This window comes from Stylophora pistillata, chromosome 4, assembly GCF_964205215.1.
Source record: "Stylophora pistillata chromosome 4, jaStyPist1.2, whole genome shotgun sequence".
NCBI classification, from domain to species: domain Eukaryota; kingdom Metazoa; phylum Cnidaria; class Anthozoa; order Scleractinia; family Pocilloporidae; genus Stylophora; species Stylophora pistillata.
In genome coordinates this window covers 35932807-36219076 of record NC_142522.1, presented here as the reverse complement: position 1 = coordinate 36219076, position 286270 = coordinate 35932807, and the positions used below count along the sequence as shown (strand labels likewise).

The 286270-nt window shown below is 38.7% G+C and overlaps 13 protein-coding genes, 19 long non-coding RNA genes, 1 other non-coding gene and 13 pseudogenes across 45 annotated transcripts in view; 21 read left to right on the top strand and 25 right to left on the bottom strand.

Annotated features, from left to right (window-relative positions):
• The first annotated feature begins 502 nt into the window (after positions 1-502).
• LOC111328328 (adrenocorticotropic hormone receptor-like) lies at positions 503-3356 on the top strand. The gene has a single exon (XM_088758743.1). The coding sequence runs from the start codon at positions 2182-2184 to the stop codon at positions 3214-3216; it is 1035 nt and encodes a 344-aa protein (XP_088614869.1). The 5' UTR covers positions 503-2181; the 3' UTR covers positions 3217-3356.
• Positions 3357-4761: 1405 nt separating this feature from the next.
• LOC111328329 (uncharacterized) lies at positions 4762-7883 on the bottom strand. Its single transcript, XR_002694612.2, has 2 exons — positions 6051-7883; positions 4762-5416 (listed from the first exon to the last, which is right to left on the bottom strand). It is a non-coding gene; the product is annotated as an uncharacterized LOC111328329 (long non-coding RNA).
• A 6477-nt stretch (positions 7884-14360) lies between these two features.
• Positions 14361-24056, top strand: LOC148733541 (histamine H2 receptor-like; annotated as a pseudogene).
• On the bottom strand, positions 19545-20673 carry LOC148733542 (uncharacterized). Its single transcript, XR_015999974.1, has 3 exons — positions 20445-20673; positions 20122-20208; positions 19545-19920 (listed from the first exon to the last, which is right to left on the bottom strand). It is a non-coding gene; the product is annotated as an uncharacterized LOC148733542 (long non-coding RNA).
• Positions 24057-34243: 10187 nt separating the features above from the next.
• On the bottom strand, positions 34244-35673 carry LOC148733540 (uncharacterized). The gene is made up of 3 exons (XR_015999972.1): positions 35559-35673; positions 34699-34785; positions 34244-34490 (listed from the first exon to the last, which is right to left on the bottom strand). It is a non-coding gene; the product is annotated as an uncharacterized LOC148733540 (long non-coding RNA).
• A 7732-nt stretch (positions 35674-43405) lies between these two features.
• On the top strand, positions 43406-44240 carry LOC148733539 (uncharacterized; annotated as a pseudogene).
• A 46-nt stretch (positions 44241-44286) lies between these two features.
• LOC148733538 (uncharacterized) lies at positions 44287-46055 on the top strand (annotated as a pseudogene).
• A 1252-nt stretch (positions 46056-47307) lies between these two features.
• On the bottom strand, positions 47308-48425 carry LOC111328309 (uncharacterized). Its single transcript, XR_015999975.1, has 3 exons — positions 48199-48425; positions 47760-47843; positions 47308-47554 (listed from the first exon to the last, which is right to left on the bottom strand). It is a non-coding gene; the product is annotated as an uncharacterized LOC111328309 (long non-coding RNA).
• Positions 48426-51301: 2876 nt separating this feature from the next.
• On the top strand, positions 51302-52405 carry LOC111328308 (uncharacterized). Its single transcript, XR_002694607.2, has 3 exons — positions 51302-51457; positions 51871-51957; positions 52165-52405. It is a non-coding gene; the product is annotated as an uncharacterized LOC111328308 (long non-coding RNA).
• A 19565-nt stretch (positions 52406-71970) lies between these two features.
• LOC111328322 (uncharacterized) lies at positions 71971-72855 on the bottom strand (annotated as a pseudogene).
• A 2300-nt stretch (positions 72856-75155) lies between these two features.
• LOC148733537 (uncharacterized) lies at positions 75156-77842 on the bottom strand. Its single transcript, XR_016000669.1, has 2 exons — positions 76964-77842; positions 75156-75355 (listed from the first exon to the last, which is right to left on the bottom strand). It is a non-coding gene; the product is annotated as an uncharacterized LOC148733537 (long non-coding RNA).
• A 12943-nt stretch (positions 77843-90785) lies between these two features.
• On the bottom strand, positions 90786-92147 carry LOC148733536 (uncharacterized). Its single transcript, XR_015999973.1, has 3 exons — positions 91902-92147; positions 91228-91314; positions 90786-91028 (listed from the first exon to the last, which is right to left on the bottom strand). It is a non-coding gene; the product is annotated as an uncharacterized LOC148733536 (long non-coding RNA).
• Positions 92148-96994: 4847 nt separating this feature from the next.
• On the bottom strand, positions 96995-98074 carry LOC148733535 (uncharacterized). The gene is made up of 3 exons (XR_015999971.1): positions 97914-98074; positions 97446-97532; positions 96995-97251 (listed from the first exon to the last, which is right to left on the bottom strand). It is a non-coding gene; the product is annotated as an uncharacterized LOC148733535 (long non-coding RNA).
• An 8556-nt stretch (positions 98075-106630) lies between these two features.
• On the bottom strand, positions 106631-110029 carry LOC148733534 (uncharacterized; annotated as a pseudogene).
• Positions 110030-110062: 33 nt separating this feature from the next.
• LOC148733533 (uncharacterized) lies at positions 110063-110582 on the bottom strand. Its single transcript, XM_088755808.1, has 2 exons — positions 110526-110582; positions 110063-110414 (listed from the first exon to the last, which is right to left on the bottom strand). Exons 1-2 carry the CDS (start codon positions 110561-110563, stop codon positions 110108-110110), a joined length of 345 nt encoding a protein of 114 aa, XP_088611934.1. The 5' UTR covers positions 110564-110582; the 3' UTR covers positions 110063-110107.
• Positions 110583-117236: 6654 nt separating this feature from the next.
• LOC148733532 (uncharacterized) lies at positions 117237-122001 on the bottom strand. Its single transcript, XR_016000557.1, has 5 exons — positions 121741-122001; positions 121461-121541; positions 118155-120985; positions 117690-117779; positions 117237-117489 (listed from the first exon to the last, which is right to left on the bottom strand). It is a non-coding gene; the product is annotated as an uncharacterized LOC148733532 (long non-coding RNA).
• Positions 122002-122282: 281 nt separating this feature from the next.
• On the top strand, positions 122283-127181 carry LOC148733531 (uncharacterized). 4 transcript variants are annotated; one of them, XM_088758478.1, is made up of 3 exons: positions 122283-123131; positions 124768-125143; positions 126704-127181. In XM_088758478.1, the coding sequence occupies exons 2-3, from the start codon at positions 124985-124987 to the stop codon at positions 126905-126907; spliced, it is 363 nt and encodes a 120-aa protein (XP_088614604.1). In that variant the 5' UTR covers positions 122283-123131; positions 124768-124984; the 3' UTR covers positions 126908-127181. The 4 variants fall into 4 exon arrangements, 3 of the variants coding, with proteins under 3 accessions (XP_088614604.1, XP_088614603.1, XP_088614605.1); XM_088758477.1 differs by having other exon boundaries at positions 123361-125143; XR_016000556.1 differs by having other exon boundaries at positions 122606-123131; positions 124837-125143.
• Positions 127182-129456: 2275 nt separating this feature from the next.
• On the top strand, positions 129457-131398 carry LOC111340933 (uncharacterized). Its single transcript, XM_088756844.1, has 2 exons — positions 129457-129721; positions 129995-131398. Exons 1-2 carry the CDS (start codon positions 129611-129613, stop codon positions 131030-131032), a joined length of 1149 nt encoding a protein of 382 aa, XP_088612970.1. The 5' UTR covers positions 129457-129610; the 3' UTR covers positions 131033-131398.
• LOC111328321 (uncharacterized) lies at positions 131052-135128 on the bottom strand. Its single transcript, XM_088756833.1, has 4 exons — positions 134769-135128; positions 132960-134628; positions 132202-132708; positions 131052-131778 (listed from the first exon to the last, which is right to left on the bottom strand). The coding sequence occupies exons 1-4, from the start codon at positions 134998-135000 to the stop codon at positions 131514-131516; spliced, it is 2673 nt and encodes an 890-aa protein (XP_088612959.1). The 5' UTR covers positions 135001-135128; the 3' UTR covers positions 131052-131513.
• Positions 135129-135548: 420 nt separating this feature from the next.
• On the top strand, positions 135549-140506 carry LOC111328320 (zinc metalloproteinase nas-15). The gene is made up of 6 exons (XM_088758003.1): positions 135549-135594; positions 135961-136044; positions 137047-137189; positions 138188-138314; positions 139519-139632; positions 140388-140506. Exons 1-6 carry the CDS (start codon positions 135549-135551, stop codon positions 140504-140506), a joined length of 633 nt encoding a protein of 210 aa, XP_088614129.1.
• Positions 140507-142110: 1604 nt separating this feature from the next.
• Positions 142111-143565, top strand: LOC148733530 (uncharacterized; annotated as a pseudogene).
• Positions 143566-144705: 1140 nt separating this feature from the next.
• LOC148733527 (uncharacterized) lies at positions 144706-154972 on the bottom strand. Of its 3 annotated transcripts, none has more exons than XR_015999954.1 (3): positions 154819-154972; positions 154350-154436; positions 144706-144961 (listed from the first exon to the last, which is right to left on the bottom strand). It is a non-coding gene; the product is annotated as an uncharacterized LOC148733527 (long non-coding RNA). The 3 variants fall into 3 exon arrangements; XR_015999955.1 differs by lacking the exon at positions 144706-144961 and adding an exon at positions 153892-154143 and having other exon boundaries at positions 154340-154436; XR_015999953.1 differs by lacking the exon at positions 144706-144961 and adding an exon at positions 153892-154143.
• On the top strand, positions 147397-148517 carry LOC148733529 (uncharacterized; annotated as a pseudogene).
• Positions 150126-152722, top strand: LOC148733528 (uncharacterized; annotated as a pseudogene).
• Positions 154973-162792: 7820 nt separating the features above from the next.
• On the top strand, positions 162793-167720 carry LOC148733526 (zinc metalloproteinase nas-15-like; annotated as a pseudogene). The gene is made up of 6 exons (XR_015999950.1): positions 162793-162881; positions 163707-163879; positions 164433-164559; positions 164891-164982; positions 165643-165726; positions 166819-167720. The product of XR_015999950.1 is annotated as a zinc metalloproteinase nas-15-like (transcript).
• Positions 167721-168328: 608 nt separating this feature from the next.
• LOC148733525 (uncharacterized) lies at positions 168329-175177 on the bottom strand. Its single transcript, XM_088758002.1, has 2 exons — positions 175048-175177; positions 168329-174828 (listed from the first exon to the last, which is right to left on the bottom strand). Exon 2 carries the CDS (start codon positions 174713-174715, stop codon positions 168329-168331), a length of 6387 nt encoding a protein of 2128 aa, XP_088614128.1. The 5' UTR covers positions 174716-174828; positions 175048-175177.
• Positions 175178-179668: 4491 nt separating this feature from the next.
• Positions 179669-180746, bottom strand: LOC148733524 (uncharacterized). Its single transcript, XR_015999963.1, has 3 exons — positions 180595-180746; positions 180126-180212; positions 179669-179919 (listed from the first exon to the last, which is right to left on the bottom strand). It is a non-coding gene; the product is annotated as an uncharacterized LOC148733524 (long non-coding RNA).
• Positions 180747-184082: 3336 nt separating this feature from the next.
• LOC111328337 (uncharacterized) lies at positions 184083-185221 on the bottom strand. Its single transcript, XM_022932739.2, has 3 exons — positions 185014-185221; positions 184533-184619; positions 184083-184331 (listed from the first exon to the last, which is right to left on the bottom strand). Exons 1-3 carry the CDS (start codon positions 185152-185154, stop codon positions 184251-184253), a joined length of 309 nt encoding a protein of 102 aa, XP_022788474.1. The 5' UTR covers positions 185155-185221; the 3' UTR covers positions 184083-184250.
• Positions 185222-192076: 6855 nt separating this feature from the next.
• LOC148733523 (nematocyst expressed protein 6-like) lies at positions 192077-193923 on the top strand. Its single transcript, XM_088756843.1, has 3 exons — positions 192077-192163; positions 193002-193175; positions 193728-193923. Exons 1-3 carry the CDS (start codon positions 192103-192105, stop codon positions 193856-193858), a joined length of 366 nt encoding a protein of 121 aa, XP_088612969.1. The 5' UTR covers positions 192077-192102; the 3' UTR covers positions 193859-193923.
• A 180-nt stretch (positions 193924-194103) lies between these two features.
• LOC148733522 (zinc metalloproteinase nas-15-like) lies at positions 194104-199100 on the top strand. Its single transcript, XM_088756842.1, has 7 exons — positions 194104-195327; positions 196328-196454; positions 196697-196810; positions 196969-197100; positions 197659-197772; positions 198254-198323; positions 198540-199100. Exons 1-6 carry the CDS (start codon positions 195100-195102, stop codon positions 198301-198303), a joined length of 765 nt encoding a protein of 254 aa, XP_088612968.1. The 5' UTR covers positions 194104-195099; the 3' UTR covers positions 198304-198323; positions 198540-199100.
• A 918-nt stretch (positions 199101-200018) lies between these two features.
• Positions 200019-202366, top strand: LOC111328319 (uncharacterized; annotated as a pseudogene).
• A 503-nt stretch (positions 202367-202869) lies between these two features.
• On the bottom strand, positions 202870-217846 carry LOC111328343 (uncharacterized). 3 transcript variants are annotated; one of them, XR_015999960.1, is made up of 4 exons: positions 217641-217846; positions 216092-217532; positions 215625-215711; positions 215167-215418 (listed from the first exon to the last, which is right to left on the bottom strand). It is a non-coding gene; the product is annotated as an uncharacterized LOC111328343 (long non-coding RNA). The 3 variants fall into 3 exon arrangements; XR_015999959.1 differs by lacking the exons at positions 215167-215418; positions 217641-217846 and adding an exon at positions 202870-203125 and having other exon boundaries at positions 216092-216243; XR_015999958.1 differs by lacking the exon at positions 217641-217846 and having other exon boundaries at positions 216092-216242.
• On the top strand, positions 205554-206670 carry LOC148733521 (uncharacterized; annotated as a pseudogene).
• LOC148733520 (uncharacterized) lies at positions 208676-209792 on the top strand (annotated as a pseudogene).
• Positions 211417-213938, top strand: LOC148733519 (uncharacterized; annotated as a pseudogene).
• A 2821-nt stretch (positions 217847-220667) lies between the features above and the next one.
• Positions 220668-221747, bottom strand: LOC148733518 (uncharacterized). Its single transcript, XR_015999964.1, has 3 exons — positions 221595-221747; positions 221126-221212; positions 220668-220919 (listed from the first exon to the last, which is right to left on the bottom strand). It is a non-coding gene; the product is annotated as an uncharacterized LOC148733518 (long non-coding RNA).
• A 6410-nt stretch (positions 221748-228157) lies between these two features.
• On the bottom strand, positions 228158-229239 carry LOC148733517 (uncharacterized). 2 transcript variants are annotated; one of them, XR_015999957.1, is made up of 3 exons: positions 229085-229239; positions 228606-228702; positions 228158-228409 (listed from the first exon to the last, which is right to left on the bottom strand). It is a non-coding gene; the product is annotated as an uncharacterized LOC148733517 (long non-coding RNA). The 2 variants fall into 2 exon arrangements; XR_015999956.1 differs by having other exon boundaries at positions 228616-228702; positions 229085-229238.
• Positions 229240-230318: 1079 nt separating this feature from the next.
• LOC148733516 (uncharacterized) lies at positions 230319-231115 on the bottom strand. The gene is made up of 3 exons (XR_015999966.1): positions 230870-231115; positions 230633-230750; positions 230319-230524 (listed from the first exon to the last, which is right to left on the bottom strand). It is a non-coding gene; the product is annotated as an uncharacterized LOC148733516 (long non-coding RNA).
• A 4579-nt stretch (positions 231116-235694) lies between these two features.
• On the bottom strand, positions 235695-236777 carry LOC148733515 (uncharacterized). 2 transcript variants are annotated; one of them, XR_015999952.1, is made up of 3 exons: positions 236622-236777; positions 236143-236239; positions 235695-235946 (listed from the first exon to the last, which is right to left on the bottom strand). It is a non-coding gene; the product is annotated as an uncharacterized LOC148733515 (long non-coding RNA). The 2 variants fall into 2 exon arrangements; XR_015999951.1 differs by having other exon boundaries at positions 236153-236239.
• A 1162-nt stretch (positions 236778-237939) lies between these two features.
• Positions 237940-239380, bottom strand: LOC148733514 (uncharacterized). The gene is made up of 2 exons (XR_015999969.1): positions 238172-239380; positions 237940-238063 (listed from the first exon to the last, which is right to left on the bottom strand). It is a non-coding gene; the product is annotated as an uncharacterized LOC148733514 (long non-coding RNA).
• A 1818-nt stretch (positions 239381-241198) lies between these two features.
• Positions 241199-242277, bottom strand: LOC148733513 (uncharacterized). Of its 2 annotated transcripts, none has more exons than XR_015999962.1 (3): positions 242126-242277; positions 241647-241743; positions 241199-241450 (listed from the first exon to the last, which is right to left on the bottom strand). It is a non-coding gene; the product is annotated as an uncharacterized LOC148733513 (long non-coding RNA). The 2 variants fall into 2 exon arrangements; XR_015999961.1 differs by having other exon boundaries at positions 241657-241743; positions 242126-242276.
• A 7868-nt stretch (positions 242278-250145) lies between these two features.
• On the top strand, positions 250146-260254 carry LOC111327865 (zinc metalloproteinase nas-15-like). Its single transcript, XM_088756834.1, has 16 exons — positions 250146-250313; positions 251132-251305; positions 251862-251988; positions 252265-252356; positions 253050-253133; positions 254125-254267; positions 255488-255614; positions 255857-255970; positions 256129-256260; positions 256791-256904; positions 257382-257450; positions 257667-257746; positions 257970-258064; positions 258640-258881; positions 259620-259712; positions 259818-260254. Exons 1-16 carry the CDS (start codon positions 250253-250255, stop codon positions 260045-260047), a joined length of 1977 nt encoding a protein of 658 aa, XP_088612960.1. The 5' UTR covers positions 250146-250252; the 3' UTR covers positions 260048-260254.
• On the bottom strand, positions 260038-261238 carry LOC148733512 (uncharacterized). Its single transcript, XR_015999968.1, has 2 exons — positions 260462-261238; positions 260038-260198 (listed from the first exon to the last, which is right to left on the bottom strand). It is a non-coding gene; the product is annotated as an uncharacterized LOC148733512 (long non-coding RNA).
• Positions 261239-261417: 179 nt separating this feature from the next.
• LOC111327849 (proto-oncogene vav) lies at positions 261418-281164 on the top strand. 2 transcript variants are annotated; one of them, XM_088756832.1, is made up of 34 exons: positions 261418-261687; positions 261883-261999; positions 263079-263137; positions 263427-263501; positions 264290-264389; positions 264695-264799; positions 265223-265291; positions 265378-265464; positions 265601-265660; positions 265974-266021; positions 267448-267540; positions 267715-267786; positions 268488-268561; positions 269558-269573; positions 270237-270319; positions 270712-270757; positions 271406-271489; positions 271587-271620; positions 272099-272174; positions 272528-272559; positions 273817-273886; positions 274002-274033; positions 274396-274599; positions 274783-274819; positions 275464-275560; positions 275930-275980; positions 276405-276451; positions 277503-277559; positions 277878-277994; positions 278153-278240; positions 278477-278576; positions 279004-279071; positions 279624-279689; positions 280013-281164. In XM_088756832.1, exons 1-34 carry the CDS (start codon positions 261451-261453, stop codon positions 280073-280075), a joined length of 2664 nt encoding a protein of 887 aa, XP_088612958.1. In that variant the 5' UTR covers positions 261418-261450; the 3' UTR covers positions 280076-281164. The 2 variants fall into 2 exon arrangements, with proteins under 2 accessions (XP_088612958.1, XP_022787877.1); XM_022932142.2 differs by having other exon boundaries at positions 261419-261687; positions 274396-274614.
• Positions 266724-266796, top strand: Trnaf-aaa (transfer RNA phenylalanine (anticodon AAA)). The gene has a single exon. It is a non-coding gene; the product is annotated as a tRNA-Phe (tRNA).
• A 469-nt stretch (positions 281165-281633) lies between the features above and the next one.
• Positions 281634-286270, bottom strand: part of LOC111327832 (PH domain-containing protein DDB_G0267786) — a 10961-nt gene continuing 6324 nt past the window's right edge. Inside the window, exons 9-15 of the mRNA XM_022932119.2 lie at positions 286082-286164; positions 285721-285825; positions 285102-285263; positions 284051-284176; positions 283730-283837; positions 283159-283270; positions 281634-282481 (exon numbers count right to left, since the gene is read on the bottom strand). Of these exons, the coding sequence (XP_022787854.1) occupies positions 282015-282481; positions 283159-283270; positions 283730-283837; positions 284051-284176; positions 285102-285263; positions 285721-285825; positions 286082-286164 (1163 nt within the window). The 3' untranslated portion in view covers positions 281634-282014. The remainder of the gene's footprint in view (positions 282482-283158; positions 283271-283729; positions 283838-284050; positions 284177-285101; positions 285264-285720; positions 285826-286081; positions 286165-286270) is intronic.

Here is a 286270-nt window from a genome sequence, read left to right as displayed (position 1 = left end):
CGCATCATCGCCCACTCGAGAAGCCTGTTTGTTTGTCCTAATCGCTCTAGAGGGTCAAAATTTCGTGACGTCACAAACGCGCAGCGCCAATTTTGATAATTACAGTTATATTTTACTTTCTTGTTTCTTAACCGTAAAATACGCTAGTTACAAGAGTTTCTCAGCCCTTTTCCTACCTCAAGGAAAAATAAAACATCATAATTTGACCGCTTCTTTTGATCGCGACGACTACGTTTGCACTTCGGTGAACAAAATACAAAGCTATAAAAAATCAGGATGTGAGAATTGGAACTGGATGTACAAGAACTGACATTTTGATGAGAGGAAGGTGTAAGGTCTGTTTACAAAGGCTAAAACAGATGTCAAATTGTCAAATAGACAATGATTTGTCCAGAGATACTCTTTTTCCGGTGAATCACTTGTGAAAATAGATGCAAAAATGTTAAAAATTGAATGAAATGACACTTAAGCTATTTAGACTTTAAGTAATGGCGCTTCTAGTGACGATCCACAGCCATTGCGGTTTTTTTCAGACGAGAGATAAATTTTAATAAGTAGTTTCTTAGAAATCGACTTTGAAATAAAAGCTAGCGCTAAGAAGTCACGACGCCAAACTACTTGTTTAGAACAATTCGTGTTACGATTATTTTATTATTTTATTCTTTTATTCTCTTCCATTGTATATTGTTTATACTTTTTCACATATTTTAGCGTTCGCCACATATAATCGTCTTCAACTTGCTTCAACATATTTATGCTGATTTGGAAAACTTACTCACTTGAAAATGACCTCAGAGAGGTCGAAACGTTGTGACTTCTTAGCGCTAGCTTTTATCTCAAAGAGAAATAAATTGACGGAACAAAAATAAAGCGGTGAAAATGCTTTTAATATTAAATGCGTAAAACTTTAAGAGAAAGTTCTACTGCATGAATAAAGATGGTTCTTAAAGTCTAATTTATCTGAGAATTGTTTTGACGATTATGGGTTGATCAAAAATATCGCCACAGTAAAGGAGGAGAAAACTGAATATTCACCTGATATTGAAATTAAAACTTATAGAAGAGATACTGCAGCTGCTTTATTCTGTTTTTTTTTTCTGTTTTTGTTTTGTTTTCTTGTACGATTTCCAGTTATTAAACAATATTGTTAGACACTCTGAAAAGACAGACTTCTTGAAAGTTGTTTTTTTTAGAGGGAGACATCAAAACTCAGGATGTTTGTACTGCAAATATATGGCGCCATGCTGAGGGTAATTAAATAAGCGATTGAACATTATGCCATTGTATCCTCGCTTGCTGTTTATCTCACAATCACCTAATAAAGCGAAAGAAGAAAAAATATTATACCGACTCCCAAAACTGCCTATGTTTACGCTAATAGTACATATACAACCTCGATCAATTATTATAATTTAGGTGATGTGAATATTTTGGTTTATTGCAAGCTTAATAATTGAATTGAACTGAATATGTAACCTGTCAAAACGCATTCGTTTAATTTTTCCTCCTAACAAACTACTTCAAAATTTAATTAACTTGAATGCGAAAAGCTTCATGTTGTTTAGTAAATGCTGTTTTTTCCATCTTCCCACGTATGCATATGTTAGTTAGATAAGTACTTTCTACTGAGTGTAAATGAAAACTGTTTTCCTGCAGGACTGACGGATGTAGATAAATTCTACTAATGGTTGATTTCCCGTTGTGCATCACTTTCCTAAATAAGCAGCTGGCGAGACAAAAATCTCAGACTTTATTCAACTGACTCGTGTTCCAACTGCTTTCAGGTGGAAGCTAGAAGCTGTGTTCAAGTAATCATCTGTTGGCGACTTCCCTCCCTCTATGCAGCACCATAACAATTCGTGTTTGAGTTACAAAGTCAGACAGGCTGACAAATCGTAACCAGGCACATGCAGGAAATCATTTAAATAAGTTGAATCGACAAAGAAACTGTTCCACTGAGAGAGCTTTAGGAACATTATTTGGTTAGTTCGATACGGAATATTGCTTAGAAGGGACAAGGAGTTCCAGTTTATTCCAAAACAGCAAAACGGAGTAGTGACTTCCTATAACACAACAGAAAACACCTTTCCAACTCGCTGTAAAGTCAAAATTTAAACAAGTGTAATATTTGCGCACACGAAACCGGGCTCAGCGCCTTCGGGAACAAATCAAAAAGTTGAGATGGGTTTGCCATCGGCATCAAGTATGTGTTCAAACATTGGTCCTCCAAGAGCGCTCTCATACTTCACAGCGTCCTTTTCAGTTTTCCTTACAATTTTAACCATTCCTGGAAACTTTCTCGTCTGTTTGGCCATCATAAAGGATCCTTTCAGAAACTTGAAAACACCATTTAACTATTTCCTGCTGAGTCTAGCGGCGACAGATCTGGTTGTGGGAACGATTATGGATCCAGTTTCAATTGCTTTTCACACCAGCGAAGCGCTTCAACTTGACATTGTAGACATCAAAATCTTACATATTCTATACTTCATCTTATGCACGGCGTCTATTTTAACACTCATGGCGCTTACTGTGGATAGATATGTGGCCGTATCGTCGCCAGTGAAGTACAAAACAATGGTTACCTCCAAGCGCGCTATTGTAACATCCATATCAATTTGGGTGGCAGCGCTGGGGTTTTCCTTTGTATACTTTGAACTGGGTTTCATATTCTACTCCTTTATTTTTGCAAACACTGCTGTTCTCAGCACGTTTGGGGTTCTAATCTTTGTTCATGTAGGAATACTTAAAAGACTGCGACAGAGATCGAGATATTGGCGAAAAAGGAGAGTAGGGAAGGGTACGGAATCTGATGAACAGGTCGAACAGGAGAGCCAAAAAAATCTTGTCATTACAAAGAAGGACAGCAAGGCAGCCAAAGCATTGATGATTGTGCTTCTTGCATTTTTTGCTTCGTTCACGCCAGCCTGTGTTATGATTTATTTGTTAAATTTTTGCTCCGGCTGTAGTTGTGTGTTGATCCATTGGTTGCGGGATTTGCAATTCTTAATTGTGTTATGTAATTCTGGTATTAACCCTTATCTATACGCATGGAGGCTTCCTCAGTTCAAAAGAGCTTTCTACAAATTTCTGCGTATCAAGACACGTGCTAAGATAAGTGACATTACTACAACATCAGTTCACGCCGCTGGCAAGCGAGAAACTAGCCAAATACCTAAAACTAGCGGAGAAGACGAAAAGATTTCACCCGTTTAATAAAACTTAACAATCATAACACACTCTCCAAGAAAGTGTCCTTTCTTACATGGATCCCGGCGTATATATTTGACAGTTTCTAAACTGATAATTTTACGAGTAAGGAGATTTAATTAGTCCAAAAGAGATAATCTTATGAGCTTTCAATGTATTTTTTTTTTCGATGTTATGAAAATAAATGTTTATAATTAAGTGGATTGCGTAAACTCTTCGTCTCAGATATCAATTACCATTACCACTTAGAAAGGACCATCGAACTGAGTGATATATTTGTTTCCGGGCCGGATTTCGAACGATAAATCAAACTTTAGATTTGTCTCTTCATTTTATCTGCAGAGATTAGATGAAGTAGGTAACAAGTGTACCCATGTGTAGTCCACCACACAAAGCGTTGTAATGAATTATGATGTGGAATGTACGAACCCCAAATCACCGTCAGATCAGTCCACAAACATTGCTAAACATATTAGTGACGATTATGTGAATAGCATAAGACCTCCGCACACAGTTCTTTGAGCGGCGAGACAAACTGAAATGATTTCTGCAATGTTGTCTTTTAGTTTCATCATTCTCAGTGGTTGCTTGTGAACAGCTTTAACTGCCAGTGCAACATTACCCGCTGCTCGAAATATAGAAATCTAGCTAGCTTCTATGACTTGAAAAAAATAAAACTTCAGAGATAAAATTTCATAATAATAATTGGATTGTAGGTGCAGGAAATATTAAAGACATGGTATTAAGTTGCATTATTTAAAGCACCAATGTGGTGTGTGTATGAAATTTATCACAATAGTTGGTGTAAGATTTCGGAAAACCTGCGGATATGTCAATTCTGTTTCCTAGTTTGTAGTATTTTGTTTTTTGTTCAGTTAAAACAGGCGACAAGAAATTATATGATGGGAGTCGATTCCGTTCACATGACTTCAATTTATAATAATAATTTACATTTCTAAAGCGCTAAAATTATAAAATATTCTAAAGCGCTTTACAACATTATTAACTACAAATATTAAAATGATAAACGACAAAAAATCAAAACAAACTGTAAGCCAGCTTGAATAGATGTGTCTTAAGCTTTGACTTAAAAATCGTTACACTTGGACTGTTTCGAATTTCAAGCGGCAGTTCGTTCCACAAAAAAGGTCCAGAACGGGCAAAGGCACGATCACCAAAGGTCTTAAAGTTAGTTCTTGGGACCTTAAGGAGACCCTGATCGCAGGAACGTAGCTGATGACCCTTGACACTGTGTGGCTGCAGATATTCTTTTATGTATAGTGGGCCTTGGTTATTTAAAGCTTTATAAATTAAAAGTAACAACTTAAAATGGACGCGATAAGCCACAGGAAGCCAGTGAAGATTATATAAGGCGGACGAGATGTGGTGAAACTTGGGAATCCTAAAAATTAGTCGAGCAGCGGCGTTGAGCACCTTCTGAAGACGCTCTGTCTGGTACTTGGGTACGCCAAATAAAAGGGAGTTGCAATAGTCTAAATGCGAAGTTTAACTTTTCCTTCGTTTGTTTCTTCAATGAGTTTCAGACGAACGCAGCCTTAAATCGGTTTTATTTTATTACCTTCTAATTTATGAACTATTGGAGTGATTAAAATTTCTTCGATAAGCACGTTGGCTGATTGTAAGTGTTCCATGCGCTTTCAATTCATCCGCGGATTGAGAGATGATTGTGATATAAAATTTTTTTCTTGCAGTATATATGCATACATCATATCCCAGGAAATATTTACAACAGGTTTTGTGTCCGTGCAGTTCACAAATTTTTCCAAGCATTAGGAATAAAAGATACGTTCGGGGTTACCCCAGTTCTCCCTCCGATGCACACGAGATGAGTTTTAAGTTTTATATTGCACGGTTTATCCAACTGGTCACTCAGTTCTTTTTGTGTCAGCGTGTAAGTGGGTATCAACTCAACGCTATACCGCTGATTAGAATACAGATTCACTCCCCCTTAGATCATTATATCAATATCTTATTATTAATTTATCCTAAAGGCATCAGTTATCATCTTAGATGACTTGTAATAGATTGAGGTGTCCCTTCAGGTTCTTTTCGTTTTATGGATAGAAGGGAAATTTAAAAAGCAAAGAGGCCTCCACCCTTCTGTGTAACTTGAGGAGTATCCGCGGTGTGTTAGGTCAGCGCGCTCATCATCAGTTGCCGCTGCTTTCTCTAAATCTCCAAAGCACTACAAATAAACCATAACTCCATTTTAGTAACCAAAAGAGACAGAAAAAGTCACACTTGCACTTTAACTATGCTTTGGAATAATGATGATCGATAGCTTTGTCGACCACGGTGATCATTCAATAATCAAGAGCGTGAAAATATACGAGCCAGAAAAACTAAGGTTGCCAAGCCCTCGTGTATTTGAAGCTGGCATCTATGACTAATTAAACATTTTGTCGTAACACAATGAAATCATTCTTAACTCGCAGCACACAATGATAGCCTTCTGCCTTATTTCAAAGCCCGCTGGTTAAATAGCTAACAATTAAGGAGTGAATATTCTTTATCAAATTCAGTTTTCTCTAAGCTTACTACGGGTTTTGTTCCAGCGCCTTCATCGAAAATGAATAATAAACTTGGTGCGCAATAATCTCCATTTTTCCACTGTGATTTTACTTAGCCTAGTCAACTCGTCACTTTTATTCAAATTGATCATATTTTAAAAAGGAAGAAGGATGACGAAAGGTTATGAAGGTTGTAGGGATGGACATCAAATAACGCAAGAAAAAAAACTGGACTGCAAACACAAGGTATGGGATACTCACTCAAAGAAGACTTAGTACCATTCTAAATTAACGAATTGACGATCTAACCTCAATTAGCCAGACTTGAATTTCCCTCCGGGATCTCGCTCTCCGTAACAGAATCTTCGTTCTTGATGGCGGAGCCTTCGCTTACAACGGCAGAATCATCTTTTGTTACGACCGAGTCTTCTGCATTTATGGTGGAACCTTCCTCTTTATTGCTTTTTCTCAACATGTTTAATGGATTACGGCCGATAAGTTCTACCGAAAGTCCAAAAATAAGACCAATGTATGCAACGAAGACCAGGAACTGAACGAACGGCGTCACGTCCATGTTAAGGATGGGTAAAATCATGTTTTGTGTCTTCGCAGGAGATTTATTAAGATTTGTTTTGACCACGAACTTTAAAATTTATGCAGAAACGGATTTTTCTGAAACTTGGCAGCCGTCATGATGCATATTTCATATTGAATACGAACCGGGGGGATGCATTCATTTCCACTATATAGAAAAGGGGGTTGGGTCTCCTACCCTGAGTTTCAAATACTTTTTCCCCTCTTATGAAGAACTATTGAACAATTCGCCACGTTTCGTTTAATTTAACTTTTCTTGTACAATGGAGTACTTTTTGTGTTTATATAGCAAATCACCGCAGCACTGTACTCAAACGTCTTGTGCCACGAAAAAGGGAAAAAAGTGTTTTCAGTGCATTATATTTCTTCTTTTAAAACTTTATTTATACCAATGAAATACGTCAATTGCAGTTTTCCTAATTATTTTCCCTACTGCAGCTATTGAAACCCATTCCTTATAAACCTTTCACCTGAAAATGTCAAACGTTTTTGAAGCACTTTAGCTAGGTATCTACAGGAATCCCCCCCCCCCTTTCCTCGACGAAAGGCAAAGAGAGTAATATTTGAGAGCCCCAATGAGATTTCTCGACAAACTGCTATTAGGCCACCTTATCTTTGAAGAGATTTTCGTTTACCTCTAACATTCCTTTAGTAGAATTTTCATGGCTTCGAGTAAGAGCTTCATTACTGTCAGTGCTCCCTAAAAGTTACCAGAGAAGTGATGATTTTTTTTATTTACAAGTATGTCTCCAACAGGTACCAGCAGCTCAATTTTGGAGTATTAAACTAATGAAATGCAAATTTTAAGTACCCTCTGTTAAATCACTAAAGCGGGCCACGCCTAAATCGTAACTGTTGGGTTCAGTTCTGGTTTCAGTGTAACCTCAATTCACCTTTATTCCATGTTTCATGTCCAAAATTAAAGGTGAATTTTAAATGTGAATTTGCAGAATCGTACAATTCCAATGACAAGTCGCTTCAATATTGATATTGAGTGGCATTAACATAATTTGTATCACTATTAATATTGTTATTATCATTTACAAACTGAGAGAGATGAAATACGAACAAGAAAAAGGCCAGCAATATTATTGCAAATGTTTTCTTCTTGTTGAGTAGGTTTAGTCATGCTTGGTCGCTCGTGAAAAATTAAGCTGCAATGGTAAAAATGAGAAAAGATGATGAAATAACGGTTGCCGCGGAAACGGCTCATTCTTGTTTGTCTTTCGATTTCAGTGCCTCCAAGAGCGCTTGATTTTTTTCTTTCTTTTTTGGCCGATGTCTTTTCTCTCGCGCAACGCAATATTTCAGAAAAACTAACGTGCTGGTTAATTTTCTTAGAACAGACTCCCTAAACAGTTGTCAGCGACTACCGACTCTATACAAACGACTCATTCACGACATTAACATTACAAACGAACCGAACAGAACGACCTATCTCTACCGATGGATGGAAACAGATCAATCACGACCGACTTACGCCACTTGAGTCTTACAGCCAATAACATCACGGCAAAATTGACCAATCATTTTACACGAACTGGACTAAGAACATTTCAGCTGACATCAACTATTCACTTGTAATTCTCCTTACTCTCCGCTGTACAATTCTTAGGATGTTAGTTTGGAGAAATTGGTATTGGGTCAACTGATAATTCGCTGATTGATAATTTCCTTTATTCTCATCCGTTGTTCGCTTAATGTTGTATTGATGTCGTGTGTCGCGTTCTCTCATAGGAGTTGAAGTGTTAAGGAGTATTCTCACCAACATGTCCACTTAAAATGTTAGGGTTCAACTTCAAAAGCGGCGAATAGCACATGTTTTCATATGGACCACAGCCTTTATTCAACTCAAACAGTTTAATTTCGCTAAAATACCATATTGATGATAGCGGTAAAAACATCTACGTCTCAATTTTATCATTTGAGGATAACATTTGTTGTAACTTTGAGTTTGCTTAGTAAGTATTCAATACGGGAAACTTATTTCATTTGGTCCATTTTACATCCCAGCTCGCGGACCTGTACGCTGGTGCCTCTCCGATACTGCCGCCCACGTTGTGCCTAAAGATCTAATAAACATTATTTTAAAATTTACCATCAAGTTTATTCGAAAAAACAAATATAAAAACAAGACCGTTAAACTCTGACAGATACGGGAAATGAATGAAAAGTCAAATGAATGAAAAGTACCGTGACTTGCCCCTCCAATTCAAATATCCAATAACTTAACTGACATCCACAAGGCAAACTGAATAGCCAAATTAAAAAACTGCACTAACCTCCTCCAAGCGTCTGCGGATGTTCGTCCTCAACACTTCTAAATTTTCAGCCCCTCCTTCATCCCTAAACTTTTACTGAGGCCGTCCCTAGAAGAGTTTAAAACGGCTTCCGTGCAGTAAGAAAAAATTCAGTACGTTAAGTAACAGAGTACTTCAAGTGAATACACCAAATAACGACACTTGCAAATAGTAGAAAGTAAACCACTTGGATCATTCAACAATAACATGAACGAATTTCAAAAAAACATCATCGAAAGACTCCATGGTGATTTATGCTCCCTGATATGTGATCCTTACTGGGAGTTTTCCTCAGTTTTAAAAGGAAAAAAATTTCCCAATCCCAATCGAACCACTTGGACAATTCAACCGACATCAAGAAAAACAATTTAGAAACCTTTTTGAAGAAGAAAAAAAAAAACAAGGAATATTTTAAATGGATTAAAAAGGAAAATATATTTCGACTTATTTGTGTAGTTCTGTTACCTTGCAGTCCCCCTTCTTGATACATTTGGAAATAACCATACCGCCATCGACCAACGTTGAAGAAAGGAAAAGTGCAAAAAAACACAAAGCGCTGTATTTTTCATCTTGCTTACACGAGCTTCGGTGCATGAAAAATCTACATCTCAACAGCAGTGGAAGCAAAGTTCTTGGGAGCAACCTTTGTAGATATCTAAGACGAGCTAACTTGCCTCCCTCTGGCCAAGAACTGACAACAAAGCTGGCAACGGGTTTTCGGCAGGACCACTTCCGAGCACGCAAACCTTTGAACCATACCACGATGTGAACCAGTTACTTGAGCCAAGTAAGAGAAATGACAAATTATTGAACCAGGTTGATGGTCTTAATAAGAATTGTACATTAAAGAAACACAGTGATACAAATAATTCCGCTACAAATTCCCATACAAAACTGAATAATAATAGCCAAGTTCATCCAAAAACTCTGACAGACTTACCTAATAGATTTTCAAGTAGCACACACGTGCAGCCAAATTTGGGTATTCCATTAATTAGAGGATTTAAAATTGCTTCTCTTAATTTGGCCAGCTTGTATAAAAATATTGACCAGCTTAGGGTCTATATGCTGTCCAAGACAGTTGATATATTAGCTATTAATGAGACTCGTATAGACAGCTCTATTCAAAATGGTGAGGTTAGTATCCCTGGATATATCCTTGAAATGAAAGATAGAAATAGAAATGGGGGTGGTGTGGCCCTCTATATTAGGGATTCAATCAATTATAAGCGTCTCATTGACCTCCCGGATGATAACATAGAATTTATCAGTATCCAAGCGTCGAAACCGAAAGCAAAATCATTTATTGTGTGCACTTGGTATAGGCCTCCAGGGTCCACCACTGAACTGATGAACAGATTTGAAGATGTATTGCAAAAATTGGACTCATATCATATGAAGGTTGACATTATCGGTGACCTAAACTGTAGTATTGGTGCGACATCACCAGATTGCAGCACTCAAAAAGTACTAGATCTCTGTGATAGTTACCAGTATAGGAAATTAATTTATTAGCCAACACGTATAACACAGCTTACATTGTATAACACAGCTTTATTATTGATGTGTTTTAACTAATCATTCGTGGAATTTTTCGTACTCCGGAGTCACCGATATCGGAATCAGTGATCACTGTCTGGTGTATGCAATAAGAAAGATTTGTATCCTCAAATCAAATCCAAAGACTGTAACGAGCAGATGCTTTAAAAATTTTATTCTACATAGTTTTCGAACTGATTTATCTATGGTCCCGTGGCATCTGATTGAACAGGAGCAAAATCCTGGCATTGCTTGGGATATATGGCAGCATATGTTCTTAGAAATTGCTGATAGCCATGCGCCACTAGAGAGGAAGAGAGTGAAAGGAATCTCTTCCCCCTGGATTACTCCAAAGCTAAAAAGGCTAATGTTTCAGAGAGACAAACTAAAAAAGTTGGCCTCAAGGTTCCCAACAGATCGCAATTGGACTTCTTACAAACACATGAAGAATAAGGTTAATTATGAAATTAAGAATGCTAAAATGAACTATTATAATGCCTTCTTCAAAGATAACTGCAGAAACATAAAGAATACTTGGAAGGGAGTCAATAGACTAATTGGAAATGAACCCTAAATTTAATAAGATAACTCAGCTGGACATTGGGGATACTGTAAATAATGACCCCATCAAAATCAGTAATATACTCAACACACATTTCTCCAAAATAGGACCTTCGTTAGCCTCTGAAATTAAAGATACATCCAGCAATTTTACTGACTATATTACCCCCGCAGAACACATTTATAATTTGGCGAAAGTATCATGCCAGGGGGTCTTTAATTTGATTCAGAAAATACCGAGTAATAAAGCCAGTGGTCTTGATAACATCTCAGCGCGTCTCCTGAAAGAAGCGTCTCCCATAGTTACTCGCAGTCTAACTTTTATAATAAACCAGTCAATTACCACTGGAATATTTCCAAATGCTTGAAAGCGAGCTAGAGCTTCGCCAATATTTAAAGAAGACCTCAGGACTGATCCTAACAACTACAGACCTATCTCAGTTCTGACTGTAGTAAGTAAATTAATTGAAAGAGTGGTTTTTAATCAATTATATGAATATTCAAATAATAATAATTTGTTAACTGAATCACAATCTGGCTTCAGACCTATGCATGCTTTCCGCTGAAACAGCTTTACCTGAGGCTACGAATGAATGGCTATGGAATACTGACAACAATCTCTTAAATGGTGTGATATTCCTGGACTTGAAAAAAAGCCTTTGATACCATGGATCATGCTATCCTTCTGGAAAAGCTTAAACTCTATGGGGTCAGTTCTCAACCTCTAAACTGATTCCAGTCCTATTTATCTGATCGAAAGCAACAAACGTTCATTGATGGAGTTCAATCTGATTTCTGTAATATAACACGTGGTATTCCACAGGGGTCTATTTTGGGCCCTCTCTTATCCACTATTTATATTAATGATCTCCCTTCATGTAATTTGTTTTCAAAATCAAGAATGTATGCAGATGATACTGCCCTTACCACATCTGCAGAAGACCCATGTGTCCTTGAACATAAAATGAATTATGATATGAATTTAATCCAGTCATGGCTGTCAGCAAACAAATTAACTTTAAATGTTAAGAAGACTATATACATGCTTATAGAGAGCCAATTTAAGTTATCCCAAATAAATAGTGACTTCACAGTCAGAGTCAATAATACACCCTTAGGAAGAGTAATTAAACATAAAACCCTTGGAGTTCAAATTGATGAATCTTTGAACTGGCGCACACACATTCATACCATTTGAAAGAAAATATCCACTGGCATTGCTATTTTAAGGCGTGTAAGTCATTTTGTACCACTTGATACTAGAGTGAATATGTACAATGCACTGGTAATGCCATATTTTAGTTGCTGTGGTGCCGTATGGGGTAATATCAATAAGGGACTAGCAAACAAACTTCAAAAGCTGCAGAATAGGGCTGCTAGAATTCTCACCTTTTCTAATTATGACGTTCGCTCAAGTGTTTTGTTGGATTAACTTGGCTGGGAAAGGCTGGAATATGTAAGACTTAAACAGTTGGCTGTGACAATGTATAAAATCCATATTAATCTTTCCCCATCGTATCTGAGGCGGACCTTTACCAACACCTCAAATGTACATTCACACAATCTTAGAAATTCTGAGTTAAATTATTATGTCCCCAGACTCAGAACTGAGTCTGCAAAAGGGAGCCTACACTGCAGAGGATCTGTTCTGTGGAACAGAATTCCCTCAGAGTTTAGAAAACTGCCTAGTTTAAATGTTTTTAAAACTTCATTTCATGGGAAAGATTTTCTGATACACCATTGTAACTGTTATTACCAACAATGTAAGTTTTGGTATTTTTAACATTATAGCTAATAGTTCCTTATTATTCACGATGTAAGTTTTGTATTTTTAATATTATAGTCAATAGTTCCTTAGAGTATTTTAGTTTACTTTAAACACGATTCCTAGCAAGACCATGTAAAATGATACGATTTCGTGTGTAAATAAAGATTGATGATGATGATGATGAGAAATCTAACTGCTTCCTCAGTCATCATGCATCATCACAACGCATCAGTCAAAATGTGCCACGATTTTTTGATAACGGGATTTATATGAAATTGTTCAGTATGCTTTATTGCCAGACGTCAGTTAACTTATCCAAAGATGTGCAGACTATTTTCTTCGCTGCTTAAACTGAGTAGACTGAGGTAATAACTTTTAAAGGCAAAAATAAGAAAATACTGTGACTTAGACCAACCAAGAGTTACGCAACGAATGTGTGAGGTCTTTAATTAAACAGCAGTTGAGGTCCGCCAAAGCTGGCCGGCTGGATCATGATAATCTCTTGTTTATCTGTATTTTACTGTAACACTTGAGGCATATAAATGCGTTTCAGAGGCGACGGTGCGTTTTGAGACGCGGGGGAAGGGGGGGGGAGTGGGAAGGGGAGCTTACCTTTAACCCACCCATGCCCATACCCCTTTGCTTGGAAAAAGCAAACCTCTTTGCAATCTTAATAGTGTCCGTAATCGAGTTTTGACTTACTTTTATTTTTTCCGGCACAGTTTAAAATCTTCCAGCTTTGCATTCAGTTGGGCTCCCCAAGACAAAAATGAAATCATGCTTAATCAGTCCTAGGCACGCTCTCTAGTTTAATGGAGAATCGGTGCGGGTGACAGGCATTTCGAACACAAGCCGGAGCTGTTCAAAAAAAGTTCTACTAAATATTATTTTCTTAAGCGCGATACTGATGAAGCGATTTCTGAAAAGATCACAAAATCAAATATTCTGCTAACTTTCAGCCGCGCCTGCAGTTGTTTTCGGTTTCAAAACGTGGGGGGCTGTACCCCCTATTTTGGTTTGTAGGGACTAGGACCCCCTCTACTTTCTGCTCCACCGCTAATGTCGTTTATACTAATAACATCGCTGACGACGTTTTATAAGTACAAATGAAAACGTACAAACTTAACTGCCCTTCTCGTAGAATTTTGTCGCTTCCCAAAAAACAACATCGTGAAGGGTTTTAGCTCCTGACTTGTACACTTCCGTATATTGCAAGTCATCATAGGCTATCGTCAAAGAACATTGTTGCTGACTTGATATGAGGGAACTTTAAAGACGTTGCGCTCAGAAAAGTGTTTTCTTTTCTTTCTCTCTCGATCAAAATTAACTTCATGAGAGGGTTACGGAACAGTTTTGGGTTTGTTTAGCCACCTCTTGTGACGGAATTGGCTGAAGATTAGCAGGAATGCTGTAGGATACCTCCTTCGAAACACAGCTTTCGAGCTTTTTTATTTCGCTTTATTTTGAAAGTTAAGGCTCCTTTTTAGAAAGGACGTCTTAAAGAATCAAATCTTGATCAAAGTTAAAAGTGATGTTTAGAAAAAAATAGCACCTATTTTTTAAAAGTCAAGTGCGGAAGCGAACCATGAATAGAACTCTTCCGGCTCAACTTTGAGAAAGTTAATCAATTTCTAAGTCACCAGTGAAACTTCTTCCCCTCACCAATATGTCCATACAAGCTCTCAAAGGTTATCAACGATGTGGGTTGTCTTATGAAAAGAATGTGTATTTTACAGATCGTTAATTCGAAATTATTTGCACTCATCAAATGGGTAACTTGTATTAAAACAGCAACAACATCTGTTCTATCTTTTTTGCCTTCTTCTTCCGTTTTGAAAGCCTCGAGTGATATTTTCACATAACAAAATACTCTTAGATAAGCGCTATGTCTGATATTTTTCTTTTCATCATTTTTTTTATTATTATTTCTTGTTATACGAAATGCATAACTTGTGTGAAGTTCGCATTAACATCTTTTCATAAATTCGGTTCTGTATCTCTCGTATTTGCAATTAAACTGAGCTTCTTGCAAATTAACAGTTCGTCTCGACAATAGGCTTACCTGTGAAAACTACAGCTGGCAGCAGTGTTTAGCTTTGCAAGGAGTTCCAGTTTATTCCAAAACAACAAAACGGAGTAGTGACTTCTAAGACAACAGAAAAAACCTTTGCAAACCGTTGTAAAGTCAGAGTTTAACAACTGTAATACTTGCGCACACTTTGCCGGATTTCAGCGCCTTCGGGAATAAATCAGGGAGTTCAGATGGCTTTGGCATCGGCGTCAAGTATGTGTTCAAACGTTGGTCCTCCTAGAGCTCTCTCATACTTCACAGCGTCCTTTACAGTTTTTCTCACAATTTTAACCATTCCTGGAAACTTTCTCGTCTGTTTGGCCATCATAAATGATCCTTTCAGAAACTTGAAAACACCATTTAACTATTTTCTGTTAAGTTTAGCGGCTACAGATTTGGTTGTGTGAACGACTATGGATCCCGTTTCATTTGCTTTTCACACCAGCGAAGCGCTTCAACTTGGCATCGTAGATATATCAAAATCTTACACATTCTATACTTGCACGGCGTCTATTTTAACACTCATGGCACTTACTGTGGATAGACAGTATATGTATGATAAACATATGTGGCCGTACCATCGCCAGTGAAATACAAAACAACGGTCACCTCTAAACGCGCTATTGTAACATCCATATCAATTTGGGATGTTTTTGTCTGTATACTTTGAGCTGGGATTCATATTCTACTCCTTTATTTTTGCAAACACTGCTGTTCTCAGCGATGTTGTGAAAATAAAATGTTTAAGGAGATTACGTAATCTCTTCTCAGAAATCAATTACGATTACCACCTGGAAAGAACCATCGAACAGAGTGATGTATTTGTTTCCGGGCCGAATTTCGAACGATAAATCAAACATTAGATTTGTTTCTTCACTTTATCTGAAGAGATTAAATAAAATAAGTAGCATGTGAACCCTATGCCGTCCACCTCACAAAGCGTTGTAATGAATTGTATGATGGGGACTGCGCGGACGACAAATCACAGATCAGTCCATAAACATACTAGTGACGATTATGTGAATAATTTAAAACCTCAACACACAGCTCTTTGAGCGGCGAGATAAACCGATTTGATTTCTGCAGTGTTGTCTTTTAATTTCGTCATTCTCAGTGGCTGTTTGTAAACAGCTTTAACTGCCAGTACAACATCACCCACTGCTCGAAATAAAGAAATCTAGCTAGCTTCTATGAATTGAAAAAATCAAAATAACAGAGATGAAATTTCATAGTAATAATTGGATTGTAGGTGCAGGAAATATTAAAGACATGGTATTAAGCGTATATGTGCACGACTTACTGCGAAGGATCGTGCAAATATACGTTTCATAACCGCAGTTCATATATATGTATTTCATATGTTTGTTGTTTGACATGGTATTAAGTTGCATTATTTAAAGCACCAATGTGACGTGTGTATGAAATTTATAATAATAGTAAGTGTAAGATTTCGGAAAACCTGCGGATATGTCAATTCTGTTTCCTCATTTATAATATTTTGTTCTTTGTTAGGTTAAAATAGACGACAAGAAATTATATGATGGGAGTCGATCCCGTTCAACTTCAATTTTAACTTTTCCCTCGTTTCTTTCCGTTCAATGAGTTTCAGACGAACGCAGCCTTAAATAAATCGGTTTTAATTTATTACCTTCTAATTTATGAACTATTGGAGTTATTAAATTTCTTCGATAAGCACATCAGCTGATTGTAAGTGTTCCATGCGGTTTCAATCTATTCACAGATTGAAAAATGATTGTAATATAAATCTATTTTTCCTGCAGTATATATGGGTATGTCCTATCCCCCAAAATCTTTAGAAAGGGTCTTGTGTGCGTGCAGTTCACAAATTTGTCCAAGCATTTGAAATAAAAGATACCTTCGAGGTTGCCCAGTTCTCAATCCGATATACACGAGGTGACTTTAAATTAAAGTTTAATATAGCACGGTTCGTCTACCTGGTCATTCAGTTCTTTTTTCTTCAGCGAGTCATTCAGTATCAACTCGAATCTATACTGCTGATTACAATACAGATTCAATTCCCCTTAGATCATTATCAATATGTTATTATTAAACCCTAAACCCTAACCTTAACCCTAACCCTAACCCTAACCCTAATCCTAACCCCAACCCGAGTCCCGAGTCCCGAGTCCCGAGTCCCGAGTCCCGAGTCCCGAGTCCCAAGTCCCGAGTCCCGAGTCCCGAGTCCCGAGTCCCGAGTCTCGAGTCCTGAGTCCCGAGTCCCGAGTCCCGAACCCTGACGCTAACCCTTCAAACCTAACCCTAGACCCTAAACCTAACCCTAAACCATAAACTTTTAAGCATCAGTTGTTGTTGTGTGTCGTTGTGTGTCTTTATTGTTCAAAAGATAAAATTACATATCTTATGTTACATCTAATACAGGAAGTACACTTTCACAAAGCTACATTATACTTAAAAACAATTCTATTAAAAAATGTATTCTTAAAACGGTTTGTGCGAATAGCGGGCATGACAGGGGATTTATTTCTCAAATTATACCTCGTGATCTTGGTCTCAGGGAAGTAGGCTCTAAGAGGATGGCTCAGGATAGTTGAAACCTTGCGACAAATTTTGTGATCTTGCGTTTTAAGTAAGTCACCTATCACTAATTTCTTAGATATGTATTTACGTTTAAAACAACGATCTAAAAACTGCTGGGCTATAGTTAGCTCTGACTCAGAGGCCCCATGCACAGATAGAGCATAAGTGATATTAGGTAGGACAATGGAATTAAATAAAACATCTACTTCTGCTTGGCTACATCCTTCCTTGCGGAGGCATCTGATAACGTATAACCCTTTATTAGCTTCACCTAACTTTTCTTTTAGGTGAGTACTGAATTTGCAGTTCGGCTGAAAGTTATCATCTTAGATAACTTTTCATAGATTGAGGTGTCCCTTCAGGTTTCGTTCGGTTTATGGATGGAAGTGAAATTTAAAGGGCAAAGAGGCTTCCGCCCTTCTGTACAACTTGGGGAGTATCTGGTGTGTTAGGTTAGCCGGCTCATCATCAGTTGCCGCTGCTTTCTCTAAATCTCTAAAACACTACAAATAAACCATAACTCCATTTCAGTAATCAAAAGAGAATGAAAAAGTCACACTTAAACTCTTGCTACGCCTAGGAATAATGATAATCAACATGGTCGACCGCGGTCATTATATTCAATAATCAAGAGCGTGAAAATATACGAGCCAGAAAATCTAAGGTGGCCCAGCCATCGTGCAATTAAAGCTGGCATCTAAGACTAATTAAACATTTTGTCGTTACAAATCATTCTTAACTCGCAGCACACAATAATGGCATGCACCCTTATTTCAAAGGCCGCTGGTTAAATAGCTAATAACCGGGTAAATATTCTTTATCAAATTCAGTTTCCTCTAAGTTTACTACGGTTTTGTTCCAGCGCCTTCATCAAAAATAAATAATAAACTTTGGGCGCCATAATCTCCATTTTTCCACTATGAACTTACTTAGCCCATAGTTAGTTTTATGGCTTGAACAAAACTCTTGAACAAAGGCTCATCTTTCAAGCCGGCAGTCTAATTCCCACAGGTATCAACGAACGCTTCTCATTCCACTAATTTATTCGTGTTTTTCTCGTCGCCATGTTCCCACCAATAACGTAGCTCCCTTTTCTGCCTTTAAAAGCACACACAACCCACAATTCCTCTATTTCCGTCGAAGGGCTAACGCTCGAAACGTCAGCTTTTGTAATCGTTACGGTGGCCAATTTACCATTTCAACTTTGTTGATATATCCAAATTATAATCTTAATTAGCCAGACGTGAATTTCTCTCCGGAATCTCGCTCTGATGGCAGAGCATTCACTTGCAATGGCAGAATCATCTTTTGTTACGACCGAATCTTATGCCTTTATGGTGGAACCTTCCTCTTTTTCGCTTTTTCACAACATGTTTAATGGATTACGGCCGATAAGTTCTACAGAAAGTTAAAAATAAGACCAATGTATGCAACGAAGACCAGCAACTCCGTACGAACGGCGTCACGTCCAACAGTGGGACTTTCAAACTCGTTCTCAGGGCGCTTTTCCGCCCGTTCCCTCTTTGAAAGGAAAAGCACCCTGGGAATGAGGTAGCGGGCTTGAGCAGACTTGTGTATGTTTTCCATTTTATTCCACTGGCCGGGAGGTTATGAAGCATTGAGGGATAGGATAAAAACCATAGGAGGAGTTACTTAACTAAGCAGACCTCTCTTCTGTTGAAATAAAAAAAAAATGGCCAAAGCGCACAAATTACAGGGCACCAACAAGAGGGCACCAGGTTAATATACACCAAAAGCGGTTAATTGCCTGGACGCGTTGCCATTCGGAACGCGATTCGTGCGATACCGTCCGTTCGATCAAGTCGATTTGTGTGAAATTCGTATAAAGTTCCTCGCAGCAGGTGATAACTTTCCTTTATGCACGGTTAGATTTTGACAGTTCGGATACATGCCTGCCATCAGACCTCGTAAGTTTTGACAAAGATGGGCGACAGCTATCGAAACTGTCAACATGATTTGAGCATGCAAAAAAACTACCAGCAGCAGGAAAAGAAATTATATAAAAAATTTTGAGCTAACTCCAGCCTAATAACACTCTGAAAATTCTAGCCATATGACTTAAACTGATAGGGATGTGTTGCTCTTCTAGGATTCAAAAAATAAGGACCAATTGTAAATTGTGCGTAAAAATGTACTGCGCATTACAGGGGGTAATGACTCAATTTTTAATTAAACATAAATATAAATGCTTCGAGACCAACCCGTTCACTCTGAAGATCTGATTAGTAATTCTCCTTACTATCTGCTGTACAATTCTTAGGATGTTAGTTTGGAGAAATTGGTATTGGGTCAACTGGTATTCCACTAATTGATCAGTTTCCTTTACTCTCATCCTTCGTTTGCTTGATATTGTATTGACGTCTTATGGCGTACAAGACAATACAATACAATACAATATAATATTCTTTATTCAACGAAGGTGACGTAACTAACCCAATGAGTTATCTAACTTACGGTCTTCACGTGGTCATTCATAGGATTTGAAGAGTTGAGATGTCTTTTTATCACCTGTTTCGGCTCAACTTCAAAAGCAGCGAATAGCACATTTTTATCATATGGATCAGTTTAATTTCGCTAAAATACAATATTTCATAAATATAAACATCTTCATCTCAGTTTCATCATTTAACAATAACATTTTGCTGTAACTTTGAGTTTTCCTAGTAAGTCTATGATATGGGAAACTTATTACATTTGGTCCATTTTACATCCTAGCTCGCGGGCCTGTAAGCAGATGCCTCTCCGGTACGACCGCTCACGTTGTGCCTAAAAATTTCATAAACATAATTTTAGAATTTACCATCAACTTTACTCGAAAAGATAAAGATGAAAACAAGACTACTAAGCTCTGACAGATATTTGAATGAATGAAAAGTACCCTGACTTTCTCCTTCAATTCAAATATTGGATAACTTAACTGACATCAACAAAGGAAACCGAACAGACAAACTAAAAACCTATACTAACCTCCTCCAAGCGTCTGCGGATGTTCGTCCTCAACATTTCTGAATTTTCAGCTCCTCCTTCATCCCTAAACTGTTTTCGAGTCCGTCTCTAGAGGTGTTTAAAACGGCTTTCAGTAAGAAAAATTCATAATTGTGATCCTTACCGGACATTCTCCTTTTGAAAGGAAAATAAGTTGCCATTTCTAATCGATCCACTTAAATAATTTAACTGAAATCATTAAAGCAAACTGAAAAAATTGAAAACCGTTTACAATATAAAACTAAGAAACGTTTTGAGTGGATTTAAAGGGTAAAAAAATAAGCTTATTCGTGTCCTTTTGTTACCTTGCAACCAGGCTGAAAACATTTGATATTTACCAAGACGCCCTCTACCAGCAACGAAGAAAGGAACAGTCCAAAAATACAAAGTGCTATAGTCTTCATTTTGCCAACTCAAGCTCCAGCGCATGAAAAATTCTGGTATATAAAGGTGCAGTAGACAACTAAGACGTGTGCAGCTGTAGTGAAGCGGTTTTTCTGAAAAGAATTAATTACTTCCCCAGTCATCGTACATCACCAAAACGAGTCGAACAAAATGTGCCACAGTTTTTTTGATAACAGGATTTTAATCAATTTATCCAGTTTGCCATTTTTGGTTGGACGTCAGTTTAAATTATCCAGAAAAGTGCAAAGTATTTTCATCGCTGCTTGAACTGAGTAGACTGAAATAAATATTTTGCAAAGGCAAAAATGAGAAAACAACCCGGCTCCGCCGCCTACGCCTTTTATATTAACAACACTGCTGACGAAATTTCTAAGTACAAATAAAAACGTACAAACTTGATTGCCCGTAAGATATAACGGTGAAGGGTTTTAGCTCCTGACTACACTTCTGTATATTTCAAGTTATCTTAAGCTATTGTAAAAGAATATTGTTGCCGACATTATATGGGGGTAATTTCAAGGCGCCGCGCTCAAAAAAGACTTTTCGTCTCTTTCGATCAAAATTAGTATCATGAGAGGGTTACGGAACAATTTTTGGTTCGTCTAGGTGCTTCTTGGGACGAAGTTGGCTGAAGATCATCAGGAATATTAATGCTGTAGGGGGGATAACTCCTTCGAAACACAGCTGTCGGGCTTTTTTTCATGTTGCTTTCTTTTCTAAGTTAAGGCTCCTGCTGTAGAAGGGAACGTCCAAAATAATCAAACTTTAATCAAATTTTAAAATGTTGTTTAGAAAAAAATACCGCCGCGTTTTTAAAGTCAAGTGACGAAACGAACCATGCAGTTTAATTCTGGCTTTTTTGTTATATCACAACAACGATGGAGTCAATCAACCCATGTTAATTCCCTCACTTCTTTCCCGTAAGCTCATTTACATTTTACTCTGAAATGCTAACAAAAATAATATCAATGGTATGGATAGATCGTTTATGTCATAATCTTCACCCATCACATGAATAATTTACCTAGCATTAAACCGTCTGGTAATTCTTTCTTCCCTTTTTTGATTTAGATTTTATCAGTCTTTTTACTCAGCAGAACCGAGTGCTTTGCTTTTTTTTTTTTTTTATTAGAACAAACTTCAGCGAAACGGCTTTCATTTCAATAGGCGAGGTTCGCGTTGGTATCTTTGAATGGAATTCTATCCTCCTCTTACACAAATGAAAACACCTTGACTTTAGAAATTATCAAAAAGATTTTCGTTGGGAATTAGACTTAATTGAATAAAAAGTGTTCAGCTATCTCAAACGATTCTATACCACGGCCGAATGTATTTGGTTGGAGCATGAGTTATTGTTCAATATTTACGAGGGACTTCTCAATGAAACTTATTCAAAGTAGCTGTCTACATTTACCGACAAAGGTAAATAAGATTATTTTGAATAAATATTATCATAATGGTGATTAATTCTTTTGTGCTATCTCTAGAAAAGTGAAAAAAGAATTAGAAAAAGCAAAAACTTGATTACCCTAAGAAGTGTTAAAATCTAGTGTGAGCACGAGGATAATAGCTAGTGTCTTAACTACAGAGAAATAGAAGAAAAACGTCAATCGAGATTCTGCTGCTTGCACCTGAATACGCTAATGTGGAAAACTGTCAGATATACACATTTTGTTTAATTAGAATTGACTCGTTTCTTCCGCGACGCAGAGTCTCTTTTTCATGAAGGTGTCAGCTATCAATTACAGATCAACAGGTTAAAGCTGCCATTATACAAACTCTACATTATGAGGCAAACGATTAAATATTCTTTATTTTAAATTACAGCCAGGGCCCTATAACCACAACGAATAAAATCAGCCTCTATATTATGCTTCATTTAGCGTCTTGCTTTATCATTCTTTACTGCAACTTCGAGCATGAGGTCTCACTGAAATTTAACGCATTATCACTATGCTGGTATACTGCACCAGTTGACATTTTATCCTGAAAAGGATTGAACGGAACCTGACTGGTTCGCATAATTGCTTTTAAACAATGGGAGTAATGGAAAAAATTGTTTACCTAAACAAAAATTGAGCAAACACTTCAAGAAACAAGCTTCTCCTGTGAGCTTGTGCGTGCTGGCCAGGCCGCTTAAAAATTTGGCGGCACGAACTCAAGTATAGTGAACAAATGTCTACGATGTGCTCATAAACTTTATTAAATTGAAACATTTTTACGACAAACAATTCTATAGCAGCCTAAATGTCTACATTTCAAATTACTCAATTCATGAAATTGAGCTTTAAATTTGAGTAAATTGTGCAGACTTCAGAATAGTAGACTCGTTTCGTTTGTTCCATTTCACACATTTGCCAGAGTCAGCGCCTTCGGGAACAAATCGAAGAGTTCAGATGGCTTTGGCATCGGCGTCATATGTTCAAACGTTGGTCCTCCAAGAGCTCTCTCATACTTCACAGCGTCCTTTTCAGTTTTCCTTACAATTTTAACCATTCCTGGAAACTTTCTCGTCTGTTTGGCAATTACAAAGGATCCTTTCAGAAACTTGAAAACACCATTTAATTATTTCCCGTTGAGTTTAGCAGCGACAGATCTGGTTGTGGGAACGAATATGGATCCCGTTTCATTTGCTGTTCACATCAGCGAAGCGCTTCAACTTGACTTCTAAAATAGCAAAATCCCACACATTCTATACTTCATCTTATGCATGGCGTCTATTTTAACACTCATGGCACTTACTGTGGATAGATATGTGGCCGTATCGTCGCCAGTGAAGTACAAGACAATGGTTACCTCCAAGCGCGCTATTATAACATCCACATCAATTTGGGTGGCAGCGCTGGGGTTTTCCGTTGTATACTTTGAACTGGGATAGGAGAGCCAGAAAAATCTTGTCAACACAAAGAAGGATAGCAAGGCAACCAAAGCATTAACGATTATGATTCTGACATTTTTTGCTTTGTTCACGCCAGCCTGTGTTACAATTTATTTGTTAAATTTTTGCTTAAGCTGTAGTTGGGTGCTGATCCATTGGTTGCGGGATCTGCAATTCTTAATCGTGTTGTGTAATTCTTGTATTAACCCTTATCTATACGTATGGAGGCTTTCTCAGTTCAAAAGAGCTTTCTAAAAATTTCTTCAAGACACGTGCTAAGATAAGTGACATTACTACAACATCAGTTCACGCCACTGACAAGCAAGTTGAACTAGCCAAATACCCAAAACTCTTACCGGGGAAGACGATAAGATTTCCCCCGTCTGATAAAACTTAGCAATCATAGACACTCTCTCATAGAGAGTGTCCTTTCTTACTTGTATCCCGGAGTATATTATTCACAGTTTCTACACTGATAGTGTTATGAGTAAGAAAAGGATAATATTATAAACTTTTTTGTTTTTCGATGTTTTGAAAGTAAAATCTTTACGAGGATTGCGTAAACTCTTCATCTCAGATATCAATTACCATTATCAACGATAAAGCAAACATTAAATTTGTTTCTTCATTTTAACATCGGATAAATAGGTAACCTGCGAACCCATATGAAGTTCTCACAAAAGGAGATGTAATGAATGGTGATACGGTGTGCGCGGACCACAATTCACAGATCAATATTCCAAATACATTAGAGACGATTACGTGAATGATTTAAGACTACAACACACAGTTTTTGAGTAACAACACAAACTGAAGTGATTTCTGCAATGTCGTCTTTTAGTTTCGACATCCTCATCGGTTCTCTGTAAACACCTTGAACTGCCAGTAGTACATCACCCACTACTCGAAACATAGAGACCTAGCTAGCGGCCATGAACAAAACAAAAGTAAAATAAAAGAGATGAAATTTTAAAATAATATTTGGATCGTAGGTGTAGGAAATACTAAAGATATAGTAACAAGTTGCATTATTTAAAGCACCAATGAGGCGTGTGTATGAAATTTATATCATAATGGGTGGCCTAAGATTTCGGAAAAACTTGCGGATAGGTCAATTCTGTCAGTTTCGTCGTTAACCAAATTGTGTTCTTTGCTCAGGCAAAACAGTCGACAAGAAATTATGATGGGAGTCGATTCCGTTTAATTTCAATTATACTAATACTAATATAGTGTTTCTGAGCGCTTGCGGCCTAAGGCTGAATTACGGGTGTAGTTTAAGGTTGAGAACAGAAGTCAGCATATCAGTCTTCGTCTTATCTTCGTTTATTTTTTCAATCAGTTTCACACGAACGCAGTCTTAAATTTGGTTTAATTCGTTACTTTCTATTTAACAAATGGTGAACACCACACCGTACACTATTGAGTTATGGATGCACGCGGGAGGTTGCTAAGCACGAAAGAAGCGTAAGAGTCACTCGAGGCGATAGCCGAGAGCGACTCTAGCTTCTTGAGTGCTTAGCAAACCTCCCAAGTGCGTCCATAACTCAATAGTGTACGCTGTGGTGTTTACCATTTGTTTTATAACATAACATTAACACACTGTAGCTAGAGTTCCTTTTTATTTAACAAATCTTACGTGACCAGAAAAAAACAAGCGCGCGCGGAAAAATAGTCTTTGCATTTGCTCAGGTCAGCAGCGTAAACCCATGGGCAAATGGGGGACGCTAAATTGACCAATCAGCGCGCGCTCTTAACTTTGGTTATGTTATAAAACTCGATACGCTGATTGTGACTTTTCCATGCAGTTTCAATTTCGTCTGAAAATTTTTCCTAACAGCATTTATGCGGACAGGTTTTGTGTGTGTGCAGTGCTCGAATTTGTCCAAGCATTAGGAAAACAAGATATGTTCGAGGTTGCCCCAGTTCTCACTGTGATGTACAAGAGGTGAGTTTTAAGTTTTACATTGCACGGTTCATCTAACTGGTCAGTCTGCTCTTTTTGAGTCAGCGTGTAAGTCGGTATCAACTCAACGCAAAGCCGCTGATTAGAAAACAGGTTCTTTCCCCTTTTGGTTAATTTTAAATATCATATTATTAATTTATCCTGAAGGCATCAATTATCATCTTATATGACTTTTAATAGATTGAGGTGTCCCTTCAGGTTCTGCTCGTTTTATGAACACGGCAAAAAAAGTAGCGTTCACCGAACGGAAAACAAAAGTTGAATTCACGGAAAACGTGGCAATTTACTAACGTTTACCCGTGTTTTGCCTGCGGAAAATCCGACGTTTTCTGTGCGTTTTCGCATGGGTGAATCCCAGTATTCGTTCCATTATTCGGTAATTTTCCTTCGCAGTAAATTCAGGTAGACAATTCATTTTCCGGCATTAACCAGTTGAACCTTGCTAATTATTATGAACATCAGTGTTCAGAGTTAAAAGTATTCACATATCCATTTCATGAGTATGAGTTAGGAGTCTAAGTTAAGATTGGAAGTTTGAGTTTGTGTTCACCTAGTTTCCTTGTGGTTAGCTTTCATTTGTTGATAAGAATTACACTATGGGTGATCAACTGGGAATATGCTACCCTGTGGTGTGGGCTTTTCTTTTCTTTTCCTTTTTCTTTTTTCCATCCTCAATCATGAAATTTGTGACTTTTCAGGTCCCTTCCATTCTTTCCAACTCGATGTTTTAACAAGAACTTAAAATTTTAACTAGAGATCAAAATTTCACTTCTAACTCAAACTGGAATTTTTTTAACTCAAACTATCAAATGATCCAACCAGCTCAAATGATTGAATTGCCTCAATAAACCAATCAGTCAATTAAAGCTAAATGGCCCAACCAGCTCAATTGCCTCAAATGACCCAAGGAGCTCAAATGACTGAATTGCCTCAAATGACCAAACCAGCTCAAATGACTGAATTGTCTCAAATAACCAAACCAGCTTAAATGACTGAGTTGCCTCAAATGACCAAACCAGTTCAAATGACTGAATTGCCTCAAATGACCAAACCACCTCAAATGACTGGGTTGCCTCAAATGACCAAACCAGCTCAAATGACTGAATTGCCTCAAATGACCAAACCAGCTCAAATGACTGAATTGCCTCAAATGACCAAACCAGCTCAAATGACTGAATTGCCTCAAATGACCAAACCGGTTCAAATGACTGAATTGTCTCAAATGATCCAGCCAGCTAAAATTACTGAATTGCCTCAAAGGACCAGATTGGTTCCAGTGATCTGTTTCAGAGGACTCAATCATTTCAAAGGACATTTACTTTCTGAAACAGCAGAACCTAACATGTGGCCATCGGCGAAAATGACCCAATAAGTGCAAGTGACCCAGGTGCCTGAAATGACCCAATCTACTTCATGACCCAATAAGCTTAATTTCTTTAAACGACCCAAATGACTGAATTTCCTCAAATCACCCAATCATGGTCAATAATCTGAGGAGCCCCGGTTCAAATCCGCCCCGTCTGCGGATTTGGACACCCAACAAAACCTAGTGAAAACATCGTTCCTTACATTCATGGGCGAAAGCGCTGAAGGTTAAGGTCTAGGGCTTAGGGCTAGGGTTTAGGATTAGGGTAAGGATTGGGGTTAGGGCTATATGATACAAACAACGCTTAAAGGGAAGTTTGGTAGGAAAGTTTAAATTTGCGAAGGGGTGTTTACATCTGTTGGCGGACTTGCACCGGAGGGTTTAAATCCGCGAGGGGACCAAATCCGCTATGCACAAGAAAACGAGCTCTACTTTAGCGTTTCCCTTTGAGTAAGAAAACAATAGACGAAGGTCATGTTTTCTTGACGTTAACCGTTAGTAATTCTGTGTGAAAACGCTTGGAAATTGCAGTGCTCTTGTCCTTACGAAAACTACAAAAGCTACAGGAAAACAAATGAATAAAGGCTGATAGTTTCTAAAGAAACTGTTTGGGGCTGCGTCGGTGGGGGTAACGAAATATTACAGGGAAACAATGCAAGCTGTTTACAAGTGTTTGATAGAGCATGAAAGCAAGAGACGAACAACAATGATCTTTATTGCTTAAACACGGTCATGAAAAATTCTGAGAGAACAGCATCGTTCGCTTGCTCGGGAAAATTAGAGAAAGACTTTTGGTTGAACAAGCTATACACTAGCGTTTTAATGGGGCAGGAAAAAAATCGACGAAGATCATGTTTTTATGCTATTAGTAATTCTCTAGGAATACGCTTGGAAAATGCAGTAATCGTACGCTCGGGAAAACTAGAGGAAACGTTCAGGAAGTCAAGCTAGCGCTAGCGTTTTAATGGAGCAGGAAAACAATCGGCGAACTTCTTGTTTTTATGGCATTTACTGTTCGCAATTCTGCAGGTAAACGCTCGAAAAACTCAGCATTCGCGCGCTTGGGAAAATTATAGAAAAACGTTTAGGAAAACGAGCTAGACACTAGCGTTTTCGTGGAGCAGGAAAACAATTGACAAACATCATGTTTTCATGGCATTCACCGTTGGTTATTTTGTGGGAAAACGCTTGGAAAATGCTGCGTTCGAGCGCACGGGAAAACCATAGTAAAATGTTCAAGAAAACAAGCTATACATTAGCGTTTTCGTAGAACAGGAAAACAATCGACAAACATCCAGTTTTCATGGCATTCACCGTTGGTTATTTTGTGGGAAAACGCTTGGTAAATGCTGCGTTCGCGCGCACGGGAAAACTGTAGAAAAATGTTCAGGAGAACAGGCTAATGATTGGAGTTTTCCTGGTGCTGGATAACTTGAGATGAACTTCATGTTTTTCCGGAGTTTTACTAAGGGTGGGCAGTAAATTTGCCGTAGTTTTCAGATATCGGAAAACGTTAGTTTAATGTTGAATTTCTCAGACATTCACCATTTCGTAAAATTAACAGTGAACGACGGTTTTTTTGCCGTGGAATAATAGGGAAAATTAAAAGGCAAAGAGGCTTTCACCCTTTTGTGCAACTTGAGGAGTATCCAGTGTGTGTTAGGTCAGCGGGCTCACCATCAATTGCCGCTGCTTTCTCTGAATCTTTAAAGCACATCAAATAAAACATAACTCAATTTCAGTGACCTAAAGAGAGAGAAAAAGTCACACTTAAGCTCCAAGAAAACTAAGGTTACCAAGTAATCGTACATTTGAAGCTAGCAGCTAAGACTACTTAAATCATTCTGAACTCGCAGCACACAATTATGGCATCCACCCTTATTTCAAAGCCCACTCACTGGTTAAATAGCCGATAAGGGGTAACTTTTCTTTATCAAATTCGGTTTTCTCTAAGCTTATTACGGCTTTGTTCTAGCGCCTTCATCAAAAATGAATAAACAACGAATTAACGATCTAACCCTAATTAGCCAGACTTGAATTTCCCTCCGGGATCTCGCTCTCCGTAACAGAATCTTCGTTATTGATTGCGGAGCCTTCGCTTACCATGGCAGAATCATCACTTGTTTCGACCGAGTCTTCTGCATACACGGCGAAAGCCCCCTCTTTATCGCTTTTCTCAGCATATTTAATGAATTACGTCCGATAAGTTCTACAGAAAGTCCAAAAATAAGACCAATGTATGCAACAAAGACCAGTAATTGTACGAACAGCGTCACGTCCATGTTAAAAAGGGGTAAAATCATGTCTTGTATCTTTGCAGGAGACTTTTTAGGATTTGTTTTTACCACAAGCTTTGAAATTTATGCAGAAACAAGTTTTTCTAAAACTTGGCAGCCGCCATGATGCATATTTCATATTGAACACGAACCGGAGGGGATGCACTCTTTTCAGTTATTTAGAAAAGAGGGTTGGGTTTCCTACCCTGAGTTTCCAATACTTTTTTACCTCTTTCGAAGAACTATTGAAAAATTCGCCTCATGTTTCATTTAACAGTACTTTTCCTGCACTAAGAACTAATTTTTGTGTACGTATAGTAAATCATCGCAGCACTGTACTCAAACATCTTGTTGCACAAAAACTAAAAGCGGGAAAAGTGTTTACAATACAATACATTTTTCCTTTTGTGACATTATTTATCTACGTCAGCTGCAGTTTTCCTATTTGTTTTCTAAACTGCAGCTATTGAAATTACTTTCCTTATAAACCTTTCGCCTGAAAATGTCAAACGTTTTTGAGGCGCTTTAGCTAGGTATCTATAGGCATCCCCACTTCCCTCGACGAAAGGCGAGAGAGTAATATTTGAGAGCCCCAATGAGATTTCTCAACAAAGTGCTATTAGGCCGTCTTATCTTTGAAGAGATTTTCGTTTACTTCTAACATTTGCTTTTTGCAATTTTCATGGCTTCGATCGAATAAGCGGTTCATTGCTGTCAGTGCCCCCCTAAAAGTTCCCAGAAAAGTGATTTTTTTTCTTTGCAAGTATATCTTCAAAAGGTACTAGCAGCTAAATTTTTGAATATTTATTTACTGAAATGGAAATTTTTAATACCCTCTTTAAATCATTAAAGGAGGTAGTTTGGAAAATAAAGAATGCTGGAATTCGGAACTGGAATACTCGGAATACCCGGAATGACAAAAAAATAATAAATTTTAAAAAGATAAAAGTAAATTAATAAATAAATAAGAATATTGATGATTAAGAATTAACGGTAAATTTACAACTTAATTAAATAATTTAACACGAAATTTTTCTCTGAGGGTCCCAGAAAAAAAACACTTACCGGCACTGTTCATGGAGATACCGTATTAGAATTTAAAAAAATTCTGCGTCAGGCCAGTAGCTCATACAGCCTAAGCGACGAAATATTTGTACTCTCCCTTCCCCCTGAATGGGATGCTAGTCGGTCACATGGTTACTCCCCGTCTTAAATTCGCCTCCGCCCATTTACACTCCTGTGGGATGTCTACGTCTAGGGCGCCATGACCATTAGGCCGCCACGCTTTTCCAACCGGAACCATTGCAGAAGATTAAACAAATGCAATATTTCCAATTAGTTTAATAATTTAATTGTAAAAAGCTCCGACCCATTACAATTGAATACTCTACCTTAAAAGATTATTAACCACACATTGGGAGCCATCAAATTAGCTACCATTAAGACCAGTAGTCTACAGTTCATATTGAGAGATCGTCCGTTACTCGACATCTTTTCGCGTTTATTATATATACCTTGAATATATACCTTTGAATATAAACCTTGTACTGATGGATTATTCTAAACAAGGTTTATATTCAAAGTTATATATTCAAGGTATTTACAATAAACGCGAAAAGGTGTTGAGCAACTGACAATCTCTTAATTTTAAATGTAGACGGCTGGTCTTAATTGTGGCTGCTTTAATAGTTCCCAATGTTGGTTAATAATTATTTAAGGTAGAGTATTATTTTTTAATAGTTTGGAGCTTTTTACAATTGAACTATCAAACTAATTGGAAATATTTCATTTGTTTAGTCTTCTGCAATGGTTCCGGCTGGAAAAGCGTGGCGGCCTAATGGTAATGGCGCCCTAGACATCCTACAGGTGTGTAAATGGGTGGAGGCGAATTTAAAGCGGGGAGAATATGTGGTGGATTAGCATCCCATCCAGGGGAAAAGGAGAGTACAAATACTTCGTCGCCTAGGCTGTATAGGCTCCTGGCCTGACGCAGACTGTTTTTTTTTTAATTCTAATACGTGCATCTCCATGAATGGTGCCGGTAAGTGTTCTTTTTTTGGAACCCTCAAAGAAAAATTTCGTATTAAATTATTTAATTAAGGTGGCTCGTAACGGTTTTCATCTTTTTGATGGTTTGTAACTATGATGGAATACAACAGAAAGACTGACCAAGGCCAGTTGAACAATTTTACGGGGTTGAATTACATAATCATTGGTTATCCAAAAATAAGTGTCATTTCGTCACTAGCAGTTTCCATGGCGTCGCTTTCATGGGCTTATTTAGACGCATTTTTTAGCTTGTGGAATAAATAATTCGAAAACTAACCCGGTGACCCCCTGATTTTTTTCAGTGATTGCTTTTGGCACTTGAAAAGTAAAAATGCGCAAAGATTTTTAAAAAATTCTACGGAGCAGAATTTCAGAAAATCTACAAAAAGGGCAACTTTCACACATCGCAAATTTCCTTCGGTAGAATTTTCTATTTTTTTTTCTGATGATTCCTTTCGACGTTATTATCATATTGGAACAATAAAAAGAAGGGGTCACCGGACTTGTTTTTATGCAATAGCTTTCGTGAGTTTAGCAATTTCCACGCGCGTTCTCGCGTATTTAAAAATCTGGATTCTATAAGATCAACATTTGCTCATGATCTGTTTTAGCTACCGCTGACAATTGCGTGTGCTCGCGCGAGCACCTACGATCTGATCGATGTTTACAGACGTTTACTGCTAAGAAAATCATTACACAGCCGTCAAAGACAGCCTCCCGAGCTCATCTTAAAAATCCTACACATGACTTCTAGCTATATCATATTATTTTCCTTGAAGTTTCAAAGTCTTCTTCCACTTCAGGTAGATTATCCTTCACTTGAGTTCTTCTTTTTTCGCCGTCGCAAGATTTCATATCGGTTGAATATTTCTTTTAAATGTGAAGTGAAGCAACCTTTACTTCTCCAAAAATCGTCTTCGTTATCTTAGTTTCTATCTCCTGCATTCACAGTGGCCGCTCAACAAATCAAATACAAGCTCTTAGGTAAACTTCTCACAAAAGTAGAAAAAATTCCACGCGCCGCCATAAGAGTGACCTGTTCCCCGCGCGAGGAAACTGGTACGAGCCATCTTAAGTTGTGAATTTACCATCAATTTTTAATCATCAATATTCTTATTTATTTATTAATTTACTTTTATTATTTTTAAATCTATTCCGGGAACTCCGGGTATTCCGGGTATTCCAAATATTCCGGTTCCGGTTCCGGTTCCGAATTCCGGCATTCAATATTTTCCAAACTACCATTAAAGCAGGCCACACTTAAATCGTAACTGCTGGGTAGTTTCTGGTTTCACTTTTACCTCAGATCTACCTTTGTTCCGTGGTTTATATTCAAAATTAAATACGAATTTCAAATGTGAATTTTGCAATATCGTATAATTCCAATGACAAATCGCTTCACTATTGATGGAGATGAAAGACGAACAAGATAAGGGCCTGCGATATTATTGCGAATGTTTTCTTCTTGTTCATTAGGTTCAGTCATGCTTAGTCACTTGATTAGAATTAATCTGCGACGGAAAAAATGAGAAAAAGTTCATTCTTGTTTGTCTTTCGATTTTAGTTCCCCCACTAGCGCTTAATTTTTCAATTCTGTTCTTTCTCTTTGTGTCGATGTCTTCTCTCGCGCAATACGATACCATAGAGAACCATTATGAAAGCTGACGTGTCTAAAGCTGGACGCTGGTTGACGAAAGCCAGTCTTTTCCGTCCGTCTGCTCTTTTGAAGGGACAGACACCCTGGGATCGAGGTCGCGGGGCTTTAGCAGACTGGTGTATGTTTTCCATTTTGATTCCACTGGCCGGGAGGTTATGAAGCATAGAAAGATAGGATAAAAACCATGGGAGGAGGTATTTAACAAAGTAGACCTATCTTCTAATAAAATAAAAAATTGGCCAAAACGCTCAAATTACAAGGCACCAGCAAGCGGGCACCAGATCAATGTACACCGATAGCAGCTAATTGCCGGGACACGTTACCATTTGGAACGCGATTATAGTGATATCTAAAGCTAACCGCCTCCCGGTTAGCTCAATTGGTTAGAGTACCGGATTGTGTTGCGCGGGCGGTTCGAGGTCTAAAATAACTGAGGAGAATTTGCTACCTTTCTATAACATCAAGAAATGGATATATATTCTAGTGTTCTCGGATAAGGACGAATAAACCGTAGGCCCCGTCTCCTGAAGGGTTAGGGGTAGGAGACGTTAATTTCCCACGCACGAGATTACTGTGTGGTGGATGTCCTCCCCTGGGATGGGATGGGCGAGAATGAAGGTGAGATCGTTGCATGGACTGAAGCGGCTGCCAGAGGCGCCTGATAATACTGACGTCCGATCTCTCAATCTTATCATGGGATTGTAACTAAACAAGTCTGTTGTTTAGGGTGCTTAAGACTTTCTCGATTTTCTCTCTCTCTCTCTCTCTCTCTCTCTCTCTCTCTCTCTCTCTCTCTCTCTCTCTCTCTCTCTCTCTCTCTCTCTCTCACTCTTTCGCTCCTGTCGATTCGTGTGAAATTCGTGTAAAATTCCCCGCAGCAGGTGATCACTTCCCCTTTATGAATGGTTAGGTGTTGACAGTTCTAATACATACCAGGCATCTGTTCTCGTAAGTCTTGGCAAAGATGGCCGACAGCATCGAATCTATCAACATTTGAGCATGTAAAAAAACTACCGGCAGCAGTGAAAGAAATTATATAAAAAAAGGTTTGAGCTTACTCCAACCTACTAACATTCTGCAAAACTCTAGCTATATAGCTCAAACTGATAGGGATGTGTTGCTCTTCTTGGATTCTTAAAAATAAGGACTAATTGTAAATTGTGAATAAAAATGTACTGTGCATTACAGGGGCAATAACTCAATGTTTAACTAAACATTGATATAAAGGCGTCGAGATGAACCCGTTCACTCTAAAGATCTGATTAGTAATTCTCCTTACTGTCTGCTGTGCAATTCTTGGGATGTTAGTTTGGAGAAATTGGTATTGGGTCAACTGATCATTCACTAATTGACCTTTTCTTTAATTCTCATCCGTTGTTTGCTTGATATTCCATTGATGTCACGTGTCGCGGTGTCTCATGGGAGTTGAAGGGTGAAGGAGTATTCTCACTACCATGTTCACGTTATTAAAATGTTAGGGCTCAACTTCAAAAGCAGCGAATAGCACAAGTTTATCATATGGACCACAGCTTTTATTTAATTTAAGCAGTTCAATTTCGCTAAAATACAATATTGATGATAGCGGTACAACCATCTACATCTCAGTTTTTTTTTTATTTAAGAATAACATTTGTTGTAACTTTGATTTTGCTTAGTAAGTATTCAATAAGGGAAACTTATTTCATTTGGTCCATTTTACATCCCAGCTCGCGGGCCTGTAAGCAGATGCCTCTCCGATACTGCCGCTCACGTTGTGCCTAAAGATTTCATAAACAGGATTTTAAAATTTACCATCAAGTTTATTCGTAAAAGCAAATATAGTAAACAAGACCGTTAAACTCTGACAGATACTTGGAGTCAAATGAATCAAAAGCACTGTGACTTGCCCCTTCAATTCAAATATTGAATGACTTAGCTGACATCAACAAGGCAAACCGAACAGATAAATTAAAAACCTGCACTAACCTCCTCCAAGCGTCTGCGGATATTCCTCCTTAACATTTCTAAATTTTCAGCCCCTCCTTCATCTCTAAAATTTTTCAGACGCCGTTCCTAGAAGAGTTTATAACGGCTTTTAGTAAGAAAAATTCAGTTCGAGGAGTAACTGAATACTCCGAGTGAGTACACCGATTAACGACACTTGCAAACAGTAAAAGCTGAACCTCTGGAATTATTTATGAATGAATTAAAAAAAAACACATACAATCGAAAGATTCGAGCTTATTCTGACATGACTGAATTTATAGGTACGGTGATTCTATGCTCTCTGATATGTGATCCTAACTGGGAATTTTCCTCAGTTTTAAAAGGAAAAAAAAGTCCCACTCCCAATCGAACCACTTGGATAATTCAACTGACATCAATAAGGAAAACTTTAGAACCATTTTGTGGAAAAAAAAAATTAAACATTTTAAATGGATCAAAAAGGGAAAGATATTAGTACTAATTCTTGTATTTCTAACAACAACAAACATATGAAACATATGACTGAACTGCGGTTATGAGACTTATATAAGAACGATCCTTCGCAGTAAAGCACTATTTGAGCAATAGTGGAAATCAGACCTGAAAAAAATTTCAGGCCTGTACGGGATTCGAACCACTGACCTCTGCGATACATCTACGGGTTTATATCGAATTAATTTGATGGCCTGCTCCCAGTTGGCTTGTTAGCTCAATTGGTAGAGCGCTGCACTAGTATCGCAGAGGTCAGTGGTTCGAATCCCGTACAGGCCTGAAATTTTTTCAGGTCTGATTTCCACTATTGCTCAAATAGTGCTTTACTGCGAAGGATCGTTCTTATATAAGTCTTGTATTTCTGTTACCTTGCCGCAGTTCCCCGCCTCCGTACATACTTTATTAGCCATATGGCCCTCGACCAACGAGGAAGAAAGGAAAAGTGCAAAAAAACAAAGCGCTATAGTTTTCATCTTGCTAACACGAGCTTCAGCGCATGAAAAACTCTGGTATATATAAGTGCAGTAGACAACCCAAGATGTGTGCAGCTGTAGTTAAGCGCTCTTTCAGCTCAGCTTGGAGAAAACTAACTGCTTCCTCTGTCATCACGCCTCAGAAAAACGCATTAGTCAAAATGTGCCACTTATTTTTTGATAACGAGATTTTAATCAAATTGTTCAGTATGCCTTATTGCCGGACGTCGGTTAACTTATCCAAACATTTGCAGGCTATTTTCTTCGCTGCGTAGACTGAAGTAAATATTTTTTAAAGGCAAAAATGAGAAAATAAACCTAGACCAATCAAGAGTTACGCATCGAATGGGTAAGGTCTTTAATAAAACAGCAGTTGGGATCCGCCCAAGCTGACCGGCTGGATCATGATAATCTCTTGTTTACCTGTATTTTACTATGAAACTTGAAGTGTAAATAAATATGTTTCAGAGGCAGCGGTGCGCTTTGAGACGCGGGATGGAGCGGGGGGGGGGGGGTGGGGGTTGAGAGTGGGAGGCTTACCCTTCACCCACCCATGCCCATACCCCTTCTCAAATTTTCCAAATTGACTTTCGCATTGCTCGTTGGAAAAAGCAAACCTCTTTGCAATCTTAATAGTGTCCGTAATCGAGTTTTGACTTACTTTTATTTTTTCCGGAACACTCTAAAATCTTCCAGCTTCACCTTCAATTGGGCCCCAAAGACAAAAATGAAATCATGCCTACTTTCCTAGACACGCTGTCAGTCTAGTGGAGAATTGATGGGGTTGATAGGTATTTCGAGCACAGGACTGAGCTGTTCAAAAAAAGTTCTACAAAATATTATTTCGCTAGGCGCGATGCTGATGAAATTATTTGTGAAAAGATCACAAGATCAGATATTCTGCCAATTTTAAGCCGCGCCAGCAAATTTTTTCGGTATCAAATCGTAAGGAGCTGGACCCCCAGATTTTTGTTTATGGGGACTTGGACCCGCTCCCCCCGCCTCCTGCTCCGCCGCTAATGTCGTTTATACTAACAACATCGCTGACGACATTTTATAAGTACAAATGAAAACGTATAAACTTAACTGCCCTTCTCGTAGGATTTTGTCGCTTCCCGAAAAACAACGCCATGAAGGGTTTTAGCTCCTGACTTGTACACTTCCGTATATGGCAAGTTATCACAGACTTGATACGAGGGTACTTTAGAGATGTCCTGCTCAGAAAATATTTTTCGTTTCTTTCTCTTTCGATCAAATTTAATTTCACGAGAGGGTTACGAAACTGATTTAGGTTTGTTTAGCCACCTCTTGTGACAGAATCGGCTGAAGATCAGCAGGAATGCTGTAGGATACCTCCTTCGAACACAGCTGTAGAGTTTTTTTCATTTCGGTTTATTTTCTAAGTTAAGGCTCCTTTTGTAGAAGGAACGTCTTAAGGAATCAAACCTTGATCAAACTTAAAAATGATGTTTAGAAAAAAATACCTCCGCTTTTTTAAAAGTCAAGTGCGGAAGCGAACCATGAAGTTTAGGACCAATTATTTAAAATTGTAGCTTTACTTGTTATATCACTGAATAGAAAGAGTTTATGAATAGAACTCTTCCCGCTCAACTTTGAAAAAGTTAATCAATTTCCAAGTCACCAGTGAAAGTCCTCCCCTCATCAATATGTCCATACAAGCTCTCAAAGGTTATTAATAATATGGTTGTCTTATAAAAGAAATGTGCATTTTACAGATCATTAGTATGTATTTATTTGCACTCATCAAGAGGGTAACTTGTATTAAAACAGCAACAACATCTGTTCTATCTTTTTTTCTTTGTTTGCTTTCCTCCTCCGGTTCTTCTTCCGGTTTGAAAGCCTCAAGTGACATTTTCGCCTAACAAATACTCTCAGATCAGCATAATGTGTGATATTTTATTTTATCATTTTTTCCCATTATTCTCTCTATTTAACCATCACAGTTTTACTTTGATTTAACCATCACAGTTTTGTTTGCTTTCGAATTGGTTCGCCAGTTTTCCTGGAGTCATTATTTGGGTCAGCGGTCAGCGGTCAGCTAAGATGGCGACAAAGTTTCTCAATCCACTGATTTTACTTGTTTTAGCTATTTTTTATGCACAGAAACCTCATCATTTCTCCGAAAATACTCGTGAATCATCCAACCTCAACTTGGTTGTTACTTTGGGAAGAAAAAACTCGTTGCACCTGGGATATGAAGCATTCTACCAGCGAATTAATTCCAAGATATCACTGAATTCGTCAACATCTTCGAACTCTGGGCTATTATTGCTCTCTATTTTACTCTTAAGCGGTGATATTCAGCCTAATCCTGGACCAAACTGGAGATATCCATGTGGGGCTTGTACTAAACCAGTAAAAGTCAACCAGAAAGGAGTGCAATGCGATGTATGTGACAATTGAGATGCAATGAATATATGAAGTTCATATATTTTGAACTGCGGTATTAGATACGTATGATGCACGATCCTCGCAGTAGATAGCGCTATTTATGCAATAGCGAAAATCAGACCTGAAAAAATAATCAGGCCTGTACGGGAATCGAGCCACTGACCTCTGCGATACTAGTGCAGCGCTCTACCAATTGAGCTAACAAGCCAACTGGGAGAATCCCTAGCATCATCCTCGACACCGCAGTCAAACCTATCAAAAAGTCATCGACGTCTTGTTGGAAACAAACTTCGAGTTTTATCAATTAATACTTGTAGTCTTCGAAGTACCTCAAAACGTCTTGAACTTCATATATTCATTGTATCTCATTTATCACTTTCACGGGTTTATTACGAATCAACTTAACGGCCTGCTCCCAGTAGGCTTGTTAGCTCAATTGGTAGAGCGCTGCACTAGTATCGCAGAGGTCAGTGGTTCGAGTCCCGTACAGGCCTGATTTTTTTCAGATTTTCGCTATTGCATAAATAGCGCTATCTACTACGAGGATCGTGCATCATACGTATGTGACAATTGGTATCATACTAAATGCTGTTCGATGGGCGATGAAACTTACAACACTGTAGCAAATACATCGTAGTTTGGCTCTGCGTTAACTGTGACCAGCCAAGTTATTCTGAGCCTGAATTATCGCTTGACTTGTCCTTATATAATTCTTTCTCCACTCTGGGCTCAGAGTCTCTATCTTCAAGCCAATCTGAATCCCTAGCATCATCCTCGACACCGCAGTGGTCAAACCTATCAAAAAGTCATCGACGTCTTATTGGAAACAAACTTCGAGTTTTATCAATTAGTGCTTGTAGTCTTCGAAGTACCTCAAAACGTCTTGAATTCCAGAATATTATTGATCAATATAAACCATCAATCATTAATGTCAATGAAACACATCTTGACGATTCTATCTACTCAAATGAAATTATTGATAAGGGGTATACGATCTTCAGAAAAGACAGGAACATGCATGGTGGAGGAGTACTATCAGCTTTTTCATCTGATCTAATAGTCTCCCAAGAGCATGAATTATCTGACAATTATCAAGGGGTCTCGTCCAAATTGGAAATTGCTGGTATGAAGCCCCTCTATATTGGCTCAATTCATCGACCATCGGATTCAGATATCAACTCATTGGAGGCATTAGATTATGCTTGACTGGTGATTTCAACTTGCCTGGTATTTCGTGGTCTGATGATAATTATCTCATACAATCCAGCTCATCATATGATCTTAAGGTAAGCAACAAGTTGTTGGACACTATCAACGATCACTCTTTGACTCAGCATGTTAAGAAGTCCACAAAGGGTGACAATATCCTTGATTTAGTCTTTTCCACTAATCCAGATATGATATCTAACGTCAAAATTGAATGTGGAATGAGTGACCATGACATTGTTGTCTTTCACGTAAAATTGAAGTCAGCGCTCATAAAAAAAAGCCAAGAAGAGTCTTCAAGTTTAAAAAAGGGAACATGTCAGCAGTCAGAAATGACTTGAAGAAACATCTTGACGAATATCTTGTGTCTAAAGCCACTTCTAAGACGATAACTGAAAATTACCAATTTTTTAAGGACATAGTTAACGACACTATCAAAAAGCATATTCCACAAAAGACTCTCGGTAGTAGATGGAATCTGCCCTGGATAACTAATACTATTAGACGACTTATCAGGAAGAAAAAGATGCTATACAATAAAGCTAAGAGATCTGGGAATACTTTTGATTGGAAAAATTTTAAAGATCTCAGGAAACTTATCAAGAAAAAACTTGCTGATGCACATGATGATAATGTTTCTGAGCTTCTGTCATTTACTGAGGAACCCTCAGGTAAACCAAAAGCTACAAAACGTTTCTGGTCCTAAACAAGATCAAAAAAATCACATGATATTGGAGTCGCACCCCTTAAAGATAATGGATCTGATGTGACTGACAGTCTTGGGAAGGCTAACCTACTAAGTAATCAATTTAAGTCTGTCTTTACACAGGAACAAATTGATAATATACCATCACTTGGCCCTAGCCCTTATTCAGACATTCCACCTTCTGTGTTTGATTTATCAGGCATAATCAAACTACAGGCCAATATCAATCCTAACAAAGCTAATGGTCCTGACCTTATCCCGTGCCGGGTTTTAAAAGAAGCGGTTGTTGAAATTGCACCTTTTCTCCAATTTCTCTACACCCAATCTGTAGCTACTGGTTAACTGCCCGCTGACTGGCTGAACGCAAATATCACTCCTGTTTTCAGAAAAGGTGATAAACATCAACCTGCCAACTACGAACCATGATATGCATGATACTTCTCCTTGTTTGTTATATTTGATCCTTTAAATGGGTTTTTTAATACTAAAACCACGTCTTAACAAACAGCGGTATAGAGGAGTCATTTTGTTTGGAGTTGTGTGCTGTTTGCTGACTTAGGTTGGCCGTCCAGTTACGAAGCACGATCTTGGTTCTTCAGTCGCCCTCGCCTTCAGAATTGTTTAAAATAGCGATAGTTATCCAGACAAAGCAGGAGATTAGTTCTGTAAGATAATTTTCCAGTGAGTCTGAAGACTGGTTGGATTTTTAAGTGTTATTAGCATGAAGTGATACAGGTAATTATTGTGTTGTGAAAATATTCATACACTCACTTTGCGCCGACGTGCGGTGCCTTTTCATTTTGGTAATTATTCGCTTGGATGAGAATTTTACCTTTATAGACTCATTTTTCGCCATTCGACCCTTCTGATTTTCTGTGCCTTTAAGAACGGGTGTCCGTAATCAAAATATGAAAACATTGGTTCATTTCATATACTTGCAGTTTTATCAACAAGTTATCTCATGAACAGGCATACCAAACGTACTAAAGACACGTAATAGAGATCTACTATCAACTTCTGTCAATAAAGGCTTAATTCAAGATAAATTATAAATGGACCGATCATGTTGGACGGTCTCAAATATTGCATATTTTTAGCGCCCTCAATCAATCGCCTATGTAACTATCTTTGTCGAGCCTTAGCGCAGCAAACAATTCACAATTTCTTCGATTTCCACTTCCTTTGTAAACGTCACTAAACAAGCGTTATTCTGTTGCAACAACAGCTACTTTAATTTTCCAAACAGCAAATTGTTTTACACGAAAGCATTTTCAATGAAACCCACTTTATTATTGTTATTATTGTTTTTATAACTCAGTCATTTGAAACTTTTACAGGCACATGTATGTTTACTTGAAGTATATTCCACTATCTCAATAATAATAATAATAATAATAACAATAATAATAAAGGTCTTTATTAAGAATTATTGTGCAAACAGACGTGCAACAATTAACATGAATAGAACGAATAAGGAAAATGAAAAGGTATTAATTACTATTGAAAAGACATCTATTAATAAAAACTGATTGAAAACGGCTTGTCTGAACCTTAGGCAAAATATAATTATGCGACCTAGTTCTCAACTGCAGTGTTCTCTTGGGAGGTAAGAGATCGCTCAACGCAGTGTTGGTGGAAGAGATCCTGCATGTGCATTGCATTAATTTATGCAAATAATCAACTACTCTTCTTCCATTCATTTTTTTTAAGATTAGCTTTGCTTTGCTTAACATACACATCACATGCTCTGCCACTGTAAGGATAATTATGATCCCCATCAGCAATATTACATGTCCCTACAGAACATTGTTATGAAACATTCCTATTTGACTTTTAGCCATTTTCTTTCCCTGAGGTGGCAAAATGTATGTATATTGCCGAAATTAGTTAAGAATTTCTTATTGACTACAACTAGTGTAGCCATACCAGTGCTCCCCTCCCCAGTAATAAGTTGGGAAAAGGACATTTGTATGGTGCTATCATTGTTTACGCTTGGGAATATCCCATCCCTGATTTTTATTTGACAGGATGAGCACAGCAGTATACAGGCTAATTACGAGCTTTTGGTTACTCCTCATGACTTAGTGTTAACTGGGAATTGACAGCTGACTTAATCTAATCAATTTTCTCCTGAACATTTTTAACAAACAACTTTGACTTCAGAAATACTTCTGATAATTTCCCTCTGACATTTGTAATTTGGAAGATTAATCATCATAATCATTATGTTCTTTCCACCTCCATAAACACCCAACTTAAGTTCTTTGTTTATAATTCAGGCAGCTTCTGAATATAAGAAATCAAGTTTAGAAGATAGTTGATTCATTCAAGGCTGTTGCAATATGAGAAAAGACAATACAGTGCTTTATTCACATAAATCGATTAAATTATATTATTATAATTATTTTCCCTTACAGTACTTTTGTTTTTTAAACATTTGTTTTTTTAAAAATTTGTTTTCTAGTAGTACCAAGATGGTAATGTTACTTTGTGAATCAGGGAGCTATATAAACCAGAAGTATTCTGTTAGCTTACTACAATTTATGTTGCAGATGGCAGTAAGTTAGTAAAGAAAGAAAAGAAAAAGCAAAAAGAAAGAAATAAAATGATTAGTGAGGGAAGAGCGGCATAAAAAAAGACATATTACAAATTATTCATAATTGTGATGGGAAACAAATACTTGTTAGGAAAGTAAAATTATTGCTCAGAAAAAAAAATACAGCTTAGAATAAAAAAAAATTACAAACTAAGGTGGAAAGTGAAAACTTAATTTATTACCATTACAATGGACATTTTGTACTTCAACATACCTCGGTTTATCCTTCCTCTAGTTGAGCCAATTTTTGTATTTTTGGGGGCTTCAGTCCTATACATGTTACAGTCATAGGTTTTTGGCCAACTATGATACATACAAAAACGAATGGGGATAGGGTGTCCGTGCTACACGGGCATGTTTTGTCTTCTTGGCGAATCTGACCGGAATGCCGTTGACATGCCGATTTATACGGTTCAAGCCACTGCTTTACAAACCTGATGGTGCAGCGTCCTCGGATCAAGGCTTCAGCCATTCAAAAACCGTCTCATTTTTAGTCTTAGTGCTTATGCTCTTCTATAAACAAAACTTAGTCGCCACAGAGCCGCCAGCGAAAAACAACAATTTCATATCGTGTGCAACTTCAGTTCGGCTTTGGCAAATTATATAATTGAGCTTGAGAACTATCCAAACGGTGAACGGAGTTTCAAAGCTAAGTTTACAGTATTCTTTCTAAGTTTAGCCTTTTTACGCTGTCGATTTAACTCACGGCGAAAACATGGTAAAAGTTAATGACATTTTATGGTTTCGTTGAGGTGTCCGCTGACCAATAAAATACTGTATCTTGCCTTAAAAAACGTATTTCCGCGGTGTCTCATTGAGTCGACTCTGGACGCTAGTCAACTCCAACTTAATCTTTCTACAATTGAACAATGGGCAAAAAATGGCTCATGCAATTTAACCCCAACAAATGTTTTGTTATGAGAGTTACCAGGAAATCTCATCCAATAATTTTCGATTACAAGCTAATGGGTCATACTTTGGAGTCTGCGTCACACTATCCATACCTTGGGGTGGAATTGTCAAGTTCACCAGACTGGAGTCATCATATTGATACGAAGACTATTAAGGCAAACAGAACTTTGGGTTTTTTAAAAAGGAATCTTGGAAAATGTCCTGAATCTATCAAAGAACTGTCACATAAATCCTTATTTCGACCGCATCTCGAATATGCAAGCACAGTCTGGGACCTCTGGAAGGACAAACGCGTAAATCAAATTGAAGCTGTTCAAAGGAGATCTGCACGTTTTGTGAAAAATTGTTGGGAGCGTAAACCAGGGACTGTATCAAATCTTCTAAATGATTTGGACTGGCCTCCATTACAGAAAAGAAGAAAGTCTGCACGTTTAACCATGTTCTACAAGATTCTCCATGGCGAAGTCCAGATGGAACTCCCATTTTATATCAAGAGCAAAACCGTCAATTAAGATCATATCATAAGGATAAATTCATAGAAATAAAACCGAACACTGAAACGTATAAGAATTCATTTTATTGTAGAACAATGAAAGACTGGAACTGCTTACCAAATAGTGTTTTAGGAATTGATAAATTAATTAATTTTAAAGATACAATTAGAGGAATTTAACCTTTAACATATGTATATATATATATATATATATATATATATATATATATATTATTTATCTTTACATTTTTTAATCTCATTTTGTTAATTATTATTGTTATTTTATGTCTTGCGTGATGGGCCCCCTTTGCAAGACTAACAAATGTAGATGTAATAAATGTAGATGTAGAAGTTCTCACTGGTATCTTTTCATGAAGTTAATTCTTTATCTATCGTGTTTGCAATTAAACTGAGCTTCTTGCAAGTTGACAGTTCGTATCCACAAAAAGCTTATCTATGGAAATAACACATGGCAGCAGTGTTCAGCTTTGCAAGGAGTTCCAGTTTATTCCAAAGAGCAAAACGGAGTAGTGACTTCCTATAAGACAACAGACAACACCTATACAGCCCTATGTTAAGTCAAAGCTTAACAAGTGTAATATTTGCGCACAGTTGACCAGGTTTCAGCGCCTTCGGGAGTAAATCGGAGAGTCAGGGAGATGGCTTTAGCATCGGCGTCAAGTATGTGTTCAAACGTTGATCCTACAAGAGCTCTCTCTCATATTTCACAGCGTCCTTTTCAGTTTTCCTTACAATTTTAACCATTCCTGGAAACTTTCTCGTCTGATTGGCCATCATAAATGATCCTTTCAGAAACTTGAAAACACCATTTAACTATTTCCTGATGCGTCTGGCGGCGACAGATTTGGTTGTGGGAACGATTATGGATCCCGTTTCAGTTGCTTTTGAAACCAGCGAAGCGCTTCAACTTGACTTCTTAAATAGCAAAATCGCGCGCATTCTATACTTCATCTTATGCACGGCGTCTATTTTAACACTCATGGCACTTACTGTGGATAGATATATGGCCATATCGTCGCCAGTGAAGTACAAAAACAATGGTTACCTCCAAGTGGGCTATTGCAACATCCATACCATTTAGGTGTTTAGGTGGCAGCGCTGGAGTTTTGAAAGTCTTGAATTGCATTATCCGATGATCTAGTTTTTAATAATACTTAATATACTACAACAGGGATCGAGATATTGGCGAAAGAGGAGAGCAGAGGAGGGGACGGAATCTGATGAACAGGAGAACCAGAAAAATCTTGTCAACACAAAGAAGGACAGCAAGGCAACCTAAGCATTAGTGATTGTGCTTCTTATATTTTTTGCTTCGTTTACGCCAGTCTGTGCTATGATTCATGTGTTAAATTTTTGCTCTGGTTGTAGCTGTGTGTTGATCCACTGGTTGCGGGATTTACAACTCTTAACTGTGTTGTGTAATTCTAGTATTAACCCTTATCTATACGCATGGAGGCTTCCTCAGTTCAAAAGAGCCTTCTACAAATTTCTTTATCTCAGGACACGTGCTAAGATAAGTGACATTACTACAACAACAGTTCACGCCACTGGCAAGCAAGAAACAAGCCAAATAGCTAAAACTCTTAGCGGAGAAGACGTAAATATTTCACCCGTTTAAAGAACTTAACAATCATAAACACGCTCTCAAAGAATGAGTGTCGTTTCGTAGTTGTATCCCAGCGTATATTTTTGGCAATCTTTAAACAGATAATTTTATTAGAAATAAGTTTTAATAAGTCCAAAAGAGATCAATTTGTTAACTTTCAATGCATTTTTTTTTTTTTTTTTGATGTTGTGAAAATAAAATGTTTAATGGGATTTCGTAAACTCTTCGTCTCAGAAATCAATTACCATTACCATTTAGAAAGGACCATCGAACTGAGTGATGTATTTTTTTCCGGGCCAGATTTTACACGATAAAGCAAGCCGTTAGATTTTTTTCTTCATTTTATCTGCAAAGATTAAATGAAGTAGGAAGCGTGTCAACCCATATGCAGTCTACCGCACAAAGACGAACAAGAAAAGGGCCAGCAATATTATTGCGAATGCTTAGTGACGCTTAGTCGCTCGATTAAAATTAATCTGCAAGGGAAAAATGAGAAAATAACGGTTGCAGCGGAAACGGCTCATTCTTGTTCGTCTTTCGAGTTAATGCCTCCGCGAGGACTTAATTTTTTAATTTTTTCTTTCTTTTTTTGCCGATGTCCCTTCACTCGATCAGCACGATACTAAAGAAAACCATCATGAAAGCTAATGCGTGTAAAGCTGGACACCGGTTGACGTGAGCCAGTCTGGAAAAGCCACTCGGTCCTGCACTCGCACAGCTTTTTCGACGCTTTGTCCAAATTCTAACGGCGGGCCTTTCGACCTCGTACCCAGGGCGCTTTTCCACCCGTCCTCTCAACGAGAGGAGGTTGCTGGGCTTTAGCAGACTGGTGCATGTTTTTCATTTTTATACCACTGGCTGAGAGGTTGGAAGCATAGAAAGATAGGATTAAAAACTTTAGGAGGAGGTATTTATCTAAGCAGACCTGTCCTCTGTTCAAATAAAAAAATGGCCAACACGCACAAATTGTAGGGCACCAGCAAGCGGGCACTAACTTAACATACACCAAAAGCGGCTGATTGCCGGGACGTGTTGCCATTTGGAACGAGACTCGTGCGATATCGTTCGTTCGATGGTATCGATTCGTGTGAAATTCGTGTAACAGGTGATGACTTCTCCTTTATGCATGGTTAGATGTTGACAGCTCTGATACATGCCAGCCATCAGTCCTCGCAAGCTGACAAAGATGGCCGACAGCTACTGAAACTGTCACATTTGAGCATGCAAGAAAACTACCGGCTGCTGGGAAAGAAATTATATAATAAATTTTGAGCTAACTCCAGCCTAATAACATTCTGAAGAACTCTAGCTATATAGCTAAAACTGATAGGGATGTGTTGGTCTTCTAGGATTCTTAAAAATAACCACCAATTGTAAATTTTGAATAAAATGTAGTGCGCATTACAGGGACAATAACTCAATTTTTTACTAAACATCAATATAAAGGCCTCGAGATGAACCCGTTCACTCTAAAGATCTCATTAGTAATTCTCCTTACTATCTTCGGTGCAGTTCTTAGGATGTTAGTTTGGAGAAATTGGTATTGGGTCAACTGATAATCCGCTGTTCGCTTGATATTAATTATATTGATGTCGCGTGTCGCGGTCACTCATGGGAGTTGAAAGAATTTTTTCACCACCATGTCCACCTGAAATGTTTGGGCTCAACTTCAAAAGTAGCGAATAGCACATGTTTATCATATGGACCACAGCCTTTATTCAAACAGTTTAATTTCATTAAAATACAATAGTGATGATAGCGTTATATAAAAAGACATCTACATCTCAATTTCATCATTTAAGAATAACATTTTGCAGTAACTTTGAGTTAGCTTAGTGAATCTTCCATTTGGGGAAACTTATTTCCGTTGGTCCATTTTACATCCCAGCTAGCGGGCCTGTAAACAGATGCCTATCCCGTACTGCCGCTCACGTTGTGCCTAAAGGTTTCGTAAACATGATTTTAAAATTTACCATCAACTTTATTCGAAAAAATAAACATAAAAACAAGACCGCCAAGCTCTGACAGATAGTTGAAAGAATGAAAATTAAAGTACCGTGACTTTCTCCTTCAATTAAACACTGAATAACTTAACTAATATCAACAGGGCAAACCGAACAGATAAATTAAAAACCTGCTCTAACCTCCTCCAAGCATCTGCGGATTTTCGTCCTTAACATTTCTAAATTATCAGCCACTCCTTCGTCTCTAAACTTGGGAGTAGGTTCCTTATAGAATTTAAAACGGCTTTTAGTAAGAAAAATTCAGTTCGAGAAATAAATGAATATTTCGAGTGAATAGACCGATTAACGACAATGTAAATGTAAAAACTGGACCACTTGGATCATTCAAGATTCCAGCTCATTTTGACATGACTAAATGGTTGAGGTATTTCTAAGCTCACTGGCATGTGATCCTTACCGGACATTCTCCGTTTGAAAGGAAAAAAATTGTCACTGATTTCTAATCAAGCCCCTTGAATGATTTAAATGAAATCAAGAATGCAAACTGAAAAAATTGAAAACCGCACATAAAAAAAAAAACTATATATGAAACATTTTGAGTGGATAAAAGGGTAAAAACATTTCTAAGCTTATTGGTGTCCTCTTGCTACCGTGCAGCCACACTCCGGACAGAGGTTAAATTTCATGCCGCCCTCGACTAGCAACGAACAAAGAAACAGTGCAAAAATACAAAGCGCTATAGTCTTCATCTTGCTTAAGCAAACTTCAGTGCATGAAAAATTCTGGTATACAAAGGTGCAATAGACAACCCAAGATGGCTGCAGCTGTAGTGAAGCGTGTTTTTTGCGCAGCGCGGAAAAAATTAATTTCTTCCTCAGTCAGTCATCGTGCATCACGAAAACGAGTCAGTCAAAATGTACAACTGACAGTATTTTGATAACAGGATTTTAAATCAATTTGTCCAGTTTGCCTTTTTGCCGGACGTCAGTTAAATTATCCAGAAAAGTGCAAAATATTTTTATCGCTGCTTGAACTGAGTAGACTGAAATAAATATTTTGCGAAGGCAAAAATGAGAAAACAACCCGGCTCCGCCGCCCATGCCTTTTATACTAACAACACCGCTGACGAAATTTTCTAAGTACAAATGAAAACTTACAAACTTGATTGCCCAAAAGATAAAACCGAGAAGGGTTTTAGATACCCACCTGCACACTTCCGTATATTTCAAGTTATCTTAAGCTATTGTCAAAGAATATTGTTGCTGACATTATACGGGGGTAATTTAAAGGCGTCGCGCTTAAAAAAGATTTTTCTTCTCTTTCGATCAAAATTAAGGGTTACGGAACAATTTTGGGTTCGTTTCGATGCTTCTCGTGACCGACTTGGTTGAAGATCAGCAGGAATGCTGTTGGATACCTTCTTCGAAACACAGCTGTCGGGCCTTTTTTTCATTTTGCTTTATCTTCTAAGCTTAGGCTCCTGCTGTAGAAGGGAACTTCCAAAATAATCAAACTTTATTTAAACTTAGAGATGATGTTTAGTGAAAAAAGCCGCCGTTATCTTTTAAGTCAAGCGCGGAAGCGAACCGTGCAGTTTCATTCTGGCATTTCTTGTTATATCACTAGGACATTAACTTTTAATACCACTTCAAAGGAGTGATTGTTTTCCATAACAGTTAAGTTTTATGGAAAATATAGATCCTCAGATAGATAAAATTAATCTTTCCTGCTAATGTGAAAGTGCGAGTTCCCGATGGAGTCAATCCACCCGTGTTGATTCCCTCACTTTTTTCCCTTACGCTCACTTACATTTTAACTCTGAAATGTTAACAAAAATAATATGGTGTGGATAGATCGTGTATGTCATAATTTTCACCCATCACATGAATAATTTACTGAGCATTAAATATCTTGTTATTCTTTCTTCCCTTTTTCATTTTGATTTTATCATTTTTTTTTTTACTCAGCAAAATCGACTGCTTTGCACGATAATAAGTACTACCAGTTGTTGTTTTTTTTTTTTGGGAACAAACTTCAACTCTGAACGGCTTTCATTTAAATAGGCGCAGTTCGAGTTGGCATCTTTCAATGGAGTTCTATCCTCCTCTTGTACAAATGAAAACACCTTGACTTTAGAAATTATCAAAAAGATTTTAGATGGGAATTACACTTAATGAAATAAACAGTGTTCAGCTATCTCAAACGATTCTATACCACGGCCGAATGTATTTGGTTGGAGCATGAGTTATCGTTCAATATTTTTACGAGGGACTTCTCAAAGAAGCTTATTCAAAGTAACTGTCTACATTCACCGACAAAGGAAAATAAAAAAATTTTGAATAAATATTATTATGATGGTGATTAATTCCTTTTGTGCTATCTCTAGAGAAGTGAAAAAAGAATTAAATAAAGCAAGAACTCGATTACCCTAAGAAGTGTTGAAATCTAATGTGAGCACGAGGATAAAAGGTTGTGTCTTAACTACCTAGAAATAGAAGAAAAACCGCCACTCGACATTCTGCTGCTAGCACCTGGATACGCTAATGTGGAAAACTGTCCGGATATACACATTTTGATTAATTACAATTGACTCGTTTCTTCCGCGACGCAGAGTCTCTTTTTCATGAAAGTGTCAGCTATCAATTACAGATCAACAGGTTAAAGCTTCCGTTATACGAACTCTACATTGCGAGGCAAACGATTAAATATTCTTTATTTTAATTTATAGCCAGGGCCCTCTAACCACGACGAATAAAATCAGTCTACATATAATGCTTTATTTAGCGTCTCACTTTATCATTTTTTACTGCAACTTGGAGCATGAGTTTTCACTGAAATTTAACGCAGTATCATTATGCCGATACACCACCTGGAGCCCACACAAGCGGCGTGTCTGGTCGAGATATTGGCGAAAGAGGAGAGCAGAGGAGGGGACGGAATCAGATGAACAGGAGAACCAGAAAAATCTTGTCAATACAAAGAAGGACAGCAAGGCAGCAAAAGCGATCATAGCACAGACTGGCGTAAACAAAGCAAAATATATAAGGAGCACAATCACTAATGCTTTAGGGGCCCAATTGAAGGTGAAACTGGAAGATTTTAGAGTGTTCCGGAAAAAATAAAAGTAAGTCAAAACTCAATTACGGACACTATTAAGATTGCAAAGAGGTTTGCTTTTTCCAGCGAGCAATGCAAAAGTCAATTTGGAAAATTTGAGAAGGGGTATGGGCATGGGTGGGTGAAAGGTAAGCCTCCCACTCTCCTCCCCCCCCCCCCTTCCCCCGTGTCTCAAAACGCACCACCGCCTCTGAAACATATTTTTTTTCACTTCAAGTTTCATAGTAAAATACAGGTAAACAAGAGATTATAATGATCCAGCCGGCCAGCTTGGGTGGACCCCAACTGTTGTTTCATTGAAGACCTTACTTGTTCGATGCGTAACTCTTGATTGGTCTAAGTTTATTTTCTCATATTTGCCTTTAAAAAGTATTTACTTCAGTCTACGCAGCGAAGAAAATAGTCTGTACATTTTTTGGATAAGTTAACTGACGTCCAGCAATAAGGCATACCGAACAATTCGATTTAAATCCCGTTATCAAAAAATTGTGGCACATTTTGACTAATGCGTTTTTCTGAGGCGTGAGACTGAGGAAATAATTAGTTTTTTCTGAGCTGAGCTGAAAAAGCGCTTTACTACAGCTGCACACATCTTGGGTTGTCTACTGCACCTATATATATACCAGAATTTTTCATGCACTGAAGCTCGTGTTAGCAAAATGAAAACTACAGCCCTTTGTTTTTTTGCACTTTTCCTTTCTTCATCGTTGGTCGAGGGCATAGTGCCTGGTAAAATATGTGTGGTGAAGGGGAGGTGCCAGGTAACAGAAATACAAGAATTAGTACTAATATCTTTCCCTTTTTGATCCATCTAAAATGTTTCATTTTTTCTCCACAAAAAGGTTTCTAAACAGTTTTCCTTATTCATGTCAGTTGAATTATCCAAGTGGTTTGATTGGGAGTGGGCCTTTTTTTTTTCTTTTCAAACTGAGGAAAATTCCCAGTTAGGATCACATATCAGAGAGCATAGAATCACCGTACCTCTAAATTCAGTCATGTCAGAATAAGCTCGAATCTTTCGATTGTATGTGTTTTTTTTAATTCATTCATAAATGATTCAGGAGGTTCAGCTTTTACTGTTTGCAAAAGTGGTTAATCGGTGTACTCACTCGGAGTATTCAGTTACTTCTCCAGCTGAATTTTTCTTACTGAAAGCCGTTTTAAACTCTTCTAGGAACGGCGTCTGAAAAATTTTAGGGATGAAGGAGGGGCTGAAAATTTAGAAATGTTAAGGACGAACATCCGCAGACGCTTGGAGGAGGTTAGTGCAGGTTTTTAATTTATCTGTTCGGTTTGCCTTGTTGATGTCAGCTAAGTCTTTCAATATTTTAATTGAAGGGGCAAGTCACAGTGCTTTTGATTCATTTGACTCCAAGTATCTGTCAGAGTTTAACGGTCTTGTTTTTATGTTTGTTTTTTCGAATAAACTTGATGGTAAATTTTAAAATCCTGTTTATGAAATCTTTAGGCACTACGTGAGCGGCAGTATCGGAGAGGCATCTGCTTACAGGCCCGCGAGCTGGGGTGTAAAATGGACCAAATGAACTAAGTTTCTCTTATTGAATATTATTAAGCAAAGTCAGTTACAACAAATGTTACTCTTCAATGGTAAAATTGAGATTTAGATGTTTATACCTCTATCATCAATATTGTATTTTAGCGAAATTAAACTATTTGAATTGAATAAAAGCTGTGGTCCATATGATAAACATGTGCTATTCGCTGCTTTTGAAGTTGAGCCCTAACATTTTAATGACGTGAACATGGTAATGAGAATACTCCTTAACACTTCAACTCCAATGAGACACCGCGACACGCGACATCAATAGAATATCAAGCAAACAACAGATGAGAATAAAGGAAAATGTCAATTAGTGAATTATCAGTTGACCCAATACCAATTTCTCCAAACCAACATCCTAAGAATTGTGCAGCAAAAAGTAAGGAGAATTACTAATGAGATCTTTAGAGTGAACGGGTTCATCGCGAGGCCTTCATATTGATGTTTAGTTAAAAATTGAGTTATTGCCTCTGTAATGCGCAGTACATTTTTATTCACAGTTTACAATTGTTCCTCATTTTTAAGAATCCTAAAAGAGGAACACATCCCTATTAGTTTGAGCTATATAGCTAGAGTTTTGCAGAATGTTAGTAGGCTGGAGTTAGCTCAAACTTTATTATGTAATTTTTTTCACTGCAGCCGGTAGTTTTTTTTGCATGCTCAAATGCTGACAGTTTCGAGAGTTGTCGGCCATCTTTGTCAAAACTTACGAGGAAAGAGGTAGCTTAGAAACCATGGAATGCCAGAATTTGAAACCGGAACCGGTACCGGAACATTCGGAATACCCGGAATACCTGGAATTCCCGGAATGACTGAAAAATAATAAATTTTAAAAAGATAAAAGTAAATTAATAAATAGATAAGAATATCGATGACTTAAAATTAATGTTAAATTCATAACTTCATTAAATAATTTAATACGAAATTTTTCTCTGAGGGTCCCAAAAAAAACACTTACCGGCACTGTTCATGGAGATAAACGTATTAGAATTAAAAGAAGTCTGCGTCAGGCCAGTAGCCCATACAGCCTAAGCGAAATATTTGTACTCTCCCTTCCCCCTGGATGGGATGCTAGTTCATCACATGGTTACTCCCCGTTTTAAATTCGCCTCCATCCATTTACACACCTGTATGGTGTCTAGGGCGCCATGACCATTAGGCCGCCACTTTTTTTCAACCGGAACCATTGCAGAAGATTAAACAAATGCAATATTTCCAATTTGTTTAATAGTTTAATTGTAAAAAAGCTCCGAACTATTACAAATTAATACTCTACCTTAAATAATTATTAACCACACATTGGGAGCTATCAAAGCAGCTACCATTAAGACCAGCCGTCTACAGTTAGAATTGAGAGATCGTCAGTTACTCGACACCTTTTCGCGTTTAATATAAATACCTTGAATATATACCTTTGAATTTAAACCTTGTTTAGAAGAATCCATCAGTACAATACGGCCTGTATTCGAACTGTCAACATCTAATAATGCATAAAGGGGAAGTCATCACCTAATGCTGTTTAGGATAAGTTGAGAAAACGGACACCCCCCTCCCCCCATGTAAACGTATTTGTCAAGAGTTGCCATGGCAAAAAGAATAAATAAACGCACGAGGTTCGTTTTGGTCCACCATATTGCTTGTATGTTTGCTTTCAATGTAAATGATTTCGACCTCTCCTTCCGCGGCCGGTAACATTTGGGGGCCTGTCCGGGAGTAAACTAAACGTAAAAGTCGAAGTAACATCTTTACGTAATGGTCGGCGGATTGGAGTGAAAGAAGTCGCAGGACGAAAGTAAAGCGATCGAAGGAAACAAGCCCTATAGGAACATAAAGAATGGAAATTGAGGATGTCCAGATGCAGATACAGAGTTATCTCTGCCAGTTGGGAGTTAAGGACATGGAGGAGATCGCTAAAACTCTGGGATGCAGTGATGAGGACACGAAGGAAAAGAGCAGAAAGGGACTTGTAAGGTTGATTGAAGAACAGCTCGAGGACAGATTGAAAGGCACCAAGGCAGCTGAAATAGAACACCTGGAGGAATTTAAGTTACAAATAATGGAATATACGCGTGTTTGCCCTCCTTTGGAAGTAGTTGACAAGAAAGCGAAGCCTGGAATTTCTCAACCGCTGCTTGGAGAGGGTAAGCCTAAACTTGAAGATGTATAACCATTGTATTTTCAACCGAATGATTTCAAGAGAGAGTTGAAAATTATCGGTCAGATTGGGATGCCGGGGCAAAAGGACAAACTGAATTTTGTCAGCTTAGTGAGACAAATTGAGGGTGCTTTGCAAAAGGGCTAAAAGCCCTCAGAAGTATTGGACGCCGTAGACAGGTCTATTAACCCTGGGATGAGATTAAGAAGTTATTTAGAAGGTCTGGAAAGTTTGACTCTTCCTCGTTTAAGACGTATACTGAGATCCCACTATCAGGAAAAGAGTGCTTCTGGCTATGAACAGAACTATTTGTAGGAAAGCAATAAGAGATGGAGTCGAAAAGTTTGAGGAAAGGCGTTCAGAAGGCATAAGGCTGAAGAGGGAAAGGAAGAAAGAAAGCCAAGACTAGCCACGGACAGAATTACCACCAGGCCTGTGTTGTCCAGAGTGTGATAGACAGTTCAAGGCTCATATTGGCGTTTACAGCCATTACAGAACTCACCATCAGTCAATGATGTGAAATGGACACCTATCTTCTATACAGAAGGGGAGCCAACGACGACGACGACGACGACGACGACGACGGCTACAGAACTTTATCGTCAGCTTTGTACATTAGTTCAAGAGCCCCAGGAGGGTTCTCAGAGTTTCCTCATCAGGGCCCTAGATACCAGTCAGAAGATCCTGTTTGCTTCAAAGGAGGCAGACACACAATTAAAGTATGACCCAGCATTGGTCCAGGGTATGTTTCTCCACGCAGTGGACACTGGTCTTCAAAATGAAGCCATCCGGACCAGATTGAGGCCATCCCTCCAAAACCAAAATGTACAGGATGACGATCTTATTCAGCAAATGAGCGAAATTGTTTTGTAAGAAACTGAGAGAAAGTCAAAATTAGAATCTTCTACTCGCCATAAGAATCGAAAAGTTAATGAGGTGCATGCATCACAGACAGGGAGAGGGGCTGTCTAGTCTACAACATCTGATTAGAAGTTAAAACGTACCGAGACAGGCAATACTAAGGAGGATAATATTATGGCTGCACTACAGGCAGTCCATTCTGAAATTACCACCTTGAAAGAGTCTATTGAGAAGAATCAAGCTAAAGACGAGCGATTGACCAGTACCCCAGCAGGATCTCAGAACCATCAATGGTACCGTCGACCCCTAAGCTGTCCTAGTTGTCAAGCAAAAGGTATAGGCGAGTCGTGCGACCATTTTCACATCTGTGGTAGTGGCGATCATTGGGCTCGTGGTTGTCGGAGGAAGAATAATGGTGGCGATAAAACAGGTTCGGGAAACAGGCGTGGGCTACAACCATGGGACAGGAAGTAGCCCACTCTTATGAAAACTCTAAGTCCCAGATATGCGTTTGTTGTCAAAGAAGTGCGGCGAAGGATCAAGTTTTCAAGCAGTGTTCAGGGTGCAAAGCGGTTCGGTATTGTGGACAGAGATGTCAGAAACTTCACTGGAGCAGTCACAAGAGACTTTGTCGGGTGAATGAACATCTAGAAACAAAGAAACGCTTGCGAGTGGAACGTGGAGATGGGTATGTATTTGCCAGCCAGTTAACACCCGAGCAACATGTAGCAGTAGCTAACCTTGTGGGCAAAAAGTGCAAGGTTTCGTGTGTGTTGAATGGAGTACCAGTCGAGGTCCTTTGGGACACAGATGCACAGGTATCCATTGCGTCGAAAAGTGGGCTTGGAGAATATCTGCCCTCCTTAAAGCCAATGAATATTGCATTGTTGCTTTGAGAGGAAGCGGAACTGAATATGATTGGAGCTAATGGTGGACCGATACCGTTTGATGGATGAGTAGAAGTGCAATTTCAGTTAACTTCAGGTGCTCAGTCGTCTACCCCACTCGCAGTGCCACGACCTCGTAAAGAGGAAACCTCTCACTCGGTAAGGACGTCACAAGTGGAACTGGGCGTTTTGACTAAAGAGCAGCGAGAATTGGCCATCATCGTGCTGCAAGAGGAGGCGGAGTCATATGCCAAAGACGACGAAGATGTGGGGAGTATAATATGACTGCAGATGATTCTGACATTATCAGACCCTACGCCAGTTCAGAAGACTTATACTTCGGTACCTCGCCCATTGTACACTGAAGTCAAGCATTATGTAGAAAATTTGCTGAACCGAGGATGGATAACTAAGTCTCAGTCGTCCTATGCCTCACCAGTTGTCTGCGTTAGGAAGAAGGACGGGGGATTGCGCCTATGTATTGACTACAGGGAGCTCAACCGTAAAACAGTGCGAGACCGTCATGCAATCCCAAGGATTCAAGAGACAATTGACAACCTTGGAGTAAGCTCATGGCTCTCAGTTTTAGACCAAGGGAATGCGTATCATCAAGGCTTCATTGAGAAAGGAAGCAGACACCTTACAGCCTTCATCACACCTTGGGGCTTGTATGAATGGACTCGTATACCATTCGGACTTTCCAATGCACCAGCCCAATTTCAACGGTACATGGAGGATTGCTTAGAGGGGATTCGAGACGAGATATGCATACCCTACTTGGATGACATAATTGTGTATAGCAAGACATTCGTGGAACATATGGAGAATTTACGAACAGTGTTAAGACGTCTTCGCAAACATGGAATCAAGCTGAAACCCAGCAAATGTCACCTGTTCCAGCGGGAAGTCTGTTATCTTGGAAGGATAGTAAGCCAGAGTGGTCACAGGATAGACCCAGAGGGTACCAAAGCTGCCACAAGCTTGAAAGAATCCCGGCCGAGGACCGTGGGAGAAGTCTGCAAACTGACTGGATTGTTAAGCTATTACAGGAGTTACATTAACAATTTTTGCAGGATTTCAAAGCCCCTGTACGACCTCCTTAAGGGACCAAACGAGCAAGGACATCCAGCCAGGACACGAAGGGCGAGCGGATAAACGGCTAAGCAAAGAGGCCAACAGTCATCACGTGAACCAGTCAAGTGGACCAGCGAATGTCAGGACGCTTTGGAGCAGCTAATCACTGCAATCACCAATCCACTAGAGATGGCTTACCCAAATTACTCTGAACCATTTACCCTGCACACCGATGCATCAGAGCGAGGTCTAGGTGGTGCACTGTATCAGAGACAGGACGGAAAGTTACGAGTTACTGCTAACAGGTCCCGCACACTAACAACTGCAGAGAAGAACTACCATCTTCACTCCAGCAAACTATAATTTCTAGCCCTCAAATGAGCTATAACTGAACAGTTCAGAGATTATCTATATTATGCGCCACATTTTACTGTGTACACGGACAATAACCCGTTAACCTATGTACTCATCTCTGCAAGGCTTAATGCTACTGGTCACCGATGGGTAGCAGAGCTTTCTGATTTTAAGTTCACAGTAAAGTATCGTCCAGGAACTGCGAATAGAGATGCAGATGCCCTGTCACGGATGCCTTTCGAACAATATATTAGTGAATGTAAGGAGGAAGTTGAGCCAGAATGGATTAAAGCCACAGTGGAAACTATAACCGCTCAGCGCCAAGGAGAAGCAGTTTGGCTAGCGGCTTTATCCAGTAGACCAAGAGGAATTCAGCGCATGATGGATGATAAGGTTACCCTGCAAGTGCAACCTATTACACCCAAGGAACTCTTTACCAGACTCAGAGAGAAGACCCTACCATTGGGAAAGTGATTGAATTTAAACAAAGTGGCAAACGACCAACTCTACAAGACAAGCAGAGAGCACCACCCGACTTGCGGTCCCTCTTACGTGAATGGAAGAAGCTAGTGGTTGGAGAAGACGGAATCCTTCGCCGCAGAAGTGGCTCGAATGTACAACTTGTTCTTCCTCAGAAGTTTCATAGAGCAGTATTCCAGGAGTTACATGAAGAAATGGGACATTTGGGAGTAGAACGAGTACTCCACCTAACGAGAGAACGATTCTTTCGGCCGCGCATGAAAAGAGACATCGAACATTTTGTCACACGTGTTTGCAGTTGTCTAAATCAAAGAAGACCTCCTGTTGAACCAAGGGCACCGATGGAAAACATCCACAGTTCTGCACCATTTGAAATTGTGTCAGACGTTGTTCACCTAGAGAGGAGCAGCGGTGGATATGAGTACATCCTTGTAATTGTAGACCATTTCACCAGGTTCGCCCAAGCATACGCAACCAAGAACAAGTCAGCCCGCACAGCAGCGAGTAAGCTGTTAAGTGACTTTATACTGCATTTTGGATTTCCTGCTAGGATCTTACACGACCAAGGAGGCGAATTTGAGAATCAGTTGTTTCACCAGCTTGAGGAAAGCTGTGGCATGGTGCGATCTCGCACAATACCTTACCATCCACAAGGAAACTGGAAAACGGAACGACTTAACCAAATACTCTTTGCCATGTTGCGGACATTGCCCGAAACTAAGAACTCACACTGGAAAGACAGTCTGCACAAAGTGGTACATGCCTATATTTGTTCTCGACATGAGGCTACAGGACTCGCACCATTCTTCTTGCTGTTTGGTCGGTCACCCAGACTTCCAGTAGATGTAATCTTTGACATAGAGCCTAAGGTTATCCGAACTACTCAACCTATGTCTAGGAGTGGCAGTCAGCGATGAAGGACGCCTATTCGTTAGCTTCGAAGAGATATGAATCATCTGGTAAAAAGGGCAAGAAGCAGTACGACAATAAAGTTAATAATTCTGTTTTACAACCAGGCGATAGAGTGTTAGTGCGAAACTTGAGTAAAAGAGGTGGTCCTGGAAAGCTCGGGTCCTATTGGGAAGATACAGCACATCAAGTTGTGGAATGAAAAGGAGAAGCGAGTCCCATTTATGAAGTTAAGCCGGAGAATGGTGCGGGGCGTCGACGCGTTATTCACCGAAATCTTCTTCTACCTTGTAATGATTTTCCCTTTGAAGTACGACAATGCAAGACTTTCAGAAAAGCAAAACGAGTTTTGAAAAGAAGCAAATCACCCCAGACTCCACCTGACCCAAGTCCAGAAAACAGTTCCGATGTCGAGCCAGATGGGGTACTAGCATTCTCTCCAGTGCAGGACAAGGGATTGGCAGAAGTGCCATTCTCACAAGAGAAGACATCTCACGGTGGAGATGCAGCGGAATTCTCGGAGCCAGTGGAGGAGCCATCAGATGGGAATCTGTCAGACAGTAGAGAAACCCATGGACGACCTATTAGGCAGCACATGGCACACACCATGTTAACGTACGACACCTTGGGAACCCCCAGTTACTATCAGAGAACGACAAATCATACTTTGGGTGTGACGCCCTAAGCACCTACTTTCAAAGGAACTGTCGTTGGACCACCTAATTATAATTATACAGGGATGAACTGTGTCTGGCCATGGACATACCCTGCCTCTTATGGACCTGTTGGAGTGTACCCTTACTGGACCAATTGAACATTGATCCTGATGCTCAAGTGATGCTGTTTAGCTGTTGAGTTGGTTAAGAACTTTAAAAACCTTAAAAGAAACTTTTTTTTTCTCAAAAAAAAAAAAACAGACTTTTGAACTTTCATTAAGTGCGACCAGCGAACTACTTCTTGTTCCTCCATAAAGTGAGGAATTTATTCATCAAGTCCTTGAACTTTGGTAGTACTTTACACTAAGAGTCTTACGTTGTTTGTGTAGTTTCGGGAGGTTAGGGCCTGATCACCCCTTTCCTAAACGAAGTTCGGATGTGTAAAACAAACTAGTATTTTCAGTGTATTGTCACAGAGGCAACGGCCTCTGCAGTATTATATATGTCGAGGACGACATCTTTACAGTGGGGGAGTGTGTTAAGGATAAGTTGAGAAAACGGACACCACCCCTCGCCCCCATGTAAACGTATTTGTCACGAGTTGCCATGGTAAAAAGAACAAATAACCGCACGAGGTTCGTTTTGGTCCGCCATATTGCTTGTATGTTTGTTTTCAATGTAAATGATTTCGACCTCTCCTTCCGCGGCTGGTAATACTGCGGGGAGTTTTACACGAATTTTACACGAATCGATACGATCGAACGAACGATATCGCACGAATCGCGTTCGGAATGGCAACGCTTCCAGGCAATTAGCCGCTTTAGGTGTATATTAATCTGGTATCCGCTTCCTGGTGCCCTATAATTTGTGCGTTTTGGCCGATAAATTTATTTCAATAGAAGATAGGTCTGCTTAGTTAAATACCTCCTCCTATATATGGTTTTAATCCTATCTTTCCAGTCAGTGGAATGAAAATGGAAAACATGCACTAGTCTGCTAAAGCCTCTCAACCTCGTCCCCACGGCACTTTTCCCTTCAAAGAGGGGACGGGCGGAAAAGCGCCCTGGAACGAGGTTGAAAGTCCCGCCGTTAGAATGTACGTTTTTTGGAAAAACATGGCATCTTCATACAAAGCCTTATTAATTTGAAAAGACAGTTCTTCGAATACCTCCCTCACAAAATATCGCACAGATCTGAATCTTGGCGAGGCTATTTAACTATTCATCTTTTTCATCTTAGTGTGATACAGCAGTTTCTTTTGCATAATTCCTTTGAATGACGAAATAATTGACTGGTATTTGTAACTGCAGTAATCGTAACCTCACAACACCACGATGATGAAGACGTATTTATTGGGTACGAATGATGTTGACGTTACGCGGGTTGAAACTTAAAACAATAAATGAATACGAAATTACAACAATTGACTAATAAAAGTGACAGGAAAGAAATACACTGAACGAACTGAATAAACTTGAAATGACAATACTTACATTGTTACGATTTCTACGAAACTGCTGGACGAAACTGCTGGACGAATATAAACTGCCAAAAGGCGAAAATAAGATGAACTGGAGTAACTGCTCAAAGCGAACTACTGTTTGACTAACGAAAGACTAAACTCTGAACTTGAGAAAAACTAATTTATACATGCGAAAACGACTAGCTAACTTAAAGTGCAATTAGCGCCTATATTACGAAAGAAACTAATTAACGAAAATACGTGACACAGAAACAACATAAGCTAACTGACCAGCGAAAAAATACTAACGAGCGACGAGAAGCAGCGACAACACAAAAGGACACCCTAATGATTGATTGAATGAGAAAAACAAAAAAAGACATTCCGCACGCTAAGACCCTACAGTATTCTTCTGCAACGAGGTGTGCGTCCACTTTTTTCGGAAAAAATTCTTCCTACATTTTTGAGTGTGAGTTTTAGTCGTTCAGCTTGGAATATCTTAGTGAATGCCTTTTAGACCGCCTCCCGGTGAGCTCAATGGATAGAGCGCTGTACTGTTGTGCAGGAGGTCGAGGGTTCGAGCCCCGGCCGGACCAACACTCAAGGTCTTAAAATAATTGAGAAGAATTTGCTACCTTTCTATAACATCAAGAAATGGTTAGATATTCTAGTCTTCTCGGATAGGGACGAATAAATGGAGGTCCCGTCTCCTGCAGCGTTAGGGTAGGAGACGTTAATTTCCCACACACGAGGTTACTGTGTGATGAATGTTCTCCCCTGGGGTGGGATGGGTGGGAAGGTGTGATCGATAGACTGAAGCGGCTGCCAAAGGCGCCTGATATGGTGACGTCTGTTCCCAACCTTACACTGCACCCGTAATTTAGCCTCTGGGCTGCAAGTGGTCAGATATAAACTATATTACTACATTACTATATTATTATAGAGATTTAGTTCCTTTTTTTGATGATCCATTAAAACTGATCATCAAAATCGTGGATAATTTTTGAATATCGAGAGCTGTTATCCTTGTTTTTTGATATCTCAATGAACTTTGCGACCTTTTCCGTGTATCAATTCTCAATTTTCGGTGTTATTTCCAATATAACTTTATCAAGTTTGATTTAATTTAATTAAGTTGGAAATTGATCCGCCTTGATTAGCATCTGCTATCTGCGGGTCAAAGGAATTTTTTTTATCTTCATTACGACAAAATTTTTGCATAGATAATCGCATGGGGCCGAGTAAAATTAAGGATTAATATCACCTGTGTTTTCACAAGTTGCTGAAATTGCCCTCTTCGCGAAATTAAGGATTAATATCACTTGTGTTTTCACAACTTGCTGAATTTGCCCGAGTCGCGAAGCGACGAGGACAATTTCAGCAGCTTCTGAAAACACAAGTGATATTAATCCTTAATTTTACGAGGACCTATTGCGATTACTTGTTAATGAAATTTAGGGGAAAATTACTGAATTTCTGAATGCACTCTTCAGTAATCAGTCGTAGGAAGCCATTTTAACACGAAGGCGCGCTATAAAAGGAGAGGTGCCTTGGGTACCTCTGGATCAGTTGTCAATCAACCGCCGTGTGATGTAGAACTCTAAGAGACAAGTCAGCTTGAGCTATAGCTAATCCAAAGCAGTGAACAGCGGGCGCATTCCTCAAAATTGTTTTATGTTTTCATCACAATACAACAATTTTTGAGATTTGTACTTCCTTTCTCCAATAAAAACTGTCTTTATTTGCGGCGGTAAATTTAAAATCGAAGTAGGTGGTTCGCGCGTTACATCACTACCACCATGTTGGTGGAAGCAAACAGCTCATTAGCTCCCTTTGTTCGTTCATCTACCAGGCACCCAAGGGACCTCTCCTTTTATAGCGCGCCTTCGGGTTTAAAGTTGACAGAGAATCAATGGCCACAAACGCATGAATGAGCTGAATGAAATTTTATTTTTGCACAAAGATACCGGGACTTTGGATAGGCTTTGATTTTAGATATCTCTCCAGTGATGTCTGCATTACTTTCAGGCAGTCGGGCTCATATTCATCCCCGTTTTCTTTTCGTAACTCGGCATAAAACTGCGTCAGTGTTCGGTCGAGGACATCGCTCTCGTATTCTTCTAAATTTGCTTGGAAGTTTCTTTCATTCGCCCACTTTTTAAAAACGTTCTTTCAGCACTCCATGCTTTTCCTCGTGTTTTCGTTTTCACTCTTGTCTTTTAATTCTTCGATATATTCCTTGTCAACTATCTCGAAGCGAGACGCCATTGTTACAAAAAATCTTTAGCAACAACTTTTCGATAGCATAAGCTGTTGCTAGGCAACCTGAGTACTAATCATGAGCAAATAATTTTGCCCTCTTCTCGAGCAAAATTAAGAAAAAATACCTTCTTCATTCACCAAACAGCATTCAGTAATTTTGCGCTCTATTTTATTAAAATGTAAAGTGTGACGTGTGAAGATAATCATGATTTCTTTCCTATCTAAGTTACTGCTGTACATGAATCTCTTTTTAAACCAGCTTAAGAACCCTCGAATTTTGATACTAGGATTAAGTGTTGATAAAAAAGTCCCCATTCCACCACCAAATAAAACATCCACTCTTGTCTAAAGAAGACAGTTCGACCTTTGGAGTAAGAAAAAGTTGACCGTGGTACTTCAAAATTAAAAGTTTGGCTAAAATCGAGTTTTGATGTCAAAAGCTATGGTGTAGGAATCGAATGGTGGTCGAAAGTCGAAAGTTCCCAGTCAGAAGTCGAATGTATATGAGCAACTCGGAAAGTCGGAAGGCATTTGGCCATAGGATGGTTTGATATGAGGTTGGAATCCTCAAAAGTGTTGAACAAGTATTTTTCTTCTGCTCAGCTGGTAGAGCATTTGATGTAGAATTGAATAAGAGTGAGGTTCGAATCCTCACGAAAGTCAACTCGTTTTTTTTTTTGCACACATGTAAGAAAGCTTGATAGCGCAATTAAAAAAAGTGAGGTTTGAATCCTCACTAAAAGTTAATAGCCTACTGGTCTGCCTCCTGCTAGTGGGGATTTTCATGCTCTTTATGTTTATTTAAAATCTTTGTTTGATTTACTTGAGGGCCACAAGTTCATCAGTTGAATTACTGTCATGTGTTACCCTCGTTAAATAAAGTTATTATTATTATTATTATTATTATTATTAATCCATTTCTTTTTTACTCAGTTGGTAGAAAACTTCAGAGCGAAATTGGAAAAACTGAAATTTTAGTACATTGCCAGAAATTTGGGACAACATGGCGGAGGCGGTTCTCGTGTTACAAGCAAAATGACGCCGAAACAGTGTAAGAAAGTGTATGGGAAAAGATTGTTTTTCAAAATAGCTGTCTAAGAATGGGATATTCTTGTGCTGCGTACTGGGAAATGCAGTCTGCATCGGTTAAAGCGTCCATCGCTACGAAAAATAAATAATCAAATTCAAGCCTACCTTTTCCCAAGGTATACGAGTAAACTCATAATTCTGACTCCGTTCTGTGATCCCTTGTGCTGGGTGTCCTTTATTGGTGTACTGCACTGGGATCTTGGTGCTGTCCTGTAGTGTTTCGTTGTCGTTCTGCGTGGAGAGAGTGTGTTTAGTTTTTGGGAGTAAGTGTGTTTTTCTTTTGTTATTGTTGTGAGGTGGGGTTCGATTCCCCAGCGAGTTTAGCGTCTGGTGACCTTTGTTTGTGGCGGTCCCAACCCCAATGGCATTGCACGCTAGCCAGGGGTTGGATTGGACTTGTAGGTCGGCAGGCATTGCACCGCCCTCACGGGAGCCTGGCCGTCCGCCTCAAACATAAAAAAAAAAAAACAAACTCTTAAAATTTGCTTCGACTAGGTGTTACAACTCTTTTGTCGTGGGAACAACCTTGTGAAGATTCGCAACTGCGTAGTTCGATATGCATTCTGCAGAAGTTTGCTCAACTAAGTCGCTCGTAAACGGTCGAATATGTTGGCCCACAAATTTTCCTCTAGCCGGGAAACTCTTCGTATTTTCACAGAGCACAAAAGCCAAATACGCCATTTTTAAATATCCCAATGTTAGGAAGGAAGAACACAAAAGATACAAGTCCCAGTAACTGCACAATTTGGCCGCCATTTGCCTTGTTTTAACGTCTCCTTTGGCTTTCTGGGAAAGAAAGGTACCAGGCCTTTCTCTCTGGGGTTTTACGAAAATAGAAAGTTACGTGTTCACTTCACTTCCACCACCGCCATATGGAACTGTCTGTAATACGATATACCGCTGACATTTCGTAACGGGCTCGAAATGTCCCCGATTTCTCGTGATGGTACTGTTGCTCCAACAACTGCACCAAGAACTTACTCTGTATTTCGAAAGGAGTTACTCTCCAACCCAGTGACAAGTTTTTGTATTCCTTGGACTTTGAATGCCAAGGGTGCCGCAGAAAAGAGCAAATACAATCCCCACTTGATATAGACACAGTCCTCTGGTGGTTACAGCCGACAACCGACTTGTCTGGCCTCCGGGTTTGAGACCTATTTAACCGCTCAGTGCTCGTATCAAAGAGAGAAAGAAAAAAAAAAACCAAAAACATAAAAAAAAACTGACACGAGTTCATCATTGCCGAGGTACTAGAGGGTGAGACCGAAGTATGGGCAATCGGCGCTGCACCTCTCCTCGGGACGAGAAAATAAACAAGGACCGAGTGGAGCGCACGAAACTCTCCCCCCAGATGGGATCAATATATTTGGGATGACTGCTTGAGATTCGAATCGTCAACAGGGACTCAAATCTTTTCATTTTCCCAGACCCGTAAAGAGAAGATTCAATTTCTGTCCTAATTTATTCGTATTTTTGCTGTTTTGTCTTCTTTTCTTTCAATTAAAAACTGGATATGGCACCTTTTGTTTCTGTGACTCAACTTGCGCAGTTTTTCTTCTTGTTTCATTATCCTTGCACCGACTAGATATGCAACCTTTTGCTTTCGGTGATTCATCTTGAGCGCTGAAGGCAAAGTGATTCTGGCAATCTTTGAGCTGAAAAAGAAGAGCGCTTTGAATTGTATGTCTTCCTCCTGAAATCAAAACTTGAGACTCTATTGGATAAAATTACTTTCTTAACGAGCCTTCCTGGGAGGGTTCTTAAGACAAAAAAAAAATACCAAGGGATTTTAAATGAAGAGCGAAAGATAATTTCGCCAAAGTTGCAAAGCCCTTTTCTGTAGCATGTCAGGTGTCAGGTTAAAAGAAACTTCGTTAGATCAGTTTTTGCTGCAATTTTGTGTTAAAAATCGATGTTGGCTGTTATCTTTCCTGGCCTTATTGCTTTTTCTCAGGAAATCATTATTTTACTACTCTTTGTTGTTGAATTACAGGCCTTCACCAGTCTAAGTTCAAACATTTATTGACGCATAATCTACGTAAGAGGAAATCGTATTCAATTATTTACCAGAAGAGTTTTTAGCTAAGTTGAAGACATTTTTCGAACGAATAACTCTATAGAATCTCAAAGCACAATTGTATGCAGTTCTTTTGTATATGATTTTTAAATGCAGAGATAAAGTTTACGAAATTTTTTGTAAGTTTACTTTGCAAACAAAAAAATATAACATACTGTGGAATCCGTTGAGTCCTCTTTGGTAATATCTATCAAGCATTTTGAATCCAAAGCATTTTCTAGCTTCTCACAACTTCCTCCCGTCTGTTATCAAAATAAATTAGCACGACTATGGAAGAAATGGTCAGGAACGTTCACTTCTGTCTGCCCATTTGAGAAATTCTTTGGTTGTGTTCCATTCAGAATCCTAAACAAAAATGAAAAGAATGAAGGGATGTTGCACTCAACCAGTACCTAGAAGGCACGGGTTTGAATTCCGTCGAGGCCTGGAATTTTTTTTTCAAGCAGCTTCTTTTCCAAAATTGCCTAAATGGATGATTACCTGCGAGGATCATGGCTATATAGTCTTTGATAACTTGAAGAAACGCATGAAGGCATTCAGCTTACACTAAATATCGTCACAATAGCTTTCTTGAGTTACGTACACTCGTGTAAAGTAGTTGTGGTTGTGGCTTTCATGAAATGTTGAAGAATGTAGTAGCACACAAGTGGTGAGATGTCTGGTCATGCATACAATTACTATGCTCCTAGATAATAATTCTTTGTTGTCTTGTTCAAAATGAAATCCATGCCATGTCGCGGTTTTAGTAATTTTAGGATCCTTAAAAAGTTCTTTAAACAAATTAATGCGTAGTACGTGACAAAAATTGAATCGTTAAGTCAGCGAGGGAATCATCAATGTCTACTCATGTTTGCTGTTCTTTCGTCATAAAATTTTACCATAATGCCACTCAGTAATAGTCCATGATTATTCTTACCTTGTTGTAACCGGGGATTTTTCAGACGGCAGACTACAAAATCGATTCGTTCTCCTCTTGGGTCACCCATTTTAACCGACGAATCTCACCAGCCAAAGGTAATTTAATGCTGTGAGATGCTGAATCGGACAGATATTGAAATCAATCGAGGATCCGAGATGTTTGCGAGAGTTTTAACATCAAAGTTTGGATACAAATAGTCTTGGTCTGATATTGGTTGTTTAAAAGATGCGCAATATTTTTGCGCCGTTTTCCGCCAGCAATGATTCGGACAGCCACCAATGTTATCGTAAAATGAAAGATATCCAATAACTCCATTCTTCATCAGTTTAAGCAAACAAACGATCACCGTTGCAAATTCAAAACTACTCACTACGGGTGAGCTGCGCCTGACAGTGGATAAAAATTGTTGGAATTAATGCAGTCTATAATCAAAGGAGCGAAATATTCGAATGCACTGATGGACTTGTTAATTTGAATCCCACCTCATCAACACTATTTGTTCTTCTAATTTACATTTGAGGTGCAGAGGTTTTTCTGTTATAACCAGGAAACGCGTCCTCTCAACCCAAGTTTTATGTCGCAACAAGAGTTAAAACGAAAGATGCCATATGTAAGCACATGGGAAGGGAGTAAAGGAAAAGTGTTCTCTTTTTTTTATTGCTTCATTCTAATTCTTCATAAGAATTCACATTTCCGAAAAAATATTGCCCTCCCCTTGTTCAAAACAGAATTTAGCCGCTGAAGGGCGGGGCGGGGCTAGATTCACAGATGCTCTAAGTAAAGGAGTGTTTTAAAGCCCTGAAATTGAGGTAAAGAAAGCATGGACACAAAAATTGACCAAATGGTAAACAAAAGCACAAGAAAGTCTGCCTTTCCAATTAAAGACACCATTTGAGCCAAAGGATTGAGTGATATCCAAAATTCGTACATATCTTTTCACTTTCCTGATACAAGTTTATTTATTTCACTGTGCTTCTTGATTTTTTTGGCACATATATGCATTATCAACCAAGGGTGAAGTCAGGATGGCTGAATATTGGCCGAGTTATTTTTTCGCATATTTATGAACCGAGACGAAGTCGAGGTCCACAAAAATGCGAAAAAAGAACGAGGCTAATATCCAGCTATCTTGACCGAACAAGCTGGTTAATAAAAGATTTATTTTATTGCAAAAAGATTTCGCATGATTAAGAATTAAGAATAACTTGTTGTTTTGACTATCTTCTGCCACTTTTTGCATTTCCATAGTCGAAATTGTCCAAGAATTACGAATTTGATTCTAGTTCTAAGTTTTTCTTACGCGGGATCAATGCAGGTAGTCCTTAGCGGGCAAGATGGGCCCTCGGGTAGTCAATCAGAACACAGGATTCGCTTCATCTTGCCCACGGGCGCTGCAAGCAATGTACTAAATGAGAATATTCACACATGAGATGCCCACTTTAAATGTCAAGTCATGATTATCATTGTAATATCATAGGTGAAAAATTACTCCTTAATTTTTGGCGCGAAATCTCAGCATTAATTTTAACTTCACATGTGAAATTACAAAATTGCCATGGTAATATCTCTTGTATCTCGATCAGAGCCAAGATGGCGTCGTTATTTGAGACGGTGACCCTTGAAGAAGTTACGAAATTAATAGAAGCGGCAGAAAGTTAAACGAAGAATTCGCAAGGTATTTTTTGTGAAGAAACTTAGAAAATTACGAACTTTAACAATAATGTTTGCTTTAAACGAAAACTATATTTGTGAAGGTGTAGTCTGATCGTCCGGGTGAGTGTAGTCCTGAGAAGGACTGTTGTCGGTGGCAGTGACTGACGTTTCGACAACCTGTGCGGAAGTCATCATCAGAGTCAAGTGAATGATTGTTGTCAGTAGAATGTTCTTATTCCAGTTCGTGTGAAATGATCGGTTGGTTTTGCCGTGATGTTATTGGCTGTAAGACTCAAGTGACGTAAGTCGTTCGTGATTGGTCTGTTTCGGTCTGTCGGTAAAGCTAGGTTGTTCTTTTTCGGTCGTTTGTGATGTTTATGTCGTGAATGAGTCGTTTGTATGGGGCGGGTAGTTGTTGACATCTGTTTAGGGGAGTCTGTTCTAAGTTAGTAAACCAGCTTTCCAGAGTCAGTCGTTGAAAATAGTCAGTGCTGTAGGTTAGGCATTGCGCAGAGTCCCAGTCAATGTTGTGGTTGGTAAGTCGATGGTGTTCAGCAATGTGATTGCTGACATCACCTTTCCTCGTCGCCCGTCTGTGTTCAGTCAGTCTTGTTGTGAGGTTTCTGCCAGTCTCACCGATGTAGGAGGCTTGGCAGTCGGAACAATTGATCTTATAAATCGTTCCCTGTCTGTTCCTCGGTTCGTCTTTGTCTTTAACGTTGGTTAGTAACTGACGTAGTGTGGTGATGGGTCTGTGGGCGACGCGGATATTGAAGGGTAGTAAGATGCGCGAGATGTTTTCAGACATACCTTTTATGTACGGTATGGTTGCTGTAGTCGTAGGGGTTGCGGTGTCGTTTGTTTCGTTAGTGGTAGTGGGTCGGTGAGTGTTTCGTCGGATGAAGTCGTTGTTGTAGTTGTTCTTCGTAAAAACACGGTGAAGGTATTTGTTCTCGTCGGATAAGCTGTCTGTCGAGTCACATACTAGTTGTGCGCGTCGTGTTAGAGTTCTGATAGTTGTGGCTTTGTGTGATGTAGGGTTGTAGGATGACTCGTCTAGTAATCTGTCGGTGTGTGTCGGTTTCCTGTAAACTGTCGTTCGTAATGAGTTGTCGTTGTGGCTTACCAGGCAGTCTAGAAAAGGAAGTTTGCCATTTTCTTCGACTTCTCTGGTAAACCAACCGATCATTTCACACGAACTGGAATAAGAACATTCTACTGACAACAATCACTCACTTGACTCTGATGATGACTTCCGCACAGGTTGTCGAAACGTCAGTCACTGCCACCGACAACAGTCCTTCTCAGGACTACACTCACCCGGACGATCAGACTACACCTTCACATGTTACCCCCGGGTTCAAACCATTTACTGAAAACTATATTCTTCACGTTCTCGGTTTTCGATAGAATAAACCAGTAAAAACAATTACAGCTGTGAACGTAATTTGTCAACCACGATATTAAAAGGTAATCAAATGGTTTTCTCGTGAAATTAGGAAATCATTTCACCTGCGTTTTGTCAAAATTCTGATAATTTCCCTTGCCCAAAGGCTCGGGAAATTATCAGAATTTTGACAAAACGCGCGTGAAATTATTTCCTAATTTCACTCGTCGCCATTTGATTACACATACTTATTATCATTATTATTACTGTCAATATTATTATCAATTGTTATATCCACTATTGATATAAAATACAGCTACAATATATTTCATAAAATGTTGCAAAAACCTAACTAAAGATTACAATAATGTCCCGGCTAGAATACTTATTCATGACTGTCGAAAGCTCTGGCTTTCTAGCCCTGCTATAAACTGGAATGTAGTTGAATTTCTAGCCATCTGACTGGAATCATGTTGAGCTTGTGACCCAGCTCCGAGCTCGTGCCTAGGCTCTGACAACTATAGTCTATGAATTTGTCAGTGAAGTGAGAAAGACACTTTTGTATGAGAGCTGTGAAGCAATAACAGAAAAATTCAGTTAGCTTCACAGCTTAGAACTACATGTAAAAAAATCACAGAACTATGTAAAAAAATCACAGAACTATTGGGAAATTAGTTATTTTGTGTGTGCATTTTTTAAAAAAATTATTCTTCTTATCAGGCTTGCCAAATATGAGATTATCCACTTGGCATTAAGTACTTTGTAATTGTCGGTTATTTATCATCTCATATTTGGCACGTTCTGATGGAATAACTGTTAAACGACATGCACTCTGGAAGGACTAAGTTTATGATTGGTTGCTGCAGAATATCATATCACCAAATGATATAGGACCAGCTTTTTGTTCTGAACTGAAATTACCACCTTTTTCTGACTGTCTGGTACGCCGTGACGACAACTCACTACGGACGACAGTTTACAGGAAACCGACAAACCGACAGACCACTAGACGAGTTATCCCACAAACCTACATCACACAAAGCCACAACTATCAGAACTCTAACACGAAGCACGCAACTAGTTTGCAACACGACAGACAGCTTATCCGAAGAGAACAAATACTTTTACCGTGCTTTTTCAATGAACAACTACAACGACGACTTCATCCGACGAAACACTCACCAACCTACTACCACTACTGAAACAAACGACGCCGCAACTCCAACGACTACAGCAACCATACCGTATAAAAGGCATGTCTAAGAACGTCTCACGCATCTTACAACCCTTCAATATCCGCGTCGCCCACGAACCAATGACCACACTACGTCAGTTACTAACCAACGTTAAAGACGAGGATGAACCGAGTAACAGACAGGGAGCGATTTATAAGATCAATTGCCTCCGACTGCCAAGCCTCCTACATCGGAGAGAAAGTAAGAAAGGACACTCTTTCTGTGAGAGCGTGTCTTTGATTGCTAAGTTTTATCAAACGGGGGAAATCTTATCGTCTTCTCCGCTAAAAGTTTTAGGTATTTAGCTAGTTTTTTGCTTGCCAGTGGCGTGAACTGATGTTTTAGTAATGTCACTTATCTTAGCACGTGTCTTGAGACAAAGAAATTTGTAGAAGGCTCTTTTGAACTGAGGAAGCCTCCATGCGTATAGATAAGGGTTGATACCAGAATTACACAAAACGATTAAGCATTGCAAATCCCGCAACCAATGGATCAACACACAACTACAGCCTAAGCAAAAATTTAACAAATACATCATAACACAGGCTGGCGTGCACGAGGCAAAAAATGCAAGAAGCACAATCATTAATGCTTTGGTTGCCTTGCTGTCCTTTGTATTGACAGGATTTTTCTGGTTCTCCTGTTCATCAGATCCCGTCCCCTTCTCTGCTCTCCTCTTTTGCCAATATCTCGATCTCTGTCGTAGTCTTTTAAGTATTCCTACGGGAACAAAGATTAGAACCCCAAACGTGCTGAGAACAGTAGTGTTTGCAAAAACAAAGGAGTAGAATATGAATCCCAGTTCAATGTATACAAAGGAAAACCCCAGCGCTGCCACCCAAATTGATGTGGAGGTAACCATTGTTTTGTACTTCACTGGCGACGATACGGCCACATATCTATCCACAGTAAGTGCAACGAGTGTTAAAATAGACGCCGTACATGAGATGAAGTATAGAATGTGTGGGATTTTTCTATGTAAGAAGTCAAGTTGAATCGCCTCGCCGGTGTGAACAGCAACTGACCTGATTTTGCTGCTCAGGGAATTAACTTTCTTTTCGGAACGCGACACCACTGGACTTTTCCTTTTTTGTAGATACATTGACGACGGATTTTTGTTGACAGACAAAAACAACATTACAGATCTTATTAACCATTTATCCCCTACATATCCTTCCCAAACCCCAATCACTTTCACCATCAATTGTCATTCCATTCACTAGCTAGACCTCACAATTTCCCTCAATTATCACACCATACTATATCACAAAATTCACCATCAGATTTACTAAAAACCCCATCACAAATACATGTACCCCCATTTCTCATCAAATCACCCGCAACACATCATCACAGGCATCATCAAGACTGAAACTGTGCGATATAGCAGACTATCAAAAACCAAAAATGACTACGACTTTATACACAAACTCTTTTCTCTACGACTGACCGCTCTTGACTACCCCAACAAACTAATCACTAAAAACTCTTACCCCTGGCCACCTTACCACTATCACAAAAGACGACGACTCACCAAAACAAACCAAACCACTAAGAGATCTACAATCTACTACCGCAGCAAATACAACAAGCATGCACGAACAGACAAAATAGTACGTCACATCCTACACAAATACCACAACATGCATATCCCCAAACTCACCAAAGCATACAGCAACACCACAAAACTGCACACCATGCAACTCACCAATAAGCTATTACACTCAAAAATTAGCAAATAATAATAAATTTTAATGCCATTAAATTTTTTTTCTCTGTATTTCAATTTTTACAGTTTATGGATTCCAACATGATCATTACGTTCTTATACATTTATGTGCCTTGAGCTATTTTCAAACTAAATCGCAACAAAATTCTCATAAATGTAGATAAGACATCCCTGATGTTCTTTTCTTAACACTTTAATTCCATTTCGAGACTGTAATTGACCATTAAAGCCACTATGTATATAATTCTTAGGTAATTTATTAAAGAATCTACCTTATTCTTGCCTTATTATAATCTTTCAACATTTTTCATTGATAATCTCAAAGAATTTTGTAATTTATCTTAGCTCATTATTGCATTTTAACTCATAATTGTATTTTAGCCTTGCTCATTATACTTATTTTAATGCATAATTATTGTCAAAACTCGAATTTGTTATAATCGAGCTATATTTCTATACTTATAGCCTCCCCTTTTTGCGGGGCTTTCTCCACACTATCTCCATCAAATACTGTCTTTCTGCTAATAACATCTGTTTTATATTGTAAAAGTATGCACAACAATTTAATCCACTTAACTTTTGGTATACTCTATGCTTTAGTTATTGTTTCACATCTACTCTAGCTATTATCTACTTTAATAGATTGGATATATCTACTCTACCTATTCTCTACTTAAATAAATCAATATAATAATTGTTCCCTTTCCGATCTTTATTTTATTTAACTCACTGTTCGACACCATACTTTTCGGCGAGCCATTCACAACGAAGGTGGTCGATGCATCCCAACAGTTAATCACTTTCCGCAGCCAGGTTAGAACGAAAGATCTCAAGAATGGGTCCTCGCCCTCTTCCAACAACGTCCGATAACCTTACATCGACGTTTCCATTCCATTACTTCTGCTGACACACGTAGTGATCTCCTTTATCTCAAGAAATAATTCATTTTCAAAACATCTCGCGGGTCAAAATCCCTTTTACATCGAGGAATGATTAAACACTCTTCATCAATTTCCCAAGAGCAATGGCGCGCTGCCTATACTTCATAAGACTCGCGCAATACGATCACGCCATTCTGACGTGACCGTCCCAGATTAAGATCTTTCAACTCCGCTAATTCGCGACACGGAGCCGATGGCGAAAATCTTTTTTCGTTAGAAATATATATATATATTTTTTTCCCTTTGGATATTAAGGACAAGGCAGCTCCCTCTCATATTTCTTAAGGTATCTATCTTTATTTTCTTCATATAAACATTAACACACACCTCCCCTCTTAATTCTAATTCCCGTTTCATGACACTTCCGTTCAGTGTACGCACACTTAAAATTATTATTATTTTTTTGTTTTTTGTTTTGTGTTTTTTTTGTTTTTTTGTTTTTTGTTTTTATTCATTTATTTATTTTTCTTTTAAATTACATGAGTATTCTCTTCTGTATTAGCACCGCATTGTTTGTCTCTATACATAAGCATTGCATTCTCCTCCGTACTATCTCCGAAAAAATTTGTTTTAATTTGTTTACATAAGTTTTCTCTTTTATTATATCTGAAATTTTCTTTATTTAGTATACATATTTACTTCCTTCTATAATATCAAAAAAAATGTGTTTTTTTCTTCATAGTAGGTTCCAATGACTTTCTAATTTCTCACTATAATTGTAAAGTTTTTCTCGCTTTCTTCAACAAGGACTCGGCACGAGGATGTCGGGCATTGACCTGGTACCAGGTTAGAAACATCCTCGCTCGGTTGTGCTTTGCCCCTGACGACTCACAACCATTAGGAACCTTGGTGCCGATGCATCCTTGTCTCCTCACCCGGCCGGTTGATTTTCATTTCTCTCCATCTTTGAACAACTTTCATAGACACCTCACATCTTCTTTCACCACTCCTCGATCCAACTCCTTATACTATAATATATAAAGTCTTCTGTTAATATATGTATTTTGCGGTAAATGGCTTGAACCCGGGGGTAACATGTGAAGGTGTAGTCTGATCGTCCGGGTGAGTGTAGTCCTGAGAAGGACTGTTGTCGGTGGTAGTGACTGACGTTTCGACAACCTGTGCGGAAGTCATCATCAGAGTCAAGTGAATGATTGTTGTTCGTGGAAATGATCGGTTGGTTTTGCCGTGACATCACGGCAAAACCAACCGATCACTTCACACGAACTGGAATAAGAACATTCTACTGAAAACAATCATTCAGTTGACTCTGATGATGACTTCCGCACAGGTTGTCGAAACGTCAGTCACTACCACCGACAACAGTCCTTCTCAGGACTACACTCACCCGGACGATCAGACCACACCTTCATATATGTATTTTATTAGCTCTTTACACATCCTTCTTATTACACAAAGTTCCATATTATTTACCTTTATTCTTTTTATTCCCCCCCCCTGAAAACAAATATAAACCTGGACCCTTAGCCCACCCCACCACGAAACGTTTTAACATAACCCCTCACCATAAACTCACAGGAAAAGTGTTAACAATACCATGTTATCTTTATATGTCATCTATAATTTAAAATACCTAACACAGTTTTTCATTACATCATTTACAACCACTTATCAAGAGGGCAATAGGAATAAAGACTGCTCCTCTTCTACCTGTATCCTTCCCATTCCTGCAGCCACCTGTCCATAAAAATAATTGTAAAAGGAGAATACTTTCTTTTTATCAATAATCCTTTTTTCCTATCCTATCAATAACCCCTTTCCCCTTCCTACAGTCAAAAACAGAGACCCCATACCACAAACCCTAAGCAAACCCTTACCTATTAGTAACCTTTATCCCACCCAAACCCTAACCCTAACCCAACCCTTATCTAGCACTAACCCTAACTATAACCAAAACTCCTATTATAACATTAGCAATTTAACCCTAAACCCTAAATGCTTTCCCCCCCTCTTGCTAATAGTTACTCATATAATATTTCAACTTCATTTTATTTTATTTTATTTTGATTTTATTTTTTATTTTAATAATATATAACATATATTTTTTACAATTTTAAATTGAGTTTAGGAGTGTGCTGTTGTTACAGAGGTCACTCTCTCAATTTTAACACCTAACAAACGAGATATTTTCAGCACGAGAAGATAAAATTCGTATCCCCAAGCGGCCATATAATGTTCTGTTTATTATATAGATACTGATGAAATTTCCACATCAAAGAAAACTTTTTTTATTCATTTTCGAAACAGCAATTGGGTAATTATTTTGGTAACCATGGCCACACCAATATCCTCACACCTGAAAGATAAAAATAGTATCTTCACTGCGCGCGGTGAAGATATGATTTTTTATTAAAAGGAGAAATCCTGGTATTTCATCAGTATCCATATAATAAATTTAAATATTCACATATCTCGAAGGTTATCAAAAGTTGTGTGGTTGTCTTGTTGTAAAAGAAATATGTATTTTACAGATCGTTAGTATGTAGTTATTGGCACTCATCAAGTAGGTAACTTGTATTAAAACAACTGCAACAACATCTGTTCTATCTTTTTACCTTTGTTTGTTTCGAACTTTATTTTTGCTCTTCTTCTTCCAGTTTAAAAACCTCGAGTGATATTTTCACATATCAAATACTCTTAGATCAGCATTATGTCTGATAGTTTTCTTACTGTTACTGCTTTTTTTCTCATTATTCCCGTTATACGACACGCGTAACCTGTGTGCAGTTTGTATTTGCATCTTTTCATGAAATGAATTCTTCCTCTTTCATGTGTGTAATTAGACTGAGCCTCTTGCAAATTGACAGTTCGTATTCACAAAAAGCTTATCTATGGAAATGACACATGACAGCGGTGTTCAGCTTTGCCTTTTGCTTTGGTGGATTCTGGATTGTTGCTCGGTATTTGCTTAGGGCTTCTCAAAGTAACTCGTCTAGAGGACACTTGTTACAAGAGGAGAGTGGGACACTGGTGTCTACTAGAAATTGCAAAACCGTAGAAAATATCTCGCAAAGCCGCGAGACCGCAAAAAAAAGATTCGTCCAAAACCGTCAAAACTAATGTGAGGCGTTTGACTGAACCTGCAAGAACTTGTTTCTAGTCGCATAGCTTTTTCCACCGTCAAAATAAATTAGCAAATAAGTCATTTTGATTGACTTTGTTTCTCGCTGTTACCGAAACTGAAGTACAGAAAATTTCAAGACCTTTTAAATACCAAGCATAGCTTCAAGCTATAGGTTTCCTATTCAGTTCCTTTTCAGCGCGCGCTCGCACCCAGTCCATGTCACGTCTTCGTGTCTAGTTCTTCATGCATTACTCGCGACTACCCTCATTACTTTAACCTTCTTTCAAAAAGAATTCTCTCAAGTATTGACCGAGTGATCTCTCTGTTGTAATTCCAAGTGTTTCTCTTAGTTGCTTCGGTAAAACAAACACATCAGTGTTTATTGTTGCTATCCTTTGCGTTTCTAAGTCAAACTTATGTTTGACGTGCACAACCAGAGGGCTCCCATTAATATTTTGAAACTATTTACTAAAACATCTCATATTCATACCTACAATACTCGATCATCCAAATCGCAGCTCTTTAGTACAAAGTACTCTAGACTTAACCTACAAAAAAAGGCTTTCTCGCGTGTTGGTGTCAAAATTTGGAATAAGATACCGAAAGAATTCAAAACGTTATCAAAACATTCCTTTAATAAACAAATTAAAACGTCTTTATTTCAGATACTAGATAATGAAGATTCTTATCTTGATGTTGAAAAGATCTCCTCTAAACTTAAGGACTGCATAATTAAAACAAATTGATCCGATTGCTTTCAGTACTAATGTATTTGCTTCTATACTTTATTGAACAACTATTGATGTATTTGCCAGCTATGCTTCTTTTTATAATTTAACAATATCTAATTATTTAGTTTTTAATTTTCTTTATATATTGTAAATAATGTTTGTTGATGATTGACCCGCCTCGAATAGCAAATTTGCTATCTGCGGGTCAACATAATCTAAATTATTTTGTAAGAAAAAGAAAATAAAGTGTGAAAATAAAGTGTGGGTGGCCGGACCACAACAGCTTGATGCCTCTGGCAATAAGCAAGACTGTTGAACTAACTTGAAGATTTCATACGAAGTCGAGCTCATTTTAGTAATGAACTCACTAGTTAAGCAGAAATACCCCTTTAACATTTTATGCACTTATTTACACAGTTGGAGGAAAACTCAATTAGATAGTCACATTCAGCATTCAATCATTTGTCTAACTACATTTCAAAGTTCTGAAAACCCTCACTTTCAAAATTAGACTTTTACAATTGCAAAACCTTTAGCTCGATAAATTTCCATTTCATTTCAATATTAATAGCTAAGCGCCTACCCTTGTAGAGTCTTCGTGCATATCGAAAATGACCCGCTGACTGACAAAAAGCTGTCAATTATGGATCGAAGAAAGACGGATTTTCTCACACTGTTCTGGTATATAAACCAAACGAAACTGTATCCGAATGACATTAGATTTTGTTAGACATTTAAGAATAAACACTAGCGAGAAAAACACATAACGTTTCGATGACTCCATCAACACGCGCAATTATTTATTTAAATATTTTAAATATTTTAAACTTTTTACGTTTGCCACCTTCGTACGGTATAAATTAACTATTCATTTTTATTCTCTTCTCACTTGAGAATGATGACATGGAGTCATCGAAACGAAACTGTATCATGAGACAAATGATTGAAATTTTATTTGTCATTAGGGCAAGACCTCTATGAAACGATGCACAAACATATCTTTTATGCCTAAAAAGTATGTAATGAGACCATTAGTTTCTCTTGTTATCTTTCTTCCACAGATTTCGGGCTTATGTTTTCTTTTTTTCGCTTTTTTTCCTTTTAAGTCCCGCTGCAACAATTTGCATTCAAATTTCACGGATTTAAACTTAAGCCCTTATCTTGCAAGCACGGCAGTCTTTTCTTTTTCTCGCTGTGAAAACTAGTTTTACGCCATCTGATTGGTTCAAATCGACAATTGCTTTATCGTGATAAAAGAGTTAAAAATGGACAAAGCGGATTCTTCAAACTGTGAGGAAAAAACAAATCAGATGAAATTGAGAAAACACCACATCGATTTTGACAAGCTGCTCAGGGGAAGGTCACTTCGTCCGCAAGATATTTCTGAGATTACTTAGAAGAATTCTAGGGGAAACAAATTTTCCTTGACATCCGTGATCACCCGGTTCAATGTTCACTTCCCTCAAAGTTTGGCAAATATATTCGCGCCCTTCGTTTGTCTGGCAAACTCCGCAAGCAACCCGAAAATCGCTCCTTTCACTCCTTAGAAACGAAATTTGGGGTTTTTCGATCCTACAACGTTGTTGAATGCTTCATTTCTCTGAGAATTTGTCGCTGAAGCCAGCTTTTTAACTACAACATCTGTTGAATAATCATCAAAAACTGCAGCTAGTTCTTTCTCCAATGCACTTATATATTGGAGTTAGTTCTTCCTCCTTTCACTCAAGCAACCCGAAAATCGCTCTTTCACTCCTTAGAAACGAAATTTGGGGTTTTTCGATCCTACAACGTTGTTGAACGCTTCCTTTCTTTGAGAATTCGTCGCTGAAGCCAGCTTTTTAACTACAACATCTGTTGAATAAACATCAAAAACTGCAGTTAGTTCTTCCTCCAATGAATCGCCGTGCAAATCTTTTCCAAAGGAAAGTTCGCTGTGTCTATAACTAATTGGATCCTTCTTGAACTGACACCATGATTGATCACAGTTTTCATGTTTGCCAAATGCATGCGGTACAATGTTTTTTATGGCTGCTTTCAGCGAAGCAGGTTTATCTTTGTTTTGGGCTACACAGTAGCTAAAGCACTTGCCTAAGTAAGAAATCACTTTCACAGAAAGTAGCGAGCATCCTGGAAATTTTCCATTTGATTTGAGAGTGTAAAGTTTTGAAAGAAGAGACCGTTTGGTATGAATAACATCTGACTGCTTTTCAACATCATATGAGACTTTTTCCCGTATGTGGGATTGGGTAGTGGTGTCATCATCACCAGTGTAGACATGCCAAACCTTTTTTCACCATGCAAGTTATTGAAGGTTAAGGGGCCTGTAAACAATAAGTTTACAATAATTATTACAACTGTCATAGCTTTGCCGCCATATCTCGTTCGCGCCAATTTTTGAATTACGCGCGACGAAGCACTTTGTTATATATTGAGTGTAATTAGAGTCAACAACAAACCATTTATGGATACATGATCTGGTTTTCATTTGTACAGCGCACTCAAGATATACTTAGCACCTTCATCCACCGCAAACTGTGCAGTCATGACAGATCTGCAATTTTGCTAATTCGATTTTCTTGACTACCCCGGAAATTAGAACCCATACCCAGCTGTGAATTTCAAAGTTGCATAAAGCTCGTCATGATATAAGTGCATGAATATACACACTACTTGATTGTTTGGTCCTTTGTTCAACCTAGATATGTTTAGACAAGTTTACAAGACAATTCAATTCAAACAGTTTAATTTCGCTAAAATTCAATATTGATGATAGCGGTATAAACATCTACGTCTCAATTTCATCATTAAGAATAACATTTTGCTCTTACTTTGAGTTTGCTAGGTAAGTACTCAATACGGGAAACTCATTTTATTTAGTCCATTTTACATCCCAGCTCGCGGGCCTGTAAACAGATGTCTCTCCGGTATTACTGCTCACGCTGTGCCTAAAGATGATTTTAAAATCTACCACCAAGTTTATTCGAAAAAACAGAAAAGGAAAACGTAAAAACAAGAGCGTTAACCTCTAACAGGTAGTTGGAGTCAAATGAATGAAAAGTGCCGGGACTTGCCCCTCCAATTCAAATGTTGAATGACTTAACTGACATCCACAAGGCAAACTGAACAGACAAATTAAAAGCCTGCACTAACCTCCTCCAAGCGCCTGTGGATGTTTGTCCTTGACATTTCTAAATTTTCAGCCCCTCCTTCATTTCTAAACCTTTTCGGAGTAGGTGTCTTAAAGAGTTTAAAACAGCTTTCAGTAAGAAAAAATTCAGTTCGACAAGTGACTGAATACTTCGAATGAATACACTAATCAACGACTTGCAAATGGTAAAAACTGAACCACTTGGATCATTCAACATTAATAAGAATGAATTTCAAAAAAACGTCATTGACAGATTCCAGCTCATTTTGACATGACTAAATATACAGGTTAGGTGATTCTATGCTCTCTGACATGTAATCTTAGCTGGGAATTTTCCTCAGTTTGGAAAGGAAAAAAACTTCCCACTCCCAATCGAACAACTTCGATAATTCAACTGACATCAAAAGGGAAAACTGTTTAGAAACTTTTTTTGTGAAAAAAAAAAAAAAAACATGAAACATTTTAAATGGATTAAAAAGGGAAAGATATTTGTACTTATTCGTGTATTTCTGTTACCTTGCAGGCCCCCGGCGTCATACATGAGAGATTATAAGTACTGCCCTCGACCAACGACGAAGAAAGGAACAGTGCGAAAAAACAGAGCGCTGTAGTTTTCATCTTGTTTACACGAGCTTCAGTGCACGAAAAACTCTGATATATATATATGCAATTGCGCATGCTCGCTGGTTTACTCTAGTTTGAGCACTCTGGTATGGCTTAGACGATACCACAAAGGTTGGGTCGTTTGGGCTGACCGTCTCGGTTCTCCCCCATCCTAGCATTAGCACTGCACTGATGAGGCCCAGGTCTCGCATGGTAAGTGTTGCTTCATACTCTTGTAGTTTGAAGTTGGTTCTGGTGTTTTTCGAGGTCTGAGTTGGATAAGTGAGTACCTGCCGGGAGGGAAAACTTGCGACTTTTTCCTCCCTGGCAGTGGTTGTTTTCTTTGGTTCCGTTTTGGTCGCCCATCCCTTTTTTTGGATTTCTCGGTCGATCTGAACTTGCTTTCCTTTTTGCTTTTTCTCTGTTTCGGTCACCCATCCCTCTGACTTGTCTTTGGGTTGGGTCCGAGTTTCAGCATGGTCGTGTCCTTTAATAGGACCATCGACGTTGACTGTCAGGGGCTCCCTGAGGAGGTACTTTTCTCGGAAGCGGTTGGTTTGTTGCTGGGTTTTTTTGACCGTGAGTCTGACCATCGGGTGGCTGCGGTGCAGGCATGTCCTGGCCGTGTTGCGAGAGTCACTTTTGCTGAGAACGGCGATGCTGCTAAGTTATTTTTTGAGGAGCTAGGTGTCATCAAGTTGGGGGATGTAGAGTGTAGGGTGGTTAAACCCCCTCCTCCTCCTCCCCAGCTTACTACTGTTGTAGTCTCTTGGTTTCCCTTTGAGGGATCAAACGACGCCATCAGCACAGCTTTGTCTGCATATGGTACGGTCAAATCGGTTCGCAATCAGGTTTGGCCCGGAAGGCCTTCAGTGTCCACCGGGTCACGCATTGTCCAAATGGTTATTAGGAATGTCATTTCACCGTTTATTTCTATCCGTGGCGTCCGCTGTAAAATTTGGTATAGGGGGCAACCCCTCCAGTGTACTACTTGTCATAAAGTTGGTCATAAGTCGGCAGAGTGTCCCCTTAGGGGCAAATGCTTCCGATGCCGTCAAGGTGGACATCTAGCTAGGAACTGTCAGACGACCGTGGGTGCTCAACCTGCTGTAGACACATCAGTAGAGATGGACATACCCTCGTCTGTAGCTCAAGAAAATGATGTGACAACTGAGACAATTGCTCCCGTCCCTAATGACGTTGTTGATGAGTCTGAAGAGTGCGATTATAACCTTGAGGCCAGCGAGGACCGTTTTCCAACCTGCACATCGGTTGACCAAGTACCATCAGTCAATGTCTCCCGTAAACGCGCTGCTCCCCAGACTTCTCCGGTTTCAAAAGGAACTGTAAAGAAGCCTGCTACAACGGATACAACCCAGTCGATTTCCGTACCAGTCGCTAATAAGATAACCGTGCCGCCCTCCGTTACGTCGGTCATTTCTTCCAAGTCCAGAAGTGAAATTCTCGAATTGCTATCCACACCTCCTGGCCTTTCAGGTGATAGAGTAGACCTCCTACGGTTAACATCACACCTTCAAGTTCCTCCTGGTTCAATTGCCTTTGTTCTCAACCCGCAAAATGGTCCTCCTAGACATGTGCTAAAGTACACTCCGAAGAAATAGTTTAATATTAGTTTAAAAATTTAAAACCTAAAAATGAAAACTAAAAAGTAGTTTAAGTTATTTAAGTTATCGAGTGTGTGTGTTCAATTTTTGGTGTGAGTGTGTTAATTTTTGTTGAGGTGGGGTTCGATTCCCCAGCGAGTTTGGTGTCTGGTGACCCTCGTTTCTGGTGGACCCCAACCCTAAGGCATTGCACGCAAGCCATGGGTGGGATTAGTCCTGTTGGTCGGCGGGCATTGCACACGCCCTTCATCGGGGGCCCGGCCGTCCACCTTAAACATAAAAAAAAAACTGCACTGATGAGGCCCAGAAGGCCGAAACAGTACTGTCTGCAGTTAGTTATATATATATATATATATATATATATATATATATATAGGTGCAGTAGACAACCCAATATGTGAAGCTGTAGTGAAGCGCTTTTTCAGCGCAACTCGGAAAAATTAATCACTTTCTCAGTCATTGTGCATCATAAAAACGAGTCAGTCAAAACATGCCACAGCTTTTTGGATAACGGGATTTCAATCAAATTGTGCCTTATTGCCGGACGTCAGTTTAATTACCCAGAAATGTACAAAATATTTTCATCGCTGATTGAACTGAATAGATTGAAATAAATATTTTGCAAAGGCAAAATTGAGAAAACAACCCTGCTCCGCCGCGCCTATGCCTTTTATGTTAACAACACCGCTGACGAAATTTTCTAAGTACAAATAACAACTTACAAACTTGATTACCCGAAAGATAAAACCGTGAAGGGTTTTAGCTCCTGACTTGTACACTTCCGTATATTTCAAGTTATCTTAAGCTACTGTCAAAGAATATTGTTGCTGATATAATTTGGGGGTAATCTAAAGGCGCCGCGTACAGAAGAGATTTTTCGTCTCTTTCTCTTTCGATCAAAATTAATTTCATGAACAGTTTTGGGTTCGTTTAGGTGCTACTTGAGCCAGAATTGGCTGAAGATCGGTAGGAATGCTGTAGGATACCTTCTTCGAAACACAGCCGTCGGGCGTCTTTTCATTTTTCTTTATTTTCTGAGGTAAGACTCCTGCTGTCGAAGAGAACGACCAAAATAATTAAACTTTAATCAAACTTTAAAATGATGTTTAGCAAAAATACCACCGCTTTCAGTTTAAGGTCAAGTGCGGAAGCGAACCGTGCAGTTTAATTCTGACTTTCTTGTTATATTACTACAACATTAACTTTTAAGACCGCTTCAGAGAAATGGTTGTTTTTTTATATCAGTTAAGTTTTCTGGAAAATTCAGATCCACTGATGGATAAAAGTTATCTTTCCTGCTAGTGTGAAAGTGCGAGTTCTCGATGGAGTCAATCGACCCATGTTGATTCCCTCACTTTTTTCCCTCACGCTCACTTACATTAATTTTAACTCTAAATAATTTATTTAGCATTAAACATCTTGTTATCTTTTCTTCTCTTTATCTTATTTATGATTGTATTTTGCTCTGGTTGTAGTTGTGTACTGATCTAGTGGTTGCAGGATTTGCAATTCTTAATCGTCTTGCGTAATTCTACGCCTAGAGGCTTCCTCATTTGAAAAGAGCTTTCTACAAATTTCTGCTTCTCAAGACACGTGCAAAGATAAGTGACATTACAACAACATCAGCTCACGCCGCTGGCAAGCGAGAAACTAGCCAAGTACCCAGAATTTCTAGCGGAGAAGACGAAAAGATTTAACCCGTTTAAATAAAACTAACAATCATAAACACACTCTCAAAGTAAGTGTCCTTTCTTACTTGTATCCCAGCGTATATATTTGACAGTTTCTAAACTGATAATTTTATGAGCAAGAAGATTTAACTAGTCCAAAAGAGATGATCTTATGAACTTTCGATATATTTTTTTCTTGATGTTGTGAAAATAAAAAGTTTAAAGGGGATTGCGTAATTTAAACTCTTCGTCTCAGATATCAATTACCATTACGACTTAGAAAGGACCATCGAACTGAGTGATATATTTGTTTCCGGGCCGGATTTCGAACGATAAATCAAACATTAGATTTGCTTCTTCACTTTATCTGAAGAGATTAAATAAAGTAGGTAACATTTGAACCATATGCAGTCCACCTCACAAAGCGTTGTAATGAATTATGAAGGGAAATGCGCGGACCCCAAATCACAGATCAGTCCACAAACATAACTAAACATATCAGTGAAGATTAAATAATTAAGAACTCAACGCATAGTTGTTTGAGCGGCGAGACAAATTAAAGTGATTTCTGCAATGCTGTCTTTTAGTTTCGTCAAAGTTCTCAGTGGTTGTTCGAGAACAGCTTTAACTGCCGGTACAAAGTCACCCACTGCTCGTAACATAGAAATCTAGCTAGCTTATATGAATTAATTAAAAATCAAAATAAAAGAGATGAAATTTCATAATAATAATTGGATAGTAGGTACAGGAAATATGAAAGACATGGTATTTAGTTGCATTATTTAAAGCACCAATGTGGCGTGTGTATGAAATTTATCACAATAGTTGGTGTAAGATTTCGGAAAACCTGCAGATATAACAATTCTGTCTCCTCGTTTAGAATATTTTGTTCTTTGTTTGGTTAAAACAGGCGACAAGAAATTACATGTTGATACTCGATTCCGTTCAACTTCAATTTAACTTTTCCTTCGTTTGTTTCTTCAATCAGTTTCAGACGAACGCAGCCTTAAATCGGTTTTATTTTATTACCTTCTAATTAATGAGCAATCGAAGTGATTAAATTTCTTCGATAAGCACATTGGCTGATTGTAGGTGTTCCATACGGTTTCAGTTCATCCGCAGATTGAGAGATGAATACGATACGAAAATTTTGTTTTCTTGCAGTATATATGGCTATGTCCTATGCCACGAAATCTTTAGAAAGAGTTTTGTGTGCGTGCAGTTCACAAATTTGTCCAAGCATTTCGAATAAAAGAAACGTTCGAAGTTGCCCCAGTTCTCACTCCAATATACACGAGGCGAGCTTTAAGTTTTATATTGCACAGTTTATCTAACTGGTCAGTCAGCTCTTTTCAGTTGTGTCAGCGTGTAAGTCGGTATCAACTCAACGCTATACTGCTGATTGGAATACAGATTCACTCCCGGCCCCCTTAGATTATTATCAATATCTTATTATTAATTTATCCTAAAGGCGTCAGCTATATCATCTTATTTAACTTTTGATAGATTGAGGTGTCCCTACAGGTTCTGTTCGTTTTATGGATGGAAGGAAAATTTAAAAGGCAAAGAGGCTTCCGCCCTTCCGTTTAACTTGGGGAGTATCCGGTGTGTTAGGTCAGCGAGCTCATTATCAGTTGCCGCTGCTTTCTCTAAATCTCTAAAACACTACAGATAAGCCATAACTCCATTTCAGTAACCAAAAGAGACAGAAAAAGTCACACTTACACTTTTACTATACCTTGGAATAATGATAATCGATAACATTGTCGACCATGGTCATTATTCAATAATGAAGAGCGTGAAAATATACGAGCCAGAAAAACTAAGGTTGCTAAGTCATTGTTCATCTGAAGCTCGTATCTAAGACTAATTAAACATTTTGTGGTTGCAAATCATGCTGAACTCGCAGCACACAATGGTGGCTTCCACCCTTGTTTCAAAGCCCACAGGTTAAATAGCCTATAAGGGGTAACTATTCTATGTCAAATTCAGTTTTCTCTAAGCTTACTACGGCTTTTTTCCGGCGCCCTCATGAAAAAATTAATAATGAAGGTGGTGCGCCATAATCTTCATTTTTCCAATATGAACTTACTTAGCCTAGTCAACCCATCCCTCCAATTCAAGTTGATCGCATTCAGACTGGAAGGAGGACTACGGAAGGTAGTGAAGGCTATTGGGATGGACATCAAATCACACAAGTAAAAAAACCGGAATGACTTTAAACGGATGCATGCACAAGATTTGGGATATTCATTCAAAGAAGACTTAGTACCGATCTAACCTCAATTAGCCAGAATCTTCGTTCTTCATGGCAGAGCCTTCGCTTGCAATGGCGTTAAGAAGGCAGCGTGGTCGAGTGGTCAGCGTACCGGACTTGCGATCCGCCGCTCCCGGGTTCAAGTCCCGCACTGGCCACTACCTGGATTTGTTTCACGGTAGCCCCGAGTTTCAAATCCTCGGCCATGCTTGTAATATAGCCAACTGGTTTGCCTTCGGCCAGTTGGGATATTTAATAATGTTTCAGTTGTTTGGTGGAAAACCTGTAAACTAGCTTCTAGCTAAGTGTTTCTCCACGTTAAAAACTGTTTATTGTTTTTTTTTTTTATTTATTTAATTTTTTTATGGCAGAATCATCTCTCACTCTGACCGAGTCTTCTGCATTCGCGGCAGAACCTTCCCTTTAGCGCTTTTTCTCAACATGTTTAATGGATTACGTCCGTTAATTTCTACAGAAAGTCCAAAAATAAGACAAAATATATGCAACGAAGACCAGCAACTGTACGAACGGCGTCACGTCCATGTTAAGGATGGGTAAAAATCATGTTTTGTATCTTCGCAGGAGATTTTTTAGGATTTTTTTTACCACAAGCTTTAAAATTTATGCAGAAACGGGTTATTCTAACAATTGGCAGCCGTCATGTTGCATATTTCATATTGAACTCGAACCGGGGGAATGCATTCATTTCCACTATATAAAAAAGGGGGTTGAATTTCCTGCCCTGAGTTTCAAATACTTTTTCCCCTCTTACGAAGAACTATTGAACAATTCGCCACATGTTTCGTTTAACTTTACTGTTTTTGTACTATGGGGTACTTTTTGTGTTTATATAGTAAATCATCGCAGCACTTTACTCAAACGTCTTCTGCCACTAAAAAGAGGGAAAAAAGGGTTTTTAATGCATTACATTTCTTCTTTTGCAACTTTATTTATCTTCGATTTATACCAAATGAAATACGTCAATTGCAGTTTTCCTCATTATTTTCCCTCCTGAAGCTATTGAAACCCTTTCCTTAGAAACCTCTCGCCTGAAAATGTCAAACATGTTTGAAGCGCTTTAGCTAGGTATTTATAGGCGTCCCCCCTTCCCTCGACGCAAAGCAAAGAGAGTTATATTTGAGAGTCCCAGTAAGATTTCTCGACAAAGTGCTATTAGGCCGCCTTATCTTTGAAGATGTTTTCGTTTATTTGTAACGTTCATTTTGTGGGATTATTATGGCTTCGAATAAGAGTTTCATTATCGTCAGTGCCCCCTAAAAGCTACCAGAGAAGTGATGATTTTTTATTCACAAGTATGTCTTCAACAGGTACTAGTAGCTCAGTTCTTGAATATTTACTCAGTGAAATGCAAATTTTTAGTACCCTCTGTTAAATCATTAAAGCAGGCCACGCTTAGATCGTAACTGTTGGGTAGTTTCTGGTTTCAGTTTTACTTCAAATCTATCTTTATGCCCTAGTTTATATTCAAAATTAAGTGTAAATTTCAAGTGCGAATCTTGCAGTATCATTTAATTCCACTGACAAGTCGTTTCGTTTCACTATTGATATTGTTGGCATTGTCATGATTTGAATCATGCAAACTGAGAGAGATGACAGACGAACAAGAAAAGGGCATGCGATACTATGGCGAATGTTCAGTCACGCTTGGTCGCGCGATTAAAATTAATCTGTAAGGGAAAATTGAGAAAATACGTCGAAATAACGGTTGCCGCGAAAACGGTTCATTCTTGTTTGCCTTTCAATTTTGGTCCCTCCACGAGCACTAATTTTATTTCTTTCCTTTTATGGCGATGTCTTTTCTCTCGCGTAACCATCACGAAAGCTAACATGTGTAAAGCTGGACGCCTGTTGACGTGAGCCAGTCTGGTAAAGCCGCTCGGTCCTGCACTCGCACAGCTTTTTCGACGCTTTTTCCAAAAACGTAAATTCTAACGGCGGGCCTTTAAACTTCGTTCACGGGGCACTTTTGCGCCCGTCCTCTCAACGAGAGGAGGTTGCGAGGCTTCAGCAGACTGGTGTATGTTTTATCAATTTTATTCTACTGGCTGGGAGATTATGAAGCATAGAAAGATAGGATAAAAACTATAGGAGGAGGTGTTTAACAAAGTAGACCTATCTTCTGTTGAAATAAAAAATTGGTCAAAACGCACAAATTACAGGGCACCAGAAAGTGGGCACCAGGTTAATATACACCTACAGCGGCTAATTGTTGGAACGCTTTGCCATTTGGAACGCGATTTGTGCGATATCGTTCGTTCGATCGTATCGATTCGTGTGAAATTCGTATAAAACTCCCCGCAGGTGATGACTTCCCCTTTACGCATGGTTAGATGTTGACAGTTCTGATACATGTCAGCCATTCGTCCCCGTAAGTCTTGACAAAGATGGCCGACAGCTATCGGAACTGTCAGCATTTGAGCATGCAAACTACCGGCTGCTGGGAAAGAAATTATATAATAAAGTTTGATCTTATTCCAGCCTAATAACATTCTGCAAAATTGTAGCTATATGGCTCAAGCGGATAAGGATGTGTTGCTCTTGTAGGATGCTTAAAAACAAGGACCAATTGTAAATTTTAAATAAAAATATACTGCGCATTCTAGGGGCAATAACTCAATGTTCCACTAAACATTGATACAAAGGCGGCTGATACAAAGGCGTCGAGATGAACCCGTTCACTCTAAAGATCTCGTTAGCAATTCTCCTTACTGTCTGCTGTACAATTCTTAGGATGTTAGTTTGGAGAAATTGGTATTGATTCAACTGATAATCCACTGATTGATATTTTCCTTTATTCTCATCCTCTGTTTCCTTGATATTGTATAGCCTGCGGAGCAGGCGTAATTTGGGCGAGCGTGCGTTCAGTATTTTCTCATCGAAAATGGCCGCCATCTTTGATTTCAATGGCAGCGGAAGGCTGGGGAGAGAAAGTAATTTGTACCAAGTGGGTGAGTGACGGTCAAAAATAAGTAAAAGGGTTCGGAAGGGAGTGTGGATATGTGTGATATACTCTTCTCGCCCTTCCCCCGCCCCCTACCCCCACCGTCAACTCTGACTCCAAATCAAACATGGCGTTCGGATAAGCGATCACGAGCTTATAACCTTAACTCGCCCTAATAAGATGCCAGCACTGCAAGTTAGATATTGTATTGACGTCGTGTGTCGCGATGTCTCATGGGAGTTGAAGTGTCAAGGAGTCTTCTCACCACCATGTTCAATTAAAATGTTTGGGCTCAACTTCAAAAGCAGTGAATAGGGGATGTTTAACATGTGGACCACAGCCTTTATTTAATTCAAACAGTTCAATTTCGCTGAAATACAATATTGATGATAGCAGTATAAAATCTACACACATTTCAGTTAAGAATAATACTTTGCTGTAACTTTCAGTCTGCTTAGTTAATCTCCGATACGTGAAACTTATTACATTTGGTCCATTTTACATCCCAGCTCACGCGCCTGTAAGCAGATGCCTCTCCGGTACTGCCGTTCACGTTGTGCCTAAAGATTTCATAAGCATAATTTTAAAATTACCATCGACTTTATTTGAAAAAATAAACATAGAAACAAGACCGCTCAGCTCTGACAAATAGTTGAAGGAACGAAAAGTCCGTGACTTTCTCTTTCAATCCAAATATTGAATAACTAAACTGACATCAACAAAGCAAACCGAACAGACAAATTAAAAACTAGTACTAACCTCCTCCAAGCGTCTGCGGATGTTTGTCCTCAACATTTCTAAATTTTCAGCCCCTCCTTCATCTTTAAACTTTTTCAGAGTCGATCTCTAGAAGAGTTTAAAACGGCTTTCAGCAAGAAAAGTTCAGTTCGAGAAGTAACTGAATACTTCTAGTGAATACACCCGGATTGACGACACTTGCAAATTGTAAAACCTGAACAACTTGGATCATTCAACAATAACATGAATGAATTAAAAAAGAACATCATAGAAAGACGCCAGCTCATTTTGAAATGACTAAATATACAGGCAAGGTGATTCTATGCTCTCTGATACGTTATCCTGACTGGGAATTTATCTCAGTTTTGAAGGGAAAAAAAGTCCCACTCCCAATCGAACAACTTGGATGATTCAACTGACATCAATAAGAAAAACTGTGTAGAAACCTTTTTGAGGAAAAAATAACCATGAACGTTTTAAGTGGATTAAAAGGCAAAGTTTACATTACATTCGCTCCGACGAAGGGCTAACGCTCGAAACGTCAGCTTTTGTAATCGTTACAGTGGCCAATTTACCATTTCAACTTTGTTGATAGATCCAAATTATTTCGTTACTCCCACCGACGCAGCCCCAAACAGTTTCTTTCGAAACTATCAGCCTTTAAAAGGCAAAGATATTTGTACTTATTCTGTTACCTTGCAGTTACTTCTCTGCGGACAAGGTTTGACTGGAATATGGCCCTCGACCAACGATGAAGAAAGAAAAAGTGCAAAAAAACAAAGCGCTGTAGTTTTCATCTTGCTTACACGAGCTTCAGTACATGAAAAATTCTGGTATATATATATAGGTGCAGTAGACAACCCAAGATGTGTGCAGCCGTAGTTAAGCGCTTTTTCAGCTCAGCTTGGAGAAAACTAATTACTTCCTCAGTCATCATGCATCATAACAACGCATCAGTCAAAATGTGCCACGACTTTTTGATAACGGGATTTAAATCAAATTGTTCAGTATGCCTTATTGCTGGACGTCAGTTAACTTATCCAAAAATGTGCAGACTATTTTCTTCGCTGCGTAGACTGAAGTAAATATTTTTTAAAGCCAAAAACGATAAAATAAACTTAAACCAATCAAGAGTTACGCATCGAACGAGTGAGGTCTTAAATTAAACAACAGTTGAAGTCCGCCCAAGCTGGCTGGCTGGATCACGATAATCTATGGTTTATCTGTATTTTACTGTGAAACTTGAAGTGCATATAAATGCGTTTCAGAGGCGGCGGTGCGTTATGAGACGTGGGGGGAGGGGGGGGAGAGCGGGGGAGGCTTACCTTTCAACCACCCATGCCTATACCCCTTCTCAAATTTTTCAAATTGACTTTTGCAGTGCTCGTTGGAAAAAGCAAACCTCTTTGCAATCTTAATAGTGTCCGTAATCGAGTTTTGACTTACTTTAATTTTTTTCCGGAACACTCTAAAATCTTCCAGCTTCACCTTCAATTGGGCCCCCAAAGACAAAAATTATTTCGCTAGGCGCGATGCTGATGAAATGATTTGTGAAAAGATCACAAGATCAAATATTCTGCCAATTTTAAGCCGCGCCAGCAAATTTTTTCGGTATCAAATCAAAACGTAGGGGACTGTATCCCCAGATTTTTGTTTGTGGAGACTTGGAACCCCCCGGCCCTGCCACCTGCTCCGCCGCTAATGTCGTTTATACTATCAACATCGCTGACTACATTTTATAAGAACAAATGAAAACGTATAGACTTTACTGCCCTTCTCGTAGGATTTTGTCGCTTCACGAAAACAACGCCGCGAAGGGTTTTAGCTCCTGACTTGTACACTTCCGTATATTGCAAGTTATCATATATTATTGTCAAAAAACATTGTTGCTGACTTGATATGAGGGTACTTTAAAGACGTCGCGCTCAGAAAAGATTTTTCGTCTCTTTCTCTTTCGATCAAAATTAATTTCATGCGAGGGTTACGGAACAGTTTTGGGTTTGTTTAGCCACTTCTTGTGACGGAATCGGCTGAAGATCAGCACGAATGCTGTAGGATACCTCCTTCGAAACACAGCTGTCAAGCTTTTTTCATTTCGGTTTATTTTCTAAGTTAAGGTTCCTTTTGTAGAAGGAACGTCTTAAGGAATCAAACCTTGATCAAACTTAAAAATGATGTTTAGAAAAAAAAAATACCACCACTTTTTTAAAAGTCAAGTGCGAAAGCGAACCATGAAGTTTAAGACCAATTATTTGAAATTTTGGCTTTCCTTGTTATATCACTGAATAGGAAGAGTTTATGAATAGAACTCATCCCGCTCAACTTGGAAAAAGTTAATCAATTTCTAAGTCACCGGTGAAACTCCCTCCCCGGCTGACCAATATGTCCATACAAGCTCTCAAAGGTTATTAATAATATGGTTGTCTTATGAAAGAAATGTGCATTTTACAGATCATTAGTATGTATTTATTTGCACTCATCAAGAGGGTAACTTGTATTAAAACAGCAACAACATCTGTTCTATCTTTTTTTCTTTGTTTGCTTTCCTCTTCCGGTTCTTCTTCCGGTTCTTCTTCCGGTTTGAAAGTCTCAAGTGACATTTTCGCATAACAAATACTATCAGATCAGTATTATGTGTGATATTTTCTTTTATCATTTTTTCTCATTATTCTCTGTTATATACGACATACATAACTTGTGTGAAGTTCGCACTAGCATCTTTTCATGGAGTTAATTCTTTATCTATCGTGTTTGCAATTAAACTGAGCTTCTTGAAAATTGACAGTTCGTATTCACAAAAAGCTTATCTATGGAAATGACACATGGCAGCAGTGTTCCGCTCTGCAAGGAGTCAGAGTTAATTCCAAAAGAACAAAACGGAATAGGGACTTCCTATAAGACAACAGAAAACACCTTTACAGCCCAATGTTAAGTCAAAGCTCAACAAGTGTAATATTTGCGCACAGATGACCGGATTTCAGCGCCTTCGGGAACAAATCGGAGAGTTGAGATGGCTTTAGCATCGGCGTCAAGTATGTGTTCAAGCGTTGGTCCTCCAAGAGCTCTCTCATACTTCAAAGCTTCCTGTTCAGTCTTCCTTACAATTTTAACCATTCCTGGAAACTTTCTCGTCTGTTTGGCCATCATAAAGGATCCTTTCAGAAACTTGAAAACACCATTTAACAATTTCTTGATGAGTCTAGCGGCGAAATCTGGTTGTGGGCACGCTTATGGATCCCGTTTCAGTTGCTCTTAAAACCAGCGAAGTGCTTCAACTTGACTTCTTATATAGCAAAATCGCACGCATTCTATACTTCATCTTATGCGCGGCGTCTATTTTAACACTCATGGCACTTACTGTGGATAGATATGTGGCCGTATCGTCGCCAGTTAAGTACAAAGCAATGATTACCTCCAACACAGGCAGCCCAAGGTCACTAATAGAAAAGCGGACGTGACTCTTACAGTGTTGCGCAACGTTTTACATTTATAAAGGTTTGTATGGGATGTTTTCGGTTTGCCTTAAAAGAGAGAAAAAAATGTCTTGTTTTGAAATAAAATGGACTTACCTTATTGCCTTGTTGTTTTCTTTGTTGATTACTAGCGTCTCAGGCCATTTTGAAGTGTTTTCGGCGAGTTAGCGCTATTTTGGTGTTCAACAAGGCAATAAGGTAAGTCCATTTTATTTCAAAACAAGACATTTTTTCTCTCTTTTAAGGTAAACCGATAACATCCCATACAAACTTTTATAAATATAAATTAATTAAAATGTCTAGCGACTGGTTACCTAATCATTCTAAGCAACATATGGCAATCTTCGGTCTTTCCTTGCACTTAGGTGGCACGGAAAGCCGTAAAAATCTTGAACAAAAGCTCATCTTTCAAACCGGCAGTCTAAATCCCACAGGGATCAATGAACGCTTTTCATTCCACTAATTTATTCATGTTTTTCTCGTTGCCATGCACCCACCAATAACGTAGCTCCATTTTCTACCTTTAAAAGCACACACAACCCACAATTCCTCTATTCGCTCCGACGAAGGGCTAACGCTCGAAACGTCAGCTTTTGTAATCATTAGGGTGGCCAATTTACCATTTCAACTTTGTTGATATATCCAAATTATTTCGTTACTCCCACCGACGCAGCCCCAAACAGTTTCTTTCGAAACTTTCAGCCTTTATTCATTTAAAAAAGATTAGAGTTCGTATCCGTAAACGTGACAAGTTTTAATAAGTCCAAAAGAGATAAACTTATGAACTTTCAATGCATTTTTTTTTTTTTTTTTGATGTTGTGAAAATAAAATGTTTGAGGGGATTTCATAAACTCTTCGTCTCAGAAATCAATTACCATTACCATTTAGAAAGGACCATCGAACTGAGTGATATATTTGTTTCGGGGCCGGATTACGCACGCTAAATCAAGCGTTAGATTTGTTTCTTCATTTTATCTGGAGAGATTAAATGAAATAGGAAGCATGTCAACCCATATGCAATCTACCGCACAAAGACGAACAAGAAAAAGGCTAGCAATATTATTGCGAATGTTCAGTCACGCTTAGGCGCGCGATTTAAATTAATCTGTAAGGGAAAAATAAGAAAATAAATTGTCGCGGAAACGGCTCATTCTTGTTTTTCTTTCGAGTTAGTGCCTCCGCGAGCACTTAATTTTTTAAATTTTTTTCTTCCTTTTCTTGCCGCTGTCCTTTCACTCAATCAACACGATACTAAAGAAAACCATCATGAAAGCTAACGTGTGTAAAGCTGGACGCCGGTTGACGTAAGCCAGTCTGAAAAAGCCGCTCGGTCCTACACTCGCACAGCTTTTTCGACGCTTTTTCCAAATTCTAACGGCGGACCTTTCAACCTCGTTCCCAGGCTTTTCCGCCCGTCCTCTCAACGAGAGGAGGTTGCGGCGCTTTAGCAGACTGGTGCATGTTTTTCACTTTTATACCACTGGCTGAGAGGTTATGAAGCATAGAAAGATAGGATGAAAACTTTAGGAGAAGGTATTTATTTAAGCAGACATATCTTGTCGAAATAAAAAAATGGCCTAAACGCATAGATTTCAGGGCACCAGAAAGCGGGCACCAGGTTAATAAACACCAAAAGCGGCTAATTGCTGGGACGTGTTGCCATCTGGAACGAGACTCGTGCGATATCGTTCGTTCAATGGTATCAATTCGTGTGAAATTCGTGTAAAATTCCCTGCAGCAGGTGATGACTTTCCCTTTATGCTTGGTTAGATGTTGACAATTCTGATACATGCCGACCATTAGTCCTCGTAAGCGTTGATAAAGAGCGGCCGACAGCTATCGAAACTGTCACATTTGAGCATGCAAGAAAACTACCGGCTGCTGGGAAAGAAATTATATAATAAATTTTGAGCTAACTACTGCCTAATAACATTCTGCTGAACCCTAGCTATAGAGCTCAAACTGATAGGGATGTGTTGCTCTTCTAGGATTCTTAAAAATAAGGACCAATTTTAAATTGTGAATAAAATGTATTGCGCATTACAGGGGGTAATGACTCAATTTTTTACTAAACATCGATATAAAGGCCTCGAGATGAACCCTTTCACTCTAAAGATCTCATTAGTAATTCTCCTTACTGTCTGCTGTACAATTCTTAGGATGTTAGTTTGAAGAAATTGGTATTGGGTCAACTGATAATCAAATGATTGATATTTCCTTTATTCTCATCCGTTGTTCGCTTGAAGGAGTCTTCTAATCACCATGTCCACTTAAAATGTTTGGGCTTAAGTTTAAAAGTAGCGAATAGCAGATGTTTATCATGTGGACCACAGCCTTTATTCAATTCATGTTAAACAGTTTATTTCATTAAAATACAGTAGTGATGATAGCGTTATATAAATAGACATCTACATCTCAATTTTATCATTCAAGAACAACTTTTTGCAGTAACTTTGAGTTAGCTTTAGTAAGTATTCAATACAGGGAAACTTATTTCACTTGGTCCATTTTACATCCCATTTCGCGGGCCTGTAAGCAGATGCCTCTCCGGTACTGCCGCTCACGTTGTGCCTAAAGATTTGATAAACATGATTTTAAAATGTACCGTCAAGTTTATTCGAAAAAATAAGAATAAAAACAAGAGCGCCAAGTTCTGACAGATAGTTGAATGAATGAAAAGTACCTTGACTTTCTCCTTCAGTTCAAATATTGAATAACTAAACTGACATCAACAAGGCAAACCGAACAGACAAACTTGTACTAACCTCCTCCAAGCGTCTGCGGATGTTTGTCCTCAACATTTCTAAATTTTCAGCCCCTCCTTCATCTCTAAACTTTTTCAGAGTCGATCTCTAGAAAAGTTTAAAACGGCTTTCAGTTAGAAAAATTCAGTTCGAGAAGTAACTGAATACGTCGAGTAAATACACCGATTAACGACACATGTAAATGTTAAACTGAACTGCTTGGATCATTCAAGATTCCAGCTCATTTTGACATGACCAAGTGGTTGAGGTATGTGATCCTTACCGGACATTTTCTGTTTGAAAGGAAAAAATTGTCATTCCTAATCGAGCCACTTTAATAATTTAACTGAAATCAATGAGGCAAACTGAAAAAAAAAAAACTAAAACTGGTAAACTGAAAACTGCTTATTAAAAAAAATATACGAAACATTTTGGTGGTTTAAAAGGGTAAAACATTTCTAAGCTTATTAATTCGTGTCTTTTTGTTACCTTGCAGCCAGGACCCGGACAGATACCAGTATACACGGATCCCTCGACCAACAATGAAGAAAAGAACAGTGCAAAGATACAAAGCTTAAGTGCTGTAGTTTCCATCTTACATACACAAGTATCAGTGCATCAGTGAAGAATTCTAGTATATATAAGTGCAGTAGACAACCCAAGATGCGTACAGCTGCTGGCAGCTGTAGTGAAACGCTTTTTTCAGCTCAGCTCGGAGAAAACTAATTACTTCCTTAGTCATCATACAATATAAAAACGCATCAGTCAAAATGTGCCACAGTTTTTTGATGACGGGATTTTAACCAAGTTGTTTAGTTTTCCTGATTGTCGGAGTCAGTTAAATTATCCAAAAGTTTGTTCGCTGCTTGAACTGAGTAGACTGAAATAAATATTTTGCAAAGGGATTCAAATGAACTCGCAAGCTTCCATAACAAACACCATGACGCTCATGCTCCCTTTCCCTCAGACACGTATCCCACTTGAGCTAGTAAAAAAGTGATATAACAAAATAAAAAATGAACTCATGAAATAGTTGATGTTTCTACTCCGACGATAGTTTTGTAGGCTGATAAACATAAAGTTTCCCCATAAATCATCTTCCACATGGACCAAACTTAAAGTTGTTCATACTGCAACAAAGTATGGGAACTAGAATTGTTATTTATGTTTAGGTATTTATGGTCAATAAATATATCTTATTAGACGTTTTGTTGTGTAGTATCACTGAGTATTTCTATGAGTTGTGCCGTATTTTGACGAGCCCGTAAGGCGAGTCAAAATCCAAATAACGAGTAAAAATACTCAGCGATACTACACAACAAAACGTCTAATAAGTTATTTATTATCCAACACACCAAGCCGTGTTATTTCAGTGCGGGCGAATTTCGCGGATATTTATTTACAGGGAGTCCGTGACAGAAGTATGCGTAGCGGAATGGAATTGGCGCGTTGTTGTGTTGCTGTTTCTATTTTCTTCATTAAATGAAGAAATTTTCTGGTCGTCAAGCTGTTTTTCTTCGTTCGATTCATCTAATGAACTTAGATCTATATTTGCCAGCCATTCTGACTTTTTGTCGTGGGAAATAGGATTCTAATTGTCCGCCACTTTTTTTTTCCTAACTACAATCCAATTCTTCGCTTGCGCGATGCGAGAAAACCCGTTTAACCGGTACTACAATAGACGACTACAAATACCGCGTGATATTTGTACTCGTCTATGGCGTTATTTGTACTCGTCTAGGTGTAGTTGGATAATAAGAGAATGTAAACTGCTGTTAATAATCTCTTGTGATCCACTAGTATTTGATTAAAAAACAGCCCGCTGCATTACAGGCGTTTCACCGGAGCTGCTGCTTTTACTCCGACTCGTTTTATCATTTCAGTATCTTAACTAAGTAAATGACGAAAATAATTTCGTAGATATTTTAAACAAGTTTTCGTAGGAGAGAATAATTTTGTTTCTCGTCCAAATTGAGGCCTTCCCCGGCAGGGTATTAGGCCAATCTTTACAAAGACAAGAGGTTCATGCTTGCGGGAAACCGAAGGGAAAAAATGGTTTTTCACATTGTCCTGAAAAAGCTACCCAGCTGAAATTTAGCAAGCCCTACAGGAAACAAACTTCTCCTGTGAGCCTGTGACACGCCGGCCCGGCTGCTTAAAATTTTGCGGCACAAACTCAGATATAGTGAACACGTGTGTACGATATGGTTACAAGCTTTTTTTCTTTATTTTCACGACAAATAATTCTATAGCAGCTTACACGTCATTTCAAATTACTCAATTCATAAGACATATATACACACATTTCTATATATAAATTTATATTTAACAATTATTCGCCGAAGGCGAGTTGAATATCGTCGAATAATCCCCGAGACGAAGTCGAGACAATATTTACCGAACCTGAGGCGAATAATTTTTTTTAGTCCAATGTCAGAGCTGAACAACAGAGAAATGTCTAAAATCATAATATTTTAGTAACATTTATTAACATTTTATTTTAACATTTTATATAAACCGCGTGGAGCGGTTTATATAGCGTCATATAAGGAACCGATCGACCAATCAGATTGCTGGAAACTCTTTGCTCAGCTCTGAAATTATACTAAATACACATATCTCGAAGGTTATCAACAGTTCTGTGGTTGTCTTGGTGTAAAAGAAATATGTATTTTACATATCATTAGTATGTAATTATTGGCACTCATCGAGTAGGTAGCTTGTATTAAAACAGCTGCAACAACATCTGTTCTATGTTTTTACCTTTGTTTATTTCGAACTTTATTTTTACTCTTTTTCTTCCAGTTTAAAAACCTCGAGTGATATTTTCACATATCAAATAATTTTAGATCAGCATTATGTTTGATAGTTTTCTACTTTTTTCTCATTATTCCCGTTATACGACACGCGTAACCTGTGTGCAGTTTTGCATTTGCGTCTTTTCATAAAGTTAATTCTTTCTCTCTCGTGTGTGCAATTAGACTGAGCTTCTTGCAAATTGACAGTTCATATTCAAAAAAAGCTTATCTATGGAAATGACACATGGCAGCATTGTTCAGCTTTGCCTTTTGCTTTGGTGGATTCTGGATTGTTGCTCAGTATTTGCTTGGAGCTTCTCAAAGTTACTCGTCTAGAGGACACTTGTTACAAGAGGGGAGTGGGACACTGGTGTCTACTAGAAATTAGAAAACCGTAGAAAATATCTCGTAAAGCCGCAAGACCGCAAAAAAGAGATTCGACCAAAACCGTCAAAACCAATGTGAGGCGTTTGACTGAAGCTGCAAGAACTTGTTCCCAGTCGCATAGCTTTTTACAACGTCAAAATAAATTTGCAAATAAGTCATTTTGATTGAGTTTGTTTCTCGCTGCTACCGGTACTGAAGTACAGAAAATTTCAAGACCTTTTAAATACCAAGCATAGCTTCAGGGTAACAGTTTCCGATTCAGTTCCTTTTCAGCGCGCGCTCGGACCCAGTCCATGTCACGTCTTCGTGTCTTGTTCTTCATGCAATTACTCGCGACTACCCTCATTACTTTAACCTTCTTTCAAGAAGAATTCTCTCATGTATTGACCGCGTGATCTCTCCGTTGTAATTCGAAGTGTTTCTCTCTGTAGGATGGTTGGATTATTAGTTGCTTCTGTAAAACAAACACAGCAGTATTTATTGTTGCTATCCTTTGTGTTTCTAAGCGGCCGGACCACAACAGCTTGATGTCTCTGGCAATAAGCAAGACTGAAGAACTAACTTGAAGATTTCATACAAAGTCGAGCTCATTTTAGGAATGAATTCACTAGTTAAGCAGAAATACCCCTTCAACATTTTATGGACTTATTTACACAGTTGGAGGAAAACTCAGTTAGATAGTCACATTCAGCATTCAATCATTTGTTAATCAATAGTTAACGGCCTAAAATCGTTCAATAAAAATAACAGACTGACCGAAATTAAGCCGTTAGTTAACGGCCTAAAATCGTACATTAAACATAACAGACTGAACGAAATTAAGCCGTTAGTTAACGGCCTAAACTCGTACAATAAACATAACAGACTGAAGGAAATTAAGCCGTTAGTTAACGGCCTAAAATCGTACAATAAACATAACAGACTAGACGAAATTAGGGCGTTAGTTAACGGCCTAAAATCGTACAATAAACATTGCAGACTGGACGAAATTAAGCCGTTAGTGAACGGCCTAAAATCGTACAATAAACATTACAGACTGAACGAAATTAAGCCCTTAGTTAACGGCCTAAAATCGTACAATAAACATTACAGACTGAACGAAATTAAGCTGTTACTTAACGGCCTAAAATCGTACAATAAACATAACAGACTGAACGAAATTAAGCCGTTAGTTAATGGCCTAAAATCGTACAATAAATCGTACAATAAACATAACAGACTGAATGAAATTAAGCCTTTAGTTAACGGCCTAAAATCGTATAATAAACATTTATTTACAGACTGAACGAAATTAAGCCGTTAGTTAATGGCTTAAAATCGTACAATAAACATAACAGACTGAATGAAATTAAGCCGTTAGTTAACGGCCTGAAATCGTACAATAAACATTACAGACTGAACGAAAGTAAGCCGTTAGTTAAAGGCCTAAAATCGTACAATAAACATAACAGATTGGACGAAATTAAGCCGTTAGGTAACGGCCTAAAATCGTACAAACAACATTAGAGACTGAACGCAATTACGCCGTTAGTTAAAGGCCTAAAATTGTAAAATAAAATAGACTGAACGAAATCAAGCCGTTAGTTAACGGCCTAACATCGTACAATAAACATAACAGACTGAACGACGTTACGTAAGTACTAAAAGAAGAAATGACCTAAAACCATCGACAACACCCATCTAGGACCACCGAAAACCCACTTCAGAAATCAATTTCAAGTGTAAAATAGCGCACGCTGAAGCTTTATTAGGGCGATATTCGTGGATATTTATTTACGGAAATGTTTTCGCATACCCCGTCACTTTTCAAGCCTCAATAGAGAGATTTAGCAAGAGGACGGGAACGTCATTTCAGAACGGGAGAGCGCGCGGAATAGTCTGGACACTACACCATTCGACTTCCGGTGTTAGCGTTGCCGTTCTCCCAACAAGTTTAGGACGTCACTTTGCTGGTTTTCCCGTCGCGATCAGAACGACTCAAATTTCCGTCAATTGTGCACTTGTAAATCGATCCAAACGAGATAATACTGTTTGGAAGTATTTCAATACTCATGTTCAGGATAATTGGGTCCCTTTCTTTGTTTTAATCGGTGTATTTTTGAAAACTTGTCGCTTCAATATGCTGGTTCCCGAAAGGAAATTGGAACACAATCGTTGGCAAGCGATCCAAGATTTCAGGACTCATTTTGCTTTTGAATGAGCAAGGCTTTAGGTAATAAAAGGGCTTTTCTTTAATACATTTCTTTGATTAAGCCTATGTGAAAACTCTAAGAATGGGATATATGCTGTTGAATTTTATCGTAAATCGATTCATCAATAACCATGCTGCATGTTGAAGTTTGGAGCAGTCAATAAAATGAACAATCACGAAGCTTACATATCGTAAAATGTTTTTATTTACTTGTTTTCGTTGTCGTTGTCGTTTTTACCGATCATAAATGAATGCTTTGTGGATTGAAGTCAGAGATAAACAATTTGAGAATTTTCTCGGGTTTGCATTTTTTTATGTCTTAAACTTTTTTAATCAGCGCCGATGAAAACAAGAAAGTTGGGCTCACGCAACAAAAGACAATGAATTCTATTTCGACTCGACTTTCTAAATCAAGTAATTTAATTCAGTCTTGAACAACTTCGTCAAAAAAAGAAGAAACAACACAAAACAAACAAAAAACCGAAACCAAGTCTTATCCTAAGCCTAACCATTTCATGGGTGACTTGCATTAATTCTTTCAGCGTTAAACAAGAACTCGCATTAACTTTGTCGTTGCGTCGCTTGGTTTCTTCATGGTTTCGCCATAACCCCATTCAAAATGCTTTGCATCTCTAAGTATTCAATGTTCAAAAGAGATGTATCGTCATGAATGAATAGAAATTTTCAGTAAACAAGGGGAAAAACGATGAAGATTTCCAAACTATACTTTGTAAAATTGCGAAGAAAGATGAGCAGTGCTAAAATCTAATGGCATGGCACGAAACGAAAAGACAGCAACACAAATCACAAAAAAAAATCTAATGGGCTCTAAAATTCGATACATGAATCAACAGACACGAGTCTTACCTAGAATGGATCAATTATAGAGTTTAATCGCCCATCTAACTTTCCGTAACTATAATTATCCTCTGTTTGCGCTTGTTGCATCACTCTCAAAGAGGATAGTTTCGTTGTCCTTAAAGCTGTTTGTGAAAGTGAAAATTTGTGTTCGCGATCTTTGAAAAGCCGAGTTAGGCTTTTGAAAAACATATTGCCATGGCGTCTCGTTGCAGCGACTGCTAACTCACTTCTGAAACACAACGGGGTGACGTTCTCGACCCAGTTTCTTACCGGTATTTTTGCTGCGCGCGCCATTGTCAACTGACGTTCCCGTCCTCTTGCTAAATCTCTCTAATAAAAATTGGACACGCCGCTAAAGATATTTTATGCCGTGAAGGCGTGATTTCCTTCAGTCGGTGTTATCACTAGAATACGACCCCAAGTCCTAAAACCAGGAATGCTGGAAAATGACCCCGACATCCTAGAACCTGGAATGCCGCCTTGATTGCCATAAGGTGGTACATTCCAGCGCCTAACCTAAGCATAGAGTAGCAGCTTTTAGTTTCGTGTAGATTAAACTACAGTTAGGGGCCGACAATGTAACTTTTGAGGGGGTGGGTGATTTGTGGTAATCAACAAATTTTTTTTCTAGCAATCTGCTGGGCAGGATCTTTTTATCGGTATTTTTTTTTTGTTACATTTGTTCTGTTACATTTGGGCTGCATGCAATTTTCTTTTTCTTCCAACAAGCGCTTGCAGGAAATTGTTTTTCAAATTCCCCCCCCTCCCCACCCCCAAAGAATTAAATGATCGGCCCCTTACCAGGATTCATCGTAATATGTGAAACATTGTAAAATCCGCGAGTTTCGCAACCAAAGACGGCTTCATTTCATTCAATCTGTCATATTTATTGTACGATTTTAGGCCGTTAACTAACGGCTTGTACGATTTTAGGCCTTTAACTAACGGCTTAATTTCATTCAATCTGTTATATTTATTGTACGATTTTAGGCCGTTAACTAACGGCTTAATTTCGTTCAATCTGTTATGTTTATTGTACGATTTTAGGCCGTTAACTAACGGCTTACTTTCGTTCAGTCTGTTATGTTTATTGTACGATTTTAGGCCGTTAATTAACGTCTTCATTTCGTTCAGTCTGTTATGTTTATTGTACGATTTTAGGCCGTTAACTAACGGCTTAATTTCGTTCAGTCTGTTATATTCATTGTACGCTTTTAGGCCGTTAACTAACGGCTTAATTTCGCTCAGTCTGTTATGTTTATTGTACGATTTTAGGCCGTTAACTAATGGCTTAATTTCGTTCAGTCTGTTATATTTATTGTGCGATTTTAGGCCGTTAACTAACGGCTTAATTTCATACAGTCTGTTATGTTTATTTGGAGATTTTAGGCCGTTAACTAACGGCTTAATTTCATACAGTCTTATATTCATTGTACGATTTTACGCCGTTAACTAACGGCTTAATTTCGTTCAGTCTGTTATGTTTATTGTAAGATTTTAGGCTGTCAACCAACGGCTTAATTTTGTTCAGTCTGTTATGTTTATTGTACGATTTTAGGCCGTTAACTAACGGCTTAATTTCATACAGTCTGTTATCTTTATTGGGAGATTTTAGGCCGTTAACTAACGGCTTAATTTCATACAGCCTGTTATATTTATTGGGAGATTTTAGGCCGTTAACTAACGGCTTAATTTCGTTCAGTCTGTTATATTTATTGTACGATTTTAGGCCGTTAGTTAACGGCTTAATTCCGTTCAGTCTGTTATGTTTATTGTACGATTTTAGGCCGTTAACTAACGGCTTAATTTCGTTCAGCAGGTAGTTTATATAATGGTAGATTTTAAGCCGTTAACTAACGGCTTAAAATCGTACAATAAGAAAATAGATATTTAATATTTTTTATTAAATATATTAAAAAAATATTATTTATTATTTAATTTACGAAATTATTATAACGATTGGGATAGTGGCTTAAAATCTCACAATAAAAGACCGTGATAGTAACATATTATGTCATTATATATATTCCCATTACACTACGCTACAATATCAGAACAAATCGTTTGACCCTTTCTGCTTTTATTCAAAGGTACAACGAGGAGGATTTTGCTATTGATGATCAAATACAAAAACTTATGAACATTGAATAGGTCTGCATTTTTTTTCCGCAAAACAAATCTTGTTTATTTCGCTTGTATTACGATGTGAAGTAATAATATTGTTTTGGTTCTTTGGTTCAATATTTATTTTACTTTGTCTTGTGGTATGGTAATGTATGGTAACGAGTTTTGGACGAAAGGAAGATAAAATTGAAAGCAAGGACAAAATTGAATCACAACATGTATTTATCACTGGTTTATATCACTAATTTGTTAGGCTTGTAGGCTCAAATATCTATTCAAATGTTCTTAACAAAAAGAAAGAAAAAAACCTAATGATAGTGATAGATAATATACAATTGTTAGCATTTTATCAAAATTGCCAGTACATTAGCAAGAGAAAAGGTTAAGGGAATTAAAAAAATCCCCTTAGGGAAAATGCTTTGATATTTCACCAATTTCACTCAGTTACAATTAAGGAAATGTATGGATATCAGTGAGGAGAATTTGCATGTGGATATTGAGACTTAGAGGGTTTAAATAACTAGAGTGGCATGAAGTAGCACTGTAAGGAGAGCAAAATCAGGCTGTTCTTGATGCTTTAGAAAACGCTGTTGGTTTTGTATTGTGTTGTAAGGGTGGGTAATGCTCAGTATCTTTTCAATATTTTGTATTGGATTATTTGTTAATACACTTATTATCAGCAACACCAGGAAATGACTTCTTTGTTAAGTGCCTTGAATCTATAATATTACTTTTTTTGTTCACAAAGGTAACATTTGGGGCCCTGTGACTCATGTCACTATTGACACTTTCAAGAAAGTACATACATGAATATCATATTAAGACTAGAGCTGCAAAATCATGAACTTATGAAACATATTTTTTCCAAATTTAATACTTAATTACAGCAGTTGTGTTGAGATGGACAGATCCAGCTTTAATTTTTCCCGGAACTCATCAATTCACTTTATTTAAGCTCCTATGTTAGAATTATCACATATATACATACACTATTTTTATAAAATTTGGATCAATGACATAATATTCATTATAATAATGAAAACAATAATATGAATGATTTAGAACTAGGCTTTGTGATTTTCTCCTTGAAGTCCCCTCTTTTTTTTTTAGAATAAAAAGGGACATTTATGGAATGATGAATGGCTAACTAACTTCTGCTGCAAGAAGCCCTTCCAATCTTCTAATAAGATGAGCTTTATCCCCAGTTAACGATGCTCCTCTTACACGTAGTTCTTCTTTCAGTTCCTTGACATTCATCATTTGAGGGTTAATCTTACTAGATGGCCTAGCCAGTTGTTCTCTTGATGAGTGTGCAACCTTTTGATGAGACTCAAGGAGGACCACATCTGGGAATCTCATTTCACATGTTTCTCACCTGATTGGCTTAAAGATAGCTATAAGGTTTTCATCTAACTTCATTTCTTGGGCACACCTTACAATATCTTTAGACTCCTCACAAAATGAACAAAGGGAAGCTACATCTCGTGATCGTCCACACTAACAGAAGTTAAGGGTATCCTTGCAGTGAGGTGGAAGTCGAGACTCGAAGTGGGATATGTTGGTAGACGGCACAGGCTGATGTTCAGGCAAATAAAATGCCCTGACATAATTAGTGCGCATTAGCTGCCACCACTTACCTACATTGCTTGTTGAGCGAGACCTATTGGTTAAATTTAGGTCTTGCTTCACACCTGAATGCTTTGATTCCTTTGCCTGCAAAGAAATAATACCATAACCAACCTTCTGTTGTCTGTAGAGCAGTTCTGCATGGTAGGGTATGGCATAGCCGATTGTCCAAACCGTTAAGTTAACAGCATCTGGGAAGAATAGAGAGATAAGGTTGAAGTACATGGTGCAAGAGTGCTTTAGTTGATTCATTCCAACTGCATTTGCCTCAACCTTGCTGAAGAGCATCCCAGAGTCTCGGAGATACTGAGCTGCTTTACCAAGGGCCAGGCGCTTAATCCTCTGAGGACCAGACTCATCATTCATGCAGAGGGCATCAATTAATCTAAATGAATACCTGGCTAATGAAACAGCTTGTTCACCTATCAACCTTGTAGCGATGTTGTTGCTCCTTTTGTCTTTGTCATTGTAGTGTTCCCTAATCTTTCTTGCAAGAAATGCTAACTGACAGCCTTTCCTATCTGAATTACCTCTGACACTACCACTTGCTGCAGTACTACCTATTGCTTGCTGAAATACCTTATGTTGCTCTCTAACTAGTTCTGACTGCCTAACTCTATCTCCAGCATCCTCGGGGTAACTTGACAATATAGATGAAGCCGTTTTTCTCTCTCGAGGACTACCCTGAACGTGTAAAGGTGAACTCAAAACCTCTAAAAAGTCCTCAATCAAATCTCTCTGTAAAGCTTCACGGTAGATAACATTTAGCAGATGCTGCCAAGCATTAATCTCATTATGCACTGGCTCTGGTCTTTGACGATCTGCAAACTCACCAATCCTGGGATAAACAACACTTCTAATTCCATTCTCTGCCATGAAAGATAATTCTTTTTCATGCTTCTTAGCTTGACTAAGAGACTTGCTTAGTGAATCTCGATACTGGTTTAGTTTTAAAAGATCTGCTTTCCTCTTCTCCAGGGAGGGTGGTTTCCAGGTATCTGAGAATGAATGTCCTATACATGCCCCCATAGTACCCAAACTACCTTTGTGAACAGATGCATAAGGGGAAGGGTAAGTAGCAGCCTGATTGAACTCGCTATTAGCCCAACTTTGCCAAGACTGATCAGCACTAGGTTGAAACTCTAAGGTGACTGCTCACCACAAACAATTAACACATTACCCTCTAGTATTAACATCTCCTCCGTGTGTTGTTTCCAAAGGTCTTCCATTACCCTGTCTTTTTCATTCACACTTAGGCAATGCAAAAGATATTGAAAATCCCTACTCCTAACATGATCCCCAAAATTCCAAACAGTTAGTGACCCATGAGATACAATGAATATATGAAGTTCATATATTCATATATATATGAACTTCATATATTCATTGTATCTCATTTATCACTTTCACGGGTTTATTACGAATCATATATGAACTTCATATATTCATTGTATCTCATTTATCACTTTCACGGGTTTATTACGAATCAACTTAACGGCCTGCTTCCAGTTGGCTTGTTAGCTCAATTGGTAGAGCGCTGCACTAGTATCACAGAGGTCAGTGGTTCGAGTCCCGTACAGGCCTGATTTTTTTCAGGTCTGATTTCCGCTATTGAATAAATAGCGCTATCTACTGCGAGGATCGTGCATCATACGTAGTTAGTGACCCAATAGACATACTCAGATAACTAGTTTCTGGGGCACCATCATCAGAAAACTGTACAATAAAATGATTGGTATTTTCATTAAACCAGATGAGCTGGTTCCTCAAATAAGGTAAACGCAAATGCAAATCAATTATCATGAAAACTAAACCAGTGACAGTTGTAGATACACCAGAGTAATTAGGAATTTCACATACATGCCCTATATCTAAACTCTTTACAAACTTGTCTACTTTCTCATCTGATGCTATACGAGGAATAGTAACATTCACACCTGCACACTTAACATTCCTGGGTAACCAAACATCTTCTTCAGCATTAAACACAGAACTTTGGGTTTTACAGATTAGTTGAAACTTTTTCCTAGACAAAAATGCTTGACACTTTATAGAAACAGCCTGCTTTAAGGCTTCTTCACTGGTTCCATACTCTTTCATTGCCTTCCCAAACACACCCTGTAAAAACCGACCCCTTCAGTGACAAGTTATTAATTTTTCCAAGATTTTTTTTTTGCACATGATGCAATAAAATTCCAAGCACCATAAATTGCACCCTGCTCCCCACCATGAATAAATTCTAGGATATTCCTAATTTCCTGTCGCCGTCTATATCGTGTGCTTGATTTAGGGTTGTTAACCATTTCAAATGTAGTTGCACTACTCTGTCTACGTGCCTTGGCATGATGCCTTTGTTCCAAAAGTGTCTTAACTTTCTCATACTCTTTCACAATACTGTCTAACCTCCCCTCCAGCTCTCTAAGCTCCTCCTCAATCGCCTCCTTCCGCCTTTCTATTTCCTCTAAAACATAGAAAATAAAACTATGTAAGCTTATGTTTGTCGCATATGATAATGAGCTTATTTAACTTACATGACACAATATTTTAAGCCACCAAGCGGAAATGTCTGCTATAAGAATACATGTGGATCGACAATAGAAAATGATGCTGATATACATGTTTAGTGAGTGGAGGCAAAAACAGACGTTTAAGGATGTATGCACTGCTGTATCTAAATTTAGAACACGAAGTCAAATTCAACCTGATTCAAGTCTTGTTGCATTAGCTCGCTCTTCTACTTCATCTATCTTTCTCTCCTTCTCTACTAGTTCAGATTCTCTCGCATTAACACTAGCCTCCCTTTCCTCTACACGAATTTTCTTCCGATCACAATCATTTGTGATAGCTTCAGCAGCATCTCTAGCCTCCCTCTTGATCGCATTTCCCACCTGTATCGGAGAACGGTTCCAAAATGGGCTCACAACCGCTCTCTTCGAATCGCACCTGCCAGAGTGATAATTGCTTTTACTGCACTTTCTGCTCTTCGAGCACAGTTTATCGACTCTAGAACAAACAGAAACAGTTTTGGTATAAGAAGGATTATGTCGCGAATTTCAAAATGGCGGACGGTGAAAACTGTTTTTCAAAATGGGGGTTTAAACTCGTTCTACATACCTGCTTTCCTCTTCTTCTTCGCCACATTTCGACGCCATTACGTCAATTTACATTTTGAGTTAACGATGCCAAGGGTTTGTGGGATATATTGCATAATAATAAGCAAAATCTCTCTCAGACAGGAGTCCCACAGGCTTTTTCGTATTCGTGTGAACCGAATAGAGAGAATATACACAAAGTTTTAAACTCAAATCTTTATTTTTGTCATGACAATACTTCAGAGGTAGTTATAATACAGATTCATGACTGTATGTGCTCTGTAAAACTACCCCTAAGGGTTTTTTTAGCTTTTTAGTGAGTGGGATATACCAGCCTATATTTCGAGTACAAAAAGCCGGAACACACCTCCCTTGCAGTTTTCGGAAAATTAAAGTATTATAATGTATGCATACGTGTTGTCAAAGGCAATGGGCATGAAATAAGCGAAAATACAGGCAGCGATTTATGTACATAATTTACATCTTATTCAGTCTAGAGAAGCCATTGCCAAAATGACGCGTGATCACGTGATCGAAGTAGCGTCCTGGAGAAAAATTCCCTAGCAACCGACCATCGTGGTCAGAATCTAAGACCAGTTTCCTCTTTGCTCTGACGTTTTGCGGATGCGTTGCTTACTTTGCGGCAAAAATGTTTTTACTTGACGAAGAAAAGCGACCTGAAATGTCACGCAGCGGGAATCCGGAAGTTGTCGGCGTTGCTGTCTGATTCTGTTTCTGTTCCTCTTCACTAGGAGGCGATCCACTTCCTCCACAACCACTGTCCTCCCCAACACAGTTTGCAGTGGAAGAATTGGATAAGTATAGTTTTCCCGAAACCAGCCACGATATGGGAAAATAGCTCCGGCGATCGCGATGGTGTTTGCGGCCGGATTCATGGGTATTTTGTTCACTTGAGAGTGTTGTAGCTTTCCGTTTTTGAAACAGACTACTAATAAAGTTAGAATAAAGTGTAGGCAGCCTACCTATGGGCGTAAAACATAGTCTACTAGGCAGATGAAAAAATAATTTTGGCCTGAGCGCGGCGGCCATGTTTGTTTGTTTGTTTTTTTTTTTTTGTTTTGTTTTTTTTTTTTTTTCAATTTTTCAAAGTCCTGGGTAAATTAGAACCCAGTCTGCGCGTATCAAAGAAACTGTATCCAGCCTCCTTAAGTGACAAAGTAAATAATGAACTTATAAAATAGTTGATGTTTCTACTCTGACGATACTTTTGTAGGCTGATAAACATAAAGTTTTCCGATGAGTGATCTTTCACATGCATCAAACTTAAAGTTTCTGACACCGCTATAAAGTATGGGAACTAGAATTGTTATTTATGTTTAGGTATTTATGGTCAACAAGAGAATCTAAACTGCTGTTAATAACCTCTTATGACTCACTAGTATTTGTTAAAAAACAGCCCGCTGCATTCCAGGCGTTTCACCGGAGCTGCTGCCTTTACTCCGACTCGTTTTATCATTTCAGTATCTTAACTAAGTAAATGACGAAAATAATTTTGTAGATATTTTAAACAAGTTTTCAAAGGAGGGAATAATTTTGTTTCTCATCCAAATTGAGGCCTTTCCCAGCAGGGTGTTAGGCCAAACTTTAAAAAGAAAAGAGGTTCATGTTTGCGGGAAACCCAAGGGAAAAAATGGTTTTTCACATTGTCCTGAAAAAGCTACCCAGCTGAAATTAAACAAGCCTTACAGGAAACAAGCTTCTCCTGTCAGCCTGTCGACACGGCAGCCCGCCCGCTTAAAATTTTGCGGCACAAACTCAAATATAGTGAACACGTGTCTACAATATAGTTACAAGCTTTCTTTATTAAATTCAAACATTTAATTTTCACGACAAATAATTATATAGCAGCTTACACGTCTACATTTCAAATTACTCAATTCATGAAACTGAGCTTTAAATTTGAGTAAGTTGTGCAGACTTCTTTTGTTCATTTCACATCCCAGATCACGGGCCTGTAAGTACATGTCTCTCCGGTACTGCTGCTGAAGAGGAGCCTCAGGATTCAAAGTAAAGAAATAAAAAATCCAACATAAAGTTTATAAAAGATCGAGGAGGAACTTATCAAGGTCCGATGGATATTTTGGGATAAAGTCCTAAAGCGTTCTACCACCTATTTGATTTTTTTTAAATTTCTCTAACTGTATGATGAATTGGGTGCAACTTCTGTTGCTTGTGTTTTGGGCAACCAAATGTGTTCCGAAATTTTATGACATTTAACGAATAGCATCCTTACCTGGCTGACACAATGAACGCTCATTAAAAAAAAGATGAGCTGCAGGGGGACTTAAAAGGAAAAAAAGCGATAAAACCAAAGAAGATGAGCTACTAAGTGTGGAAAAAGCGGGAAAGTTTTAGCGCGCACAAACTAAACGCCGCACTTTCTTGCACTAACCTCTTTCAAGCGTACGCGCATGTTCTTCCTCATCATTTGTAGATCTTCAGCCACTCCTTCATACCTCATTACATTTAGTTTCTTTAGTTCCTGTAACGTACCCCTGATATCAAAATTTTCGTACATCATTTTTTTTCATTTTTGTCTTCAGTGTGTCTCCTTCGCATACTCTGCCAAATTTCAGTCTAGACCGAGCACCAGAACTATCTTTTTTCGAGCCGTTAAATTCGCGATTTCGCGTCCGCCATTATTTGACCGTGTTCGGGAAGTTGATCGCAGGACTCAGAGGAAGTGACGTCAAAGGCTCAAGGCGAAAATCTCACATGGCAAAATTTCAAGCAAATACAACAGAGTGCTTCACTCTATTCTTACAAAAGGTAAACAAAATGACGAGGCATCGATGCGTAATTCAAAGCTGAAGTAATCGTCCAGACCATGCTGCAGGTATTCTCTGCAGAGAGGGAAAAACGGATGCGATTTGTGCGAACTCGCCGAGTAAACTTCAATCCTGCAAGAATATTTGGGATTTGCTTCAAACACCTCTCGGAGGGCTTTTTCGAGAGATCTGTGTAATTTGAAGGATCTAGGCCAAGAACTCTGTCGGGTTCAGTGCCTACCGTTCAAAAAAGGGACAAGAAAAACCGTCCTCAGTGCGATCTCGACGAAAGGGAAGCTACGAACCTCCACGAGTTTTGTCACCTAGACAGGTGGGTTGATCATTATCCGCCTTTAACAACTCTCTGGCAGAATACCTTACACAAAGGAAAGAACTCGGTGAACATTGTAAATAACAATGATAACATAGCCGAATTGAGGAATGAGATTTCTGACCTCAAAGCACTCACTTTTATACAAAAGAGATGAAAAATATAATTGTGTACTCTGACTGTAAAAAAAGCTGGCTTCAATATCAGCGAAAGTAGAACAAACAGCTTAAGACACATATAGCGTAGAAACACTTTAAAATGTAGGCTTGTCGCCAAAAAACCGAGAAAATTAAAATTTCTCAAAAACCTCTAAAACTATCAACCATCTGACAGCCAAGTCAGCGTGCTATCAAAGGGTCTCAAATTCATCCCAACACCCGTGACAAACAAATGTAAAATCAGGCCAACTTTGCGAGATTTATTCGCAAGACGAATGCGGCTCCGTTACACCTTTCTCGGACAAAAAAAAGAACCACTTCCATTTCATATTTAACCGAATGCCACCGGTTCAGTCTTCTATCGCCCTTCAGAGCTACTTGGAAAATTGTCATAACACAACTTGCAGACTGTATCTAAGCCAAAAAATACTTTGTAACGTAATGAGGTCACGGCTCTAAGAGAGTTCAAACAAATTGCATGAAACCTCACCGAAGCAGCACAACAACAGTCATCATGAATAAGACAGAAAAAACAAAAGAGGCCAAAGTACAACTCAACAACAGACTTCACTTCAAACCTCTCAAAGCAGCGATAGTAAAAAAATACGCAGGAAAGAGGAAAGGGTTAATGAAATTATTGACCAAATGCATCGAGGCAAACACATTGATGGCTTGGAAATGGCTTTCACCAACTCCCAATATCCGCCTTGATACACAATCAGCCATTGCCGAAAACAATTTTATATATCGTCCGATCATTTCTTACAAAAAAGGAAAATCCCTTAAGACAAACATGGATGTTAGAGACGTAAGTGAGTAATACCTCGATTATATACTTCACCGATAAGAAGAATAATATCCAGTTGAAACATGAATGTAATAAAACTGAATAAATGGATAGAAAGTCCGTAAAAAAAAACAACACAACACTTTGATTGTTTCTAGGCTAATTTATATACTTTTTACTGATTTTTAAGGCTCCTTCCTTGCAGATTTTTAAGGCCTCCTTCCTTGCAGATTTTAACACGCATGGAGCCATCTACCAACACCCAAAAAAAGGAGCAGTACAATAATCCAGTGCGATACAGTTTTCATCTTGCTAACACAAGCTAAGCGTCAGTGCCTGGAAAATTCTTATTTATACCGATACAGTCGACAAGCCAAAATGAATGTAGCTATGAATTTGGAAATGTATTAAACAGCTGTCGAATGGAACTCTTCCTGCTCAGCTTTGAGGAAGTTAATCAATTTCTGAGTCACCAGTGAAACTTCCTCCCCTCACCAATATGTCCATACAAGCTCTCAAAGGTTATCAACAGTTGTGTGGTCGTCTTGTTGTCAAAAAATATGTATTTTACAGATCGTTAGTATGTTATTATTGGCACTCATCAAGTAGGTAGCTTGTATTAAAACAACTGCAACAACCTCTGTTCTGTCTTTTTACCTTTGTTTCGAGCTTTATTTTTACTCTTCTTCTTCCGGTTTAAAAATCTCGTGTGATATTTTCACATATCAAATACTCTTAGATCAGCTTTGTCTGATAGTTTTCTTCTTGTTGTTGCTTTTTTTTATCATTAGTCCCTGTTCTACGACACCCATAACCTTTGTGCAGTTTGCATTTGCATATTTTCATGAAGTTAATTCTTCCTCTCTCGTGTGTGCAATTAGACTGAGCTTCTTGCAAATTGACAGTTCATATTCAAAAAAAGCTTATCTATGGAAATGACACATGACAGCAGTGTTCAGCTTTGCCTTTTGCTTTGGTGGATTCTGGATTACTGCTCAGTGTTCGCTTGGGACTTCTCAAAGTAACTAGTCTAGAGGACACTTTTTGCAAGAGGGGAGTGGGGCATTGGTGTCTGCTAGAAATTGCAAAACCGCAGAAAATACTGCGCAAAGCCGCAAAACCGCAAAAAATATTCGACCAAAATCGAAAACCGCGTGCAAAACCGTCAAAACCAATATGAGGCGCTTGACTGAAGCTGGAAGAACTTGTTCCCAGTCGCATAGCTTTTTCCGCCGTCAAAATAAATTTGCAAATAAGTTCTTTTAATTGACTTTGTTTCTCACTGTTACCGGTACTGAAGCACAGAAAATTTCAAGACCTTTTAAATACGAAGCATAGCTTCAAGGTAACAGTTTCCTATTCAGTTCCTTCGCGCGCGCTCGGACCCAGTCCATGTCACGTCTTCGTGTCTAGTTCTTCATGCATTACTCGCAACTACCCTCTTTAACCTTATTTCAAGAAAAACTCTCTCGTGTATTGACCGAGTTATCTTTCATTTGTAATTCAAAGTGTATCTCTCTGTACGATGGTTGGATTATTAGTTGCTTCGGTAAAACAAACTCAGCAGCATTTATTGTTGCTATTCTTTGCGTTTCTAAGTTGCCAGACCACAACAGCTTGATGCCTCTGACAATAAGCAAGACTGTAGAACTAACTGGAAGATTTCATATAAAGTCGAGTTCATTTTAGGAATAAATTCACCAATTAAACAGAAATACTCCTTTAGCATTTCATGCACTTATTCAATAAGTTTCTATTTCATTTCAATGTTAAAAGCTAAGCACCCACCCTCGTTTTAAAACAAAGTCTTTATGCATATCGAAAATGACCCGCTGACAAAAAGCTGTCAATCATAAATCGACGATCGACGGATTTTTTTTCTCACTCTCTTCTAGTGTATAAACCAAACGAAACTGTACTAACAATACAAATAATTGAAATTCTATTTATCATCAAGGCCAGAGCTCTATGAAACGATACACAAACACGTGCGATATCGTTCGCTCGATGGTTTCGATTCGTGTGAAATTCGTGTAAAACTCCCCGCAACGGGTGATGACTTCTCCTTGGTTAGATGTTGACAGTTCTGATACATGCCAGCCATCATTCCTCGTAAGCTTTGACAAAGAGCGGCCGACAGCTATCGGAACTGTCACATTTGAGCATGCAAAAAAAAAACTACCTGCACCAGGGAAAGAAATTATATAAAAAGGTTTGAGTTAACCCCAACATTCTGCAGAACTCTAGCTATATAGCTGAAACTGATAGGGATGTGTTGCTCTTCTAGGATTCTTAAAAATAAGGACTAATTGTAAATTGTGAATAAAAATGTACTGCGCATTACAGGGGCAATAACTCAATTTTCAACTAAACATTGATATAAAGGCCTCGAGATGAACCCTTTCACTCTAAAGATCTCATTAGTAATTCTCCTTGCTGTTTGCTGTGCAATTCTTAGGATGTTAGTTTGGAGAAATTGGTATTGGGTCAACTGATAATCTACTGATTGATATTTTCCTTTATTCTCATCCGTTGTTCGCTTGATATTAATTATATTGATTTCGCGTACCGTGGTGTCTCATGGGAGTCTGGCAAATAAAGGAGTCTTCTGACCAACATGTCCACTAAAATGTTAGGGCTCAACTGCAGAAGTAGCGAATAGCAGATGTTTATCATATGGACCACAGCCTTTATTCAATTCATGTCAAACAGTTTAATTTCACTAAAAAAGGCAATAGTGATGATAGCGTTATAGACATCTACATCTCAATTTCATCATTTAAGAATAACATTTTGCTGTAACTTTGAGTTAGCTTAGTAAGTCTTCAATTCGGAGAAACTTATTTCATCTGGTCCATTTTACATCCCAGCTCGCGGGCCTGTAAGCAGATGCCTCTCCGGTACTGTCGCTCACGTTGTGCCTAAAGATTTCATAAACATCATTTGAAAATTTACCATTAACTTTATTCGAAAAATAAACATAAAAACAAGACCGATAAGCTCTGACAGATAGTTGAATGAGCGAAAAGTACCTTAACTTTCTCCTTCAATCCAGATATTGAATAACTAAACTGACATCAACAGGGCAAACCGAACAGACAAATTAAAAACTTCTACTAACCTCCTCCAAGCGTCTGCGGATGTTCGTCCTCAACATTTTTAAATTTCCTTCACCTTCTTTTTTTCCTTCTTCAGTTTTCTGAGTATGTTTCTTAAAGAGTTTAAAACGGCTTTCAGTAAAGAAAAACTCAGTTCGAGAAGTAAGTGAATACACCGAGTGAATACACCGATTAACGACACATTTAAATGTAAAAACTGAACCACTTGGATTATTCAAGATTTCAGCTCATTTTGACATGACTAAATGGTAGAGGTATTTCTACGCTCATTGGTATGTGATCCTTACTGGACATTCTCCGTTTGAAAGGAAAAAATTGTCATTTCTAATCTAGCCACTTAAATAATTTACTGAAATCAATAAACCAAACTGAAAAATTGAAAACCGCATATAAAAAAATACTATGAAGCATTTTGAGTGGATTAAAAGGGTAAAAAATGTCTAAGCTTATTCGTGTCCTTTTGTTACCTCGCAGCCTTTCTTCGAGCAGCGACTAATTGGTATGAGGCCCTCTACCAACAAGGAAGAAAGGAACAGTGCAAAAATACAAAGCGCTATAGTCTTCATCTTGCCAACGCAAGCTTCAGTGCATGAAAAATTCTGGTATATAAGGGTGCAGGAGACAACCCAAGATGTGTGCAGCTGTAGTGAAGCGCTTTGTCTACGTAGCCCGGAAAAAATTAATTACTTCCTCAGTCATCACGAAAGCGAATCAGTCAAAATGTGCCACTGACAGTTTTTTTGATAACAGGATTTTAATCAATTTACCCAGTTTGTCTTTTTACTGGACGTCAGTTTAAATTATCCAGAAATTTGCAAAATATTTTCATCGCTGCTTGAACTGAATAGACTGAAATAAATATTTTGCAAAGGCAAAAATGAGGAAGCGACCCTGCTCCGCCGCCAATGCCTTTTACATTAACAACACCGCTGACAAATAAAAACTCACAAACTTGATTGCCTGAAAGACAAAACCGTAAGGGGTTTTAGCTCTTGACACTTCCGGATATCTCAAGTTATCTTAGGCTTTTGTAAAAGAATATTGTTGCGGACATTATATGGGGGTAATTCATAGGCTTCGCGCTCAGAAAAGATTTTTCGTCTCTTTCTCTCTCGATCAAACTAATTTCATGAGAGGGTTACGGAACAATTTTGGGTTCGTTTACGCGCTTCTTGTGACGCAATTAGCTGAGGATCAGTAGGAATGCCGTAGGATGCCTCCTTCGAAACACAGTTGTCGGTTTTTTTTTTGTTTTTTTTCATTTTGTTTTATTTTCTAAGTTAAGGCTCCTGCTGTAGAAGGGAACGTCCAAAATAATCAAACTGTAAAATGTTGTTTAGAAAAAAAATACCGCCGCGGTTTTAAAGTCAAGTGCGGAGGCGAACCATGCAGTTTAATTCTGGCTTTTCTTGTTATATCACAAGGACATTAACTTTTAATACCACTTCAAAGAAGTGGTTGTTTTCTATAACAGTTAAGTTTCCTTAAACATCTAGATCCACAGATAGATAAAATTTATCTTTCCTTGCAGTGTGAAAGTACGAGTTCTCGATGGAGTCAATCCACCCTTATTGTTCCCTCACTTTTCCCCTTGTAAGCTCATTTACATTTTATCTCTGAAATGCTAACAAAAATAATATGGTATGGATAGATCGTATATGTCATAAATTTTGCCTATCACATGAATAATTTACTTATTAGCATTAAATATCTTGTTATTCTTTCTTCCCTTTCTTCATTTTGATTTTATCATTTTTTTTACGCAGCAAAATCGAGTGCTTTGCAAGATAATGAATATCGCCAGCAACTACTTTTTTTTTCAGACCAAACTTCTGTTAAACGGTTTTCATTTAAATAGGCGTAGTTCGCATTGGCATCTTTGAGCGGAGTTCTATCTTCATCTTACACAAATGAAAACACCTTGACTTTAGAAATTATCAAAACGATTTTCGTTGGGAATTAGACTTAAATAAACAGTGTTCAGCTATCTCAAACGATTTTATACCACGGCCGAATGTATTTTGTTGGAGCTTGAGTTATCGTTCGATATTTACGAGGGACTTCTCAAAGAAACTTTTTCAAAGTAACTGTCTACATTCAACGACAAAGGTATAACCCAAAAGTTTGAATAAATATTATTATGATGGCGATTAATTCCTTTTGTGCTATCTCTAGAGAAAAAAAACCTCGTTAAATCAAGAACTTGATTTCCCTAAGAAGTGTTGAAATCTAGTGTGAGCACGAGGATAATAGCTTGTGTCTTAGCTACCTAGAAACAGAAGAAAAACGTTACTCGAGACTCTGCTGCTAACACCTGAATACTTTAATGTGGCAAGATAAAGTGACACGACATTTACATGCCTTGCGTGACTCAAGCTATCCTCGGTTTTTTAAAAGTTTGCAGAGTTACACAGGTTTAGTTGTTAAGTAGACTGTTTTGTAGACTGATGTACGTGAAACGTCGTACGACTAAAGGTCTTTCACATGGACTAAATGGTAAAGTTACTCACATCTCAATAAAATAGGGGAAATAGAATTGTTATTTATGTTTAAGTATTTATGGTCCACAAGAGACTATAAACTGCTGTTTATTTTCTCATGTGGTCCATTAGTATTTATATAAAACAGCCCGCTGCATTCCAGGCGGTTGCACTGAAGCTGCTGCTTACTCTGACTCGTTTCACCATTTCAGTATCTTTAGCTAAGAAAGTGACGAAAACAATTTCCTAGATATTTCGATCAAGTTTCCAGAGTAGGGAATAATTTTATTAGAAATCCAAATTGAGGCCTCAGTCGGGTATTCGGCCAAACTTTATAACGACAAGAGGCTCCTATTGCCCATTCCTCATTCCTTATTCAACATCAAAAATGCCCCATTTTAAAAATTCCCTACTTTAATTTTTTCCCCGCGTTAAACTTTCCCCGTTTTAATGATTCCTCATTTTAAAGATTCGTCATTTTAAAGATTCCCCATTTTAAAGATTCCCCATTTTAAAGATTCCCCATTTTAAAGATTCCCATTTTAAAGATTCCCCATTTTAAAGGTTTGCGACACTAACTCAAATATAGCGAACACGTATCTACGACGTGGTTACAAGCTTTATTAAATTCAAACATTTTATTCTCGCGACAAACAATTCTATAGTAGCTTGAACGTCTACATTTCAAATTGAGCTTTGATTTTATGTAAGTTGTGCGGACTTCAGAACTGTAAACTCATCTTTTTTTTATCCATTTCACATCCCAACTCACGGGCTTGTAAGCAAATGTTTCTCTGGTACTGCCGTTTTCGCTGTGCCTTAGGATTTAAAGTACATAAATTAACTGAATTTAGCATAAATTTTATAGAAGAAGGGGATTATCAAGGTCTGCGGATTGTTAAAATAAGATCATTGATAGACTCCTTTAAAGTCCTGAAGTGTTCGACGACGACTTATTTGAGTTTCTTTAACTCTCTTCGACGATATGTTATTGAGTGACATCCTCGTCCTCTTCTGTGAGTTGGGTGTACCTTTTATTGCTTATATTTGTTAACCATATGTTCTGAAATTTTATGAAATTTAACGAATAGAATCCTCACCTGGTTGACACAATGAACGCTCATTAAAGAACTGAGCCGATAAAACCGAAGAAGATCACTACTTAGTGATGAAAAAACGAGAAAAGTTTTAGTGGTCGAATTGCTTCTAACGCAACGTTATTGAGACCATTAGGCATTGTATATAAGACACACACTAAAAACTAAAATGAACGCTGCTTTTCCTTTCACTAACCTCTTCCAAGCGTACAAGGATGTTCTTCTTCATCATTTGTAAATCTTCAACCACTCCCTCGTCCCTCATTACGTTTAGTTCCTGCAAATTAAAAATTTAAGAGGGTGTTAAAAAAGTATAAGTAAGTAATACCTCGACTATACACTTCACCGATAAGGAAAATAGCATACAGTTAAAATATGAATGCACCTAATATGAATAAATGGATAAAAAGGCCGTTAAAAAACAATAGAACTTAAATAAGCACTTTTTGACTGTTTCTAGGCTTATATATATCTACTTTTCCTGATTCTTTCTGGCATTTTCCTTTTTCTTTGCAGATTTTAACAAAGACGTTGCCATCTACCAACACCAAAGATAGGAGCAGTACGATAACCCAGCGCGATACAGTTTTCATCTTGCTAAGCCAAGCTAAGTGTCAGTGAATGAAAATTTCTTAAACATATAGGTACATTCGACAAGCCAAGATGAATGCAGCTGTTGATTAGAACTCTTCCTGCTCAACTTTGAGAAAGTTAATCAGTCACGATTGAAACTTCTTCCCTTCACGAATATTTCCATACAAGCTGAAGATCATCAACAGTGGTGTGGTTGTCTTGTAAAAGAAATCTGTCTATTACAGATCGTCAGTATGTAGTTATTTGTACTCAGCAACGACATATTCTGTATTATGTTTTTTCCTTTGTTTGTTCCGGAAGTTTATTTTTACTCTTCTTCTTTAAGTTTGGAACCTCGAGCGATATTTTCGCATAACAAATAATCTTAGTTCAGCATTATGTCTGATATTTTTCTTTTTAATCGAATTTTTTTTCTCAATCAGATATTCTCCGTAATACGAAATGCATAACCTGTGTGCAGTTCGTATTAGCATCTTTTTATGAAGTTAATTCCTCTTATCTCGTCTGCGCAATTAAAAGCATCTTGCAAATTGACAGTTCGTATTCACAAAAAGCTTATCTATGGAAATTAACAACGCAACAGCGTTCAGGTTTGCCTTTTGGCCGTATAGTATTTGCTTGGGAGTTCTCAAAGTAACTCGGTTAGAGCACACTTGGTATATCTTTCAATAACCGGAGAAATAAAAAAAAATTAATAAACAAATTGTGGTAACAACATATGTACTGACACGAGAAAGATGTGTTTCACATCGCGTGACCAACGCCATCTCAGCATTCAGTTTTTTATCAATTTTGAAAAATTTCAGATATTGATATATGCACATACATCAAGTTTCTTGAGATTAAAACGAGATTTCAGAAAACACAAAACGCTTCCATAGTGAACACCATCATATCTTCATCGGACCCAGCCCATGTCACGTGTTCGTTTCTAGTTTCCTGTGCATTACTCGCGACTATCCTCAATTCTTTACAGTCAAACTAAGTGAAGCTACCCCGCAGGATTACATTAATGATTTGATTATTTGAATATTGAACCCGCTAATCGTTTCAGGAGCGCAATGACGAATTGAATATTTGAACATGGAACCAGCTCACCGTTTCAAGAATGCATTAATGTATTGATTATTTAAATATTGAATCCGATAGCCTTATTCGTTTTGAAAAGGTGCGGATCATTGTTCAAATCATAAGTCCATTTCTGATTGGATTATGCGAACACGTGATGATGGATCGGAACTATTTCAACATGGCATCAGACATGGCGGGAAAGGTGAGTTCGAGTGTTGTGTAGAACTTCTTGTAAATGTTGTAAATGGAATGTTATCGAGAGCTTTTTTCGCCGATTTACATCTTGACAAACTTGTAGAAATTCTTGTGTGTAGTCATGGTCGAAAAAAATTGTTTACGGGCGAAGCCATCACAAGACTCTTTTTATTTCGTTAATATTTGCGATCGACTGTTTCCGCAGTGGTTTTACAGTGCAGTTTGTTCATTTTCAGAATTCCTCGTCAAATAGAACAATCTTATTGGACTTCAGAAATGGACTTCTAATTTGAACAAAGATCCGCGTCTTTTCAAAATGGATACGGCTATCGGGTTCAATATTCAAATAATCAATCCATTATTGCATTCGTGAAACGGCTAGCGGGTTCAATAATCAAGTAATCAATTCATTATTGCATTCTTGAAATGACTGGCGGGTTCAATTTCCAAATGATCAATTCATTAACGTAATCTTAAGGGGTAAGCTTCACTTAGTTTGACTGTAACTTTATTTCAAGAAGAACTCCCTAAGTGTACTGACTAAGTGATTTTTCGGTTGTGATTCAAAGTGTTTCTCTGTGGGATGATTGGATTATTAGTTGTTTCGGTGAAACAAACATAGCAGTATTCATTGTTGCTATCCTTTGCGTTTCTAGGTGGCCAGACCAAATCAGGTTGATGCCTCTGACAATAGGCAAGACTGTAGACCTTAATCGAAGATTTCATTTAAAGTCGAGCTCATTTCGGGAATGAATGACTAGTTAACTGAGCAGAAATACTCCTCTAGCATTTCATGCACTCATTTACATAGTTGGAGGAAAACTGTTAGATAGTCGCATTCAGCATTCAATCATTTGTCTAACGTCATTTCAAAGTTCTGAAAACCCTCACTTTCAAAATTAGACTTTTATGACTGCAAACCCTTTTGTTCAATGAATTTCCATTTCATTTCAAAATTAAAAGCTAAGCGCCTACCCTCGTTTTAAAACAGAGTCTTAATGCATATCGAAAATGACCCGCTGACAAAAAGCTGTCAATCATCATCGACGATTGGTATATAAACCAAACGAAACTGTATCACGAGACAAATGATTGAAATTTTATTTATCATTAAGGCAAGAGATCAGCCAGATACACAAACACGTCTTTTTTAAATAAAAAGTTTATAACGAGACCATTATTTTCTCTTGTTATCTTTCATCCGCAGATTTCGGGCTTATGTCTTCTTTTTTTCGCTTTTTTTCCTTTAAGTCCCCCCTGCATTCAAATTTGCATTCAAATTTCATGAATTTGAACTTAAGCCCTTATCTTGAAAGCACGGCAGCCTTTTCTTTTTCTCCCCGTGAAAACCAGTTTTATGGCATCTGATTGGTTCCAATCGACAATTGCTTTATCTTGATAAAAGAGTTAAAAATGGACAAAGCGGATTCTTCAAACTGTGAGGAAAAAACAGATTAGATGAAATTGAGGAAAGACCACATCGATTTCGACAAGCTGTTCAAGGCAAGTTCACTTCGTCCGCAAGATAAATCCGAGATCGCTAAGAAGAATTCTGGGGGAAAACAAATTTTCCTTGTTATTGAACATTGGCCTTCATTGCAAAAGACACGGAAAAAAACTTATATTCACTCCTGTCCTTACAGATTTCTTCATTTAAAGAGCATCTGGGAACGGAGGTGACTTGCTGAGTTTTCTTCTCTCGTTATTTACAGCTACTGAGTTCTGCCACACCAGTGTGCGACGACAGCCTCAAACAATGCCATCTCCAGATTCAAAAGAGGAGGTAGATTTACACGTTCGTGTTATGGTTTCTTTCATCGTGGTGGTGTACACTATAGCTGGAGTTTTCTTGTGCCGAGAATGCTGGCCGATGGTGAAAGATATTTACAGATCATATTACCCAAAGAAGCCAGCGGTGAAGCGAAAATCTTCAGTTCCCAAGATCTGATCCGTCAACGTGAAAGAAGTTATTGCTTACTAAGGCATAGCAAAACAAAGGAGTACGATCAACGATTACATGTCAGTTAAGGACAAACTCTTTGAATTACTTCATTCAAAACTTTTACCGTGAAAGAATAGATCATTGAGGCTTTCCCGATTCAGTTAAATATAGAATACAAGCCAGTTTATTAATAAATTGAAACGCGTGCATTTTCATTGAAACGTTAGTGGAGGGGCGACCGAGCAGGGGTGGGGGGCAGGAAGGCTGTAGTCCTTTCCTGTCAAAAATTTGAGGGGAGAGCAGTGTCCTACCCACTCACTCCTCCCCTCATATTTTAAGTTTCGAAGCGGAAAATATTGCTTGCGCAGTTTTGAGTTTGCTTGGCATTATATATTAAGTCTTGTGACCTATGAGCAGCATCGTTTTTTATGAAATTTAAAAAACCTGAATTCTGTCTCTCCTTTGGCGTTCAAAATAGTGTTTTCCTAGCCACAATAACCACGTCGTCTAATTAAGCTCCAAGAATTTCTCAATAGAACTTAACTTGCCTGTCTTTAACATATGTTTGCTTAATGTTTACAAAAGAGAGGAACACCGCACTCTAGGCAGCAGTACTTTCGTCATTTCAGGGCATGTTTCTCAAGGCTTCCTATTTTCTTGAAAACAAGTCTTTAAAAGGTACCGCGGCCCATATAGATGAAGACAGAAAAGAGAAAAAGAAAGAAAAAGTAAATTCATCCAGTTTTGTTTTGTGAATCCAGATGGCGAACTGCAAGGCACGCTAATCATATTTTAAAATTTTTCTTCATCAGTCGCAGTAATTGTCAAGCGCAGATAAAATTTTATGAAATGTCGGGAACGATTTTCGCAAAAGTCGATCGATTTCCTTATCAGTCCTAACTTGCTGCTTACTTAATTCCACCAAGAAAAAAACATGTTAACTAGTTTAAGTTCTTTTCTTTTTTTTATGAAATAACCTCCAAATAGCTACTTTTATTTTCATCGTTTTTTTCGACTGAAACTGAATATTTGAATAAGATTTTTGACTATCCGCTTCCATTAACTAGTTGGTGCATTGACCAAAGTGGCTAATTTCAAAGATTCCCCAACAAGTTATTCCTAAATGAGGCCGAGTAAAATGGTTCACCTGCTCATTTTGAATTTTCCACAAACTATAATTTTTTCTACTGCAAATCAAACGTTAATACCGTCTTCATCAGAAAATAATGCCTCCAAAACCTCCACAAATGAGTAAACATTTACAACCGTTTACCCTTCTCATTGGTAGATTTTTTTTTTAATTTCAGGTGCACGAGTATTATAAAACGCTAATATAGTAGGGCTGAGGCGAGGATAAATTTGGAATATTGTTTTTAACTTTTAAAAATAATCCAACATCGAGCTTAAAGTTTTGAATTATAGATTGCTTGTCGACTCTCGTCTTAATTTCTCCAGGAGTATTGCAACTGTGTCAAGGTTTAAAGGTGGGTAGATTTATCGATCGAAAATACAAATGATGCTTGCTTCCCTCTTCTAAGTTGTAATGGTTCTAGTTTTTAGGTGACGCCATAGAGAGTTTTAACGTATGACTAAGAATCTTGGTGACAACTTAGTTACTTTCTTTTGTTCCATTCCAGGCAATGGAAATCCATATTGACTACATGATCTACCTCATTAACTTCATCATCTACGTTGTCCTCTGCTACATGATCATAAAACAGGCTAAGAACGATATTTTTGCGCCAAAGAAAATGGAAAGAAAACCAGAAGTTCGATGTCCAACACACGGACGCCTTTTAGTCAAACCAGATGGTTCTAAGCAGCACATTACGCGATCTTAATCAAAGGAACCCCAGCTAATTTTAGCGAAATTTTAAGCCGATCCTTCAATAAGAAAAGCTACAGTCCCACACCCGGTTGCATTTTCATAGATGCCTGCTGAATATTTCAAGTAGCTACTGTTTCCCTCTCCGAAGAAAAGCTGTATATAACCCAGAGCAGCTTGATAAAATTATGCAGTTGTAAAATACTTCGAGTAGCTTCAAAGCATATGGATGTATTTCACTATAATAAGAAACGTATACCTTTTATAACTGAATAAAATTGAGAAAAAAATCATCGAGATTACTGCTGTCTTTTGTGAAAATAGTGAGGAAAGAAGGAGAGGATCCAAGACCCTAATAAACTAATTTTGAATGCATTTTCCAGACTAATTAAAAAAGAACAAAGCGACTGAAGATGCACCGCGCTAAGATGGACACAATTTGCATCCACAAGAGGTAGCATGTAATTATATAACTCATAAACTACGATTCCAGCTTGAAAACGAACCCAATGAGTAACTTATTTTGAAAGCGAATCGCCCGACGGGCACGAGGCAGCGATTAGCCGCCACCTGTGTGATATCGGATCCCAGTAATCGGCGACATTTCTGCTGTTCCTCAAATCTTTCTCGGTTGCAATTGGTTGCAAGTGGAATGGGGCCTAGATGAAAATTTGAAAAGGAGAGAAACTAAAAGAAATAGAGTAGGGAAGCTAACTATATAAAAACAGCAGTAGGCTGTTAAAGACCACCTCGAGAACTTCAGTCAGACCTTCGGGATTCACGGTCAGTTTCTACACCATTGATATTCAAGGAGCTGTATATCTCATGGTGAAAGCCCGAACCTTAGGCTCATTATCAAATTCATATACGAAGGTCCTGTATAGTGCTAGAGACAGTTATGTCGAGGGTGTCGTGTGTTTAAAAATAATTTGCAACGAGAGGGGTAAAAAAGGAAAGAAAAAGGGAACTAGTGCTGTTATGAAACGACTTAAGGCGCGGCTACCCTCGCTGTGTAATTTTCTTCCAGTGTTAACAAAAATCATGTCTTTGTAAATACAGAAGTGCACATACAGTGGTTCCTCTGTCACATTATTTGCAAATAGACGCACCATTCTTTGATAAAGAGCACGCGCGTGTTATTGATACAGAAGGGCCCCCGCTTTTTCAGCTTGACCAGTTGGATCTCAAAGACGTCATTCCCTACTTGCTATTCTAGGGCAGATTCCGCGTATGCCAATTAGATATAAAGTGAACACTTTCTGATCTAGGCCCATTTCGCAACGTTGGGAAAATGTTGCTGTACGTTGTTGTTGCTATGTCTTTGTGCGGTACCTTGAGTTACAATCCAGAAGGTGAGAATGGTAAACCAAGAAGAATTGAGCTAATAGAACCCACATTCATTTTTGTCAGTTTTACAAGTTATTTTAATGAATCACTTTCAGCTTTTGAAAATCCATAACTAGCAACCTAAATACCCGTATTGCGTCTAGAGCTTGGCTCACTAGAACAACTAATGGACGACTATCCAAGGATAATACAACTGAAATCTAAAAATAACTTAGCAACGCCTTCATTTGAAATCTCAATCTTTTTTGAAGGAAGTGGTGTCGTATCTTGATCTTCTCTTGTGTCAACGCAGTCAATTTTAAGCGGAGCCTGTAACTATTCATAGAGAAAAAAAAACTTATGAGAAGCTCTTTGTGCCACAACCTTTCGTAGGTGAACTCGACATCCTCTAGTAAGAGACTGCTTAGACAAGATCGATATTTTTATTGTAAAATCAATACAGTCAGAACTTCTCAGATAAGACTTCCTTTCGCTTATAGGCGGCCACCTAACTTACTACGATCTGCCCACAGTCTCGCAGGCTTCAAAAGAAGTGCGAAGCTTTTTCCACACATTATCTGACGATAAACTTTTTTTCTCTTTAAGATTCTAAGCGACTTTCAGTTTTTCGATCATAAGATTGCATGAAGTGCAAAAAGTATTCTTGTTTTACGGATGATGGTCTTTCGCGTTGATAAAGACCTCTTGGACAACAACAAACTTTGACCCAGATTTCCCCCCCCCCCCCCCCTGCTATTTAGGTTTGGCTTTTCGAAAGCAAAATACTAATTGGATCTGTACAGTCTTTTTTAATTTCACATTTCTATTTCTTTTTGGCATATAGAGAACAAGGGGGATGGAAATCCTGATCTCTTTGAAGGGGACATGATCCTTACACCTGAACAAAGGGCTGCTCCAATGGCTGGACAAGACGTTGAAGGGCCAGCGAGCCGCGGCGCCATCAGGAGGGGCTTGTGGCCAGGAGGAGTTTTGGTCTACGAAATCGCTAGTAGTTTCCGTGAGTTGGACGACGTTCTTAAATCATTTGGTTAACAGTAAACTGTAGGAACCCCAGGTTCAAGAAAGAAGTATCATTTTTGCTATTCGAACGAATTTGTTTTCCTTTTGTTTGTTTTTTTGTTTATCTGTTTGTTTGTTTGTTTTTTTTTTTTTATCATGTCCACCTTTCTGGGCTATCCTTTATCATATTACTGTTTTTTTCTTCTTTTCAAATCTCATAAATCAAACCATAGTTAATCGAGGGGACTGGTTAGGAAGGCCGGCGAACTTCAAAGGACCGGCTTATTGTTTACGATTTTAGGTTGAATTGCACCGTTACGTCATGATACGTCACGAGTACCGTGCATCGCTATCGTTGTCACAGTAAACAAACATGGCGTCTGGCATCGAAGACTTTATATTCGAAGAAGATTTCGATGCTATTATGGCAGTTTTAGAAGAAGATGAGAATTTGGAAGAACAGTTTCATAAAGCTGTACAGGAGGTGCGTGTTAAAAGCTAAAAGTTAGTCCTATTTAGTCATTTTATTCGCGGTTTGTTGCTAGAAAAGGCTCAGTGTAGTTGGCTTGAGATCGATCAGTGTTCGGTATTGTGTATCTGTTTCCAGAGCTCCAGAAGAAAAATTAGATTTCTTTCGGATTCTTTTAGAATCTTTAAAGCTTTAAGAAGAGTTATAGTAGCAATATTGGTATAAACTGATCTCAAACTGTGGGCGATTTTATCAAGTTTGATCAAGTAAATGTTTCTTACATTCTAGGTCCAAAGGCAAGACGTAGCTTGTAGTATATGTCAAAAAGTTTGTAAAAGTAAACGAGGTCTAAGCAGACACACGACTATTAAACACAAAGATAACAACCAAGATCCCGAACAAGATGTACAAGAGGAAGAATCAAGGCAAAGAATAGCATTTACAAGCGACGTTTTGAACGATCTGGTGAACAACGTGAAAACGACAATAAGCAAAAGAAAAGTGTTTACAAAAGCAATGCGAGATGAAATATCATCATTCCAGTTTAACATTTGCGAAGGATCGAAAGAGTTTGAAGAGATACGGACTATTTTTGATGGCTTTACGAAGAATGGAAACGCTGACAAGTTTTACTCCAAGTATTACGCGACCATATCATTACATGCTACAAAATACTTCCCGAGTCTGTCCAGTAATTCAGCAACATTGTTATCAACTAAACTTGCTGATCGACTCCTGGCCTACTGCAAAGAATCTCTTTCTCCTGTAAATGATAACGAAGTTGAAAAAGCTTTAAAGGAAAAAAGAGATGTCTTGCAAAATCTGCACAATAAACACAGAGCATCTAAGAATTGGAAATCAACAGAAAGTCAACAGGCTACATCTTTATTAAATGCATGCAAAGAAGAATCAAAGACTATCACTGAATCACAGAAACTTATCTCTTCCTTAAGCCGTGGAGGGCTGTGGAATCCAACGAAAAAAGCCCAGAAAATATTTTTGAGGGCAGAACATCATTTTAGAAACAATTGTAAAACTGACCAAAGATCTATCAACATTGAAGCTGTAATTGAGAAATGTTGCAAAGATACAGATGTAGTTGCTTTCTTCAATGAAATTGTATCTGAATCCTCACTGGAGATTGATAGCAGAATTAGTAAAGATATGCTGCACAGTATTATCACCTTATATTTACGTGTACGCTCATTTTCATTTGCAAGAGATGTAATTCAGAAGCACAAGATCAAACAGAAGCAAGTGAAAGCTAAGTCCCTGAGAAAGGAAATTAAAAGGGCAAGTGGAGGAAAGGATGATAGAGAACCCTAGAATCAAAGACAGCATAAAATGCATCAAATGGCAATTTTATTTATAGGGTCAATGTTCTGGTTTATGTTAGCAGAAGTCAGTCATCTAGATGTCAACAAATTATGTATACTTAAAATGTATGAGGTGGTTTGCAACCACCTTTGAAGCAATCAATGTATTTATTAATGTCAATGTTCTGATTTACTTTAGCATCTATAGAACACTAAAATTCTAACTTAGAAGTCAGCCCTATCTAGAGGACAACAAGTTATGTACAATATTATATATATATACATATATATAAAGTGGTTTGCAAACATCTGTGAATCAATATTCAAGTCATTTACAAGACAATGTTGCAGTTGATTAAATACAAAAGAAAAACAATGGAATTGACATCACATTGCAAAGAATGTTTTACAAGTATTTCAATACATTTTTGGATGTACCACTGCAAAGTTATATAGCAGTATTTTCTAGTAATAAATTAAAAATGTTGATGTCAATTCTTTGACTTCTTTCTAGGAACAGGATCATCTGTTACAATTACCCAGGCTTTGCCCCTGTCCTTCCTTCCACGGGTATTTCCACTTTGGGACGAAATAGACCTTTGTATTCTTATTGCATTATCATTGTAGCCAAAGATTCTCATGTCTGGGTTGTCGCTTCTTCTTCCCAATTTGCGTTGATTACCAAAGTACTCCTCCAGAGTGTCTTGACAAAAGCGTTCTGTCAAAACATACTCCATTCCTTCACCCAGGAGAAACCTTTGAAAAGAAAACAAAGGGTCACAAAGCATAACATCAGTTTGACATACCCCTATTCTTAAAATACACAGGAAAACTAGTCAAGCTGGATTTTTCCTTTATATTTCTTAAACCACTCAAGTGCTTTTTATAATAACAATAACGTTGGTTTCTACAAATAGGCCAAACTGAAAGTCTCTTAGCACATTTCTATAATTTTACTGTTGTTTTTATGTTTTTGTATATTATTCAATATAAAAACAACAAACACTACAAAAGTAATATTATCTATAGTGAGAGATCCAGTTAAGCCTGGTTTACATTATTTACATCATTTATCAATGACATAAAGCAAACATACAGTAGTGACATTTGTTGTGATGATTACTGTATAAGAGAATAATTCATAGTAGATAGAAACTGATTACAAAGTGATCAACAAACCTTGTTGCTTCTATTACTGAGTATACAGTAATTTGTAGCCCCTCGTATGTTTGCCAAGAGAGAAACATCTTACTTCGGGCATTCTTGGTAAACTCTCCTGGCCTGTCCTTTGTGCTCTGCAACCAATCCCTGAAGTATCCCAAAAATGTACTTTCCAGCCATTGGAACCTTCTATCTTCAACAGAGGTGTATGGAGCAAGAAATGGTTTCCTCTTCCTATGATGCTCAGAGGTACTACGTACATTAAGACAATCAAAGAAAGAGTCCACCATCTCACATAACTGGGCTGTTCCTGCTGTGTCTGGGGGGCTGAAGGATCTGAGGACGGCTGCGACTGAGGCACTCAACACTTGGGCTGCAAGGTTCACGCGCATGGCCGAGAAGGAGGTGACATAGATATGATCATATGTTATCTTTGGTAACAGCTTTAGACCACTTTCGACATCTTGGTAAAAAAGTTGAGTGATGTGTTGCCACAGGATGAAAAGACCATTATTCCACATGTATCTGAAATCAATAACATTAACATTGTAAACCAAAGTGTCTTGTGATATGAGTAATAAGAAGTCAAGCTATTTTATATAATAAAATAATAGTAAAGACTAGGTGGTTAATAGCTAGATGCACTATGAAAAGTCTACATTTATATTTTTATGTATTTTCCTGTACTATGTATAATATAAATTTAAGCAATATTTTTTCTTTTCTTATGATGACAAAAATGTAATATGCAAAATAAAGCTGATGTTATCCCATACCTTGTACATCTTCCAGAGCCTGAATGATGCAGACAATTGCGAGTGGTTTTAACCAAATGGGGGGCATCCGAGAAAAAGTAGATGTAACGGTGTCGAGCATACAGATTTATGGTTCTGTAGCATACATCTTTCCCAGGTGCATCATCAAGCCCTTTATGTAGGCGATAGAATTTTCTGTTAGGAGATGCTCCGTCTGCTGTGGCTGCTATAACCCAGAGATTGCAGGAAGTTTCCAGGATGCACACACCTTCCCAGAAAAGTGACATGAGTTGAGCTGAAGTTACACCTGTCGTAGCAAAATATGCCAGTGCAAATTTAAGCTCAGTACAAACACCTCTTACGAGGAAAACTAAGGCATGCGTTGCAATGTCATCTTGCTTTTCAAGAGTTGCATAGTTGATATCTGGCTCTCCAAGGTCAACATAACCAATAAGCTCACCAGTGTGTTTGTCAAATACTAAATTTGACTGGACTTTCATCTCATCAAATAGCAACACAACATATCTCTGTGTGTCAAAGTAGGAATTGGCTAATAAATTTAGTTCCTCCAATACACTTTCTTGGAATCCTCTCGTTGGCCTGATGTAATTCCGATAATCTCTGAGTGTCCTTTGGCTTGGTAGTACAAGGATTTTGCTCTGTCGGATCTCTTCGTAGCCGGAGGGAGATTTTGCAGCCAGCGACAAGGCATAGCGAATAACCATTGGATGGTATTTGACACCACTTGGACTACTTTGGAGCAATTTCTTTTGCTGCCGCCAGAACAATTTCATGAACGGTGTCACCTCTTGAGCTTCACTGAGTATGGTTGTAACATCATTGCTCAAATTGTGATCAACCTCAATACTGGATTTGGCAATTTCTGATTTCATTTCATTCAGCTGGCGCTCAAGATCTGCACATTTAAGCCGTTGCCCTCTCAGTGTAAGTTTAATTCTATCTGGGGCAGTCTTAGAAACTGGTGCATAGAGATGTGCAGGTTCTGACATTCGTCGCTGCTTTGCTTGTGACGATCGATGCATATTATATGATTGTTCCTCACATGATAAACAAAGTTCTATGCCCTCAACAAGGAGCTGGCATTTACGCGAACGCCAGTATTCCTTGAAGGAAAAGTTTTCAGGTTCATTATCACTACAGTTCAAAGGATCCACTGACATTGGGATAACATGGTGAATAATATTTGAGTTCAGTTCTGGTTGTTCAATCCCAGGACAAATAATGAAGGACTCTGTTAGTTTTCTGACCAATTCATTCAAGGTAACATTTCTCATTGATCTATAATACTTCGTATAAAGTATGTGGTCATCTGGTAGTAACCAACCATAAACTAAAATGGTGAACCCAAGACTGTCATCGACCACCAACTCCAGTTGTGGTAAGCAAACAGAGGACTCATTTGACTTTCTGAACACCATTCTGTCTTCTTTGGCCTGAGTAGACCACTCTTGTATAATCTTCAATGACTGGGCTCTTTTACAGAATTCATGGAAGCTTTTATAACAATGTCTCTTTTCGGTCAAAATATCAGAAACTTCGAAGTCTTCCTTTACAATTGATCTCAAAGGCCTGGGAGTTGGTGGTTGTTTTTGAAAGCTCTTCTGTGGCATGCTCAGCAATGGAAGTAATCCAAACTTCGGCCTTTTCTTTGTCATTTTCTCTGATACGGCTGAGAGATAAAGTTTAAGATATATGTTAACGTTTTTATCAAAAATTCAACTGAGTTACATAGTAGATTTCGCATGTTTTGGCGGGCCGTTTACTAATAAGCACACCGCTAAATCGCTGGAATTATACACACACACTTACTTATTTCGATGTCATTTTCATGAAAATGCTTTTCACAAGTAAATACTTTGTCATTTTCGATCTGTCGTTGGAAGTTACTGTCCGTAACTCTGTATTTCTTGAGCTCATGGAGCCAATCTTCGCGCCATTTGCGATATGCTTCGTTCCGAGGTGCTGGAAGCTTCCATATTCCAATTCCCTTGGTTTTACGGCAAGTTCCACAGCCAACTACGGAACAGTTATCTCCAGGCATGTTTTTGAGTTAAAATCTATGCATTTTCAGTCAAGCAAACAGTAATAAAAATAATTTAAAGTCAAAACATTTCTCTATCAACCATTTTCGAACAACGCTGCATTGTACTGTGATGCACGGTAGTCGTGACGTCACGCACCAAAAAGTTGAACAATAACCTACCCCTTTGAAGTTCGCCGGCCTTCCTAACCAGTCCCCTCGATTAACTATGATCAAACAGAAATATACCATTTTGAGCTTATTCGATTAGTGTGCCGTGAAAAGAAGTGGTTTAAAAGCAAACTTATCCAACAACTGAAACAATGTTTAAACTGTGTAGCAGACCGGCTAGAGGGATGTCGTGAAAGGGACATGCGGGCGTGAAACTCAAAGCGTCTAGAAAAGAGTACCCGCACCAGCTTTACTCTTACAACTCGCACCAATTAATCAGGTGTTTTGTGTGAATGGTTTTGTAAAAAGTATTCTGTAATAAGTACATCGACACGAAATATGGCTATGATTAGCGATAATGGCCGCTGCTGATGATGTTTACAATGTTGATGATGACAATGACGATTAATTTGAGGACCGTTCTCTATACTAGGTTGTCCAAGCGTCAGCTGCAACAACCTAAAAAAAAACGGCTAAGCTGCTCAAAGGGATGGCGAGATAGTTTTTTTTTCTAACGGACATATACAACTAGCCTATTCGTTACATTCTGTAGCTGTCTTTCCCACTACCTTTGCGCCTGAGTTATTCAGTAATAAGAGCTCTTCAATCCATAAAAAACTGCGTCAGTCTGAAGCTCTCCTGGGTCAATATATAGCCCAACCGTCATTCTACAAATTATATACCAGATAACTTGAGGTTATTAGCTGATAAGATTTACACATAGAGGGTACAACTTATGTAGGATAAGATATGTTTTTTTTTTGTTTTGTTTTCTAGAATCACGTTGATACATATTTTCGCTGTTTATAGGTCACGCCCTCGGTTTTTATCACGAGCAGTCCAAACCTGACAGAGATGAATATGTCACCATTTACCGACAAAACATTGTACGAGGTACTCTTGCCCTACAATTTCAAATACATTCTCCATGGTTTGAACGTGGTGGTAATAGTTCAACTCGACTCTAAGGATGACTTCCGCTCAGGTTGTCAAAACGTCAGTCACCACCACGACTACAGTCCTTGTCACCCACGATCATCCCCGTATTACTGTTATAAAATGTTCAGCATTTTCGATGCGGTGTTATTTCAGCAACGGCATTTAATACTGAAGGCGACGTTTACTTCCGAATCATATTTCTGAAATCACGAAAAACATTTACTGTAAAATACTTTTTTAAATATAATCTCAGTGAGAAACATCGTTAAAGTTCCGATGACTCACTTTTTTTCCCGAGATATAATCAGAAGCGTTCGGCTTGTGACCTTAATTTTCAACGAGTGTATGACGTGAAGGATGGTCGAAGTACCAAGTTTTACCTCGCTTTTGTTTTCTTCATAACTGTGCGAACGCAGCCGCATATTCTGGGGCAGCGTCCTAAGATATTGTTCATTCTGCTTCCGTCTCTGGCGTTTGATCGAGGGCGGAGGGCGGAGGGCGGCTTTGGATTTAAAGTGGCGTTCAAATGAGTAAATATGGTATGCCATATACATCTGTCCCTGTCCCATAAAGACACTGGACACTTTCAAGACTGCTTTTAAAACTGCTTTTTTTTTTTTAATTTAGCCTTCAAATATATTTTTTCTTTCATGTCTTATCTTTTAGCTATTTTAATGACTTTGATTGTACACGGATTTGTAGTATTTAATAGTTTATGTTTTTAGTTGTTTTTAACATAACTTTACTTTGACAATATTGTGAAGCGCAACTGAATATATCCATATAGAGGTCTGCGCTATCTTAATGTAAAAGTTATCATTGTTATTTCTTCTAACCAAACTAAACTACTGCAAATACCTGCTTTAATCATAATGCACTTTCGCAGTCAAATTTTCATTTTTTTTATTATGATCATAATGCACTTTCGCAGTCAGATTCTCATTTTTCCATACATAGGTATGGAATTTAATTTCAACAAATATAGTAGATCGACGATCGATTCCTTGGGAACACCATACGATTATGGAAGTGTCATGCACTATGATTCGAGAGCCTTCAGTAGAAATGGACTGCCAACTATTGTTGCAAAGAAATCACGGGTTTGTTGGAAGAAAATTTGTTTCTCTCAATAACTGGTTATGGGTCATGAAATTCGGTTATAGTTTGCCACACCTGCTGGTTGTATTAATTAACTGGTTATCAACTTATAGTTGTGATTAAATAAAACTGGTCAGAGACTAGCTGTAAACGTAAAAATCTTTCCTTCATCAACTAACAGTACTTAAACGCGCTAGATTTAATTTCTGTTCGATAAAAAATACCTATGCACAATGCAAAATACAAATGTTTATTGGTGCAAAAAACTTGAAAAACATCTTACAGGTCTTAAATTAACCTCAGATCCGTATCAAACTCTGAACTTTTCAATGTATCTATGAATCAAATACAAGAAAAGCCCGGCCGGTGTCCTGATCACCTGACAACAATTTCTTCAATTTGAGCGGCTCAGCTTTCTTTCCACCTGGCTTGGCTGAGTGTTTCATCTCTGCTACGGTTCTTTTCGGGCTTTGATTTAGACGCCGAGATTTTAATTTGTCCAACCAAATACAGACATTATCATATAGTATTTTCATTTTACTGATCACGATTCATATCGAGAATGGCAATAATGGCCGATAAAAGTCTGCGGATGAATCGACTTGCGTACTATTTTCGAATTGGGTCGGTCCTAATTCGAATCATTTGAATCAAGTTCGACTGGTGAACTGTATGGTTTGTATAGCTTGAATAAAATCTCAAGGACTTCGTTCAATTTGAAGACTGAAATTAGTAAAGCTTGTATTTTTGTCTATAGCCAAAACACACGCATCTTCAGACGTTTAAATAATGTTCTTTTAAGCACCATTTCCAAGTAATACACAGACCGTTTGAATGTCTGTAATTTCACGAAAACCTTTATTTGTTTTGATTTGAAGCGAAGTCTGTTCTATAAAGAGCTGACAGAATTCATCCTCCAATCTCCAATAAGTTACTTGATCTTCAAGGCTGCATAGTCTCAAAATCAGCTGCAAAAGCTGGTTTTTTCTTTTTTTGGCAGGTAACGCTTGGAAACTGCCGAGGCCTGAGCAAAATTGATATTCTTCAGATTAAATTGCTGTACAAATGTCAAGGAGGCGGCGGCAGACCAGACCCTCCCCTCCCTCCTCCTACGAATAAACCTCCAGGTTGGTGTATATAAGTAGAGCTGTTATCTTTGGACAAAATATATGTACAGCTTAAGGTCAAAAGAACGCGTCTTAATTACATCCTTTATTTCCATTATTTTCTTTTGTCCGAAATGTGCTGATATATAACCTAGACATTTTATGAAACTTTACAGCAGGAGCCCTAGCTCCCTGCAACTTACCTGTGTATGACGTACAGCAGGCAAAGAAATCACTTTGATTATTATTATTTTTAATTTTAGGTGAATGTCGCGACACTGGAAAGTACTGCAGCTACCACGTTCCACGTGGAGACTGCAAAAAAATGGAGATTGTTAGGAGGATATGTAAAAAAAGCTGCGGTCTGTGTCCAGAAGGTAATATTCTAAGAAAAATAGAAGATACACTCTGTGTTTGAAACTTACTACGTATCGCACTGGGAAGCACGCTAAGAGTGAACCTTTTTCTCGCTCGATTTCTTTTCTAACAAATCTTTAATAAACGGTATCCTTAATGTTATCTCTTTAACGTTTCAGGAACTCCACCACCGAACACCGATCCGCCATCTCCACCACCACCAGTTACCGACGCACCTCCTCTCCCAAGCACAGAGATGCCACCTTCCCCCCTCCACCAGATACAGATATGCCACCCACCCAACCCCCAGGTCTGTATACAGTAGCTATGACTGAAATTCATCAGATTTTATTTTTGCAGTTTGAGGTATCGGAAAGAGTTAGTCTACTGATTGGTTAGCGCGTGAGACTCTGGCAAAAAGGACACAGATCTGTACAGGTTCGAGCCCCAGACAGCCATCGTGCTAGTTCTTATCTCGGTTTCAGTAGTAGGAAGCAACTAGCCGTACTTCTTTTCCCTGGACACGATGTTTGGATAATCAAAGAATTACTACTCAGCGTTTCGTCAGGCTTTATTTTTTAAGGTTTATTGGCCGGTATGCCTTTGTATTCTTGGGAACAAGAATGGATGGAGAGATACGCCGTGAGTTAGATGTCTTTCCAAGGGAAACAAAACAGTGACCCGACCAGACCTTGAACCGGCATCTTTTAATCCAGAGTACAGCCTACCTTCAAGAGTTTTTTCTTAGGAAAATCTAACTTTTCTTAGTTCAGAAACTGTGCTAACAAACGTTCGATTAATTTAGTATGTATTCACCAAGCAATCTACGGATGTGATTTCTTTGACTGAATGGCCCTCCTATGTTCAGGTGAATGCCGTGACACTGGCAAGTATTGTAGCTACCACGTCCCTCGAGGAGACTGTGAGAGAATGGATATTGTCAGGAAGAAATGTCGAAAGAGTTGCGGTCTATGTGGTGGAGGTAAGCGTATAAAATTATCATATAATTAGCAAGGAAACCCATGTCCATTCTTTGCAAAAAAGAGCACTATTTATTTGTTTGTTTATGGGTTTATGGGTAGCTAGATGATTCAAACCATGAAAACTTGTTTCGACAAGGGGGTTTACTTTGTTCATTTTTTTCATTATTTTTCCTTTTGTGACTCAGAGTTTAATAAATCGTCAAATGGGAATTGAATAACAACAGTGAGGAATGAATGAGTGATTTTCTAGAAGAAAGATCCAGGAGGATTTCGCCCGTTTCACTCTGTAGACAGGTGCTATAAATCTTGGTTACCTACCTAACTCGTTCGAAAATTCCACCTCCTGTAAGAGCCCCCTGTTGGGCGAAAAATGATGTATATAACCTAAATTTAATTTTCAATCAAAATAATTTCCATTATCCCGCCTCCAGTAGCTTCAAGGGTGAACGAGGACCTATTTTTTTTCCTTTTCAATCTTTCAAAAACCCCACAACCACCAAACCCGGGCACTGACATACCTCCACCCCCTAACACAAATCAACCTCCTTCAGGTACGTTAAAGGAGCATTCCAAATTCATATGACAGTTATTTCGTGTTAAATTATTCATATTAGTTTATCAATTTCTAACGATCAATCGGCGGAACTTTGTGATTAAAAAGATTCTTAGGGACGGTTGAAAGTCGATTAAAGTTTAGGTTACTTCGCACACCTTACTACTTCACAAACGTCGCCATGTCTTTTGCCTCTCCCAGGTTCTTGCGGTGTTGCCCCTCTCAGTAACAGCCGTGTAATTGGAGGAGACGACGCTAATCCTGGTGCCTGGCCATGGCAGGTTTGCAACATAAGAACCTATTCACAGGCGTTCAGTTAGAAAACGTGGATAAACCCGCAGGCCCAAATATTTTCCTTCTTTGGCTTTGCTCTATCATCGCGCCCCGTTAATAAACAGAACGCCTGTTGTAGGTTAGCCCCTTAACAAACCTTGTCTTCCGTTTTGAACGTTTCTTTAAAAAGTTTTAACTGGTAAGTTATTTCTCGGTTTGTTACTTAAATTTAATTTATTTTATTTAAAATTATGGCTTTTCTTGTTATATCATTGAATATAACAAGTTTATGAATAGAACTCTTCCCGCTCAATTTTGAGAAATTTAATCAATTTCTAAGTCACGAGTGAAACTTCCTCCCCTCACCGATATGTCCATACAAGCTCTCAAAGTTAGTGATAATGTGGGTATCTTATAAAAGAAATGTGCATTTTACCGGATCAGTAGCATGTAATTATTTGCACTCATCAAGAGGGTAACTTGAATTAAAACAGCAACAACATCTGTTCTATCTTTTTTTCTTTGTTTCCTTCAGACTTTATTTTTACTTGATTAAGACCCCCTGCCTTCTACTCCACCGCTAATGTTGTTTATACTAACAACATCGCTGACTACATTTTATAAGTAGAAATGAAAACGTATAATATTATCTGCCCTTCTCGTAGAATTTTGTCGCTTCCCGAAAAACAACGTCGTGAATGGTGTTAGTTCCTGCCTTGTACACTTCCGTATACTGTACTGCAAGTTATCATAGGCTATTGTCAAAGAACATCGTTACTGGCTTGATATAAGGGTACTTTAAAGACGGCACGCTCAGAAAAGATTTTTCGTCGCTTCCTCTCTCGATCAAAATTAATTTCATGAGAGGGTTACGAAACAGTTTTAGGTTCGTTTAGGCAGTTCTTGTGACGGAATTGGCTGAAGATCAGCGGGAATACTATAGGATACCTTCTTCGAAACACAGCTATCGGGCTTTTTTTATTTCGCTTTATTTTCTAACTTAAGGCTCCTTTTGTAGAAGGAACGTCTTAAAGAATCAAACCTTCCCCAAACTTGAAAAGGATGTTAGAAAAAAATACCACCGACTTTTTAAAAGTGAAGAGCGGAAGAGAATCATGAAGTTTAAGACCAATTATTTAAAATTATGGCTTTTCTTGTTATATCACTGAATATAACAAGTTTATGAATAGAACTCTTCCCGCTCAATTTTGAGAAATTTAATCAATTTCTAAGTCACGAGTGAAACTTCCTCCCCTCACCGATATGTCCATACAAGCTCTCAAAGTTAGTGATAATGTGGTTGTCTTATAAAAGAAATGTGCATTTTACCGGATCAGTAGCATGTAATTATTTGCACTCATCAAGAGGGTAACTTGAATTAAAACAGCAACAACATCTGTTCTATCTTTTTTTCCTTGTTTCCTTCAGACTTTATTTTTACCTGCTTCTTCCGGTTCTTCTTCCGGTTTGAAAGCCTCGAGTGATATTTTCTCCTACTTTGTAGCAAATTCTCTTAGATCAGCATAATACCTGATATTTTTCTTTTTATCATTTTTTTCTCATTATTCCCTGTTATACGACATGCATAACTTTGTGTCTTTATTTCTCGTGTTTGCAATTAAATTGAGCTTTTGCAAATTGACACTTCGTATTCACAAAAGCTGACCTATGGAAATGACACAGGGTAGCAGTGTTCTGCTTTGCAAGGAGTTCCAGTTTATTCCAAAACAGCAAACGGAGTAGTGACTTCCTACAAGACAACAAAAAAACACCTTTACAATCCGGTGTAAAGTCAAAGTTTAACAAGTGTAATATTTGCGCACAGTTTGCCGGATATCAGCGCCTTCAATTTGGAACAAATCGGAGAGTTCAGATGGCTTTAGCATCGGCATCAAGTATGTGTTCAAACGTTGGTCCTCCAAGAGCTCTCTCATACTTCACAACGTCCTTTTTTCAGTCTTCCTTACAATTTTAACCATTCCTGGAAACTTTCTCGTCTGTTTGGCCATCGTAAAGGATCCTTTCAGAAACTTGAAAACATCATTTAGCTATTTCCTGTTGAGTCTAGTGGCGACAGATCTGGTTCTGGGAACGATTATGGATCCCGTTTCAGTTGATTTTCACACCAGCGAAGCGCTTCAACTTGATATTGTAGATATCGAAGTCCCACACATTCAATACCTCATCTTATGCACGGCGTCTATTTTAACGCACTTACTGTGGATAGATATGTGGCCGTATCGTCGCCAGTGAAGTACACAACAATGGTTACCTCAAAGCGCGCTATTGTAACATCCATATCAATTTGAGTGGCAGCGCTAGGGTTTTCCTTTGTATACTTTGAACTGGGTTTCACATTTTACTCCTTTATTTTTGCAAACACTGCTGTTCTCAGCACGTTTGAGGTTCTCATGTTTGTTAATGTTGGAATACTTAAAAGACTGCGACAGAGATCGAGATATTGGCGAACTGAGAGGAGAGCAGAGGAGGGGACGGAATCTGATGAACAGAAGAGCAAGAAAAATCTTGTCGACACAAAGAAAGACAGCAAGGCAACCAAAGCATTAATGTTTGTGCCTCTTTCATTTTTTGTTCCTTTCACGCCAGCCTGTGTTATGATTTATTTGTTAAATTTCTGCTTAGGCTGTAGTTGTGTGTTGATTCATTGGTTGCGGGATTTGCAATTTTTAATTGTATTGAGTAATTCTGGTATTAACTCTAATCTATACGCATGGAGGCTTCCTCAGTTCAAAAGAGCCTTCTACAAATTTCTTCGTCTCAATACACATGCTAAGATAAGTGACATGACTACAACACCAGTTGACGCCACTGGCAAGCGAGAAACTAGCCAAATACCTAAAACTCTTTGCGGAGAAGACGTAACTATTTCACCTGTTTAACAAAACTTAACAATCATAAATGCACTCTCAAAGTCACTCTTACGGTAAGAGTGTCCTTTCTTACTTGTATCCCGGCGTATATTTTTGACGATTTCTATACTGACAATTTTATGAGTAAGAAGTTTTAATAAGTCCAAAAGAGATAATCTTATGAACTTTCAATGTTTTTTTTTTTCGATGTTATGAAAATAAATGTTTATAATTAAGTGGATTGCGTAAACTCTTCGTCTCAGATATCAATTACCATTACCACTCAGAAAGGACCATCGAACTGAGTGATATATTTGTTTCCGGGCCGGATCTCGAACGATAAACCAAACGTTAGATTTATTTCTTCATTTTACTGGAAGAGATTAGATTAAATAGGTAGCATGTGAACCCATATGCAGTCCACCGCACAAAGATGAACAAAAAAGGGCCAGCAAAATATATAATTGTGAATGCTCAGTCACGCTTAGTCACGCGATTAAAATTAATCTGCAAGAGAAAAATGAGAAAATATGTTTAAATAACGGTTGCCGCGGAAACGGATCATCCTTGTTTGTCTTTCGATTCTAGTTCCTTCGCGAGCATGTAATTTTTTAATTTTTTTTTCTTTCTTTTATTGCCGATGTATTTTCTCTCGTGCAACACGATACTATAAAAAATTATCATCAAAGCTAACGTGTGTAAAGCTGGACGCCGGTTTACTTGAGCCAGTCTGGAAAAGTCGCTCGGTTCGCACTCGCACAGCTTTTCTGCCTGTCTCTCAACAAGAGGAGGTTGGGGGGCTTTAGCAAACTGGTGTATGTTTTTCATTTTTATACCCGAACCTACGGACCCGAGAGAGCGGCGGAAATCGAGCTTACATTTGAGCATGCAAAAAACTACCGGCAGCAGGGAAAGAGATTACATAAAAAAGTTTGAGCTAATTAACTCCAGCCTAATAACATTCTGCAAAATTCTAGCTCTATAGCTCAAACTGATTAGGATGTGTTGCTCTTCTAGGATTCTTAATAATAAGAACCAATTGTAAATTGTGAATAAAAATGTGCTGCGCATTACAGGGGCAATAACTCAATTTTTTAACTAAACTTTAATTTAAGGCCTCAAGAAAAACCCCTTCACTCTAAAGATCTGATTAGTAATTCTCCTTACTGTCCGCTGTACAATTCTTAGGATGTTAGTTTGGAAAGATTGGTATTGGGTTGGTATTGGATTGGTATTTTTTCCTTTATTCTCATCCGTTGTTCGCTTGATATTGATGTCGCGTGTCGCGGTCACTCATGGGAGTTAAAAGAGTTTTCTCACCACCCTGTCCATTTAAAATGTTTGGGCTCAACTTCAAAAGTAGCGAATAGCACATGTTTGTCATGTGGATCACAGCCTTTATTCAACTCATGTCAAACAGGTTAATTTCACTAAAATACAATAGTGATGATAGCGTTATATAAATAGACATCTACATCTCAATTTCATCATTTAAGAAGAACATTTTGCTGTAACTTTGAGTTAGCGTAGTAAGTCTTCAATTCGGGAAACTCATTTCATTTGGTCCACTTCACATCCCAGCTCGCGGGCCTGTAAGCAGATGCCTCTCCGGTACTGCCGCTCACGTTGTGCCTAAATATTTCATAAACATGATTTTAGAATGTACGTCAAGTTTCAAGTTTATTCGAAAAAATAAACATAAAAACAAGACCGCTAGCTCTGACAGATCGTTGAATGAATGAAAAGTACCTTGACTTTCTCCTTCAATTCAATTATTGAATAACTAAACTGACATCAACAAGGGAAACCGAACAGACAAAAGTGTGCTAGCCTCCTCCAAACGTCTGCGGATGTTTTTCCTCAATATTTCTAAATTTTTAGCCCCTCCTTCATCCCTAAACTTTTTCTGAGTCCGTCCCTCAGGCTAGAAGAGACTTTGAGTAAAAAAAATTAAGTTCGAGAAGTAACTGAATACTCCGAGTGAATACACCGATTAACGACACATGTAAATGTAAAAACTGAACTACTTGGATCATTCGAATTCAAGATTCCAGCTCATTTTGACATGACTGAATGGTTGAGGTATTTCTACGCTCACCGGAATGTGATCCTCACCGGACAATCTCCGTTTGAAAGGAAAAAAAAATTGCCATTTATAATCGAGCCACTTGGATAATTTAACTGAAATCAATAGAGCAAACTGAAAACATTGAAAACCGCATATGAAAACACTATAAAACATTTTGAGTGGATTAAAAGGGTAAAAAAACTCTAAGATTATTCGTGTCCATTTGTTACCTCGCAGCCAGGCTTCTTAAAGAGTTTAACTCTCATGTTGCCCTGAACCAACAACGAAGAAAGGAACATTGCAAAACTACAAAGCGCCATAGTCTTCATTTTCCTTACGCAAGCTTCAATGCATGAAAAATTCTGGTATATAAAGGTGCAGTAGACAACCCAAGATGCATGCAGCTGTAGGGAAGCACTTTTTCTGCGCAGCCCGGAGAAAAATTAATTACTTCCTCAGTCATCGTACATCACAAAAGCGAGTCAGTCAAAATGTACTGAACTCACAGTATTTTGAAAACAGGATTTTAATCAATTTGTCCAGTTTGCCTTTTTGCCGGACGTCAGTTAAATTATCCAGAAAAGTGCAAAATATTTCCATCGCTGCTTGAACTGAGTAGACTGAAATAAATATTTTGCAAAGGCAAACATGAGAAAACAACCCTGCTCCGCCGCCTATGCTACCGCCTCCCGGTTAGCTCAATATTGGTAGAGCGCCGGACTGTTGTGCGGGAGGTCGTGAGTTCAAACCCGGCCGGACCAACACTCAGGGTCTTTAAATAACTGAGAAGAAAGTGCTGCCTTTGTAATAATATCTGCAAATGGTTAGACTTTCTAGTCTTCTCGGATAGGGACGATAAATGGAGGTCCCGTCTCACAAGCCCTTGTATGTGAAAAAAAATTTGTGGGACGTTAAAGAACCTACACACTGCAAACGATTCTATACCACGGCCGAATGTATTTGGTTGGAGGATGAGTTATTGTTCAATATTTTTACGAGGGACTTCTCAAAGAAACTTATTCAAAGTAACTGTCCACATTCACCGACAAAGGAAAATAAAAAAATTTGAATAAATATGATGGTGATTCATTCTTTTTTGCTATCTCTAGAGAAGTGAAAGAAGAATTAGATAAAGTAAGAACTCGATTACCCTGAGAAGTGTTGAAATCTAGTTTGAGCATGAAGATAATAGCTTGTGTCTTAACTACCTAGAAAAAGAAGAAAAACGTCACTTGAGATTCTGTTGGTAGCACCTGAATACGCTAATGTGTAAAACTGTCAGATACAGTATACACATTTTGATTAATTAGAATTATTTTGATTAATTAGAATTGACTCGTTTCCTCCCAGACGCAGAGTCTCTTTTTCATGAAAGTGTCAGCTATCAATTACAGATCAACAGGTTAAACCTTCCTTTATACGAACTCTGCATTGCGAGGCAAACGACTAAATATTCTTGATTTTAATTTATAGCCAGGGCCCTCTAACCACGACGAATAAAATCACTCTCCATATAATGCTTCATTTAGCGTTTCACTTTATCATTCTTTACTTCAACTTGGAGCAGGAGTTTTCACTGAAATTTAACGCAGTATCATCATGCCGATATACCACCGGGAGCCCACACAAGCGGCGTGTCTGGTCGTTTGTTCGAAATATAAAGAAATGTATGGGAGAATATTGAAGAGTCGTACTATCGTAAACTTATATCAAGGAATGTCTATGTTAAGGCTCAAAATAAATGTAAATCTACCTCACTTGCTGTGTATTGTCGTTTCTGTGGCTCTAAATGGCGAATTTGAACGATTTGGTAGATTTTGCGTTGACTTATACAGTAAAGAAACAATGGAAGTAAGGGGAAAAATGATTCTTCACATTATCTTGAAAAGGCTACCTAAAAAAATCGAGCAAACACTTCAGGAAACAAGCTTTTCCTGTGAGCCTGTGACATGCTGGCTAGGCCGCTTAAGATTTTGCGGCACTGACAAACTTAATTGCAAGTATAGTGAACACGTGTTTACGATGTGCTTATAAACTTTATTAAATTGAAACATTTTTACGAGAAACAATTCTATAGCAGCCTAAACGTCTACATTTCAAATTACTCAATTCATGAAATTGAGCTTTAAATTTGAGTAGATTGTGCAGTTCAGAATAGAAAAAATCGAAGAGTTCGAATGGCTTTGGCATCGGTGTCAAGTATGTGTTCAAACGTTGGTCCTCCAAGAACTCTCTCATACTTCACAGCGTCCTTTTCAGTTTTCCTTACAATTTTAACCATTCCTGGAAACTTTCTCGTCTGTTTGGCCATCATAAAGGATCCTTTCAGAAACTTGAAAACACGTTTCAGTTGCTCTTCAAAGCAGCGAAGCGCTTCAACTTTGACTTCTTAAATAGCAAAATCCCACACATTCTATACTTCATCTTATGCACGGCGTCTATTTTAACATTCATGGCGCTTATTGTGGATAGATATATGGCCCTATCGTCGCCAGTGAAGTACAAAACAATGGAGCGCTATTGCATTGTAACTTCCATCTCAATTTGGGTGGCAGCGCTGGGGTTTTCCTTTTGTATACTTTGAACTGGGTTTCATATCATCTACTCCTTTATCTTTGCAAACACTGCTGTTCTCAGAACGTTTGGGGTTCTCATCTTTGTTAATGTAGGAATACTTAAAAGACTGCGACAGAGATCGAGATATTGGAGGGAACGGAATCTGATGAACAGGAGAGCCAGAAAATCTTGTCAATACAAAGAAGGACAGTAAGGCAACCAAGACATTAATGATTGTGCTTCTTGCATATTTTGCTTCGTTTACGCCAGTCTGTGTTATGATTCATGTGTTAAATATTTTTTCTGGTTGTAGTCGTGTGTTGATCCATTGGTTGCGAGATTTGCAATTCTTAATCGTGTTGTGTAATTTTGGTATTAACCCTTATTTATACGCATGGAGGCTTCCTCAGTTCAAAAGAGCTTTCTACAAATTTCTTCGTCTCAGGACACGTGCTAAGATGAGTGACATTACTACAACACTAGTTCACGCCACTGGCAAGCGAGAAACAAGCCAAATACCTAAAAAATCTTAGTGGAGAAGACGTAAATATTTCACCCGTTTAATGAAACTTGACAATCATAAACACACTCTCAAACCTATATATACTTAGATATAACTCTTCGACTTACTTATATCCCGGCGTATATTTTGACAATTTCTAAACTGATAATTTTATGAGTAAGAAGTTTTAATAAGTCCAAAAGAGATCTTTTTTTTTTCTTTGATGTTGTGAAAATAAATTGTTTAAGGATCTTAATGGGGTTAACCGATAGGCGTAAAATGGCCAAAAATTTAGTCGATAGCCGTAAAAATTGAAAAATTTTAACCGTTAGCCGTAAATGGGGTCAAAAGAGGTAACCGTAAAAAAAATTGTTCCCTAAATTTCTTAATTTTAAGGAAGGTGCTAAACTTACTTATGACCTGTTTCATTTCTTATTTTGCTGACTTTGACTCCGTATATGTCGTACATGTGGTTCATACGTTTATAGGCCAAGCTCGTTTCAAGGACCCCCGGTAGTCTCCCTTGACCTCACTCGGCCTGCGTTTTGTAGGAAAAGTTGACAGCTTTTTGTTTTAAGATCTCCAATTTCTTCACCCAGTGTGCATGTGAGTTGAACGATGTCGGTATTGAAAGCTGTTGTTAGTTTTTATCGAACGGGTGAGGAAAGGCCAAGCGAAAGATACAAGGCAAGACTCAAAGTCCAAGAAGAGCATCGGACACTTTCAGCGTTCAAGAAAAACGTTATTGACTTTCTTGGTCTTAACGAGCAAGCCAGGAAGTTCGGTCTTGGGCAATTTGACCTTAAACTTTACCGCCTCGCCAAAATCAACGGCAAGATAGAAAATTATTCTTTATCGACCCAGCAGCAGCTAGATCTGGAACTACCCCTGTTGCTTGACTCAGATAGTGGAAGCGAGCTGAACAGTAAGTACTCTTAAAGTTATGAATTTTGTACGTGACTACTAGGATGCCGCGTGGCAAGAAATTTTTGCGGGTCTTTTATCTTGGGGATTGCAGAAACTAAATTAGTTCCCCACATGTTTGGGGAGCTAATCGTTTCGATAGCGAAAGACTGGTTTTCTTACTGAGGATTAATATTTGTTATTTTCAGGAGATCGCGAGCTTGAAATACCTGAGTAAAGCAAGTAGCAGAGATGTCACTGTTTGCAAAACGCTTACTGTTGATCACTAAGGCATGGGTCGCACTTGGCAAAGTTTGGTGTGAATGTGGTCTCTTTGGTGTAAAAATCTGTCATCGGGGAACATTTCCTAATGCGACCCTAACTTTTCCAGTTCGCAAAAACTTTGAAAACCGGCCAAAACATCAAAGACGCCGTAGTGCTTGGGTGGGGCAGGTAGATTTCGGAAAACTCGGGCTAAACAATAGCTATTACAGCGGTAACTATCATCGCTTGTCAGTAAACAGCAAATGACTCGACTGGTCGCGGAACTGACCAGGCATATGGCGCTCCAAGTAATCTTCGCTGACGTCAATTTCTCGCTCTCATCATAGCGGCAGTCAAAACAGTTAAACAGGCGTTAACCCATCTTTCATAGATCATACGAAAGACAAAAAAGTGCTCGTGTTTAACTGAATAAGAAGAATAAGCATCACCGTGATCGTTATTAACAATGCTTCAACGGGAAGCATTTTTTCAACGTTTGTTTTCCTTTCTCAGCTCACTGCTCTCTCCCCATAGCACGTCGATAAACGTGTGTCTGGTTTATCAAAGTGTCATCACTGACATTTTTTTCAAATGTCTAATCTCGTATTAATCCGCACGTTGAGAGACTCAACAGATTGTGATGTCCGAAAACCTTTGAGAAAATTGCTGACCTTAGAATGCGTCAGAAATAAAGATAGGATGGCAGTAGAGCCAATAGGACGACTAACCAGACCTGAGGTGGTAAAAGTATTAAGAAAGGTGGCACTTGTGGTACTCACACTTGTTCCGGAGAGGTATAGATTTTGGACCTCAAATCAACAAGGTCTTTGTTGTCATCCTTTTGTTATCTCTCCTGGACCTCTTGGTAGTGTTTTGGCACTTTATTACGATTTTGTTTCCTGTTGCTCTCGATTACTTAAGATAAGACTTCACCAACCAGCCGATGCAACAGAGCTTCAAAATGGGCTGAGAGATGCGAGAGATCTATGCTTCAGTAGAGGTGTAGCCTTTAAGGCAGAGCGTGGTAACGCGTGCGGAAGATTTAAAGACATTGAAGGGAACGTTAGACTAGACCCCAACTCTCTACGTTCACGTGCTGATCTGGAGAGAATACTGGGAAACTACAACCTCTCCCTGGATGGAACCGTTCCAACCTTACGCAAGCGCCTTTCTCAGCACTTAGACCAGCTAGAAGCCAAGGTGACGAAATTTGTTTTGCAAACTAATGTGCTGCTTTCAAAGCCTGCAACTTTATGTATGGTTAGTGATGACATACTATTGTGCGCTGATGATGGTCACCGAGCTATCTATCAGATTCAGCTAGAAAGAGATGGAGTCACCACAAAAGGCAAATCGAGGAAACTCGTAAGATATCCAGAGGGTGCTTATCGCCTGGAATCCATGACAGTCTCTAATGCTCCACATGTTTACTTCACAGCGGCAAAAAGTGGCCAATGTAACGGTGGCCTTAATTGTTTTAGCATGGAAACCGGCGAGGGCATGACTATTCTTGAGAACATGACAAACAGTTGCAAGAAGATCAAGAAAGTAGCAAAATTTAATGACACACTAGTCTTCACAGACATCGAGGCTCGTCAAGTCAAGCGTTACAATCCGTTGACCAAAAAAGTTGATACTCTTGCCGGAGATGGACGCGAAGGAGAACAGGAAGGAACTGAGAAAATTTGCAGCTTTGTCCAAGTGTATGGAATATGTAGTGTTGCAGATACGCTTTTCACAAAGCGGATGCGGCAGCAGGGAAAATCAAGCTGATTATTGGTTTTTCGGGGACAACGAACTTTTTAAGTCACCCGGGCATTTTATATGACAGCTTTGGCATAGGTTGTAAAGGTAGTACTTCTCAGACAATTACGCCAGAGGAGGTAGGTAAGAATGTTGAGAAGGTGAACGACTACATCAAATCTACGGTAAGAAATGTAAAAGAAACAAATCACCTCAAAGAAGGTGCAGCAACGAATGGTCCTCAGGGAACTGTGTCTAAAAAGACGCAAGATTCTGTCGAGCTCTTGTTGAATGGTGTAAACAACCTCATCAGAAATATCACAAATGTCAGCCCAGAGTACAAAGATAGCATTGACTGGCAAACTTTACTAACAACTCAAGTAGAGAACCTACATGCGTTATCGCATTTTAAACATGAGACATTTAGGACCCTTCAATATGCGATGGACTTTGGTACGATATCAAAGGAATCTTTAAAGCGAATAACTAAATGGGGGGCTAAATACTATACTCATCCATCTTCCTACTACACAGTGCCCCAAACGGGAATGTCATTCAAGGACGTGCAGTTTATGACTCCACTTCTTTCTGTGGGGCTATCGAAAAAGGATGAAGAAGTAATGAAGGAATGGTTGGAGGATTACCGTCCAGTGAGGCAAAGAACTGAGGAGTGAAACGACGAAAGACAAGGCAGGAGCCTTGCCCCCGGCAGCGTAAGCCAAGCCAAAGTCGGATGTTACTCCATAGGTACGATTTCCCGATGACCCAGACGACAGAACCCTCCCTGCCTCCTCCGAGGTAAACTCTCTAGTCTCCGATCTGTCATTAAGTTTCATAAGCGATTCCAACATTCCGCAAGTGAAGTTCCCGTCTGCTGCTGATTTCAACCAGGTGGAGGAGTACGAAAGCGATTCTGAAATTAGCGATGTTGATACGGATAGTGACTTAGAGGATCTTATCATCAGTAAGCCAGTAGTAACAAGGTCCGGAAGGCAAGTCAAGGTGTGGACACGGTTTGATGTCTAGGCAAAAAAAGGTAACCGAGACAAGCTAGACTGTACATTGAAGGATTTTGAGGCGTCAAGCATGGCTATATTTTGAGAAAATTTAACAGGCATGTAACACCATATAAGGACAAACAGGTCACCACTCCTACAAGTAAATGTAAGAATGCATGACGTAAGTTAAGTTGTGTATGGCCTTGTATTGAATCCTTTTTCGTAGTTCACAATTCTATGCGTAAAATAATATTAGAAGTGGTATGATTTATCAAATATGAAATTTTTTCAAAAGAATAACTCATTTAAGCCTGAGATGACCATAACACCTTTAGTTTGCTTTAAAGATTAAAAAGAAACAGGTTTATTAATATTTAACCATTTGGAACCAAAGAAATTAATTTTTAACTTTTTTGTTAACCGTAACTGTAAACAATTAACCGATAGCCGATATCGTTCGTTCGATGGTATCGATTCGTGTGAAATTTTGAAGGTGTATAACTCCCCGCAGCAGGTGATGACTTCTCCTTTATGTATGATTAGATGTTGACAGTTCTGATACATGCGCATGCCAGCCTTCAATCCTCGTAAGTTGTGACAAAGATGGCCGACAGCTATCGAAACTGTAACATTTTAGCATGCAAAAAAAAACTACCGGCAGCAGGGAAAGAAATTATATAAAAGCGTTTGAGCTAACTCCAGCCTAATAACATTCTGCAGAACTCTAGCTATCTGGCTCAAACTGATAGGGATGTGTTCCTCTTCTAGGATTCTTAAAAATAAGGACCAATTGTAAATTGTGAATAAAAATGTACTACACATTACAGGGGCAATAACTCAAGCCTTAACTAAACATTAATATATAGGCCTGGAGATGAACCCGTTCACTCGAAAGATCTCATTCGTAATTCTCCTTACTGTCTGCTGTACAATTCTTAGGATGTTAGTTTGGAGAAATTGGTATTGGGTCAACTGATAATCCACTGATTGATATTTTCCTATATTCTCATCCGTTGTTCGCTTGATATTATATTGATGTCGCGTGTCGCGGTCACTCATGGGAGTCGAAGGAGTCTATATCACCACTTTGTCCACTTCAAATGTTTGGGCTCTGTAATGTTCAGGAGTTCGCTTGCACAGTTCGCTTACAGTTCGCGTAGTTTGTTCGTTCTCCTAAATTTTTCTACCCCCGTTCTCACTCACAGTGCATAATAAGTACTCGAGTATACATCTCCTAGGGCCTTGGGCATGGACTTGGAGACCTGGACACTACAGGCTCACCTTCAGGGCCGGGTTGTTCAAAACGGGGTTAAGACAGCCCAGGGTTGGTGTTAAATTTCATTTCAGATCTGAGAGCTTTAAAAGAAAGTTCAGTTTAACTGTTTTCGTCTATAATTTGATGATCGGATGCTCTCAAAACAGCAGGGAAAATTATCCCAAAAAGCTTCTGTAACAGAGAAATAAGGAAACCTGGATTAATCGTCCTTCGAACAACTGGACCCAGAAGTAGTGAAAGGCACTGACATGCTTATCATATGGACCACAGCTTTTATTCATGTCATGTCAAAAAGTTTAATTTCACTAAAATACAATAGTGATCGGATAGCTTTATAGACATCTACATCACAATTTCATTATTTAAGAATAACATTTTGCTGTAACTTTGAGTTAGCTTAGTAAGTCTTCAAGTCGGGGAAACTTATTTCATTTGGTCCATTTTACATCCCAGCTCGCGGGCCTGTAAGCAGATGCCTCTCCGGTACTGCCGCTCACCTTGTGCCTAAAGATTTCATAAACATGATTTTAAAATTTACCATTAACTTTATTCGAAAAAATAAACATAAAAACAAGACCGCTAAGCTCTGACAGATAGTTGAATGAATGAAAATTAAAGTACCGTGACTTTCTCCTTCAATTCAAATACTGAATAACTTAACTAATATCAACAGGGAAAACCGAACAGAAAAATTAAAAACCTGCTCTAACCTCCTCCAAGCGTCTGCGGATTTTCGTCCTCAACATTTCTAAATTTTCAGCCCCGCCTTTATCTCTAAACTTTTTCAGAGTCCGTCCCTGGAAGATTTTAAAACGGCTTTTAGTAAGAAAAATTCACTTCGAGAAAGAAATGAATATTTCGAGTGAGTAGACCGATTAACGACACATGTAAATGTAAAAACTGGACCACTTAGATCATTCAAGATTCCAGCTTATTTTGAAATGATTAATTGGTTGAGGTATTTCTACGCTCACTGGTATGTGATCCTTACCGGAAATTATCCGTTTGAAAGGAAAAAAATTGTCATTGATTTTTAATCGAGCCACTTCAATGATTTAACTGAAATCAATAGCACAAACTAAAAAATTTGAAAACCGCACATAAAAAAAAAACTATGAAACATTTTGAGTGAATAAAAAGGTAAAAAAATTTCTAAGCTTATTGGTGTCCTTGTGTTACCGTGCAGCCAGTCTCCGGACAGGGGCCAACTTTGACGACGCCCTCGACCAGCAACGAAGAAAGAAACAGTGCAAAAATACAAAGTGCTATAGTCTTCATCTTGCTTACGCAGGCTTCAGTGCATGAAAAACTCTGGTATATAAAGGTGCAGTAGACAACCCAAGATGGGTGCAGCTGTAATGAAGCGCTTTTTCTGCTCAGTCCGGAAATGTACAACTGACAGTATTTTGATAACAGGATTTTTAATCAATTTGTCAAGTTTGCCTTTTTTTTTTTGGCAGACGTAAGTTAAATTATCCAGAAAAGTGCAAAATATTTTCATCACCGCTTGAACTGAGTAGACTGAAATAAATATTTTGCAAAGGCAAAAATGAGAAAACAACTAAGCTCCGCCGCCTATGCCTTTTATACTAACAACACCGCTTACGAAATTTTCTAAGTACAAATAAAAACGTACAAACTTGATTAAGCAAAAGATAAAACCGAGAAGGGTTTTAGATCCCGACTCGTACACTTTCGTACATTTCAAATTATCTTAAGCTATTGTCAGAGAATATTGTTGCTGACATTATACGGGGGTAATTTAGAGGCGTCGCGCTTAAAGAAGATTTTTCGTCTCTTTCGATCAAAATTAATTTTATGAGAGAGTTACGGAACAATTTTGGGTTCGTTTCGGTGCTTCTCGTGACGGAATTGGCTGAGGATCAGCAGGAATGCTGTTGGATACCTGCTTCGAAAGACAGATGTCGGGCCTTTTTTTCTTTTTGCTTTATTTTCTAAGCTAAGGCTCCTTCTGTAGAAGGGAACTTCCAAAATAATCAAACTTTATTCAAACTTAAAAATGATGTTTAGTAGAAAATGCCGCCGTTTATTTTAAGTCAAGCGCGGAAGCGAACCGTGCAGTTGAATTCTGGCTTTTCTTGTCATATCACTACGACATTAACTTTTAATACCATTTCAAAGAAGTGGTTGTTTTCCATAACAGTTAAAGGGACACGGTCACGGTCTGCGGATCCTCGTATAGCCGATCGAAACTTGAAAAAGCAATCCTGACTTTTTCAATTTGCATTCACAAATTCAGAATGGCGTCTAGCGGAGGATCCAGACATGGCGGTAAATGTCTTAACTCAGGGCGGGAACGAAAGGTTGGAGATAGAGGGGAATACAAGAAAGCGTGGCTGAGGAACCATAAGCGTATTTATGTGGAAGAAAAGACATTTAAGTTGTAGCTGCAGGAAAAATTTGATGCAGGTTTTGAGTCATTCAGCGACAGTGATTTTACTGATAGGAAAATAAAATAATGCCAGATATCACAGACATTTGTAGCATTTTCAAAGCAGATGTTTATTCTACTACACATTATAATTGGAATACAGGTAAGCCTCAGGCGAACTCTACGGCTCTCATAAATATAGGCAGATGACGACTGCTCGTTCGAATCCTGAAGAAAGGGAATACACAATTTATTTCGTATGCTTTTTGGACATTCGAGCCACAAAATGTCGATGATGTCGCGTGTCGCGGTCACTCATGGGAGTCGAAGGAGTCTATATCACCACTTTGTCCACTTCAAATGTTTGGGCTCTGTAATGTTCAGGAGTTCGCTTACACAGTTCGCTTACAGTTCGCGTAGTTTGTTCGTTTTCCTAAACTTTCTCACCCCGTTCTCACTCACAGTGCATAATAAGTACTCGAGTATACGTCTCCTGGGGCCTTGGGCATGGACTTGGAGACCTGGACACTACAGGCTCACCTTCAGGGCCGGGTGGTTCAAAGCTGGGTTAAGATAGCCCAGGGTTGGTGTGAAATTTCATTTCAGATCTGAAAGCTTTAAAAGAAAGTTCAGTTTAACTATTTTCGTCTATAATTCGATGGGCGGATGCTCTCAAAAGAATAGGAAAAATTATCCCAAAAAGCTTCTGTAATAGAGAAATAAGGAAACCTGGATTAAAATTGAACATTGTGTTAGTGCCAATGGTCCTTCGAACAACTGGACCCAGAAGTAGTGAAAGGCACTGACATGTTTATCATATGGACCACAGCCTTTATTCATTTCATGTCAAACAGTTTAATTTCACTAAAATACAATAGTGATGATAGCTTTATAGACATCTACATTGCAATTTCATTATTTAAAGACAAGAGGTTCATGCTTGCGGCAAACCGAAGGGAGAAACTGGATTTGCACATTGTCCTGAAAAAGCTACCAAGCTGAAATTAAGCAAGCCCTACAGGAAACAAGCTTCTCCTGTCAACCTGTGACATGCTGGCTAGGCCGCTTAAAATTTTGCGGCACAAACTCAGATACAGTGAACACGTGTCTACGATATGTTTACAAGCTTTCAGTATTAAATTCAAACATTTTATTTTCACGACAAATAATTCTATAGCAGCTTACACGTCTATATTTCAAATTACTAAATTCATAAGATATATATACACAGATTTAGGTATATAAATTTATATATACACATATCTCGAAGGTTATCAACAGTTGTGTGGTTGTCTTGTTGTAAAAGAAATATGTATTTTACAGATCGTTAGTATATAATTAATGGCACTCATCAAGTAGGTAACTTGTATTAAGACAGCTGCAACAACATATTTTCTCTGTTTTTACCTTTGTTTGTTTCGAACTTTATTTTCACTCTTCTTCTTCCAGTTTAAAAACCTCGAGTGATATGTTCACATATCAAATACTCTTAGATCAGCATTATGTCTGATAGTTTTCTTGCTGTTACTACTTTTTTTCTCATTATTCCCCGTTATACGACACGCGTTACCTGTGTGCAGTTTGTATTTGCATCTTTTCATGAAGTTAATTCTTCCTCTCTCGTGTGTGCAATTAGATTGAGCTTCTTGCAAATTGACAGTTCGTATTCACAAAAAGCTTATCTATGGAAATGACACATGACAGCAGCGTTCAGCTTTGCCTTTTGCTTTGGTAGATTCTGGATTGTTGCTCGGTATTTGCTTGGGGCTTCTCAAAGTAACTCGTCTAAAGGAAACTTGTTAAAAGAGGAGAGTTGGACACTAGTGTCTACTAGAAATTGCAAAACCGTAGAAAATATCTCGCAAAGCCGCGAGACCGCAAAAAAAAAAAGATTCGTCCAAAACCGTCAAAACTAATGTAATGCGTTTGACTGAAGCTGCAAGAACTTGTTCCCAGTCGCATAGCTTATTCCACCGTCAAAGTAAATTTGCAAATAAGTCATTTTGATTGACTTTGTTTCTCGCTGTTACCGGAACTGAAGTACAGAAAACTTCAAGACCTTTTAGATACCAAGCATAGCTTCAAGCTATAGGTTTCCTATTCAGTTCCTTTTCAGCGCGCGCTCGGACCCAGTCCATGTCACGTCTTCGTGTCTTGTTCTTCATTCATTACTCGCAACTACCCTTATTACTTTAACCTTCTCTCAAGAAGAATTCTCTCATGCATTGACCGAGTGATCTCTCTGTTGTAATTCGAAGTGTTTCTCTCTGTAGGAGGGTTGGATTATTAGTTGCTTCGGTAAAACAAACACAGCAGTATTTATTGTTGCTATCCAATTGTGTTTCTAAGTCACGGTTGCCGGACCCCAACAGTTTGATGCCTCTGGCAAGACTGTAGAACTAACTTGAAGATTTCATACAAAGTCTAGCTCATATTAGGAATGAATTCACTAGTTAAGCAGAAATGCCTCTTTAGCATTTCATGCACTTATTTACACAGTTGGAGGAAAACTCAGTTAGATAGTCACATTCAGCATTCAATCATTTGTCTAACTACATTTCAAAGTTCTGAAAACCCTCACTTTCAAAATTAGACTTTTAGAATTGCAAAACCTTTTGTTCGATAAATTTCCATTTCATTTCAATATTAAAAGCTAAGCGCCTACCCTTGTAGAGTCTTCGTGCATATCGAAAATGACCCGCTGACAAAAAGCTGTCAATCATGGCTCGAAGATCGACGGATTTATTTCTCACACTCTTCTGGTCATGATAAACCAAACGAATTTGTATCATGAGACAAATGATTGAAATTTTATTTTTCATCAAGGCCAGACCTCTATGAAACGATGCACAAACATATCTTTTATGCACAAAAAGTGTGTAATGAGACCATTATTTTCTCTTGTTATCTTTCATCCACAGATTTCGGGCTTATGTTTTCTTTTTTCCGCTTTTTTTCCTTTTCAGTCCCCCTGCAACAATTTGCATTCAAATTTCACGGATTTGAACTTAAGCCCTTATCTTCCAAGCACTGCAGTCTTTTCTTTTTCTCGCTGTGAAAACTAGTTTTACGCCATCTGATTGGTTCAAATCGACAATTGCTTTATCGTGATAAAAGAGTTAAAAGTGGACAAAGCGGATTCTTCAAACTGTGAGGCAAAAACAAATCAGATGAAATTGAGGAAACACCACATCGATTTTGACAAGCTGCTCAGGGGAAGGTCACTTCGTCCGCAAGATAAATCTGAGATCACTAAGAAGAATTCTGAAGGAAAACAAATTTTCCTTGTTATTGAACGTTGGCCTTCCATACTAAAAACGCGCCAAAAACTTAGATACACTCCTGTCTTTGCAGATTTCTTCATTTAAAGAGCATCTGGGAACGGAGGTAACTTGCTGAGTTTTCTTTTCTCGTTATTCACAGCTACTGAGTTCTGCCACACCAGTGTGCGACAACAGGCTCAAACAATGCCATCTCCAGATTCAAAAGAGGAGGTAGATTTACACGTTCGTGTTATGGTTGCATTCATCGTGGTGGTCTACTCTATAGCTGGAGTTTTCTTGTGCCGAGAATGCTGGCCGATGGTGAAAGATATTTACCGATCATATTACCCAAAGAAGCCAGCGGTGAAGCGAAAATCTTCGGTTCCCAAGATTTAAACCGTCAACGTGAAAGAATTTATTGCTTACTAAGGCATAGCAAAACATAGGAGTACGATCAACGAATAAATGACAGTTGAGGACAAAACTCTTTGATTGATTTCATTCAAAATTTTGACTGTGAAGGAATAGGTTCTTGAGATTTTCCTGATTCAGTTAAATAGAAAATACAAGTCGGTTCATCAATAAATTGAAACGCGTGCATTTTCATTGAAACGTTAGTGGAGGGGCGACCGAGCAGGGGTGGGGGGCAGGAAGGCTGTAGTCCTTTCCTGTCAAAAACTTGTGGGGAGAGCAGTGTCCTACCCACCCACTCCCCCCCCCCCTCTTATTTCAAGTTTCGAAGCGGAAAATATTGCTTGCGCAGTTTAGAGTTTGGTTGGCATTATATTTAGTCTTATGACTTATGAACAGCATCGTTCTTTATGAAATTTAAAAAACCTGAATTCTGTCTTTCCTTTGGCGTTCAAAATAGTGTTTTTCCAGCCACCATCATCACGTCGTCTAAGCTCCAAGACTTTCTCAATAGAACTTGACTTGCCTGTCTTTAACATATGTTCACTTAATGTTTACAAAAGAGAGGAACACCGCACTCTATACTTCTATGGCAGCAGTACTTTTGTCATTTCAGGCCATATTTCTGAAGGCCTTCTATTTTCTTGAAAACAAGTCTTCAAAAGGTACCGCGGCCCATATAGATGGAGACAGAAAAGCGAAAAAGAAAGAAAAAGTAAATTGATCCTGTTTTATTTTGTGAATCCAGATGGCGAACTGCAAGGCACGCTATTCATAATTTCAAATTTTTCTTCGTCAGTCGCAGTAATTGTCCAGCGCAGATAAAATTTTATTAAACGTCGGGAACGATTTTCGCAAAATTCGATCGATTTCCTGATCAGTCCTCACTTGCTGCTTACTTAATTCCACCAAGAAAGAAACATGTTAACTAGTTTAAGTTGTTTTGTTTTCTTTATGAAATAACCTCTAAATAGCTACTTTTATTTTCATCGTTTTTTTTCGACTGAAACTGGATATTTGAATAAGATTTTTAACTATCCGTTTCCATTAACTAGTTGGTGCATTGACCAAAGTGGCTAATTTCAAAGATTCCCCAAAAAGTTATTCCTAAATGAGGCAGAGTAAAATGGTTCACCTGCTCATTTTGAATTTACCACAAACTTTAATTTTTTCTGCTGCAAATCAAACATAAATACCGTCTTCATCAGAATATAATGCCTCCAAAACCTCCACAAATGAGTAAACATTTACAACCGTTTACCCCTCTCATTGGTAGATTTTTTTTTTTTAAATTTCAAGTGCACGAGTTTTGTAAAACGCTAATATAGTAGGGCTGAGGCGAGGATAAATTTGGAATATTGTTTTTAACTTGTAAAAATAATCCAGCATTGTGCTTAAAGTTTTGAATTATAGATTACCTGTCGACTCTCGTCTTAATTTCTCCAGGAGTATTGCAACTGTGTGAAGGTTTAAAGGTGGGTAAATTTATCGATCGATTTATAAATGATGTTTGCTTCCCTCTTCTAAGTTGTAATGGTTCTAGTTTTTAGGTGACGCCATTGAGGGTTTTAACGTATGACTAAGAAGCTTGGTGACAACTTAGTTACTTTCTTTTGTTCCATTCCAGGCGATGGAAATTCATATTGACCACATGATCTACCTCATTAACTTCATCATCTACGTTGTCCTCTGTTACATGATCATAAAACAGGCTAAGAACGATATTTTTGCGCCAAAGAAAATGGAACAAAAACCAGAAGTTCGATGTCCAACACACGGACGCATTTTAGTCAAACCAGATGGTTCTAAGCAGCACATCACGCGATCTTAATCAATGGAACCCCAGCTAATTTTTAGCGAAATTTTAAGCCGATCCTTCTATAAGAAAAGCTACAGTCCGATACCCGGTTGTATTTTCGTAGATGTTTGCATGCTGAACATTTTAAGTAGCTACTGTTTCCCTCTCCAAAGAAAATCTGTGTATAACCCAGAGCAGCTTGATTTAAATTATGCAGTTGTAAAATACTTCGAGTAGCTTCAAAGCATACAGATTTATTTCGCTATAATATGAAACGTATACCTTTTATAACTGAATAAAACTGAGAAAAAATAATCGAGATTACTGCTGTCTTTTGTGAAAATAGTGAGGAAAAAAGGAGAGGATCTAAGACTCTAATAAACTAATTTTGAATGCATTTTCTAGACTCCTTAAAAAAGAACAAAGCGACTGAAGATGCACCCCGCTAAGATGGACACAATTTGCATCCACAAGAGGTGGCATATAATTATATAATTCATAAATTACGATTCCAGCTTGAAAACGAACCCAATGAGTGACTTATTTTGAAAGCGAATCACCCGACGGGCACGAGGCAGCGATTAGCCGCCACCTGTGTGATATCGGATCCCAGTAATCACCGACATTTCTGCTGTTCCTCAAATCTTTCTCGGTTACAATTGGTTGCAAGTGGAATGGGGCCTAAATGAAGATTTGAAAAAGAGAGAAACTAAAAGAAATAGAGTGGGGAAGCTAACTATATAAAAACAGCAGTAGGGTTAAAGACCACCTTGAGAACGTCAGATCTTCGGGATTCACGGTCAGATTCTACACCAGTGACTTTCAAGGAGCTGTATATCTCATGGTGAAAGCCCGAACCTTAGGCTCATTATCAAATTTATATACGAAGGTCCTGTATAGTGCTAGAAACAGTTATGTCGAGGGTTTCGTGTGTTTTAAAAATGGTTTGCAACGTTAGGGGATAAAAGAGAAAGAAAAATGGAACTAGTGCTGTTATGAAACGACTTAAGACGCGGCTACCCTCGCTGTGTAATTTTCTTCCAGTGTTGACAAATATCATGTCCTTGTAAATACAGAACTGCACATACAGAGGTTCCTCTGTCACATTATTTGCAAGTAGACGCACCATTCTTTGATAAAGAGCACGCGCGTATTATTGATACAGAAGGGCCCCCGCTTTTTCAGCTTGACCAGTTGGATCTCAAAGACGTCATTCCCTGCTTGCTGCTCTAGCAGTAATAAGACAGATTCCGCGTATGCCAATTAGATATAAAGTGAACACTTTCTGATCTAGGCCCATTTCACAACGCTGGGAAAATGTTGCTGTACGTTGTTGTTGCTATGTGTCTGTGCGGTACCTTGAGTTACAATCCAGAAGGTGAGAATGGAAAACCAAGAAGGATTCAGCTAATAGAACCCACATTCATATAATCTTTTTTGTCACTTTTTCAAGTTATTTTAATGAATCACTTTCAGCTTTTGAAAATCCATAAGTACCAACCTAAATACCCGTATTGCGTCGATAGCTTGGCTCACTAGAACAACTAATGGACGACTATCCAAGGATAATACAACTGAAATCTAAAAATAACCTAGCAACGCCTTCATTTGAAATCTCAATCTTTTTTGACGGAAGTGATGTCGTATCTTGATCTTCTCTTGTGTCAACGCAGTCAATTTTTAGCGGAGCCTGTAACTATTCATAGAGAAAAAAAAAACTTATGGAAGCTCTTTGTGCCACAACCTTTCGTAGGTGAACTCGACATCCTCCAGTAAGAGACTGCTTAGACAAGATCGATATTTTTATTGTAACATCAATACAGTCAGAACTTCTCAGATAAGACTTCCTTCCGCTTATAGGCGGCCACCTAACTTACTACGATCTGCCCACAGTCTCGCAGGCTTCAAAAGAAGTGCGAAGCTTTTTCCACACATTATATGATGATAAACTTTTTTTCTCTTTAAGATTCCAAGCGACTTTCAGTTTTTCGATCATAAGATTGCATGAAGTGCAAAAAGTATTTTTGTTTTACGGATGATGGTCTTTTGCGTTGATAAAGACCTCTTGGACAACAACAAACTTTGACCCAGATTTCCCCCCCCCCCCCCCTGCTATTTAGGTTTGGCTTTTCGAAAGCAAAATACTAATTGGATCTGTACAGTCTTTTATAATTTCACATTTCTATTTCTTTTTGGCACATAGAGAACAAGGGAGATGGAAATCCTGATCTCTTTGAAGGGGACATGATCCTTACACCTGAACAAAGGGCTGCTGCAATGGCTGGACAAGACGTTGACGGGCCAGCGAGCCGCGGCGCAATCAGGAGGGGCTTGTGGCCAGGAGGAGTTTTGTCTACGAAATCGCTAGTAGTTTCCGTGAGTTGGACGACGTTCTTAAATCATTTGGTCAACAGTAAACTGTAGGAACCCCAGGTTCAAGAAAGAAGTATCATTTTTGCTACTCGAACGAATTTTTTTTGCTTTTGTTTGTTTTTTTGTTTATCTGTTTGTTTGTTTTGTTTTTTTTTTTTTATCATGTCCACCTTTCTGGGCTATCCTTTATCATGTTACTGTCTTTTTCTTCTTTTCAAATCTCATAAATCAAACAGAAATATACCATTTTGAGCTTATTCGATAAGTGTGTCGTGAAAAGAAGTGGTTTAAAAGCAAACTTATCCAACAACTGAAACAATGTTTAAACTGTGTAGCAGACCGGCTAGAGGGATGTCGTGAAAGGGACATGCGGGCGTAAAACTCAAAGCGTCTAGAGAGGAGTACCGGCACCAGCTTTACTCTTACAACTTGCACCAATTAATCAGGTGTTTTCTGTGAATGGTTATGTAAAAAGTATTCTGTAATAAGTACATCGACACGAAATATGGCTATGATTAGCGATAATGGCCGCTGCACTATTTTCATTTATTCATAGGCCGGAGTCCGAGTGCAATGAACGCTATTCGAAGTGGAATGAAGATGTGGTCTGATAACACGTGTATCACATTTAGGGAGAGAAGAGGAAACGAGAGAAGTTATGCGTATTTCCAGGGCGGTGGAGGGTAAATCGATGCTTACAAATCTGCTCGGTTTTTAAGCGTTTGCACGCGTCTTTATCATGTATTTGATTACGCTAATTCACTAACTATATAAACAACTCAGATACAATGAATATATGAAGTTCATATATTCATTGCATCATACGTATATAAACAACAACCCCCATTTTGCATGAAAACATGCTCGGATATTTGTCCGCGGACGTTATCTGTTCCAAGTAGCGAACAGTTTTCCGTAAGCGATGCGCGAGGAAAAGTGTAAGCAAAGCAGCAAACAGTAACAAGCGCTCCATCTTGAATCAACTTTTAAAGGAATACTGAATTTTAAAAATAGGTGTTCATCGATGGTTGGACAGACTGGACGTAGGCAAGCTATCACTCTCGGAAGAGGATGTTTGCACGTAGGAGTTGTTGCTCATGAAATTGGTATTACTGATAAACATAACTAATTCAATATAATTTTTCTATCACATAATACATCTGATTCAAGTCTATAAGATTGTAGGTGAAGATCAAATACATAAAGCATTTGATTTACCTCTGTAACTGTTGGCAAATTTTAAAAGTAGGTCGCTAAGCGTCTCTGAAACTAGCTCCACTAGTTGTTAAATATTTTCACCCGATTTTCCGACGCCGATACTGACTCCGACAATGACGATGACGGCGACAATGACAATGACGATTAATTTGAGGACCGTTCTCTATACTGGGTTGTCCAAGTGTCAGCTGCAACAACCTAAAAAAAAATGCCTAAGCTGCTCAAAGGGATGGCGAGATAGTTTTTTTTTTCTAACGGACATATACAGCTAGCCTATTCGTTACATTCTATAGCTGTCTTTCCCACTACCTTTGCACCTGAGTTATTCAGTAATAAGAGCTCTTCAATCCAGAAAAAACTGTGTCAGTCTGAAGCTCTCCTGGGTCAATAAATAGCGCGACCGTCATTCTACAAATTATGTACCAGATAACTTAAGGTTATTAGCTGATAAAATTTACACATACAGGGTACAACTTACGTAGGATAAGACATGGTTCTTTTTTTTTGTTTTCTAGAATCACGTTGATACATATTTTCGCCGTTTATAGGTCACGCCCTCGGTTTTTATCACGAGCAGTCCAGACCTGACAGAGATGAATATGTCACCATTTACCGACAAAACATTGTACGAGGTACTCTTGCCCTACAATTTCAAATACATTCTCCATGGTTTGAACGTGGTGGTAATAGTTCAACTCGACTCTAAGGATGACCTCCGCTCAGGTTGTCAAAACGTCAGTCACCACCACCGACTACAGTCCTTGTCACCCACGATCATCCCCGTATTACTGTTATAAAATGTTCAGCGTTTTCGATGCGGTGTTATTTCAGCGACGGCATTTAATACTGAAGGCGACGCTTATTTCCGAATCATATTTCTGGAATCACGAAAAACATTTACTGTAAAATAATTTTTTAAATATAATTTCAGTGAGAAACATCGTTAAAGTTCCGATGACTCACTTTTTTTCCCGAGATATAATCAGAAGCGTTCGCCTTGTGACCTTAATTTTCAACAAGTGTATGACGTGAAGGATGGTCGAAGTACCAAGTTTTACCCCGCTTTTGTTTTCTTCATAACTCTGCGAACGCAGCCGCATATTCTGGGGTAGCGTCCTAAGATATTGCTCATTTTGCTTCCGTCTCTGGCGTTCGATCGAGGGCGGAGGGCGGAGGGCGGAGGACGGAGGACGGAGGGCGGAGGACGGAGGGCGGAGGGCGGAGGGAGTAGGGCGGAGGGCGGATGGCGGAGGGCGGAGGGCGGAGGGCGGAGGGCGGAGGGCGGAGGGCGGAGGGCGGCTTTGGATTTAAAGTGGCGTTCAAATGAGTATATATGGTATGCCATATACATCTGTCCTTGTCTTATAAAGACACTGGACACTTTCAAGACTGCTTTTAAAACTGTTTTTTTTTTTTTAATTTAGCCTTCAAATATATTTTTTTTATCATGTCTTATCTTTTAGCTATTTTAATGACTTGGCTATTGCTAACTTTGATGGTACACGGATTTGTAGTATTTAATAGTTTATGTTTTTAGTTGCTTTTAACATAACTTTACTTTGACAATATTGTGAAGCGCAACTGAATATATCCATATAGAGGTCTGCGCTATCTTAATGTAAAAGTTATCATTATTATTTCTTCTAACCAAACTAAACTACTGCAAATACCTGCTTTAATCATAATGCACTTTCGCAGTCAGACTCTCATTTTTCTATACGTAGGTATGGAATTTAATTTCAACAAATATAGCAAATCGACGATCGATTCCTTGGGAACACCATACGATTATGGAAGTGTCATGCACTATGATTCGAGAGCCTTCAGCAGAAATGGACGGCCAACTATTGTTGCAAAGAAATCGGGGGTTTGTTGGAAGAAAATTTGTTTCTCTCAATAACTGGTTATGGGTCATGAAATTCGGTTATAGTTTGCCACACCTGATGGTTGTTATAATTAACTGGTTATCAACTTATAGTTGTGATTAAATGAAACTGGTCAGAGATTAGCTGTAAACGTAAAAATCTTTCCTTCATCAACTAACAGTACTTAAGGGCGCTAGATTTAATTTCTGTTCGATAAAAAATACCTTTGCACAATGCAAACTACAAATGTTTATTGGTGCAAAAAACTTGAAAAACATCTTACAGGTCTTGAATTAACCTCAGATCCGTATCAAAATCTGAACTTTTCAATGTATCTATGAATCAAATACAAGAAAAGCCCGGCCGGTGTCCTGATCACTTGACAACAATTTCTTCAATTTGAGCGGCTCAGCTTTCTTTCCACCTGGCTTGGCTGAGTGTTTCATCTCTGCTACCGTCTTTTTAGGGCTTTGATTTAGACGCCGAACTTTTAATTTATCCAACCAAATGCAGACATTATCATATAGTATATTCATTTTACTGATCAGGATTTATATCGAGAATGGCAATAATGGCCGATAAAAGTCTGCGGATGAATCGACTTGCGTACTATTTTCGAATTGGGCCGGTCCTAATTCGAATCATTTGAATCAAGTTCGACTGGTGAACTGTATGGCTTGTATAGCTTGAATAAAATCTCAAGGACTTCGTTCAATTTGAAGACTGAAATTAGTAATCCTTGTATTTTTGTCTATAGCCAAAACACACGCATCTTCAGACGTTTAAATAATGTTCTTTTAAGCACCATTTCCAAGTAATACACAGACCGTTTGTGTAGATGACGTTAGCTTTTAGGAAACCATACGTTCACGGTTTTGACTCGTAAAATGTTTAATACCACGTAAAAACTGTAACAAAACGGTAGCAATACACTAATTGGACACAAATTAATTATAAGAACTGTTCGATAAATACTAGACAAGATGACAATGCAATGAACTCCACGTGGGAACGAATATTAACATGAAACAACACAATTTCAATCGACGATTTACAGTTAAGATTCGTGTTCCATATGACTTAATAAATGGGAAGATCAAACTTAAATCAAATATATTTCATCATACCTCTTTTCCCTCTTAGCGCAAGGATGAGACCTTAAATCGTTTTAATCGAACTCTGAGCCTTGCCCTTGTCGTTATTGCGCATATCTAATTTCTGTCACGCAATGAACGGACCTTACAAACGTCACATGGCTCCCCTAAATTGGCAACAATTTACGAAACGAAACAAACCTAATCAGTCATGTATTGTTCTTTACTTATTATCTTTCTATGCTATGAGAGTTCGGAGAGCATTATTGCCCCCTTTAAAGTTGCGGCTCCTCGGTGGGGATTCCCTGGTCTGCAACTCGATCGCAAGGCAGTAATAGGACTACTTTCTGGACGGGCCTTTCCAGGTAGGCAGTCGGTTTTGTAGGTCTGCCTGAATCGTCTAGGCACTCTGTAGCAATCGCCATCTTAACTTTCCTGACCAGACCGTCATCGTTGGGAAAGGTTTCGTGGACACGAGCAAGCTTCCAGCGGTTCCTTGGCAAACTTTCGTCTATCACAATCACGATATCGTTCACTTGTAGGTTTCTTCTGACTGCAATCCATTTTTTCCTTGGCTGCAACGACTGCAAGAATTCCTTCCTCCATCGATTCCAAAATTCGTTGGCCAAGTACTGGACGCGACGCCATCGCTTGCTCAGGTAGAGATCTGCACGTTTGAAATCACCGGGAGGAGGCATAATTACCCTTGACTTCATGGTCAATAGATGGTTGGGAGTGAGTGGCTCGGGACTCCGTGAGGAGTTTATGGTGTTCACGGTGAGTGGCCTGCAATTAACGATAGCTTCCGCTTCCACCATAAAGGTTCTTAGAGACTCGTCATCAAGTTGGATCCCGTGGCTCTCTAGTAGCGATGCCAAAACGTTTCTCACTGATCTTATCTGGCGCTCCCATACTCCGCCAAAGTGGCTTGCATGTGGTACGTTCGGTTTGAACTCTATCCAATCGCAGTTGGTTATGAGCAACTCTTCTCTGATCCTTTCGTGGTTCAATTCCTTGACAGCTTGCTTGAGTTCGTTCATTGCGCCGATGAAGTTTGTACCTTGATCTGATCGTAATTGGCGCACTGGGCCGCGACGGCCGACGAATCGACGATAGGCGTTGAGGAAAGAATCTGTGGCCAAGCTGTTTGAGACTTCAAGATGGATGGCTCTGGAGGACAAACACGTGAAAAGAACTCCGTAGCGTTTCAGTTCTCTGCGACCTTCCTTTACATACCACGGACCGAAGTAATCTACCGCTGAGAATGTAAACGGAGGGGCAGGTTCGAGACGGTCCTCTGGCAAGTCGGCCATCTTTTGGTCTTGGGGAGTTCCCCTCAATTTCCGGCACTTTACGCATTGCGCGATGTGGTTCGATACGGCCGAACTTCCACCAATCACCCAGTAGCCGGCTGACCTTATTTCGTTATGGGTCATTCCGCGACCTTGATGCTCGGCCCTCTGGTGGTGGTGGCAGATGATTAACTCGGTTACGTGTCCTTTCCTTGGAAGGATGATGGGATGTTTCGTACTATACGACAGGCTTGAACGTCTAATTCGTCCACCCACTCTTAGTATTCCGTTTGCGTCGAGAAACGGGTCCAGTTGATAGAGAGAGCTTGCCTTCTTCATAGCCTTGTTTCCGCGTGTGATGGTTTTCTCATCGCGCGTTTGCTCTTGGACGTTCAGCTTCTTCATTCTACTAATTTCTTCGGGGAAGGCTGCTCTCTGAACAGTCTTAATAATTTCGCCCTCGGCGTTTTGCAATTCCTCGACGTTGACAGGGATGTATTTACTTGACTTCGAATCACTGGAATCTTGTTTAACTTCCTTATTGTTCGCGTGTCGGAACTTCTCTTGGAGGCGAAGGCAAACAGCAACAGCTTTCTTGGCACGATGCCAGCTGGAGAAGTATTCTAAGCGATCCAGGACAGACCATGGTTTCCGGGCTTGTATCGCTAGAACGGAAACCCCTTTAACTTCGGGATCATCAGGTGAGATCTCAGGAGAAGCATCGGTGAGATTCCAATCTTTATCAGGCTTCCAGAGAAGTTCTGGGCCGTTCCACCACAAGCTATTGCCGATTAATTCTTGCACACTAGAACCACGAGAGGCGACGTCGGCAGGATTTTCCTTTGTTCCTATATAGTGCCATTGTTCTGGCGATGTCTTGTCGCGAATCTCTTGTACTCGATTTCCCACGAAGACGTGGAATCTTCTTGCATCGTTATTTATATAACCCAGGACCGTCTTGCTATCTGTCCAGTACGTTTCCTTCACTTCTTCGTATTCTAGCTCTTTACGTAAGACGTAGCCTATCTTAGAGGCGACGACTGCCGCGGTTAGCTCGAGCCTTGGTGTAGTGACGGGCTTCAATGGGGTTACGCGTGATTTACCCATTACGAGCGAACAGCAAATGCGATCGTTACTATCTGTCAGGCGAAGGTATGAGCACTGTCCATATCCGTTCTGACTGGCGTCGGAAAAGTGATGGAGTTCCACTGTCTTAATTTCTCCAAATTCGTTCGGTTTATGGCATCTTGGCACTTTCAACTTCTCTAGGGCGGGAAGTTCGGAACGCCATCTCTCCCATCTTGGTCTAATATCTTCAGGCACTTTGTCGTCCCAGCCAACTCCATCGCGGCACAGTTCTTGAAGGATACTTTTGCCTTGCAAAATAACAGGGGCTACCAGGCCGAGGGGGTCGTAGATAGAGCTAACTGTAGAGAGAATTCCTCTTCTTGAGAGTGGTTTATCCTTTAGTACAATCCGGAACTGAAGTGTATCGGTCTCTATACACCAGTGAACACCCAATGCGCGTTCTATTGCTGGGTCGTTGCTTACGAGACTGGGATTCCTTTTGTCGGTGGCTCGGTCTTCAGGAGGGATAGAATTGAGAGTTTCGCTATTGTTTGAGGTGAATTTGTGTAAGTGGAAGCCTCCCTTTTGACACAATAACTTGGTGCTGCTGATAAGACTCTTTGCTTGTTCGACCGTTGCGACCGATTTCAATCCGTCGTCGACGTAGAAATCCTTCCTTATGAAGTCGGCTGCTTCCTTTCCACAAACACTTTCATATTGATTTGCAGTGGTCTTAAGGGCGAAATTAGCGCATCCAGGGGAGGAAGTTGCACCAAAAAGGTGGACAGACATTCGGTACTCAACTGGACTGCTGTCGAAGTTCTCATCGTCCCACCACAAGAATCGGAGGTAGTCGCGGTGAATGCCGTCGACCTTTACTTGGTGGAACATCGCCTTGATATCACACATGAAGGCTATTTGTTCCTTTCGGAATCGACACAACACCCCTATAAGATTGTTGGTGAGGTCTGGACCTTGTAAAAGCTGCTGATTGAGGGAGAAGCCGTGATACAGGGCGCTGCAATCAAATACGACTCTTATTTTCCCGGGTTTCCTTTTGTGGTACACTCCATGATGTGGAATGTACCAGACTCGCTTGCTCTTATCGGAGACTTCTTCTTTTGGTACTTTCTCTGCGAACCCGTTCTTAATGTTGTCTTGCATGAAGTCCACGTAGTCCTTTCGGTATTGAGTATCACTCTTCAACCTTTGCTTCAATTTCATGAGGCGGCTTAACGCCAATTCCCTATTGTTGGGCAGCTCAGCGCTATTATTCCTTAAAGGGAGGGGCATCTCGTAGGGTCCGTCATTTCTTTGATGGATACCTTCTTGCACTATGGTTAGAAACCTTCTGTCTTCAAAGGAAAGGGATTTCTCTTCGGTTGCACGCTCGTTGAAGTCAAGTGTGAACATCTTGGATATTTGGAGTGGACTTAAAACTTCCTTTACTTGCGTTTTCAGGGCGAAGTGGCATGTCTTCTTGTTCGACATTGCTTGAATTTCTTGCTGAACTTCGCAGGCGATTATACGGTTGCAGAAAACATCGTCTCTGACGTCGTCGGTGCCTTCATCCTGACTTCGCACGTTGGTTTTGCCGATGATTCCCCAGCCAAGTGCGGTCCTTTTTGCGTACGGATCGTCATCGTTTCCGAGGATCACCTGGTGTGGTTTAAGCGCTCGAACGCAGTTGGCTCCTATCAGCAGGCCCACTTCGGCTTCGGTATCAAGAGGCATCAGTTGACTGGCGATGCTTTCCAGGTGAGGCCACTTGAGAGCGGTATCATGCCTAGGGATTTGACTGCGTCTAGCAGGAATCACGTTCCTAGTGTACGTTCTTGGAAGAGTGATTTCTGTCGTTTCGTTGACTCCGCGAACTGCGAGTCCAGTTACCCTTTTACTTGTGATGGTTTTCTGACCGAGTACGGTAGAAAGCTCTAGATCCACTTTAGGGCCATCCACGCCAAGGGCTGTTAGCGTTGACTCCTTTATGAAACATGCGTCTGACTGTTCGTCCAGTAGGGCGTACACCTTGACCTTGACTTTGGGGTCATCTTGATGGTAAAGCCAGACCGGAACGATCAGGGAATGGGAAGTACCATGGTCGAAACCCTTCATGTTACAAACTTCAATACGATGAGAGATAGATGTATCTTGATTTGCAATACTATCTTGGTTTGGAGTTTCTTGTCTGGATTGTGGTTTCCAGGTTTGGTCATGCAAAGAAGTAGGGTGGGGTCCATTGCAGGTCTTGCAGGGTTTTTTTCCACGACAGTCTTTGTTTACGTGGCCCCACTTTAGACACCCCCAGCACAAGCGCTTGGCTTGCACAAAGTTCCTTCTTTCCGTTAAAGGCAGGCGTAGGAACTTATCACAGGTATCAATGTCATGACTGGCCTTACAGAAGAGACAGGTTGTCCTTTTAGCCTTGTTTTCCTCTTTGTTTTTCTCTTTTCCTTCCCTGCTTTCCTCTGCGCCTGTTGCAAAACTCCTGAATCCACTATCTTTACTTTCCTTATACTTTGGGAATTTGCTGTTTGGTTTCCACTTGTCCCCGTTTCCTTTCGAATCCTCTTCCCTTGTTGCCTGCAGAGAGGTAATGGGATTGCATGCGATCCTTGCCTCTGTTTTCAAAAATCGACAAAATTCTTCGAACGACGGGTATTTGGCCCCCCTTGCGTTTTCCGTACTATTAACTTCGGTTGGACCCAAGGCTTCTCTACTGTGACCTTCTTCTCGTTCCTCTTCAATCGACTTGTCTACAATACGGCTCCATCTTGAAACTAAGTGGTTCGGAAGCTTTCTAAGTATCCTTTGATTTTCCTCTGGGTCGTTAAGTACTTCCAAGTACCTTATGGAGTGCATAGCGGTGCAGCAGTGCTGCAGAAAGTCTGAGAACCTTCTAAGACCTGAGCCGTCTTTCGGAAGAATCCTTGGCCATTCGCTGATTTTTCTTCGATAAGCATTTGAAACCAGAAAGGGATCGCCAAATCGGGTTGCGAGAATCTTCTTAGCTTCAACGTAGGCCTCTTCAGAATCTAAGGGTAGAAGACCGCTTACTGCTTCTTTGGCTCCATCGGCTGTAAACTTGCTGAGATAATACAGCCTTTCAGATGGATCCTTTGTTTTTCGTTCGATGAATGTCTCGAAGGATTTGATCCACATCGGGTAGCGAAGAAGGTCGCCTTTAAACACTTCAGGTTCTGGACGAGGTAGAGAGTCTCTGTCTTGTCGTTGAGCGAGTACATCGGCTAATTTCGTGAGAATGGTTTCGTCACCGGTCAACTTTAGTGGATTACCGCTTCCCGTTGTTGAGTCTGTGTGGAGAATAGCTGGATTTGTTATTCGTGGCGTTGCTGTGGACTTCACAGGGAAAGGAGGAGACACTGGATGCGGTAACTTGGAAGAAGGCTGCTGCGAATTGAGTGTTACTGGCGGCATTGACGAAAATGTCACGTTGGTATGGGCGTTCATTTCGGGGGATGCAGTAGTGACCACATTCCCCAGGTTTGGGACAGCTTCGGCGGAGGAGCTGTTGTCGATAACGGTACTTAATTGTGACTGTAGATATTCATGTATTCTGCCATAGGGGTCTTCTTCTTCTTCTGGGAGACTGCGTTCGTAGCTTTCCTCTTCGAGCTTGGTTACTGCTTCGATTTCGGCGGTAGTAGCTGCTAGCTCTTTGATCATCTGTAATTTCTTGATGTCACTTTCTTGCCTTTTCAGAGCGGCGACCTTTTCACTTTCGATATCGTGGAATTTTAGCTCGGCGCCGAGTCTTGCGGCCTTGGCTAGCATCTCTGCCCTCCCGAGGGAAGAACTCGAATAGTGTGATGATTTTCCAGATCTGCGGGAACTCCTACTCCGGCTGGAGCGCTTCGAGAAAACAGACTCGCGCTCTTCGTTCTGTTCGCGCTTCTCGGATTTCAGTTCGGAAATTCGAGCGCTTAGGTTTTTGCAAACTTCTTCTGTTTCCCGTAGAAACTTCTCGTTATTTTTCGTCGCGTTGGATTTGGATTCTTCGGAGTCCAGCACATCGATCAGCTTGCAGTACGCATTCGCAAGATCGTTCATTCGTGTTTCTAGCTTACATCGTTCTTGATGCAAAAGCGTTATATCGGTGGAGAATGCGAGAGCACCCTTTGTTGTTTCTATTTGCCTTTTCCATGCTCTTAAAGCCGAATCTTCATCTCTTTGAAGCAATTGAGTTTGGTACTCAAGTCCCTTTTCGGTCGGAACTCTTTCGCGGGAGGAAGACCGAACGTTTACAGCGTTTTCTTCGGTTCGTTCTGTTGCGTAGTTCATAATCGATCTTCGTCCTCGCACGACGGGAGAGTTTTTACTGTAGATGACGTTAGCTTTTAGGAAACCATACGTTCACGGTTTTGACTCGTAAAATGTTTAATACCACGTAAAAACTGTAACAAAACGGTAGCAATACACTAATTGGACACAAATTAATTATAAGAACTGTTCGATAAATACTAGACAAGATGACAATGCAATGAACTCCACGTGGGAACGAATATTAACATGAAACAACACAATTTCAATCGACGATTTACAGTTAAGATTCGTGTTCCATATGACTTTATAAATGGGAAGATCAAACTTAAATCAAATATATTTCATCATACCTCTTTTCCCTCTTAGCGCAAGGATGAGACCTTAAATCGTTTTAATCGAACTCTGAGCCTTGCCCTTGTCGTTATTGCGCATATCTAATTTCTGTCACGCAATGAACGGACCTTACAAACGTCACAGTTTGAATGTCTGTAATTTCACGAAAACCTTTTTTTGTACTGATTTGAAGCGAAGTCTGTTCTATAAAGAGCTGACAGAATTCATCCTCCAATCTCCAATAAGTTACTTGATCTTCAAGGCTGCATAGTCTCAAAATCAGCTGCAAAAGCTGGCTTTTTCTTCTTTTGGCAGGTAACGCTTGGAAACCGCCGAGGCCTGAGCAAAATTGATATTCTTCAGATGAAACTGCCGTACAAATGTCAAGGAGGCGGCGGCAGACCAGACCCTCCCCTCCCTCCTCCTACGAATAAACCTCCAGGTTGGTGTATATAAGTAGAGCTGTTATCTTTCGACAAAATATATGTACAGCTTAAGGTCAAAAGAACGCGTCTTAATTACATCCTTTACTTCCATTATTTTCTTTCGTCCGAAATGTGCTGATATATAACCTACACATTTTTTGAAACTTTACAGCAGGAGACTTAGCTCCCTGTAACTTACCTGTGTATGACGTACAGCAGGCAAAGAAATCACTTTGATTATTATTATTTTTAATTTTAGGTGAATGTCGCGACACTCTAACTCCTAGTAACATTTAACTAATAACATTTATAGGTACCCATTTCTAGCCATCGATTAGTCTTGTACCCAGACCTACCACGGCCAAGCGGTTTAGTGCGAACGAAACTAGTCATCTATTTTAAAATTAACCTGGATTCAAAGGTTTTCCAAGTGACCCATTCTCATTAGTAAGCGTCACGTTTTCAGTTCGACCAGGAAATTAAAACTTCTGAATTATGTCTAAATAGCGCTCCTCACAGCAAGATATTCGAAGCAGGAAGAACATTGATAAGTGTTTAGGAATGTTAAAACTTTGTACGTCAGAACGTTTATATGAAATTTCTTCAGTTCACAACGACAACCTATCTAATCACACCGCTGTATTTAGGAAACGACTATGACGATAGCCATAGTCGTTTCCTAAATACAGATAGATACACGACTGCAGATAGTTTCCAAATATTTCCTAAATACAGATAGTTACACGACTGCAACCTGTGACCCGCTCAGATTATATGATGTGTGCATAAAACTCTTTTTCTTTGTCACGATAAGGTGCTTATACTTATTAGCGTTGAAAATGAAATGCTCAGACGACCAACCAGTTAAGCTTAGTAAGTCTCTTTGTAGTTGAACTGCGTCAGCATCGTTATCAATAACTCGATAACACTTCATATCATCCGCATAGAGTTGGACAGTAATTTAATTTTTAATTTAGTCCATTTTCACTGCATTAAGTTTTGCAGTGGGGAAGGACTAGAAAGGAACATAGGAACCATTCGTGCTAGTCCACCCTCCCACCCATCCAACCCCAGGGGAGGACATCCATCACACAGTAATCTCGTGTGTGGGAAATTAACGTCTCCTACCCCAACCCTGCAGGAGACGGGACCTCCATTTATTCGTCCCTATCCGAGAAGACTAGAATATCTAACCATTTCTTGATGTTATAGAAAGGCAGCAAATTCTTCTCAATTATTTTAAGACCCTGAGTGTTGGTCCGGCCGGGGCTCGAACCCTCGACCTCCCGCACAACAGTCCAGCGCTCTATCCATTGAGCTAACCGGGAGGCGGTTAGTAGTCTTAGCATCTGTCACACTTGGGGCACTGTTAATATATATTATAAACAACAAGGGTCCCAGGATAGACCCCTGGGGCACACCGGATGAAATAGGTAGTAAAGGAGATGCTCGGCCATCTATAACTGTCATATGCAAACGATCTGTCAGATTTTATGAGTAAGAAGTTTTAATAAGTCCAAAAAAGATCTTTTTTCATCTTTTTCTTTTTTTTTTTTTTGATGTTGTGAAAATAAATTGTTTAAGGGGATTGCGTAAAGTCTTCGTCTTAGAAACCAATTACCATTACCACTTAGAAAGGAACACCGAACTGAGTAATATATCTGTTTCCGGGCCTGATTTCGCACGATGAAGCAAGCGTTAGATTCGTTTCTTTATTTTATCTGGAGAGATTAGAAGAAATAGAAAGCATGTGCACCCGTCTGCAGTCCACCGCACAAAGACTAACAAGAAAAGGGCCAGCAATATTATTGCGAATGTTCAGTCACGCCTAGTCGCGCGATTAAAATTAGTCTACAAAGGAAAAATGAGAAAATATGTTGAAATAACGGTTGCCGCGGAAACGACTCATTCTTGTTTGTCTTTCGATTTTAGTGCCTCCGCGACCACGTAATTTTTAATTTTTTTTCCTTTTTTTTTGCCGATGTCTTTTCACTCGCTCAACACGATACTAAAGAAAACCATCATGAAAGCAAACGTGTGTAAAGCTGGACGCCGGTTGACGTGAGCCAATCTGGAAAAGCCGCTCGGTCCTGCACTCGCACAGCTTTTTCGACGCCTTTTCCAAATTCTAACGGCGGGCCTTTCAACCTCGTTCCCTGGGCGCTTTTCCGCCCGTCCTCTCAACGAGAGGAGGTTGCGCGGCTTTAGCAGACTGGTGTATGCTTTTCATTTTTATACCGCTGGCTGAGAGGTTATGAAGCATAGAAAGACAGGATGAAAACTTTAAGAGGAGGTCATCATCCTCATCATCATCATCATAAACTTTTTTTCATCTCGAATTTTAGAGTAGCTTGTTGGAGCTAATATCTTCGAGAAAATATAAAAAGGAGATTATCCATATATATTCATACATATATCTGTACAAGATCTAAAATACTAACTCTACTAAAATATACTAAAATACACAGTATTTAGAAATAGAATTATGTAACATATCAGTAGAAATTAACAGAAAAGTGAAGATAAGCGGGAGTGACTATACAAAGATACGGCCTTGGATTATCTATCTTAAGTCTTTAAATGAACTCATGCGGATATAGTCAGGCAGTGTATTCCATAGCTTAGCTGAGAAGTATGAAAATGAATTAAGGCCATAACTAGAGGTATTTATCTAAGCAGGCCTATCTTTTGTTGAAATAACAAAATGGCCAAAACGCACAAACCATAGGGCACCAGCAAGCGGGCACCAGATTAATAGACACCTAAAGCGGCTAATTGCCAGGATGCCTTGCCATTTGGAACGAGACTCGTGCGATATCGTTCGTTCGATGGTATTGAGTCATGTGAAATTTTAAAGGTGTAAAACTCCCCGCAGTGGGTGATGACTTCTCCTTTATGTATGGTTAGATGTTGACAGTTCTGATACATGCGCATGCCAGCCATCAGTCCTCGTAAGTTTTGACAAAGATGGCCGACAGCTATCGAAACTGTCACATTTTAGCGTGCAAAAAAAACTACCGGCAGCAGGGAAAGAAATTATATAAAAGCGTTTGAGCTAACTCCAGCCTAATAACATTCTGCAGAACTTCAGCTATCTAGCTATCTAGCTGAATTTCCTGAAAAATAGCTTTAGCTATAACGGTGCGGTTATATGGAATAGCTTGTCCCCTGAATTGCGGCAAGCAAAATCACTTCAATCCTTCCGAAATGGTTGTCGCAATTTCTTCCTCTGAATCGACAAAACACACACGGCATCTATGTAAAGCAGAATTTCTTTATTTTTTTCTATTTTACTTTTAAATTTTAGATCATGTTTATATAGATTAAAATAGATTGTAACTGTAATAATAGATTGTAATAATATTATTATTTTATCTGATAGATTTACCGTGTCTAAATAAAAATAAAGTTCAAAGTTCAAGCTCAAACTGATAGGGAGGTGTTGCTCTTCTACGATTCTTAAAAATAAGGACCAGTTGTAAATTGTGAATAAAAATGCACTACACATTACATGAGCAATAACTCAAGGCTTAACTAAACATTAATACAAAGGCCTGGAGACAAATCCGTTCACTCTAAAGATCTGATTAGTAATTCTCCTTACTGTCTGCTGTACAATTCTTAGGATGGTAGTTTGGAGAAATTGGTATTGGGTCAACTGATAATCTACTGATTGATATTTTCCTATATTCTCATCCGTTGTTCGCTTGATATTATTTTGATGTCGCGTGTCGCGGTCACTCATGGGAGTCGAAGGAGTCTATATCACCACTTTGTCCACTTCAAATGTTTGGGCTCTGTAATGTTCAGGAGTTCGCTTACACAGTTCGCTTACAGTTCGCGTAGTTTGTTCGGTATCCTAAATTTTCCTACCCCCGTTCTCACTCACAGTGCATAATAAGTACTCGAGTCTACGTCTCCTGGGACCTTTTGCATGGACTTGGAGGCCTGGACACTACAGGCTCACCTTCAGGGCCGGGTTGTTCAAAGCTGGGTTAAGATAGCCCAGGGTTGGTTTGAAATTTCATTTCAGATCTGAAAGCTTTAAAAGAAAGTTCAGTTTAACTATTTTCCTCTATAATTTGATGATCGGATGCTCTCAAAACAACAGGGAAAATTATCCCAAAAATCTTCTGTAATAGAGAAATAAGGAAACCTGGATTAATCATCCTTCGAACACCTGGACCCAGAAGTAGTGAATGGCACTGGCATGTTTATCATATGGACCACAGCCTTTATTCAGTTCATTTCAAACAGTTTAATTTCACTAAAATACAATAGTGATGATAGTTTTATAGACATTCACATCTCAATTTCATTATTTACGAATAACATTTTGCTGTAATTTTGAGTTAGCTTAGGAAGTCTTCAAGTCGGGGAAACTTATTTCATTTGGTCCATTTTACATCCCAGCTCGCGGGCCTGTAAGCAGATGGCTCTCCGGTACTGCCGCTCACGTTGTGCCTAAAGATTTCATGAACATGATTTTAAAATTTACCATTAACTTTATTCGAAAAAATAAACATAAAAACAAGACCGCTAAGCCCTGACAGATAGTTGAATGAATGAAAATTAAAGTACCGTGACTTTCTTCTTCAATTAAAATACTAAATAACTTAACTAATATCAACAGGGCAAACCGAACAGAAAAATTAAAAACCTGCACTAACCTCCTCCAACCGTCTGCGGATTTTCGTCCTCAACATTTCTAAATTTTCAGCCCCTCCTTCATCTCTAGACTTTGCCAGAGTCATTTCCTAGAAGAGTTTAAAACGGCTTTTAGTAAGAAAAATTCAGTTCGACAAATAAATGAATATTTCGAGTGAATAGACCGATTAACGACACATGTAAATGTAAAAACTGGACCACTTAGATCATTCAAGATTCCAGCTCATTTTGACATGACTAAATGGTTGAGGTATTTCTACGCTCACTTGTATGTGATCCTTACCGGAAATTATCCGTTTGAAAGGAAAAAAATTGTCATTGATTTCTAATCGAGCCACTTGAATGATTTAACTGAAATCAATAGCACAAACTAAAAAATTTGAAAACCGCACATGAAAAAGAAACTATGAAACATTTTGAGCGAATAAAAAGGTAAAAAAATTTATAAGCTTATTGGTGTCCTTGTGTTACCGTGCAGCCACGCTTCGGACAGGGGTAAAGTTTGATGCTGCCCTCGACCAACAACGAAGAAAGAAACAGTGCAAAAATACAAAGTGCTATAGTCTTCATCTTGCTTACGCAAGCTTCAGTGCATTAAAAATTCTGGTATATAAAGGTGCAAAAGACAACCCAAGATGGGTACAGCTGTAGTGAAGCGCTTTTTCTGCGCAGCCCAGAAATGTACAACAGACAGTATTTTGAGAACAGGATTTTTAATCAATTTGTCAAGTTTGCCTTTTTTTTGCCAGACGTAAGTTAAATTATCCAGAAAAGTGCAAAATATTTTCATCACTGCTTGAACTGAGTAGACTGAAATAAATATTTTGCAAAGGCAAAAATGAGAAAACAACCCAGCTCCGTCGCCTATGCCTTTTATACTAACAACACCGCTGACGAAATTTTCTAAGTACAAATAAAAACTTACAAACTTGATTGCCCAAAAGATAAAACCGAGAAGGGTTTTAGATCCTGACTTGTACACTTTCGTACATTTCAAGTTATCCTAAGCTATTGTTAAAGAATATTTTTGCTGACATTATACGGGGGTAATTTAAAGGCGTCGCCGGCTTAAAATAGATTTTTCGTCTCTTTCGATCAAAATTAATTTTATGAGAGGGTTACGGAACAATTTTGGGTTCGTTTCGGTGCTTCTCGTGACAGAATTGGCTGAGGATCAGCAGGAATGCTGTTGGATACCTTCTTCGAAAGACAGCTGTCGGGCCTTTTTGTTCATTTTGCTTTATTTTCTCAGCTAAGGCTCCTGCTGTAGAAGGGAACTTCCAAAATAATCAAACTTTATTCAAACTTAAAGATGATGGTTAGTAGAAAATGCCGCCGCTTTTTTTTAAGTCAAGCGCGGAAGCGAACCGTGCAGTTTAATTCTGGCTTTTCTTGTTATATCACTACGACATTAACTTTTAATAACATTTCAACGAAGTGGTTGTTTTCCATAACAGTTAAAGGGACACGGTCACGGTCTGTGCATGCTCGTATAGCCGATCGAAACTTGAAAAAGTAATCCTGACTTTTTCAAGTTGCATTCACAAATTCAGAATGGCGTCTAGCGGAGGATCCGGACATGGCAGTAAACACATTAACTCAGGGCGGAAACGAAAGGTTGAAGATAGAGGGGAATACAAGAAAGCGTGGCTGAGGAACCATAAGCGTATTTATGGGGAAGAAAAGACATTTAAGTTGTGGCTTCAGGCAAAATTTGATTCAGGTTATGAGTCATTCAGTGACAGCGATTTTACTGATAGGAAAATAAAATAATGCCAGATATCACAGACATTTGTAGCATTTGCGAGGCAGATGTTTATTCTACTACACATTATAATTGGAATACAGGTAAACCTCAGGTGAACTCTACGGCTCTCATAAATATAGGCAGATGACGACTGCTCGTTCGAATCCTGAAGAAAGGGAATGTACAAATTATTTCGTATGCCTTTTGGACATTCGAGCCACAAAAGAAGTGAATGTATACAACTTTATACGTGTATTCAAATTTATATGCATACCCTGTTTCTGCAAGGTTTATTGCTTGTTCTACATTTACATTCATCTGTACACAGCACGTTTCTCCCTTTGCACGGGTACCCACGAGAACTATTTTCTTTGCGCTTCGTCGTACAAGCACTTTTACATTTACAAAAGATAACCGAAGGTTCCTCAGTAAAATGAATTCGCTTTCAGAAGCATTTGCTTTGGATAAACTTGATTTAAATGCAAAATATATGCAGAATTCTTCAACTCACTGACATTTCCATAATGGCTGTCGAGCGTGACAAGTCTCGGAGAGAGTGTATGCTACTGCGCATGTCAACACGTGACAGTGTCCCTTTAAGTTTTGTGGAGAATATAGATCCACAGGTAGATAAAATTTATCTTTCCTGCTAATGTGAAAGTGTGAGTTCTCGATGGAGTCAATCCACCTGTGTTGATTCCCTCACTTTTTTCCCTTACGCTCATTTACATTTTAACTCTGAAATTCTAACAAAAATAATAAGGTATGGATAGATCGTATGTCATAATTTTCACCCATCACATGAATAATTTACTTAGCATTAAATATCTTGTTATTCTTTCTTCCCTTTTTCATTTTGATTCTATCATTTTTTTTTTACTCAGCAAAATCGAGTGCTTTGCGCGATAACGAGTATTAATAGTAGCTATCTTTTTTTTTTAGAAAAAATTTTAACTCTGAACGGCTTTCATTTAAATAGGCGCAGTTCGAGTTGGCATCTTTCAATGGAGTTTTATCCTCCTCTTGCACAAATGAAAACACCTTGACTTTAGAAATTATCAAAAAGATTTTCGCTGGGAATTAGACTTAATGAAACAAACAGTGTTCAGCTATCTCAAACGATTCTATACCACGGCCGAATGTATTTGGTTGGAGCACGAGTTATCGTTCAATATTTTGACGAGGGACTTCTCAAAGAAGCTTATTCAAAGTAACTGTCTACATTCACCGACAAAGGAAAATAAAAAAAATTTCAATAAATATGATGGTGATTAATTCTTTTGTGCTATCTTTAGAGAAGTGAAAAAAGAATTAGATTACCCTTAGAAGTGTTGAAATCTAGTGTGAGCACGAGGATAATAGCTGGTGTCTTAACTACCGAGAGATAGAAGAAAAACGTCACTTGAGATTCTGCTGCTAACACCTGAATACGCTATAGGGATGTGTTGCTCTTCTAGGATTCCTAAAAATAAGGACCAATTCTAAATTGTGAATAAAAATGTACTGCGCATTACAGGGGCAATAACTCAAGGCTTAACTACACATTGATATAAAGGCCTGTAGATGAACCCGTTCACTCTAAAGATCTCATTCGTAATTCTCCTTACTGTCTGTTGTACAATTCTTAGGATGTTAGTTTGGAGAAATTGGTATTGGGTCAACTGATAATCCACTGATTGATATTTTCCTATATTCTCATCCGTTGTTTGCTTGATATTATATTGATGTCGCGTGTAGCGGTCACTCATGGGAGTCGAAAGAGTCTATATCACCACTTTGTCCACTTCAAATGTTTGGGCTCTGTAATGTTCAGGAGTTCGCTTACACAGTTCGCTTACAGTTCGCGTAGTTTGTTCGGTATCCTAAATTTTCCTACCCCGTTCTCACTCACAGTGCATAATAAGTACTCGAGTCTACGTCTCCTGGGGCCTTGGGCATGGACTTGGAGGCCTGGACACTACAGGCTCACCTTCAGGGCCGGGTTGTTCAAAGCTGGGTTAAGATAGCCCAGGGTTAGTGTGAAATTTAATTTCAGATTTGAAAGCCAAAGAAAGTTCAGTTTAACTATTTTCGTTTATAATTTGATGATCGGATGCTCTCAAAACAATAGGGAAAACTATCCCAAAAATCTTCTGTAATAGAGAAATAAGGAAACGTGGATTAATCGTCCTTCGATCAACTGGACCCAGAAGTAGTGAATGGCACTGACATGTTTATTATATGGACCACAGCCTTTATTCAGTTCATTTCAAACAGTTTAATTGCACTAAAATACAATAGTGATGATAGCTTTATCATCCACATCTCAATTTCATCATTTAAGAATAACATTTTTCCTGTAACTTTAAGTTAGCTTATTAGGTCTTCAAGTCGGGGAAACTTATTTCATTTGGTCCACTTTACATCCCAGCTCGCGGGCCTGTAAGCAGATGCCTCTCCGGTACTGCCGCTCACGTTGTGCCTAAGGATTTCATAAACATGATTTTAAAATTTACCATTAACTTTATTCAAAAAAATAAACATAAAAACAAGACCGCTAAGCTCTGACAGATAGTTTAATGAAGGAAAAGTACCGTGACTTTCTCCTTTAATCCAAACATTGAATAACTAAACTGACATCAATAGGGCAAACCCAGCAGACAAATTGAAAACCTGCACTAACCTCCTCCAAGCGTCTGCGGATGTTCTTCCTCAACATTTCTAAATTTTCAGCCCTTCCTTTATCTCTAAACTTTTTCAGAGTCCGTTCCTGTAAGATTTTTAAACGGCTTTCAGTAAGAACAATTCAGTTCGATAAGTAACTGTATCCTCCGGGTGAACACACCGATTAACGACACATGTAAATGTAAAAACTGAACCACTTGGATCATTCAAGATTAATTCCAGCTCATTTCGACATGACCAAATGGTTGAGATATTTCTACGCTCACTGGTATGTGATCCTTAGCGGACATTCTCCGTTTGAAAGGAAAAAAAGAATTGTCATTTCTAATCGAGCCGCTTTAGTGATTTAATTGAAATCAATAAGGCAAACTGAAAAAAACTGGAAACTAAAAACCGCTTATAAAAAAGAAAAATAGGAAAAATTTTGAGTGAATTAAAAGGGTAAAAAATTTCTAAGCTTATTCGTGTCTTTTTGTTACCTTGCAGCCAGAACCCGGACAGGGTTTATTAGGGACCATCCCCTCAACCAACAACGAAGAAAGGAGCACTGCAAAGATACAAAGTGCTGTAGTTTTCATTTTACATACACAAGCTTCAGTGCATGAAAAATTCTGGTACATATAGGTGAAGTAGACAACCCAAGATGTATGCAGCTGGCAGCTGTAGGGAAGCGCTTTTTCAGCTCAGCTCGGAGAAAACTAATAACTTCCTTAGTCATCATGCATCATAAAAACGCATCTGTCAAAATGTGCCACAGTTTTTCGATAACGGAATTTTAACCAAGTTGTTTAATTTGCCTGATTTTCGGACGTCAGTTAATTTATCCAAAAATGTGTTCGCTGCTTAAACTGAGTAGACTGATATAAATATTTTGCAAAGAAATTCAAATGAGCGTGCAAGTTCCGTAACAAACATAACAAACGCTCATGATCCCTTTCCCTCAGACACCGTATCCCGTGTGAGCTAAAAAAAAGTGAAATAACAAAGTAAAAAATTAACTTATAAAATAGTTGATGTATCTACTCAGACAATTATTTTGTAGGCTGATAAACATAAAGTTTTCCGATTGATGATCTTTCACATGGACCAGACTTAGAGTTGCTCACACTGCAATAAGGGATGGGAAAAAGAATTGTTATTTATGTTTAGTTATTTATGGTCAATAAGAGAATGTAAACTGCTGATAATAATCTCTCGTGATCCACTAATATTTGTTTACAAAACAGCCCGCTGCATTCCAGGCGTTTCACCGGAGCTGCTGCGTTTACTCCATTTCAGTATCTTAACTAAGTAAATGACGAAAATGATTTCGTAGATATTTTAAACAAGTTCTCAAAGGAGAGAAATGATTTTGTTTCTCATCCAAATTGAGGCCTTCCCCGGCAGGGTGTTTGGCCAAACTTAATAAAGACAAGAGGTTCATGCTTGCGGGAAAACCAAAGGAAAAGCTGGATTTGCACATTGTCCTGAAAACGCTACCCAGCTGAAATTAAGCAAGCCCTACAGGAAACAAGCTTCTCCTGTGAGCCTGTGACATGCTGGCTAGGCCGCTTAAAATTTTGCGGCACAAACTCAGATACAGTGAACACGTGTCTACGATATGTTTACAAGCTTTCAGTATTAAATTCAAACATTTTATTTTCACGACAAATAATTCTATAGCAGCTTACACGTCTACATTTCAAATTACTCAATTCATAAGATATATACACACACATTTATATATATAAATTTATATTTAACAATTATTCGCCGAAGGTAAGGTGAATATCGTCGAATAATCCCGAGACGAAGTCAAGGGGATTATTCGACAATATTCACCGAACCCGAGGCGAATAATTGTTTTAGTATAATTTCAGAGCTGAAGAGCTGAGAAATTTCTAAAATCATAACATTTTAGTAACATTTATTAACATTTTAGTTTAACACTATATAAACCGCGCGGAGCGGTTTATATAGCGTCATATAAGGAACCGCTCGACCAATCAGATTGCTGGAAACTCTTTGTTCAGCTCTGAAATTATACTAAATACACATATCTCGAAAGTTATCAACAGTTGTGTGGTTGCCTTGTTGTAAAAGAAATATGTATTTTACAGATCGTTAGTATGCATGTAATTATTGGCACTCATCGAGGAGGTAACTTGTATTAAAACAGCTGCAACAACATCAGTCTGTTCTATCTTTTTACCTTTGTTTGTTTCGAACTTTAGTTTCACTCTTCTTCTTCCAGTTTAAAAACCTCGAGTGATATTTTCACATATCAAATACTCTTAGATCAGCATTATGTCTGATAGATTTCTTGCTGTTACTGCTTTTTTTTTTCTCATTATTCCCCGTTATGCGACACGCGCAACCTGTGTGCAGTTTGTATTTGCATCTTTTCATGAAGTTAATTCTTCCTTTCTCGTGTGTGCAATTAGACAGAGCCTCTTGCAAATTGACAGTTCGTATTCACAAAAAGCTTATCTATGGAAATGACACATGCAAGCATTGTTCAGCTTTGCCTTTTTACTTTGGTGGATTCTGGATTGTTGCTCGGTATTTGCTTGGAGCTTCTCCAAGTAACTCCTCTACAGTAGAGGACACTTTGATGTCAAAAGGAGAGTGGGACACTGGTGTCTACTAGAAATTACAAAACCGTATAAAATATCTCGCAAAGCCGCAAGACCGCAAAAAAGAGATTCGACCAAAACCGTCAAAACCAATGTGAGGCGTTTGACTGAAGCTGCAAGAACTTGTTCCCAGTCGCATAGCTTTTTCCAACGTCAAAATAAATTATAAATAAGTCATTTTGATTGAGTTTGTTTCTCGCTGTTACCGGTACTGAAGTACAGAAAATTTCAAGACCTTTTAAATACCAAGCATAGCTTCAAGCTATAGGTTTCCTATTCAGTTTCTTTTCAGCGCGCGCTCGGACCCAGTCCGTGTCACGTCTACGAGTCTAGTTCTTCATGCATTACTCGCGACTACTCTCATTACTTTAACCTACTTTCAAGAAGAATTCTCTCATGTATTGACCGAGCGATCTCCCAGTTGTAACTCAAAGTGTTTCTCTCTGGTAGGATGGCTAGATTATTAGTTGCTACAGTAAAAAAAAACACAGCAGTATTTATTGTTGCTATCCTTTGCGTTTCTAAGTGGCCGGACCACAACAGCTTGATGCCTCTGGAAATAAGCAAGACTGTAGAACTAACTTGAAGATTTCATACAAAGTCGAGCTCATTTTAGGAATGAATTCACTAGTTAAGCAGAAACACCCCTTTAGCATTTCATGCACTTATTTACACAGTTGGAGGAAAACTCAGTTAGATAGTCACATTCAGCATTCAATCATTTGTCTAACTACATTTCAAAGTTCTGAAAAACCCTCACTTTCAAAATTAGACTTTTACAATCGCAAAACCTCTTTTTCGATAAATTTCCATTTCATTTCAATATTAAAAGCTAAGCGCCTACCCTTGTAGAGTCTTCGTGCATATCGAAAATGACCCGCTGACTGACAAAAAGCTGTCAATCATGGATCGAAGATCGACGGATTTTCTCACTGTTCTGGTTATATAAACCAAACGAAACTGTATCATGAGACAAATGATTGAAATTTTATTTGTCATTAAGGCCAGACTTCTATGAAACGATGCACAAACACATCTTTTATGCATAAAAAGTATGTAATGAGACCATTATTTTCTCTTGTTATCTTTCATCTACAGATTTCGGGCTTATGTTTTCTTTTTTTCGCTTTTTTTCCTTTTAAGTCCCCCTGCAACAATTTGCATTCAAATTTCACGGATTTGAACTTAAGCCCTTATCTTGCAAGCACGGCAGTCTTTTCTTTTTCTCGCTGTGAAAACTAGTTTTACGCCATCTGATTGGTTCAAATCGACAATTGCTCTATCGTGATAAAAGAGTTAAAAATGGACAAAGCGGATTCTTCAAACTGTGAGGAAAAAACAAATCAGATGAAATTGAAGTAACACCACATCGATTTTGACAAGCTGCTCAGGGGAAGGTCACTGCGTCCGCAAAATAAATCTGAGATCACTAATAAGAATTCTGGAGGAAAACAAATTTTCCTTGTTATTGAACGTTGGCCTTCCATACTAAAGACGCGCCAAAAACTTAGATACACTCCTGTCCTTGCAGAGCATCTGGGAACGGAGGTGACTTGCGGAGTTTTCTTCTCTCGTTATTCACAGCTACTGAGTTCTGCCACACCAGTGTGCGACAACAGGCTCAAACGATGCCATCTCCAGATTCAAAAGAGGAGGTAGATTTACACGTTCGTGTTATGGTTGCATTCATCGTGGTGGTCTACACTATAGCTGGAGTTTTCTTGTACCGAGAATGCTGGCCGATGGTGAAAGATATTTACCGATCATATTACCCAAAGAAGCCAGCGGTGAAGCGAAAATCTTCGGTTCCCAAGATCTGATCCGTCAACGTGAAAGAAGTTATTGCTTACTAAGGCATAGCAAAACATAGGAGTACGATCAACGATTAAATGTCAGCTGAGGACAAACCCTTTGATTCACTTCATTCAAAACTTTTACCGTGAAAGAATAGGTCATTGAGATTTTCCTGATTCAGTTAAATAGAAAATACAAGCCGGTTTATCGATAAGTTGAAACGCGTGTATTTTCACTGAAACGTTATTGGGCGACGGACCAGGCGTGTGGAAAGGAAGGCTGTAGTCCTCTCTACTTTCAAAAAAAATTGTGGGGAGAGCAGTGTCTTACCCACCCACTCCCCCCCTCTTATCTCAAGTTTCGAAGCGAAAAATATTGCTTGCGCAGTTTAGAGTTTGCTTGGCATTATATATTTAGCCTTGTGACCTATGAACAGCATCGTTCTTTATGAAATTTAGAAACCTGAATTCTGTCTTTCCTTTGGCGTTCAAAACAGTGTTTTCCTAGCCACAATCATCACGTCGTCTAAGCTTCAAGACTTTCTCAATAGAACTTGACTTGCCTGTCTTTAACACATGTTCACTTATATGTTTACAAAAGAGAGGAACACCGCACTCTATACTTCTATGGCAGCAGTACTTTTGTCATTTCAGGGCATATTTCTGAAGGCCTTCTATTTTCTTGAAAACAAGTTTTGAAAAGGTACCGCGGCCCATATAGATGGAGACAGAAAAGAGAAAAAGAAAGAAAAAGTAAATTGATCCTGTTTTATTTTGTGAATCCAGATGGCGAACTGCAAGGCACGCTATTCGTATTTTAAAATTTTTCTTCGTCAATCGCAGTAATTGTCAAGCGCAGATAAAATTTTATGAAACGTCGGGAACGATTTTCGCAAAAGTCGATGGATTTCCTTATCAGTCCTAACTTGCTGCTTACTTAACTCCGCCAAAAAAAAAACATGTTAACTAGTTTAAGTTGTTTTCTCTTTTTTATGAAATAACCTCCAAATAGCTACTTTTATTTTCATCGTTTTTTTCGACTGAAACTGAATATTTGAATAAGATTTTTGACTATCCGCTTCCATTAACTAGTTGGTGCATTGACCAAAGTGGCTAATTTCAAAGATTCCCCAACAAGTTATTCCTAAATGAGGCAGAGTAAAATGGTTCACCTGCTCATTTGGAATTTTCCACAAACTTTAATTTTTTCTGCTGCAAATCAAACATTAATACCGTCTTCATCAGAAAATAATGCCTCCAAAACCTCCACAAATGAGTAAACATTTACAACCGTTTACCCTCCTCATTGGTAGATTTTTTTTTTTTAACTTCAAGTGCACGAGTATTATAAAACGCTAATATAGTAGGGCTGAGGGGAGGATAAATTTGGAATATTGTTTTTAACTTGTAAAAATAATCCAACATTGAGCTTAAAGTTTTGAATTATAGATTGCCTGTCGACTCTCGTCTTAATTTCTCCAGGAGTATTGCAACTGTGTGAAGGTTTAAAGGTGGGTAAATTTATCGATCGAAAATACAAATGATGTTCGCTTCCTTCGCTCTTCTAAGTTGTAATGGTTCTAGTTTTTAGGTGACGCCATAGAGAGTTTTAACGTATGACTAAGAAGCTTAGTGAGAACTTAGTTACTTTCTTTTGTTCCATTCCAGGCGATGGAAATCCATATTGACTACATTATCTACCTCATTAACTTCATCATCTACGTTGTCCTCTGCTACATGATCATAAAACAGGCTAAGAACGATATTTTTGCGCCAAAGAAAAAGGAACAAAAACCAGAAGTTCGATGTCCAACACACGGACGCCTTTTAGTCAAACCAGATGGTTCTAAGCAGCACATCACGCGATCTTAATCAATGGAACCCCAGCTAATTTTAGCGAAATTTTAAGCCGATTCTTCTATAAGAAAAGCTACAGTCCGACACCCGGTTGTATTTTCATAGAATGATGTTTGCATTCTGAACATTTCAAGTAGCTACTGTTTCCCTCTCCGAAGAAAAGCTGTATTTAACCCAGAGCAGCTTGATAAAATTATGCAGTTGTAAAATACTTCGAGTAGCTTCAAAGCATACAGATGTATTTCGCTATAATATGAAACGTATACCTTTTATAACTTAATAAAGTTGAGAAAAAAATAATCGAGATTACTGCTGTCTTTTGTGAAAATAGTGAGGAAAAAAGGAGAGGTCCAAGACTCTAATAAACTAATTTTGAATGTATTTTCTAGGCTCATTATAAAAGAACAAAGCGACTGAAGATGCACCGCGCTAAGATGGACACAATTTGCATCCACAAAAGGTGGCATATAATTATATAATTCATAAACTACGATTCCAGCTTGAAAACGAACCCAATGAGTGACTTATTTTGAAAGCGAATCACCCGACGGGCACGAGGCAGCGATTAGCCGCCACCTGTGTGATATCGGATCCCAGTAATCACCGACATTTCTGCTGTTCCTCAAATCTTTCTCGGTTACAATTGGTTGCAAGTGGAATGGAGCCTAGATGAAGATTTGAAAAAGAGAGAAACTAAAAGAAATAGAGTGGGGAAGCTAACTATATAAAAACAGCAGTAGGGTGTTAAAGACCACCTCGAGAACCTCAGACCTTCGGGATTCACGGTCAGATTTTACACCAGTGACTTTCAAGGAGCTGTTTATCATATGGTGAAAGCCCGAACCTTCGGCTCATTATCAAATTCATATACGAAGGTCCTGTATAGTGTTAGAGACAGTTATGTCGAGGGTGTCGTGTGTTTTAAAAATGGTTTGCAACGTGAGGGGATAAAACGGAAAGAAAAATGGAACTAGTGCTGTTATGAAACGACTTAAGGCGCGGCTACCCTCGCTGTGTAATTTTCTTCCAATGTTAACAAAAATCATGTCTTTGTAAATACAGAAGTGCACATACAGAGGTTCCTCTGTCACATTATTTTCAAATAGACTCACCATTCTTTGATAAAGAGCACGCGCGTGTTATTGATACAGAAGGGCCCCCGCTTTTTCAGCTTGACCAGTTGGATCTCAAAGACGTCATTCCCTGCTTGCTGTTCTAGCAGTAATAAGACAGATTCCGCGTATGCCAATTAGATATAAAGTGAACACTTTCTGATCTAGGCCCATTTCACAACGCTGGGAAAATGTTGCTGTACGTTGTTGTTGCTATGTGTTTGTGCGGTACCTTGAGTTACAATCCAGAAGGTGAGAATGGTAAACCAAGAAGGATTGAGCTAATAGAAACCACATTCATATGATCTTTTTTGTCAGTTTTTCAATTTGTTTTAATGAATCACTTTCAGCTTTTGAAAATCCATAAGTACCAACCTAAATACCCGTATTGCGTCGAGAGCTTGGCTCACTAGAGCAACTAATGGACGACTATCCAAGGATAATACAACTGAAATCTAAAAATAACTTAACAGGGCCTTCACTTGAAATCTCAATCTTTTTGGAAGGAAGTGGTGTCGTATCTTGATCTTCTCTTGTGTCAACGCAGTCAATTTTTAGCGGAGCCTGTAACTATTCATAGAGAAAAAAAAAACTTATGGAAGCTCTTTGTGCCACAACCTTTCGTAGGTGAACTCGACATCCTCCAGTAAGAGACTGCTTAGACAAGATCGATATTTTTATTGTAACATCAATACAGTCAGAACTTCTCAGATAAGACTTCCTTCCGCTTATAGGCGGCCACCTAACTTACTACGATCTTCCCACAGTCTCGCAGGCTTCAAAAGAAGTGCGAAGCTTTTTCCCCACATTATATGACGATAAACTTTTTTTCTCTTTAAGATTCTAAGCGACTTTCAGTTTATCGATCATAAGATTGTATGAAGTGCAAAAAGTATTCTTGTTTTACGGATGATGGTCTTTCGCGTTGATAAAGACCTCTTGGACGACAACAAACTTTGATCCCGATCTCCCCCTTCCCCCACCCCCCCCCCCCCCCCGCTATTTAGGTTTGGCTTTTCGAAAGCAAAATACTGATTGGACCTGTACAGTCTTTTTTAATTTCACAATTCTATTTCTTTTTGGCACATAGAGAACAAGGGAAATGGAAATCCTGATCTCTTTGAAGGGGACATGATCCTTACAACTGAACAAAGGGCTGCTGCAATGGCTGGACAAGACGTTGTCGGGCCAGCGAGCCGCGGCGCCATCAGGAGGGGCTTGTGGCCAGGAGGAGTTTTGGTCTACGAAATCGCTAGTAGTTTCCGTGAGTTGGACGACGTTCTTAAATCATTTGGTTAACAGTAAACTGTAGGAACCCCAGGTTCAAGAAAGAAGTATCATTTTTGCTATTCGAACGAATTTGTTTTGCTTTCGTTTGTTTTTTTGTTTATCTGTTTGTTTGTTTGTTTGTTTTTTTTATCATGTCCACCTTTCTGGGCTATCCTTTATCATATTACTGTTTTTTTCTTCTTTTCAAACCTCATAAATCAAACAGAAATATACCATTTTGAGCTTATTCGATAAGTGTGCCGTGAAAAGAAGTGGTTTAAAAGCAAACTTATCCAACAACTGAAACAATGTTTAAGCTGTGTAGCAGACCGGCTAGAGGGATGTCGTGAAAGGGACATGCGGGCGTGAAACTCAAAGCGTGTAGAGAGGAGTACCCGCACCAGCTTTACTCTTACAACTCGCACCAAGTAATCAGGTGTTTTTATGTGAATGGTTTCGTAAAAAGTATTCTGTAATAAGTACATCGACATGAATTATGGCTATGATTAGCGATAATGGCCGCTGCACTATTTTCATTTATTCATAGGCCGGAGTCCGAGTGCAATGAACGCTATTCGAAGTGGAATGAAGATGTGGTCTGATAACACGTGTATCACATTTAGGGAGAGAAGAGGAAACGAGAGAAGTTATGCATATTTCCAAGGCGGTGGGGGGTAAATCGATGCTTATAAATCTGCTCGGTTTTAAACGTTTGTACACGTCTTTACCGTGTATTAATTTTGATTACGCTAATTCACTAACTATATAAACAATAGCCCCCATTTTGCTCGAGAATATGCTCGGATTTTTGCCCGCGGATATTATCTGTTCCAAGTAGTGAGCAGTTTTCCGTAAGCGATGCGAGAGGAAAAGTATAAGCAAAGCGGCAAACAGTAACATGCGCCCTCGGTTTTTATCACGAGCAGTCCAGACCTGACAGAGATGAATATGTCACCATTTACCGACAAAACATTGTACGAGGTACTCTTGCCCTACAATTTCAAATACATTCTTCATGGTTAGAACGTGGTGGTAATAGTTCAACTCGACTCTAAGGATGACTTCCGCTCAGATTGTCAAAACGTCAGTCACCACCACGACTACAGTCCTTCTCACCCACGATCATCCCCGTATTACTGTTATAAAATGTTCAGCATTTTCGATGCGGTGTTATTTCAGCGACGGCATTTAATACTGAAGGCGACGTTTACTTCCGAATCATATTTCTGAAATCACGAAAAACATTTACTGTAAAATAATTTTTTAAATATAATTTCAGTGAGAAACTTCGTTAAAGTTCTGATGACTCACTTTTTTTCCCGAGATATAATCAGAAGCGTTCGGCTTGTGACCTTAATTTTCAACAAGTGTATGACGTGAAGGATGGTCGAAGTACCAAGTTTTACCTCGCTTTTGTTTTCTTCATAACTCTGCGAACGCAGCCGCATATGCTGGGGTAGCGTCCTAAGATATTGTTCATTCTGCTTCCGTCTCTGGCGTTTGATCGAGGGCGGAGGGCGGAGGGCGGAGGGTGGCTTTGGATTTAAAGTGGCGTTCAAATGAGTAAATATGGTATGCCATATACATCTGTCCCTGTCCCATAAAGACACTGGACACTTTCAAGACTGCTTTTAAAACTGTTTTTTTTTTTTTAATTTAGCCTTCAAATATATTTTTTTTTTATGTCTTATCTTTTAGCTATTTTAATGACTTGGCTATTGCTACCTTTGATTGTATACGGATTTGTAGTATTTAATAGTTTATGTTTTTAGTTGCTTTTAACATAATTTTACTTTGACCATATTGTGAAGCGCAACTGAATATATCCATACAGAGGTCTGCGCTATCTTAATGTAAAAGTTATCATTATTATTTCTTCTAACCAAACTAAACTACTGCAAATACCTGCTTTAATCATAATGCCCTTTCGCAGTCAAATTTTCATTTTTTTTATTATGTTCATAATGCACTTTCGCAGTCAGATTCTCATTTTTCTATACATAGGTATGGAATTTAATTTCAACAAATATAGCAAATCGACGATCGATTCCTTGGGAACACCATACGATTATGGAAGTGTCATGCACTATGATTCGAGAGCCTTCAGCAGAAATGGACGGCCAACTATTGTTGCAAAGAAATCAGGGGTTTGTTGGAAGAAAATTTGTTTCTCTCAATAACTGGTTATGGGTCATGAAATTCGGTTATAGTTTGCCACACCTGCTGGTTGTGATAATTAACTGTTTATCAACTTATAGTTGTGATTAAATGAAACTGGTCAGAGATTAGCTGTAAGCGTAAAAATCTTTCCTTCATCAACTAACAGTACTTAAGGGTGCTAGATTTAATTGCTGTTCGATAAAAAATACCTTTGCACAATGCAAAATACAAATGTTTATTGGTGCAAAAAACTTGAAAAACATCTTACAGGTCTTAAATTAACCTCAGATCCGTATCAAACTCTGAACTTTTCAATGCATCTATGAATCAAATACAAGAAAAGCCCGGCCATTGTCCTGATCACTTGACAACAATTTCTTCAATTTGAGCGGCTCAGCTTTCTTTCCACCTGGCTTGGCTGAGTGTTTCATCTCTGCTACGGTTTTTTTAGGGCTTTGATTTAGACGCCGAACTTTTAATTTTCCCAACCAAATGCATACATTACCATAAAGTATTTTCATTTTACTGATCAGGATTTATATCGAGAATAACAATAATGGCTGATATAAGTCCGCGTCTGAATCGACCTGCGTACTATTTTCGAATTGGGTCGGTCCTAATTCGAATTATTTGAATTAAGTTCGTCTGGTGAACTGTATAGCTTGTATAGCTTGAATAAAATCTGAAGAACCTCGTTCAATTTGAAGATTGAAACTAGTTATCCTTGTATTTTTGCCTATAGCCAAAACACACGCATCTTAAGATGTTTACATAACGTGTTTTTTAGGCACCATATCCAAGTGATACACAGACTGTATGAATATCTGTAATTTCACGAAAACCTTTTTTTAGTTTTGATTTGAAGTGAAGTCTATTCTAGAAAGAGCTGACAGAATTCATCCTCCAATCTCCAATAAGTTACTTGATCTTCAAGGCTGCATAGTCTCAAAATCAGCTGCAAAAGCTGGCTTTTTCTTTTTTTGGCAGGTAACGCTTGGAAACCGCCGAGGCCTGAGCAAAATTGATATTCTTCGGATGAAACTGCTGTACAAATGTCAAGGAAGCGGCGGCGGACCAGACCCTCCCCACCCTCCTCCTACGAATAAACCTCCAGGTTGGTGTATACAGGTAGAGCTGTTATTTTTGGACAAAATATATGAACAGCTTAAGGTCAAAAGAACGCGTCTTAATTACATCCTTTATTTCCATTATTTTCTTTCGTCCAAAATGTGCTGATATATAACCTAGACATTTTATGAAACTTTACAGCAGGAGCCCTAGCTCCCTGTAACTTACCTGTGTATGACGTACAGCAGGCAAAGAAATCACTTGGATTATTATTATTTTTAATTTTAGGTGAATGTCACGACACTGGAAAGTACTGCAGCTACCACGTTCCACGTGGAGACTGCAAAAGAATGGAGATTGTTAGGAGGAAATGTAAAAAAAGCTGCGGTCTGTGTCCAGAAGGTAATATTCTAAGAAAAATAGGAGATACACTGTGTGTTTGAAACTTACTACATATCGCGTGGGAAGCACGATAAAAGTGAACCTTTTTCTCGCTCGATTCCTTTTCTAACAAATCTTTAATAAACGTTCTCCTTAATGTTATCTCTTTAACGTTTTAGGAACTCCACCACCGAACACCAATCCACCATCTCCACCACCACCAGTTACCGACGCACCTCCTCCCCCAAGCACAGAGATGCCACCTTCCCCCCCTCCACCAGATACAGATATGCCACCGTCCCAACCCCCAGGTCTGTATACAGTAGCTATGACTGAAATTCATCAGATTTTATTATTGCAGTTTGAGGTATCTGAAAGAGTTAGTCTAGGGATTCGTTAGCGCGTGAGACTCTGGCAAAAAGGACACAGATCTGTACAGGTTCGAGCCCCAGAGACCCATCCTGCTTGTTCTTATCTCGGTTTCAGTAGTAGGAAGCAACTAGCCGTACTTCTTTTCCCTGGACACGATGTTTGGATAATCAAAGAATTACTACTCAGCGTTTCGTCAGGCTTTATTTTTTAAGTTTTATTGGCCGGTATGTCTTTGTATTCTTGGGAACAAGAATGGATGGAGAGATACGCCGTGAGTTAGATGTCTTTCCAAGGGAAACAAAACAGTGACCCGACCAGAGCTTGAACCGGCATCTTTTAATCCAGAGTACAGCCTACCTTCAAGAGCTTTTTCTTAGGAAAATCTAACTTTTCTTAGTTCAGAAACTGTGCTAACAAACGTTCGATTAATTTAGCATGTATTCACCAAGCAATCTACGGATGTGATTTCTTTAACTGAATGGCCCTCCTATGTTCAGGTGAATGCCGTGACACTGGCAAGTATTGTAGCTACCACGTCCCTCGAGGAGACTGTGAGAGAATGGATATTGTCAGGAAGAAATGTCAAAAGAGTTGCGGTCTATGTGGTGGAGGTAAGCGTACAAAATTATCATATAATTAGCAAGGAAACCCATGTCCATTCTTTGCATAAAAGAGCACTGTTTATTTCTTTGTTTATGGTACTGGGTAGCTAGATGATTCAAACCATGAAAACTTGTTTCGACAAGGGGGTTTACGTTGTTCATTTTTTTTCATTATTTTCCTTTTGTGACTCAGAGTTTAATAAATCGTAAAATGGGAAGTTAATAACAACAGTGAGGAATGAATGAGTGATTTTCTAGAAGAAAGATCCAGGAGGATTTCGCCCGTTTCACTCTGTAGACAGGTGCTATAAATCTTGGTTACCTACCTAACTCGTTCGAAAATTCCATCTCCTGTAAGAGCCCCCTGTTGGGCGCAAAATGATGTAAATAACCTAAATTTAATTTTCAATTAAAATAATTTCGATTATCCCGCTTCCAGTAGCTTCAATGGTGAACGAGGAACTATTTTTTTCCCTTTTCAATCTTTCAGGAACCCCACAACCACCAAACCCGGACACTGACATACCTCCACCCCCCTAACACAAATCAACCTCCTTCAGGTACGTTAAAGTAGCATTCCAAATTTTTATGACAGTTATTTCGTGTTAAATTATTCATATTAGTTTATCAATTTCTAACGATCAATCGGCGGAACTTTGTGATTAAAAAGATTCTTAGGGACGGTTGAAAGTCGATTAAAGTTTAGGTTACTTCTCACACCTTAGAAAAATCTGTTACTACTTCACAAACGTCGCCATGTCTTTTGCCTCTCCCAGGTTCTTGCGGTGTTGCCCCTCTCAGTAACAGCCGTGTAATTGGAGGAGACGAAGCTAATCCTGGTGCCTGGCCATGGCAGATTTGCAACATAAGAACCTATTCACAGACGTTCAGTTAGAAAACGTGGATGAACCCGCAGGCCCAAATATTTTCCTTCTTTGGCTTTGCTCTATCATCGCGTCCCGTTAATAAACTGAACGCCTGGTGTAGGTTAGCTCCTTAACAAACCTTGTCTTCCGTTTTGAACGTTTCTTTAAAAAGTTTTAACTGGTAGGTTATTTCTCGGTTTGTTACTTAAATTTAATTTATTTTATTTAACATTATGGCTTTTCTTGTTATATCACTAAATATAACAAGTTTATGAATAGAACTCTTCCCGCTCAATTTTGAGAAATTTAATCAATTTCTAAGTCACGAGTGAAACTTCCTCCCCTCACCGATATGTCCATACAAGCTCTCAAAGTTAGTGATAATGTGGGTGTCTTATAAAAGAAATGTGCATTTTACCGGATCAGTAGCATGTAATTATTTGCACTCATCAAGAGGGTAACTTGAATTAAAACAGCAACAACATCTGTTCTATCTTTTTTTCCTTGTTTCCTTCAGACTTTATTTTTACTTGATTAAGACCCCCTGCCTTCTACTCCACCGCTAATGTTGTTTATACTAACAACATCGCTGACTACATTTTATAAGTAGAAATGAAAACGTATAATATTATCTGCCCTTCTCGTAGAATTTTGTCGCTTCCCGAAAAACAACGTCGTGAAGGGTGTTAGTTCCTGACTTGTACACTTCCGTATACTGTACTGCAAGTTATCATAGGCTATTGTCAAAGAACATCGTTACTGACTTGATATAAGGGTACTTTAAAGACGGCACGCTCAGAAAAGATTTTTCGTCGCTTCCTCTCTCGATCAAAATTAATTTCATGAGAGGGTTACGAAACAGTTTTAGCTTCGTTTAGGCAGTTCTTGTGACGGAATTGGCTGAAGATCAGCGGGAATACTGTAGGATACCTTCTTCGAAACACAGCTATCGGGCTTTTTTTATTTCGCTTTATTTTCTAACTTAAGGCTCCTTTTGTAGAAGGAACGTCTTAAAGAATCAAACCTTCCCCAAAGGATGTTAGAAAAAAATACCACCGACTTTTTAAAAGTGAAGAGCGGAAGAGAATCATGAAGTTTAAGACCAATTATTTAAAATTATGGCTTTTCTTGTTATATCACTGAATATAACAAGTTTATGAATAGAACTCTTCCCGCTCAATTTTGAGAAATTTAATCAATTTCTAAGTCACGAGTGAAACTTCCTCCCCTCACCGATATGTCCATACAAGCTCTCAAAGTTAGTGATAATGTGGTTGTCTTATAAAAGAAATGTGCATTTTACCGGATCAGTAGCATGTAGTTATTTGCACTCATCAAGAGGGTAACTTGAATTAAAACAGCAACAACATCTGTTCTATCTTTTTTTCTTTGTTTCCTTCAGACTTTATTTTTACCTGCTTCTTCCGGTTCTTCTTCCGGTTTGAAAGCCTCGAGTGATATTTTCTCCTACTTTGTAGCAAATTCTCTTAGATCAGCATAATACCTGATAATTTTCTTTTTATCATTTCTTTCTCATTATTCCCCGTTATACGACATGCATAACTTGTGTCTTTCCATAAAGTTATTCTTTATTTCTCGTGTTTGCAATTAAATTGAGCTTTTTGCAAATTGACAGTTCGTATTCACAAAAGCTGACCTATGGAAATGACACAGGGCAGCAGTGTTCTGCTTTGCAAGGAGTTCCAGTTTATTCCAAAACAGCAAACGGAGTAGTGACTTCCTACAAGACAACAAAAAAACATCTTTACAATCCGGTGTAAAGTCAAAGTTTAACAAGTGTAATATTTGCACACAGTTTGCCGGATATCAGCGCCTTCAATTTGGAACAAATCGGAGAGTTCAGATGGCTTTAGCATCGGCATCAAGTATGTGTTCAAACGTTGGTCCTCCAAGAGCTCTCTCATACTTCACAACGTCCTTTTTTCAGTCTTCCTTACAATTTTAACCATTCCTGGAAACTTTCTCGTCTGTTTGGCCATCGTAAAGGATCCTTTCAGAAACTTGAAAACATCATTTAGCTATTTCCTGTTGAGTCTAGTGGCGACAGATCTGGTTCTGGGAACGATTATGGATCCCGTTTCAGTTGATTTTCACACCAGCGAAGCGCTTCAACTTGATATCGTAGATATCGAAGTCCCACACATTCAATACCTCATCTTATGCACGGCGTCTATTTTAACGCACTTACTGTGGATAGATATGTGGCCGTATCGTCGCCAGTGAAGTACACAACAATGGTTACCTCAAAGCGCGCTATTGTAACATCCATATCAATTTGGGTGGCAGCGCTAGGGTTTTCCTTTGTATACTTTGAACTGGGTTTCACATTTTACTCCTTTATTTTTGCAAACACTGCTGTTCTCAGCACGTTTGGGGTTCTCATGTTTGTTAATGTTGGAATACTTAAAAGACTGCGACAGAGATCGAGATATTGGCGAACTGAGAGGAGAGCAGAGGAGGGGACGGAATCTGATGAACAGAAGAGCAAGAAAAATCTTGTCGACACAAAGAAAGACAGCAAGGCAACCAAAGCATTGATGTTTGTGTCTCTTTCATTTTTTGTTCCTTTCACGCCAGCCTGTGTTATGATTTATTTGTTAAATTTCTGCTTAGGCTGTAGTTGTGTGTTGATTCATTGGTTGCGGGATTTGCAATTTTTAATTGTATTGTGTAATTCTGGTATTAACTCTAATCTATACGCATGGAGGCTTCCTCAGTTCAAAAGAGCCTTCTACAAATTTCTTCGTCTCAATACACATGCTAAGATAAGTGACATGACTACAACACCAGTTGACGCCACTGGCAAGCGAGAAACTAGCCAAATACCTAAAACTCTTTGCGGAGAAGACGTAAATATTTCACCTGTTTAATAGAACTTAACAATCATAAATGCACTCTCAAAGTCACTCTTACGGTAAGAGTGTCCTTTCTTACTTGTATCCCGGCGTATATTTTTGACGATTTCTATACTGACAATTTTATGAGTAAGAAGTTTTAATAAGTCCAAAAGAGATAATCTTATGAACTTTCAATGTTTTTTTTTTTCTAATGTTGTTAAAATAAAATGTTTAAGTGGATTGCGTAAACTCTTCGTCTCAGATATCAATTACCATTACCACTCAGAAAGGACCATCGAACTGAGTGATATATTTGTTTCCGAGCTGGATCTCGAACGATAAACCAAACGTTAGATTTATTTCTTCATTTTACCGGCAGAGATTAGATGAAATAGGTAGCATGTGAACCCATATGCAGTCCACCGCACAAAGATGAACAAAAAAGGGCCAGCAAAATATATAATTGTGAATGCTCAGTCACGCTTAGTCACGCGATTAAAATTAATCTGCAAGAGAAAAATGAGAAAATATGTTTAAATAACGGTTGCCGCGGAAACGGATCATCCTTGTTTGTCTTTCGATTCTAGTTCCTTCGCGAGCACGTAATTTTTTAATTTTTTTTTCTTTCTTTTATTGCCGATGTATTTTCTCTCGCGCAACACGATACTATAGAAAATTATCATCAAAGCTAACGTGTGTAAAGCTGGACGCCGGTTTACTTGAGCCAGTCTGGAAAAGTCGCTCGGTTCGCACTCGCACAGCTTTTCTGCCTGTCCTCTCAACAAGAGGAGGTTGGGGGGCTTTAGCAGACTGGTGTATGTTTTTCATTTTTATACCCGAACCTACGGACCCGAGAGAGCGGCGGAAATCGAGCTTACATTTGAGCATGCTAAAAACTACCGGCAGTAGGGAAAGAGATTACATGAAAAAGTTTGAGCTAATTAACTCCAGCCTAATAACATTCTGCAAAATTCTAGCTCTATAGCTCAAACTGATTAGGATGTGTTGCTCTTCTAGGATTCTTAATAATAAGAACCAATTGCAAATTGTGAATAAAAATGTACTGCGCATTACAGGGGCAATAACTCAATTTTTTAACTAAACTTTAATTTAAGGCCTCAAGAAAAACCCCTTCACTCTAAAGATCTGATTAGTAATTCTCCTTACTGTCCGCTGTACAATTCTTAGGATGTTAGTTTGGAAAGATTGGTATTGGGTCAACGGATAATTCACTGATTGATTTTTTCCTTTATTCTCATCCGTTGTTCGCTTGATATTGATGTCGCGTGTCGCGGTCACTCATGGGAGTTAAAAGAGTTTTCTCACCACCCTGTCCATTTAAAATGTTTGGGCTCAACTTCAAAAGTAGCGAATAGCACATGTTTGTCATGTGGATCACAGCCTTTATTCAACTCATGTCAAACAGGTTAATTTCACTAAAATACAATAGTGATGATAGCGTTATATAAATAGACATCTACATCTCAATTTCATCATTTAAGAAGAACATTTTGCTGTAACTTTGAGTTAGCGTAGTAAGTCTTCAATTCGGGAAACTCATTTCATTTGGTCCACTTCACATCCCAGCTCGCGGGCCTGTAAGCAGATGCCTCTCCGGTACTGCCGCTCACGTTGTGCCTAAATATTTCATAAACATGATTTTAGAATGTACGTCAAGTTTATTCGAAAAAATAAACATAAAAACAAGACCGCTAGCTCTGACAGATCGTTGAATGAATGAAAAGTACCTTGACTTTCTCCTTCAATTCAATTATTGAATAACTAAACTGACATCAACAAGGGAAACCGAACAGACAAAAGTGTACTAGCCTCCTCCAAACGTCTGCGGATGTTTTTCTTCAATATTTCTAAATTTTTAGCCCCTCCTTCATCCCTAAACTTTTTCTGAGTCCGTCCCTCAGGCTAGAAGAGACTTTGAGTAAAAAAAATTAAGTTCGAGAAGTAACTGAATACTCCGAGTGAATACACCGATTAACGACACATGTAAATGTAAAAACTGAACTACTTGGATCATTCGAATTCAAGATTCCAGCTCATTTTGACATGACTGAATGGTTGAGGTATTTCTACGCTCACCGGAATGTGATCCTCACCGGACAATCTCCGTTTGAAAGGAAAAAAAAATTGCCATTTATAATCGAGCCACTTGGATAATTTAACTGAAATCAATAGAGCAAACTGAAAACATTGAAAACCGCATATGAAAACACTATAAAACATTTTGAGTGGATTAAAAGGGTAAAAAAACTCTAAGATTATTCGTGTCCATTTGTTACCTCGCAGCCAGGCTTCTTAAAGAGTTTAACTCTCATGTTGCCCTGAACCAACAACGAAGAAAGGAACATTGCAAAACTACAAAGCGCCATAGTCTTCATTTTCCTTACGCAAGCTTCAATGCATGAAAAATTCTGGTATATAAAGGTGCAGTAGACAACCCAAGATGCATGCAGCTGTAGGGAAGCACTTTTTCTGCGCAGCCCGGAGAAAAATTAATTACTTCCTCAGTCATCGTACATCACAAAAGCGAGTCAGTCAAAATGTACTGAACTCACAGTATTTTGAAAACAGGATTTTAATCAATTTGTCCAGTTTGCCTTTTTGCCGGACGTCAGTTAAATTATCCAGAAAAGTGCAAAATATTTCCATCGCTGCTTGAACTGAGTAGACTGAAATAAATATTTTGCAAAGGCAAACATGAGAAAACAACCCTGCTCCGCCGCCTATGCTACCGCCTCCCGGTTAGCTCAATATTGGTAGAGCGCCGGACTGTTGTGCGGGAGGTCGTGAGTTCAAACCCGGCCGGACCAACACTCAGGGTCTTTAAATAACTGAGAAGAAAGTGCTGCCTTTGTAATAATATCTGCAAATGGTTAGACTTTCTAGTCTTCTCGGATAAGGACGATAAATGGAGGTCCCGTCTCACAAGCCCTTGTATGTGAAAAAAGATTTGTGGGACGTTAAAGAACCTACACACTGCAAACGATTCTATACCACGGCCGAATGTATTTGGTTGGAGGATGAGTTATTGTTCAATATTTTTACGAGGGACTTCTCAAAGAAACTTATTCAAAGTAACTGTCCACATTCACCGACAAAGGAAAATAAAAAAATTTGAATAAATATGATGGTGATTCATTCTTTTTTGCTATCTCTAGAGAAGTGAAAGAAGAATTAGATAAAGTAAGAACTCGATTACCCTGAGAAGTGTTGAAATCTAGTTTGAGCATGAAGATAATAGCTTGTGTCTTAACTACTTAGAAAAAGAAGAAAAACGTCTCTTGAGATTCTGTTGGTAGCACCTGAATACGCTAATGTGTAAAACTGTCAGATACAGTATACACATTTTGATTAATTAGAATTATTTTGATTAATTAGAATTGACTCGTTTCCTCCCAGACGCAGAGTCTCTTTTTCATGAAAGTGTCAGCTATCAATTACAGATCAACAGGTTAAACCTTCCTTTATACGAACTCTGCATTGCGAGGCAAACGACTAAATATTCTTGATTTTAATTTATAGCCAGGGCCCTCTAACCACGACGAATAAAATCACTCTCCATATAATGCTTCATTTAGCGTTTCACTTTATCATTCTTTACTTCAACTTGGAGCAGGAGTTTTCACTGAAATTTAACGCAGTATCATCATGCCGATATACCACCGGGAGCCCACACAAGCGGCGTGTCTGGTCGTTTGTTCGAAATATAAAGAAATGTATGGGAGAATATTGAAGAGTCGTACTATCGTAAACTTATATCAAGGAATGTCTATGTTAAGGCTCAAAATAAATGTAAATCTACCTCACTTGCTGTGTATTGTCGTTTCTGTGGCTCTAAATGGCGAATTTGAACGATTTGGTAGATTTTGCGTTGACTTATACAGTAAAGAAACAATGGAAGTAAGGGGGAAAATGATTCTTCACATTATCTTGAAAAGGCTACCTAAAAAAATCGAGCAAACACTTCAGGAAACAAGCTTTTCCTGTGAGCCTGTGACATGCTGGCTAGGCCGCTTAAGATTTTGCGGCACTGACAAACTTAATTGCAAGTATAGTGAACACGTGTTTACGATGTGCTTATAAACTTTATTAAATTGAAACATTTTTACGAGAAACAATTCTATAGCAGCCTAAACGTCTACATTTCAAATTACTCAATTCATGAAATTGAGCTTTAAATTTGAGTAGATTGTGCAGTTCAGAATAGAAAAAATCGAAGAGTTCGAATGGCTTTGGCATCGGTGTCAAGTATGTGTTCAAACGTTGGTCCTCCAAGAACTCTCTCATACTTCACAGCGTCCTTTTCAGTTTTCCTTACAATTTTAACCATTCCTGGAAACTTTCTCGTCTGTTTGGCCATCATAAAGGATCCTTTCAGAAACTTGAAAACACGTTTCAGTTGCTCTTCAAAGCAGCGAAGCGCTTCAACTTTGACTTCTTAAATAGCAAAATCCCACACATTCTATACTTCATCTTATGCACGGCGTCTATTTTAACATTCATGGCGCTTATTGTGGATAGATATATGGCCCTATCGTCGCCAGTGAAGTACAAAACAATGGAGCGCTATTGCATTGTAACTTCCATCTCAATTTGGGTGGCAGCGCTGGGGTTTTCCTTTTGTATACTTTGAACTGGGTTTCATATCATCTACTCCTTTATTTTTGCAAACACTGCTGTTCTCAGAACGTTTGGGGTTCTCATCTTTGTTAATGTAGGAATACTTAAAAGACTGCGACAGAGATCGAGATATTGGAGGGAACGGAATCTGATGAACAGGAGAGCCAGAAAATCTTGTCAATACAAAGAAGGACAGTAAGGCAACCAAGACATTAATGATTGTGCTTCTTGCATATTTTGCTTCGTTTACGCCAGTCTGTGTTATGATTCATGTGTTAAATATTTTCTCTGGTTGTAGTCGTGTGTTGATCCATTGGTTGCGAGATTTGCAATTCTTAATCGTGTTGTGTAATTTTGGTATTAACCCTTATTTATACGCATGGAGGCTTCCTCAGTTCAAAAGAGCTACAAATTTCTTCGTCTCAGGACACGTGCTAAGATGAGTGACATTACTACAACACTAGTTCACGCCACTGGCAAGCGAGAAACAAGCCAAATACCTAAAAAATCTTAGTGGAGAAGACGTAAATATTTCACCCGTTTAATGAAACTTGACAATCATAAACACACTCTCAAACCTATATATACTTAGATATAACTCTTCGAATTACTTGTATCCCGGCGTATATTTGCCATTTATAATCGAGCCACTTGGATAATTTAACTGAAATCAATAGAGCAAACTGAAAACATTGAAAACCGCATATGAAAACACTATAAAACATTTTGAGTGGATTAAAAGGGTAAAAAAACTCTAAGATTATTCGTGTCCATTTGTTACCTCGCAGCCAGGCTTCTTAAAGAGTTTAACTCTCATGTTGCCCTGAACCAACAACGAAGAAAGGAACATTGCAAAACTACAAAGCGCCATAGTCTTCATTTTCCTTACGCAAGCTTCAATGCATGAAAAATTCTGGTATATAAAGGTGCAGTAGACAACCCAAGATGCATGCAGCTGTAGGGAAGCACTTTTTCTGCGCAGCCCGGAGAAAAATTAATTACTTCCTCAGTCATCGTACATCACAAAAGCGAGTCAGTCAAAATGTACTGAACTCACAGTATTTTGAAAACAGGATTTTAATCAATTTGTCCAGTTTGCCTTTTTGCCGGACGTCAGTTAAATTATCCAGAAAAGTGCAAAATATTTCCATCGCTGCTTGAACTGAGTAGACTGAAATAAATATTTTGCAAAGGCAAACATGAGAAAACAACCCTGCTCCGCCGCCTATGCTACCGCCTCCCGGTTAGCTCAATATTGGTAGAGCGCCGGACTGTTGTGCGGGAGGTCGTGAGTTCAAACCCGGCCGGACCAACACTCAGGGTCTTTAAATAACTGAGAAGAAAGTGCTGCCTTTGTAATAATATCTGCAAATGGTTAGACTTTCTAGTCTTCTCGGATAAGGACGATAAATGGAGGTCCCGTCTCACAAGCCCTTGTATGTGAAAAAAGATTTGTGGGACGTTAAAGAACCTACACACTGCAAACGATTCTATACCACGGCCGAATGTATTTGGTTGGAGGATGAGTTATTGTTCAATATTTTTACGAGGGACTTCTCAAAGAAACTTATTCAAAGTAACTGTCCACATTCACCGACAAAGGAAAATAAAAAAATTTGAATAAATATGATGGTGATTCATTCTTTTTTGCTATCTCTAGAGAAGTGAAAGAAGAATTAGATAAAGTAAGAACTCGATTACCCTGAGAAGTGTTGAAATCTAGTTTGAGCATGAAGATAATAGCTTGTGTCTTAACTACTTAGAAAAAGAAGAAAAACGTCTCTTGAGATTCTGTTGGTAGCACCTGAATACGCTAATGTGTAAAACTGTCAGATACAGTATACACATTTTGATTAATTAGAATTATTTTGATTAATTAGAATTGACTCGTTTCCTCCCAGACGCAGAGTCTCTTTTTCATGAAAGTGTCAGCTATCAATTACAGATCAACAGGTTAAACCTTCCTTTATACGAACTCTGCATTGCGAGGCAAACGACTAAATATTCTTGATTTTAATTTATAGCCAGGGCCCTCTAACCACGACGAATAAAATCACTCTCCATATAATGCTTCATTTAGCGTTTCACTTTATCATTCTTTACTTCAACTTGGAGCAGGAGTTTTCACTGAAATTTAACGCAGTATCATCATGCCGATATACCACCGGGAGCCCACACAAGCGGCGTGTCTGGTCGTTTGTTCGAAATATAAAGAAATGTATGGGAGAATATTGAAGAGTCGTACTATCGTAAACTTATATCAAGGAATGTCTATGTTAAGGCTCAAAATAAATGTAAATCTACCTCACTTGCTGTGTATTGTCGTTTCTGTGGCTCTAAATGGCGAATTTGAACGATTTGGTAGATTTTGCGTTGACTTATACAGTAAAGAAACAATGGAAGTAAGGGGGAAAATGATTCTTCACATTATCTTGAAAAGGCTACCTAAAAAAATCGAGCAAACACTTCAGGAAACAAGCTTTTCCTGTGAGCCTGTGACATGCTGGCTAGGCCGCTTAAGATTTTGCGGCACTGACAAACTTAATTGCAAGTATAGTGAACACGTGTTTACGATGTGCTTATAAACTTTATTAAATTGAAACATTTTTACGAGAAACAATTCTATAGCAGCCTAAACGTCTACATTTCAAATTACTCAATTCATGAAATTGAGCTTTAAATTTGAGTAGATTGTGCAGTTCAGAATAGAAAAAATCGAAGAGTTCGAATGGCTTTGGCATCGGTGTCAAGTATGTGTTCAAACGTTGGTCCTCCAAGAACTCTCTCATACTTCACAGCGTCCTTTTCAGTTTTCCTTACAATTTTAACCATTCCTGGAAACTTTCTCGTCTGTTTGGCCATCATAAAGGATCCTTTCAGAAACTTGAAAACACGTTTCAGTTGCTCTTCAAAGCAGCGAAGCGCTTCAACTTTGACTTCTTAAATAGCAAAATCCCACACATTCTATACTTCATCTTATGCACGGCGTCTATTTTAACATTCATGGCGCTTATTGTGGATAGATATATGGCCCTATCGTCGCCAGTGAAGTACAAAACAATGGAGCGCTATTGCATTGTAACTTCCATCTCAATTTGGGTGGCAGCGCTGGGGTTTTCCTTTTGTATACTTTGAACTGGGTTTCATATCATCTACTCCTTTATTTTTGCAAACACTGCTGTTCTCAGAACGTTTGGGGTTCTCATCTTTGTTAATGTAGGAATACTTAAAAGACTGCGACAGAGATCGAGATATTGGAGGGAACGGAATCTGATGAACAGGAGAGCCAGAAAATCTTGTCAATACAAAGAAGGACAGTAAGGCAACCAAGACATTAATGATTGTGCTTCTTGCATATTTTGCTTCGTTTACGCCAGTCTGTGTTATGATTCATGTGTTAAATATTTTCTCTGGTTGTAGTCGTGTGTTGATCCATTGGTTGCGAGATTTGCAATTCTTAATCGTGTTGTGTAATTTTGGTATTAACCCTTATTTATACGCATGGAGGCTTCCTCAGTTCAAAAGAGCTACAAATTTCTTCGTCTCAGGACACGTGCTAAGATGAGTGACATTACTACAACACTAGTTCACGCCACTGGCAAGCGAGAAACAAGCCAAATACCTAAAAAATCTTAGTGGAGAAGACGTAAATATTTCACCCGTTTAATGAAACTTGACAATCATAAACACACTCTCAAACCTATATATACTTAGATATAACTCTTCGAATTACTTGTATCCCGGCGTATATTTTGACAATTTCTAAACTGATAATTTTATGAGTAAGAAGTTTTAATAAGTCCAAAAGAGATCTTTTTTTTTTCTTTGATGTTGTGAAAATAAATTGTTTAAGGATCTTAATGGGGTTAACCGATAGGCGTAAAATGGCCAAAAATTTAGTCGATAGCCGTAAAAATTGAAAAATTTTAACCGTTAGCCGTAAATGGGGTCAAAAGAGGTAACCGTAAAAAAAATTGTTCCCTAAATTTCTTAATTTTAAGGAAGGTGCTAAACTTACTTATGACCTGTTTCATTTCTTATTTTGCTGACTTTGACTCCGTATATGTCGTACATGTGGTTCATACGTTTATAGGCCAAGCTCGTTTCAAGGACCCCCGGTAGTCTCCCTTGACCTCACTCGGCCTGCGTTTTGTAGGACAAGTTGACAGCTTTTTGTTTTAAGATCTCCAATTTCTTCACCCAGTGTGCATGTGAGTTGAACGATGTCGGTATTGAAAGCTGTTGTTAGTTTTTATCGAACGGGTGAGGAAAGGCCAAGCGAAAGATACAAGGCAAGACTCAAAGTCCAAGAAGAGCATCGGACACTTTCAGCGTTCAAGAAAAACGTTATTGACTTTCTTGGTCTTAACGAGCAAGCCAGGAAGTTCGGTCTTGGGCAATTTGACCTTAAACTTTACCGCCTCGCCAAAATCAACGGCAAGATAGAAAATTATTCTTTATCGACCCAGCAGCAGCTAGATCTGGAACTACCCCTGTTGCTTGACTCAGATAGTGGAAGCGAGCTGAACAGTAAGTACTCTTAAAGTTATGAATTTTGTACGTGACTACTAGGATGCCGCGTGGCAAGAAATTTTTGCGGGTCTTTTATCTTGGGGATTGCAGAAACTAAATTAGTTCCCCACATGTTTGGGGAGCTAATTGTTTCGATAGCGAAAGACTGGTTTTCTTACTGAGGATTAATATTTGTTATTTTCAGGAGATCGCGAGCTTGAAATACCTGAGTAAAGCAAGTAGCAGAGATGTCACTGTTTGCAAAACGCTTACTGTTGATCACTAAGGCATGGGTCGCACTTGGCAAAGTTTGGTGTGAATGTGGTCTCTTTGGTGTAAAAATCTGTCATCGGGGAACATTTCCTAATGCGACCCTAACTTTTCCAGTTCGCAAAAACTTTGAAAACCGGCCAAAACATCAAAGACGCCGTAGTGCTTGGGTGGGGCAGGTAGATTTCGGAAAACTCGGGCTAAACAATAGCTATTACAGCGGTAACTATCATCGCTTGTCAGTAAACAGCAAATGACTCGACTGGTCGCGGAACTGACCAGGCATATGGCGCTCCAAGTAATCTTCGCTGACGTCAATTTCTCGCTCTCATCATAGCGGCAGTCAAAACAGTTAAACAGGCGTTAACCCATCTTTCATAGATCATACGAAAGACAAAAAAGTGCTCGTGTTTAACTGAATAAGAAGAATAAGCATCACCGTGATCGTTATTAACAATGCTTCAACGGGAAGCATTTTTTCAACGTTTGTTTTCCTTTCTCAGCTCACTGCTCTCTCCCCATAGCACGTCGATAAACGTGTGTCTGGTTTATCAAAGTGTCATCACTGACATTTTTTTCAAATGTCTAATCTCGTATTAATCTGCACGTTGAGAGACTCAACAGATTGTGATGTCCGAAAACCTTTGAGAAAATTGCTGACCTTAGAATGCGTCAGAAATAAAGATAGGATGGCAGTAGAGCCAATAGGACGACTAACCAGACCTGAGGTGGTAAAAGTATTAAGAAAGGTGGCACTTGTGGTACTCACACTTGTTCCGGAGAGGTATAGATTTTGGACCTCAAATCAACAAGGTCTTTGTTGTCATCCTTTTGTTATCTCTCCTGGACCTCTTGGTAGTGTTTTGGCACTTTATTACGATTTTGTTTCCTGTTGCTCTCGATTACTTAAGATAAGACTTCACCAACCAGCCGATGCAACAGAGCTTCAAAATGGGCTGAGAGATGCGAGAGATCTATGCTTCAGTAGAGGTGTAGCCTTTAAGGCAGAGCGTGGTAACGCGTGCGGAAGATTTAAAGACATTGAAGGGAACGTTAGACTAGACCCCAACTCTCTACGTTCACGTGCTGATCTGGAGAGAATACTGGGAAACTACAACCTCTCCCTGGATGGAACCGTTCCAACCTTACGCAAGCGCCTTTCTCAGCACTTAGACCAGCTAGAAGCCAAGGTGACGAAATTTGTTTTGCAAACTAATGTGTTGCTTTCAAAGCCTGCAGCTTTATGTATGGTTAGTGATGACATACTATTGTGCGCTGATGATGGTCACCGAGCTATCTATCAGATTCAGCTAGAAAGAGATGGAGTCACCACAAAAGGCAAATCGAGGAAACTCGTAAGATATCCAGAGGGTGCTTATCGCCTGGAATCCATGACAGTCTCTAATGCTCCACATGTTTACTTCACAGCGGCAAAAAGTGGCCAATGTAACGGTGGCCTTAATTGTTTTAGCATGGAAACCGGCGAGGTCATGACTATTCTTGAGAACATGACAAACAGTTGCAAGAAGATCAAGAAAGTAGCAAAATTTAATGACACACTAGTCTTCACAGACATCGAGGCTCGTCAAGTCAAGCGTTACAATCCGTTGACCAAAAAAGTTGATACTCTTGCCGGAGATGGACGCGAAGGAGAACAGGAAGGAACTGAGAAAAGTTGCAGCTTTGTCCAAGTGTATGGAATATGTAGTGTTGCAGATACGCTTTTCACAAAGCGGATGCGGCAGCAGGGAAAATCAAGCTGATTATTGGTTTTTCGGGGACAACAAACTTTTTAAGTCACCTGGGCATTTTATATGACAGCTTTGGCATAGGTTGTAAAGGTAGTACTTCTCAGACAATTACGCCAGAGGAGGTAGGTAAGAATGTTGAGAAGGTGAACGGCTACATCAAATCTACGGTAAGAAATGTAAAAGAAACAAATCACCTCAAAGAAGGTGCAACAACGAATGGTCCTCAGGGAACTGTGTCTAAAAAGACGCAAGATTCTGTCGAGCTCTTGTTGAATGGTGTAAACAACCTCATCAGAAATATCACAAATGTCAGCCCAGAGTACAAAGATAGCATTGACTGGCAAACTTTACTAACAACTCAAGTAGAGAACCTACATGCGTTATCGCATTTTAAACATGAGACATTTAGGACCCTTCAATATGCGATGGACTTTGGTACGATATCAAAGGAATCTTTAAAGCGAATAACTAAATGGGGGGCTAAATACTATACTCATCCGTCTTCCTACTACACAGTGCCCCAAACGGGAATGTCATTCAAGGACGTGCAGTTTATGACTCCACTTCTTTCTGTGGGGCTATCGAAAAAGGATGAAGAAGTAATGAAGGAATGGTTGGAGGATTACCGTCCAGTGAGGCAAAGAACTGAGGAGTGAAACGACGAAAGACAAGGCAGGAGCCTTGCCCCCGGCAGCGTAAGCCAAGCCAAAGTCGGATGTTACTCCATAGGTACGATTTCCCGATGACCCAGACGACAGAACCCTCCCTGCCTCCTCCGAGGTAAACTCTCTAGTCTCCGATCTGTCATTAAGTTTCATAAGCGATTCCAACATTCCGCAAGTGAAGTTCCCGTCTGCTGCTGATTTCAACCAGGTGGAGGAGTACGAAAGCGATTCTGAAATTAGCGATGTTGATACGGATAGTGACTTAGAGGATCTTATCATCAGTAAGCCAGTAGTAACAAGGTCCGGAAGGCAAGTCAAGGTGTGGACACGGTTTGATGTCTAGGCAAAAAAAGGTAACCGAGACAAGCTAGACTGTACATTGAAGGATTTTGAGGCGTCAAGCATGGCTATATTTTGAGAAAATTTAACAGGCATGTAACACCATATAAGGACAAACAGGTCACCACTCCTACAAGTAAATGTAAGAATGCATGACGTAAGTTAAGTTGTGTATGGCCTTGTATTGAATCCTTTTTCGTAGTTCACAATTCTATGCGTAAAATAATATTAGAAGTGGTATGATTTATCAAATATGAAATTTTTTCAAAAGAATAACTCATTTAAGCCTGAGATGACCATAACACCTTTAGTTTGCTTTAAAGATTAAAAAGAAACAGGTTTATTAATATTTAACCATTTGGAACCAAAGAAATTAATTTTTAACTTTTTTATTAACCGTAACTGTAAACAATTAACCGATAGCCGATATCGTTCGTTCGATGGTATCGATTCGTGTGAAGTTTTGAAGGTGTATAACTCCCCGCAGCAGGTGATGACTTCTCCTTTATGTATGATTAGATGTTGACAGTTCTGATACATGCGCATGCCAGCCTTCAGTCCTCGTAAGTTGTGACAAAGATGGCCGACAGCTATCGAAACTGTAACATTTTAGCATGCAAAAAAAAACTACCGGCAGCAGGGAAAGAAATTATATAAAAGCGTTTGAGCTAACTCCAGCCTAATAACATTCTGCAGAACTCTAGCTATCTGGCTCAAACTGATAGGGATGTGTTCCTCTTCTAGGATTCTTAAAAATAAGGACCAATTGTAAATTGTGAATAAAAATGTACTACACATTACAGGGGCAATAACTCAAGCCTTAACTAAACATTAATATATAGGCCTGGAGATGAACCCGTTCACTCTAAAGATCTCATTCGTAATTCTCCTTACTGTCTGCCGTACAATTCTTAGGATGTTAGTTTGGAGAAATTGGTATTGGGTCAACTGATAATCCACTGATTGATATTTTCCTATATTCTCATCCGTTGTTCGCTTGATATTATATTGATGTCGCGTGTCGCGGTCACTCATGGGAGTCGAAAGAGTCTATATCACCACTTTGTCCACTTCAAATGTTTGGTCTCTGTAATGTTCAGGAGTTCGCTTGCACAGTTCGCTTACACGTCGCGTAGTTTGTTCGTTTTCCAAAATTTTTCTACCCCCGTTCTCACTCACAGTGCATAATAAGTACTCGAGTATACGTCTCCTGGGGCCTTGGGCATGGACTTGGAGGCCTGGACACTACAGGCTCACCTTCAGGGCCGGGTTGTTCAAAGCTGGGTTAAGATACCCCAGGGTTGGTGTGAAATTTCATTTCAGATCTGAAAGCTTTAAAAGAAAGTTCAGTTTAACTGTTTTCGTCTATCATTTCATGATCGGATGCTTTCAAAACAACAGGGAAAATTATCCCAAAAAGCTTCTGTAACAGAGAAATAAGGAAACCTGGATTAATCATCCTTCGAACAACTGGACCCAGAAGTAGTGAAAGGCACTGACATGCTTATTATATGGACCACAGCTTTTATTCATTTCATGTCAAACAGTTTAATTTCACTAAAATACAATAGTGATCGGATAGCTTTATAGACATCTACATCTCAATTTCATTATTTAAGAATAACATTTTGCTGTAACTTTGAGTTAGCTTAGTAAGTCTTCAAGTCGGGGAAACTTATTTCATTTGGTCCATTTTACATCCCAGCTCGCGGGCCTGTAAGCAGATGCCTCTCCGGTACTGCCGCTCACCTTGTGCCTAAAGATTTCATAAACATGATTTTAAAATTTACCATTAACTTTATTCGAAAAAATAAACATAAAAACAAGACCGCTAAGCTCTGACAGATAGTTGAATGAATGAAAATTAAAGTACCGTGACTTTCTCCTTCAATTCAAATACTGAATAACTTAACTAATATCAACAGGGAAAACCGAACAGAAAAATTAAAAACCTGCTCTAACCTCCTCCAAGCGTCTGCGGATTTTCGTCCTCAACATTTCTAAATTTTCAGCCCCGCCTTTATCTCTCAACTTTTTCAGAGTCCGTCCCTGGAAGATTTTAAAACGGCTTTTAGTAAGAAAGTTTCACTTCGAGAAAGAAATGAATATTTCGAGTGAGTAGACCGATTAACGACACATGTAAATGTAAAAACTGGACCACTTAGATCATTCAAGATTCCAGCTCATTTTGACATGACTAAATGGTTGAGGTATTTCTACGCTCACTGGTATGTGATCCTTACCGGAAATTAACCGTTTGAAAGGAAAAAAATTGTCATTGATTTTTAATCGAGCCACTTGAATGATTTAACTGAAATCAATAGCACAAACTAAAAAATTTGAAAACCGCGCATAAAAAAAAACTATGAACATTTTGAGTGAATAAAAAGGTAAAAAAATTTCTAAGCTTATTGGTGTCCTTGTGTTACCGTGCAGCCAGTCTCCGGACAGGGGCCAACTTTGACGACGCCCTCGACCAGCAACGAAGAAAGAAACAGTGCAAAAATACAAAGTGCTATAGTCTTCATCTTGCTTACGCAGGCTTCAGTGCATGAAAAATTCTGGTATATAAAGGTGCAGCAGACAACCCCAGATGGGTGCAGCTGTAGGGAAGCCGTTTTTCTGCTCAGTCCGAAAATGTACAACTGACAGTATTTTGATAACAGGATTTTTAATCAATTTGTCAAGTTTGCCTTTTTTTTTTTGGCAGACGTAAGTTAAATTATCCAGAAAAGTGCAAAATATTTTCATCACCGCTTGAACTGAGTAGACTGAAATAAATATTTTGCAAAGGCAAAAATGAGAAAACAACCCAGCTCCGCCGCCTATGCCTTTTATACTAACAACACCGCTTACGAAATTTTCTAAGTACAAATAAAAACGTACAAACTTGATTAAGCAAAAGATAAAACCGAGAAGGGTTTTAGATCCCGACTCGTACACTTTCGTACATTTCAAATTATCTTAAGCTATTGTCAAAGAATATTGTTGCTGACATTATACGGGGGTAATTTAGAGGCGTCACGCTTAAAGAAGATTTTTCGTCTCTTTCGATCAAAATTAATTTTATGAGAGGGTTACGGAACAATTTTGGGTTCGTTTCGGTGCTTCTCGTGACGGAATTGGCTGAGGATCAGCAGGAATGCTGTTGGATACCTGCTTGGAAAGACAGCTGTCGGGCCTTTTTTTCTTTTTGCTTTATTTTCTAAGCTAAGGCTCCTTCTGTAGAAGGGAACTTCCAAAATAATTAAACTTTATTCAAACTTAAAAATGATGTTTAGCAGAAAATGCCGCCATTTTTTTTAAGTCAAGCGCGGAAGCAAACCGTGCAGTTGAATTCTGGCTTTTCTTGTCATATCACTACGACATTAACTTTTAATACCATTTCAAAGAAGTGGTTGTTTTCCATAACAGTTAAAGGGAAACGGTCACGGTCTGCGGATGCTCGTATAGCCGATCGAAACTTAAAACAGCAATCCTGACTTTTTCAATTTGCATTCACAAATTCAGAATGGCGTCTAGCGGAGGATCCGGACATGGCAGTAAACACATTAACTCAGGGCGGAAACGAAAGGTTGGAGATAGAGGGGAATACAAGAAAGCGTGGCTGAGGAACCATAAGCGTATTTATGTGGAAGAAAAGACATTTAAGTTGTAGCTGCAGGCAAAATTTGATGCAGGTTTTGAGTCATTTAGCGACAGTGATTTTACTGATAGGAAAATAAAATAATGCCAGATATCACAGACATTTGTAGCATCTTCGAGGCAGATGTTTATTCTACTACACATTATAATTGGAATACAGGTAAGCCTCAGGCGAACTCTACGGCTCTCATAAATATAGGCAGATGACGACAGCTCGTTCGAATCCTGAAAAAAGGGAATACACAATTTATTTCGTATGCTGTTTGGACATTCGAGCCACAAAAGAAGTGAATGTATACAACTTTATACGTGTATTCAAATTTATATGCATACCCTGTTTCTGCAAGGTTTATTGCTTGTTCCACATTTACGTTCATCTGTACGCAGCACGTTTCTCCCTTTGCACGGGTACCCACGAGAACTATTTTCTTTGCGCTTCGTCGTACAAGCACTTTTACATTTACAAAAGATCATCGAGGGTTCCTCAGATAAATAAATTTGCTTTCACGAGCATTTGCTTTGTATAAACTTGATTTAAATGCAAAATATATGCAGAATTCTTCAACTCACTGATATTTCTATAATGGCCGTCGAGCGTGACAAGTCTCAGAGAGAGTGTATGCTACTGCGCATGTCAACCCGTGACGGTGTCCCTTTAAGTTTTATCGAAAATATAGATTCACAGGTAGTAAAATTTATCTTTCCTGCTAATGTGAAAGTGTGAGTTCTCGATGGAGTCAATCCACCCGTGTTGATTCCCTCACTTTTTTCCCTTAAGCTCATTTACATTTTAACTCTGAAATGCTAACAAAAATAATAAGGTATGGATAGATCGTATGTCATAATTTTCACCCATCACATGAATAATTTACTTAACATTAAATATCTTGTTATTTTTTCTTCCCTTTTTCATTTTGATTTTATCAGTTTTCTTTTTTACTCAGCAAAATCGAGTGCTTTACACGATAACGAGTATTACTAGTAGCTATGTCTTTTTTTTTAGAAAAAATTTTAACTCTGAACGGCTTTCATTTAAATAGGCGCAGTTCGAGTTGGCATCTTTCAATTGAGTGTTATCCTCCTCTTGCACAAATGAAAACACCTTGACTTTAGAAATTATCAAAAAGATTTTCGCTGGGAATTAGACTTAATGAAACAAACAGTGTTCAGCTACCTCAAACGATTCTATACCACGGCCGAATGTATTTGGTTGGAGCATGAGTTATCGTTCAATATTTTTACGAGGGACTTCTCAAAGAAGCTTATTCAAAGTAACTGTCTACATTCACCGACAAAGGAAAATAAAAAATTTTAAATAAATATGATGGTGATTAATTCTTTTGTGCTATCTCTAGAGATGTGACAGATGAATTAGATAAAGCAAGAACTCGATTACCCTTAGAAGTGTTGAAATCTAGTGTGAGTACGAGGATAATAGCTTGTGTCTTAACTACCGAGAGATAGAAGAAAAACCTCACTTGAGATTCTGCTGCTAACACCTGAATACACTAATGTGGAAAGCTGTCAGATATACACATTTTGATTAATTAGAATTGACTCGTTTCTTCCCCGACGCAGAGTCTCTTTTTCATGAAAGTGTCAGCTATCAATTACAGATCAACAGGTTAAAGCCTCCTTTAAACGAACTCTACATTACGAGACAAACGATTAAATATTCTTTATTTTGATTTACAGCCAGGGCCCCATACCCGCGACAAATAAAATCAGTCTCCGCGGAAGCGGCTCATTCTTGTTTGTCTTTCGATTTTAGTGCCTCCGCGAGCACGTAATTTTTTAATTGTTTTTCTTTCTCTTTTTGCCGATGTCTTAATTTTCACTCGCTCAACACGATAATAAAGAAAACCATGATTAAAGCTAACGTGTGTAAAGCTGGACGCCGGTTGACGTGAGCCAATCTGGAAAAGCCGCTCGGTCCTGCACTCACACAGCTTTTTCGACGCCTTTTCCAAATTCTAACGGCGGGCCTTTCAACCTCGTTCCCAGGGCGCTTTTCCGCCCGTCCTCTCAACGAGAGGAGGTTGCGCGGCTTTAGCAGACTGGTGTGTGCTTTTCATTTTCATACCCCTGGCTGAGAGGTTATGAAGCATAGAAAGACAGGATAAAGACTTTAGGAGGAGGTTTTTATCTAAGCAGGCCTATCTTTTTTTGAAATAAGAAAATGGCCAAATCGCACAAATTATAGGACACCAGCGACTGGGCACCAGATTAATATAAAGCTAAAGGGGCTAATTGCCAGGATGCCTTGCCATTTGAGACGCGACTCGTGCGATATGGTTCATTCGATGGTATCGATTCGTGTGAAATTTGTGTAAAACTCCCCGCAGCAGATGATGACTTCTCCTTTATGTATGATTAGATGTTGACAGTTCTGATATATGCGCATGCCAGCCATCCGTCCTCGTAAGTTTTGACAAAGATGGCCGACAGCTATCGAAACTGTCTCATTTGAGAATGCAAAAAAACTACCGGCAGCAGGGAAAAATTATATATAAAAACGTTTGAGCTAACTCCAGCCTAATAACATTCTGCAGAACTCTACCTATATAGCTCAAACTGCTAGGGATGTGTTCCTCTTCTAGGATTCTGAAAAATAAAGAACAATTGTAAATTGTGAATAAAAATGTACTGCGCATTACAGGGGCAATAGCTCAAGCCTTAACTAAACATTAATATAAAGGCCTGGAGATGAACCTGTTCACTTTAAAGATCTCATTACTAATTCTCCTTACTGTCTGCTGTACAATTCTTAGTATGTTAGTTTGGAGAAATTGGTATTGGGTCAACTGATAATCCACTGATTGATATTTTCCTATATTCTCATCCGTTGTTCGCTTGATATTATATTGATGTCGCGTGTCGCGGTCACTCATGGGAGTCGAAAGAGTCTATATCACCACTTTGTCCACTTCAAATGTTTCGTCTCTGTAATGTTCTGGAGTTCGCTTGCACAGTTCGCTTACAGTTCGCGTAGTTTGTTCGTTTTCCAAAATTTTTCTACCCCCGTTCTCACTCACAGTGCATAATAAGTACTCGAGTATACGTCTCCTGGGGCCTTGGGCATGGACTTGGAGACCTGGACACTACAGGCTCACCTTCAGGGCCGGGTTGTTCAAAGCTGGGTTAAGATAGCCCAGGGTTGGTGTGAAATTTCATTTCAGATCTGAAAGCTTTAAAAGAAAGTTCAGTTTAACTGTTTTCGTCTATGATTTGATGATCGGATGCTCTCAAAACAACAGGGAAAATTAGCCCAAAAAGCTTCTGTAACAGAGAAATAACGAAACCTGGATTAATCGCCCTTCGAACAACTGGATCCAGAAGTAGTGAAAGGCACTGACATGCTTATCATATGGACCACAGACTTTATTCATTTCATGTCAAACAGTTTAATTTCACTAAAATACAATAGTGATCGGATAGCTTTATAGACATCTACATCTCAATTTCATTATTTAAGAATAACATTTTGCTGTAACTTTGAGTTAGCTTAGTAAGTCTTCAAGTCGGGGAAACTTATTTCATTTGGTCCATTTTACATCTCAGCTCGCGGGCCTGTAAGCAGATGCCTCTCCGGTACTGCCGCTCACCTTGTGCCTAAAGATTTCATAAACATGATTTTAAAATTTACCATTAACTTTATTCGAAAAAATAAACATAAAAACAAGACCGCTAAGCTCTGACAGATAGTTGAATGAATGAAAATTAAAGTACCATGACTTTCTCCTTCAATTCAAATACTGAATAACTTAACTAATATCAACAGGGAAAACCGAACAGAAAAATTGAAAACCTGCTCTAACCTCCTCCAAGCGTCTGCGGATTTTCGTCCTCAACATTTCTAAATTTTCAGCCCCGCCTTTATCTCTCAACTTTTTCAGAGTCCGTCCCTGGAAGATTTTAAAACGGCTTTTAGTAAGAAAGTTTCACTTCGAGAAAGAAATGAATATTTCGAGTGAGTAGACCGATTAACGACACATGTAAAGGTAAAAACTGGACCACTTAGATCATTAAAGATTCCAGCTCATTTTAACATGACTAAATGGTGTAGGTATCTCTACGCTCACTGGTATGTGATCCTTACTGGAAATTATCCGTTTGAAAGGAAAAAAATTGTCATTGATTTTTAATCGAGCCACTTCAATGATTTAACTGAAATCAATAGCGCAAACTAAAAAATTTGAAAACCGCACATAAAAGAAAAACTATGAAACATTTTGAGTGAATAAAAAGGTAAAAAAATTTCTAAGCTTATTGGTGTCCTTGTGTTACCGTGCAGCCAGTCTCCGGACAGGGGCCAACTTTGACGACGCCCTCGACCAGCAACAAAGAAAGAAACAGTGCAAAAATACAAAGTGCTATAGTCTTCATCTTGCTTACGCAGGCTTCAGTGCATGAAAAACTCTGGTATATAAAGGTGCAGCAGACAACCCCAGATGGGTGCAGCTGTAGGGAAGCCGTTTTTCTGCTCAGTCCGAAATTGTACAACTGACAGTATTTTGATAACAGGATTTTTAATCAATTTGTCAAGTTTGCCTTTTTTTTTTTTGGCAGACGTAAGTTAAATTATCCAGAAAAGTGCAAAATATTTTCATCACCGCTTGAACTGAGTAGACTAAAATAAATATTTTGCAAAGGCAAAAATGAGAAAACAACCCAGCTCCGCCGCCTATGCCTTTTATACTAACAACACCGCTGACGAAATTTTCTAAGTACAAATAAAAACGTACAAACTTGATTAAGCAAAAGATAAAACCGAGAAGGGTTTTAGATCCCAACTCGTACACTTTCGTACATTTCAAATTATCTTCAGCTATTGTCAAAGAATATTGTTGCTGACATTATACGGGGGTAATTTAGAGGCGTTGCGCTTAAAGAAGATTTTTCGTCTCTTTCGATCAAAGTTAATTTTATGAGAGGGTTACAGAACAATTTTGGGTTCGTTTCGGTGCTTCTCGTGACGGAATTGGCTGAGGATCAGCAGGAATGCTGTTGGATACCTGCTTGGAAAGACAGCTGTCGGGCCTTTTTTTCTTTTTGCTTTATTTTCTAAGCTAAGGCTCCTTCTGTAGAAGGGAACTTCCATAATAATTAAACTTTATTCAAACTTAAAAAGGATGTTTCGCAGAAAATACCGCCATTTTTTTTAAGTCAAGCGCGGAAGCGAACCGTGCAGTTGAATTCTGGCTTTTCTTGTTATATCACTACGACATTAACTTTTAATACCATTTCAAAGAAGTGGTTGTTTTCCATAACAGTTAAAGGGACACGATCACGGTCTGCGGATGCTCGTATAGCCGATCGAAACTTGAAAAAGCAATCCTGCCTTTTTCAATTTGCATTCACAAATTCAGAATGGCGTCTAGCGGAGGATCCGGACATGGCAGTAAACACATTAACTCAGGGCGGAAACGAAAGGTTGGAGATAGAGGGGAATACAAGAAAGCGTGGCTGAGGAACCATAAGCGTATTTATGTGGAAGAAAAGACATTTAAGTTGTAGCTGCAGGCAAAATTTGATGCAGGTTTTGATTCATTCAGCGACAGTGATTTTACTGATAGAAAAATATAATAATACCAGATATCACAGACATTTGTAGCATCTTCGAGGCAGATGTTTATTCTACTACACATTATAATTGGAATACAGGTAAGCCTCAGGCGCACTCTACGGCTCTCATAAATATAGGCAGATGACGACTGCTCGCTCGAATTCTGAAAAAAGGAAATACACAATTTATTTCGTATGCTTTTTGGACATTCGAGCCACAAAAGAAGTGAATGTATACAACTTTATACGTGTATTAAAATTTATATGCATACCCTGTTTCTGCAAGGTTTATTGCTTTTTCCACATTTACGTTCATCTGTACGCAGCACGTTTCTCCCTTTGCACGGGTACCCACGAGAACTGTTTTCTTTGCGCTTCGTCGTACAAGCACTTTTACATTTACAAAAGATCATCGAGGGTTCCTCAGTAAAATAAATTCGCTTTCACGAGCATTTTCTTTGAATAAACTTGATTTAAATGCAAAATATATGCAGAATTCTTCAACTCACTGATATTTCTATAATGGCTGTCGAGCGTGACAAGTCTCAGAGAGAGTGTATGCTACTGCGCATGTGAACCCGTGACAGTGTCCCTTTACGTTTTATCGAAAATATAGATTCACAGGTAATAAAATTTATCTTTCCTGCTAATGTGAAAGTGTGAGTTCTCGATGGAGTCAATCCGCCCGTGTTGATTCCCTCACTTTTTTTCCCTTAAGCTCATTTACATTTTAACTCTGAAATGCTAACAAAAATAATAAGGTATGGATAGATCGTATGTCATAATTTTCACCCATCACATGAATAATTTACTTAACATTAAATATCTTGTTATTTTTTCTTCCCTCTTTCATTTTGATTTTATCAGTTTTCTTTTTTACTCAGCAAAATCGAGTGCTTTGCACGATAACGAGTATTACTAGTAGCTATGTTTTTTTTTTTAGAAAAAATTTTAACTCTAAACGGCTTTCATTTAAATAGGCGCAGTTCGAGTTGGCATCTTTCAATGGAGTGTTATCCTCCTCTTGCACAAATGAAAACACCTTGACTTTAGAAATTATCAAAAAGATTTTCGCTGGGAATTAGACTTAATGAAACAAACAGTGTTCAGCTATCTCAAACGATTCTATACCACGGCCGAATGTATTTGGTTGGAGCATGAGTTATCGTTCAATATTTTTACGAGGGACTTCTCAAAGAAGCTTATTCAAAGTAACTGTCTACATTCACCGACAAAGGAAAATAAAAAATTTTAAATAAATATGATGGTGATTAATTCTTTTGTGCTATCTCTAGAGATGTGACAGATAAATTAGATAAAGCAAGAACTCGATTACCCTTAGAAGTGTTGAATTCTAGTGTGAGTACGAGGATAACAGCTTTTGTCTTAACTACCAAGAGATAGAAGAAAAACGTCATTTGAGATTCTGCTGCTAACACCTGAATACTCTAATGTGGAAAGCTGTCAGATATACACATTTTGATTAATGAGAATTGACTCGTTTCTTCCCCGACGCAGAGTCTCTTTTTCATGAAAGTGTCAGCTATCAATTACAGATCAACAGGTTAAAGCCTCCTTTAAACGAACTCTACATTGCGAGGCAGACGATTAAATATTCTTTATTTTGATTTATAGCCAGGGCCCCATAACCCCGACGAATAAAATCAGTCTCTGCGGAAGCGGCTCATTCTTGTTTGTCTTTCGATTTTAGTGCCTCCGCGAGCACGTAATTTTTTAATTGTTTTTCTTTCTCTTTTTGCCGATGTCTTAATTTTCACTCGCTCAACACGATAATAAAGAAAACCATCATAAAAGCTAACGTGTGTAAAGCTGGACGCCGGTTGACGTGAGCCAATCTGGAAAAGCCGCTCGGTCCTGCACTCGCACAGCTTTTTCGACGCCTTTTCCAAATTCTAACGGCGGGCCTTTCAACCTCGTTCCCAGGGCGCTTTTCCGCCCGTCCTCCCAACGAGAGGAGGTTGCGCGGCTTTAGCAGACTGGTGTGTGCTTTTCATTTTCATACCGCTGGCTGAGAGGTTATGAAGCATAGAAAGACAGGATAAAGACTTTAGGAGGAGGTTTTTATCTAAGCAGGCCTATCTCTTTTTGAAATAAGAAAATGCCCAAATCGCGCAAATTATAGGATACCAGCGACCGGGCACCAGATTAATATAAAACTAAAGGGGCTGATTGCCAGGATGCCTTGCCATTTGAGACGCGACTCGTGCGATATGGTTCATTGGATGGTATCGATTCGTGTGAAATTTGTGTAAAACTCCCCGCAGCAGGTGATGACTTCTCCTTTATGCATGATTAGATGTTGATAGTTCTGATACATGCGCATGCCAGCATTTGAGCATGCAAAAAAACTACCGGCAGCAGGGAAAAATTATATATAAAAAGGTTTGAGCTAACTTCAGCCTAATAACATTCTGCAGAACTCTACCTATATAGCTCAAACTGCTAGGGATGTATTCCTCTTTTAGGATTCTGAAAAATAAGGAACAATTGTAAATTGTGAAGAGACAAGTCTCGGAGAGAGTGTTTGCTACTGCGCATGTCAACCCGTGACGGTGTCCCTTTAAGTTTTATCGAAAATATAGATTCCCAGGTAGTAAAATTTATCTTTCCTGCTAATGTGAAAGTGTGAGTTCTCGATGGAGTCAATCCACCCGTGTTGATTCCCTCACTTTTTTCCCTTAAGCTCATTTACATTTTAACTCTGAAATGCTAACAAAAATAATAAGGTATGGATAGATCGTATGTCATAATTTTCACCCATCACATGAATAATTTACTTAACATTAAATATCTTGTTATTTTTTCTTCCCTTTTTCATTTTCGATTTTATCTGTTTTTTTTTTACTCAGCAAAATCGAGTGCTTTGCACGATAAGGAGTATTACTAGTACCTATCTTTCTTTTTTAGAGAAAATTTTAACTCTGAACGGCTTTCATTTAAATAGGCGCAGTCCGAATTGGCATCTTTCAATGGAGTGTTATCCTCCTCTTGCACAAATGAAAACACCTTGACATTAGAAATTATCAAAAAGATTTTCGCTGCGATTTAGACTTAATAAAACAAACAGTGTTCAGCTATCTCATACGATTCTATACCACGGCCGAATGTATTTGGTTGGAGAATGAGTTATCGTTCCATATTTTTACGAGGGACTTCTCAAAGAAGCTTATTCAAAGTAACTGTCTACATTCACTGACAAAGGAAAATAAAAAATTTTGAATAAATATGATGGTGATTAATTCTTTTGTGCTATCTCTAGAGATGTGACAGATGAATTAGATAAAGCAAGAACTCGATTACCCTTAGAAGTGTTAAAATCTAGTGTGAGTACGAGGATAACAGCTTGTGTCTTAACTACCAAGAGATAGAAGAAAAACGTCACTTGAGATTCTGCTGCTAACACCTGAATACTCTAATGTGGAAAGCTGTCAGATATACACATTTTGATTAATGAGAATTGACTCGTTTCTTCCCCGACGCAGAGTCTCTTTTTCATGAAAGTGTCAGCTATCAATTACAGATCAACAGGTTAAAGCCTCCTTTAAACGAACTCTACATTGCGAGGCAGACGATTAAATATTCTTTATTTTGATTTATAGCCAGGGCCCCACAACCCCGACGAATAAAATCAGTCTCTGCGGAAGCGGCTCATTCTTGTTTGTCTTTCGATTTTAGTGCCTCCGCGAGCACGTAATTTTTTAATTGTTTTTCTTTCTCTTTTTGCCGATGTCTTAATTTTCACTCGCTCAACACGATAATAAAGAAAACCACGATAAAAGCTGACGTGTGTAAAGCTGGACGCCGGTTGACGTGAGTCAATCTGGAAAAGCCGCTCGGTCCTGCACTCGCACAGCTCTTTCGACGCCTTTTCCAAATTCTATCGGCGGACCTTTCAACCTCATTTCCAGGGCGCTTTTCCGCCCGTCCTCTCAACGAGAGGAGGTTGCGCGGCTTTAGCAGACTGGTGTGTGCTTTTCATTTTCATACCGCTGGCTGAGAGGTTATGAAGCATAGAAAGACAGGATAAAGACTTTAGGAGGAGGTTTTTATCTAAGCAGGCCTATCTTTTTTTGAAATAAGAAAATGGCCAAATCGCGCAAATTATAGGACACCAGCGACCGGGCACCAGATTAATATAAAGCTAAAGGGGCTAATTGCCAGGATGCCTTGCCATTTGATACGCGACTCGTGCGATATGGTTCATTCGATGGTATCGATTCGTGTGAAATTTGTGTAAAACTCCCCGCAGCAGGTGATGACTTCTCCTTTATGTATGATTAGATGTTGACAGTTCTGATACATGCGCATGCCAGGCATCAGTCCTCGTAAGTTTTGACAAAGATGGCCGACAGCTATCGAAACTGTCTCATTGGAGCATGCAAAAAAACTACCGGCAGCAGGGAAAAATGATATATAAAAAGGTTTGAGCCAACTCCAGCCTAATAACATTCTGCAGAACTCTACCTATATAGCTCAAACTGATAGGGATGTGTTCCCCTTCTAGGATTCTTAAAAATAAGGACCAATTGTAAATTGTGAATAAAAATGTACTACACATTACAGGGGCAATAGCTCAAGCCTTAACTAAACATTAATATAAAGGCCTGGAGATGAACCCGTTCACTCTAAAGATCTCATTCGTAATTCTCCTTACTGTCTGCTGTACAATTCTTAGGATGTTAGTTTGGAGAAATTGGTATTGGGTCAACTGATAATCCACTGATTAATATTTTCCTATATTCTCATCCGTTGTTCGCTTGATATTATATTGATGTCGCGTGTCGCGGTCACTCATGGGAGTCGAAAGAGTCTATATCACCACTTTGTCCACTTCAAATGTTTGGTCTCTGTAATGTTCAGGAGTTCGCTTCCACAGTTCGCTTACAATTCGCGTAGTTTGTTCGTTTTCCTAAATTTTTCTACCCCCGTTCTCACTCACAGTGCATAATAAGTACTTGAGTATACGTCTCCTGGGGCCTTGGGCATGGACTTGGAGGCCTGGACACTACAGGCTCACCTTCAGGGTCGGGTTGTTCAAAACTGGGTTAAGATACCCCAGGGTTGGTGTGAAATTTCATTTCAGATCTGAGAGCTTTAAAAGAAAGTTCAGTTTAACTGTTTTCGTCTATAATTTGATGATCGGATGCTCTCAAAACAACAGGGAAAATTATCCCAAAAAGCTTCTGTAACAGAGAAATAAGGAAACCTGGATTAATCGTCCTTCGAACAACTGCACCCAGAAGTAGTGAAAGGCACTGACATGCTTATTATATGGACCACAGCCTTTATTCATTTCATGTCAAACAGTTTAATTTCACTAAAATACAATAGTGATCGGATAGCTTTATAGACATCTACATCTCAATTTCATTATTTAAGAATAACATTTTGCTGTAACTTTGAGTTAGCTTAGTAAGTCTTCAAGTCGGGGAAACTTATTTCATTTGGTCCATTTTACATCCCAGCTCGCGGGCCTGTAAGCAGATGCCTCTCCGGTACTGCCGCTCACCTTGTGCCTAAAGATTTCATAAACATGATTTTAAAATTTACCATTAACTTTATTCGAAAAAATAAGCATAAAAACAAGACCGCTAAGCTCTGACAGATAGTTGAATGAATGAAAATTAAAGTACCGTGACTTTCTCCTTCAATTCAAATACTGAATAACTTAACTAATATCAACAGGGAAAACCGAACAGAAAAAATAAAAACCTGCTCTAACCTCCTCCAAGCGTCTGCGGATTTTCGTCCTCAACATTTCTAAATTTTCAGCCCCGCCTTTATCTCTAAACTTTTTCAGAGTCCGTCCCTGGAAGATTTTAAAACGGCTTTTAGTAAGAAAGTTTCACTTCGAGAAAGAAATGAATATTTCGAGTGAGTAGACCGATTAACGACACATGTAAATGTAAAAACTGGACCACTTAGATCATTCAAGATTCCAGCTCATTTTGACATGACTAAATGGTTGAGGTATTTCTACGCTCACTGGTATGTGATCCTTACCGGAAATTATCCGTTTGAAAGGAAAAAAATTGTCATTGATTTTTAATCGAGCCACTTCAATGATTTAACTGAAATCAATAGCGCAAACTAAAAAATTTGAAAACCGCACATAAAAGAAAAACTATGAAACATTTTGAGTAAATAAAAAGGTAAAAAAATTTCTAAGCTTATTGGTGTCCTTGTGTTACCGTGCAGCCAGTCTCCGGACAGGGGCCAAATGCTGTAAAGCCCTCGACCAGCAACGAAGAAAGAAACAGTGCAAAAATACAAAGTGCTATAGTCTTCATCTTGCTTACGCAGGCTTCAGTGCATGAAAAATTTTGGTATATAAAGGTGCAGTAGACAACCCAAGATGGGTGCAGCTGTAGTGGAGCGCTTTTTCTGCTCAGTCCGGAAATGTACAACTGACAGTATTTTGATAACAGGATTTTTAATCAATTTGTCAAGTTTGCCTTTTTTTTTTTAGCAGACGTAAGTTAAATTATCCAGAAAAGTGCAAAATATTTTCATCACCGCTTGAACTGAGTAGACTGAGATAAATATTTTGCAAAGGCAAAAATGAGAAAACAACCCAGCTCCGCCGCCTATGCCTTTTATACTAACAACACCGGTTACGAGATTTTCTAAGTACAAATAAAAACGTACAAACTTGATTAAGCAAAAGATAAAACCGAGAAGGGTTTTAGATCCCGACTCGTACACTTTCGTACATTTCAAATTATCTTAAGCTATTGTCAAAGAATATTGTTGCTGACATTATACGGGGGTAATTTAGAGGCGTCGCGCTTAAAGAAGATTTTTCGTCTCTTTCGATCAAAATTAATTTTATGAGAGGGTTACGGAACAATTTTGGGTTCGTTTCGGTGCTTCTCGTGACGGAACTGGCTGAGGATCAGCAGGAATGCTGTTGGATACCTGCTTCGAAAGACAGCTGTCGGGCCTTTTTTTCTTTTTGCTTTATTTTCTAAGCTAAGGCTCCTTCTGTAAAGGGAACTTCCAAAATAATCAAACTTTATTCAAACTTAAAAATGATGTTTAGTAGAAAATGCCGCCGTTTATTTTAAGTCAAGCGCGGAAGCGAACCGTGCAGTTGAATTCTGGCTTTTCTTGTCATATCACTACGACATTAACTTTTAATACCATTTCAAAGAAGTGGTTGTTTTCCATAACAGTTAAAGGGACACGATCACGGTCTGCGGATGCTCGTATAGCCGATCGAAACTTGAAAAAGCAATCCTGACTTTTTCAATTTGCATTCACAAATTCAGAATGGCGTCTAGCGGAGGATCCGGACATGGCGGTAAATGCCTTAACTCAGGGCGGAAACGAAAGGTTGGAGATAGAGGGGAATACAAGAAAGCGTGGCTGAGGAACCATAAGCGTATTTATGTGGAAGAAAAGACAGTTAAGTTGTAGCTGCAGGCAAAATTTGATGCAGGTTTTGAGTCATTCAGCGACAGTGATTTTACTGATAGGAAAATATAATAATACCAGATATCACAGACATTTGTAGCATTTTCGAGGCAGATGTTTATTCTACTACACATTATAATTGGAGTACAGGTAAGCCTCAGGCGAACTCTACGGCTCTCATAAATATAGGCAGATGACGACTGCTCGTTCGAATCCTGAAAAAAGGGAATACACAATTTATTTCGTATGCTGTTTGGACATTCGAGCCACAAAAGAAGTGAATGTATACAACTTTATACGTGTATTCAAATTTATATGCATACCCTGTTTCTGCAAGGTTTATTGCTTGTTCCACATTTACGTTCATCTGTACGCAGCACGTTTCTCCCTTTGCACGGGTACCCACGAGAACTGTTTTCTTTGCGCTTCGTCGTACAAGCACTTTTACATTTAAAAAAGATCATCGAAGGTTCCTCAGTAAAATACATTCGCTTTCACGAGCATTTGCTTTGTATAAACTTGATTTAAATGCAAAATATATGCAGAATTCTTCAACTCACTGATATTTCTATAATGGCCGTCGAGCGTGAGAAGTCTCCGAAAGAGTGTATGCTACTGCGCATGTCAACTCGTGACGGTGTCCCTTTACGTTTTATCGAAAATATAGATTCACAGGTAGTAAAATTTATCTTTCCTGCTAATGTGAAAGTGTGAGTTCTCGATGGAGTCAATCCACCCGTGTTGATTCCCTCACTTTTTTCCCTTACGCTCATTTACATTTTAACTCTGAAATGCTAACAAAAATAATAAGGTATGGATAGATCGTATGTCATAATTTTCACCCATCACATGAATAATTTACTTAACATTAAATATCTTGTTATTTTTTCTTCCCTTTTTCATTTTCGATTTTATCTGTTTTTTTTTTACTCAGCAAAATCGAGTGCTTTGCACGATAACGAGTATTACTAGTACCTATCTTTCTTTTTTAGAGAAAATTTTAACTCTGAACGGCTTTCATTTAAATAGGCGCAGTCCGAGTTGGCATCTTTCAATTGAGTGTTATCCTCCTCTTGCACAAATGAAAACACCTTGACTTTAGAAATTATCAAAAAGATTTTCGCTGCGATTTAGACTTAATGAAAGAAACAGTGTTCAGCTATCTCAAACGATTCTATACCACGGCCGAATGTATTTGGTTGGAGAACGAGTTATCGTTCAATATTTTTACGAGGGACTTCTCAAAGAAGCTTATTCAAAGTAACTGTCTACATTCACTGACAAAGGAAAATAAAAAATTTTGAATAAATATGATGGTGATTAATTCTTTTGGGCTATCTCTAGAGATGTGACAGATAAATTAGATAAAGCAAGAACTCGATTACCCTTAGAAGTGTTGAAATCTAGTGTGAGTACGAGGATAACAGCTTGTGTCTTAACTACCAAGAGATAGAAGAAAAACGTCACTTGAGATTCTGCTGCTAACACCTGAATACGCTAATGTGGAAAGCTGTCAGATATACACATTTTGATTAATGAGAATTGACTCGTTTCTTCCCCGACGCAGAGTCTCTTTTTCATGAAAGTGTCAGCTATCAATTACAGATCAACAAGTTAAAGCCTCCTTTAAACGAACTCCACATTGCGAGGCAAACGATTAAATATTCTTTATTTTGATTTACAGCTAGGGCCCCATAACCGCGACAAATAAAATCAGTCTCCGCGGAAGCGGCTCATTCTTGTTTCTCTTTCGATTCTAGTGCCTCCGCGAGCACGTAATTTTTTAATTGTTTTTCTTTCTCTTTTTGCCGATGTCTTAATTTTCACTCACTCAACACGATAATAAAGAAAACCATCATAAAAGCTAACGTGTGTAAAGCTGGACGCCGGTTGACGTGAGCCAATCTGGAAAAGCCGCTCGGTCCTGAACTCGCACAGCTCTTTCGACGCCTTTTCCAAATTCTAACGGCGGACCTTTCAACCTCATTTCCAGGGCGCTTTTCCGCCCGTCCTCTCAACGAGAGGAGGTTGCGCGGCTTTAGCAGACTGGTGTGTGCTTTTCATTTTCATACCGCTGGCTGAGAGGTTATGAAGCATAGAAAGACAGGATAAAGACTTTAGGAGGAGGTTTTTATCTAAGCAGGCCTATCTTTATTTTAAATAAGAAAATGGCCAAATCGCGCAAAAAATAGGACACCAGCGACCGGGCACCAGATTAATATAAAGCTAAAGGGGCTAATTGCCAGGATGCCTTGTCATTTGAGACGCGACTCGTGCGATATGGTTCATTCGATGGTATCGATTCGTGTGAAATTTGTGTAAAACTCCCCGCAGCAGGTGATGACTTCTCCTTTATGCATGATTAGATGTTGACAGTTCTTATACATGCGCATGCCAGCCGTCAGTCCTCGTAAGTTTTGTCAAAGATGGCCGACAGCTATTGAAATTGTCTCATTTGAGCATGCAAAAAAACTACCGGCAGCAGGGAAAAATTATATATAAAAATGTTTGAGCTAACTCCAGCCTAATAACATTCTGCAGAACTCTAGCTATATAGCTCAAACTGCTAGGGATGTGTTCCTCTTCTAGGATTCTTAAAAATAAGGAACAATTGTAAATTGTGAACAGACAAGTCTCGGAGAGAGTGTATGCTACTGCGCATGTCAACCCGTGACGGTGTCCCTTTAAGTTTTATCGAAAATATAGATTCCCAGGTAGTAAAATTTATCTTTCCTGCTAATGTGAAAGTGTGAGTTCTCGATGGAGTCAATCCACCCGTGTTGATTCCCTCACTTTTTTCCTTTACGCTCATTTACATTTTAACTCTGAAATGCTAACAAAAATAATAAGGTATGGATAGATCGTATGTCATAATTTTCACCCATCACATGAATAATTTACTTAACATTAAATATCTTGTTATTTTTTCTTCCCTTTTTCATTTTGATTTTATCAGTTTTCTTTTTTACTCAGAAAAATCGAGTGCTTTACACGATAACGAGTATTACTAGTAGCTATGTTTTTTTTTTAGAAAAAAATTTAACTCTGAACGGCTTTCATTTAAATAGGCGCAGTTCGAGTTGGCATCTTTCAATGGAGTGTTATCCTCCTCTTGCACAAATGAAAACACCTTGACTTTAGAAATTATCAAAAAGATTTTCGCTGGGAATTAGACTTAATGAAACAAACAGTGTTTAGCTATCTCAAACGATTCTATACCACGGCCGAATGTATTTGGTTGGAGAATGAGTTATCGTTCAATATTTTTACGAGGGACTTCTCAAAGAAGCTTATTCAAAGTAACTGTCTACATTCACAGACAAAGGAAAATAAAAAATTTTAAATAAATATGATGGTGATTAATTCTTTTGTGCTATCTCTAGAGATGTGACAGATGAATTAGATAAAGCAAGAACTCGATTACCCTTAGAAGAGTTGAAATCTAGTGTGAGTACGAGGATAATTGCTTGTGTCTTAACTACCAAGAGATAGAAGAAAAACGTCACTTGAGATTCTGCTGCTAACACCTGAATACACTAATGTGGAAAGCTGTCACATACACATTTTGATTAATTAGAATTGACTCGTTTCTTCCCCGACGCAGAGTCTCTTTTTCATGAAAGTGTCAGCTATCAATTACAGATCAACAGGTTAAAGCCTCCTTTAAACGAACTCTACGTTGCGAGGCAAACGATTAAATATTCTTTATTTTGATTTATAGCCAGGGCCCCATAACCCCGACGAATAAAATCAGTCTCTGCGGAAGCGGCTCATTCTTGTTTGTCTTTCGATTTTAGTGCCTCCGCGAGCACGTAATTTTTTAATTGTTTTTCTTTCTCTTTTTGCCGATGTCTTAATTTTCACTCGCTCAACACGATAATAAAGAAAACCATCATAAAAGCTAACGTGTGTAAAGCTGGACGCCGGTTGACGTGAGCCAATCTGGAAAAGCCGCTCGTCCTGAACTCGCACAGCTTTTTCGACGCCTTTTCCAAATTCTAACGGCGGGCCTTTCAACCTCGTTCCCAGGGTGCTTTTCCGCCCATCCTCTCAACGAGAGGAGGTTCCGCGGCTTTAGCCGACTGTTGTGTTCTTTTCATTTTCATACCGCTGGCTGAGAGGTTATGAAGCATAGAAAGACAGGATAAAGACTTTAGGAGGAGGTTTTTATCTAAGCAGGCCTATCTTTTTTTGAAATAAGAAAATGGCCAAATCGCACAAATTATGGGACACCAGCGACCGGGCACCAGATTAATATAAAGCTAAAGGGGCTAATTGCCAAGATGCCTTCCCATTTGAGACGCGACCCGTGCGATATGGTTCATTCGATGGTATCGATTCGTGTGAAATTTGTGTAAAACTCCCCGCAGCAGGTGATGACTTCTCCTTTATGTATGATTAGATGTTGACAGTTCTGATACATGCGCATGCCAGCCTTCAGTCCTCGTAAGTTTTGACAAAGATGGCCAACAGCTATCGAAACTGTCTCATTTGAGAATGCAAAAAAAACTACCGGCAGCAGGGAAAAATTATATATAAAAAGGTTTTAGCTAACTCCAGCCTAATAACATTCTGCAGAACTCTAGCCTTATAGCTCAAACTGCTAGGGATGTGTTCCTCTTCTAGGATTCTGAAAAATAAGGAACAATTGTAAATTGTGAATAAAAATGTACTGCGCATTACTGGGGCAATAATTCAAGCCTTAACTAAACATTAATATAAAGGCCTGGAGATGAACCTGTTCACTTTAAAGATCTCATTCGTAATTCTCCTTACTGTCTGCTGTACAATTCTTAGGATGTTAGTTTGGAGAAATTGGTATTGGGTCAACTGATAATCCACTGATTGATATTTTCCTATATTCTCATCCGTTGTTTGCTTGATATTATATTGATGTCGCGTGTCGCGGTCACTCATGGGAGTCGAAAGAGTCTATATCACCACTTTGTCCACTTCAAATGTTTGGTCTCTGTAATGTTCAGGAGTTCGCTTACACAGTTCGCTTACAGTTCGCGTAGTTTGTTCGTTTTCCTAAACTTTCTCACCCCGTTCTCACTCACAGTGCATAATAAGTACTCGAGTATACGTCTCCTGGGGCCTTGGGCATGGACTTGGAGGCCTGGACACTACAGGCTCACCTTCAGGGCCGGGTTGTTCAAAGCTGGGTTAAGATACCCCAGGGTTGGTGTGAAATTTCATTTCAGATCTGAAAGCTTTAAAAGAAAGTTCAGTTTAACTGTTTTCGTCTATAATTTGATGATCGGATGCTCTCAAAACAACAGGGAAAATTATCCCAAAAAGCTTCTGTAACAGAGAAATAAGGAAACCTGGATTAATCATCCTTCGAACAACTGGACCCAGAAGTAGTGAAAGGCACTGACATGCTTATTATATGGACCACAGCTTTTATTCATTTCATGTCAAACAGTTTAATTTCACTAAAATACAATAGTGATCGGATAGCTTTATAGATATCCACATCTCAATTTCATTATTTAAGAATAACATTTTGCTGTAACTTTGAGTTAGCTTAGTAAGTCTTCAAGTCGGGGAAACTTATTTCATTTGGTCCATTTTACATCCCAGCTCGCGGGCCTGTAAGCAGATGCCTCTCCGGTACTGCCGCTCACCTTGTGCCTAAAGATTTCATAAACATGATTTTAAAATTTACCATTAACTTTATTCAAAGAAATAAACATAAAAACAAGACCGCTAAGCTCTGGCAGATAGTTGAATGAATGAAAATTAAAGTACCGTGACTTTCTCCTTCAATTCAAATACTGAATAACTTAACTAATATCAACAGGGAAAACCGAACAGAAAAATTAAAAACCTGCTCTAACCTCCTCCAAGCGTCTGCGGATTTTCGTCCTCAACATTTCTAAATTTTCAGCCCCGCCTTTATCTCTAAACTTTTTCAGAGTCCGTCCCTGGAAGATTTTAAAACGGCTTTTAGTGAGAAAAATTCACTTCGAGAAAGAAATGAATATTTCGAGTGAGTAGACCGGTTAACGACACATGTAAATGTAAAAACTGGACCACTTAGATCATTCAAGATTCCAGCTCATTTTGACATGACTAAATGGTTGAGGTATTTCTACGCTCACTGGTATGTGATCCTTACCGGAAATTATCCGTTTGAAAGGAAAAAAATTGTCATTGATTTTTAATCGAGCCACTTCAATGATTTAACTGAAATCAATAGCGCAAACTAAAAAATTTGAAAACCGCACATAAAAGAAAAACTATGAAACATTTTGAGTAAATAAACAGGTAAAAAAATTTCTAAGCTTATTGGTGCCCTTGTGTTACCGTGCAGCCAGTCTCCGGACAGGGGCCAACTTTGACGACGCCCTCGACCAGCAACGAAGAAAGAAACAGTGCAAAAATACAAAGTGCTATAGTCTTCATCTTGCTCACGCAGGCTTCAGTGCATGAAAAACTCTGGTATATAAAGGTGCAGCAGACAACCCCAGATGGGTGCAGCTGTAGGGAAGCCGTTTTTCTGCTCAGTCCGAAAATGTACAACTGACAGTATTTTGATAACAGGATTTTTAATCAATTTGTCAAGTTTGCCTTTTTTTTTTTGGCAAACGTAAGTTAAATTATCCAGAAAAGTGCAAAATATTTTCATCACCGCTTGAACTGAGTAGACTGAAATAAATATTTTGCAAAGGCAAAAATGAGAAAACAACCCAGCTCCGCCGCCTATGCCTTTTATACTAACAACACCGCTGACGAAATTTTCTAAGTACAAATAAAAACGTACAAACTTGATTAAGCAAAAGATAAAACCGAGAAGGGTTTTAGATCCCAACTCGTACACTTTCGTACATTTCAAATTATCTTAAGCTATTGTCAAAGAATATTGTTGCTGACATTATACGGGGGTAATTTAGAGGCGTCCCGCTTAAAGAAGATTTTTCGTCTCTTTCGATCAAAATTAATTTTATGAGAGGGTTACGGAACAATTTTGGGTTCGTTTCGGTGCTTCTCGTGACGGAATTGGCTGAGGATCAGCAGGAATGCTGTTGGATACCTGCTTCGAAAGACAGCTGTCGGGCTTTTTTTTTCTTTTTGCTTTATTTTCTAAGCTAAGGCTCCTTCTGTAGAAGGGAACTTCCAAAATAAGCAAACTTTATTCAAACTTAAAAATGATGTTTAGCAGAAAATGCCGCCATTTTTTTTAAGTCAAGCGCGGAAGCGAACCGTACACTTTAATTTTGGCTTTTCTTGTTATATCACTACGACATTAACTTTTAATACCATTTCAAAGAAGTGGTTGTTTTCCATAACAGTTAAAGGGACGCGGTCACGGTCTGCGGATGCTCGTATAGCCGATCGAAACTTGAAAAAGCAATCCTGACTTTTTCAATTTGCATTCACAAATTCAGAATGGCGTCTAGCGGAGGATCCGGACATGGCAGTAAACACATTAACTGAGGGCGGAAACGAAAGGTTGGAGATAGAGGGGAATACAAGAAAGCGTGGCTGAGGAACCATAAGCGTATTTATGTGGAAGAAAAGACATTTAAGTTGTAGCTGCAGGCAAAATTTGATGCAGGTTTTGAGTCATTTAGCGACAGTGATTTTACTGATAGGAAAATAAAATAATGCCAGATATCACAGACATTTGTAGCATCTTCGAGGCAGATGTTTATTCTCCTACACATTATAATTGGAATACAGGTAAGCCTCAGGCGCACTCTACGGCTCTCATAAATATAGGCAGATGACGACTGCTCGTTCGAATCCTGAAGAAAGGGAATACACAATTTATTTCGTATGCTTTTTGGACATTCGAGCCACAAAAGAAGTGAATGTATACAACTTTATACGTGTATTCAAATTTATATGCATACCCTGTTTCTGCAAGGTTTATTGCTTTTTCCACATTTACGTTCATCTGTACGCAGCACGTTTCTCCCTTTGCACGGGTACCCACGAGAACTGTTTTCTTTGCGCTTCGTCGTACAAGCACTTTTACATTTACAAAAGATCATCGAAGGTTCCTCAGTAAAATACATTCGCTTTCACGAGCATTTTCTTTGAATAAACTTGATTTAAATGCACAATATATGCAGAATTCTTCATCTCACTGATATTTCTATAATGGCCGTCGAGCGTGACAAGTCTCGGAGAGAGTGTATGCTACTGCGCCTGTCAACCCTTGACAGTGTCCCTTTACGTTTTATCGAAAATATAGATTCACAGGTAATAAAATTTATCTTTCCTGCTAATGTGAAAGTGTGAGTTCTCGATGAAGTCAATCCGCCCGTGTTGATTCCCTCACTTTTTTCCCTTACGCTCATTTACATTTTAACTCTGAAATGCTAACAAAAATAATAAGGTATGGATAGATCGTATGTCATAGTTTTCACCCATCACATGAATAATTTACTTAACATTAAATATCTTGTTATTTTTTCTTCCCTTTTTCATTTTGATTTTATCAGTTTTCTTTTTTACTCAGCAAAATCGAGTGCTTTGCACGATAACGAGTATTACTAGTAGCTATGTTTTTTTTTTTTAGAAAAAATTTTAACTCTGAACGGCTTTCATTTAAATAGGCGCAGTTCGAGTTGGCATCTTTCAATGGAGTGTTATCCTCCTCTTGCACAAATGAAAACACCTTGACTTTAGAAATTATCAAAAAGATTTTCGCTGGGAATTAGACTTAATGAAACAAACAGTGTTCAGCTATCTCAAACGATTCTATACCACGGCCGAATGTATTTGGTTGGAGATTGAGTTATCGTTCAATATTTTTACAAGGGACTTCTTAAAGAAGCTTATTCAAAGTAACTGTCTACATTCACCGACAAAGGAAAATAAAAAATTTTAAATAAATATGATGGTGATTAATTCTTTTGTGCTATCTCTAGAGATGTGAAAGATGAATTAGATAAAGCAAGAACTCGATTACCCTTAGAAGTGTTGAAATCTAGTGTGAGTACGAGGATAATAGCTTGTGTCTTAACTACCGAGAGATAGAAGAAAAACGTCACTTGAGATTCTGCTGCTAACACCTGAATACACTAATGTGGAAAGCTGTCAGATATACACATTTTGATTAATTAGAATTGATTCGTTTCTTCCCCGACGCAGAGTCTCTTTTTCATGAAAGTGTCAGCTATCAATTACAGATCAACAGGTTAAAGCCTCCTTTAAACGAACTCTACATTACGAGGCAAACGATTAAATATTCTTTATTTTGATTTACAGCCAGGGCCCCATAACCGCGACAAATAAAATCAGTCTCCGCGGAAGCGGCTCATTCTTGTTTGTCTTTCGATTTTAGTGCCTCCGCGAGCACGTAATTTTTTAATTGTTTTTCTTTCTCTTTTTGCCGATGTCTTAATTTTCACTCGCTCAACACAATAATAAAGAAAACCATCATAAAAGCTAACGTGTGTAAAGCTGGACGCCGGTTGACGTGAGCCAATCTGCAAAAGCCGCTCGGTCCTGCACTCGCACAGCTTTTTCGACGCATTTTCCAAATTCTCACGGCGGGCCTTTCAACCTCGTTCCCAGGGTGCTTTTCCGCCCGTCCTCTCAACGAGAGGAGGTTGCGCGGCTTTAGCAGACTGGTGTGTGCTTTTCATTTTCATACCGCTGGCTGAGAGGTTATGAAGCATAGAAAGACAGGATAAAGACTTTAGGAGGAGGTTTTTATCTAAGCAGGCCTATCTTTTTTTGAAATAAGAAAATGGCCAAATCGCACAAATTATAGGACACCAGCGACCGGGCACCAGATTAATATAAAGCTAAAGGGGCTAATTGCCAGGATGCCTTGTCATTTGAGACGCGACTCGTGCGATATGGTTCATTCGATGGTATCGATTCGTGTGAAATTTGTGTAAAACTCCTCGCAGCAGGTGATGACTCCTCCTTTATGTATGATTAGATGTTGACAGTTCTGATACATGCGCATGCCAGGCATCAGTCCTCGTAAGTTTTGACAAAGATGGCCAACAGCTATCGAAACTGTCTCATTTGAGAATGCAAAAAAACTACCGGCAGCAGGGAAAAATTATATATAAAAACGTTTGAGCTAACTCCAGCCTAATAACATTCTGCAGAACTCTAGCTATATAGCTCAAACTGCTAGGGATGTGTTCCTCTTCTAGGATTCTGAAAAATAAGGAACAATTGTAAATTGTGAATAAAAATGTACTGCGCATTACAGGGGCAATAACTCAAGCCTTAACTAAACATTAATATAAAGGCCTGGAGATGAACCTGTTCACTTTAAAGATCTCATTCGTAATTCTCCTTACTGTCTGCTGTACAATTCTTAGGATGTCAGTTTGGAGAAATTGGTATTGGGTCAACTGATAATCCACTGATTGATATTTTCCTATATTTTCATCCGTTGTTTGCTTGATATTATATTGATGTCGCGTGTCGCGGTCACTCATGGGAGTCGAAAGAGTCTATATCACCACTTTGTCCACTTCAAATGTTTGGTCTCTGTAATGTTCAGGAGTTCGCTTCCACAGTTCACTTACAGTTCGCGTAGTTTGTTCGTTTTCCTAAACTTTCTCACCCCGTTCTCACTCACAGTGCATAATAAGTACTCGAGTATACGTCTCCTGGGGCCTTGGGCATGGACTTGGAGACCTGGACACTACAGGCTCACCTTCAGGGCCGGGTTATTTAAAGCTGGGTTAAGATAGCCCAGGGTTGGTGTGAAATTTCATTTCAGATCTGAAAGCTTTAAAAAAACGTTCAGTTTAACTGTTTTCGTCTATAATTTGATGATCGGATGCTCTCAAAACAACAGGGAAAATTATCCCAAAAAGCTTCTGTAACAGAGAAATAAGGAAACCTGGATTAATCGTCCTTCGAACAACTGCACCCAGAAGTAGTGAAAGGCACTGACATGCTTATTATATGGACCACAGCTTTTATTCATTTCATGTCAAACAGTTTAATTTCACTAAAATACAATAGTGATCGGATAGCTTTATAGACATCCACATCTCAATTTCATTATTTAAGAATAACATTTTGCTGTAACTTTGAGTTAGCTTAGTAAGTCTTCAAGTCGGGGAAACTTATTTCATTTGGTCCATTTTACATCCCAGCTCGCGGGCCTGTAAGCAGATGCCTCTCCGGTACTGCCGCTCACCTTGTGCCTAAAGATTTCATAAACATGATTTTAAAATTTACCATTAACTTTATTCGAAAAAATAAACATAAAAACAAGACCGCTAAGCTCTGACAGATAGTTGAATGAATGAAAATTAAAGTACCGTGACTTTCTCCTTCAATTCAAATACTGAATAACTTAACTAATATCAACAGGGAAAACCGAACAGAAAAATTAAAAACCTGCTCTAACCTCCTCCAAGCGTCTGCGGATTTTCGTCCTCAACATTTCCAAATTTTCAGCCCCGCCTTTATCTCTAAACTTTTTCAGAGTCCGTCCCTGGAAGATTTTAAAACGGCGTTTAGTAAGAAAAATTCACTTCGAGAAAGAAATGAATATTTCGAGTGAGTAGACCGATTAACGACACATGTAAATGTAAAAACTGGACCACTTAGATCATTCAAGATTCCAGCTCATTTTGACATGACTAAATGGTTGAGGTATTTCTACGCTCACTGGTATGTGATCCTTACCGGAAATTATCCGTTTGAAAGGAAAAAAATTGTCATTGATTTTTAATCGAGCCACTTCAATGATTTAACTGAAATCAATAGCGCAAACTAAAAAATTTGAAAACCGCACATAAAAAAAAAACTATGAAACATTTTGAGTGAATAAAAAGGTAAAAAAATTTCTAAGCTTATTGGTGTCCTTGTGTTACCGTGCAGCCAGTCTCCGGACAGGGGCCAACTTTGACGACGCCCTCGACCAGCAACGAAGAAAGAAACAGCGCAAAAATACAAAGTGCTATAGTCTTCATCTTGCTTACGCAGGCTTCAGTGCATGAAAAATTCTGGTATATAAAGGTGCAGTAGACAACCCAAGATGGGTGCAGCTGTAATGAAGCGCTTTTTTTGCTCAGTCCGGAAATGTACAACTGACAGTATTTTGATAACAGGATTTTTAATCAATTTGTCAAGTTTGCCTTTTTTTTTTGGCAGACGTAAGTTAAATTATCCAGAAAAGTGCAAAATATTTTCATCACCGCTTGAACTGAGTAGACTGAAATAAATATTTTGCAAAGGCAAAAATGAGAAAACAACTAAGCTCCGCCGCCTATGCCTTTTATACTAACAACACCGCTGACGAAATTTTCTAAGTACAAATAAAAACGTACAAACTTGATTGCCCAAAAGATAAAACCGAGAAGGGTTTTAGATCCCGACTCGTACACTTTCGTACATTTCAAATTATCTTAAGCTATTGTCAAAGAATATTGTTGCTGGCATTATACGGGGGTAATTTAGAGGTCTCGCGCTTAAAGAAGATTTTTCGTCTCTTTCGATCAAAATTAATTTTTTGAGAGGGTTACGGAACAATTTTGGGTTCTTTTCGGTGCTTCTCGTGACGGAACTGGCTGAGGATCAGCAGGAATGCTGTTGGATACCTGCTTGGAAAGACAGCTGTCGGGCCTTTTTTTCTTTTTGCTATATTTTCTAAGCTAAGGCTCCTTCTGTAGAAGGGAACTTCCAAAATAATCAAACTTTATTCAAACTTAAAAATGATGTTTAGTAGAAAATGCCGCCGTTTATTTTAAGTCAAGCGCGGAAGCGAACCGTGCGGTTTAATTCTGGCTTTTCTTGTCATATCACTACGACATTAACTTTTAATACCATTTCAAAGAAGTGGTTGTTTTCCATAACAGTTAAAGGGACACGGTCACGGTCTACGGATGCTCGTATAGCCGATCGAAACTTGAAAAAGCAATCCTGACTTTTTCAATTTGCATTCACAAATTCAGAATGGCGTCTAGCGGAGGATCCGGACATGGCGGTAAATGCCTTAACTCAGGGCGGAAACGAAAGGTTGGAGATAGAGGGGAATACAAGAAAGCGTGGCTGAGGAACCATAAGCGTATTTATGTGGAAGAAAAGACATTTAAGTTGTAGCTGCAGGCAAAATTTGATGCAGGTTTTGAGTCATTCAGCGACAGTGATTTTACTGATAGGAAAATATAATAATGCCAGATATCACAGACATTTGTAGCATTTTCGAGGCAGATGTTTATTCTACTACACATTATAATTGGAATACAGGTAAGCCTCAGGCGAACTCTACGGCTCTCATAAATATAGGCAGATGACGACTGCTCGTTCGAATCCTGAAGAAAGGGAATACACAATTTATTTCGTATGCTTTTTGGACATTCGAGCCACAAAATGTCGATGATGTCGCGTGTCGCGGTCGCTCCTGGGAGTCGAAGGAGTCTATATCACCACTTTGTCCACTTCAAATGTTTGGGCTCTGTAATGTTCAGGAGTTCGCTTACACAGTTCGCTTACAGTTCGCGTAGTTTGTTCGTTTTCCTAAACTTTCTCACCCCGTTCTCACTCACAGTGCATAATAAGTACTCGAGTATACGTCTCCTGGGGCCTTGGGCATGGACTTGGAGGCCTGGACACTACAGGCTCACCTTCAGGGCCGGGTTGTTCAAAGCTGGGTTAAGATAGCCCAGGGTTGGTGTGAAATTTCATTTCAGATCTGAAAGCTTTAAAAGAAAGTTCAGTTTAACTATTTTCGTCTATAATTCGATGGGCGGATGCTCTCAAAAGAATAGGAAAAATTATCCCAAAAAACTTCTGTAATAGAGATATAAGGAAACCTGGATTAAAATTGAACATTTTGTTAGTGCCAATTGTCCTTCGAACAACTGGACCCAGAAGTAGTGAAAGGCACTGACATGTTTATCTTATGGACCACAGCCTTTATTCATTTCATGTCAAACAGTTTAATTTCACTAAAATACAATAGTGATGATAGCTTTATAGACATCTACATTGCAATTTCATTATTTAAGAATAACATTTTGCTGTAACTTTGAGTTAGCTTAGTAAGTCTTCAAGTCGGGAAAACTTATTTCATTTGGTTGTCATCCAAATTGAGACCTTCCCCGGCAGGGTGTTTGCCAAACTTAATAAAGAAAAGAGGTTCATGCTTGCGGGAAACCGAAGGGAAAAACTGGATTTGCACATTGGCCTGAAAAAGCTACCAAGCTGAAATTAAGCAAGCCCTACAGGAAACAAGCTTCTCCTGTCAGCCTGTGACATGCTGGCCAGGCCGCTTAAAATTTTGCGGCACAAACTCAGATACAGTGAACACGTGTCTACGATATGTTTACAAGCTTTCAGTATTAAATTCAAACATTTTATTTTCACGACAAATAATTCTATAGCAGCTTACACGTCTATATTTCAAATTACTAAATTCATAAGATATATATACACAGATTTAGATATATAAATTTATATATACACATATCTCGAAGGTTATCAACAGTTGTGTGGTTGTCTTGTTGTAAAAGAAATATGTATTTTACAGATCGTTAGTATATAATTAATGGCACTCATCAAGTAGGTAACTTGTATTAAAACAGCTGCAACAACATATTTTCTCTCTTTTTACCTTTGTTTGTTTCGAACTTTATTTTCACTCTTCTTCTTCCAGTTTAAAAACCTCGAGTGATATGTTCACATATCAAATACTCTTAGATCAACATTATGTCTGATAGTTTTCTTGCTGTTACTACTTTTTTTCTCATTATTCCCCGTTATACGACACGCGTTACCTGTGTGCAGTTTGTATTTGCATCTTTTCATGAAGTTAATTCTTCCTCTCTCGTGTGTGCAATTAGATTGAGCTTCTTGCAAATTGACAGTTCGTATTCACAAAAAGCTTATCTATGGAAATGACACATGACAGCAGCGTTCAGCTTTGCCTTTTGCTTTGGTAGATTCTGGATTGTTGCTCGGTATTTGCTTGGGGCTTCTCAAAGTAACTCGTCTAAAAGGAAACTTGTTAAAAGAGGAGAGTTGGACACTAGTGTCTACTAGAAATTGCAAAACCGTAGAAAATATCTCGCAAAGCCGCGAGACCGCAAAAAAAAAAAAAGATTCGTCCAAAACCGTCAAAACTAATGTAAGGCGTTTGACTGAAGCTGCAAGAACTTGTTCCCAGTCGCATAGCTTTTTCCACCGTCAAAATAAATTTGCAAATAAGTCATCTTGATTGACTTTGTTTCTCGCTGTTACCGGAACTGAAGTACAGAAAATTTCAAGACCTTTTAGATACCAAGCATAGCTTCAAGCTATAGGTTTCCTATTCAGTTCCTTTTCAGCGCGCGCTCGGACCCAGTCCATGTCACGTCTTCGTGTCTTGTTCTTCATTCATTACTCGCAACTACCCTTATTACTTTAACCTTCTCTCAAGAAGAATTCTCTCATGCATTGACCGAGTGATCTCTCTGTTGTAATTCGAAGTGTTTCTCTCTGTAGGAGGGTTGGATTATTAGTTGCTTCGGTAAAACAAACACAGCAGTATTTATTGTTGCTATCCAATTGTGTTTCTAAGTCACGGTTGCCGGACCCCAACAGCTTGATGCCTCTGGCAAGACTGTAGAACTAACTTGAAGATTTCATACAAAGTCTAGCTCATATTAGGAATGAATTCACTAGTTAAGCAGAAATGCCTCTTTAGCATTTCATGCACTTATTTACACAGTTGGAGGAAAACTCAGTTAGATAGTCACATTCAGCATTCAATCATTTGTCTAACTACATTTCAAAGTTCTGAAAACCCTCACTTTCAAAATTAGACTTTTAGAATTGCAAAACCTTTTGTTCGATAAATTTCCATTTCATTTCAATATTAAAAGCTAAGCGCCTACCCTTGTAGAGTCTTCGTGCATATCGAAAATGACCCGCTGACAAAAAGCTGTCAATCATGGCTCGAAGATCGACGGATTTATTTCTCACACTCTTCTGGTCATGATAAACCAAACGAATTTGTATCATGAGACAAATGATTGAAATTTTATTTTTCATCAAGGCCAGACCTCTATGAAACGATGCACAAACATATCTTTTATGCACAAAAAGTGTGTAATGAGACCATTATTTTCTCTTGTTATCTTTCATCCACAGATTTCGGGCTTATGTTTTCTTTTTTCCGCTTTTTTTCCTTTTCAGTCCCCCTGCAACAATTTGCATTCAAATTTCACGGATTTGAACTTAAGCCCTTATCTTGCAAGCACTGCAGTCTTTTCTTTTTCTCGCTGTGAAAACTAGTTTTACGCCATCTGATTGGTTCAAATCGACAATTGCTTTATCGTGATAAAAGAGTTAAAAGTGGACAAAGCGGATTCTTCAAACTGTGAGGCAAAAACAAATCAGATGAAATTGAGGAAACACCACATCGATATTGACAAGCTGCTCAGGGGAAGGTCACTTCGTCCGCAAGATAAATCTGAGATCACTAAGAAGAATTCTGAAGGAAAACAAATTTTCCTTGTTATTGAACGTTGGCCTTCCATACTAAAAACGCGCCAAAAACTTAGATACACTCCTGTCTTTGCAGATTTCTTCATTTAAAGAGCATCTGGGAACGGAGGTAACTTGCTGAGTTTTCTTTTCTCGTTATTCACAGCTACTGAGTTCTGCCACACCAGTGTGCGACAACAGGCTCAAACAATGCCATCTCCAGATTCAAAAGAGGAGGTAGATTTACACGTTCGTGTTATGGTTGCATTCATCGTGGTGGTCTACTCTATAGCTGGAGTTTTCTTGTGCCGAGAATGCTGGCCGATGGTGAAAGATATTTACCGATCATATTACCCAAAGAAGCCAGCGGTGAAGCGAAAATCTTCGGTTCCCAAGATTTAAACCGTCAACGTGAAAGAATTTATTGCTTACTAAGGCATAGCAAAACATAGGAGTACGATCAACGAATAAATGACAGTTGAGGACAAAACTCTTTGATTGATTTCATTCAAAATTTTGACTGTGAAGGAATAGGTTCTTGAGATTTTCCTGATTCAGTTAAATAGAAAATACAAGTCGGTTCATCAAGAAATTGAAACGCGTGCATTTTCATTGAAACGTTAGTGGAGGGGCGACCGAGCAGGGGTGGGGGGCAGGAAGGCTGTAGTCCTTTCCTGTCAAAAACTTGTGGGGAGAGCAGTGTCCTACCCACCCACTCCCCCCCCCCCCTCTTATTTCAAGTTTCGAAGCGGAAAATATTGCTTGCGCAGTTTAGAGTTTGGTTGGCATTATATTTAGTCTTATGACTTATGAACAGCATCGTTCTTTATGAAATTTAAAAAACCTGAATTCTGTCTTTCCTTTGGCGTTCAAAATGGTGTTTTTCCAGCCACAATCATCACGTCGTCTAAGCTCCAAGACTTTCTCAATAGAACTTGACTTGCCTGTCTTTAACATATGTTCACTTAATGTTTACAAAAGAGAGGAACATCGCACTCTATACTTCTATGGCAGCAGTACTTTTGTCATTTCAGGCCATATTTCTGAAGGCCTTCTATTTTCTTGAAAACAAGTCTTCAAAAGGTACCGCGGCCCATATAGATGGAGACAGAAAAGAGAAAAAGAAAGAAAAAGTAAATTGATCCTGTTTTATTTTGTGAATCAAGATGGCGAACTGCAAGGCACGCTATTCATAATTTCAAATTTTTCTTCGTCAGTCGCAGTAATTGTCAAGCGCAGATAAAATTTTATTAAACGTCGGGAACGATTTTCGCAAAATTCGATCGATTTCCTGATCAGTCCTCACTTGCTGCTTACTTAATTCCACCAAGAAAAAAACATGTTAACTAGTTTAAGTTGTTTTGTTTTCTTTATGAAATAACCTCCAAATAGCTACTTTTATTTTCATCGTTTTTTTTCGACTGAAACTGAATATTTGAATAAGATTTTTAACTATCCGTTTCCATTAACTAGTTGGTGCATTGACCAAAGTGGCTAATTTCAAAGATTCCCCAAAAAGTTATTCCTAAATGAGGCAGAGTAAAATGGTTCACCTGCTCATTTTGAATTTACCACAAACTTTAATTTTTTCTGCTGCAAATCAAACATTAATACCGTCTTCATCAGAATATAATGCCTCCAAAACCTCCACAAATGAGTAAACATTTACAACCGTTTACCCCTCTCATTGGTAGATTTTTTTTTTTTTTAATTTCAAGTGCACGAGTTTTATAAAACGCTAATATAGTAGGGCTGAGGCGAGGATAAATTTGGAATATTGTTTTTAACTTGTAAAAATAATACAGCATTGTGCTTAAAGTTTTGAATTATAGATTGCCTGTCGACTCTCGTCTTAATTTCTCCAGGAGTATTGCAACTGTGTGAAGGTTTAACGGTGGGTAAATTTATCGATCGACTTACAAATGATGTTTGCTTCCCTCTTCTAAGTTGTAATGGTTCTAGTTTTTAAGTGACGCCATTGAGGGTTTTAACGTATGACTAAGAAGCTTGGTGACAACTTAGTTACTTTCTTTTGTTCCATTCCAGGCGATGGAAATTCATATTGACCACATGATCTACCTCATTAACTTCATCATCTACGTTGTCCTCTGTTACATGATCATAAAACAGGCTAAGAACGATATTTTTGCGCCAAAGAAAATGGAACAAAAACCAGAAGTTCGATGTCCAACACACGGACGCATTTTAGTCAAACCAGATGGTTCTAAGCAGCACATCACGCGATCTTAATCAATGGAACCCCAGCTAATTTTAGCGAAATTTTAAGCCGATCCTTCTATAAGAAAAGCTGCAGTCCGATACCCGGTTGTATTTTCGTAGATGTTTGCATGCTGAACATTTTAAGTAGCTACTGTTTCCCTCTCCAAAGAAAATCTGTGTATAACCCAGAGCAGCTTGATTTAAATTATGCAGTTGTAAAATACTTCGAGTAGCTTCAAAGCATACAGATTTATTTCGCTATAATATGAAACGTATACCTTTTATAACTGAATAAAACTGAGAAAAAATAATCGAGATTACTGCTTTCTTTTGTGAAAATAGTGAGGAAAAAAGGAGAGGATCTAAGACTCTAATAAACTAATTTTGAATGCATTTTCTAGACTCCTTAAAAAAGAACAAAGCGACTGAAGATGCACCCCGCTAAGATGGACACAATTTGCATCCACAAGAGGTGGCATATAATTATATAATTCATAAATTACGATTCCAGCTTGAAAACGAACCCAATGAGTGACTTATTTTGAAAGCGAATCACCCGACGGGCACGAGGCAGCGATTAGCCGCCACCTGTGTGATATCGGATCCCAGTAATCACCGACATTTCTGCTGTTCCTCAAATCTTTCTCGGTTACAATTGGTTGCAAGTGGAATGGGGCCTAAATGAAGATTTGAAAAAGAGAGAAACTAAAAGAAATATAGTGGGGAAGCTAACTATATAAAAACAGCAGTAGGGTTAAAGACCACCTCGAGAACGTCAGACCTTCGGGATTTACGGTCAGATTCTACACCAGTGACTTTCAAGGAGCTGTATATCTCATGGTGAAAGCCCGAACCTTAGGCTCATTATCAAATTTATATACGAAGGTCCTGTATAGTGCTAGAAACAGTTATGTCGAGGGTTTCGTGTGTTTTAAAAATGGTTTGCAACGTTAGGGGATAAAAGAGAAAGAAAAATGGAACTAGTGCTGTTATGAAACGACTTAAGACGCGGCTACCCTCGCTGTGTAATTTTCTTCCAGTGTTGACAAATATCATGTCCTTGTAAATACAGAAGTGCACATACAGAGGTTCCTCTGTCACATTATTTGCAAATAGACGCACCATTCTTTGATAAAGAGCACGCGCGTATTATTGATACAGAAGGGCCCCCGCTTTTTCAGCTTGACCAGTTGGATCTCAAAGACGTCATTCCCTGCTTGCTGCTCTAGCAGTAATAAGACAGATTCCGCGTATGCCAATTAGATATAAAGTGAACACTTTCTGATCTAGGCCCATTTCACAACGCTGGGAAAATGTTGCTGTACGTTGTTGTTGCTATGTGTCTGTGCGGTACCTTGAGTTACAATCCAGAAGGTGAGAATGGAAAACCAAGAAGGATTCAGCTAATAGAACCCACATTCATATAATCTTTTTTGTCACTTTTTCAAGTTATTTTAATGAATCACTTTCAGCTTTTGAAAATCCATAAGTACCAACCTAAATACCCGTATTGCGTCGAGAGCTTGGCTCACTAGAACAACTAATGGACGACTATCCAAGGATAATACAACTGAAATCTAAAAATAACCTAGCAACGCCTTCAATTGAAATCTCAATCTTTTTTGACGGAAGTGATGTCGTATCTTGATCTTCTCTTGTGTCAACGCAGTCAATTTCTAGCGGAGCCTGTAACTATTCATAGAGTAAAAAAAACTTATGAGAAGCTCTTTGTGCCACAACCTTTCGTAGGTGAACTCGACATCCTCCAGTAAGAGACTGCTTAGACAAGATCGATATATTTATTGTAAAATCAATACAGTCAGAACTTCTCAGATAAGACTTCCTTCCGCTTATAGGCGGCCACCTAACTTACTACGATCTGCCCACAGGCTTCAAAAGAAGTGCGAAGCTTTTTCCACACATTATATGACGATAAACTTTTTTTCTCTTTAAGATTCCAAGCGACTTTCAGTTTCTCGATCATAAGATTGCATGAAGTGCAAAAAGTATTCTTGTTTTACGGATGATGGTCTTTTGCGTTGATAAAGACCTCTTGGACAACAACAAACTTTGACCCAGATTCCCCCCCCCCCCCCCCCTGCTATTTAGGTTTGGCTTTTCGAAAGCAAAATACTAATTGGATCTGTACAGTCTTTTTTAATTTCACATCTCTATTTCTTTTTGGCACATAGAGAACAAGAGAGATGGAAATCCTGATCTCTTTGAAGGGGACATGATCCTTACACCTGAACAAAGAGCTGCTGCAATGGCTGGACAAGACGTTGACGGGCCAGCGAGCCGCGGCGCCATTAGGAGGGGCTTGTGGCCAGGTGGAGTTTTGGTCTACCAAATCGCTAGTAGTTTCCGTGAGTTGGTCGACGTTGTTAAATCATTTGGTTAACAGTAAACTGTAGGAACCCCAAGTTCAAGAAAGAAGTATCATTTTTGCTATTCTAACGAATTTTTTTTGATTTTGTTTGCTTTTTTGTTTATCTGTTTGTTTGTTTGTTTTGTTTGTTTTTTTTATCATGTCCACCTTTCTGGGCTATCCTTTATCATATTACTGTTTTTTCTTCTTTTCAAATCTCATAAATCAAACAGAAATCTACCATTTTGAGCTTATTCGATAAGTGTGCCGTGAAAAGAAGTGGTTTAAAAGCAAACTTATCCAACAACTGAAACAATGTTTAAACTGTGTAGCAGACCGGCTAGAGGGATGTCGTGAAAGGGACATGCGGGCGTGAAACTCAAAGCGTGTAGAGAGGAATACCCGCACCAGCTTTACTCTTACAACTCGAACCAATTAATCAGGTGTTTTTATGTGAATGGTTTCGTAAAAAGTATTCTGTAATAAGTACATAGACATGAATTATGGCTATGATTAGCGATAATGGTCGCTACACTATTTTCATTTATTCATAGGCCGGAGTCCGAGTGCAATGAACGCTATTCGAAGTGGAATGAAGATGTGGTCTGATAACACGTGTATCACATTTAGGGAGAGGAGGGGAAACGAGAGAAGTTATGCGTATTTCCAGGGCGGTGGAGGGTAAATCGATGCTTATAAATCTGCTCGGTTTTAAGCGTTTGTACACGTCTTTACCGTGTATTAATTTTGATTACGCTAATTCACTAACTATATAAACAATAGCCCCCATTTTGCTCGAGAATATGCTCGGATTTTTGTCCGCGGATATTATCTGTTCCAAGTAGCGAACAGTTTTCCGTAAGCGATACGCGAGGAAAAGTGTAAGCAAAGCAGCAAACAGTAACATGCGCTCCATCTTGAATCAACTTTTAAAGGAATACTGAATTTGAAAAATAGGTGTTCATCGATGGTTGGACAGACTGGACGTAGGCAAGCTATCACTCTCGGAAGAGGATGTTTGCACGTAGGAGTTGTTGCCCATGAAATTGGTATTACTGATAAACATAACTAATTCAATATAATTTTTCTATCACATAATGCATCTGATTCAAGTCTCTAAGATTGTAGGTGAAGATCAAATACATAAAGCATTTGATTTACCTCAGTCTGTAACTGTTGGCAAAGTTTAAAAGTAGGTCGCTAAGCGTCTCTGAAGCTAGCTCGACTTGTTTTTAAATATTTTCACCTGATTTGCCGACGCCGATACTGACTCCGACAATGACGATGACGACGACAACGTCGACGATGATGTTGACAATGCTGATGATGACAATGACGATTAATTTGAGGACCGTTCTCTATACTAGGTTGTCCAAGAGTCAGCTGCAACAACCTAAAAAAAAACGCTTAAGCTGCTCAAAGGGATGGCGAGATAGTTTTTTTTCTAACGGACATATACAGCTAGCCTATTCGTTACATTCTGTAGCTGTCTTTCCCACTACCTTTGCGTCTGAGTTATTCAGTAACAAGAGCTCTTCAATCCAGAAAAAACTGTGTCAGTCTGAAGTTCTCCTGGGTCAATAAATAGCGCAACCGTCATTCTACAAATTATGTACCAGATAACTTGAGGTTATTAGCTGATAAGATTTACACATACAGGGTACAACTTATGTAGGATAAGACATGGTTTTTTTGTTTTTGTTTTCTAGAATCACGTTGATACATATTTTCGCTGTTTATAGGTCACGCCCTCGGTTTTTATCACGAGCAGTCCAGACCTGACAGAGATGAGTATGTCACCATTTACCGACGAAACATTGTACGAGGTACTCTTGCCCTACAATTTCAAATACATTCTTCATGGTTAGAACGTGGTGGTAATAGTTCAACTCGACTCTAAGGATGACCTCTGCTCAGGTTGTCAAAACGTCAGTCACCACCACCGACTACAGTCCTTCTCACCCACGATCATCCCCGTATTACTGTTATAAAATGTTCAGCATTTCCGATGCGGTGTTATTTCAGCGACGGCATTTAATACTGAAGGCGACGCTTATTTCCGAATCATATTTCTGAAATCACGAAAAACATTTACTGTAAAATACTTTTTTAAATATAATCTCAGTGAGAAACATCGTTAAAGTTCCGATGACTCACTTTTTTTCCCGAGATATAATCAGAAGCGTTCGGCTTGTGGCCTTAATTTTCAACAAGTGTATGACGTGAAGGATGGTCGAAGTACCAAGTTTTACCTCGCTTTTGTTTTCTTCGTAACTGTGCGAACGCAGCTGCATATTCTGGGGTAGCGTCCTAAGATATTGTTCATTCTGCTTCCGTCTCTGGCATTAAATCGAGGGCGGAGGGCGGAGGGCGGAGGGCGGAGGGCGGAAGGCGGCTTTGGATTTAAAGTGGCGTTCAAATGAGTAGATATGGTATGCCATATACATCTGTCCCTGTCCCATAAAGATACTGGACACTTTGAAGACTGCTTTGAAAACTGTTTTTTTTTTAATTTAGCCTTCAAATATATATTTTTTTCATGTCTTATCTTTTAGCTATTTTAATGACTTGGCTATTGCTACCTTTGATTGTACACGGATTTGTAGTATTTAATAGTTTATGTTTTTAGTTGCTTTTAACATAATTTTACTTTGACAATATCGTGAAGCGCAACTGAATATATCCATATAGAGGTCTGCGCTATCTTAATGTAAAAGTTATCATTATTATTTCTTCTAACCAAACTAAACTACTGCAAATACCTGCTTTAATCATAATGCACTTTCGCAGTCAGATTCTCAGTTTTTCTATACATAGGTATGGAATTTAATTTCAACAAATATAGTAAATCGACGATCGATTCCTTGGGAACACCATACGATTATGGAAGTGTCATGCACTATGATTCGAGAGCCTTCAGCAGAAATGGACGGCCAACTATTGTTGCAAAGAAATCAGGGGTTTGTTGGAAGAAAATTTGTTTCTCTCAATAACTGGTTATGGATCATGAAATTCGATTATAGTTTGCCACACCTGCTGGTTGTAATAATTAACTGGTGATCAACTTATAGTTGTGATTAAATGAAACTGGTCAGAGATTAGCTGTAAACGTAAAAATCTTTCCTTCATCAACTAACAGTACTTAAGGGCGCTAGATTTAATAGGCCATTTTACAGTTGTGTACTTAGTTGCCAAGCCTTTGATTCAGAGTGAGGCTAAAGATGACCTTGTTGTGATAGAGACCTGTATCTAGTTAGCATGATAACAAAGTGATTTACATTCGAAAGGCAGCAAGGTTTGCATGTATCATAACAAGGTCATCTCTAGCCTCATTCCCGTTCAAAGGCTTGGCAACCAAGCACACAACTGTAAAATGGACTATTGCTGTTCGATTAAAAAAAACCTTTGCACAATGCAAAATACAAATGTTTATTGGTGCAAAAAACTTGAAAAACATCTTACAGGTCTTAAATTAACCTCAGATCCGTATCAAACTCTGAACTTTTCAATGTATCTATGAATCAAATACAAGAAAAGCCCGGCCGGTGTCCTGATCACCTGACAACAATTTCTTCAATTTGAGCGGCTCAGCTTTCTTTCCACCTGGCTTGGCTGAGTGTTTCATCTCTGCTACGGTTTTTTTTGGGGCTTTGATTTAGACGCCGAACTTTTAATTTGTCCAACCAAATGCAGACATTATCATATAGTATTTTCATTTTACTGATCAGGATTTATATCGAGAATGGCAATAATGGCCGATAAAAGTCTGCGGATGAATCGACTTGCGTACCATTTTCGAATTGGGCCGGTCCTAATTCGAATCATTTGAATCAAGTTCGACTGGTGAACTGTAGAGCTTGTACAGCTTGAATAAAATCTCAAGGACCTCGTTCAATTTGAAGACTGAAATTAGTAATGCTTGTATTTTTGTCTATAGCCAAAACACACGCATCTTCAGACGTTTAAATAATGTTCTTTTAAGCACCATTTCCAAGTAATACACAGACCGTTTGAATGTCTGTAATTTCACGAAAACCTTTTTTTGTTTTGATTTGAAGTGAAGTATGTTCTATAAAGAGCTGACAGAATTCATCCTCCAATCTCCAATAAGTTACTTGATTTTCAAGGCTGCATAGTCTCAAAATCAGCTGCAAAAGCTTGCTTTTTCTTTTTTTGGCAGGTAACGCTTGGAAACCGCCGAGGCCTGAGCAAAATTGATATTCTTCAGATGAAACTGCTGTACAAATGTCAAGGAGCCGGCGGCAGACCAGACCCTCCCCTCCCTCCTCCTACGAATAAACCTCCAGGTTGGTGTATATAAGTAGAGCTGTTATCTTTGGACAAAATATATGTACAGCTTAAGGTCAAAAGAACGCGTCTTAATTACATCCTTTATTTCCATTATTTTCTTTCGTCCGAAATGTCCTGATATATAACCTAGACATTTTATGAAACTTTACAGCAGGAGCCCTAGCTCACTGTAACTTACCTGTGTATGACGTACAGCAGGCAAAGAAATCACTTGGATTATTATTATTTTTAATTTTAGGTGAATGTTGCGACACTGGAAAGTACTGCAGCTACCACGTTCCACGTGGAGACTGCAAAAGAATGGAGATTGTTAGGAGGAAATGTAAAAAAAGCTGCGGTCTGTGTCCAGAAGGTAATATTCTAAGAAAAATAGAAGATACACTCTGTGTTTGAAACTTACTACATATCGCGTGGGAAGCGCGATGAAAGTGAACCTTTTTCTCGCTCGATTCCTTTTCTAACAAATCTTTAATGAACGGTCTCCTTAATGTTATCTCTTTAACGTTTCAGGAACTCCACCACCGAACACCAATCCACCATCTCCACCACCACCAGTTACCGACGCACCTCCTCCGCCAAGCACAGAGATGCCACCTTCCCCCCCTCCACCAGATACAGATATGCCACCGTCCCAACCCCCAGGTCTGTATACAGTAGCTATGACTGAAATTCATCAGATTTTATTATTGCAGTTTGAGGTATCTGAAAGAGTTAGTCTAGGGATTCGTTAGCGCGTGAGAGTGGCAAAAAGGACACAGATCTGTACAGGTTCGAGCCCCAGACACCCATCCTGCTAGTTCTTATCTCGGTTTCAGTAGTAGGAAGCAACTAGCCGTACTTCTCTTCCCTGGACACGATGTTGGATAATCAAAGAATTACTACTCAGCGTTTATTGGCCGGTATGCCTTTGTATTCTTGGGAACAAGAATGGATGGAGAGATACGCCGTGAGTTAGATTTCTTTCCAACGGAAACGAAACAGTGACCCGACCAGACCTTGAACCGGCATCTTTTAATCCAGAGTACAGACTACCTTCAAGAGTTTTTTCTCAGGAAATTGTAACTTTTCTTAGTTCAGAAACTGTGCTAACAAACGTTCGATTAATTTAGTATGTATTCACCAAGCAATCTACTGATGTGATTTCTTTGACTGAATGGCCCTCCTATGTTCAGGTGAATGCCGTGACACTGGCAAGTATTGTAGCTACCACGTCCCTCGAGGAGACTGTGAGAGAATGGATATTGTCAGGAAGAAATGTCAAAAGAGTTGCGGTCTATGTGGTGGAGGTAAGCGTATAAAATTATCATATAATTAGCAAGGAAACCCATGTCCATTCTTTGCATAAAAGAGCACTATTTATTTGTTTGTTTATGGTACTGGGTAGCTAGATGATTCAAACCATGAAAACTTGTTTCGACAAGGGGGTTTACGTTGTTCATTTTTTTCATTATTTTTCCTTTTGTGACTCAGAGTTTAATAAATCGTAAAATGGGAATTGAATAACAACAGTGAGGAATGAATGAGTGATTTTCTAGAAAAAAGATCCAGGAGGATTTCGCCCGTTTCACTCTGTAGACAGATGCTATAAATCCTGGTTCACCTAACTCGTTCGGAAATTCCACCTCCTGTAAGAGCCCCCTGTTGGGCGCAAAATGATGTAAATAACCTAAATTTAATTTTCAATTAAAATAATTTCCATTATCCCGCCTCCAGTAGCTTCAATGGTGAACGAGGAACTATTTTTTCCCTTTTCAATCTTTCAGGAACCCCACAACCACCAAACCCAGGCACTGACATACCTCCACCCCCTAACACAAATCAACCTCCTTCAGGTACGTTAAAGGAGCATTCCAAATTTTTATGACAGTTATCTTGTGTTAAATTATTCATATTAGTTTATCAATTTCTAACGATCAATCGGAGGAACTTTGTGATTAAAAAGATTCTTAGGGACGGTTGAAAGTCGATTGAAGTTTAGGTTACTTCGTACACCTTAGAAAAATCTGTTACTACTTCGCAAACGTCGCCATGTCTTTTGCCTCTCCCAGGTTCTTGCGGTGTTGCCCCTCTCGGTAACAGCCGTGTAATTGGAGGAGACGACGCTAATCCTGGTGCCTGGCCATGGCAGGTTTGCAACATAAGAACCTTTTCACAGGCGTTCAGTCAGAAAACGTGGATGGACCCGCAGGCCCAAATATTTTCCTTCTTTGGCTTTGCTCTATCATCGCGTCCCGTTAATAAACTGAACGCCTGGTGTAGGTTAGCCCCTTAACAAACCTTGCCTTCCGTTTTTCGCCAAGGAGATCTCTCTTCCCTAACATGTTTGATTTCATAAATCTGATTTTTCTAAGGTTGGTTTGCATAACAGTCAAGGAGGATTTTTCTGCGGTGGAACCTTAGTAACACCATATTGGGTTGTCACGGCAGCACATTGCATTTCAACCTTGTAAGTTACATTCTGCAGGTAGCCCATATCACCAGAAACTGATCGCGGCATTTAAATTCCTTTGATAATACAAAAAATTATCGCCATCTCATCAGTTTTGGATAATTTATTTACACCTCAATAATGATATTACGTGGAGGGCTAGAAATCGAAGCTGAGCAGCTTGGTTTCAAACTCTGACCGCAGTACTCTTCGGAACCGTTTTTTTGGGATATCACGCAACACTCCCTCAGTCGGATTGGAGGGCGTTGCGGGACACCCTAAGCACGACTGCGACCGTGAGGTAGACTGGTTGGATTAACAACGTCAATATCTCACACAAACTTCCCTTAAAAAATATGAAATCCTTGATCAGTCTTTTAACATAATGATGAGACAACCATATAAGATTTTTTCCAATTGTGAAAATCGTGGCGAGGTTCCCCTTAGCCTGTAAATTTTAACTTGATTTTGAATTCGGTTTTGACGAAATATACTTTATCCAGACAACTTGCTTACAAACGAAGTAGTTTTTACGACATGCATAACAAGTGCGCTCTGTTTTGTTCTGTTTTGCTTTTTTTCGTTTGGCACAGAAACCCCTCGAACTACGTAATTCGGCTCGGTGATCACAACCGACACCGAAATGAAGGAACAGAGCAAAATATAGGAGCATCACGAGTTATTAAACATCCACAATATGACAGCAGGCGGATAAACAATGACATAGCTCTTCTCAAACTTTCTCGTGCTGCAAACATCAACGATCGAGTGTCGCCCGCGTGTCTTCCCCAAGCAAACTACATGGTGCCTCCAGGGACAGCGTGTTACATTACAGGTCAGTTTAACGAGCGTTGTTAGGAAGTATCGTGTGCCAAATCGAAAGAAGTCACGAGGGCCATTAAAAGTATAAAAAGAAAAAAAAAAAAAAATTCATGAGGAGCCAACAAGAAGTCGAACTTAAGACAAGGAAACTGCCGTGCTAAAGCGCGGGAAGTTGCAAATTATATGTTTACCACACATGGCAGCAAAGTCGCAATCTAATCAGCGAATTTGCCGTTCTCGGAGACTCACCCGGCCGCACCGCATGAGTCTGCAAAATTTTGACCATTGGAAGACGAATATGTTGTTGATAAGAGTTCAGAACACGCCAAACCACTATCATTTGTTAAGTAAACAGGAAGTCTGATGCAAACGGCAGGACCTGCTTGGGCCGACGAATGCTATAGAGTGGGCCGTACGTCAGAATTAACTGGAAACTACCTTTTTACGGCCCATTCATACAATTACATCTACTATGATGAAAGAGGAGACATCGAAGTGATTGATATGTTGTACTTGAGTTTATCTCAACCAGAAAAGCTGACCGAAAATTGCTTTTTTCTCTGCACTTTTTTAAAACCCTGCGCATTTGCGTTTCGGCTATACGCAAGCATACGTCAGCTCATGGTATTCTCGCTGTCGGCAGGTCCGTCTGTTCTTTGCGCATGCTTCATGCCAGGAGAACTTTTATTTCATTTTTTTTCCCATTGTTTTTTTTTTTAATGTTTTATTGTTCTTATTATTATTTTTACAGGCTGGGGTAAGATTAGACATCCAGGTAGCTCTCATCACACTCTACAGCAAGCCAAAATATCTCCAGTGTCAGAGTCAGATTGTAAAAGGAAAAGTAAGCATCTTCCTTCACTACAGAATTCCTCAAGAAAATGACTTTAAAATTGACTATAAGTACGACTATCTTTGTTTATTCCTGCTTCTATTTCTCTATTCATAGATGGAAATGGCATAACAAAAGCAATGCTATGCGCTGGAGTTCCAGGAACTCGACTTGGTGGTTGCCATGGAGACAGTGGTGGTCCTTTCGTCTGCAAAACTTCCGATGGATTCTGGGTACTCCAAGGTGCAGTTAGCTGGGGTTCGAACGACTGCAACGCTATGCGCATGTTTACGGTTTTTGCACGAGTTTCGGTGTTCAGGGAATGGATCGACCGATACACTTCATAGCGAACGCTTAAGTTCTTTATTTCTTGGAAGAATAAAAGTCATATAATATTAACTGTATATAACAGTAGGGTGTCTTTTGTTCTGCACTATCACTCACCACATCATATTCAAGTTGTAGAAATGGAGGAAAGGAGGAACAACTCACTCTTATCTGTAACAGAAAAAAAAAAAAAACTTGATTGATTGGTTTCAGTTTACTGCCCCCAAGGCGCTGAAAAATTAAGCTCAACAATAGATTTAACGTACAAAAGGAAATAAGTTATAAGCTCGATGCACCTTGAACCTTCTCAATTTCTATTAGTAATTCTCTTTACCTTCAGTCCATACAATTCTTATGGCGTTGGTTGGTAAAATCTGGAATTGGATTAACTAATAAATCCCTAATTCACATTGTTCTCTATTCTCATCACTTACCTGCTTGATATTGTATTGATGTCATAAGGAGAAATTATGTTTTAGTCCCTCATGGGAGTGAAAGGGCTCAGAGTCAGCTGCTGAAAAACTACGTGTTGAAATCCTTTCAATAAACCTCCGTGGCACGCTCCTAGAAGTTAGAGTTGGTGGCAGAGCATAATTGTATCGGTTATTGAAAACAAAGAGGAAACGCGATGTATTGTACGGCATTACGGAGGTCGTGGGTTCAATTCCCACCGACTGGTCATAAGAATTTTTTTCTTTACCTCGTGTGGTTTCCTGTTCACCTTTTACTAGGGCTAACGCCCAATGGATTTTTCATGGGTTTCGCTTAGCACTTTAATTTACGCTTTCAGAGTTATTCGCTGTTCCACCATTTGTGTTTGTAGTGCTACGCGGCATAACATTTATAGGTACCCATTTCTAGCCATCGATTAGTCTTGTACCCAGACCTACCACGGCCAAGCGGTTCAGTGCGAACGAAAGTAGCCATCTATTTTAAAACTAACCTGGATTCAAAGGTTTTCCAAGTGACCCATTCTCATTAGTAACCGTCACGTTTTCAGTTCGACCAGGAAATTAAAACTTCTGAATTATGTCTAAATAGCGCTCCTCACAGCAAGATATTCGAAGCAGGAAAAACATTGATAAGTGTTTAGGAATGTTAAAATTTTGTACGTCAGAACGTTTATAAGAAATTTCTTCAGTTCACAACGACAACCTATCTAATCACACCGCTGTATTTAGGAAACGACTATGACGATGCTAGGCAGTTCCATTTATCCTAAATCAATTCTGGGAACAGAAATGATGAAAAAAAAAACATAGATGTTTGAGCGGTGATTGTAAAAGTTGTGCACAGTGAAATTTGGTGGCATGATGGACATGACAGAAATAATTACTCACTTCCGGTTTCTTCCGACTCCCGGATGAAGGGAAGTAGTATTATGGTCTGTTCCTTCAGCTGACTGAACAGTTACTTGAGTAAGATGGCGCGTCGCCATCGCAGCCAAAGGATACCATCAGGTGTAGAAGAATGGCAAATGGCTCGCAATTGGTTGAACAGTTTAGGAGTTTTACCACAGTTTCACCGAGTATTATACCCCACTGCAACTGTCTTTGATCTGGCTCAATCTCTTCGTGATGGTGTGTTACTGTGTCAAGTGGCTAATCGTTTGCGTCCCAACTCTGTGCCAGACATCACCATGAGACCTCAAATGTCTCCGGTTTGTACACGCTTTCCTGCGATCGTGTAACTCGCAAGATCGATTAGTAGTCTTAAAGTAGATTTAACGTAGGTAGCCAAGATTTCTATTACTTATTTTGTCGCTTGATAGCTACGAACACTAATGATGTTTGTTGATTTTGTGAAGCTACACCTTCTCAATGAAGTAATCTCACTTCCTCTTATGTTTTGACAGTTCTACTGTATGAAGAATATTCGAAATTTCCTCGCCTCTTGTACACGGGATTTTGGTCTCACTTCAGAGGCTTTATTCGACACTAATGAATTATACGACGTCTCTGATTTTGCCAAGGTATTTATCAGCTAATATGAGGCATTCGACTCAAAAAATGTGAACCATAACTTCAGTTGTTGATTTTACGCTGAGAAATTTCCGCTTGCGTCTAAAGTTAATTAACGCAAGAAACAGTGAAGGCATCCATGTCTTAATTACTTAGAGGTCCTTACCATCGACACTAATGAAGAAGGACTAAACGCACATCAATGAAATACTTGTAACGTGTTGTATTCCTGTCCGGAAAGGTGGGCTTTTGGTATCACTGTGGTGAAATAGTCAGTTTCATTTTAACAGTGTTTCCTTGGTTTAACGCTTGTATAAATACACGCACTCGTAAATTTTAAAGCAAAGGGACTTCAAGGGTATTTGAATGGATAAACCGCGACCATTGACTACGAGGTGATGCCGGAACGTCTAAACTCAAATATTATTTTAAGGAAACAATACTATCATTATCGTTCGTATAAGGAAATGTGCAGTTTATTTGTGTTTATTTTAAAAACAGCGGTCGGAAGGGTAATAAAGCACACAATATTTATTATTTCAGTGGCGTTTTAGCTTATCGGTACATTGCTGTAATTTTAAAGCTCTTGTATTGCAATATTATAATTATCAGACGTGGTGTTGTGTCCATACACGTTTATGTTAAGTACGTTTTCCATCTGATATTCATCTAATTGGTTGTGTTTCGAAATACACAGATAAACAATAGGCTCTCGTGTACCACACAAGCATTTTACTAACACTAAGAGCTCTGTGTGTCCCAGTTTTGTTCCTTTCATGCAAATGATTTCTGTTTTTTCAGTTACAAAACATAAGCCTGAACACATCTACCTGGAATTTTTACCTGCTCTTATTAGGGATTAGTATAGTTTCATGCAAGTGTGACTTTCTTGATCAGTGTCAGCTTCCATTGGCAAATATCTTACTTTTATTAAACAATATCTAAACCCAAATCAGCATGTACTTCATGTCACAGTAACCATAGTGAACCTAAAGAATGAAAAAATGGGAGCAGATGGGGGGGGGGGGGGGGAATTGGAAAGGAGAAAAGGTTATTGCTACAACTTAAATGTAATCACCTCACTTTTCAGGTGATTAAAACTCTCTCAGTCCTTTCCCACACGCAGTCTGCTATTGCTGCTGGGTTTGAGTAAGTTACCACTATAATGTGTTTGTATATAATAAAAGTTTACCTTTTTGTGAGATAAAAATTGTCCTTGAATAGTAAGTTAGTTGATTATCACAGGTTTTTTATCGGGCATGGGAAGTCAGAGTATTTTCTGTCTGAAAATTTATTAATGCCTGAGGCTTGAAATGTTGGGAGGGTGGGGAATCTACAGCTGTATGCTGTGATAGAATTCTTATATACAGTGGAAAGTTAGTTTCTCTCTTTTTAACTGTGCTGTGCTGAGGTACAAATGTTTTTCTGGTTTATACAGGCCATTTCCACCTGAAAATTCTGGACATGACATTCAGGATGAGGATCTTTATTCAAATCTTGAAGATCTTGCTTTGTAAGTCTTGTATGAATAAAATATTTAAGCTATTGGACAGTATCCTTGAAGTAAAAAAATATTTAATTAACTGAGCTTAACAACTGCATTTTGATTTGTAACTCCATTAATTTCAGAGCTGAACACAGAGTTTCCGGCAATCTGATTGGTCGAACGGTTCCTTATATGACGCTATATAAACCGCTCCGTGCGGTTTATATAAAATGTTAAACTAAAACATTAATAAATGTTACTAAAACGTTATGATTTTAGAATTTTCTCTGTTGTTCAGCTCTGAAATTATACTAAAACAATTATTCACCTCAGGTTCGGTGAATATTGTCAAATAATCCCCTCGACTTCGTCTTGGGGATTATTTGACGATATTCACTTCGCCTTTGGCGAATAATTGTTAAATGTATTTTGATAGAATTATGGTAGTTTTCTAGCAAGGATCTCTGTACATCTTTAGGAGGACAAATGCATAGCCATTATGTCTGACTCGCTAATAATGATGTTAAGCTTCTTCATGACATGATGCTATCTCCATATTTCTGAGTGTCTGCGCACAGTAACCAATCATAAAAAAAACATGGAACTGTGGTCAGAAAACTAGTAAATACACACAGCTTGACCTTGCATGCCACTTTTTGTTCTTACCACATCTTGAAGTCGTCTGTGTTGTATTACTGAACAAACAGAATCTATTTGCTAAGTAATGTTACAGAAGATACCCAACAACTACTTAAACACCCTCCTGAATGTACTTCAACTGAAGACTTACATTTCCAGTTTTTACTTATCTTCAGGGATCGTGATATCACTGAGGAAGAAAATCCCTATGATGCAGTAACCATTGAGGAAGGCACAAAAATTTATGAGGACCTTGTTTCTTATCAGAGATTTCCAGTACGTTTGGTGAAATGCCATATATATGTTGTAGTTAAATTTTATCCTTGGTTCAAATTTTATTTTCCTTTGTTTCAATTCATTTTCATACATTAACATGACCGAGAACAAAGGAAAATAAAATTTGAACCAAGTATAAAATTGAACTACAGCATATAAAACTGTTTGATCTGTGAAGACCATTTAGTTATTTGATGGGGTACTTGTTATGGTTTATTTGCTCACATGTGTGTCCTTTGCTTTTTCTTTTAATTTCCTCTCTTTTCTCCCTCTTAAAAAAATGAAAAACAAAAACATAAAAACAGAAGCCAGAGAGACAGACCTCAATAGAAGAAAAAAGAAATTATGTAGTTGCCGAGCTTCTTGAAACAGAGAAGAGTTATGTTGAAGCCCTTAAGATGATCCAAGAGGTATGTCATTTTTTACCTTAGGGCTAGTCGTTCATAGGGCCAATAATGCCATCTAATGGATAAATGTTAAAGAAACATACTGTGCTATCCTCCAGGAAATGTCAACTTTAGAAACTATCTGCAGTGGTTAATATACACCATTAACTCAGCCAATAAAAACAAATTATCTTGCAATATCCCTCCTACTGAAACAGCACCACAGTTTTTCCAGCAACTTACCCCCTTTATTCAGTATATTTTGAGAAAACAAGCCAAGGTCTAGTGTTGGAAACCAACCTATCAAATGAAATAGCACAACTAAAAATGCTGCATAACTAATGATTTAATTCACCCCACCACAATGAATAACCTCACTCTTTTGCGTCACAAATTAAAATACTTCTTTTGAGATAAGTGATGATAACTTTGGTTTGTTACCTACAGCACTTTATCAAGAAGTTACAATCTATGTTGTCACCAGATGATAGGGCTAAGATCTTTATCAATATAGAGGTATGCGATTTTGGTTGTAAATTTCATCACTTCACTGATTGTGTGAAGGATTTTGCAGTAGTCACTCAAGATAACCATTTTTGCAGGAGTTACTTCGGACTCACACCAAATTTGTTGGAAAGCTAGAGAAAGGTTCTAATAGCGGACAAATCAGTTCTGTTTTTCTTGAATTTGTAAGTATTGTTTTTGTATACTTCTGTCAGTATTTGTGGTTTTAAAATCCATGTTTGAGTTTTGTATATTTGACATTTTTAATTTCAAGACGCTTACTGATATGCTAGCAAAATTGCTTTTCTTTCCTTTTTTCAGAGGGATGAATTACTTAAGTATGGAAAATATTGCACAAAAATGTCAGAAGCTCAATCTTATGTAAGTTGATCAGTGGTTCAGTACTTCTTCAGTACTTGACTTTATGATATTCTCACTAGTACCATGTGGGCTCATATATATACAAGCATGTTGAATTGAGGATTAAAAGAAAAAAACTGTTTTATAACCACAATATGATAAGTATCCAGTTTCAATCTCCTAATCAGAAATTGCTCATGAATGCAATTTTCTTAACTAAAGAAAACTTCTTTGAGTAATGATAGGCTAATTATATTTGACTTATTGAATTATTGCTAAGTGATAGTCAAAATTAAGCATATCTTAATTCTTTAATCTGAAATTCACATGGCAGATCGATGAATTATCAAGAACGGATTCCAAGTTTCGTGAAGCCCTAGAGGTATTGTACAGTTACCATTTGTTGCTCAACATCTTGATACCCATTTTTCTTTTTTTTTTGTGGTCAAATGTGCTTTACAACGAGATTGTCTGGGCCCTTTCCCTCATTTTGTTTTCAATGTACAATGATGTTCTCAAAGTCTTAATTCCCTTTCAGTCTTATAACTATGTGAGTCCCTCTCAAGAACTCAAGAAGTTTCAATTATCCTTGTATAATTTTTTTTTAACTGATTGGTCAATTTTAAAGTATAGGTATATGTAATTGTCACTTTTGAAGTTGTTACCTTAAAGCAAGAAACAAAACAATGCCATAAAACAAGTCAATTAATGTAATAATAATTATTAAAACAAATACGTATGATGCACGATCCTTACAGTAGAGAGCGCTATTTATGCAATAGCGAAAATCAGACCTGAAAAAAATCAGGCCTGTACGGGATTCGAACCACTGACCTCTGGGTTACTAGTGCAGCGCTCTACCAATTGAGCTAACAAGCCAACTGGGAGCAGGCCGTTAAGTTGATTCGTAATAAACCCATGATGATTAATCAGATACGATGAATATATGAAGTTCATATATTTTGAACTGCGGTTATAGATACGTATCTATAACCCCAGTCAATATATGAACTTCATATATTCATTGTATCTGATTTATCATCACTGGTTTATTATGAATCAACTTAACGGCCTGCTCCCAGTTGGCTTGTTAGCTCAATTGGTAGAGCGCTGCACTAAAATCGCAGAGGTCAGTGGTTCGAATCCCGTACAGGCCTGATTTTTTTTCAGGTCTGATTTTCGCTATTGCATAAATAGCGCTCTCTACGGCGAGGATTGTGCATCATACGTATCTATAACCACAGTTCAAAATATATGAACTTGATATAATTATTCATCATAGCTGATTATAACAAATGTTTCCCAAGTCTCTATGTGTTGAGTAACGTACTCAGTAACTTTAATAGTTGATAAGGCTGATTAGGTCCCTTGCAGTACAGTCATGTTAATATGCTGAGAAAAGAATAATAAAGGAACAAAAGATTTGAAAAATGACTAATGACTAACAATGCTGACTCCTAGAATTATAATAGCGGAAAGTTCTAAAATAGATTGTAAATTGCAAATGTAGCTCTGTTACAGCATTCTGAAATTCCTTAATAATTGTCATTGAGCATAATTCATCCAGTAAGAAATTCCACACTTTGGCTCCGATAATAGATGTAGATTTTAAGCCAGAGTTTGTAGTATTCTTACGTGGGACATACGGAAAGCTTGTTGGTGTCTCTTGAGTTTTTCATATTATTATGTATGACAAACAATTCACTTATATATAATATTGCAGTATATATGTGTATGCCCATGGCGTGGATCTTCTATTGTTCCATAATGTAGATTTTGTTATTTTCCTTGTCTTCAACCCTCACTAGGAATGTCAAAGAAGAGCCAAGAGCAAGTTTGCTTTGAGGTCATTGTTAGTAGTACCATTTCAACGTGTTCTAAAGTATCCTCTTTTAATACAGGTAATTTTGTTATAACTAAAAAAAGCTTGACTACAACTGATCATGATAAAGTAGTATTCTACACTAGCTTTGTTTGCATTCTATTGTCATGAAAAGTTGTAACAAATTCTTGATTCTAAATTTGCATTTCAAAATGCATTAATGGTGTATGCATGGTGTTTGTATGCATTTCAGGAGCTAAACAAGCAGACAAAGCCAAATCATCCAGATAAAAAGGGCCTTGAAAAAGCCCTTGCTGCTGTACAGGTGAGTGTTGATGTACTTACATACTTAGATACTTAGATACTTTCAAAATGTAAGACAAAGATGAAATGTCTGTAAGTTTGGTGATAGTGACACTTTTCTCAAATATTTACCTGGCATTCATATTTCTTTTCTCATTGTTTGATTTACTTGTTCAGTACAATGTCATATCAAAAAACTATGTAAAAGCTATTAAGAATGGTATTTACTATAATTCAACTATTGAGGTTTATAACAGGGAATACGTAGGTTAATTGTTATAATTATATATTTTATGAAATTTCTTGTAAGTACACGGCAGCAGTAGTTCTGATGTGAGGTATATTAAAACATCCCAAAATAGTTGAGAAGATCAACTTCTAAAGATTGAAACAATGAACAAGTCTCATTTGTGCTGTCAGATTGTTTTGGTATGGAATTAATTTGCTTGAAGAAGCATTGTCTGTTTGTGGTAGTTAGTTGTGCCTCAGACATTTTATGATTAGATCAAGCATTAACATAACAGTTTCTGCCTGATAGAGCTTTTCACAGCCTTTCCATTGATATATAAATCATGGTGGTTACACTTCAAAAAGAGATTCTTTCACAAAGGACACCTGTGAAGGTTTATCAATTATCTAGACAATAATTATGCTATAGCAAAAAGTTCAAGCTCAATTGTTCAATAGCTGTGTACTTATTTTAAATGAACATTGTGTTGATAGGATGTTGCTAAGTTTATTAACTATTTGAAACGTGACGATGAGAACTCAAGATCAGTAAAGGATGTTGAAGACAGGTTAGTCAGAGAAATATTTCACCTCTCACAATATGGTCCTTCTTCCTGAAGTTATATTTCTCGTACACGGACAACACTCTGCCAACATGATTACTTAGTTTTCTGAGGTTTGTCAAACTAGGGCACCTCTTGGTGTGTTTTTTTTTTTTTTTTTTTTTTTATAAGCGTTGCGTCATATATGATTTACTATACTTGTAATTCAAAATTATCATGTCTTAATCATCTGGAATCTATAGTTTAAAAAGATACAAAAACACAAATGTGCCTGATATCTGTTATATATGCCAAGAATAACTTGTATTACTAGTACATTTTAATTTGACTCAAGATGCATCACATGAGGAATATCCCCAAAATAAACTGAGGAATATCCAAGGATATACCCCAAGTGATATTCCCCAATTTTCAAACCTTATGTCCAGTATACATCTGCAATATAGATTTGCATTATTTTAAGAATGCATTGTAAATGCAACATTTTTCTACACTGTACCTACAATTTCACCTTAAAAGAGTAGACTTCATTTATTTCAAGAACATTATGCAATGAGCACACAATTTATTTCTGTAGCGTTAGCTCATAGTGAGGAAATGATAGCACATATTTATTACATTTACACAACTTTTTGGTAATTTTAAGTATTAAAAACTGGTTCATAGGATAATGCAATTCAAGACTTTTTATTGGCTTAGCCATCATAATCTAATATCTGTACATTGTAACATCGGGTCTCTTCTCACGAAATAAAGTTGAGAAGATTTGTCTAATATCTTGGGGGAGTTTTTTTTAATAAAACAATTATTTCACTCATGCTTGTTGGATATGAGATGATTATAGCCAACTCGGCGCTATGTGCCTCATTGGCTATCTATCATCTCATATCCAATGTGCGCTTGTGGAATAATTGTTAAGTATTAATTGATTACAAATGCAGACACAAGTACCATTTATTAATTTTAACTTTGCCTATTTTTTTTTTCTTGTTGTCTTAACAGCCTGAGCAGTGAAGTGGTAAGCCTTTGTATTGTATATACCTGCTCGATTTACATTTTGATGGATACAAATAACCAATACTTATGTAACCCAATTTGCAAACCTACTAGAAGTACTGTGATGAGTTAAGAAACTCTTTTTTTTCTAGCTGTAACAGACACTAAAAATTTAATATTGAACATGACATATACTTTACTGAACATGTGTGCATCATCCCTAAGATATGAAATATTTGTATTTGTATTGTATTTAACAATTTGCCAAAGGCAGGTAAATTTACAACAGGATAAGGTTGTCCCCTACTAGGTAAATTACCTTTCCTTATCCCCTACACCAATTGCAGTAAACAGGCCAGACCACAACACCGGGAGCTACATTCCCTACTCTTTGAGATAAATGTGTGGGTTCTTTAACGTCCCCTGCTAACCAATACAGAGAAGATGCAGGAGACGGGGCTCACCGTTTTGTCATCCTTATTCGAGAAGACTAGAATGTCTATCCATATCTTGATATAATAGAAAGGTAGCACATTCTCCTCAGTCATTTAAAGACCCTGAGTGTTGGTCTGGTCTGGGGCTTGAACCCTCGACTTCCTGCATGGTAGTCCGGTGCTCTGCCACTTGAGTGAATCAGGTACATGTACTTGCTTTTCCAATCTTGCTTTTCCTTTTTCCATTTCAGAATATCAATTTATTCAGCTTTGGCCATCTCATTAAAGATGGGGAACTACTTATAAAAGTCAGTGATCAACCACCGAAGAAGAGGTATGCACTCTCTATCTCAGGGCTTGATGCTAGTGGTAGCCAACTGGCCACAGACTAGTAGAAATTCAGTTTTGGTTAGTGGTTTTCGCTTTTCACTAGCCAGTTTGGCTAGTAAACAAACTGAAATTGTCGCAACATCTAAGACATCACCAGCCACTTGGCTAGTAAGTTGAAAAGTTAGTGTTGAGCCCTGTAACTTGATAAAAAAAAAAGAAGTAACACGAAATTTATCCTGTATCCCACTCAGTGTTGGAGAAAATTCTTCAGAGAAAAATTTCATTATCGTAATCTTACTATTGGTTTTTAAAGAATTGACTATTCTTAGTGATAAAATATGTCAGTTGATCCTTATTTTACGCATACACATCAGCATGTATTTTATTTCTTTGCAGACATGCTTTTCTTTTTGATACTGCCTTAATTATTTGTAAGACGAAGGTAAGAAATCATACTAGTATCTGAGAACTTCATTGTAATGAAATGAAAACCAGGGCAGGAGCTATGACTGCCATTTTACCGCCTTTAAGACAAACATGAGCACAACGTCTTAGCCATAAAAACAAAAAGTAATTAATGTATGTTAAACCGTTCAATTTTACATATTTGAGGGAGTGTGCGGTATACGCCTCCTGGTTAGCTCAATTGGTAGAGCGCCGGACTGTTGTGCGGGAGGTCGAGGGTTCAAGCCCCGGCCGGACCAACACTCAGGATCTTAAAATAACTGAGGAGAATTTGCTACCTTTCTATAATATCAAGAAATGGATAGATATTCTAGTCTTCTCGGATAAGGACGAATAAACCGTAGGCCCCGTCTCCTGCAGGGTTAGGGGTAGGAGACGTTAATTTCCCACGCACGAGATTACTGTATGGTGGATGTCCTCCCCTGCGGTGGGATGGGTGGGTTTACTGGGCCCGCAGTAATTAGCGCAAGCTGTTGCGGTGTCCCTGCCTGTCGGCGAATCTAATAAATTTAATTAAAATGAATAATACAAGCTAAGGTTCATCGTTCCCAACAGCGTTACATTAAGTACTTGCCTTCTTTTTTTTCCTTCTTTTCTGTTATTTTTTTTTTTTTTTTTCTTATAGGGAGACACATACCACCACAAGCAATCGTTATTTCTCCAGTATTATGAAATTCAAGATGTTGGTGCTTTACAAGTCAAGAACAAGGTAACTTTGGGGTTTCATGGTGGCTTTGCAAAAATAAGAGTGATTGATTCCCTGCTTAAACAAATTGTGTTTTAAAGTTAATTTTTTTTTCTTTCAGTTTTCGCATAGTTGGTATATGAAAAATGAACAAGGTATGTTTTAAATGTAGCAGAACATGTTGGAAAGGCCTGGTTTTTCTCTGAGAGACCGTTTTCCAATAGCGGGTTAAAAGCTGGATAGTATGTGTTTTGGTTTACTTTTACGTGAGACTGGTGTTTGAAACTTGTGCCTCCCAATCAACCAACCAGACGAAAATTAAAAATAAATCGCGACTTGGCCCCTTGCTCTTTCGTGAGCTTTAGAAAGTGTGCTTGTTTGTAGAGTGAGTTGACATCGTTTTCACTGTCCAAATTAGCCGTTGTGATCACTTAAGTCTTTTTTTTTCTTTAACAACACTCGTTAGAAAGGCAACTGAGTACGCTCCTTTTTTGCAGGGTTTCAGTTGGTTTTGATTTACGTTTGCCTAAATGTGCGTTTGCCCATGAAGTGATGTAGGGTAGTTTTAGTGGAATTTTCTACAATACATCAAAGTGACTGATCATAAAAATTGGAATATACATTTTTTTACAGAGCGAAATTGTTGCTACATGTCCACCAAGACGGAAGATATGAAGAGCAAGTGGGTTAATGATATTACAGTGGCCATGTAGGTGACTCCTCATTTCTTATCATCAATAGAAAAATAATTAAATAGTTTATTTTAAAGTCGACAGTGTAGGGAGTGGTTGCCCAATCTTCCGAGCCAGTAGCTCATGTTAAAAACACTCGACTCCAGATCGAATTGGAATTTGAAATGTTGGTTTTTGCGGAGAGGGGAAAACCGGATTGGGAGTGGGAGGCTAGCGCTCTCGCTACTGCGTCATCCTTGCTCCCTTTGCAACTCTGTTTCTTTTCTAGATGGATGAATGTGTGGTATAGCAGTAAAGGTCGTTCCTTTGTCACTTGAACTGTATGCTTTTTTCACTTGTTTAACTAGAGATATCATGTTCTTTGTTTCAGGGAGAATGTCACATTAAAGAATGTGGAACAAGGTAACAGAAATAGCAGTAATCGCATGGTTATTCAAGTTAACGAGTAGACTTCATGTTGCCGTGCGATTGTTCTGTACTGGATCACAGATGACGTTACATGTGGCAAGAATAAAAAAGTGGCCGATGAGGCCCGGCCATAGTTTGACGTCTTCTAAGACGTGTGACTGCACAGAGCCACGGCAACATGGATTCTATTTGTTTTATATCACAAAAAAATATTGACTTCATTATCATCCGACAGATCATAAGTATGATTATGTGCATGATTAAACTTATCATATTATGTGTGATCCATTTATTGTAACTGCTAGAGAACAAATTTGAATTATCTCCATGGTATAAACGATTTAGGGTGATTCCTCAGAAAAAAAAAAAAGTTATCCAACAATTTTTTTCGAAACTGCCAGTGTCTGTTTCGAAAAATACAATAAAAAAGATAAGTCACCGTGCTTGTTTAAGAGATATGATGAACCAATCTTACCCCAGCTATGCCTGTACTGGCGCTAAGCACGCGCGTCATTTCATCGATTCACGGTACGTTATGCAGTAGAAAAACTTGAGAGGTCGAAAGTCTCGATCGTACGGAACAATTTTGTGTGAAATTTTTGAAAACGTTTCGCAAGTTTAAACGACATCGCTCGAAACGTTCCTCGAGTCGGTGCTTTCAAGTTCATAATTTGTATCGTCGAGTAACGGGCTTCGCGCATACTTTTAACTATATCTTTTTTCGCCTTAGATGAATTGTTTTTAATTTCTAAAATTGAAAGGGGATAATTTGTACACCAAAATTATGCAGTCATAAATATAGGTCACCGTCCTCGTTCAAGAGCTAACGATCATCGTACCTCTTTACCTGGACCATTGACTGAAAAACAATACCGTGTTCTTGGAATGCACGCGCGCTTATTCGCCTGGTTACGTGATTTTTGTGCGTAGCACAGGATGCGCAATACAATACTGAGGAATCACCTCGAGATTACCATCTGTACGTAGGAGCTCTGCCCTTCGAATGTTTGGAAGCATTATCCGCCGATCTGGCCCCAATTGTTCGAAGGCCGGAAAATGCTATCCACTGGACAAATCTCTATCCGGTAGATAACGCTATACGTTTTGCTACCACTTATCCACTGGACAGCGATTTATCCTTTGGATAGCGATATCCTCCCTTTTAACATCTGGGCCTTGCAAATAGCACTTTTTTCCATTCTGGCGTGCAAAGTTTATGCACTGACAATAAACATACATTCTCCTCTACAGGCAATCATAAATTTGAACTGTACACTTTCGCCTCGCCAACTTATTGTGGAGTTTGCTTTAATCTTTTATGGTAAGTACATTAAACTTCGCAGTATACTTTAGAATTAAAGATGTGCCCTTTTTCCTGTTATTTCAAAATTCATTTTCATTTTACATCGAAAACCACGCTTTATATGTTTCATTAGGGGTTTAATAAACCAAGGATACAAGTGTACAAGTAAGTACAGTGTGCTTATCTTACTCAACACACACACACACACCCCTAAAATATCAATTAATAAATAAAATTAAAGAAAACAACTGACAAGTGTAAAGCGAGAAGACTCACCAGCCACTACTTGCTTGCTGTTGCGGCCATTTTTTCTCGAGAAAGGATCACTGTTGCACATTCTAGCGCGGTTGCAAACGCTAACTGGTTTCTCAGGATTCGATGATTGAACTGAAATAGTTTTCTTTTATATTTTCTTTTTTAATTCGTTCCATGAACTTGCGAGACTAATTTGATATAATGTACTCTATGCCTTTTTTAACCTTTTTGAATGTATTTTCAAGTTTGGTCTCACTGTCTTTCTTTGACAGTTTGTGACGCTACTGCTCATAAGGACTGCATACCCAAAAGTGCCGCGTGCCGAGCGAGTCCTGGGATCCATGGTCAGTTCGCAGGCACATCGCCGTTTCGTCCCCATATGCCGCCAAGAAATCCTTTCTCTAAACAAAGTTCATCGCCTGCTACTCCGAACTTCAGCCCCGACATGTCTAAATCCAGAAAAATATCAGCGCCAGGTAGATTACGACAAGGTGACTGTCTCCTAAGTCTATTGAGTTCGAGTTCATTTCCTTTGTTCTCATGACTTTAATGTTTAATGCAAGGGTGATACTGTGGGGAGAAATTAAATACTGATAACCCTTCAGGGGTAGTATGGGTCAGAGGGTTAAGTTAATAACGTTGTGGTTTTATCTTTGCAGAAAATTCGAATAAGACTCTTTATGTTGCGACTTCAAAGTAAGTGTCTTCTGCGTTACCTGAATATGTTTCTCTTACGTTCACGACCAGTGGCTGTGAAAGCAAATCAGAGCAGTTTAAACCGACTGTCAGGTGGACAGTAGTTTGTGATTGAATGAGTTTCGCCTCAGCAATTTTCGCTTTCGTAAACGGTCGTTGCCATTTTGAAACGGTCGTTGCTATTTGTCGAAACAGTCGTTGCCATTTTTTAATGAATGGCAACGACTATTATCGGAAATGGCAACGATCGTTTCAGAATGGCAACGGCCGTTTACGAGAGGGAAAATTGCTTCGCCTCATTTCCTCTTGTGATTGTTTTAGAATGCAGAAATCGTACGGCTTGGGGGCAGTTCAGACGTGTTTCATTTTAGTTTTCGTTGCTTGCTTCTGAAACAATTTGTTCTGTGATTGACTTTGGTTTGATGTCTTCTGTGCGGACAGCGCTCTTTTTAAGGATTCCTTTTTGTTGTTATAGACAAATTCTCCTTCGCATTTATTACACTTAACTGAATCGTCACACGACCTTAAAAGTAAAGGAACCGCGAAGTTATACCAAACAGATATCATGCCCCTTGTTGCATGCATAAGACAGTCTAAAATTAAAATGAGTAAATACAGTTCTTTTCATTATTTTTCACGGACAGTTTTGCTGGAATTGCTCCTGGTGGCCGTCCAGTTTTAAGCTTTGTGGTAGGAGATGATATAGAAGTTATCAGCAAGCACGATCCGGAATGGTGGGAGGTGAGAGAACAAAAGGTTTTTTTGTTTGTTTGTTTGTTTTAATTGGAATAATCACGCGTGTTTGACCAGTCGGCTGCCTACTGGAGAATGCGAAGAACTTGGCCAAAATCTAGAAATATTTAACCAAGCTCGGTCAATGGAGGTTTCTATATCGTATCCGAATGCCTGCCTAGGCCTTTTATTTAACTGCGAGAACAATTTATATCTCTTATGAGGCGGAAAAGTGAGTAGAACTGAGCCGCAAACGATTGTAGATATTTCGACTTTTTTTGTGAGAGTTTTTGTTTTGATGCGCACGTGGCCGTGATTTACGGTGTGTCTATGTTCAGGAAAGTTATGTGACGCTGTGTTAATTCTCATTTTTGGCAGGGACGGTCGAAGAAGACTGGGGCAGTTGGTTATTTTCCTCAAAGCCATGTGGTAGGTGACTGATGGTACATACGCAGCATCTATTGACTTATGAAAAGCAAAACTTAACAGAACGGAACACACCAAAACAAAACTGAGATTGCAAGCTACAGTTTTGACTACAATTTCTCCAGAGAGAAGTATTTGCTCCAGGCCACGTCATGAACTTTGCCAGCGTATGTTCTCTCCATTCTTTCCCTGTTCAATGCAGCCTTGTTAGGGAAACGGTAGAATTCCTTCCCTGCCGGATTACACTTTGCTTGGAATCACTTATCTCTGTATTTGACAGATCATGATTGAATGCGAGTGCAGCTGCACGCTGCACTCCCGCCACATGGTCATCGAATTTTTTTAACCACTCAAAGTCCGTGAAACACTAAGTTTGTTTTTGCTTCTGTCTGTAGTTCGTATTTACAGATTCTTTTTCATTATGTAGACGTTAAAAGCAACATCCCGCTACGAAGAAACTTCGATTAAAGAGGAGTAAGTGTTCACTTAGATGTATCGTAATAAAAGCTGTTTTTTTACTCAGGTATTATCTAATTTTACATTGCTGGGTGTTTATGAATTAACAAATGGTAAACACCACAGCGTACACTATTGAGTTATGGATGCACGCGGGAGGTTGCTAAGCACAAAAGAAGCGTAAGAGTCGCTCGAGGCGATAGCCGAGAGCGACTCTACCTTCTTGAGTGCTTAGCAAACCTCTCAAGTGCATCCATAACTGAATAGTGTACGCTGTGGTGTTTACCATTTGTTTTATAACATAACATTGATACATTGTAGCTAAAGAGTTCCCTTTTATTTAACAAATCTTACGCGACCAGAAAAAACAAGCGCGCGCGGAAAACTAGCCTTTGCATTTGCTCACTCAGCAGCGTACACCCATGGGCAAATGGGGGACGCTAAATTGACCAATCAGAGCGCGCGCTTTACTTTGGTTATGTTATAAACTAAAATGTGCATACTATCGTGGCCTGGGCCTAGTTGTTCTAAGGGCGGACAACGCTATCCAAAGCAGAAATCGTTATCCAGAGCATGTGTCGACAAAACGTACTGCGCTATTCACAGGATAGCGATTTACTCAGTGAATAGCGTCATCCACCCTTTGAACAACCGGGCCTGATGGGCAATAGCAAGGAAAATTCGATACTGATAACTTGAATTTTAAAAAGTTTCGGCTGATGCATTGTCATCTTTCATATGTATTGAGTTTAGATAGGATAGTACAGAAATTGAGACGATAATATAAGGTTAAAATTGACGGGTGTAACTTGTGCGATGAAAGTGAGTTTTTCCCCTGAGTATAAGGGGGCGGTGCGTTGATCGGAGATTCAAACCCCGAGGAGGCTAGAGGCGGCAACATCACATGTTTTAGCTCTCTCTTTTTAGATGTGCGAGGCCCTGTCTTTGGCCTAATGTTTCCTTACATAGTGGTCTTATGGACTCAATAACCAAAACAGCGTGCACACGAAAATGTGTAAACCATCTTGTAATGTACTTATACAAATTTCCACGCTTGTATTTTTCTTAGAGTCCATTCCACTCCTCCACCGTCGCATTTGAACGTTTCTTTAAAAAGTTTTAACTGGTAAGTTATTTCTCGGTTTGTTACTTAATTTGAAAACGGTTTCTTCCTTCTGCAACACTCCTGCGTGCTTTTCTGAGTAAAAATAAAAGCAACTACAAAAGACGCTTGAACCGTGTGTAAATAGAGTGCAGATTCTTTTGTATTTTACGTGACGTGACGTGAATGGCGTTATTTAACATGACTTAGCATCGTATTACGTGATTTACGTTACTGTATTGAAGAGATATTGATTGAACGGTCTCTTAAAGGTAGGAACGAGCGACCTGCTCAGCAGACTTAAGTGTTTAAATATGTTCTTTTGGTTCGTCACTTTACCAGGTTTGCGGGAAGGAAAGACAGACCGTTAGCAGAACAAGAACTAACTGACAAAAGTGACGGCACTTTCCTTATAAGGGAAAGTGTGAACAGATCCGGAGAATACGCCTTATCTGTCAAGTAAGAACCAACAAACTGTCAGTATCACCCAACATTTGATTGAAAATAATAAATTTAATCATTTAGGCACAAGAGTAAAACAGTCAATGGGTAGATGCCTAATTGACGACTCGCGTACCTGTATAGTGATATAACTCATGTGTTTTTTTGCCCCACAGATTTCGCAATAATGTTAAACATATCAAAATCCCATATGAAGAAGGAGCTTTCTATCTCACAAAAGCAATTACCTTCCCATCAGTAGAGGTATGGCACCACTTCTGTATCTTGAATGCACTTATAATTTTCATTTGTTTCTACTTGGTTGAATGAACGAGTTTTCAACGCGCATTTCTTAGCGGTATCGCAACAGTAGATCTCACTTCCCACATCACCCTCAGTAGGGTTCAAGGTATCTTACCTTTTCTTTCCCTCCCCTCCCCATCCTCCTACCTACACCTTTTGTCATTACACTAATATTCAATGAATCATTGCCTTTTTAGGAACTAGTTGAATACTACAAGAACAACACACTCCGGGTGAGCTTTCCTGGACTAGACACGAAACTACGACACGGTGTCAACGAAGAACAAAAAAGCAAAGGTGAAGCAATTGCAAAATTTTTTAACCAGGTATCTCCTCGCACTAAAGCAGGTTTAAAAGAGGAAAGTAGGCCTCGATTTTTTGGTCGATAACACATTTAGGGAAGTACGGAATGTTAGTCTGCTAAAACAGAAAAACACCATACGAGCTATCTCCAAAAAAAAAAAAAAAAAGGAAAATAAAGAACGAAAAAGATCAGAAGAAACAAAGTAGGATGGCTGAGGATTGAAAAGATGAACACCGGTTGTAAATGACAATCTTGAAAAATTTGGATCAGATGTCTAAAGATGGACAAACATGACTTAGTCACTTAAACAGATCTTCTCGTGTCGCCAACCGAACTGGCATCCACTTGCTTTGTTTGTCTCATGTTGCCTGGCCTTTCGTTATTTGAAACGCTACAGATTCATTTTTGTTTTACTAACAGATGGAATTGGTTGGGCTAAAGCCTTGTATCCTTATGTGGCGAGGAACCCAAAAGAAATCTCTATTCAGGTAGTAATGAAGAATTAACTTTAATTAATATCCAATATTTCCCGGTTAGCTCAATGGATAGAGCGCTGGACTGTTGTGCGGGAGGTCGAGGGTTCGAGCCCCAGCCGGACCAACACTCAAGGTCTTAAAATAAGTGAGAAGAATATGCTTCCTTTCTGTAAAGTCAAGAAATGGTTAGATATTCTAGTCTTCTCGGATAGGGACGAATAAATGGAGGTCCCGTCTCCTGCAGGGTTAGGGGTAGGAGACGTTAATTTCCCACGCACGAGTATGCTGTGTGATGGGTGTCCTCCCCTGGGGTGGGTTGGCTGGGTGCTTACAAGGCCGTTCTGAAAACCACTTCTGTGAGAACGCACCCTGTCTAAAGATTATTATCTATCTATTATCTATCTATCTATCTAATATTTCTATTTGATGTTGTTGTTGTGGCGGTGGTTCTGGTCAGTGGTACAACTTTTTAGAAGGTGATAGCTTGATAACGGGCAAGAAAATATGGTGGGTTATACCTTGTTCCGTTTGTCACACTTTTTGTCTTCTCTGGGTTTGTTGCAGAAAAATTCCAAGATTCTCATACTTAACCAGGAAGGTGACTGGTGGAGAGGAGAATGCGACGGTCAGGTGGGTGCAGCGAAGAAGCCTTTTAGTTGGCTTCTAACTGAGAGTAGGTTTGGTTGGCAGGGGAGGATGGACCCTCTTAAGGTAGATAGCTGAATGTATGGCGTTTTGACGGTTGAAGATGAAATTTGAGGCAACAGAACACTTCAGAATTGAAGTTATTTTAAGGTTAAGCGGTTCAAATGGTGGCAATCGCTTGTATCTTCGATGCTCAACACTTTTAAAACTACCGATACAGATGAATGAGGAGCCTTCCATGCCGGATTGGTAACGACGGGAACGTAAGCATATTAGGCTCGACATTACTCTCTTTTTCTCTATGATAGGTTGGCTATTTTCCCTCCAATTACGTGGAGGTCCTTAAAGAGACCACAGAGACCCAGGACTGATGCAGTGGAACTGGTCATGATTTGAAAGGTAGCATTGAATGCTGGCGAATAAACCGAGAGGAGTCTGAAGGTTGGAACTCAAATTGATATTGTCGTGGATCAAAGTTCGACATAGAACTAAACATGATCGGGGATGGCCACCATGAATCAATACACAGAATATCAGAGTCAGTTCTCCGTGGAGTGATAGGACGATTTTATTTGACGAACTTTCGAATGAACACTGAAGAGCGCTAAGTGTCATTACAACGGCGATAAAGGAACGTTTTGGACCCCGCTTGTCATAGGTTCGACAGTCTGACAGTGTGACAGACATGCGCACTTGATTCTTATTTTAATGATACGCCTAACGAGGAATGATATGGTTATGCTGGTCATGTGATTGCAAATAGTATTCTCATAATTAATTATGTTATTTATAATTTCTGGCGATGAATGATGCCAACTTTTTTCTTTGGTCACAGAGTTCTTCGATCCAAACCTCTTTTAGGTATATATAACAAGTCGTTTCGAATTTTTATAACATTATTACTGTTTTTTCTTTTTTCTTTCTTTTTTTTTTTTTAATGAAGGCGGAGGGGATGATAAGGACTAAGGAGGGGGAAGGGGGGGATTGGGAGCGAAGGGGGAGACGTGAGAAGATTGTTGTTGAAAAAATAACCATGGTGGTGATACGAGACTTTACCCAGGGTTACCCATTGTCCAAATAACAACCAGAGGGTTGTCAATCTGAAAAGTTTCATTTGTATTGCGTTGGTTATTCTATTTGGAATTTCTTTTTAAACAACGTACGTGAATATTAAGAAGAAATTCGCAACAGAGCGATATAATAGTTTTTTGTTTTCCTTAGCCAAAGTTATTTTGTACAGTACTTTATGCTCCACGTGCATAATTATCATGAATGCATAAAAAAGTGCTAACAATCGTACTCACGCGTAAATTCTTACATTAGGACTATTAATTATGAACAGAATATTTTTTTATTTACCCTTGTCTTCGCAGTATTTGTCTCTTTAAGTAAATGTTCCTGTAGGAACTGGTTCGAATTTATATGTCAAGTTGAGAAATTAAATAAGACATTTTGAAACAGCCGAGTTGTTCCTAAGTTATTAGTCGTGAACAGTGAGAGATGGCACACTTCCTTCCAAGGACGATAATCACGAGATACCTTTCCCCTGTAGGCTGAGCCAAGATTTCGTCAGGTTCTCCTGGCAGTTGGCTGGTAGCCATTATGTACTCATCAATGGTTTACCTCCAGGGTGGGTGGAAGGGTAAGGGGCACTAACAACGGAAAATTGACTGAGGACTACCCGTTGGGAGGGAAATTTGACATTAACGCTCTGTTTCAGGGTTTGGAATTTGATCTAGTCGCCATCCCCACCGTCTCTTACTCATGGGACGGAGGGAAAACCCTACCGATTGGTAACTTGCTTTTCAAGTGTTGGTCTCAAGCCAACGTCAATAAAGATGGACTAGACTTCACGATGCCACCGGACTATGGTGGATGGGTGGCGTCTTAAAATGTAATGCCTGTACAGACAAGAAAAACACTCTGAGGTCGTCAATACTCATTTCTAAGTTTATTTTCCTGTATGATGTGTGCTTAATACAAATATACTTCGAAATACGGATATGCCCTTTCTGAAGTTTTTCAAAACTGTTTGAACACGCTTCTCAATTAAAACTTGATATCTTTAAATATTTTCTGTAGCACTCAAGTCTATGAGCAGAGGTTATATCAATTTGCCTTGTAAACTATATCCCATTCAAAAGAACTTCATGAAAAAATTGTCAACTTCTTTCTTTCTTTCTGTTTTCCTAAACTTACCGCCGTTGTAAAAGGGGAAAGTTTTACAGTAGAGCACCTGTTTAATGGGGGAGTTAAGATTAGTGAAAGCTTACTAGTTCATAAAAAGTTATCTTTAGTTAGCAGCACTTTTCAAAGTTCTGTTGTTAAATCACATTTCTCGGTTTCAGGTTCTTCCGTTTTATCTTTAGCTTCAATCGATTTCCCTTCGTCCTCACTTGGTTTCTCTTCGGCCTCGCTCGGTTTCCCTTCGTCCTCACTTGGTTTCCCTTCGACCTCATTTGGTTTCCCTTCGACCTCACTCGGTTTCCCTTCGGCCTCAATCGGTTTTCCCTCGTCCTCACTTGGTTTCTCGTCGGCCTCGCTTGACTTCTCTTCAACCTCATTCGGTTTCTCTTCGCCTTCACTCGGTTTCTCTTCGGCTTCACTAGACTTTTCATTTGCGATTTCAGCCGGTTTCTCTTCAGCTTGCGGTTGCTCGGTCGAGGTTTCATCGTTGTCTTTCACCTGCTCGTCAACTTTCGGTTCCACGGTCTTCTCTTCCTCGGCTGTAGGTTCGCCACTTGGTTGAGCCACTGGTGCTCCTCCGATTCCACAAACTGTAACATGAGATAATAATCACAGTTAACCTCACTTTCCTTATTCATTGTAAACATTTATGAGCTTTCGGGAATAAGAGGAAAGTGAACCATGCATAAAGAAAAGCCATTTTACACGTTCACAGAAATGTTAGTCTGCCCCTTATATGAGAACGATGTTCGCAGTGAGGAGCACTATTTAAGCAATAGTGAAATTAAGACCTGAAAAAAATTAGGCCTGTACGGGATTCGAACCCATGCCTCTGCGATGCCTCTGCTATATTCTTAGCATTTGACTCATTATCTCACGGGTTCATTACGAATCACCATCATGACCAGCTCTCAGTTGGTAGAGCACTGCACCGCCATCGCAGAGGTCATGGGTTCGAATCTCGTACAGGCCTAAATTTTTTTCAGGTCTAAATTTCACTATTGCTTAAATAGTGCTCCTCACTGCGAAGATCGTTCTCCTAATATGCGTTTCTTTAACCGCAATTCAGATATATGATTTTTCATATATTCTTAGCATTTCTGCCCCTTGTTTGTAATGCTCATGGAAAAGTGAGTCATCAGAAAATGTAGGCGATATTGTGCGATTTAATATCGGATTCTCTCAGAGCCAAAATTGTGTGAAATGTACAACAGAAAGTGCAGAGCATTCATATGTAGATCTTACGTTAATGAAAAGATTGACTCACCTTTCTTGACTGCGTCTCGTAAGCTTGTTTCCACATAAGTATCATATTTGTCGCTGAGTGAAATTGCTTGGCGGAGGGGGTCTGGGATGCTACTTTCCACTGGTTTGATCATCTGTAACAAATCACCAAAACCGTGAGGGAAAGGATGTTGGAAAACAACCTGGTCTTAGATAGTGGATTTACTAATTGAAAACCGTTCAATTCATATTTTTGAAACAGACTGAAAACGCTAAGTACAATCATAGCAATTAGAAGAGTTTGTCGAGGAAGCTCTGCTTAACTTGTAAGTTGATGTATTTCTCGATCAGTGAGAGAATCTTAAAGCTGTTACTAACCCTTAAATCCCAAGATCTCATTAGCAATTCTCCTTACTGTCTGCCAAATAATTCTTATGATGCGAGTTTTGAGAATTTGGTATTAAATCAACTAATAATTCCTAGTTGAAAATTTTCTTTCTTCTCGTCACTTGTCTGCTTGAAATTGTATGGATTTCGTCTGGAGAAATTCTGTATTGGTCAGTCATGGGAGTTTAAAAAGTTAAAGGTAGTTTTCATCGACTGGTATCACTTACTGGTTTGCAAACTTGATCAGTGAGGTTGTGGGTGTGTGGCACCAACATACACAGCATTGACTCCATCAAGTATTCAACAAGCACGATTTTCTGGTCCTCGTCATATTTCTGTGTATTGGAAAAAATAATGGCCATAATGTTTACTAAGTACATGTAAAAACCACGCGTGCGTAACAAAGAACGCGCCTACTTCTAAGCTAGTTGAAGCACACCTCAACAGAGCTGAAAAATGGTCTGCGTATGTCATGAACTGACTTAAGTTTCTTTGATTAAGTTATACGATTTAAACAATTACGAGTAGCGCTGGGCGGCGCAGCTTACCAAAAGCACTTCCTCCTTGACGACTTTCATTATGTCCGCAGCTGTTTCGCCGTTTGCCTTTGCGTCAGTACCAGAGATTCCTTCATTGAAACGTTCCTCAAAGGTAAACATGGCTGAGTCCAGAAGCTAGAACAAAAGTTGTCATGCAGTGTCAAAGGGGTATGGGTAAGGCGCGATATAAACGAATCACGGTTCACTGAAGTAAACGTAAATTGGCAGGGTAGTATGATAAGGAGTGGGTGCCACTATGACACTAATCAAAACTTGTACAGACCATTCTCTAGAACCAATTATGGTCTAGCAAGATTTAGTGTGGTGGCATCACAGATCTGGCAAACGATACCTATCCAAATAAAGTGTCTCCCTGCCAAAAGCTTTAAAAAGAATATAAACTCTTCCTACTTGGCAGGCAGACATCTTGAACAACTTTAACCTATCATAGAGCTCTGTTTTACTATTTTAATTATTTAGTATATGTGCTATCCCCCTTAAGAGTATTTAACTTTCACCCATCCGTAACTGCTCTGTGGTAGTGGCCAACTCGAAAGCTTGGCTCCTTTGGCTACTACACACTCTTTCCACTGCTTTGTGTAAATTCATGTATAGTTAGAACTCTCTTCTTTTTTTTTCTTTTCTACTTTTTCTCTTTCTCGTTGTTGTACTTTTAATAGAATAAGTGTGAATAAAAGAATGAACGAATGAATGAATGGATGCATGTCACATTTCCATCAACTCTATGTCCATTCACAATTTTAAAACGAGCACAGTCCCTAAAAGTAGTGATGCTTACTAATTTCATGCTGGGAGAAGGAATAGCTTAACGGTTAACACTTCGAAACAAAAGATCTAGAAGTTTCAGGGCAAGACACTTTCCATCGTGCCTCTCTTAACCCAAGAGTGCAAAGAAAAGTTTGGGGAAACCTGGGACAGAACACCTGCCTTACATTCCATTCCAGCTGGTCCCCTAGTAACACTGAACAGAGAAGATAATTTTACAGATGAAGCACTAAATTTTCACACCCCGTTTTTCAAAGAAGAATGGATCACTTACCTGAGCCAACTTGTCAGATCCAATGTCTGTCACCAGATGACCGTTCAGTTTGTTGATACGCTGATCAAACTTCTCGCGCAGCGTGCTCACAAAGCGAATGCAAACTAGAGCATCGTACAATACGGACAATGAACGTGGAGCTCTATCCAACGTCTGGAAGAACTAGGGGAAAAAGTGAGTTTGAAAGAATACATAAAGATTTAAAAATAATAGCAAACGGAAACGGCAGAAAAACGTCTCCAATTTGCTCAACCCTTTATCCAATACTTTAATTGATTCAAATAAAAAAGAGAAAAAGTAATACATTCTCTGCAAAGGCGAACATTTTGGTGGGCCCTCTGATAACTGGAGGACGGCAAATGAAGATTATACCCGCACCATACAATTCAAGGATCAATTGATTTGTACATTGATACGTCGCGATGTTTGAGTTTATTTCAGCATCGTTGGGAAGTGTCTTAAATCTATTAACAATTTGCAATAATCGTTTTGGGGCCGACGTTTGAAAGCTTCGGTACAGTAATACTTTGGAATAAACACCACACGGTTTCCGAACCACACAGTAGTTTTCCTTTTATAATCAACAATCTGCTCATTTATAGACGCGACAAACCCTTACTGAAGGCAAGGCTGCTTCAATTTCATTCGTGTTCTTCGCTTGTTCAATGACTTCATCGACTTTCATAATGAAGATTTTCCTTAACTCTGCCAAGCCTTGTTCCATCTGCGAAACCAAAGAAAACAGAAATTTTAGATAATATTGAGGACACCTGGGGGCCGGTTTGTATGTCTGTGTACACCTGCCGGGTTTCCTTCCTTCTTCGCTAATTTTTTTTACCCATAATAAGAGGGGAGGCCTGGGGGGCACCCCTCCCCTAGATCCGCCACTGCAAGATATTTTTTGGATGGTAGCACATTGTAAGTCCTCCAAAATGGAAACAGCGTGTAATAATAATTTAATAACTGATAAATATTAATACCCTTCGTCTTAAAAGGTCAGCCATTTCTTTCATTGTCTCTTCCATGTCCTTCAACATTTTTTCCAAAGTACTTTTCAGAAGCTCTAAAGAAAATAAAAATAAATCGCATTAATGAATAACAACAAAATCACAATGCACACACGGTCTATTCTCACATTATACAAATTTAAGAAATGACTTCTTTCAGAT

Bases quoted from the DNA above. Each gene is read 5' to 3' on its own strand.
- LOC111328328 (XM_088758743.1), top strand. From the start codon at position 2,182: ATGGGTTTGCCATCGGCATCAAGTATGTGTTCAAACATTGGTCCTCCA.
- LOC148733533 (XM_088755808.1), bottom strand. From the start codon at position 110,563: ATGGCGTCGAAATGTGGCGAAGAAGAAGAGGAAAGCAG. The intron at 110,415-110,525 runs GTATGTAGAACG...TGTTTGTTCTAG, and splicing joins GAAGAAGAAGAGGAAAGCAG to AGTCGATAAACTGTGCTCGA.
- LOC148733531 (XM_088758478.1), top strand. From the start codon at position 124,985: ATGCTGGCCGATGGTGAAAGATATTTACAGATCATATTACCCAAAGAA. The intron at 125,144-126,703 runs GTCAGTTAAGGA...GTTCCATTCCAG, and splicing joins AGTACGATCAACGATTACAT to GCAATGGAAATCCATATTGA.
- LOC111340933 (XM_088756844.1), top strand. From the start codon at position 129,611: ATGGCGTCTGGCATCGAAGACTTTATATTCGAAGAAGATTTCGATGCT. The intron at 129,722-129,994 runs GTGCGTGTTAAA...CTTACATTCTAG, and splicing joins TTCATAAAGCTGTACAGGAG to GTCCAAAGGCAAGACGTAGC.
- LOC111328321 (XM_088756833.1), bottom strand. From the start codon at position 135,000: ATGCCTGGAGATAACTGTTCCGTAGTTGGCTGTGGAACTTGCCGTAAA. The intron at 134,629-134,768 runs GTAAGTGTGTGT...TTTATCTCTCAG, and splicing joins TGAAAATGACATCGAAATAA to CCGTATCAGAGAAAATGACA. The intron at 132,709-132,959 runs GTATGGGATAAC...TATTGATTTCAG, and splicing joins GGCTCTGGAAGATGTACAAG to ATACATGTGGAATAATGGTC.
- LOC111328320 (XM_088758003.1), top strand. From the start codon at position 135,549: ATGACGATTAATTTGAGGACCGTTCTCTATACTAGGTTGTCCAAGC. The intron at 135,595-135,960 runs GTCAGCTGCAAC...CGCTGTTTATAG, and splicing joins CTATACTAGGTTGTCCAAGC to GTCACGCCCTCGGTTTTTAT. The intron at 136,045-137,046 runs GTACTCTTGCCC...TTCCATACATAG, and splicing joins CCGACAAAACATTGTACGAG to GTATGGAATTTAATTTCAAC.
- LOC148733525 (XM_088758002.1), bottom strand. From the start codon at position 174,715: ATGAACTACGCAACAGAACGAACCGAAGAAAACGCTGTAAACGTTCGG.
- LOC111328337 (XM_022932739.2), bottom strand. From the start codon at position 185,154: ATGTACCAGAATTTTTCATGCACTGAAGCTTGTGTATGTAAAATGAAA. The intron at 184,620-185,013 runs GTAACAAAAAGA...AAAATCTTACAG, and splicing joins GTCCGGGTTCTGGCTGCAAG to GAACGGACTCTGAAAAAGTT. The intron at 184,332-184,532 runs GTTAGTGCAGGT...TGAAATCCTTAG, and splicing joins TCCGCAGACGCTTGGAGGAG to GCACAACGTGAGCGGCAGTA.
- LOC148733523 (XM_088756843.1), top strand. From the start codon at position 192,103: ATGTTGCTGTACGTTGTTGTTGCTATGTGTTTGTGCGGTACCTTGAGT. The intron at 192,164-193,001 runs GTGAGAATGGTA...TTTGGCACATAG, and splicing joins CTTGAGTTACAATCCAGAAG to AGAACAAGGGAAATGGAAAT. The intron at 193,176-193,727 runs GTGAGTTGGACG...ATTTATTCATAG, and splicing joins CGAAATCGCTAGTAGTTTCC to GCCGGAGTCCGAGTGCAATG.
- LOC148733522 (XM_088756842.1), top strand. From the start codon at position 195,100: ATGCCCTTTCGCAGTCAAATTTTCATTTTTTTTATTATGTTCATAATG. The intron at 195,328-196,327 runs GTTTGTTGGAAG...TTTTTTTGGCAG, and splicing joins TTGTTGCAAAGAAATCAGGG to GTAACGCTTGGAAACCGCCG. The intron at 197,773-198,253 runs GTAAGCGTACAA...TCAATCTTTCAG, and splicing joins TTGCGGTCTATGTGGTGGAG to GAACCCCACAACCACCAAAC.
- LOC111327865 (XM_088756834.1), top strand. From the start codon at position 250,253: ATGTTGCTGTACGTTGTTGTTGCTATGTGTCTGTGCGGTACCTTGAGT. The intron at 250,314-251,131 runs GTGAGAATGGAA...TTTGGCACATAG, and splicing joins CTTGAGTTACAATCCAGAAG to AGAACAAGAGAGATGGAAAT. The intron at 256,905-257,381 runs GTAAGCGTATAA...TCAATCTTTCAG, and splicing joins TTGCGGTCTATGTGGTGGAG to GAACCCCACAACCACCAAAC.
- LOC111327849 (XM_022932142.2), top strand. From the start codon at position 261,451: ATGGCGCGTCGCCATCGCAGCCAAAGGATACCATCAGGTGTAGAAGAA. The intron at 271,490-271,586 runs GTAACTTTGGGG...TTTTTCTTTCAG, and splicing joins CTTTACAAGTCAAGAACAAG to TTTTCGCATAGTTGGTATAT. The intron at 279,072-279,623 runs GTAGTAATGAAG...GGTTTGTTGCAG, and splicing joins CAAAAGAAATCTCTATTCAG to AAAAATTCCAAGATTCTCAT.